The sequence below is a fragment of the Equus przewalskii genome, chromosome 21 (assembly GCF_037783145.1).
Source record: "Equus przewalskii isolate Varuska chromosome 21, EquPr2, whole genome shotgun sequence".
Classification (NCBI taxonomy): domain Eukaryota; kingdom Metazoa; phylum Chordata; class Mammalia; order Perissodactyla; family Equidae; genus Equus; species Equus przewalskii.
The window spans coordinates 28,838,461-29,120,873 of NC_091851.1; the positions used below are offsets into that span (position 1 = coordinate 28,838,461).

A 282,413-nucleotide genomic window follows, 5' to 3' on the forward strand; every position below is an offset into this window, starting at 1 on the left:
GGACTCCTGGGATCACGTCAAAAGAAGGCAGGAGCCAACTTGAACTGGCTCCCACTGGCCAAGGAATGGGATAATTTGAGCTTCAGAAAGAATAAAAATGAAATTGAGTATTAAAATCCGTGAATCCATCATTGGTTATCTTTGAGGAATCAGCTCATAATTTTGAAAACTGATAGAAAGAAAGAAGCAAGCGTTGATCCTACCTTTCCTGTACCAACTGTACCCCATGGTAACCAAATAGATGGAAAGGGAATTTTTCTTTGTAGAGGATTTCCAGCTAATGCATGAAGAAGGAAGGATAGAATATCACCATTTTCTAACTCCTGATAATGGCAAGAGACAACGATCATCAACGACAGCTGAAAACCACTTGGTGGAAAGCTGACTGGGACCTCTACAACGGATGGATATTATGAGGCTTCTGATGTGACACAATGTAATGTATTGAACATCATCCACAAAGTATTTTTACAAAAAAAATTTAGCCTGAATCTGATCAAGCCTCCAGATTTACCTGCCAGTTTACTAGAAATACTGGGGACAGAGAAACTTTGTATAAATTAGGGTCCCAACAGGAAGCAGATGGCACACTCAGATTGGGAAAATTAGAAGAGGATTTACTTATAAAGGCGGAGACAGAGTGGACAGGATAGTGCAGGATCCTGGGATGAATGGCAGAGAAACTTTACAGTTAGGAGGAAAAGATTCCTAAAACCTGGAAGGGGAGAGAACTATGTGGAGCAGCTGTCTTTTGAGAAACAGTCGCCTTTAGTCAAGAAGCACAGCCAACTCAAGGGGGCCTTGCAGGGAAGGGAGCCAGGGAGATAAACTCTGACCTCATTCTCTTCCCTCCCTCCCATTCCTACCATGGCTCCCTATTGGCCAAACCCAACTGAAGCCAGAGGGCAAGAGAGCCTGGCTGATGTAGTCCACATAGTCTTTGCCTCCTGGGGCAAAGAGCAGGATGGAGAAGGGTGGAAGGACGACCTGAATGGGGCAATGAGTAAAATTTGTCACACACATGGTAAACAATACGATGGGATACAATCAGCAAAATCCAGAAAACTCTCCAGGACAAACAACCTTCTTTTTTTTTTTTTTTCTTCCATCAAATAAATTGCAAAGGGGAAAAAAAAGAGGCAGGGTAGGGGAGCCTATAAATTAAACCACCTTTTTTTCACCCAACAAATAAATTGCGAAGGGGACCTATAAATTAAAAGACATTTGAAACGTAACATAGTTACAAAGCGTGGACCTTGTTTGGATCCTGATTTTAATAAATCAACTGTTGAAAAAAATAAACTACTGCAAAAGTCTGGGAAATCTGCACACTCTCTGGATATTTGATTATATGAAAGAATTATTGATAGGTTTTTATTTTTAGATGTGAGGTGTGTATGCCGAGACAGAGAGAGAGAGAGAGAATGCTTATAGAGATACATACTGAAGTATTTGCAGATGAAGTGATATGTCTGGGATTTGCTCCAAAATAATCAAGTAGGGTTGAGGGGAGTGGGAAGGGGGTATAGATGAAACAAGAGCGGCCGTGTGTTGGTTATCATGAATGTGGCGGGGGGTAGGTACAGAGGGGTGCATTACACTTCTCTCTACTTTTGTATGTGTTTGAAGTTTTCCATTAAAAATACCTCAAAAAGTAACAGTACTCTTATCCAGCCTTGTTTTGTTTGTCATATGGCAGTATGTCCTGGATATCGTTCAATATCATTGCATATGGAGCTGCTTCTTTCTCACCTTTTTAAATGTATGTGCGTGTCTGCCTGTCACAAACATGATAAACAACACCATGAATGGAATCAGCAAATCCATGATAGACATGTACTTTTTACACCAATAGTAGCATACAACACACAGTGTGACAGCATATCTTGGAGATCAGTACAAAGACAGCCTCCGCCTTCTTTTATCCTGTCTTTCTTTTTCTGTGGTGTTTAATGGATGACACATTCAAGAGATTCTGAAAAACCACCCTCCAACACTTTGCTGTTTTATACTAAGAAATGTGATAAGAACTGCAAACATTTTCCCCAATGGGTTTGTCATTTGACTTTATTAAGGTGTTTTTCCATGCAGAATTTTTTATGAACTCAAATCAAGCAATCTTTTTAAATTGCTTTTGGGTTTCATGTCATACTTAGAAAGGCCTTATTCACTCTGACATAATGAAAAAAACCATATGTTTTCTTTTCATATGTTTAGTTATTTTTAACCTTTTGATGTTAAAAAAAAAAACCCTACCTAATGGCATAAAATATAAATGTACAACCTAATAACGCGTAAAATGAGCACCTGGGTAATCACAATGATCAAGAAACAGAACATTGGCCCCCAGTATGCTCTTTCCTGATCAAAATTTGCTCCTTTTCCATTAAAACCACTAGGAAACCACTACACTGCCTTCTTGAGTCTTCCTTTCTGTGCTCTTTATGGTTTTACCAGCTAATTGTGCATCCCTAAACATTGTCTTTAACATTCATCCGTTGCGTGTACCATGGTTCATTCATTCTCATTGCTGTGTTGTGTCGTGTGCATGTACCATAATTTATTTATCCAGTTGGAATTTATCTTGGCGTAGGTCTGTGGTAGGACCCTGGTCGAATTTCTTTTCAGATGACTAGCCAATTGTATTAACAATATTTATTGAGTAATCTATCTTTTCTCCACTAATTTAAATGCCACCTTTATTATTTATTAAATGACCTTCTATCTTTTGGCCTACTTCCAGACTCACTCATCTATTCCCTTCATCTCTCTTTTTTTTTTTAAGATTTTATTGTTTTCCTTTTTCTCCCCAAAGCCCCCCCGGTACGTAGTTGTATATTCTTCATTGTGGGTCCTTCTAGTTGTGGCATGTAAGCCCCCTGGTACGTAGTTGTATATTCTTCGTTGTGGGTCCTTCTAGTTGTGGCATGTGGGACGCTGCCTCAGCGTGGTTTGATGAGCAGTGCCATGTCCACGCCCAGGATTCGAACCAACAAAACACTGGGCCGCCTGCAGCAGAGCACGCAAACTTAACCACTCGGCCACGGGGCCGGCCCCTCTCTGTCTATTCTTGAATTCACAGTGAACTATTACTCTCACCTTAAAATACACTTTAAGCTGTGACAGAATTTGTCTCCCCAGATTTCTTTCTCTTTTTCTTTTTCAGGACTTTTCTTGATTTTCCTGCGAATCCAGGGAATCAGCTTATCAAGTTCCAAAATAATTCTGTTGGCATATTTATTTGCATCCCATTAAAATTATAGATAGAAAGATGAAAGATGGTATCTTTTCTTTCTTGAATCTTCTAGCCAAAAATGGGAATGTGCCTTTTTCCTTTATTCAGATCTCCATGTCACATAATAGACTTCAAAAGTTTTATTCATCTATATCTCTTACACATTTTTTGTGGAGTAACTCATTCATTTAAACATATGAATAGTATTCCATTATGCTTCATGGCATGATTTATTTAATCATTCCTCTTTTGAAGGGTATTTGAATAAATCTGTTTCCAAATTTATTCTATTATAAATAGTGCTGCAGTAAATATGCCTACACATGCATGTATTTGGGAAGGATACACTACTATAAATGACATTGTCGGACCAAAGGATTTTTAAAATGTTGACAGATCTTATCAAATTACTGTCTGAAAATAGTCATTCATTTCTTCACGCTTTGTCCAATCCTGCATATTTGTAATTTTAAAATCTTTTTCTAGTAATCAGTACATTATATCTTACTCTGGTTTTAGTGACTACTTCCTTGATTTCTGATCATTTCTCTTTCTCCTTTTTTTTTGATGGAGAGGATTGGCCCCAAGCTAACATCTGTTGCCAATCTTCCTCATTTTACTTGAGGAAGATTGTCCTTGAGCTAACATCTGTGCCAGTCTTGCATATTTTATTTGTGGGACGTCACAACAGCATGGCTTGATGAGCAATGTGTAGGTCTGTGCCTGGGATCCGAACTCACAAACCCCAGGCTGCCAAAGCAGAGCATGTGAACTTAACCACTATGCCTCCAGGCCAGTCCATGATCATTTATATTTCCTTTGAGCATTCCCCATTCATATCCTTTGGCTAGTATGATAATAGGATGTACATATTTTGCATATGAATTCTGTATATGTTATTTTGTGTGTGTACTTTTATTAAATTATGAAACATTTAAGTCTTCTTTAATGTCTCACATTACCATTTTATTATTTTCTTCATAAAGGTATTATGCAGGTTTATTCCTAGACACATTATAGCTGTTATTGCTATTGTAAATGGCATTTTTTTAAATGATGTTTTCTAGATGTTTGTTGCTGGTTTATCGGAACATCGTTGATTTTTATCATTGTTTACGGATGTCGTATCTAACAACCTGGAAGAACTCTCTTATTAGTTCTATTACCTCAATGGGGAATCTGTTGGATATTTTTATGTATAAAATCGTAGACATTTTTAGTGTCATGTGGTCAACAGGTAATTAAGCAAGGCTTGTGATGCAGAATCCAGAAAGTGGAGAAGGGGAGACGGAACCTCGGAAACTGAAAGAAAGCGGAGGGAGTAGGAGGGAAAAGAGGCTGTTGGGGGAGATGGTGGAGCTGGGCGAGACTCTGGAGATGCGAATCAGTGGATGGGGGGAACAGACGGGTTGAAAGAGTTTCTGGGCACTTTGTGTGTCTGCATTTCCCTTTGTGGTGTTTGACCAAACAAAGGTTGAGTTACTTCGTAACATTTTGGGGGGCTGGACTGTGCTTCTATGACGGCAATAGGACTTTGGGACTGGACCACGTGGATCCCAGCTTATACCTGCTACAAACATGCACAGACCAACCGCAAGCCTGTGGGTCCAGAGCGAGAGAACGAGAGAAAAACGAAAACACGATAATACTGCGTTAATATAATAGAACACAAAACAAAAATAGTGCAAAGAGGTAACATAATGCCATTCTAATATAAAGAGAAAAATCAGGGAATTAAAGAACAGAGTGTATCATGAAAAGATAAGAAAGAATATGGTGATAAAATTGTAAAATGCATCAAAATAAAGTTAAACTCTATAATGTCCTTGATATTAAGTAGAGGATCATAGCAAGAAAGTTAAATTATTATTATTAATAATGTTGTATCCTTCTAGACAGAAAGATCTGAGCTGGAATTGACAAGCTGTGTGAACTTGGGCAAAGAAAGGCAATCCCTGAGATGGAGAGGTCAGTGAAGAAGGCAAATCCGAGATGAAACCGTGGGCTAGTGAAAACAAGATGAAACTATGCCCACTGGCTTATGACGATGGGAAGTCTAGGCCCTGTTCCCAAATCAGACCCCCCTCCCTCTTTTGTCCCATACAGGCAGCCTCCAGGCTCTCTCTCCTCCATGCAGCTCACCCATGGCCCAGGGGCCTCTCCTGGCCTCTCTTCCTGCTTCTCACCCCGACCAGGCTCTTCCTGAATGGCCAGGATCCCTCAGAGCAGTTGGAGGAGGGGGCCAGGGCAGACTGCCTTTCCCAAGATGGCCATAGGAACATCTCCCATCCCACATGCTCTTCTGACAATGTGACTTTTTTTAAATGGAGGTTACACTGGTTTATAGCATTATATAAATTTCAGGTGTACATCATTATATTTTGACTTCTGTAGAGACTACATCATGTTCGCCACCAAAAGTCTAGTTGCCCTGTGTCACCGTACACATGTGCCCCTTTACTCCTTTCGCCCTCGCACTCACCCCCTTCCCTCTGGTAACCACCAATCTGTTCTCCGTATCTATGTGTTTATCTTTCACAGGTGAGTGAAGTCATATGGTAACTGTCTCTGTCCCTCTGAATTATGTCCCTCAGCATCACACCCTCAAGGTCCATCCATGTTGTTGCAAACGACAGTGTGACTGTTATGGAACGCATTGTGTCCCCCGAGATTCATATATTGAAGCCCCAGCCCCCGTACTCAGAATGTGACAGTATTGGAGATGGGGGTCTTTAAAGAGGTGATTAAGTTAAACAAAGGCTGTTAGGTGGACCCTAATCCGATCTGACTAGTCTGCTTATAAGAAGAAGAAATCCGGACACACAGACACAGGGGTATGCAATCACGGAGGAAAGACCGAGTGAGGGCACAGCAAGAGGACAGCCAGCTGCAAGCCAAGGAGAGAGGGCTTGGGAAGAAAGCTGCTGACCACCGATCTTGGACTTTTAACCTCCAGAGCTATGGGAAATAAGTTTCTATTGTTTGAGCCACCCAGTCTGTGGTATTTTGTTATGGAAGCCTTAGCAAACTAGTACAGTGACCTTGACATTCCTCCCATCCAGTGGGGGTCTATGTCCCCTCCCCTGGAAGCTGGGTGGAGACATTCATACTTGAACCCAGCCGCCATGCCCTGAGGAAGCCCAAGCTAGCCCATGTGGAGAGACCCTATGGAGATTCTTCTGCTGACGGCCTAGCTGAGGTCCCAGCCAACAGGAGCATCAATCACCAGACACGTGAGTGAAGACGCTTCCAGATGATCCCAGCTCCCAGCTGTGGAATCTCCCCCAGACACGTGGAAGAGAGAAGAGCTGTCCCTGCCACACCCTGTGGGACCCACAGAATTCAAGAGCATGATAAAATTGTTTACTGCATTAAGGTTTTGGGTAGTTTGTTACATAGCAACAGTGACTCCCAAAGGCTCTTCCAGAGCAGCTACCCCCAGCCTGCCTCTCGCAGGAAAGTGTAGACGCCTCTCCCCAGCCCGCTCCCCAACTTTGATAGAGAGCTATTGCTGCCACCTGGTGGCCAGTAGAAACAATGCAAGACCCAGGATTCTCAGGAAGCTTATTCACATTCATTCATTCCACAAACATTCATTAACCTTGATGGTGGTGGGTCAAGTGTAGTTTTAAAAAAGTATATTCTAACATTACCATTTTGTATGCTTTTATCTTTGGTCATGACATATCACTTACAAGTCCACAATCCCTTATACTGTTTCCCAAAGTCCAAAATTCTCTGAAAACTGAGAGATACTTTTTATCAGTTTACAAAAGCTCAGTAGCAAAACCTAATCTGAACTGACATAAGCCTGTTTATGTATTTATTATATATATTTATTGTGTATTGATATATATTGTATATATTAATTTCACAGTAGAAATACTAATGTTTGATTATGGGGTGCTGCTCTAAACCCCTCTAGGGATGTTATATAATAGAAAGCAGTGGTTCTCAAATGTGGTCCCCAGACCGGCAGCATCAGCATCACCGGGGAACCTGTGAGAAATGCACATTCTCAGGCCCCGCCCCAGACCTATTGCATCAAAAAACTCTGGGATGGGGCCCAGCCATCTGTGCTTTCAGGAGCCCTCCTGATCCCATGCCTCCTCCTCCTCCATGCTTCTGATTCATGCTCGAGTACGAGAATCACTGATGCAGAGCACATGCACCATATCGCATTTAGAAAATCCAAAAGTTCTGAATTCCAAAGCTTATTTGACCCCCTGGTTTCAGATAAAGAATTTCTTGCAGACCTGTATTTGGAAATTTCAAGTAACATTAAAGGAAGCCATGAGATTTTTGTTTAAAAAAGGGGGCAGAGGTTGCTTGTTGGAATGGGGAAAGGGTGGATTAATAATAATAAAATTCCATCATATTAAAATACCCCTAATTCATTGACAGCCATTCCCTATCGGTAGGCATTTAGGATGTTGCCAGTCTTTTGCTATTTTATAGATAAAGACTTTCCTTAGACATATCTTTTCCTAGGCAGGTGGGAGGTTTTCCCCAGGCCAGTTAGTCCTAAATGCATAGTTGCTGAGTCGTAGGACATGCAGACCCAAATTTCTTAACTAATGCCAGACTTCTCTCCTAAGTGATTGTGCCAGTGCTTGGGCCCCCATGCCAAGGGTTCCTGTTTCATGGTCCTAGCTGGTCCCAGTATCGGCAGACCCTTTATTGCCTTTCTGATGGCTGTCACCTTTTCTCTCCTGGATGTTTTATTTGCATTTCCCTAATCATTCGGAAGTTGAGCCTGTCTTCAGCCCATTTGTTGTTTGAGGGTAAACATTTTGCCTTCTCACCTCAGGCTTTGCCTCTTTATCTTCCAAGCCTAGATTTCTAGAATTCCATAAGACCTTTCCTCTCTCGCCCAGGGCAGTAACCCACGAACAGGGCTCCAGCTTTCCAGCTACTACCTGGGCTGTGGATGTTACAGCCTCTATTTTGCAGCTCAGGACTGAGGACCCACTTTTGTTTGCTCTGGGTTGCGTCTGCCCTTCCTGTGAGGCAGAGAGTGGCAATAGCTAGATGGGTGCAAGGCTGAGAGCAAGAGCAGCAGCAACAACAAACGAACATCGAGGGGAACAAAACCTAAACCCCAGCTTATACTTTCCAGAATATGATCTTGCTGCATTGTTGAGCACTGTTCATCGAGGCGCTGGTGTCTGCCAGGACGGGTAATATGTTCTCCCTCAACCCTTCCAACAGCCGCGTAAAGAAGGATCGCTTCATTCATTAGACAGATCCTTCCTGTGCACCAAGCTTTGTTAGGCCCTGGAAATTCAGTGGCAAACAAACCAGACCTGGTCTCAAGCAGTGGCGCTTACCATCTACATTAGTTTGTTCGGGCCGCCATGATGAAAGACCACAAACTAGGGGGTTAACCAACAGAAACTTATTTTCTCACTGTTCTGGAGGTTAGACGTCTGAGACCGAGGTGTCAGCAGGGTTGGTTTCTTCCAAGCCCTCCGTTCTCGGCTTGTAGATGGCTGTCTTCCTCCAATGTCCTCACACGGTCTCCTCCTCTCAAAGGACACCAGTCATTTTGGATGAAGGCCCACCTATATGACCTCAGTTTACCTTAATTGCCCCTTTAAAGGCCCTATCTCCAAATATTGTCACACTCTGACGTACTGGGGGTTAGGACTGCAACATATGAATTGGGGAGCAGGGTAGGGACACAGTTCAGCCCATAATACCGTCTAATGGGAGAAGCAGACGTTAATCCAACAGTCAGAACTGCATGTAAAATTATGGCTGTGGGCCCTGGGGCCGTGAGAGCCAACACCAGGGGGTTTGACTTCTAGGAAGCCTTCCCTGAGGAAGTGACATTTGGGCTGAGACCTGAAAGAAGGGTGAGGGCTAAGTAGAGAAAGAGGGAATAGCAGGCCGGGCAGAGGGAACAGGATGTGCCTGGAGAGGGTAGTACCCGGCACAGCGTTGGAGGGACCGAAAGGCAGCTAGCGGTGCAGGTGGTTGGTTGTGAAGCCTTGCACCAGATAAAAATCTCCCGGGCACCCCTTAAAAATTACGGATCCCGGGCCTCCCAGGCCTCCTGGGTCAGAATCTCCGAGGGGACAGGCTCAGGAATCTGCATTCCCTCCCACTCCCCAAATTGTTTTATTTTGAAAAATATCAAACTCCAGAGAAATTGAAAGAAAAGTACAAGGCACCCTTGACTATCCTTCTCCTGGATGCACTGATTGATTTTTAACTTGATTAACATTTTGGCACATTTATGCTTTTCTTTGTCCCTGCTTCGCCCTCTTTTTAACATGCCTCTCCTAAGAAAAAGAGTAGGACCTGTTCCTCCATAATCACAACACCGTCTTCATCTCTCAGAATATTAATATCAATTCAGTAACGTCACCTAATATACAAACAATAGTTAAGTTCTCCGTGGTGTCCAAAATTTCTTTTATAGCCATTTACCTTTTGAATCTAGGATCCAATCGAGGTCCACGCATTACGTATTTTTCATTAAGTCCCTTAAGTCTTTTGATCTAGAATACCTCCTCACCTTTAAAAAAAATGATGTTAACTTTTAAAAAGAGAGTCCAGGCTCGTGGAATGCCCCACATTCTAGATTTGTCTAAATTTTCCTCATGATTAAAATCAGGTTAAGTATTTTTGGCAAGAAGATGACATGGAAGTTGTCAAGTGCATCATGTTGCGTCACATGGGGGCACACAATGTTAGGTTGTCATCTTGATGATGCTGGGTTTGATCCCTCGCTTCGGGTGGAGGCTGCTGGATCTCTCTTGTAAAGGTACGCTTCCGTCTTTCGAATTAGTAAATAACCCAGTGTGATATTTTGAGCCATGTGAATATTCTGCTCCCTAACAATTTTTCCCTCACAGGCTCTAGCCTTTGTTAATGACCCTTACTTCCACGATCAATTATCACATTGGTGACTGAAAGATCAAATCTGCATTTTTAATAAGTGTCCCACGTGACTCTTCCACTCAGGGAATTTGGGAAACCCTGTTTAAGTCATGATAGGGGAAACAGGAGAATGAGGCATTGCTATCAAGGCGGCTGGAGGCACTAGCTGAGGCATACGGCTCATTAGAATCGGTTAAAATGCATATTCCTAGGCCCCATCCTACACCAAAGAGTGAGAAAGGGGTGCAATGGACAGGCCTGGGAAGCAGCATTTTTGACACTTCCTCCCTCCCCTTCTTTCAGATGATTCTGTGCTCCTGGAATTTTTAGAAACAATCTTAGGTGATGATTCTTAGACTGGCTGCATTTTCAACTCACCTGGAGAGATTTCTGATCTATATGTTTAAAAGTAAGAGCCCCACCTCCAGAATCAGATTCAAACCGTCTGGGGTGGAGCCTGGGCATTGCCACTTTCTGAAGCTCCCCTAGCCATTCCAACGTGCTGCCGAGCTGCAGAGCCTCTGGGCTGAGGGGTTCTCTCTAACTTGAGCATAAAGACGAAAACCCGACTGCCCCCACTCCTAGTTATCCTAAACTCACAGCATCGCAGGACTGAGCTTACCTGCTGCCTGAACACGTCTGGTGCTCCCTTCATACCACTTTGAGGCTCCCACTGTGTGCAAACGGCTCTGACTGTGCTCCTCAGGGAGCTAAAAAAGAAGTCAAAGAAAGGTCACTTCCCTCAAAAGTGCAGGGACGTGGGAAAAAATACACACACAAAGATATGCAAGCATTGTACAATCGGTGTTTTTTTTTTTTTAAAGATTTCATTTTTTCCTTTTTCTTCCCAAAGCCCCCCGGTGCATAGTTGTATATTCTTCGTTGTGGGTCCTTCTAGTTGTGGCATGTGGGACACTGCCTCAGCCTGGTTTGATGAGCAGAGGCATGTCCGCACCCAGGATTAGAACGCTGGGCCGCCTGCAGCGGAGTGCGAGAACTTAACCACTCGGCGACGGGGCCAGCCCCTACAATTGGCATTTTGCAAACAGGAAACCGACCCTCTGGAAGGGGAAATGACCGCCCAGCGAGTTCGTGGCAGAGCCAGGGCTCTCACCCAGGATGCCTGTCTTGCACTGGGCTCCTTTCCCTTGAGCCCTCGCTGCACCCTCTGCGCGTCCTGCACTTCTGTTGGTTGGGCCTGGCCTGGGGCCAACATCTTCACCAGCAGCATCACCCACCTATCAAGGCTCACTCTGGGCAGGCATTGGACTAAATGTTTGTTGAATGAATAAACACAGCCAGCCCAGCACCTGCCCACCAGCTGGCATTAAGAACCAGTGGATCAAATAACTGCTAAAATGAATTCTTTTGAGGCTGGATTAGCTCATTTTTTCACAGACTCAGGAGTCTCGGAAGACTTTCTTCTTTTGGAGGCCCTGCCTCACATTGTAGCAACTATATAATTCACCCAATGCTCCCTTCTATATAATTTATGTGTAACTATGAGTTGGTTTGAGTTGCAGTTGACTAGTCGACCTAAAGTTATGTAGATATTTTAATTCTATATTTGTAAACACCAATGTTTCAGATTTTATCTGTTGAAGGCAATACATTTATTTTTAGGTCCTCAGACATTTTCCATGCTCTATCAGAATGTTCATTGAGTTGGACTCTACCCCAATGTCTAGTGGACCCTAGATGACCTGGAAATAAAAGGAGGGACTGTCTTGCTTGAGGACAGGAAAGAGAGGTCTGCGGGACATGGTCAGTGTTGCTTTCAAGGACCAGAGTACAGTTTAACTTTTATTTGGTAAAAATTTTATTGAGATACAATTCACATACCGTACAATTCACCCATTTAAATTATCCAATTCAACGGTTTTTAATATATTCATAGTGGTGTGACTATCACCACAATCAACTTTAGAACACTTCTGTCATCCCAGAAAGAAACCGGCTATATGTCAATTGTATTTCAATTTAAAAAATATATCAGTCACTTTCCATTTGCCCCCAGTGATCCGCTCCCCACTCTAGCCAGTCACTAATCTACTTTCTGTCTCTGTAGACTTGCCTATTCTGGACATTTCATACAAAGAGAATCACATAATCTGTGACCTTCTGTGTCTGGTCTCTTTCACATAGCATGATGTTTTCATGGTTCATCCATGTTGTGGCCTGTGTCAGTCCTTCATTCCTTTTGATTGCCAGGTAATATTCCATTGTGTGGATACACCACATTTTATTCATCCATTCATCATTTGATGGATATTTGGGTTGTCTCCACTTTTTGTCTATTATGAATAACGCTGCTGTGAACATCTGTATACCCGTTTGTGTGGATGTAGGTTTTTATTTCTCTTGGGTATAGATCCAGGAGTGGAATTGCTGGATTGTCTAGTAACTCTATGGTTAACCTTTTGAGGAACTGCCTGACTGTTTCTCAAAGTGGCCACACCATTTGACATTCCCACCAGCAATGTATGAGACTCCTAATTTCTCCACATCCTCGCCGATACTCGTTATTACCTGACTTTTGGATTATAGCCATCCTAGTGCATTTGAAATACAATGCATCTCATTGTGATTTTGATTTGCGTTTCCTTGATGGCTAATGATGTTGAGTATCTTCCCATGTACTTACTGGCAATTCATATATCTTCTTTGGAGAAATATCTATTCAGATTCCTTCCATTTTTTAAATTGTTATTTGCCTTTTTATTTTTTAATTTATATTTATTTATTTTTTGCTGAGGAAGATTAGCCCTGACCTAACACCTATATGAATCTTCCTCTACTTTATATGTGGGTCACCATGGCAGCATGGCTGACGAGTGGTGGAGGTCCTCGCCTGGCATCCGAACCTGCAAACCCCAGGCCACCAAAGTGGAGTGTGCTGAACTTAACCACTACACCATGGGGCCAGGTCTTGCCTTTTTATTATTGAGTTGTAAGAGTTCCTTATATATTCTAGATAAAATCCCTTATCAGATACATGATTTGCAAAGATTCCCCCCCATTCTGTGGGTTATCGTATGTGTTTGCTGGGGCTGCCATGACAAAATGCCACAGACTGGGTGGCTTACACAACAGAAATTCATTTTTCACAGCTCTGGAGGCTAGAAGTTCAAGATCAAGACGTCTGCAGCTGTGGTTTCTCCCGAGGCCTCTCTCTTTGTTTTGTAGACGGCTGTCTTCTCCATGTCTTCATGTGGCCTTTCTTCTGTGCAAGCATTCCTGGTGTCTCTTCTTCTTATACGGACACTGGACATATCGGCTTAGGGCCCCGCCCTAAGGGCCTCTGTTTAACTTAATTATCACTTTAAAGATCTTATCTCCACATACAGTCACATTCTGAGGTGCTGGGAGGTGGGACTTCAATGTGTGAATTTGGGGTGAACACAATTCAGCCCGTAAGAGTTAAATTTCACTTTCTTGATGGCGTCCTTTGAAGCACAAAAGTGTTTTGCTTTTTTTTTTTTTTGAGGAAGATTGGCCCTGAGCTAACATCCATGCCCATCTTCCTCTATTTTTTATTTGGGATGCCTGCCACAGCATGGCTTGACAAGTGGTACTTAGGTCAGCACCTGGGATCCGAAGCGGCAAACCCTGGGCTGCCAAAGTGGAACGTGCGCACTTAACTGCTGTGCCACTGGGCTGGCCCCAAAAGTTTTTAATTTTAATGAAATCCAACTTATCTATTTTCCCCTTTGTCATTTGGACTTTAGGTACCCTAAGAAACTATTACTTAATCCAAGGTCATGATTTAAGTCTACTTTTTCTTCTGAGAGTTTCTGAGTTTGAGCTCTTACATGTTGCTGTGATTCGTTCTGGGTTAATTTTTGTATCTGGTGTGAGGTAGGGGTCCAACCTCACACATTTGCATGGAGAAATCCAGGTGTCCCAGCACCACGTGTGGAAAGACTATTCTTTCCCCCTTAAAATGTCTTGTCACTCCTCTTGAAAATCAGTTGGTCGTAAATGTAAGGGTTTATATCTGGACTCTCAGTTTTATTCCATTGACCTGTATGCCTATCCTTATATTCGTACTGCACTGTCTTGATTAGGTAGCTCTTCAGTAGGTTTTGAAATCAGGAAGCAGGAGTTGTCCGCCTTGTTTTGGTTATACTCGAACTCTTGTTATCCAACCCCATGAGTGATGCGAGTGAACAGCACAGCGGGAGGATTCCGGCCTGTACTCAAGGTTTCACGTCAGGAACACAGGCTCCAAGTTCTACTCAGGGCTTGGAGAGAGCATTCCCGCCCTCTCAGCCCACAGCTCTTCATGATAAATCAATGGAAACATTCTGCGGAGAACAATGATCCCCTTGGGTTATTTTAAACATCACTTTAAGTTTTTCCCACCTGCTCTGCTCTCTAATTCTCTTACTGAAACAGCATTGCTCACAACTGGATTATTAATGAACTGAGAGGGAGCCAGGGGGCAAATGATGGGGGCGGGGCTTTCAGAGGACTTGGGGGACCTGGAGACCTGGAATAAACCCAATCCAGAGGTTTTTACTTCTCCAAGAAAGATTACTGAGTTTCTTTAGCAAACAGGAAATCACAAAACTCAGGTTATACCGTCAGCCTCAGAAGAACATTGCTAGTGAGTAAGGACCCAGAGGAGTTCTCCGAACAAGACTGCTGGGAACTGAATTAACTGGGTACCACCCCAAACCCCCCTAAACTTAAACCTTGTCTGTGCCCCCTCTGGCTGGCCTTTGGGTGCCTAGGGCTCTAATCTGGAGGCTGATGAAGCTCAGGAAACAAGGCCCTTTGTGGAGAAGAGAACTCTATTGTTCTAAAGCCAGTGTTCAGCCAGTGTGGATTCCAGAGAATGTTTCGGGATGGATTTTTTCCCTTTGTTTGTTAACTTTCTCTCCCCTTCCTGGGGCGGGGGAGGCTAGGGCCCTCTCGACCGCAACTCAAAGATACTTCAATCCATTGTCCTGTAAAGAAAAGATGGTGCTCAGCGTGCAGGGGCCTTCCGGCCCCGGAAAGAGCCTTAAGTTAGATGACAGAAGCCACCGGGTGTGTTTTGCTTTTCATTCTCAGCATTAAAATCTCAGAGAGGCAGCTCCTTTCTAGATCGTGCACATCCCAACCAGCGACAGACGTCAGCGGAGGTAAGACCACTTCCTTCCTCCTTCGCTTCACCTCCTTTTCTTCCAGAAAGAGGAAATGATGCGTGCCCACGTCGCAGGCCACGGCCCCCATGCTCCCACTGGTCTCGCTCGGGCAGCCCGTCCCCCAGCTGGGGGACATGCCCCCACAGACCTATCCCCAGGGCAAGGCCCGGTCGGGCTCCTTGGCGTCTTAGGAAGTTTCTGAAGAACTCAGGCTGCGCATGCCTTCAAGGTAGGAGACTTGAGTTCACTGGTACTCATTTTGTGTGACCTTGGGCAGGTTACTGCTCCTCTCTGGGCTCCATGATGCCCTTCCGTCAAATAGGGGCAAGAATAGAGTCCTGGGCTTCCCCCTTTCCATTGCGGGGTGGGAGGAAGGAAAACTATTCCGAAGCCACATCCCATCCGCCTTCAGCTTCCAGCTGCTCAAAGGAGGGCCGCCGCCCCTAGAGCGCCGGGACCCTTCCAGGAGCTCCCTCGCCTGCCAGATAGGGCTGAGCGCGCCCAACCCTTCCCGCGACTCAGGCCCCGCCTTCGGGGAGGAGCCGAAGGGCGGCGCGGAGGCTGGCGGCCGAGTACTGCTGGCTTCTGTCGCCGCCCGGGCAGCTGCGGCGCGGGGACAGACAGACGGAGCCAGGGCCGGGAGCCGCCCGGGGCAGGGCTCGGCGGAGCAGGTGAGTTCCTCCGCGGCGCCGCCTTCCTCCCTGCGCTCCTGCGGCTTAAAGGGCGGGGAGAAGGATTGCGGCGGGAAGGTGGTCCTGGCCTCTGAGAGTCTAGCTGGGGCGTGTGGGGCGCTTTGGCCAAGGGCCGGCGGCTTAAGATAATGGGGCGGGGTGGGGGGCGAGTACTGGACAGGCGGGCGCCTGGAGCGCAGGGCCAAGGAGTCGGACTGGGGTGGGGGCGTTCTCCCGGGTCTTGCGCACCAGTGGCGAGGCCAGGGTAGGGGGCGCTTTGGCAGGTTGTTTGCTGGGGCCGCCGTGGCCGATCTTGGGGCGGGCAGGGGGCTTCCTCAGCTGGATCTGGACTCTTTGGCCGCCGTCTGCCGGGGGGCGCAATGACGGGCAGCAGGAGCCACAAATGGCACCAAACAGCCCCGGCGCCCAGCCTCTGGGCTGGGCATGGGGGCGCCGCCCCCTCGCGTAGCGGTGCTTGGTCCCCGCAGGCAGCGGCAGGGCGCAGGGAGCGCTCCTGCCCGGGCGGGAAAGGTCCCCAGGGCAGGTGCCCCCGAGTGCAGACCCGCCTGGCGGCGGAATCCCGCTGACAGCGCCAGCAGGCCCCTGGGAGACCCCGCGCGTGGTTGTTCCAGGGGAGAGGTGCGCCCGGCCTTTCCAAAGGGCCGCGCTCTGCCGGCTGCTGGGTCCCTCGCTTCGGGAGCACTGCTCTCCTCGCGAGTCCCGCGTATTGACTCCGGCCGGAGGCGCGCACCTGAGTGCCTAGGATGGGCAGAAACTGTGCAGCCCCCCCCCCCCCCCCGAGAGGTCGCGCAGAGGGGTCTCCCCAAGGTCACCCGGAGCGCCCAGGCTGAGCTTCCCAGACCGCTGCGAGTGGAGAGCAGGGAGGGGGAGGCGCACGCTGCCCGCCTCCCTCCCTGATGCGGATCCCTCCCTCCCTCCTTCTCCCCTAGTCCGGACCTGGCTTCACTGGAGATGCTGATGATGCAGCTCCCAGCCAAGGGCGGATAACTGAGCCTAGGCGAGCTTTGAATCAGGTCCTCCGGGGAGGGCCGCGCGCAAAGCCTGAGACCTGGTGCTCCCTGGCTCCTCCGGAGCAGAGGGAGAGAGACGCGGCTGCATAAGCGCTTCTCAGAACCGAAAGCCGAGCTGCTTGCGCGCCCATGTGATTGGATCCCACATAATGGGCGCCTGTTCTTGCTGTCAGTAGCGCCCACCAGCTCCCCGCGGCCCCGGGCACCAGGTGCCGCCTCTGAATCGCCCTCTGTGGAGGACCTGGGGCCCTGAGGTACCAGGCGCCCTTTCCTGCACGGCTCTCTTGGAAAGGGGCCTGTGGTTAGCGCCTCTCTCCGCGGGGCACTTTCCTGTGTGCCCTGCCATTTCCTGCGGCTGATGAAGCACCGGAGAAAACCCCTCCATCCGGGAGGCCTCCTTCTAGGCTGGTAATAAAGCTTCTTAGCTCTGCCAGTGCCTAGCTGTCTGTTTGCCGAGGGCAAAGCACTTGGGCTCCCGGAGTCTCGGTTGCCTCTAGGCAATGGGACTGATAATCGGGCTGCGGGGAGGATCTCTGAGAGGACCCGTGTGAAGTGCTTGGTGCAGCGGGGCACAGCAGCATGCGTGCTCCTAAGCTGGTGCCTGACATGCTGGTTTTGAGTGGGGCGCGCCTCTTCTTTTAGGCAGGAGCAGAAGTGGAGCCCTCGTGGGTGGTTCTGCAGGGACTGGGGTAGTTTCCACATCTTCCTCCCTCAGCTCTGTCATAAAGAGCCAGCTTGCAGGCGGCTGGTGGGCGCTGGTGAATCCTTTCAGCTTGCTGCCTGCTCACAGGGCCTTCCCACACAAATCCCCCGACCCCTTCTCCCCCCTGCCATCTTCTCAGCCCTAGTCCCCAGGACTTGGGGGGCAAGATGTCCACCAGGCCACTCTGGACCTTCAACCTCGCACCTGCCTGTGGAGTGAAGGGTACCCAACAGTGTCCTCCCTGGAGCCTTCCTCACTCCTGTCCTGGCCCCAGCTCTTCCTAGCCTCTGAAATGTCTTCCTTCAGGAAGACCCCTCCATCCCTTCCTGCCCCTCTTTTTACCCCTCTTTTGGTCTCCTCCCACTCTGACATTCTTTGGCCTGCTCTGTGGCTCAGCTATCAGGGCTCCTTGCATCCTGGTGTGCCCCGAATTTTCTCTGGCATGGTAGGACATGGCAGGCAAGGTCCAATGCATGCTCAGACTTCCCTCCTCTGGAAACTGATGCTAGAGTGGAGGTTAAATTCTAATCTAGCTGTTAAGTCTTTTTGGGAGCCTGAGCCACAGGGCTAAGAGGATGCTGACCCAGAAAGGCAGGTTTTTCCCCAAGGCAAGAACCTTTCTGCAGAGCCCATTTAGACTTGGGAAACTAGGGCCCCAGGTTCTTCTCAAAACCAGCTCCATCCCCAGAGTGAACCAACAGAGGCTGCGGCCAGTCTGGTTTCGCAGATCGCACAAGGCACATACCTGGATTCCTGTGCTGTCTTGGACCTTCAGGAATTCCATCCAATCCTGCCCCCTCCCCTAATCTAGCTGCCCACTCCCACCCCACCTGCACCCAGGACTTGAAGCATTTGGTGTATAGTGGGTCCCAGCTGGCATTCTTCCAGGAGAGACCAGGGCGAACTTCTTTATCCTGAGCACATCTTAGAGTCTCGCCTTCAAGGAGGGCTTGAACAAGCCTGCCTCTTACAGAAAGCTACAAAGGAGAGCACAGGAGCCAGACTGGTACAAATTACAGCTCTGTGCTCAAACGCTCTGTGACCTGGGTGAATATTTACTCTCACTGAGTCCTGGTTTTCTCCTCTGTACGATGGGAGTAACAGTAATGCCTCCTGCATGGGGCTGTGAGGATTCCGTGAGACCATAATGCGCACACAGGGCTTCATACAGCACCTGCTGTGGGCAGGAATGCAGGAAGTGATTAGCGGCACCAGCACCACCATTTCCTCCTTCTGTGGGCTCTCTGGGGTCCCACCCCTCCATTCTGGGTGAGTCAGACCTCTTCTGCCTTTAGCTAGCAGGACAGCCTGGAGGGCCTGACTCCTGGGAATTCAAGTCCAGCATGGGCCTGTCCCCAGAAGTCTGTGACTTACCCTTTGTCAGCTGGCCACCATTTTTCAGGATTCATTGATTCATTCAACAGACGTTTACTGCGCTCTAGACCTTGTGCTTAGCAAGAGATTTCAAGATGAATAAGGCTGCCCTCAGGGTTCTCAGTCTATGGGAGAGAGGCAGGCCTGGAACCAGTGAGGATGCTCTGGGATATCAGCTTCTCTGGCAAGCAGAGGGGTGAAGAGTAGAGCGGTGGATGAATAGGTGCAGTCAGGCCAACCAGCCCAGGTTTCGTTCCTGAACCTGCCTCCTCGGAGCTGGGTGGTGACGGACAGATGCCTTACTTCTCAGGCAGATAAGTCACCTACGTCGGGGGCGGGGAGGTGATGTGAGGGGAAAAGTGAGACGAGGTGGGTAAAAAAACTCAGCTTAGGGCCTTCTAGATATTCATTAGTGCTTGCAAGTGTTAGTTGCTATTATTATTAGTCTATGATGACCAAGAACAGGTGGGCAAAATTTGCTGTGGGAGCACATTTGAGCCCTTCAGAGACAATTTTCCAGGTGGCGGGCAATGGAGGGGCGGGCAGCCGAGCAGAGAGAACAGCTTGTGCAAAGGCACAGAGGCTTGAAAGTGCTTGCTGTCTTTCAGAGCAGTGGGCAGGAGTTGCAGATGGAGCACCGTCAGCACAGGGCCTGACAGAGGCAGGGGCAGCAGGCAAGGCCAAGGAGGAAGGCCGAGGCCAGGCTGCCAGGGGCCCCGAATGATTAAACACTCGCTGACCCGAAGCAGACCCCCAGGAAGACTGTCTGATTGTGGCGAGAAATTCCAGGATTACCATCTGCATGGGAAGAAGGGCTGGCCTGGGCTCCTTTGCCAAGATGTGAACTCTCCCTTCCGTTTCCTTCCACCCAGGAAGCACGGGGTCCCCTCCTCCTCCCTGAATGCTTTTCCTGCTGCTGCACCTGTTTCTCTCTTCCTGGGACTCAGTTTCTCACTTGAGGGAGGGGATGTGGGTGGAGGAAGTGTCATGATCTGGCTCCCTTATTGATCATAATATTGTACCAAGTGCTTTTCTGGATGCTGGTCACTGTCCAAGGTCTTTGCTGGCGTGGCCACTGAATCCTCATACCAACCCTTGGAGCGGATGCATTTATCCCCATTGCACAGGGAGGAAAACTGAGGTACAGGGGGTGAGGTGATTGCTAAAGGGCATGCAGCTCATAAGTGGTAGGAACTCCTGTCTGGGGGTCTCCAAAGTTGCTATGCGCTATCCTGTACCACCTCACTCATGCTTTTTATCAATGTCTAAAGCCAACTGCAGAATATCTGGCTCCTTTCACTGTGTACCCTTGGATGCTGGGCAGTAGGCACCTTGGAGATGGGTCACAGTGGGGTGGGCTCTGGGTACCTGGGGACTGCCCCATTCTCTGCCTGGCCTGATTTTTGGGAAGGGCCTGTACTTGGCAGGGGGGGTGCTCTGGGAGGTCTCAGAGTTCAGGTCAGCATTCCTCTGCCTGCTAGTGTCCCACAAACGTGCCTTGACGCAGACAGTGTGCAGCTTGATTGATGTCACAGGTGGTGGTTGAGCTGCACCGTGACCCCAGGAAGGAATGAGTCTTTTAGGATGGCTGGTCAGAGCACCATGTGACCACATACCCTACCTGTTTATAGAAGACATCAAAACAAAGGCTCGAATTTCCTTTTCCATGGGAGGCAAAATTTAGGGCCAGGGTTCAAATCCTAGCTCTGCCGTCCACTGGTTTTTGGGCCTTGGGCAATTTCTTCACTTTCTTGAGCTTCAATTTCTTCATCTGGAAATACAGGTCATGTATACCTTACATATATATACCATTCAGAATTGTCATAATGATTTGTAATCATACATAAAATACAACTATCCAAGTTGTAGATAATATTGGTGTAATACCCACATTTTCCTCTATGGTACTTATCATAATTATGATTATATGGTTATTTGTGGTCATTACTCTTTTAGTCTGTGTCACCCACTTGACCTGTGGTTCTCAACTGGGGGCAGTTTGACCCCCCAGGGGACATTTGGGAAATGTTTGGAGACATTTTTGGTTGTCACAACTGGGGAAGTGCAGAGGGGGAGGGGAGCTACTGGTATCTAGTGGTTAGAGGCCAGGACTGCTGCTAAATATCTTAGAACGTACAGGAACATGCCCCCTCCCCCCCGAAAAGAAGGATCCAATCTCAAATGTCAATAGCGCTGATGTTGAGAAAGCTACACTGTACCATAAGCGCCGTAAGGTCAGTGTCTGTGTCTCATTCATTCAGCTCTGTGCCCCAGTTGCCCAGCATGATGCCTGGTACACGGGAGACAGTCAATATGCATTAACGGGATGAATGAGGACTTGGAAGGCCTTATGTCCCCCAGAGTCCCAGAGGTTTGGCTTGCGGGACATTTTGAATGGGCAGAAGAGATTCAGATGAACCTGAATGATGAACAGCCAATTGGTAATTCAGGCCAAAGAAATTCAGACCAAGCTATTTTCCTTCCCAAGCAGGTGCTCGGGGGCCCAGATTATCTGAACTGCTGCTGCAGCTGCCACCGCATCTTGCTCCTGTAGACACAGGACTCACCTTTATCTGGACGAGCAGGCTGGGGCAGGGGAATGTAGGTGCTGACAAGAAATGCCCTGTCAGCTGGGCCCTTGGGATTTGCCAAGCTGGGGTGCAGCTGCTGTCAGCTTCCTGTTTTTTCCCTTTCTGTTGGAATGAAGGAAACCCACTGAATGGCTGTTTTTCCACTGACATTTTCAGCAATGTGATAGGCCTTGGATTAATGAGGTCAAGCTCCAGTGTGAAATCTGCACGATAACTTGACGCTTGGCCAACAGGAAGACGTCGCGTGTTTTCTTTGGGCCGTTTGATGGCTTTGGCCGGCTTTGGGCAGGGAAACGGGGGGTCACAGCTCTGTGCAAAAGAAGGGAGCGTTTTACGCCCTGGAGTTACAGAGGCTGGAGTCGTCTCCTTTTCAATATTGGGAAGGTTTATTTTAATGTGGACTTTGAAATAAATAACTCCTTAAAGCAAAGGTTCGCCATGAGCCCCAGGCTGGCTGCTGAGCACGGATCTGGCTTATTGGAAGGAGCGCGATGTTTTTCTGGGGCTCTCTGGGAGTTTGAAGGAAAAGATTGGCCCCAAATGGTATATGGACAGGTTAGAGGTGCACATTGGTTAGAACTTAATTCAGATGAGGGAAGAGAAATTGGGCATATGTCTCAAACTTGCTCCCCAGTCATCTTGGGCTTCCTGTTAAAATGCAGACTCCGATTGAGTAGGTCTGGGGCCTGAGCATCCGCATTTCTAACAAGCTCCCAGGGGGAGCCATTCAGCTGGTCTGTGAACTGCACTTTGAGTCACAAGGGTCTGGGAAACCCCAAGTCTAAAGATAAGGGGTCCATGGCATAACCCACTCAAGCACAAAAGCAAGTGCAGTGTGTCGTGCCTGTTTGCACAGCCATCTGTTTTGCTGGCCGGCTTGCAGATCACACATTGCCTGCACCCCTTCTCTGTGTGCCCAGGCCTGGGCCCAAACATGAAAGAAAGGCTGCTGGCTCCCAAAGAGCAACTCAAACAGCCGGAACAGAGCGTGAGGGGCTTGTAGTGCTTCCAGAAACGTGCGTCCAGGAACACACGGTTCCTGGGTGACCTGGTCACCTGGGGCTTGTTAAACGTACAGATCCCTGGGCCCTAGCCCAGCCCACCTGCATCAGAACCAGCCAAGGTGGAGCCCAGGGAATCTGTATTTTTTAAACATGTGTCTGGGGCGGGGTAGGTGGGGCCCGGCCTGGTGGCGCAGCGGTTAAGTGTGCACCTTCCGCTTCAGTGGCCTGGGGTTTGCCGGTTCGGATCCTGGGTACGGACATGGCACCGCTTGGCAGGCTATGCTGTGGCAGGCGTCCCACATATAAAGTAGAGGAAGATGGGCATGGATGTTAGCTCAGGGCCAGTCTTCCTCAGCAAAAAGAGGAGGCTTGGCGGCAGATGTTAGCTCAGGGCTAATCTTCCTCCAAAAAAAAAAAAGTGTGCCAGGTGATTCTGATTCACAGGCAGGCTGGCAGAGGGGAAGCCGGGAGGAAGAATTGGCAGCATGTGGAAGTTAATTGCTCAGCAGGACTGATGTAAGGTTGTAGAGTTGTGTACTGCCCGATGGCACCCAGCTGCAGGAGGGGCCGAAACTTAGCCTGCTCCACTTGCCAAGCTCTGCACCCTGCAGGGTTGCATCTGCCTGGAAGGAATCACATCTTTTTCTTTTTTTTTTTCCTGCTTTATCTCCCCAAACCCCCCCATACATAGTTGTATATCTTAGTTGCAGGTCCTTCTAGTTGTGGCATGTGGGACGCCGCCTCAACGTGGCCTGACGAGCGGTGCCATGTCCGCGCCCAGGATCTGAACCCTGGGCCGCCGCAGCAGAGCGCGCGAACTTAACCACTCGGCCATGGAGCCAGCCCCTCACATCTTTTTCTTAATATTAATAATGATCGTGGGGCTGGCCCTGTGGCTGAGCTGCTAAGTTTGTGTGCTCCGCTTGGCGGCCCAGGGTTTCCCCAATTTGGATCCTGGGCGTGGACCTAGTACCGCTCATCAAGCCATGCTGAGGCAGCATCCCACACAGCAGAGCCAGAAAGACCTACAGCTAGAATATACAACTATGTACTGGGGGGCTTTGGAGAGAAGAAGAAGATGGAAAAAAAAAAGATTGGCAACAGATGTCAGCTCAGGTGCCAATCTTAAAAAAAAGATTGTTAACATTTGGTGCTTATTGTGAGTCAAGCACTGTCTGTTTAGTTCTTTTAGTCCTAGCAACTCGAAGAGGTGGCGTTATCACTACCATTATTTTACTGCTGAGGAAAGTGACGCACAGAGAGGGTCAATGACTTGCCCTACGTCACACAGCCAGTAAGTGGCAAAGCAGCATTTGAACCCAGGACATTTGGCTTTAAAGTCCTTGCACTTAATCATTACACTCTCTGGCTTTTCTTTGGACAAAAATGTTGTTGCTCCATGGGGCTGTCCCTACTCTGACGGAGTGCCTTTTTCTAGTTCTCTCCCAGATAGGGGGAAGGTTGGCAGTGACCTTGACTGGCTCTGGAGTCAGACCTGGGTTTGTTTCCTGCCTCTACCATTTACTGCAACCTTGAGCAAGTTGTTTGCTTAACTTTGCTGAGCCTCAATTTCCCCATGTGTGAAACAGAAATAATCACAGTGTGAGATGATATGATTAACCATTTTGCCTCTGCTTGTGACGTAGGATGTACTTGATACATGTTAACTATTACTATTACATTAGCGTCAGCAAAGTCAACCCCTAGGAGTCGTATAGACAGCTTCAGAGCAGAGGGGATAGGTGAGCAGAGCCCTCTGTCATTCACATCCCTGGGGACTTGGTCAGTGGTTTGGTTCACCCAGGTTACTTGTGTCTATTATATACCTAGGCATCCCCAGCCTTTGCTTCTTGGCACTGGTTAGAGCGCCAGCGGCCATGCCAGCCTAGTGAGTTCTCAGAATTTCTTGGCTCCCAGAATGGTTCAGTCTCGATCAGAACTGGGTGATTTCCTGTCATCCAAGAGCAAGTCAAAGGCACACATTCTCACACTTACTCTCTGCCGGGCTCTTGGCCCTTCTTGCTGACTCGCCATATCTCCAGGCTCCGTTCTGGAACCCTTCAGTCATCATCAGCCCTCCCATGGTCTGGGCAGAGAGCAGACACTGCCTTGGAGACATTGCCTATTGCCTTTTAAAGAAATAGGGAAGATTTTCTCCAAAATTTCATTAGTTTTCTTCTTTTACAGATAAAATCAAGCTTTGGTTTTCTTATTGCTGTATTTTATGCTTTTGAATTACAGAAAGAATACAAACTCATTATTATAATTCAAACAGTACAGAAATGTGGAAAATGGAAGGTGAAATTTCCCCAACCATCATCCCCAGCTACTCATTCCTTTTTACAGAAGAAATCCCTGAACGTTTTATGAATCTTTCCATAAATTTATTAAACATATACAAATCCATTCATTTACATGTTTAGCATTTTTTCTTAACTCATCTACACAACAGTCTTCTGAAACTTCCTTTTTCAGCTAATTTATCTGAGCACATGTCAACACATAGAGATATACCTCGGGCTTTGTCTGGTATTCCAGTAATAAAAATTTACCGTAATTTATTTTCTTGTTCCTTGCTGACAGTTAAGATTGTTACTAGTTTTTTCCTACCACAAATATATGATGCTGCAGCATCCTTGCTGGTACAGCGTCTATCTTTGTACACTGGTATGATTTTATCCATAAGGAAAATTCCATGCAGTTTCAACTATGACAGACATTGTCAAATTGTTCTTCCAAGAGGCCCAACCAATTTCTATTCCCCCAACAGTGTGTTGAATGCCTCTTTTCCCAGCCCCTTCTCCAACACTGCATAATAAGACACTTCATTTTTTGCCAGTCTGAGAGGAATAAAATGGAAAGAATGTTTCTGAGCCAGGTCCCACGGTAATTCAGATCTTATGACCTTTCAGACTGTGCCTACCTAAAGATTGTTAAATATTCAAGAACTACTTTTTACCCGGCCTTATGCTTGGAATTAGAGATGCGAAATTAAATTAAAGCAGTTTCTGCCCTCAGGTTGATCCCCGTCTGCCGGAGGAAGCAAACACATGGACAAATAAAATGAGAGCAAGACAGTGTGGTTCAGGTGTGCTAGAGAAGTGCATCAGCCAAGCTGACTTGTGTTTGATAAACTCTATCTTCATGAATATCACAAATGAATTTGTAAAATACAGTACACACAGTGTCCTGGGGAGAGAGGAAAACTTGAAATCCTCAAAAACCGACTTGATTAGAAGCAGAAAAATCCTGCCGCTTCCCCCTAGTGGGGGCAGCAGGAGAGCTGGGCAGTTAGGAGCAGGTAAGTAATTTTGAAATAGTCTCCTTGGTGGTTTCCATGTTTACTAACGGGGTTTGTTTAAGGGAGGCTGTGAAACCCAGCTGAGTTTGCAGCTGGCTCTGATTCTGGATCACTCGTACCCAGACAAATTTGTATGTTAGGCCAGAAAGAGCGAGAACAAAGGAGCAGAAAGCTGGCTTTAAAAACCCACAACCTTCGAGCTCATAGAGGTTGGACGTGGGTGGCATGAATAGGCTGTTACCCCAGGGGTTACAAGGAGTAACTCTGAACAGTGCCCATTGTAAAGTGGATGCCCAGAATGGGTGTTCAATGAATGAGTGAGCATCAAAGATGTTTCTGTCTGTGAAGGGGCCTCCTACTCAAAAAGAAAAGATCCATTTAGAAAGGGGTGTGAGTACCTGATCTACCCACCTGTGGGGAGCAATGCCTTAGCTATAGATTTTCTTTGGGTCATCTGCCCCAGATGTCTCTTCGTTCGCTTGAGATATCTTAAGAACAACACAAGGCAAGAAACAGTTGAGAATATCTGAAACAGCACTGTGGAATGAACCTAACCAACGAATTGCCTAAGCAGGGATATATAGAGCCAACTACAAAGCATGCAGAGTTGTAAAAAGGCTGTGAAGCCAGGGGCAATCCTCGCCCATCCTTCCACAGAAGGCATGGCAGAAACCAGGTGAGGTGTGTCCTGGGTCTGACCCCCAGTGTCCACTCTCTTCCCCCATCAGCGAGGTCTATTTTGTCTGGTTTGATGCTGCCACTCTGGTTCCAAGCCAAAGGACCACTCCCTGTGACAGAACTGATGGAACAATCTCAGTGAATTTTCCGTCTCTTGGTCTTCCACCCTCCTGTCCACCCGCTCCCATTTATCAAATACCCACTGCGTGCTGGGTGGCTCCATGGGGGGATGTACAGGTGAATATCATATATCCCGTGTCTTTCAAGAGCATGTAGTCCAAAGGAAGAGGCGGATCTGAAATTAACAATTACTGTGGAGTGCTGAGCGCCACAATGGAGATGTGGTCAAATGCCTTGGAACTAGAGGAGAAAGAAACCCATTTGGCACAGGGCAGATAAAGAACAATTCAGAAACAATATTGTGTAAATATAACAAGGCAGGTCAAGTGCTGAGTGCGGTGCCTGGAAAGCACTTAAGAGATGATAGACATTATTATTACAGCACTTGTGCTAGCTCTCAAAGAACAAGGGAGAGTTTGCCAGGTGGACAGAAAGAAGGGTATTGCCACCCTATGCAACAGCAGGAATAAAGGTGAGGAGGTGAGTGTGCTGTCTTGAAAAGTGCACGGGCTTTGTAGCAGAGAAATCTGGATTCAGATCCTAGTTCTGCCACTTACTAGTTGTGACTTTGGGCATGTCAAGATGAGCCTCCATTTCCTAATCTATCTAGTGAGGGTAATGGTGCCTGTTTTTAAAGGCTCATTGTGGGGCTTGAAGTGGATTTATGTGTAGTACCTGGCATCCAATGGAGTCTCAGCAAACAGTAGGTACCGTTGTGGATGTGTGACTCCATCAGACCCATTCAATGTAGCAGGACAATTGAGTGTTTAGTGGGTTGCGGGGTGGGGAGGGAGGATGGCCAGAGAGGAAGCTAAAATGTCAAGACCGGATGCCGGATGGTCTGGACTGAAGACTTGACTCTGTGGGCAATGGGGAGGCAGTAAATGCTTCCGTCCTAGAGAAATACAGGATCAGGCTTGGTTTCAGAGTGCAAACTCTGCCAGTGGTGTGGATGGTGGGTTCGAAGGTAAGAAATGGAGACAAGGAAACCACTTTGGGAAATGCTGCTTCCATGTTCTTGTCTTGGCAGCTCACGGCTCATAGCAGCCTACTAAAAGCTCTAAGTCCTGTAGTCAGTGCTGCCTGGAGGGGCAGATTAGGGCCATGGTTAAGAGCACAGGCTTCAGTATCAAGGCCAATGTGGATTTGAATCCTAGCCCTGTTGCTTCCTGGTTGTGTGCCCTTGGGCAATTACTTAACCCCACTGAGTTTCAGTTTCCCCTTCTGTAAAATGAAGATTAATAGTAATCTAATAGTACATTTCTCATAGGCTTGTTGTGAGGATTAAATGAGATAGTATAAATAAAGCACTTAGCTTAGCTCTAGGAATTCAATAAAAGTTGATAGTTATAATTTTCAAAATTACATATTTGACCATGGACCCGTTTTTCCATGGAACACCTATTAACCTCCCCCAGAGCCACTAACGTTCTACGAAAAAACATCCTGCTTTAGACATTCTGGAGAAGCAGCAGCACTTTCTGCTCCAAGAAATAGTAAGGAGGGTTGCCAAGTTCTAACACAGTGGTTCTCGGATGCACATTAGACCCACCTGGGAGCTTTAAAAAATTTCAATGCCTGGCTGCACCCCAGACCAATTAAACTAGACTCTCTCAAGGCGGGACTTGGGCATCCGAATTTTTTTTAACTTTTAATGGTTTATTAAGATAAAACAAATACAGCGTAGTACACAAGGCCAAAGTGAATGACTTTTTCACACACTCAACATGCTCATGTAAACCATGTCCTGCTCAAAAACCAGAATACCACAGTACTCCAGAAGCCCCTCTTATGTCACTTTCCAGTCACCCCCCCCCCACCCTAAGGCCACTCTCCTTATTGACAGGTTAGTTTTGCCTGTTGAATTTTACGTAAGTGGAATCATATAGTGTATTCTTTTGTGTGTTTGGTTTATTTTGGCTACCATCATGAGAGTTATCCATACTGTCAAGTGTAATTGTATATTGTCCATTCTCATTGCTGTACAATGTTCCATTTTTATATCATATTTTTTTTCCAGAGTACTGTTGGTGGGCATTTTGGATAGTTTATGCTTTGGGACTATTACAAATAGTGCTATTGACATTCTTGTAAAGGCCTTTTGGTGAATGTCTATGGAAATTTCTGTTGGGTATTTTCCTAGGAGTGAAATTGCTGGGTGATAGGACATTGTATGTTTAGAGTTAGAAGGTATTGCCGAGCGGTTTTTAAAAGTGGTTGTACCAATTTATATTTCCACTCAGTGTATACGAATTCTTGCCGACAGTTGATATTTTCTATCTTTCAAAAAAAATTTTTGGCCATTCTCACAGATAGATAGGAGTCTTGCTCTGTGATCTTAATATAGGTTCCCAGCATCTCCAGGCGATTCTAAACGTAGCCAAGGTTGAGAATGTCTTTCCTTTGAAAAAGCAAAACATGCATTAATGGAACTGGAGAAAGAGATGTTATAATGCGGAGCACCTCCCCGTTGACTCTCTTTGACGTCTGTACCCAGAGTTTTTTATAGACCTGATCTGTCTAATCAGCCAGTGGAGGATGTTTTTTGCCATGGAAGGAGAATATGGAGGCGGATGAAACCTGACAGCCTGCGCCTCATCCTTGTATGCTTTATGTGCACCAAGGGGCGCCATCAGGAGTGAGCTGGGAGCTAACCTGAGGAACCAAGAAGCTCTGGAAAGAGGCCGCAGCAGGACTTCAATCTCTTCTTCCAAGTTAAGACCTGAAAGAGCAGGGAGGACGTGAGACGTGACCAGTAGTCTATGTGGATGTCGACAGATGAAAAGAGCTGGTCTTTGGGACCAGAATTTGAGACTTTATGTTGTGCTTTTGCTCTCCAAAGCTTGCCCAACATCTGGCACTTTGAAGATGCTCAAAACAGTGGTCACCGAAGTCAATATTACAACTTAACTGTCCCTGGTGAAAGGAGCAGCTCACCTGGCAGCAGAGGAGGGTGTTGGTGGGGATTTAGCTGATCTGATTAAAAGTTTTAGTTCTCTTCTTTGTAGTTTCTGTGTTGTGGCCGATATTTCCTATTTGTTCATTTATTTTCCTTCACACCTTTGAGCAGAGTTATAATAGCTGCTTTAACATCCTCATCTGTTAACTCCAACATCTGAGTCATCTTGGGGTAGATCTCTATTGATTGCCTTTCCTCTTGAATTGGGGTTACATCTTGCTGTTTGTTTGTTTAAAAAAATTCTTTTCTAGTGATTTTGATTGCATCCTGAACATTGTGAATGAGACTTGAAGAGACTCTTGATTCTATTATGTTCCTCAGAACAGTGATGATTTTTTGTTTGTTTTATTGGGCAGATAACTTGACCAAACTCAGACTCTAAACTCAGTTTCTCTGGGGTTGGCAAGAGCTGAAATCCTCCTTCAGTTCTTTTAGGCTTAGTTGGGCTGTATGTCATCATTCAGAGAGATTTGGGCAGAATTTATACTGAGAATTTGGGGCTGCTGGTCTGTGGCTATTTTCTGGGACATCTCTCCTCACTTTCCCCTTGTAGTTACCTGAACTCTGTCCTCTCGTTCCTCAAACAGTAAAAGCAAAGCTTTCTGTCCAGGTTGTAGCCACCAAGTACATTGACTGGGGCCTGCCCTGGGCTAAAAAAGCTATAAAAAAAAAAAACGAAAGTCACCTGATGCCATTTCTTTCTTTCAAGCGTTGACCAGTCAAGTTTCTGTCTGCTTATGATTGGACAAATCTAGGGCCTTCCAATAGGTTAGCGTGTGTGTATGTAGAGTTTATCATAGTTATGTGCTGTAGGGTAGATCCAGTAAGAGCTATTCTGCCATTACTAGAAGCAGAATCTTTCTTTTTTTTTCCCCTTTTTATTTATTTGTTTTTAATATTCTTTTTTTTGAGGAAGATTAGCCCAGAGCTAACATCTGCTGCCAATCCTCTTCTTTTTTGCTGAGGAAGACTGGCCCTGAGCTAACATCCATGCCCATCTTCCTCTACTTTATATGTGGGACGCCTACCACAGCATGGCGTGCCATGTGGTGCCATGTCCGCACCTGGGATCTGAACCGGCGAACCCTGGGCCACCGAAGCGGAACATGCAGACTTAACCGATGCGCCACCGGGCCGGCCCCAGAACCTTTCTGATCAATAGTTTTGTTCATTAAACGGCCCTCAGAGCCCCCCTACTTTACTGGCTAGCACATAGTGGACGGCAATAAATATTTATTTATTGACTAAATGAATGAGGCTGTAAATTAAAAGTGGAAGTGAATTAGGGGAGAAAATTGCCAGAAGAAAACCCTGAAACTAGTTACTCGTTGATGACATCAGGTATAAAATAGAGAAGGTGTTCAGTAATTTGCTGGAGAAAATGGGTTGAAATAATGTTAGGGCCCCAGATATCTGAGTGTAGACCAGGATGGCGAACCTGGTAAACCTGAGATTTCAACACGAGGAGGGAAATTCAATTGAGAGAGTAACGTTACTTTAATGGAGTTGAATTTATGGCTTATGGAGACTTTACCATGTTCAATGGAAATCAAGCTGGCCAGAGGGAAAGCAGAGGTATGCTTGACGTTCTGTCCACCCCAGAGGGGCCGAGAGGAGGGAATCAAAGCGAAGGAACTTTGGCTGGCGATCAAAGAGGCGAGGAACCGAAGTAATGTAAACGCGATTTACTACAGCTTGCTTCTCTCTGCATGAGAGGTGACCTGGAACGTCACAGATGCAGTCCCGAGGGACTTCAAAGCCTGTGTATTGGACGGAAACCTCATTTACCAAAATGCAGAGCCTCTATGAAGTTTAGGATGAGATACATTTCCTGCGCAGACCTCCAAAAGTAATGACAGCTCCAACAGTCAGGGAAGTTATGACTTTCATCAGTTATCCTCACTCTGCATAGATTTCATTTATTCTCCTTCAAGGATGGCTCTTCTTGTTACCAGTCATGCTTCCGTGGGTCATCTTCCCTGTCTGACATTTTTTCCTTCATTTTCAAGGAGGGGAGATATTAAAAATATTTAACCATCATGGCACAGGCACAGACCAATCAAAAGAGAGGCTAGCCACACACAACTGGAATTTCAGCCCTACTTACAAGTTCCTTAACTTCTCTGAGGCTCAGTTTTCCCCTCTTTGAAATGGGGACAATACCTACATTGCAGAGTTGATGCAATGATTCCAAGAGATGTTACAGGTAAAGAGCTTGACATGGGGAAGGCGTGCTGTGCACAGAAGCTGCCATTAGTACCCTGGATTCTTTATCGCTGGATGCATTTCATCTACCTATTTTATAGGTTCTGTGATGCCTCTCTCGAGTTTCATTAAGCATATGTTTTGCTGTATACTAACTTCAGCAGGTATCTGTCCTATTAGAAGTTGGTCTGTCTGGTTCCCTAATCAAAATGTCCTCTTATCTCCCTGATCACTAATACTGTGAATTTTCCGAAGTCCTCTTGTATGTCATGAGGAAGATCTTTTAAAGCACTTATGGTTCTTGTAGAGTTTTTCCTAGTTCCTTCTTCTTCTCCTCTTACGTACATAGACTTCGGAATTAAGCAGACCTGGGTTCAAATCTCAGCTCCCCCGCTGCCCAGCGGTGCAGTTCATTGCCGTCCCTTCTCTGCATCGCTCCAGCGCTTCCTCTCCTCATTCCTTCTTCCTCCAGTGTGGGGCTTTCTCCATCAAGTCCAGCTCTCTGCTTTTCATTGTCCTTGTTTCCTTGGACTTACTCTCTAAACCTCCATGAACAAACCATACGAAAGGTTTCTAAAATTCCCATCCCAGCAACTTCCTAATTGGCTAAGAAAACCCCTGGCTAAAGAGGAGGAGACAGCTCGCTGGGGAGACCTTTGAGGTTTCTGAAGTGGAGAGAGGGGTCTTGTTAGCAGGTGGACCACAGGCTCCTTCCTCCTTTATGTTGAGGATGGGGCTCAAGATGCTTGGAAGAGACAAGAGAGTGATCTCTGGATCTGGATGGGGAAGGGTGTCGGCTGGTGGCTGTACCTCTGCCCCTCCCCCTTCAAGAATGGACCCCCTCCAGTTACCAGCACAATGCTTATCTCCCTGCTCTCCAGGGACAGGCTTGCAAGAGGTGGCAGTCAGTGGCAGAGGCTGCCATCCTTCTCTTGAGTTGGCTCAGCACACTGCTTCCTAGAACCTGGATCCAGTCAACCTACGGGGATGGAGTACAGTTCTTCATTCTACTCCCTAGGGCAAGTGATTGGAGAAATTCCTACTAGAACCCAAGATATTCTTGATTCTTGTCTACCATTGAGGTCATGGTGATTTTGTTTTGTTGTCTGGATGATGTACTGGCATTTGAGGGGCCTTTCTACTCAATCTGATAACTTTCTAGATGTTTGTGTTTAAGACTAAAGGATTTTGAACAATGGGGCAAAGGCAAGTATTGAAATCCAAGTTCAGGCAAGCATGATGTAGAACAGTTGCATGCTCAGTGTGCAGCCAGCCACTTCCTGCTCCTTTCTCCATGGCAGACATTACTAATCGATCATACACTTATTCCTCCTGTTATCACACATGACCTCATAACCCCTCCCCTCACAGTGCTCCAAGTAGCCACCACCAACCTAAGAGATGGCACAACAGAGGGAAGTTTGGCGAAGGATGTCATGCTGAGAGATGGGGCAGAGGAGACAGAGGCCACTCCAGGCTTAGCCAGTGTGAATTGTCATCCCCTGTTCAATGAATGTGTAACCAAGAGGGCATTCTGTGGCTACAGGTGGCCTCCTTTGGAAAACGATCCCTCCAGCTGCAAAGGGAATTTTTATCTCCCTGCAAAGGGAGGGGGTGGACCACACTCCCTCAAGCCTGGAGAAAGTGTGTGTAATTTGACTCCCATTTCCCTGTGCTTAGCTGTTACATAAGCTTCTTTAGAAGACTGTGACTGTGACTGACTCATGTATTCGTCGACATCATGTCAGCTTTGTGTGTGCCCCATCCTTGGCACCTTCATTCTGTCCCCTGCAGCCTCCCCCACACTGGCATTCTTACCCACAAGTGCGTGGGCCTCTCTGTGGGTTCAGGTTCACGGGGAGAAGCTGGGCATGGAAGACTGGTGTGTTCATGGGTTTTCCTTCACCTGTTCAAGCTGTGGCTTCCTTTGAAGTTTTCTTGGAGTTGAGCCTGAGAAAGCTGTCTCAACTTCGCAGGCAGAACGAATCCAAAACATCTTCAATTAATATCTACATGGGGTGGTCATTCCAGGCTGTCTAGCCTGGTGGTTACCAAGTGCTGGGCAGCAAAGATGATTGATAGATGCTTGCTCCTAATGCAGATGATCTGTCTGCCAGGCCAGGACTGGGGCTCATGGCCAGTCCCACTTACTACCCTACATGGACCTTTTCTTTCAGCAGGCTCATGAGTGGCCATGGAGTTCCTGGTGATGGGGACCCCAGCATCGTGTCATGGCTGGCTTTGTTGAATTGTCAACTTTAGACAGATTTTCCTCATGCCAGCCTGATCCCACTTCTTCATTTTGCCTGTCCGTGATCCTAAGTCTGCCCTCTAGAGGCTCAGAACAAAGCTAATCATTTCCCTCTTGGCTTTTGCTAAGGCCTTGTCTTATACTGCCAATATGGCCCACTCAGTTCAGACAGAGGTCAGTGGGGCTGTTGTCATCCCGATGCTGGACATCATTCTCTTCCTGAGAGCTCAAGATGCATTCGTTGCTCGATCACTCTTTGTTCATATTGAACTTGTGGTTCTTGAATCCTGCCGCCTTCCCCTGCCCTGACACGCGCCCCTCCCCTCCCCCCAAAGTCCTGTCAAATTGGGTCATAGTAAATGGGTGTCAGGAGACAGCGACAAGCCAGGACCAAGCCCAGGGCCACCACTGAGAAGTCTGAATGAAGGAGCACATCTAGGAGAGGCAGTTAAGGAGCAGGCCCTTGGGAACCGGAGTCCCACAACAGATTCAAAACCAAAATGTCTGTCTAGGATGACTGTGCCTGTAGTCTAGAAGGTCCATCTCAGCAAGGACAGGACAGTCAGTCCACGAAAATCCCATGAGGATGGAGTTGAGGGTGACAAGGCTAATTTCTAATTCAGATATTTGGAGCACCAAAGGCCCCAGAAGTCTCTTTGCTTGTAAGGAAAGTATCTTTAAGGTGGGGGTGGGGGTGGGGAGGGGGGAAATGACGCTGTTATTCAAAGAAGTGTGTTGTGGGAGGGTGGGGGTGTGCTTCCTCCAGGAGAGAAAGTGGGTCCCAAGTGAGTTGCAAGGAGGAGGGCAAGCCAGAGCTGTTTTGTTTTCCTCTTTCCCTCGTGCTCAGGGGTACAGGAAGCGTGAGGAGAAAGCACTCACGGCCTTCCTCCAGGCGGCTGCCAATATTGTGTGGAGAAGAATAGCTAAAGAACAAGAAAAAAATCTTAACATTTTCTTTCAACAGTGTGAACTTTGAGACACTGTCTGACTCATGTTTTAAAGTCTCTTCAATTTGAATTCACCTTCCTCCGTGTTGTTTTTCTCAAGGCACTAGGCTCGAGTCCAAAGATGTGTCAACCAGCTGCTCCCCTGGGACCGAGGAGTCACAAGGCCTAGGCCCCCGTCTCCCATCGCAGGGGGTGGGGCTGCTGCGGGAACCTGGCTTTGGGCTTCCCACCCTTCCTCAAGGCTGGCCCTCAGCTTGGGCCTGAGGGGCCACCCATGGCCATTGTGGAGGGAGGTGGAGGTATCTGGTAATATGCCCAGCAAGAGGCCACTCATCTTGCTTCAGGCAACAGTTCCTTCTGGGGTCCCCATTTTTGCATCGCTAAAAGCAGGACTGCTGTCTGTTAGGGTACTGTTGGCTACAAGTAACAAAATTCAATTCAACTGGATTAAATAATACAGAGGATTTTGTCAGTTTGGAGAGCTAAGTCCAGAGCCCCTAACTTAAAGGACCCTGTTTCTATCTTCTGACTCCCAGGTATTGGCTTCATCCATAGACCGGCTTTCTGCATGGCTGGTGGCAAGGTAGCTTCCCGCAGCAACTGGGGTCCATGCTTCCAGTTCACATGCAGTGGGAAGAGAGAGCTTTTGATTGGGCCAACTTAGGACACTGTGCCTATCCGCAACCAGTTGTTGTGGCTGGGCTTAGGCCATGGCCGACAGGTTCTGGCCAATCAGGGCCCAGCACAGAGTGATAATGCGGCAACTACGAAGACCACCACCAAACTCTGTCTTTCAATGGCCTCATGCCTTTCTTCCTCTTCTGGTTTCCCCAGAGGCGTATTCAGTCCCCAAACAGCACTCCTGTAAGTCTTTTCATTTTGAGGGGGAGGCGTTGTGTAGTGCCTCCTGCCCATCCCCCCCCCAAGTTCCAGCACACTTTCACCCCTTTCCCCTCAAGGTTCAGCCCTCTGGAGCAGAGCCCCTGCTACCCTAGATGTACACTGACTCAGTTTCTCCCTTCACTTGCAGCAAAGGTTAGTGGATGCAGCAAGAGGGATGAAGTTCAGGCTTTGTCAGACAGCAGCCAGAGGCTCACCCGTCAGCCTGTTCCTGCCTCACTGAGGGTCCAGTGCTTGGCCTTGGACTTCTGCTGCCCACAATCAGCCTGTTTTGGTTCATCTACCCAGACCCAACACAGCCATTTGTTGGAAACATGAAGTACCCTGCCCTATTTCCCCTCACTTCTGATTTCTCTTCTCACATCACACATGCCTCCTGGATAACCTCACCCCACCTGGCCTCTGCAGACCCTCACACACCACCTGGCCAACCCCACCACTCCATTGACTTGTGGTCCCATGTGCCCAGTTTTCTGCAGGATAGTCCATCTGGATGTTCCCATAACACACTGGGCTCTCTGTCTCCATGGAGCTGATTTTCCTCCAGCTGAGGTCCTCTTTGGGAATCCCCTTTAAGTGTTGAGGATGCCGTTGCTCTCCTGAGTCCTGGCAGTTTGGGCTGGGTCCCCATCACTATCTAGGACTAGCCATGAAAGTACGGACAGGGGCACAGGGGCCAGTCCTCAATGGAGCCAGGACTTGTGTGGGCCGCCCCAGCACCGAGGCCAGCACCCTGTCTAGGGGGCTGCCCAGCTGCTGTGTTAGCAGCACCACGGCGGTTCTTTAATTAGACCAAGCAGGGTTTTCTCGGTCGGGGGTGGGAGGAGGTGTGTGGGTCTATTGGGGGAAACTAGGTCACCTGAAAACCAGCGGTCAGGAGGGAGCTGTCCTGGAGCCCCAGCTCCAGGGAACCCAGAGGGGCGGGGCTGGCAGGGAGAGCAAAGTCAGAGAAAATGTGCTCTGACCCCTTTTATTGGCCCTTGGGAGGTATTGTCCTCACCTTTCTCCAGAGAACTGGGCAACTGCCCTTAATTCCTTCGCCCCGAGCTAACTGCCAGAGCCAGGGGGCCCAGCAGGGAGTACCTTCTGTCTGCCTGGGACCCGCCACCCGGGGGCCTGGGGTTCCAGTTACTGCTCAGTCCCTGCATCCTTGGAACCTGTCACCCACTCCCTTGTGCCTCTGTTTTGTCATCCATCCAATGGGCAGGGACCATGTCTTTTGCCCTGCTTTATCCCCAGCCCTTAGCACAGTGCCAGCATGTGATAGATGCCCAATAAATATTCGTCAGATGAAATACTGAGCTCATATGAGCTCTTCTCTTATAAGATTGTTGTCATTGCGGATCGGTGACCAGGTGGGTTTCCCAAGGGTCAGTCACTTACAATTTTTGCCAACACTAAGTACCATCATCATTTAATTTTTTTTCTTTGCTACCACCTTGCTAGTTTTCCACTGAATAGATTTCTTTAAGGAAATTTTATATCACTAATTTAAATAAACAATAACTGTGAAAACAAATCCACAGAAAACACAATATTATTCCATTTTATCCTAGATACAATTGCTTGCCCAAGGCTGTGAGCCTGAGGTCTGCTCTCTCTTTGTTTACAAGGGAGATGACATGGTTCTAAAGATGTTAGAGGTCTGTTAGCACCGAACTGACACTTTTTTTTTTTTTTCTGGAGAAAATCTGACAAGTTAAAAAGGAAGTGAAAAGAATATAAATTGCTCTCTCTCAGTCCATGTTATATTAAGCCTTGTCCTGTACTTTTGAAAATTCCCTTGGAGTGGATTCTCTTTCCACACTTAGGGAAGCACTTGGCTGAAATGATGGCTGGGGAAGTTCTTTGAAAAGGATTAAGTGCTTTAGCAGGATAAGCGATTGGTATGATTATTCTTATCTTCAGTCTTAGCGTGTTTTTGATGCCTCCCATTTAGTAGGTGACCAGGAGATACTTAATAACAAAGAAATGAGTGATTGTCTGTGTACAGAATCTTGGGGGTGAAAGAAATCTTATGGAATACTCAGACTGACCTGACACCAGTGGAAATTTTATTCTCCAGTGAGTGATGGAGCACTTGCCACCTCCTGAGACAGCCGCTGGACCACAAGCCCCTTGTTGAATTACTTGTTGGACAGCTCTGGAAGCTGGGTGTCTGTTCTCCAGGTACACAGCACTGCTTCCCTGTACCTTGGTCATGTTCTGCCCTGGGGAGATGCACAAACTATCTTCTCTGTTTTGTACGGGTTGGACCTCTGGGTCTTTGGAGACTGCTGTCTCATTCTGCATAGGTCAGGGCTTGCAAACTCAAATGACTACAAGAGCCAGCGAGTGATGCCAATTAGTGAAGGAGATCAGGTGGGAGTAATGGGGTATAGTGGTGACTATGATAAATTAGAGGGTATGTGCCCCGTCTGGGGGGACAGTCCTACTCCATACCTGCTGATTGTTGCCGTGTGAACCCAGCATGGCCAGGTACTGAGATGTTCCAAGAAAAGCTGAAAATCTGATTTTGGATATAATATCTTCAACTTTTAAATGTTAGTGAATTACAATATTGTAAAACAAGGTATGGACCACAGGGGGCTTTCTGGTTAAATCTGGCCCACAGCCACAAGTTGCTCACCACTGCCCCCAAGACTTTTGTTCCCTTTGGTCTGGACAGCCCCATCGTCTTCAAGCCATGTTTGTGTGTGTTGCTTCCCAGAATTCCCTCCATAGTGGTCAGCCCCTCTGCATGCCTTTTAAAATTGTCAAGCTCCCTCTCAGCCTGTGTCCGCCCTTCTCACCTGATGAACTCTTGCTCATCCTTTAAGATTCAGTTCAGTTATCCCCTACTCTGGAGAGTCTTTTCTGATAACCCCAGGCAGACTGGCTCTTCCATTTTCCAGCTGTGTCATGTTGGGTAAGTTACTTAATCTCTCTGTGCCTGTTTCCTTATCTGTAGAATGAGGATGATAATAGTGTCTACCTCATTAGGTTGTCAGGAAGATTAAATGAATTTATAGATAGATTGACAGACACACAGACTGGGATTTCCTAGAAGGCAGAACTGGTTCCTGATCCATTTCTGAATCGGGGCTTGTCACAGAGCAGGTGTTCACTAAATGTTGGTTTCTTGAGGAAGTGTGGAGAAGTAAATATGTGGTCCTCTCACTCCCTGTGAGGTTTGACCATCATGATGATACTGTATGGTTGTAAATTCAACTCTTCTGAACTCCTTACTTTTATTTTTTCTTTTCTTTTTTTTTTTTTTTTTTTTTTGAGGTAGATTAGCCTTGAGCTAACATCTGCCATCAATCCTGTTCTCTTTGCTGAGGAAGATTGGTCCTGAGCTAACATCCATGCCCATCTCCCTCTATTTTTTATGTGGGATGTTGCCACAGCATAGCTTGATAAGTGGTGTGTAGGTCCATCCCTGGGATCCAAACTGGCGAACCCTGGGCCACTGAAGTGGAGCATGTGAACTTAACCGCTATGCCACTGGGCTGGTCCCAAACTCCTTGCTTTTAAAAAGGCAACCAAAATATGTATCTAAATGACTAAAATGAAGAACAGTGACAGCAACAAATGCTGGCAGAGAAACTGGATCACTCATACATTGCTGGTGGGAATGAAAAATGGTACAGCCACTCTGGAAAACAGTTTGACAGTTTCTTATAAAACTAAACATGTAATTACTGTACAACCCAGCAATTGTACTTTGGGATGTTTACTCCAGAGAAATGAAAACATGTTCACACAAAAACCTGCACTTGAATGTCACAGCCCCAAACTGGAAACAGCCCAGATGTTCTTTAATGAGTGAACAGTTGCACAAACCAGGGCACATGCATACAATGGAATACAACTCAGCAACAAAAAAGAATGGGCTATTGATACCTGGAACAACTTGGATGAATCTAAGGGAATGATGCTGAGTGAAAAAAGCCAATCCTCAAAAGTCACCTACTGTCTGATCCTATTCATATAACATGTTTGAAGTAACAAAATTCTAGTGATGGGGAGCAGATTAATGATTACCAAGGGCAAGGATGGGAGAGTGTTGGGAGAGGGGTTAGGGATCTTGTGTGATGGCGCTGTTTGGATCTTGACTGTAGTGGTGGATACATGAAGCTACACCTGTGATGAAATTCTGTAAAACTAAACACACACAAATGAGTGTGTGTAAAACTGGGGAAATCTGACTAGATTGATGGGTTGTATCAATGTCAGGTTCCTGGTTGCCTTATTCTACTGTCGTTTTGCAAGATGTTAGTGTTGGGATAAACTAGGTAAAGATTGCACCAATCTTGCCATATTATTTGTTACTACCACATATGAATCTACAATTATCTCAAAATAAAAATTTTAATTAATTTAAAAAGCATCGCAAGGTGTTCAACACAAAAGGCAACCAAAAACAGTTAGCTTGCTCCCTGCTGAGCCTTCCCATTGGCTTATGTTTACCCTTGAAATCGGGTCCACTTAGACCCTGGGATCTTTGCCCTCTGAGCATTGCCAAGCCACCTCCTTCCCCATTCCGCCTGTCTACCCTCCAGTCTCAGAGCTGGAAGAGCCCTGAAGAAGAATCGGACCCACCCTGAGCTCCCGAAGGTGCAGGCTAAGGCTGAACCCTGGTCTTTAGCTTCCCGAGAGAGGGTGTTCTGGGGGTGGGGGTGAAGCAGGGAACCCCGCAGATCAACAATCACTTCCTGAAGCCCAGGGCTCTCCTCATTCCCTTTGTGGAAGCGGCATTTCCACATCACGCAGAGGAAGACCTGCACAGTCTTTCTCTGTTGCCCAACAACCTGCAGTTATCCACCCGCCTTGCCCGTGGCTTTCCGGATATGCCGTATTGACATGTTCCTGCTCTTCTTCCTTCAAGCTTGTTTCTCTTTGCTCTTAGGTGTATAACTTTTTTTTTTGGTCAGCTCTTCTTAGTCCTTGAACATTCTGTAAATTCTGGGAGGTGGATACAACATTTTACAGGTGGGAAAATAGCCTTAGGGGGGATCAAATGATTGTTCCCCGACCCTGTTGCTCTGCGTCTGAGAGCTCATGGGGTTTGTGCTGACATGAAGACAGGGGCCACTTGGCTTCAGACTGAAATTTTGTTGACCTCATATTGTCTAAGAATCGATGAGAGCAAGAGGCATGATTTTTGTTTTTAGAGCCGTCTATACAGGAAAACTTCAACTAAGATTTTCTAGGTTCCAGCGGTTCAGCACTTATCAAACTTTTTGGTCTTAGGACCCCTTAATACTCTTAAAATTAAAGATCTCAAAGAGCTTTTGTTTCTGTGGATTGTATCTGTCAATATTTACCATATTATAAATTAATACTGAGAAATTAAAAATATAGTATTAATTCCTTTAAAAATAATAATAAACCCCTTATATATCATAACAATTATAACAATATAACAATAAACCTCTTATATGTTATAACAATATAACCACAAAAAAGTAATGGTAATGATGTGACATGATGGAGCTGCTAGCTAACGTTACAGTGGTAATCATATTGCAATATATAAGTGTATCAAATCAATACATTTTATACCTTAAACATACATAATGTTATAGGTCAGTTATATTTCAATAAAAAAAGAAAAAATACAATAGGGAAAAAAAGTGTTTTGAACCTGGAGCGTGGTGACATAATCAGATCGGAGTTTGGAGCCTGACAAGCGTGTCCCTCTGTGTCTCTCTCCCGTCACAGGCCCCACCATGAGGCCCCAGCCCCGCAGGAGCCCCGATGCTCCCCTGGCCCCCGGCGCACCGTGCTAGCCCCCAGCCAGGGCGCGGCGAGGCGCGGAGGCCATGGCCAGCCACGTGGACCTGCTGACGGAGCTGCAGCTGCTGGAGAAGGTGCCGACACTGGAGCGGCTGCGAGCCGCCCAGAAGCGCCGGGCCCAGCAGCTGAAGAAGTGGGCACAGTATGAGCAGGACCTGCAGCACCGCAAGCGCAAGCACGAGCGGAAGCGCAGCACGGGCGGCCGGCGAAAGAAGGTGTCCTTCGAGGCTAGCGTGGCCCTGCTGGAGGCCTCCCTTAGGAACGACGCCGAGGAAGGTAGGCCACTCCCGCTCCTTGTTGGCTGGTGGCCGCCTTGGCCTCGGTGCCTCCTGCTCAGGGTTTGGACTCCAGGTTCTGTGCAGTGGAGGTGTGAGCTGGGCGTTGGCCCTCTCCCAGGTGGTGCGGCCCCACCCCTCTTAGGAAGTGCATCTTCCTAGGAAGGCTCTGAATTCTTAGACTTTGTTTTTGGAAACAAGAATTCCAGCCTTTGGCTAATGAACACGGTACTAATTTTCCTTTGCTCCCAGAAATATTTACTGACAACTGACTTCTTGAGCATCACTATTCCAGATATCATGGTGACAAATTGGCTCTGGGTTCTCTCCTCTAAGGAGCTCAGTACTCATAGGATCTTGCATTTCTTGAGCCCTCCTCTGTGCTGCAGAACTCTGTCTGCTGGTGCCTTTTCTTTGGGCTTCACTGCAGACGTAGATGGTGTGTGTGTGTGTGGGGGGGGAGGGTGCCAGCAAGGTGGGCAACGTGGACTCCTCGGGTCTAAGACACTTTGTCAACTATTCCCTGTGTGACCCTGGCAAGTGGACAAGTTGCTTGTGCTCCCTGTTCCTTCATGTCCACCTCTGTAAAATGGGGACAGTGTCCACCTCGAGGGCTTGCTGTGAGTGTTACATGAGGTAACACCTGTGGGTTCTTGGACGTGGTCCCTCATACTGTGTAAGTGATTAGTATGTTGTATTTTATTATGTTATTACTATATTCTATTTCATTATGTTTATGTAATGAATATATATAAAATTATATTTATACAGAGATTGTCCATAAAATCTGGAAACAGTGATGAATATACACAATGCTGTCTAGAACGTTTTCACTCTATAAAGCTAATGAATAAATAAATGTAAACACAGATACGCACTCGTATAATCTGTTTCCAGATTTTATGGATACCCTGTACTTGTTATATTTGATTTAATTATATTATTATTTTGTGTCCCATGATCCAGATATCACGATACCCAAAGAGGCAGGTATAATAACACCCATTTTACAGATGAGGAAACTGAGACACAGAGAGGTTCAGAACCTTAACCAAAGGAGCAGAGCTGGGATCAGAACCCCCAGGATATAGGCTCTTGTCACTGGCCTCATGGCCTTGTAAGTTTGCTTCCCATGGTGAAAATGGGTGGAGGATCTGTGATTTGGCCAAAGCCCTCTTCTCTGAGCATGCTCTGAGGGCTCATGGCTGTTCACTGTGCAGCTGAGATTTGTGCAAGCGTCCTGTGTTCCTCCCAGCAGCCTCTAGTCCCTCCCTGTGTATGAATCCTTTCTGGCTGTCTCTGGAGGGACCTACCCGTGTTTCCTGGGTCCCTCTGGCCTCCTGCCTCTCCACACCCTGCTGACACCTGGTGCTAAAGTAGTCATTGAAAGAACTGAGGAGTGTGGCACTTACCAAACTGGAGGGTGTGGGGTTTTATGTACGTTGCTCCTCGGGTTCTGGAACTCCCTGAGGAGTCGGTGACTGCCCTGATTACAGAGTGCTCTGGGAAATGAGCAGAGAGGCATTCCTGGAACCACTCAGCTGGAAACAGCTCCGCTGAGAGCCTGGGGCGAGCAGCCCTGTAAGAGAGGCATGAAATCTCAGGCTCGGGACAGGGCCCTGTGAGGCTCCTTCCCCCATGCCATTTGCCCCGTGACGTGGCAGGCCCATCCCACTCCGTGGGCGGCACATCATGATTCTAATTTTGGTCGTGGGTGGCGGTTCCCAGCAATGCTTTCCCCACTCATCTTTTACTCCCTTCTTCCCTGACAAAGCCCCATTTCCCACTCCTTGGAGGGGCTTTTCAGAGACTCTGTGAGGTGGTTGTGCTGCTTCGGAACATCTGGCCAGCTCCCCAGAACATCTGCACCTTCCCCCAGCATCCTGCCCGTGTCCACGCCCTAAAGTACTCCCATGTGTACCGGTTAGAAAGAGCATTGGGCTTGGGTCCAAGGACCAGGGCCCCTCTGCCCAGCGTGTGACCTTGAGCAGCTTGTTTGACCTCCCTGGAGCTAGTTTCTTACTCTGTAAAATGGGGTTTTGAACCCTTGCTATCAAGGGAGTGTGACAAGAATTAGACAAGATCCTACATGTGACAACCGTTACCCTGAACCCTGGCACCAGTGCTGCGATCATTTTAACTCACTTTTTCTGGTTTTGTTTTTTTACAGACTTGAATGTTTTTAAGAACCCAAATATACACAAACACATTATTCTTGTAAAAATCAAACAACACAGAAGTGTACAGAGTAAAAAGCTCCTCCTCCTCTTCCTTCCTTCCTTCTTTCTTTCCCTCCTTCCCTCCTTTCTTCCTTCTGTATTACTACTGCTGTTAGTTTGATGTATTTCCTTCCAGGCGTTTTTCTCATTTACTATGTATTTGTGGACTTGGAGAAATATCGAGCTAGTTGGGATTTTTTGTTTTTTAGTTTTTATGTAAGTGATGACATACTGGATATGTTATTCTGCAATTTTCTTTTTCTCACCCAACAAAATATCTTGGAGGTGTCTTCATGCCCATTCATGTGCTGTGGAATAATAGACCTGCATCGTTCTTTTTAACTGCTGTGTGCTATTCTGTAGTGTGGATTCCCCAGAATTTCTGAACTGCTTCCTTATTGATAGGTGCTTGGGTTTTTTCAGTGGTTTTGCATTTGCCACAGTGACTGTTTTGTGCACACATGCAAATGTTTATCCGGGACAGATGTAGAAAAATGGAAGAGCCAGATCCAAGGATATGTGTATTAAATATGAATGAGAGAAGCGCTAGACCCCATGGGCTGGTCCCCTGGCTCTGGGGACAGCCAAGTGAGGGTGGAGGGACACAGCACTGTGCCCTGTGGTAGGCTCTGGGGGTGGGGTGAGAGGTACCCCTGGGCTCTACAGGTGTCTGGCTTTTGGGGATGTGCGAGGCTGCCATCAGTCTGCAAGCGATCTCACCGGGCCACACTCAGCTTCTTGGCAGCATGACAGAACCCGCTGCTCCCAGCTGGTTGGGGCGGCTTCTGTGTGCTGGCGGCGCTGGTGTTGGGGAGGCTGCTGGGGTGTTAGCTCACAGTGGGCTGAGAACATGGGGTGGCAGCTCCCCCGCTCCCCTGAGCTCACAGCAGTGGCTGAGTCAACCTCCTCCACCTGCCAGGGTGATGTGAGTCGTTCCCGGAGGAAGGCAGCACTGGGGAACTCATTGAATTTTCTTCTCTGGCTCTGCGTCGCCTTCAGGCAAATGCCCGGGCACCAGGGACCCTCCTTGGCCTTGGACCTGCCTGAGTCCCACACTCACATTCCCACTGCCCGGCATTACCCTGTGCGCCAGCCCGCTCCAGCTCCAGCTCCTCTCATACGCCCTGCATTCTCTTACCTCCCCCGTTGCATATGCAGTTCTTTCTATCTGGAACATTCATCCCCTGACCAACGCCTATAACCCTTCAGATTTGGGTCCTGTGTGACCTTCTGTGTGGAGCCGTCTCTGAGCCTTTTCTGCACCCCTACCCCCGTCACTAGTTAAAACAGTTACTCAGTCGCAGCTGACATTTACTGAGAGGCTGTGCTGAGCTCAGACTTGGGCTGGTTCTCCAGGTTTCAAATTCCAGCTCTGCCATGTACTAGCTGTGCAACCTCAGGAAAGTCACATAACTTCTCCATGCCTCAGTTTCCCCATTTGTTACAACGAGGATGCTATAATACACCTCCCTCAGAAAGTTGTTATGAGGTTAAACTGAGTTGACAGAAGTTGAAGTGGTATGGTAAGAAGTATCTCAGTGATAGAAATTGTTGTTATTCTGATTTATCTATTATTCTGCACTTATGTAATCTATCACTAGTGTCTATTCTGATTGTCATCCTTGTTACTATTTATCGAGTGCTTACTTTGTATCAAGCAGCCTGCTTTATGGGCATTATCTCACTTAATCCTCACAGCAATCCTCGGAGGCAGAGAGTCAAACCCCACTTTTTTAAAAACAGCTCTGTTGAAGTTTAATTTACACATCATAAAATTTGCCCACTTTAAGTATACAATTCAATAATTTTCAGTACATTTACAGAGTTGTGCATCCATCACCACAACCCAGTTTTAGAACGTTCCATCACTCCAAAAAACTTCATGCCCATTTGTAGTCACTGCCAGTTCCCACCCCACCCCCAACCCCAGGCAACCACTACGCTGTTTTCTGCCTCTATATATTTGCCTTTTCTGGACATTTCGTTTACATGGACTTGGACAATATGTGATCTTTTGTGATTGGCCTCTTTCATTTAGAATAATGCTTTCCAGGTGTGTCCAGCTTCTGGCACATATCAGGCCTCCCTCCCTTTTGACTGCCCTGTAGAGTTCCGCAGTATGGATTGGCCGCATTTTGTTGATCCGTTCACCAGCTGATGAGCTTTTGGACTGTTTCCGTTTTGGGTTATGATGAATACTGCTGCTCAGAACATTTGAGTGCAAGTCTTTGTGTGGACATATGTTTTCATGTCTCTTGGGTAGTTTCCTAGGCCTAGAATTGCTGGGTCATATGGTAATTTATATTTCACTTTTAAAGAAAGTGCTAAACCATTTCCATTCTCAGACCTCATTTTACAGAGGAGGACGTTGAAGCTCTGAGAGGCTGTGTCACCTGCCAAGATCTCACGGGTTTTAAGTGTCAGGTCTGGGACTTGAACCCAGATTCGTTGTCTCCGAAGCACAGGCTTTAACTACCAGGCAGTCGTGGCACCTCCTGCTTCTGGTTTTCCCTAGAAAACAAGAGAGCCACTCGCTTGTGGTTCTGATCTGTGTCTTTGGGCCTTAAGGAGCCTTGGGATTGGGGGTCCCTGGATAGGCTCTTCATCCCCAGCTATAACTTCTTTCCAAGGTCGCCTGGCCAGCCTCTCTTGAAACCACCAAACATTCATCAGGGCTTCTGTTCTTCTCTCGAATGTGTAGGGTTTTCTGTATGGAAACTGTGGTCACAGGCAAAAAAGAGTTTGAGCAAGTCTTCAACTGTTATTCTCATGGTAAAGGTTTTCAATTTTTTTTTTAAAAGCAGTGGAAACTTTTCTTTAAATGAAATGTTCTGCAGAAACCCAATATGTAAGACAGATGAAAGAGCTGTTCTGGCTGAGGTAGGCGGGGAGGGAGGTGCTGGAACCCCGTCCACCCCCCACCCCTGCAAACCTCTCCCAGACCCCCGGTGCCTCGGCAGACACCTGGGCTCTGAAAGTCACACTTAAACCATTGACTCATCTAAAGGAAACACAGCTCTGACTTTCACTTTGGATGATTTTGAAAAGGGAAGTTTCTTTTCTCCTAGTTATAAGAGTAATGCATGCTTGTCGTCAAAACTTTCAAAAGTACAGAAAAAAAGAAACGTTAAGAAAAAAATTAAATCACTCATTCTCCTACTGAACAGCAACAACCACTGATAATATTTTCGTATTGTTCTATCAGACAGGGTCCTGATAGGAAACAGATTGTGCTTTCAAATGGGGTAATTTGGAGAAAGTTTAATAAAGAGGCAATTTGCAGAGAGTTTAGGCCAACAGTCCTCAAACTTTTTGGTCTCAGGGCCCTTTTATATTCTTAAAAACTGAGAACCCCTAAGAGCTTTTGTTTAACTGGTTTCTATCTAACGATATTTACCGTATTAGAAATTAAAACTAAGGAATTAAAATAAAAGTGTGTTCATTCCTTAAAACATAACAATAAATGCATTATCTGATGTGCTAGTTATCTGTTGCTGCATCACAGGTGAACTCAAAATTTGGCAGCTTAAAACAATAAACATTGACTGTCTCCTACACTTCCTGTGGGTCAAGCATCCAGGAGGGGCTTAGCTGGTGGTTCTAGCCAGGATCTCTCATAAGGTTGTGGTCACCTCTGGGTTTAACTGGGGCTGGAGGCTCTCCTTCCAAGATGGCTCGCTCACATGGCTCTTGGCTGGAGGCCTCAGTTTCTTGCCATGTGAGTCTCTCCACTGGGCTGCTTGAGTGTGCTCTCAACATGGCGGCTGGTTTCCTTCAGAGTGAGTGATCCAGGAGACGGAGCAAGGAGGAAACCACAGTGCCTTTATGATGTAGCCTTCTAAGGCCCATGCCATCACTCCAGCCATAATCTCTTTGTTGGAAGTGATTCACTAAGTCCAGCCCACACTCCAGGAGAAGGGAATTAGGCTCCGCCTCTTGAAGGGAGGAAAATTTATGGATATGTTTTAAAACACCACACTTATTAACATAAATCTCTTTATGAAAAATGATATTTTTCAAACAAAGAAAGTAGTGAGGAAAGTAGCCTGGTTTAATACTTTTGCAAATCTTTTTAGGGTCTGGCGTAATAGAAGACAGCTGGATTCTCTTAGCTGCTTCTGCATTCAATCTGTTGTGATATGTTGTTTTGGTTGAAATAAATGAAGAAAATCTTACCTCACCCAGATACGTAGTTGGAAAAGCAAGGAAATATTTTGATTGCCTTTTCAGATAATTGTGGATAGTCTCTGATACTACAATCAAACTCAACAGGTGGTAGCTTCTTGAAGGTCAATTGCAATGTGGAATCTGAAACTCTATCAATTTTTAGCTTTTCTTACCCTGTTACATTAAAATCCATTGGTCTGTCTTGCATTTTGAATGGCTCTTTTACCCATGAATATTTTTTAAAATATAATGTATTGGTCTGTTAGGAAGTATTGGTTCACTTTTTTTTGGATATGACACCAAAAGCACAAGCAACAAAAGCAAAAATAAACAAGTGGACTACATCAAACTAAAAAGCTTCTGCACAGCAAAGGAAACAATCAACAAAATGAAGAGGCAACCTACAGAATGGGAGAAAATATTTGCAAACCGTATATCAGATAAGGGATTAATATCTAAAATATATAAGGAACTCATACAACTCAATAGCAAAAAAACCCCAAATAATCCAATTTAAAAATGAGCAGAGGACCTGAACAGACGTTTTCCCAAATAAGACATACAAATGAGCATCAGGTACGTGAAAAGATTCTCAACATGACTAATCATCAGGGACATGCAAATCAAAACCACAAGGAGATATCACCTCATATGTCTTAGAATGACTATTATGAAAAAGATAAGAGATGATAAGTGCTGGTAAGGATGTGGAGAAAAGGGAACCCTTGTGCCCTGTTGATGAGAATGTAAATTGGTACAGCCCCTATGGAAAACAGTATGGAGGTTCCTTAAAAAATGAAAAATAGACCTACCCTGTGATCCATCAATCTCACTTCTGGGTATATATCCAAAGGAAATGAAATCGCTACCTTGTAGAGACGCCTGCCCCACCATGTTCATTGCAACATTATTCATAATAGTCAAGATGTGGACAACCTAAATGTCCATCAACGGATGAATGGATAAAGAAAATGTAGTGTTTATATAAAATGCAATATTATTCAGCCATAAAAATAAGGCAGTCCTGCCATTTGCAACAACGTGGATGAACCTTGGGGTATTATGCTGAGCGAAATAAGTCAGAGAAAGACAAATGCTGTATGATTTCACTTATATGTGGAATCTAAAAAGGCCAAACTCACAGAAACAGAGTGGCATGGTGGTTGCTGGGGCCCGTGGGGGAAGGAGTGAGGGAAATTGGGAGATGTTGGTCAAAGGAAACAAACATCTAGTTATAAGATAAGTTCTAGGGCTCTAATGCATGGCATGGTGCCTATAGTTAATCATAATCTATTATTTATGCTAAAGTTGCTGAGAGAGTAGATCTTAAATGTTCTCACCACACACATGCAAAAAAGGAAATTATGTGAAGTGATAGAGGTGTTAGCTAACCTTATTGTGGCAATCATTTTGCAGTCTATACATGTATCAAATCATCACGTTGTACACCTTAGACTTCCACAATGGTTTATGTCAGTTATCTCTCAATGAAACTGTGGGAAAAAGAAACTATTGGTTCTTTGAGGTATGCAGATATTCTAAATGTTAACACATTCATTATGCAATATTTAAAAAATGATAATTTCAACACCAGTCTCACCAGAAAATTCTTCAAGTACTGGGAAACTGTAAGCTGATGGTGGTGATACAAGCTTTCCAAAATTCTAAGTTTTGCCTGAAAGTTCAACTTCTGTCATTGGCAACAAACCCTATCAGTGGTGAGAGGGTCTCTGTTCATTTTAGAGAAAAAGACGGATAACTGTTGTTTGTTAGTCATTCTTTAAGTGAAGATGGTGTTCCATGAGAGAAGGGGCTAACTGAGCACACAACTTAAAAATAAATATTTAAAAAATAAATAATCTTCCATTGTCTGGATGTATCACCGTTTATTTATCCATCCTCCCACTGAGGGACATCTTGGTTCCTTCCAAGAAGCAAATTATTCATAATTTTGGCAATTATGAATGAAGCTGCTGAAAACATCTGTGTGCAGATTTTTGAGTGGACATAATTTTCCAACTTCTTTGGGTAAATACCAAGGAGCGTGGTTGCTGGATTGCATGGTAAGAGTATGTTTAGTTTGGTAAGAAACTGCCAAGCTGTTTTCCAAAGTGGCCGTACCATTTTGCACTCCCACCAGCAACGGATGAGAGTTCCTATTGCTCTGCATCCTCACTGGAATTTGGTGTTGTCAGTGTTCTGGATTTCTGCCATTCTAAAAGGTGTGTAGTGATGTTTCATCGTTGTTTTGGTTTGCATTTCCCTGAGGACATATGATGTGGAGCATCTTTTCATATGCTTATTTGCCATCTGTATATCTTCTTTGGTTTGATTTTTTTTTTTTTTACTGTGCACGTGAAGTAGTGAATACAGTGATGACCGGTACAGTTTGGTGCCCCTAGGCTGCTTCTGCTAAAGGGGTGGTGGTTTTACCCACCATTGTTTTTGCACTATTAGGGTGAATGTCAACACAGTGAAAAAGGCAAATAACATCTTAGTGTTATTATGAAAATCGTTTTGACCTCCTGAATACCCTCAAAGAGTCTTGGGGACCACTTTGAGGACCACTGGTTTACAAGGATCAGCAAGGAATGGTGCAGGATTCTGGGGCTAGCTTACCACCCCGAGGTCTGAAGAGGCCAAGAGAAGGGGAATCTGTTGAAACCTAAGGAGGGTACTTTCTGGAGAGGGCTGCCTAGCAAGAGCAGTGGCTTCCTCCAGCTGTCCTCCAGTCTTCTGCCCATGCTTCCCATCACCAAACTCAACCAGAAAGCAGATGTAGTCCAAGCGGGTCGGCTTCCCTCGGCACGGTGGGTCTGAGCAACAGATGAGGCATAGCCACCCCAGTGGTCTTCAACTCTTCAAATCTAGGCACAAACACAGAGTGAGCGTGTGTATATTTAAAAAATAACTTTATCCTAACGTTCATCTGTCAGTTCAGCAAAATGAGGCATCTATTCTGTGCTTTGAAGGACCTAAGCAAAGTAATAGTATAAATAAGGACTGGGGTGGGAGGCCATGTGTAAGCTATGGTGTCAGGAAGAGCATCTCTAAGGAGGTGATTTGGGTTGAGCTCTGAATGTGAAGAAAGAGGCAGCCACACGGGAGTCTGGAGGAAATGTATACAGGGCCTGGGATGGAAGGAACGTGCTGCGTTTGATGCTAGAAAGGAGGTGGGAAGTAGAGAAGTGGTCTGGGGGATATCGACCCTTGAAGACTGTGGTAGGAAGTGTACATTTAATTTGGTTGAGATGAAAAGGTGGGTTTTGAGAGGGGAGTCACGTGATGTAATATAGATTGTGAGAAGCTTTTCCTGGCTGCTGAGTGGAGACTAGACTGTGTGAGTGTATGCTCCTGGGCGCATGAGTGGGGGCAGGGAGGCCTCGTCAGGAACTGTCACAGGAGCCTCGGTGGAGCCTGCAGAGGTGTCTGTGGAGGCGGAGAAAGGAGGAGGTAGAGCTGACAGGGCTGTGTGTCAGGTGACGAAAGGAGGACTCAGTAATGATGCCTGGGTTTTGGCCTTGAGCACCCAGGTTGATGATGGTGCCACATTTTGAGCCAGGAAAGATGAGGGTGGGACGAGGTAGAGATTTGGAGAGAATCAAGAGTTCTGTAGGACTGTCCAAGTTGACATGCCTTTTTAATGTCCAAGTGGAGGGAGATCTTTAGGAGGCAGGTGAATAGGTGAGTCTGGAGCTCAGAGGAAACATCGGGATGGATATAAAAATTGGGGAGTCATCGGCTTATAAATACAATCTCTTAAAGCCAGAGGACTGTATGAGATCATCTAGGAAGCAAGGTAGATAGAGCTAAGGAGGGGCCCCAAGAGAAAGCCCTGGGACACTGCAACACCGTGAGCGAAGAGGAAGAGAACAAAGGAGACCGAGAATCGTCTGCCAGGGTGGAAGAAAGAACCCTAGGACGGTGTGGCATGTCAGAAGCCTCGGTAGGGAGGCGTTTTTAGATGGAAGGCCTGTCAGCTGAGTCAAATGTTGCTTAGAGGTTGACTATTTTATCTTGTCTTTATATAGTCTTTGGAAAAGAGATTTTTAGTGACAACCTCATACACCCCTGTCTAAATGTACCATAATTTATGTAACCACTCTGCTATTATTGGATTTTGAGGTTGTTTCTAATTTTTCCTACTATTAATCATGCCATGGTGATTTTCATTGTGTAAAAGTATTTGCCCACAGCTTTGGTTATTTACTTAGGGTGGATTCCTGGAGGTTCGGTAGATTCAGAGATAGAAATATGTTCAGGGCTTCCCTATCAACTGCTCCTTTGGTCACAGAAAGGTTGCATCCGTTTACACCCCCACCAGGAGTGTGTACCGCTCTTGCCTCACCACTGCATTCCTCATCCATGCTGGATGATGACACTGAAAACACACCCTGGCTGATATATTTGATATCTGGAAAATAGTCTTGTTGTCTTAATTTGCATATAATTGAGAAGTTTAAGGTTGAATACCTATTCATAAGCTTACTGGTCATTCATTTCTTTCTTTCTCTGAGTTGTTTATGTTTTTGTCCTTTCTTTCTACTAGTTTGTTTCTTTTCTTATTAATTTCAGTAATTATGTATGTTTGTGTGTGAGAGAGGAGAGAGGGGGAGGAAAGAAAGGGAAAGAACGAAAACAGAGAAGGAGATATCAACTCTTTGATATTTTCTGCTTTGTGAGTGTGTGTGTCTGCTTTAACATTTCGTTTATAGTAGATGTTTTTTATGCCCTGGAGTTCTCTATTTTTATTTAGTCAAACCTAATAATGTTTGCTTTTTTTCCATTATTTTATTCTTTCCTTTTATTCCTCTAAAACAGGGATCAGGGGTCAGAAAACTATGGCTGGAAGGCCAAATCTTCCCACCACCTATTTTTGTAAATAAAGTTTTATTGGAATGCAGCCACACCTGTTCATTTACATCTTGTGTCTGGCTGCATTTACATCTTGTGTCTGGCTGCATTTACATACTGCTTTCATGCTAACAGCATAGTTGGGTAGTTGCAACAGAGACCATATAGCCAGCAAAGATGAAAATATTTCTCTCTGGCCCTTTGCAGAAAAAATTTGCCCACTCCTGCTCTAATGTGTTTCTTCACCTAGCAATGTATATTAACCTATATGTTCTTCTAGATGTCTGTGGCCTTACTTATTATAAATTAAATATGTAATCCTTCTGGAATTCGCTTCAGTATAAAGTAGTAATGAAATGTATCTCTATTTTGTTTCCAAAAAGTGATCAACTGTCTCGGCCCCTTCCCTGCCCTGTGAGTTTGCGATGCCACCTCTTATGTAGAGCCTCACCTGTGAGGAAGGGGGACTTTCCCAGCTGTTTATTCTGCTCCAACAATGCGCGTCTGTGCCAGTTACACGCTGTTTTGACCTTTACAGGATTTATGTTGTGGCTTAATATATGACAGAACAATCCTGCCTCCTGGTACTTTTCTTTTGCAAAATGTTCTGGGTTATTTTCAGCTGTTCACATAATACTTAAGACCTTTTGGTCAAGTTTTTCCTCCAAAGCTCGAAAGAAGTTTCCTCTAAAATTGATTAATATTATTTCAGTTTTACAAGATGAAAAGAGTTCTGGAGATGGATGATGATGATGGTTGCACGACAGTATGAATATGTTTAATACCACCGCACTGAACACTTAAAAATGATTGGGATGGTAACTTTTATGTTATGTGTATTTTACCACAATAAAAAAATGAAAAAACAAAACCCCCCAAGTTTAGCCAGGGACTGGAAAGAGGGGAGAAAGGGAACAAAGTTTCAGCTGGGGAAGATGAGAAAAGCCCTGGAGATGGATGGCGGAGATGGTTGCACAACAATGTGAATCTGCTGAGTGCCACTGAACTGTACATTAAAAAGTGGTTAAAATGGTAAATTTTGTGTTATGTATGATTTACCATAATTTAAAAAATTAATTTGGTAAGCTGATATCTTTGGCATAATGAGTTTTCTAAGCAGGCAAATGACACGTGTCTCTTTTGGGCAAGGGTTCTTTTATGTCCTTTAGGAAAGCTATAAGGTTTTTTTTTTCAACCATATAAGTCCTGTTTATTTCTTGAAAGGAGAGCTTTCAGTTTTTGTATTTTAATTTTGTAGCAAGCCATTTTACTGAAATCTCCTTAGTCTCAGTTGTTCAGTAGCTTCTTTGGGGGTTTTCTGTGTAGAAAATAGCATTATTTGCAGATGGTAAAATTGTCTCTTCATTCCGGTGTTTCATTGAGTCTGCGATGCCCATATCCTATCCTCCCATTTCTTCTCTCCTGGCTAACTACTCCTGTTCCTTTTATTGACTTTTATGAGATGCGACTTTGAGATTTGTGAGCATGCTCTCCTTTGTCTGTATCTGTCCCAAAGTCTTATCTGACTCACGTTAGGATGAATGGAACGGTCGGTGTCCTCAGTCTGGTTGAGTCTGTCTGTTAGTATAGCCCCAAATTCTATTGGCTTTTTGGGAAGCCACTCTTGACTCATATTGAGCTCATAAGAAACTAAAACCCCAAGTCAGTTTCCCATAACTGAAGTTACATCTTCCCCATCCTGTCCTTATGTAACTGAGTTTTAAAAAAACTATCTGTTGAAGTATATTCTTCATACTGACGAGGGCAAAACTGGTTGCATTTTCATATGTTGAGCACACCCGGTAACCAGCACCCACTCACATCAAGAGACAGAGCATCCACAGCGCCCCAGAAGCCTTCACGGACACACAGCTGATTTTCAACATTGAAGGCGAGTCTCTAAATTTATCTTGTTGAGTTTTGAGCCCATTATGCACCTGCTCAAATAATTTTCATTTCTTGAATGATAATTAAGGCTCCTGGGGCTGGCCCTGTGGCCAAGTGGTTAAGTTCGCGTGCTCTGCTTCAGCGGCCCGGGGTTCACTGGTTTGGATCCTGGGCGCGGACCTACATACCACTCATCAAGCCATGCTATGATGGCATCCCACATAGAAGAACTAGAATGACTTACAACGAGGATATACAACTATGTACTGGGCTTTGGGGAGGAAAAAAAAAAAAAGACTTTGTTACCAGTGACATGAAATCCAGCTCAAACTAACATAAGCACATGTGGATGGCGGGGGCCACCAGAACACATCTCTGAGTAGATGACTGTCAGAAGCTTGGAGTTTATGTCCTGTCCTTTTAGTAACCCCAGCAGGAAGAATTTTTCTTCCCAACAGTGTCATAGGTTGAACAGGCCCAGAATCGAATCTCACTGGCTAAGATTGGCTGTATACCTACCTCTGAGCCAATCACAGTGGCTAGAGCAGCGATGCAGTGCTATGATGGGTCTGATCTGAGTCACATGCCGACCCCTGGAGTCAGCTCTTCCCAAAACACGTGGACTGACACTTGAAGATCTGTTGTACCTACCCCGAGGAAAATTGGGATGCTGTTACCAGAAGGAAGGAAAATGGATGCTGGCCAGGCCATGATTAAATATGTCCATCTCAAATGAAATATTCATCAGCAATTTCTACTCTGTGTCATTCACAAACACAATGAGTATTTGCCTTCTAGACCAGAGAGGTCCCATGGAACTTTTCCTGATGATGGAAATGTGCTGTCCAATATGGTAGCTACTAGTCACATGTGGCTATTGAGGACTTAAAATGTCACCAGGATGTCTGAGGAACTCAAGTTTTGCTTTTATTTAATTTAAAACAATTTAAATAGTCAAATGTGGCTAGGCTACAGGCTCCTGTATCAGACAACACAGTCCTGGACCATTATTCAAATCTCTGATAAAAATGTTGCAAAGGTCACGGCCAAAGATGGAGCCTGGGGGCACAACCCCAGAAACCTCCTCCATATTAATGTATCCAAGTCAATCATTGCCCACTGGGGATAGTTGTTCAACTGCAGTGAACTTAACTAGACTGTTACTTGTAGTTGATGTGTGGGAACAATAGAAGGTCTCTACTGTAACAAAAGAGCCTTCCTTTCCTACAAAAACTTGGAAGAAGATTTCTCTCTGAGGGTTAAGTTATAATAAAATATATAATGAATTAGAGTAAAGATTTGTGCACAGACGTTCACAGAACATAGTCTGGGCATCTTCAGACCTGCACTGGTGGTTCAGTGGTGAACAACAGACTGCGCCAGGCCATGTTGGAGCGCCTAGCAAAGTCCCTTTGAAGACAGTGCTTAAGAGTCAAAAGTGTTATTATAAAGAGAACCTTGTCAAAAACAGATGCCTAGTAAAGGAGGCTAGGAGATCATTTATGAGCAATGTTATCTAAATACTGTCCAGGGGAGAGGACAACATGACCAACAACTTTGAAGCTTATCATCCCATTGTTAGGGACAATCTGATTATAAAAAAAGGAGACTTCAACCAATCATGATGGAATGCCGTTAATGATGATCATGTACCTCCTTGCAACCTTCTGATTACGATTTGGCTTCCCAGCCAGGTCTGCCTACAGACACAGAATGAGTCGACCATGCTGAAATGAATTTCTGGCATGCAAGACAGTTCTCTTTCTCATGTGAACCTGGCACAGTGGTGTTATGCAGTAGCCTCATATACTAGTATGAGACTACTCTTGGGAGAAGAAACTTGTGGTAGGCTGGTAAACCGTGGTCAATCACTAAGGTGATGCCATCCTGGGGGATTCAGCCAATAGGAACTCTCCTGGAAACTTCTCAAACCCCAAACACCGTGACACTCAACCAGCATTTCCCCTGGGTGTTGATGAGGAGATATGTGAGAGGCTTGTCAAATGCTCACCGGAGTCCAGACAGTCCCTATCTTGGCTATTTCTCAGTCTAGTGATGCTGATGAAGAGATGGATGAGGTATTTCTGGCATGATTTATTCTTGCTTTGCTTCGAGGGGCCACTGTTTCCTTTCTAATGGAGTGAGAAAATGGTCAGTATTTCTGTCAGAGAAACTCAGAAGCTCTTTAAATGCGCAAACCCTAAGCCCTTCTCTCAACAATCATTGAAACCAAAGTCGTCAGACCACCATGTGGAGGGAGACTGGGGTTTGAAAAACAGGAGAATGTTCCAGAGTCTGCTCAGAGTATTGCATTGCGCAGCACATCCATCCCGTGTTTGTGCCTAGCAGTAGTGCTGGTGCACCCATCCCATTGTGTGTCCGCCATATTTGATTGAGGAAGTTGTGTCCAGAGCAGAGGTGAGGACTAAGAAAGGAGAGCTATGAAACCTGCTGAGCTGGGGAGAGGGAAATGGGACCTTTGTCGTTTACATAGGTAAAGCTAAATGAAGCCCAAGTCTTGATGAAGGAGTTGGGATTCCCAAGCCTTCAAGAGAAACCCTAGGATTCACGCTTTTTTGCTTAAGGATCTCGAATCCCCTGGACACCACAGAGGTAGGAATGGCCGTCCTCCAGGTGAGTCATCGTCAAGAACAACGCTGAATCAGTTGCCTATTGTTGCATCACGAGCCACCCTGAAACACTTAGTGGCTTAAAACAACAACTTATTCTTTCTCAATGATTCTTTGGATTGACCGGGCAGTTCCGCTGGTCTTGCCTGGGCTCACTCAGGAGGCTGCAGTTGGCTGCCAAGTCAGCCAGTGTTTGGGCTCAGCTGCCGTGCCTGGGCTTCTCTCTGCGTGTGGTCTCTCATACTGGGCCTCACCCAGCATGGTGGGCTCAGCGTTCCAAGAAGGCAGGCTCCAATGCACAAGCATTTATCAAACTTTTGCCTGCATCCTGTTTGCTGATGTCTCATTGGCCAAAGTGAGTTGCATAGCCAAGCTCAGAGTCCCTGTCGGAGGAGTCTACACAAGTGCATGAGTTCTGAAAGGCGTGATTCATGGGAGGCTGTTATTGTTAGTATCTACCACGCATTCTAGACTTTGCTTTGCTCTCAACTAGAATTCTAGCAACTCAGTGTGATAACCCTGGGCATGTGGTGTTGATCAAACACTGTGATTGGCTGTTGCAATCCCTGGAATGTTTGGGACGTACTGAGTAGACCAAACACTGTTACTGGAGTCCTTTATCCAGGAACCCCAGACCCTGGGTTGAGCATGTCAAGTGTGTGGTTGGTATTGACTCTAAAACCGTGTAGCAGTCAGAACTCAGCGCTGGGTAATGGTGCTTATGCTTATTAATTTTATTGCTTATTAGCTGCATAGCTATGAGAGTGATTTATGTGATTTCATAATATTATGTTGAACCCTCAGTAATTGGGGTTAAAGTCTGGATCAATGTTGAAACAGAAACAGGAACAGAAAAATAATCATCAGCCAGATGGAACGAATTATTAGTTCACAAATGCAGTGTGCTCAATAGATAAAATCTTTCAAAATATTGATGGCATACGGGAAACTGAATCAAAAGGGGCCCTTGGTGGGAAGGTGGAAAAACTTTGCAGAGAGGTGGTAGACCTTGGAAGTTAAGAACAGGGAGTCAGACAAAACTAAGTTTTAATCTTCATATTGTGACCTTGGGTGAGTTACTTAATATCTTTGTGCTCGAATTCCTCATCTGTAAAGTGGTGAGAATAATGCCTGTGGGGGTAGGGGCTGTGAAGATTCACAGAGATAAAGGCTGGACAGTGAACAGAGTCAATGTAGCTATTACTGTTATCTACCACTGGCCTCAGTTACAATGGGCAAGAGGCAAGGTTAACATTTTTCTTTTTCTTTCTAATCCTTCTCCTGCTCGCCTCTACTGCCATATCTACCACCATTTTCTTTGTCTCCATTTATTCATTGCCGGCCTTCTATCAGTCATTCACAAAAGAGTAATTTGATTGTAGCCATTTACACTTTAGTGTAAAAGAGTTAAAAAACTTTTCTTTTTATAGCAATTTTCATTGTAAACCAGTGGAAATTAAAGGCTTTGGCCACCCTACATAATGTAACACTTGAAGCCTGCTTGCATTAGGGAGCCCTTTCAGAGTCCCTAAAACAGAAGGACCTGCCCCCTGAAGAACTTCCGTCAAACTATTGACTGAAACTGTAGAAGTCAAAGTGCTCAGGATTTCCTGGTTTTCCTGTGTCATCTCTTAAAGCAGCCACAAATATCCGTTTTGCTTAGCTTGAGCCATTTGAATGCTTAAAACCCATCTATAATTGCAAAAGCTCTGTGGAGGGACCCTAATTAGCTTTTATAAATTGCTTTCTCTAACCTTTCAGAGTTAATGTGATCTGTTCCCTTGTTATTTTAAAAAAAAACAAAAACACCATAACCCTAGATTATTTCACAAAACTTCTCCCAACTTTCTTGGCACCTAACATTTTGTCAAGGACATGGTGGCCAACCCTCCTCTGAATGGGCTAGGTTTCTACACAGTCATTTCTTCCGGCTCATGACTTTCTTCTCCATTTGCTGCCCACGGATGCTGAAAATAACTTGGGTTCTGGCAAGCTTGGGATAAGATTCCTTGTGATTTAATCAGATCCATAATGAAGCTCTCCAGCTAGGAGAGAGCATCCCAAAGTGCACGGATGGTTGGGGCAGGGCCCTGGCGAGGCAGAGGGGCCTCTTGTCTCAGCATCACACTTAGAACTGGGGAGCTGCTACTGGGCCATGCCACCCAACCCATCAGGGTCTTCCTGCATGGCTGAGACTCCTGGCTCTGCCTGGCAGTGTTCCATGCCTTGTACTCTGTGGGCTCTGCCTTCCCCCTCCCTGTAGCCCAGACCAAAGGCCTCAAAGATAATAAGCAGGAAACATTCCATCTCTAAACATCAGCTGCTGGGTCCAGGAAGACACAATTTCCTGCAGAGGTAGGTATATATAGACCAGGACAAATTTGTCCCAACGAAAGCCAAGATTTGCTTGACTGTTCCAAAGTGGTATTAAATTGGAAGATAATAAATAACTCTGGGTAATACAAGGGTGAGAGAGAAGCTGAGGAATGGCAGAGTCATTTGGTGATGAGTGATCATCTGAATGGATGTCAGGGAGTTGGGTGGTGAAGGAGCAGGTAAGGTAAGGAGGTGTAGCTGGAGAGAGAAAGGGATTTGCTGAGCAGTGAGGGAGTAGCTGGAGAGAGAAGGAGTATCTGAGCAGTGAGGGAGTAGCTGGAGAGAGAGGGAGTAGCTGAGCAGTGGGGAGTAGCTGAGCAGTGAGGGAGTATCTGGAAACAGAGGGAGTAGCTGAGTGATGAGGGAGTAGCTGGGCAAGGAGAGAGTAGCTGGAGACTGGAAAAGTAACTGGATATTTAAGGTAAAGTACAAAGTTGAAGTTACTGAAGTGGGATGATAGAAGACTCCCACACCTGGGGTAGGGGCCATTCTGCCCTCCTCCACTTGCCTCCATTTTGTCACTTTCTTAGGTCTTGGTGGTGAGAAACAAAATCTAAGTCTGTATCAGTTAGCTGGAATCTGGGCTGTTGTAAACTAGTGGAGTGAAGCTCTCTGGAATTGAGGCTGAGGTTGTGGCAGTGGTGGGTGGGTGCAATGTGTCTGGGTGAGTTTCTTTAGGGAGGGGCTCTCTCTCTTCTCTCAGCCCCTGAATGGATGGGTGAGGTTGTCTGCCAGAGGCCCTAGCAGAACTCACAGCTGAGCACCCCCCACCACTGCCCCATCATCACCTTCATCATCCTCTCTACCAATTTTCACTGGACAGCTAAGTGCCAGGCACGGTACTAGAAGTCTTTCCATGCATTATCTCCTTGCATCCTTTTGACAACTCTATAAAATAAGTACTATTGGTAGCTCCATTTTATGGGTGGATAAACTGAGTCTTAGAAATTTGTGGTAACTTGCCCAAGTAGGAGGTAGAGCCCGGAGTGTCTGACTTCAAAGCTTGCACTCTAAGCCTTGTGCTGCAGTCATGGACTACGCCCACGTGAAGCCTGCATCCCTTTTCAAAAGCCCAGTCTTACCCACTCACCATCTAACAGCACTTAGCAAGGTCTGGGCCAGGAGTGAGGACTCAGGGAAAGCGTCTTGCTTGAGCAAGGAGCCTGAGAAACAAGCCAGGTGCCCACGGCCCCCACCTGCGGGGGGGTGCAGCCACCTAGCAGCCACGTTCCAAACCCATTCCCAAGGAGACCTGTCAGAAACAGGCACAGTTTAGAGCCATGCTTCCCAGGGCGCACCCACCACTGGCAATCAGACCTCATTTGCACTGAGACATTTATAGTCGGTGGTGAATTTCCATCATCTGCATAGGATGAGGCATAGGAAGAGAAAGCTCCTGGGTTTGGGAAGTTTGTCCTTCTCTTTTCCGTCCTTTCCATCACGTCTTGGGACAGATGCCGTGTCAAGGGTCACGCCCAGCTGATGTTTTCATGTTTTCGACACAAGGTGCTGAGAAGACATTATATGGCAATAATTTCAGGCTGTAGAAAATTTTTGTAATTCAAAAAAAGATTTACATTTGGGCCCTGGAGAGCCTGACTGTTCTTATTTCATGGAAGCAATGCAGTCCCATTGTCATCTGTGACGTGCTGCCTTATTTAATAAGCTGTGGGCTCCGAGATAAGCCATTCACTCCGGGAGGCTCCTGGTTGATGAAACTGTTTTTCACTAAAAGAAGCTTAAGGTTAAGCACTAATTAATGGAGGGGTTGGATTTTCTACAGATGGATCAATAGGTAGGTTTGGGGACATGTCAAATGCACCGTCTTTGTCTTTGCAGCTGAAAATATATTCATAAAGCCCACACAACTCTGTGGATTTCTTAAAACTCCATTTTTGGCAAGTATATTCTGGTCTTGGTGTGCTCTGGCTAATAAACAGCTTCTGACTCATGGCACTCAGTGGCTGATCATCGCATTGACCCAGGTGTCTCCCAGGGCACAGCTGGTGGGGGCCAGAATCGCTCAAGTCATTTGAGCCGGTCAGTCTTTCCTGGTGGCCATGGCTTGGGGACCACAGTCAAGTACTGGGCACTGTCTTAGCTCAGGCTGCCATAGCAAAATACCATAGACTCGGTGGCTTAAACAACAAAAATTAATTTTCTCATAGTTCTGGAGGCTAGAAGTCCAAGATCAAGGTGCCAGCGTGGTCGGTTTCTGATGAGAAGCTTCCTTCTCGCTTGTAGACAGCTGCCCTCTCGCTGTGTCCTAACACGGCAGGGAGAGAGAGAGCGAGCAAGCTCTCAGGTGTGTCTTCTTACAAGGGCACTAATCCCATCATGAGGGCCTCACCCTCATGACCTCATCTAACCCTAATTATCTCCCCAAGGCACCACCTCCAAATAAAAGCACGCTACGGGTTAGGACTTCAAAATATGACTTTCGGGGGACACGATTTAGTCCATAGCAGGCACTTTCTGTTGTCAGGCCGCTGGGGTTGCCTGCAATGCTGGAGAAGCTGGTGGGGATTCTCCGGGGGCGGGACACAAAGGCCACCTAAGGCTGAGGGCTGGCCATGTTGAAGGAAAGTTCATTGCTGATCAGAAGAGCGCTGGGGTCCCTAGACTCTGGCGGACTCAGGATGTATCATTTTGAGGGAAAAATCTTGGTCTTTGAAAACTTTCTGGTGGCAAAGAAAGAAAAAGGAGGCAGAGGGAAGGACCAGAGAGCTTGTTGATTGGGTAAATGAATGGGCCTGGCGGTTGACACACTCTTTGAGTCGTAGACTCGGGGAGGGGGATATGATTCAGATTTGCAAAACCACAAAGAGGGCAGTGGGCTTGTAGACCAAGTCCATGAAGTTACCGAGAGAGGCGTCCGGGACCTCAAAGCTAGTGGAGGAGAGCTGTATCATTACGGAGGTGTTCTGATTCTCTGTTGCCTTATTAAAAACCCCTCCAAAACTTAGTGGCTTAAAACAACCACCATTTTATTGTCATCTCTCATGGGTCAGGAATTCAGACAGAGCACACCAGGGAAACTGCTCTGCTTCATAATGTTGGGGCCTCAGCTAGGACGACTTACATACTGGGGGCCGGGACATCTTGGAGCCAGCTGGGCGGCTCTCTCTCCATGTAGCCTGAGGGCCTCTCCATGTGGCCTCTCCAGCATGGTGGCCTTGGCCTAGTCAGACTTCTTACATGGTGGCTCAGGGCTTCATGAGCAAATGTTCCAGGATCCAGGAAGCAGAAGCTGCCCGTATCTTGAGGCCTGGAACAGTTACAAAGCCCACCCAGATTTAAGGGGAAGGGATGAAGACATCACTTCCGGATGGCAGGGGTTTGAAGGTCACAATTTGTGGCCATCTTTAACGTACAACAGGAGAATAACTGCTGTGCAATTTTGAAGTTTATCTCTTACTCACATAACAGTCCAACACGGGTATTTGTGGTTGCCTAGGGCTGGAGTTGTGGGTGGGGAATTGGGAGTGACTCCTAATGAGTATGGAGTTTCATTTTGGAGCACTGAAATGTTCTAAAATGGATTGTGGCAATGGGTGCACGACTCCGGAAGGCCCTCCTAGGTGACTCTGCTCCACACAGTGATCCCATACCCAGGATCCTTCCATCTTATGGCTCTTATGTGCTATCCAGTAGAAATATAATACAAGACACGTATGGAATTTTAAATGTTCTCGTAGCCATGTTTAAAAAGGTAAAAATAAACAAGTGAAATTAATTTTAATAACATGTTTTATTTAGCCCACTATATCCAAAATATCATTTCAACGTGGAGTTGTATCACATGTCAATTGAGGTTAGCCACATTTCAAGTGTCCGTGGCCCCATGTGGCTTGTAGCCGCCATATTGGGCAGGACAGCTCTAGACCTTGGGTCCCGTCCGTTCAGGCCAGGGATGGAGAATGCATGGAGATTCCAAGGGAGGGTTATACAGGCCAGACCTGCAAGTGGCATAGGTCACTTCTGCCTACACTCCATTGACCAGGACCAAGACTGTGTTCCTGCCTTACAAGCAAGACTGGGAGAGAGAGTCTAGCCTTGTGCCACAGAGGATAAGGAAACAGGGTATGGCAAACACAGCAGATTCTGTCCCAGCAGTCAAGAATTTTTTGAGCACCTACTGTGTGCTCAGTGGCCTGGTTGGCAGGCTTTGCCTAGGGTTAGAGGAAGGGGGAGGAAGCTTTGTTTTATATATTGGTTTTTCTGGTTTCCCTTGACTGATAGTCCATATGCCTTAAAGTGGCCTCCAGGATCTTCATGCCAACTCGCTTCCCAGTGCTCCTCGACCCGTGGACCCCTGCAGATCTCAGCTGCATTCTCTTGCTCATGCCCTACTTCCCACTGGGAATGCCCATGTCCTCTTCCGGGCCAGTGACCATTTCCTTTGATTCTCTGCCCTTCCTTGGCCCTCCCTCGGAATCTTACTCTCCCCTGTGTTGCCCCCCGCCCTGCCGTACAGGCAGCATGGGGAAAGAGACATGCAATTCAGAAGCATTCAGTCCTAGAGTCCAGCCACGGGTCTACTATTCACCTGCTGTGTGACTCTGGACAAGTCACTCAACCTCTCTGAGTCCCAGCCTCCTCCTCTGTAAATGGAATAATCAGAGCTACTGTAGGATGTTGGCCTCTGCCTGTCCTAGTGCTGCTCAGCTGCACATAGAAACCCAACTGGTGTTTGAGCCAGTCCTGACCTGTGCAAAGTGTAGAAGAGGGCCACACCCTTACCCACTGAGGAGAATGGACTGGGTCTTGCTGCCTTGGTCCTGGTCAGTGAAATGCCCGGGGTGGACCAAGACTCCTTTGTACCTCCAATGTGATGGCTCACCTGGAGGGCTAGGCTCTGCCTCAGTTTCACCAACCGGCTCTTAAGGAGATTGCCCAGAAGAACCTCAGCCTGGTTCTGATGGGGACCTTGCTCTTCTGTAAGTTTCTTCCCTGGGGATGGGATTTCCCTCCATCCCCAACCTTCCCCACCCCCTAAACCAGCCTGCATCATCCCCTGCTTTCTACCTGAGAACCAGGTCAGGGGCCTCTGGCCTGCTTAGTTCCTCTTCTGCTTCAGGACTCCCTCTGGCCTTATCACCAGCTGGATGGGCCCTGGGAGGCTGATGCCAGCCCTGATCAAGGAGGAAAGGCCTCAGCCAGCCCACACTGTGTCGGCCCCCAGCATTGTTGCCTCCCACACCTGGCTTCCTGCCCTCTCCTAGGGGCAGGCCCTGCTGGCAGGCTGCCTGAGGCACCCAGAGAAGTTGTGGGGAGTGGACAATGAATGTCAGGTGACCAGTGGCCCTGAGCCAAGGTCCCCCTTCCTTCTGTTCAGTGGCAACAAGAGCCATGTTGGCTCTGGAGTGTTGAACTGGGCCGGGAGCAGTGAAGATAGAAACTGTAAGGCAGAGGATGCTATGCCCGTTTTACAGAAGAGGAAACTGAGGCACAGAGAGATTCAGAGACTTGCTGGGGTCTCACAGTGCCAAAGTGCTAAGTTGAATTTTGATTCTGGGTCGAATGAATGTCAAATCTTTGCTCTAACTACTGCACAATCCTACACCTTAAAAATGAAAAGATAGACATGAAGACAAATATGTAGAGACTATAGGTGGTACCTAGGGGTAAAGGGAGCGGCCCCTGTGATTCAGAAGTAAAATCAACAGAAAACTTTGTCCAGAAAACTCCTGGCATAATGGATGAGGTTGCTCACCCCGAGAAGCCCTGAAGGAGTGCTGGGGTCAGGGCAGGAATAAGCGAGTGCGTGAGGAAAGATGATGTGTTGATGAAGAACGGTGCTCGGGAGGGTGTGAATGGCCACGAGGGTGGCTTTGGCCCCCCACAGACTGGGGAACGGGGGCAGGGTCTGGGGGCTCTTGGGTCTCCTTCCTTGCTCTCCTGCCCCCTCCAGATTCCATGAGATGTGGCCTTCGGAGCCCATCTGCGGCTCTGCGCTGCTTCCTGGCTCACCCAACCCCCCGCCTGTCCCCAATTCAGCCTCCCAAGTGTTCTGGTGTTCAAAAGAGGCTGTGTGGGTGGTGGGCGAGAATGTCTGGTCGCGGAAGGAGTTGACTTCAGTGTCAACAGATGCAGCAAACTCTCATCAGTCCCCTGGGGCTTGGGGACTGCTGTGGCTCCAGGTCCTGAAGCAGAGGGCGTTTCTGGGCTCTTCTGGCTGAGGACTGAGCCTCCTGACCACAGTGACCCCTGGAAGGCTGGGAGTCACCTCTCGTGTCCTTACAAACCGCAGCACAGAATACAAAAGGAGTGGAAACGGAGAAGTTCCCAGAGACAGCTTCCTGGTCCTGGTCTGACCACAGAGACCTGACACGCCTCTTACTTCCCCTCCTGTCTGTAGAGTGTGAACTCGGCTGGTTTCATTCTGCTTTGAACTCGGCTGGTTTCGTTCTGCTTAGGCACAGGGGTCCCTGTGGACAAGTTCAGCTCCCTGGGTGCCTGTGAGCTCCTGCAGAGGGGGCCCCTCTCCGCTAGGCAAGGGCGAGGGGCACGGGCTCCCCATGCTTCCATTTCTGCCTCCCCCCAGCCCTGGCGCACACCCCTGCCCCGTGGACTCCAGCAGAGATGATGGGAAGAGTCAGGCCCTTTCCAGGTGCAGATTCTGACTCCTCTACATGTTCTCTCTGTGACCCTGGGCCCATTGCTTTTCCTGTCTGCGCCTCAGTTTTGACCTCTAGACAGTGGCTGTAACAGTAATAGCCACCTCAACAAACTTGCGAGAATTAAATGAAATTGTATATCTAAGTGTACTTAGAACAGTAGTTAACATGTAGTAAATCCTCAATAAAGGTTAATTCTCATCTTTTCCGTGGGGTGGTACGAGATGAGATGAGGATGTTTATTTAACAAAAACTTACCTAAAGAACCAGCAATTCCACTCCAAGGTCTCTGCCCAAGAGATTGGAAAACAGATGTCCACACAACAACTTGTGCATGAGCGTTCATAGCAACATCATTCATAATAGCCCCAAAGTGGAAACAACCCACATGTCCATCCAGTGATGAATGGACAAACAAAATGTGGCATCTGCATACAATGGAATATTTTGCCATAGAAAGAAAACAAGCCTGATTACAGCTACACATGGATGAACCTTGAAACTCTGCTAAGTGAAAGAAGCCAGACACAAAAGGCCACATATCCCTTTTGTATGAAATGTTCGTAACAGGCAAATCTATAGAGACGGGAAGTACATTAGTGGTTACCTAGGGCTTGGGGTGGTGGTGGGGAGTGGCTGCTAATGGGGTTGGAGTTTCTTTTGGGGGTGATAACATGTTCTACAATTGATTATGGTGAGGATTCTACAACTCTGTAGATATGGTTAAAAAACCCCACCTCATTGAATTGTATACTTTAAATGGGTATGTATGATTTGTGAATTATACCTCAATAAAGCTACTTAAAAATGAAAAGTTGGGAAGAAAAAAAGACACTTACCAGCTCTTGCTATGTGCTTCATAAATATTCACCCATTGAATCCTCATAGCAACCATATGAGAGGTATTGTTATTGCCCTGTTTCTGCAGTTTGGAAACAGAAGCGCAGAGAGGTGAAGTCACTTGGCCAAAGTCACACAGCTAGGTAGTGACAGACCTGGGAACTGAATGCAGGCTTTCTGGCTTGTGCCCTGATCACCACACTAAGCTGCCCCCCTTTTGCAGCAAGCAGAGGTCAAACTGTGTGGATGACAGAGTGGGTCATGGGACCTCCTCAGCCTGGAAAGACCTCCAGGGTCCCCCACACCTTTCACAAGGGACCTTCCAGGACGCGGGTGGGCTGTGGCCCGGGAGCACTGCTGGGGGCTCTCGGCTCCGCTCGTTTTGTCTTTGCTGTTGTGCTTTCTCAGTGGGAAGGCGTGCAGATTGCACTGAGGGTTTGGGGGGAGACAGGAGAGGAGTCTAACACTGCAGCACCTGGTCAGGGCGCCCCGATGGACATCTCGTGGTTCCCTCCCGCACTCTCCCAGCCTTCTCCAGCAGCTCTCGCTTTCATTGTCACCCCTCCCACCCACAGCCTCTTAAAATCTCCCAATTGTCCACAGAAAGCGCACCTGTACTCTCAGGTGCAAAACCCCCCTCAGCAAGATGGAGGCTTGGCCACACTGCAGCCACGGCCCCCAGGGGTCCCAGGTGACCCTCCCCCAAAAAGGTCCAGCGTCAGCCAGGTTCCTTCGGCTTAAGAAGCCCTCCAACCCCCCGGAGCGCCAGACTCCTTGTTACTGTCTCCTTTGGACACGTCCATGAAGCTCGCCCTCATTGCATCCCCACTGGTCAGGCCCCTGAGCCTTAGGGTATCCACAGGACACGGGCAACCAACCAGGTCTTGCAGTGTGACCACGGTGAGCACCGACCCCAGGGTGCTCACCATGCTGACCTGATTCAGAGTCACATCAGGATGCAAGGCTCGGCGAGGGCCCAGTAGCCTGGTGGGCCACTGAGGGTGCACTGTCAGATTTTCCCATGAGTCAAGAGGTGGAGTAGCAGTGATGGAGAGCAAGCACTTGGAGCCAGCCAGGCCTGGGGTCCTGCCTCTGCTGTGCCCTTCGGCAAGTCACTCCATCTCTCTGAGCCTCAGTTTCACCATTTGCAAGGTAGGAACGCTGACAGGATGCTTGAGGTTTAAACAAGGAAATGTATGTAATGCACATGGGCACACTTCCTGGCACAAAGCAAACCCTTGCTAAACAGAATCTTCTATTGCTCTTAGGAAATCCCCAGGATATATCTGGGCCATGGCTGATGGCTTCTGTTGAAGGCCACGTCTGAGCTCGGCCCCTCAGCCTGGGACTTCTGGTTAGCACCCAAGCTGCCGCTTTTGCTTTCTGTTTGGACTTTGTTTGGGGCTAATTCTTTCCATTCTCATTGATGAACTCGGCAGGTTCTGCTGGGCCCTGCCCATGACCTGGACTCACAGCCCCGGAGGCTTCAATTCCAAACCAGCCATGACACACAGCCATACCCTCCCCACCAAGCCCCTCCCTACCAGGTGTGACTTCTAGCCCACCCTGGACCTCTGAGCCTGGCATTATGGAGTAGCCAGGGGACTGGCCTCTCCAGAGAGAAGCACAGTGCCCATTGGGGTAGGCTGGGCAGTTGGAGTAAGACCCGAACCCAGGGACCAGGGTGCAGAGGGCAGGGGGCCTAAATTACCAACAGAGAGCCAGGCTCTGAGATGCAGATAAGGAGTGGGTGTTTCCAGGTGACTTGGAAGGACTGACAGTCTCTGACCCAGTTTGGGAGCTCCCAGATCCTCTTGGAGTTGGAGCTGCAGAAATCCATTTGCAGACCGTCTCATTCCACTTAATTAGCATGGCCTCCTTCTGGCTGGGAAAACACCATTAAATGGGCTGGGTTAGCCTGAAATCATGCCGGTGGCCTCAGTCCCAGTCCCACGGGGCTGTCTGTCCCCCAAGCTCTGTCCCCCTAGCCAGGCTGGCATTCACAATGGCCTCAGTTTCCGATTGGGAGCGTGGGACAAATCCTGCCTTTGTCCCAGCCCAGGGAAACACCTGGCTCCAGCGCAGCAAGTGTGAGACGGCCCTGGGGCCCGGGTGCGAGGGGACCGGACGGAGGAGAAGTAGCAGCTTCACCCCAGCAGGTTGCCTCTCTGCGCCCTTCCGCCTGCGCCCTGCCCTGCCGAGCGCTGCATCCTTCATATGTGTCAGCTGTTCATCCAAGCCTTGCAGCGTGTGCTCAGCTTCACAGATAAGGACACCGAGGCTTGGCGAGGGTGCCACTTTCCTCTAGCTGAGGTTCACACAGCTAGAATCCAGCGCCTGTATTCTCACCTCCAGGTCTCCTGGCTTCTGGTGCTGCCTCAGCCTGCCCCTGCACAGCCTGGCTCTGTGCTGAGGGTAGCACTTGCTACCTGTGTTCTAAAAGCGTGTGAGCTTTGATTCCTGCCGCTGGTTTGGAGGGAGAGTGATCACACAGGCTGTGGGGGACAGGGGAGCTCCCAAATCCCGGGCAGGTGTGCAGCAGGAGGAGGGCCACCCGTGGGCTCTACCGCTTACTGGCTAGGTGAACTTCAGCAGGGAACTTGCTCTCTCTGAGCTTCTTTCCCTGTCTGCAAAATGGGGACGGCAGCCTGTGTCTCTGGGTTGTGGAGAGAATGAAAGAGGATGACGTCCAGAGCACTCTGCACTTAGCAGGTGTCCCACAAATGCTGGCACATCTGTCACCAGCACTCTTGTGGTTAGCTTCTCGGAACCTGGCACAAAGGAGGGCTGCGTGCTTTCCCCTCACATCCTAGACGGCTGGGGTGTGAGACAAAGCACGTCTTTTACCCACAGAGAGGCCCAGCTCGGCCGCAGGGGGCAGCCTGGGGTGGAGGGTGGGCCTTCCCAACCTGGAATCCCCTCTCCCTGGTTATGTCAGGAATTGGGGCGGAAGCTGTGAAGTTAAAGCCTCTTGCAGTCTGGAAATTGCTCTTTTGTTCTTTTAATTGAAGTGAAATTCGCATAACAAAATTAGCCATTTTGAAGTGTACAATTCAGTGGCATTTAGTGCATTCAGAATGTTGCAACCATCACCTGTACCAAGTTCCAGAACATTTTCGTCACCCCAGAAGGAAACCCTGTACCCATTAGCAGTCACTCCTCAGTTCCCCCTCTGCCCAGCCCCTGGAAGCCACCCATTTGCTTTCTGTCTCTGGCTTTGCCTATTCTGAACATTTCCCATAAATGGAACAATAGCATATGTGACTTTTTGTGTCTGGCTTCATTGGCTTAGTATGATGTTTTCAAGGTTCATCCGTGTTGTAGCATCTTTCAGAACCGTCACTCCTTTCATGGTCGGATAATAGTCCACTGTATGGATATGCCACATTTTGTTTACCTGTTCGTCATGACGATCAGTTTTTAAAAACTTCTGTTTTTAAAAGGGACTTGAGAGGGCAAGGCTGGGCCCAGAGGGACACACACACACACACACACGCATACACACACACACACACAGACACATACGCATACACACGGGCTGCAGCCGGCTGCCGTAGTGATGGTCAAAGGGCACTGCGGTCGGGGCTCCTCTGGCCTCGTCAGCGCGTTAATGCTCAAACTTCAAGCTGGCGCTGATGGAGGTGACGGAGGAGTGGTTCCAGGGGGTGAGGATGGTTAAAGATCTGCTAGTTAGGGAAGATCAGCTTCCTGTGCAGTCCAACCCGGGAGTCCCTCAAGTGACCCAGGGCTCAGGAATGAGACATCTGGGCTCAAATCCTGGCTCCACTGCTTATAGGTGACCTTGGCAAATCACTCAACCTATTCATGTGCCTCAGTTTCTCTTTGGTTAAATGGAAATAATAATACCTACTTAAAGGTTTGTACCGAGGACAAAATGGAGCCTTGCTTTAGCACAGTGCCCAGCACAGAGGAAGGTTCCAGAACATGTTAGCTATCAGCCATCAACATGCTTCGATTAGATCAGTGGGTGTTTAGCTGACAAGTTGCAGTCTCGTGGCCATGCTGAGCCTGTGACTGGACCTTGTCTCTGCCGTGCGCCCTCATGGCATGGTTCCATGCATTTGAGCGCCTGTGTCCCTGTGACCCCCCACCAAGGCAAGGGCTGCGTCCGGTTTGGCTCAGCCCAGTGTATATGCCTGGCACAGCCCATATGAATGGCCACATGCCCTCGCCACTCCTACCTTTTATCTCAGGAGTCCAAGGCCCCGCCCCCAGTGGACGGAGCTCACGCCTTTTTATTTTGAGATAATTTTAGATTCACGTGCTGATTAAAAAAATAATAGATCTTTTCTACCTTTCGCCTGGTTTACCCCAATGGTAACTTCTTACAAAATGTAATATAATGTCACAATGAGGAAATTGACATTGATACAATTCGCCACCCCTATGCAGTTTTCATACACTCCTGGGTGTGTGTATGTGTGTATTTAACTCTATGCAATTTTTTCTATCACAGATGTCAATTTGTGTGACCACTGCCACAGTCAAGATACAGAATTTAAAAATATTGATGACATGTTGATAATATGTTGGATATAGTAGATTAAATAAAATATGTGATTAAGATTTCAGGGCTGGCCCAGTGGTGCCGTGGTTAAGTGCGCACGTTCTGCTTCAGTGGCCTGGGTTTGCCAGTTCAGATCCCGGGTGTGGACACGGCAGCACTTGGTAAGCCATGCTGTGGCAGGCGTCCCACATATAAAGTAGAGGAAGATGAGCACGGATGTTAGCTCAGGGCCAGTCTTCCTCAGCAAAAAGAGGAGGTTTGGCAGCAGATGTTAGCTCAGGGCTAATCTTCCTCAAAAAAAAAAAAAGTTTTCACCTGTTTCTTTTCTAATATTGCTACCAGAAAATTTAAAATTAATGTATATGGCCCACATTATATTTCTGTTGGACTAGTGCTGGTCTAGAACATTACCATCACTCCAGAAAGTTCCCTCATGCCCCTTCCCAGTTGGTCCTCTGCTCACTTCCGGGCAAGTACTGTTCTGATGTGGGTTTTTTAAACTGTTGGTTTTTCTTTGTTTTTGTTTTGTGTTTTTTGAGGTGAAATTCACATAACATAAACTTAACCATTTTCAAGTGGACAAGTGAGTGGCGTTTAGTGCATTCACCATGTTGCATAACCACTACCTCCATCTAGTTGCAAAACATTTTCATCACCCCAAAAGGAAACTCTGTGCCCGTGAAGCAGTGGCGCCTCATTCTCCCCTCCCTCCAGGTGGTCACAATCTGCTATCTGTCTCTCTGGGTTTACCTATTTAGAAATTTCGTATAAATGGGATCACACATAGGTAGCCTCTTGAGTCTGCCTTCTTTTCCTTAGCATAATGCTTTCAAGGTTCGTCCATATCATAGCCCGTGTCAGCACTTCATTCCTTTTCGTGACCTAATGTACATACACGCTCGCGTCGTTTCCACCTTTTGGCTCTTTTTGGGCTATTGTGAACAGTGCTGCTGCGAACATGGATATACATACATGCGTTTGAGTTCCTGCTTCCAATTATTTGGGGTACAAACCTAGGAGTGGAATTTCTGGGTCATGTGGTCATTCTGTGTTTAACTTTTTGGGGAACTGCCAGACTGTTTTCCACAGCAGCTGCACCATTTTACGTTCCCACTAGGGCTCCAGTTTCTCCACATCCTCATCAACACTTGTTATTGTCTGCTTTTTGATTTTAGCCATCCTAGTGGGTGTGAAGTGTGTGGGTAATTTTGCTTGTTCTAGAGCATCATGCAGGTGGAATCACAGAGCGTGGACTCACGTGTGTGGGGATTCTTCCATTCAGCTTGTACATGAGGATATTTCAGCTGTGTGGTTTGAGTGCCTGAAAAATTGTGTCATGGCCCATGGAGTATCTTAAAGGGAGAGTAAAATTCTTTAAGGCAAAGGTAGCAGGTCACTCTCACCCCACCCCCAAATCTCCTGCTATGAAGGAACAGGCAGGGTGCTTTGGTAGGGGACAAAGGACTGTGACATAGATAGGGAGGTCAGTCAGGGAGGGTCTCTCCAAGGAGGTGACTTTTAGGAGACCTGAAGGATGAGAAGGAGACAGCCATGCAGAAAGATAGAGGAGGCTGGGCTAGAAGAGAGCATTCTAGGCAGCAATAATAGCATAAGCAAGGGCCCTGGGGCAGGGAAAGTCTCTGGTGGTTCAACACTAAGTTGGAAAGGGTGTGAAACCTGTGGGAAGGCATGAGGGATGTCGCTGCTAGCTGTTGGGCCATGGTGCAGGGGCCACAACCTCATGCCAGCTGCGAATGTGCCCCAGGAGAGGAAAGGCCGGGCACTATGCCAGCCTTCTTGCTGCCTTCCCAGCTCCAAGGGGCAGCTCCTGCAAGGTATTGTGGCTCATCCCAGTGTCCTGCAGCCTCTAAAACTGGAGGGCTGGGAGGTGGGGGGTGGGGAGGGGTGCAGTCAGGGGCAGCTGAGTCTGAAATTCTGGGACATAGGCTTGTAATACTCACAGTAACTCTTTCACAGGCCCCAGAAGCCTGAGTCCCACTGCCCTGCGTGCACCCTCATCTTACCAGGCCTGTGGGACATGGGGGGCGGGGGCAGTGAGGGGCTCAGCCTGGGGCTCTCCCCTCCCTGGAGAGCTTGGCACTAAAGCTCCAAGCCCACATCCACGCCCTGGCCAGCCTCCTGGAACTTTGAGAACAAAGTGTCCTGCACACCGAGTCCTGGCCCAGGACCTGAGTGCGCCTAAGCCCCATAGGTAGGAGGAAACCTGACCCTAGCCCCAAGTTACATAAGGACATCTTTGGAATTTAGCTTCTTTTGAAATGAAATGGGAAAACTACACCCAAGCAAGCAGGTATGAGGAGTTAAATAGGAGGGAGACTCTCTCAGGGTCACCTCGGGGTCAGCCTGCATTCTGAGTGCTGGTTTACTCATTCAACAAACATCATTGGCACCTATTTTGTGCCAAGCCTCGTGGTGGGGGTACAAGAACAGATATCCAATAAATGTTTGTGGGAAGGAGAGAGGAGGAGGGAAGAGAGTGAGGAAGGAAGGAAGGGAGGGCGGGAGGGAGGAAGAGAGAGAGGGAAGTAGGAAGGAAGGAAGGAAGGAAGATGGATGGACAGAGATGCCCTCACGGAGCTCACAGCCGTGCCCATAGTCATGTGACTAAATATGTACAATCTAGCTTAGTGCTGGTCAATGAAAAAAATAATGTGAGCCACATAATTTTAATTTTCTAGTAGCAGCCTTAAAGTAGAAAAGAAACAGGTGTTATTAATTTGTCTAGTATATTTTCTTTAATTCAATATATCCTTTCAACAGTAATCAGTACAAAAAATTATTAATGAGACATTTTCCATGTTTTTCTAGAACTAAATCTTCAAAGTCCAGTGGGCATTTTACGCTCACAGTGCATCTCAGTCGGGATTATGCACATTTCGAGTGCTCCACAACCCCACATGGCCCCGGGCACCTTACGGGCCACTGCAAAGGGTGACAGGTCCCCTGGTTGACGTCACACTCTGCTGAGGGCACTTAATTCAGGGTCAGGGGAGGCTTAACTGAGATGGTGCATCAGTTATGTATTCATTCGCTCTTTTAATGTTCAACCACCTGCACTGGTGTGAGGCCTGGGCAGGGATTTGGCTGGTGGGAGGAAGGGAAGAATATTCCAGAAGGAGAGGAGGGCAGAGCTGGTGTCTGTCTTGTTCACTGCTGTGTGCCCACACCTGGCACAGAGTCGGTACCTGGTGAATACTTGTGGATGGGGGAGAAGTTGGGTATTTCTAGAGCACAGGAGAACCAAGAAGGAATGGTGAGACAGGAGGCTGGAGCGTTGGAATCCCCAGGAGGGCTTGCTAAACCATAGATTGCTGGGCACGCCCCCAGAGTTCCTGACTCCGTAGGTCTGTGGTAGAGCTGCAGGATTTACATTTCTAACAAATCCCCAGGTGATGCTGCTGCTACTGGGCCCACACTGTGAGAACCACTGGGCTAGCTGTCAGACAGGGTGAAGTCCATGGGGAGCCATGAGAGGTTTTTGAGCAGGAGAGAAGCACATTCAGGTCTGTGATTTAGGAAAATGTAGGTGGCTGATGGGAGCAGAGGATTGCAGTCCCCTCCCCGACCTCTCTCCAGCCAGGTCAGGGGTACCCTTAGTTCAGGAGGGTGCCTGAGATCTGGTCCCATCCTCATGCAGTACAGAAGCCTGGGTTGTGCCTCTGGAACAAGAAAGAGACCCAGGTGTTGTGTTTTCAGCCCTGTGGGTGGAAACAGAAACCCTTAGTCAGCTGTAGGGTTCAGTGAAGAATTTCTCTTGTGAACGGAAATTTGACTGACTGGGGTTGGGGGAGCTCTGGTTCTGGGGTGTCTAGGAGGCCTGGGCCCTTCAGCCCTCATGATGCCCAACTCAGAGCTGTGTCTTCAGGCTTGAACCCTCTACCTCTGGTTGAATCTCTTCTCTAGTGTATTAGTTATCTATGCTGCAACTCAGCACGCATAGCAACATAGCATCTCAAAACACTAACAGACATTTATTATCTCACAGTTTCTGGGGCTCAGGAATCCGAGGGTAGCTGGGTGGTTCCGGCTCAGGGTTTCCCATGAGGTTGTAGTTAATATGTCACTAGGGCTCCGTCATCTGAGGACTTGACCGGGGCTCGAGGCTCTGATTCCATGGTGGCTGCCTCATCTGGCTGTTGGCAGGAGGCCTCAGTTCCCGCCTGTGATCGCTCCACAGGGCTGTTTAAGTGTCTGCACGACATGGCAGCTGGCTTCCCCCAGAGTGAGTGATCCAAGGAGCAAGATGGGAGTCATAAGATCTTTTATGACCCAGCCTTGGAAGTCCTACTCCATTCTGCGGTGACACACGTCAGTCAGTCCTATTCAGTGTGGGAGGCAACTACACGAGAGTGTGAGTCCTAGGAGGTGAGGGCGCGTGGGCAGCATCTCCGACACTGGCTGCCACAGCCAGGCTGCCCTTTGGTTCTGTCTTGTGGTCTGCCACAGCGTCTCCAAAGATGCCCACTTCCTGCAGCTGCCATTTGATGTCTTGGAGCTTGAAGACTGGGCTGCACATTCCTGCGGGAGCCCTGCTGGGAGGGGGAGAACCGACTAGCTAAATAATATTTATTATTATTATTATATCAGCACTTTATAATGTACCTCTCAGAAAACCTTATAAGGTTAAAACTCCTATTTTACAGATGAGGGCTCTGAGGCTTAGGTAGAAGAGATGATGTATCTGGGATCACATCACTGGGAAAGGGTGGGGTCTGAATTCTTGGCCACTACACCTGTGTTATGGCACCAGGTGCAATGCTTGGGCAGATTGCCTGTCCCCTGACGGTACATTTTGGTGGCCTCTCTCCGGGGTGGAATGATTGTAGCAAAGGTCAGCCTGGCCCTTTCATCCCTCTGGCTCAGAGTCCGGCACTGGGTGTGCTGGCAGAACAGGAAGCACGAAGGCTCCAGGCTGTGGATCCCCAGCTCTTGGGACCTGGGGTCAGGTTTAGCTCTGAGACATGCATTGAAATCCTCCTGGCAGAGTAAGCACGGAGTCTCTTACCAGCTGAGTGCTTTGGGGCAAGTTAGTTAAACTCACTGTGCCTCAGTATCCCCACTTGGAAAATAGGAGTGATTAAAGAGGCTGCCTCGATGCTGCCCAGGGCTGTTGGAAGGATTAAATGAGCTAATTCCTGCACAGTGCTAAGCACACAGTAAGTGCTCAGTAAATGTGAGCTCTTGCTGTCACCTGCTTGTTAGATGCCAATGTATCTGCTCTCTGTTCCCCCATCTAGCTGAATCCTTGGGACAGGGGAGTTGAGGACAGTCCATTTTCCTCTATTGCTGGGAGCATCAGCAAATGATCCCCAAGTCCCAGGACTGAAGACAGTTCCAGCAAATGACTCCCAGGTCCTCTATTAAGTGTGCCTCCAGCAGCCTGCCCTGGCCCTCCCTGAGCCAGACTTTGCTAAGAACAGTGGGTTCCTGAAGCCCTGGAAAACCTGCACCTCGCTCCCCTCCCGGCCCAGCCAGCTCCTCTCTGATAAGAGGGTGGATTTTTCCATTTCCTGCAGCAGAAATGCTGTTTCCCCTCTACCCACTCGGCCACCCCGGTTTCTGTTCCTGAGCAGGCAGAAGATGGTATCTCGACATCACAGGAGATGGTGCAGCCGGAGGGGAGAGTCCGAAGGACAGGGGCCCCCGGGCAGCTGGCCTAGTGGCTGGCAGCACATCCTATTAGGGGACAGACATCTCTGTTCTGATGTGACAGGGAGCCGAGTTTGTATCAGAAATGACAAAACCAAACACCGGCAAACAAAACCCACAGCCGGCAAACAGGAAGCAGGGTCCGGATAAAAATACCATCCTTTTTGCAGCTGCAGTCTCCATCACGCAGGTTGCAGAAGGTCATGCTCTTGGCAGGAAACACCACTGCTCTCAGAGGGGAGAGGTGGCTGAGTTGGGGCTGGGGGTAGAGACAGAGGGGGCAAAGCTGAATGACGGCAGGCTCTCGGGGTTTTGTGCCCCCATCATTCCTCAGCAGGTGAAGACTTTGAGCCTGATCTGCCCACCCACGTCCCTCCTGGCCCTGATCCCATCATCCACCTTGGAAGTACATCGATTTCTTCCTCTCCTGCCATGAGACCATGAGACTTTTATTCTAAGAGTGAAACGACGTGTGGTTTCCAACATGCTTTGTTAGCCAAAAAGCGCTGCACCGGAGATCAGCACACTTTTTCTATAAAGGGCCAGATAAGAAATACTGTAGGCTGTGCGGGCCATATGGTCTCTGTTTCCTTGGAGAAAACAGCCAGAGGCAATATGTAAAAAAATGAGCGGATGTCCCAATTAAACTTCATTGATGGACACTGATAGTTGACTTTCATATCATTTTCCTGTGCTACGAAATATTATTCTTCTTTGATTTTTTTCCCCCAACCGTTAAAAAAATATGGAAACCATTCTTAACTCTCAAGCAGTTCGAAATTGCAAGATTTGGCCATTGAATCATAGTTTGCTGACCCCTGCATGATATAGACAAAGGGGTTATTATTATTGTTGCCGTTTAACTTCCTACCCAACACAGGAATCCCAGCTTCAGCATTTCTGCCCTAGAAACTCTTCGCAGAAAGATGGTTCCTACCACTTGGCTATCATTCTGTGGAGGGTTTTTGTTTTTATTGAAACTAGAAAATTCTGATTAGGAAGATAGTACCTACATGTTTTTAAATGGTTGGAAAATTCTGGCAAGCATAAAAGAAAAATCACTGATAACCACAGTTAATATCTTGATTTTTTTCCAGTAAGAAGTATGTGCATGTGTGGAATGCATTTTTCCTTTCCAATGGAGATTGTATTGAATGTATAGTTTTGATCTCTTGTTTTTCCATTCTATGTTATATATCAAGCATTTTTCCCATGTCATTAAAAATTCCTGAAAGACACCAGCTGCAGAATATTCCATTATATGGATGTTCCATAATTTACCTAATCAGTCTCCAATTGTTTAGACATTTGGGTTGCTTCCAGTGTTTCTTGATTATAAACAATGTATATAAACCATGCCGCTGTGAACATCCTTGTCCATAAATCTTTGTCCCCCTCTGATCTTTTCTTTAGGGCATCTGTGTGCTGAATTTTTCCCCTAGGAAAAATTGTGTTTCTGTCTTATATACTAACAGTTTTTGTTTTACTGAATTTTGCTTTACTGATTATGCAATTCATAAAGTTTCCTAACTGATAATGACTTCAGTCTCCCCGCCACCCCCTCCCCCACTGGCCCCAGGCAACCAGTGATCTGCTTTCTGTTTCTGATTTCATTTGGAAGTATCCTTTTGTTTAATCAACCTAAAGTTGATTATCTCCTCTTTTTGCCCTGAATTCCATTCTGCATGGTAGTAATGTGTTCGCCTCCGCTTTCTTTGTGTTTGCTGTTATATTTGCGACTTCCTTTATTTTTAGTCTCTGTTATTTTGTTGGGATGTCTCTGTTGTAAGCAGCACGATTGAATTTTTTTTCTTTTTTTTTTCGGCAACCAAATCTTTCCTGCTTTATAGGGGAGGAGACATTATTTTGTTTATTATTAGCGTAGATGTTTGGGTTTTGGTCAACTTGTTTCATGTTTTGTGGCGTTTATGTTTCTGTGTTATTTCTTTAGTTTTGTGACTTTGATGAATACTGTGTTTGTTTGCTTTTATCTTTTCCATTGTTACGGAAGATGTAAATCTCTATTTCAATTTCTCAGGTAGTTACCTTTAAAATTTTCAAAAATCTTGTTTAATTTCCTCCGCCAGACAGGTGGAAGCCCAGAGTGGGATTTGCTCCTGTCCTGTGTAACACAGTGCTGAGGGAGAGAAGCAAGATGCAGCATCTTTAGGAGAAAATTAAGAGCCAGGCAGACAGGCATGGGGGTGGGGGTGTTAAGAGACAGCAGAGTGGGACCAGGGAAACCAGACAGAAGGTTCAAAGTGGGCAGGTGGGAGCCGGAGGAATTTCCCCTTTCATAGGCAACTTGTTTTCTCTACCTGAATATTGATAGGAATGGATTTGATTCTTGGTTATATTTGAGTGAAGATCTCTTGTCACTACTTATGCCTGAAACACCAATTGTGCCCCAAATCAACCAGCCTAGAATTGAGTCTCAACTCTTATTAGCTAAGTGATCTTGAGCAAATCTTATGAGTTCTCCGCTGAATATGAGTTGATAATAGCACCTAAGTCCTGGGGTTGTTGTGGGGATTAACTGGGGTGAGACATGTAACGTCTTGGCATGGTGCCTCACACTTGGAAAATATTCAATAAATGTTAGAGGTTATTGTGATGTCTGTGAAGCCATTTTAATGTTTGTCTATGCAGCTCCTGCCCGGAGGGCCGGGAATATTTTTATCTATTACTTGCCTGGAGTTATGAAATAATTGGGCTATTTAAAACAATTGAGGAGAGATAAGTGGAAAAGGAAGTGAGATGAGAGAGACAGGGTTGGGGGAGCAACAGGAATCCAAGAAGCAGAGTTCAGGGCGTCTGGGGAGAGAGGGGCACTGGGATGAGAGTAGCTACCTTGGAGAGTTCCTGGGCGGCCAGGCTCTGCAGGGCAGAAGGGAGGTCAGGTTCCTGGGTCTGCAGGGAAGCTGCAGAGGGAGGTGCTGGAAGAATTCTAGAAGCAAAATTAGTGAACAGGGACCTGGCACAGCTGGGGTCTGATGTGTTCATGAATGGAGTGGGGAAGCTCCAGGGTTGTGTTGCTGGACCACCGTACCCTTTGCTTTGAGTCCCTGAGGTAAAGCTCTGTGTTGAGCGTGGGGATGGGGAAGCAAGATACCTGTAGTGGGCGGAGCTTGACAGAAGGGGAGGGAAAGAGCCAGGGAGAGGGAGATAGGGAAGTGTACACAGGCACAGTCTTTGCAGCTTTGTGGAGAAACCTTACAGACCCACGTCTTCTTCACATTAGATGAGTTCAATGCAATTCTCCCTCCCTTTGAGGAAATCTAGTACATGAATGCTGGCTCATACATTAGGAAGTGATTCCTTCCCACAACCGCATGTCTCAGAAAGAGGATTAACTGTATCTTACTTTGTACATAGGCTTCTCTGTACATAGGTTTCTTTCTGTTTTATTTATTTGTTTATTATTAAGACTTTACTTTTTTTTGAAGAACATTTATAGGTTCACAGCAAAATTGAGGAAAGGTACAGAAATTTCCCATACCCCCCCTGGCCCCAAACACATGTAGCCTCCCCCATTATCAATATCCCCCACCAGAGCAGTACATTTGTTACCATTGATGAACCTCCATTGACACATCATAATCACCTGAAGTCCACAGTTTACACTAAGTTTCACTTTTGGTGTTAGACGTTCTGTGGGTTTGGACAAATGTATAATGACATGTGTCCATCATTATGGTATCATTCAGGATATCAGAGTATTTCCAGTGCTTTCAAAATCCTCTGTGCTTTACCTACTCATTCCTCGTCCCTTTCCAATTCCTGGCGACTGCTGATCTTTTCACTGTCTCCATAGGTTTTGCCTTTTCCAGAATAGCATTATAGTTGGAATCGTACAGTATGTAGCCTTTTCTCATTGGCTTCTTTCACTTAGTAATATGCACTTAAAGTTCTTCCATGCCTTTTCATGGCTTGATAGCTCATTCCTTTTAAACACTGAATAATATTCCATTGTTTGTGTGTACTACAGTTTACCCATTCACCTACTGAAGGACATCTTGGTCACTTCCCAGTTTTGGTGATTGTGAATAAAGCTACTATAAACATCATGGGCAGATTTTTGTGTGGACATAGGTTTTCAGCTCCTTTGGGTAAATACCAAGGAGCATGATTTCTGGATTGTGTGGTAAGAGTGTGTGTAGTTTTGTAAGAAACCACCAAAAGTGGCTGTACCATTTTGCATTCCTACCAGCAATGGCTAAGAGTTGACTATACTTATGTGGGTCTATTTCTGGGCTCTCCATTCTGTTCCATTGATCTGTTTGTCTGTTCTGTCACCAATATCACACTGTCTTGATTGCTGTAGCTTTATGATAAGTCTTGAAATCAGGTGGCGTCAGTCCTCCAGCTTTGTTCTTCTCCTCCAATATTGTGTTGGCTATTCTGGGTCTTTTGCCTCTCCATGTAAACTTTAGAATCATTTTGTCAATATTCATAAAATAATTTGCCAAGATTTTGATCGGGATTGCATCAAATCTGAAGAACTGACATCTTTTTTTCACCCTTGTCTGCTATCTTTTGGGTTTATTTTTATTTATTTTTTATTGCGGTAACATTGGTTTATAAGGAACTGACACCTTGACAATATTGAGTCTTCCTATCCATGAGCATAGAATATCTCTCCATTTATTTAATTTTTCTTGGATTTCATCCATCTGAGTTTTGTAGTTTTCCTCTTATAGGTCTTGTACATATTTTGTTGATTCTCTCAACAAATATTTGTTAAGCTCTTATTTTAGGCGGTGGATATCCAGATAAGAAGACAGACAAGATTTACCTTCTCATGCACTTATATTCTAAGGGGTCTGCAAACACTTTTCCTGCACACACCCTAATACTATATATAAATTACCCATGTGCAGAGGCACCTGGGTAGCTGATGCAAGTCTTTGTCAACTCCTCCTGCCCAGCACAGCCGCAAGTCCTGGGCTGAGAGGTCCTGGAAAGGAGAAGATTATAGCTACATGCCTGGTGTGCCCTTGGCCATCTTGTTCCAGTGGTGCTGAGGGTGTCAGAGATGCTAAGAGAGAAACTGGCCTCTTCGTATAAGCCAAGGGGTGAAGATTCTCTCTGAGATGGAAAAGTCTGTGGTCCAGCCTGGGGACATTGTTGTCCAGAGGAAGAAGCGTAGACTAGCCCAAGAGAGGATGCTTCGGCCAGTTCCGAGGCTTGAGTGGAGGCCAGGCAGGCTTTGTTTACTCCTGCAGTCATTAGATATTGACCTATGTCACATAACAATATCACAGTAGCTACAAAGTTTGTGGTTCCTACTCCCCTCCACCTTCAGAGCGTATGGTCTAGTGAAGACAGGGACAAATGCCTGCACAACTACATTATAGTGTTGGGTGTTCTTGTGGAGGGAACAGAAAGTGCATGAGAAGGGCACCTCACACAGCCTGGGGGCACCGGTGGAGGCTTCACAGAGGCAGTGACATTTAAGCTGAGACCTGGAGGCTAAGTAAGAATTAAGTGGGTGAAATGAAGGCAGAGTAGGACAGGCAGAGGGAACAGCACATGGGAAGGTTCAGAGATGCAAGAGAGAGGGTGGTGCATGGGTAGTCCTGAAAGGGTCCCTGGTGGTTGGGGGTATGATGCCAGGAGAGGTGGGCAGAGGCCAGATCATGTAGGGCCCAGAAGGGGCCAAGTGGCCAGTAGCCTGCCCCTTCCTTCCCCATCCATTAAGTAAGGATTGAGCACCTCCTGTGTACTGGGTACTGTTCTAGGCACTGTGGGTACGGTAACGAATGGGACAGATGCTATACTGACCTCACAGAACTCCCAGGCTGCCAGGGGAACAGGTTCTCAGCAGGATGCTCAAGCCAGTTTGGGGCCTCTTCCTCTTCTTCTTTTTAAGCTGAGATATCATTCACAGACCACAAAATTCACCCTTTTAAAGTGTGCAGTTTGTGGTCTTTATATGTTTACAAAGTTGTGCAACCATTACCACTATCTAATTCTAGAAAATTTTCATCACCCTGAAAGGAAACCCTGTACCCATTAACAGTCACACCTCAGTCCCCAGCCCCCTCAGCCTCTGGCAACCACTAATCTTCTATCTTTATGGATTTGCCTATTCTGGACACTTCTTAGAAATGGAATCATACACTGTGTGTCCTTTTATGTCTGGCTTCTTTCACTTAGCATGATGTTTTGAAGGTTCTTCCATGTTGTAGCATGTATCAGCACTTCATTCCTTTTTATGGCAGTATAATATTCCACTGTATGAATACACCACATTTTATTTATCCATTCACCTGTGGATGGACATTTGGGTTGTTTCTGCTTTGGGGCTGTTATAAATAATGCTACTATAAACATGTGTGTACGAGTTTTTGTGTGGACGTACATGTTCATTCGTCTTCGGTATATACCTAGGAGTGGAATCACTGGGTCATTTGGTAACTCTGTATTTACTATCTGAGGAACTGCCAGACTGTTTTCCATGGAAGCTGCACCCTTTTACATTCCTACCAGCAGTGTACGAGGGCTCCAGTATCTCCACATCCTCGCCAGTACTTGTTATTGTCTGACCCTTCCTCTTCTCGAATGGGCCCTGGAGGGAGGCTGCCTGGCAAAGAGTAAGGCCTGGCTTCTGGGGCCTGGACCTGGGGATGAGGCTTTGAGCGAAGCCCAGGTCTTCCTTGCCCACCCTCCACCACGGCTGAGTCATCGCCCGGGATCCTAGGGTGAAGTACCTGGCAGTGGGACAGGCTGCACCAGCCACTGCAGAAGCCACCATTAGACTTGACTGAATCTCCACCTTCAACCCCAGGCAACTGGGCTCACATGGAAGTGCTATTTCTGGCCATTTCTTCTCCAGGAAGAAGCAGTGGTGGGTGGAAAGGTTGAAATTGCTCAGTGGAGTGACTTTGGAATCAGTGCATTGAGGCCCTGGGCCAACCTTGACTCGAGAGGAGAGCAAAGAGGCTGATTTCTGAGAGTGCTGGCTCTTCTGGCATTGTCAAAGCAGAGGGCTGGGCTCCCTGCAGGCCTGACAGCACCCTGAGGAGTGGGGAGAGGAATCCTGGGCCAGAGGTGCTGGTTTGACCAGGCTGCAGGTGCGGGACCCTGTGAGACTCTGGCCAGAGCAGACCTGGGATCTGAGGAAGGGGAGGAAATGGGGTCAGCGTGGGCAGGATTTTCCATGGAGGAGGTGCAGCCCAGTGGGTGGGGGGCAGCAGCTGGAGGCAGGCCGCCAGGTGCTTGGAATCGGGGAGTGGGGCGGCGTCTGCCTAGCATGGAGATGTGGCCGGAAGACACACAAAGGAAGTGGTGGAGCTCAGACTCCAGACTCAGCCCCAGAGCCGCCACTCAGTCACTCTGGGGCCTCGGTCCTCATCTGCAAACCACACTAACAAGAGGTTGTCGCAATGACTGTTAGCTATCGTTGTTTTTATTATCATGGGATGTTCTAGAACACTGAACTATCCGCAGTAGTCTTGACCTTCCTTCTCGCTTTTTGCTGTCTCTATGGCTCTCTTCATGCTAACATCTGTGTCCATCCCATGCTTCTCTCTGCAGCCGATGTTCCCTTCCCTGGGTCCTTGTTTGGCACAATTTTGGCAAAGTGGTTAAGTGTTCAGCTTAGGTTGGAGGCGACCAGGCCTGGATTAAAACCCCAGCTCTGCCTTTCCCAGGCACGTGCCCTTGGGCAAGTCATTTCCCCTGTTCAAGCCTCAGCTTCAGTTTTCCCATCTGTAAATTGGGGCAATAATAGCAGGCAGTTAATTGATAACAGCAGGTCATTAGTCCTCATCACTGGATTAGGGGACTACTGAATTTGATGACACAAAGTGCTTAACACAATGCCTGGTCCACAGTTGGTGCCAGATTGTAGAAAGAAACCAAAGTTTGGGCAGAAGGAGTGAGCACTGGGATCCTGAGCAGGAGGGCAGTGATGGATGTCCCGTGTCCCCTGGGAGTGGGCCGGAGGACTCCCATGGTCACTGCCAGGCCTGGCTGCATTGCCACTGGAGGCTCACAGAGGGGTATTTGCTGCTTCATTTCTGTACAGAATCCATCCTTGTTGCTTTCCAGTCCTGAGTCATACTCCTGTGGTGTGTCTGTGGGACTATGCACATGTCCCCAGAAGGAGCACATGTCCCCACAATCCTGTGGTCCCAGGAACAAGCAGCTCTGTGGGCCCCCAGAGCATTCTCCTCTTCCTCCTCCCTTCCTTCCTTTGTTCATTCACACAATAGATATTTCTTTTATTTTTATTTTTCAATAAAATTTGTTTATATTCAAAGTGTATAACATGATGTTTTGATATATATAAATATGTGTATATATATTGAAATGATTAGTACAGTCAAGCTAATTAGCATATCCATCTCTTCACGTGTTACTGTTTTTTGGAGATGTTGGTCAAAGGGTGTGCAGTTGCCCTTATGTAGGATGAATAAGTCTAGAGATCTAATGTACAGTGTGGTGACTCGAGTTAATAATAATCCTGTACTGAGTACTAGAAATGTGTTAAGAGAGTAGATTTCAGGTGCTATGGCTGCAATAGATATTTCTCGAGCCCCTGCCATGAACCAGGCTCCATTGACTAGGGACACCAGTCATTGAGACTCCCTGCCCTCATGGAGCCCGAAAAACTAAACAAATAACTATATAATTAATATATACTAACTAATCACTCTGGAATTACAGACGGCAATAAGCGCCACTGGGAAGCAGAAATGAAGAACTGCAGGAATGCGGGGTCATGTAGGAGAGAATAACTCGGGCAACTTGATTGAGATTGGGGTGGTCAGGGTGGGCCTCTCAGAGGAGGTGACATTTCAGCTGGAATCTGAAGGATGAAGAGGAGTTTGCTGGCCCAAGAGTAGGAAGAAAGAGGGCTCCAGGTGCAGGAAATTGGGATGCAAAGGTCTTGAGAAGCTCAGTTTTCGTTTTGTTTTGTTTTAGGAAATGAAAGAAGCCAGTGTGACTGAATTGGTAAGGGATTCTGGGAGGCGGTGGCATGGTGGGGTGAAGTGGGGGTGGGGAGGGGCAGAGACTAGCTCATGCAGTGCCTTGGAGGCAGTGGGAGGATGAGGCCTCATTGCTGGATGCTGGGCAGGAAAGGAGCAAGATGCCAAAGGAGGAGGGCTTGGTGAGTGGGTATCCCATGAATGTGACTGTGCAAATCACGTGGCCAGGTGGCAGCAGCTCAGCCCCAGGGTGCCCCCGGGCAGATGTAGATTGCCCAAAGTCCACCTCTGGTGGGCAGACACCTCTGTCTTGCTGTCCCTGTTTCCCCAGGGCAGAAGCAGGGACCACACCTGTGGTTGCACATCACTGACCAGCTGGAGATCAGGCAGTCTGCCCTGTGGGGCAGCGTGGGTCACAGCAAAGAAGGCATAAGCTTGTCAGTGGTGAGTTCTCCCTGCAAAGGCAGCCACCACCAGCTTCCTGCCAACATGGGCTCGTTCAGCCTCACTCGCTACAGCTGGAGATGGAGGGGACCAGATGGCCCAGCTTGGCCCAGATTCCAGCCAGATTGCCAGGGAGGTGTGGGCGGAGCGACAGGGTTGGTGCTGGAGTGGGAATGTAGGAGAGGAGGGCGGGAGCCACCTCTTTGCCATCTCAGTGGGGCCTTGCCGGTATGGGGGGTGGTGGGGACATCGACTGCAGCCTCACTGTGGTCCTTGAACCAGCAGATGCTCACAGTTCCCCAGAGAGAGACCTCTGTCTTGTATAACCAGGTCCAGGGCTCTTAAGAGATGCCAGATGTCGATGGTTGTATCGCCTGCACCCAGCTCAGGGCGGGACCAGACAGGAGCTCAGTGGTTATTTTTATTTTTATTTTTAAAATAAGTGATAGTAGGAGCTCTCAGGTATTGTCTTACTTAATCCTCTCAGCAACCCCACAAAAGAGGCGCTGCTGTGATCCCCATTTTACAGATGAGGACACCAAGGCACAGAGAGGAGGAATAACTTGCCTAAAGCCACAGCTAAACAAATGTGTGCGAATAGGCGGGTCACTCTGAGAAGCTGTTGGGCAAGCCTAGGAGTTGGGGCTTTGGGGGCAAGGAGCAGACCTGAGTGTGGGCAACCAGGAGAAGTGGTGGACACGCCTGGCTGGAGTAGGGAGCGTGCCCCTTTTTCTTTGTGCTCCCTGAGCCCCAGTCAATCTCTTAGACCTGCTCCCCTAAGCCAGCTTCCTCCATTGTGCAAGGGGCTCAGAGAGCAAGAGATAACCTTGGAGAGGAAAGGAGACAAGACTGCTGGGTACTGCTGATCAGGCTGCACACTGCACAACTCCAGGGCAAGCCATTCACATAGACTATGATGAGAACAGTGCCTCCTGGAATTGTGCAAGACGGCAGCCCTGTAGGCGGGACCTTGAAGACCAGGGTCTGCAAACCTTTTCTGTATAGGGCCAGATAGTAAATATTTTCGGCTGTGCAGGCCATACAGTCTTTGCTGTGACTACTCAGCTCTGCTGTTGTAGGGTGAAATCAGTCATAGGCAATATGTAAATGAGTGAAGGTGATGTTTCCAATGTAACTTAATTACAGAAACAGGCTGTCTGCCAGATTTCACCTGTGGGCCATAGTTTGCTGACCCCAGTGAAGGTCACAAAAGGATTGTGAACTTCATTCTAAGAGCAATGTGGAGCCATGAGAGGGTTTTAATTAGGGAGTGAGAGGAGGCGAATTTACATTTACCGTGGCCCTGAAGGATCTGACGGTGGCCCCCAGAGCTGCGATGTTTCTTCTGTCCTGTTTGTGGGTCCCCAAGCCCTCTGTCTGCAAGAAGGGGCTGGGCCTGGGCCCTGAGGGCCTCTGATGCTTACAGAGGCAGAGGTCACTGCTGTCCGCTCTCCCATCACCCTCCTCCCACGCCAGCTCTCAGCCAGGTTCACTCACTCAGCAGGGCTCCGGCCGTGCTGGTCCCCGTTCCTGGCCTCGGCGGCCGAGTGCAGTGGCCCTGTGGTCCACAGCCGGGCTGTGACAGCTGAGGGTCCCATCTCCTGCACTTGGTAGTGTGTGACTGTGAACTGCGCTTCCCTGACCTTCCGTCTCCTCTCCTCCATGAGGGGAGTAATCCAGACGTGAGCCCATGAAAGGAAGTGGTTCTGCACTGACCTGGGCACATAGGAAGGGCCCAGTAAGAAGACACTGTTGGTGTAACAATCATTTTTCTCGCCAAACCCTAGAGGCAGGCAAGCCTGGCTGTGCACTGGGTCTTGGGCTGTGTCCAGAGCCAGGCTCCCAGCTAGAGGAGAAGCAGAACCTCCCAGGGGGCCTTGGCTCCTGAATATTAAGGACTCCTTAGAGATGGGGATGATTTGTCCCACCTCTGGGGCTGAAAATAACTGCCCGCCATTGGAGTAATTACATGTTCTGAGCTCCCACACAGCACGGAGAACACCCCAATAATTACTGCACACAAACACTGCTTTTGGCAGCTGATGCTTAATTTCTGCCTCACAGAGTGTCTCCTGGACATGAAACCTGGTCCACCACCCACCCCCATGAGATTTGAACCCTCGCCTCTTGTAAGCAGAACCTTCCGGAAACCCATGCTGCCCTGGGGCATAATGGCAACTTCTACTCTCCCAAAGGCCATCTGCCAGGGCCGGGCATCCCCACTGGCCCTTGGACAGGCTGGGCCTCAGTGACCAGTGGCTCCACCATCATCCCCTCACACGGCCCTGAGGCTGAGACCAGCTCCCAGGTCACCCGCGGCTCTGCAGGAAGGCCCTCCAGGCGGTACTGCACACTGCAGACACGAGCCCTCTGGGGTCAGCATCAGAGGGTGGTTGGCTTTGCTCAGAGATGGAGAGGCTGTGTCCTTGCACAGAGCTGTGGGCTGTTGATTAGGTGAAGGTCCTGGAAGGGTTTTTGAGGACTTACTGTGTGCTAGGTCTTAGGGAAAGAGTAGTAAGTGTCAGGTCACGGTCTTGCCCTCTTGGGGCTTACTGTCCAGTGGGCAGACAGATCTGGAGCTCATAGTTACCCAAATAGTTATGTAATTATAGTTGCAATAAGGCTATAAATGAGATGTATAGGAGCTGTGGGTGTACATAACCCGGAGCATGCCCTCTTCTGGGGAGTTTGAACTGAGACCCAAAGGATGAGGAGTGAGGCAGGTGTGTGTGTGTGTGTGTGTGTGTGTGTGTGTGTGTGTGTGTTTTAGAGATGGATGTAAGGATAGATGGATGTATGGATGGGTGGAGGTATGGGTGGATGGTGGATGAATGATGGATGGATGGATGGGTGGATGTATGGATGGATGGTGGATGAATGATGGATGGATGGATGCATGCAGGCGTGGATGATGGTGGATACATGGATGATGGATGGATGCATGGGTGGATCCACTGATGGATGGTTGAGTCTTTCAGGTAATGGGAACAGGCTCTGGAAAAGCTCAGAGGCCAGAGGAAGTGTGGTGCCTCTGTAGCTGACCAAAGACCATTGCGGAAGGTGTTTGGAGTTTAAGTAATGAGACTGGGGAGGCAGGCAGGTGGGATCACTGTGTACAGCTGGGCAAGTTGTGCACTATACTGCTTCAGGGGTGCCAGTCTTATGGACCACGGTGTGAATGGTGCCCCTGGAATTGTACAAGATGGGGGCCTGTAGGCAGGGGGCACCTCATGCAGACCTTGCCTCCATAGTAAGGGTTTTGGGCTTTGTTCCCAGACCAGTGGGCAGCCATGGAAAGGTTTTAGCAGTTGGTGATGGGGCTAATTTCCATCTCTAATGCTCTGAAGCAGCGCTGTCCCGTAGAACTTTCTGTGAAGATGGAAATGTTCTATTTCTGCATTTTCTAATATGGCAGCCACATGTGGCTGTTGAGCACTTGAAATGTGGCCAGAGCGACTGAGGAAGTGAATTTTGAATTTTTATGAATTTAAATTTAAAAAGCCCTAGTAGCCAGCTGTGGCTAGTGGTTCCATATGGACAGGGCAGCTCCAGAGGATCTGACCGTATCCAGTACAAACTCCTGTCACTCCTAATCCCCAGCAGCAATGAGTGCGTCTTGAGAAAGTCTACTGGAGATGTCACCTCTTGCTCGGAGGCCGGGTGGAGGCCTCAACCTCCCCTTCACAGGAGCCTCTGTTCACGCTCGGGCCAAGGGTGCCACTGGAGCTGTGGGACTGGGAGTTGGGCATGATGAGGATGGAGCCGAGGGGCCTTCCCTGTCCCCACTGCCCCTGGCTCCCCTGGGGTTGCTGACTGGGTCTTCGTCCTGTGGAACAGGTGGCCTTCTTCCCGCCCTTCACAGCCCAGTCCTAGTTTGTTCCCCAACAGCAGAGGCAAATTGATGAGGAAGCCACCTTGGCCCTGCCCCAGTGCATAGGTGGTGGGTGGTGTGGAGATGGTGTCCCAGTGGACATTAGGGAATGTGGACTTTGGGTCATGTTTCGGGAGGAGCCCAACTTGGTGGGGTGGGAGGGGCACACAGGGGCTGGGGCTGGTCTGCTCCTCCCACTTGCAGACCCGGGCCTCCATCCCTGGCTTTATCAGCACCCTGAGGGCCTCACACACGAGCCAGCTTATATGTCCAAGTTCATCCACTAGCCCCGCCGACAGCCACCCCTTGGTTACCCCTTCAGCCTAGAGGCACACTCGCCCATTGGCTGTCCGGTCCACCCTTGGGAAGCTGGATCCAGGGAAGAGGCCTGTGCAGGCCTTGCAAGCAGGCTCGGAGCCACTGGACAGGGCAGGGAAGGAGGGGCCAGAAGCGGAAGCATGGGCTCTGCTGGACTCATCCCATTGGCACCCTGGACTCCTCACTTCATAGGAGAGATGGAGCTGGAGGCTGGCCAGAGATGGGCCTCCTAAGCTCAGGGGCCAGGGCAGGGGTCCCAGCCGCCAAGACCAGGAAGGGGCCTGCAGGGCTTGTGGGCTAGGCATTTGATGTTGGTCTCACCCTACCCAGACTCTGAGCCACATGAGGGCAGAGCCTGGTGTCTCTTGCTCATTGGTGTATCCCTGCATCTTTCCCCATGCTGGCAGGGACCTGGGGGAGAGTGGGTCTTGCCTGGGCCCCCCACATACCTGCACACCCCGTGTGTGATAGGACACTCACTCCTGTCCCCTCTGTTGCAGTACGCTACTTCCTGAAGAATAAGGTCAGCCCTGATTTGTGCAATGAGGATGGACTCACAGCCCTGCACCAGGTAAGGCTTGGCTTACTGGGGTCCCCGTTCCCTGCTCCCCACCTGGACAGGTGCCCCATCCCCCTGCATTTTCCTGCCCAGAACCCTCAGGGAGGAGGCGGGAAGGGGAGCTGCAGCTGCCCCATCTGAAAGGCTCTTGTCTGCTTTGGAGATGTATGTGTCTGTTACAAACACCCACAGAGCCCCTGTGCACACGCGCGTGGCGCACACCCAGCCTCCGAGGACAGGGAGCCTCTGTCCACTGCATCCTGACTGCCAGCAAAGGCTTGATAAACAAAGCAAGTTTGTTTGGAGCTTGACAGTTTATGAAGCCCATTCGTTCACACCCGCCAAGGCATCCATCCACCCCAGCGACAAGGGTGATTGATGGGGATCATGTGACCTGCCTAAGGTCGCACAGCCATGAACTATGGCCATGAACTATGGGCCGCACATCTTTTCCAGGGCAGTGTGATGGTCCCAGCCCTCGTGGCTGGAGAGGGGCTGCTGGCTGTCATCTTTCTCTTGGATGCTGCAACAGCCTCCTAACTGGTCCCCAGCATTCTGTTGGCCCTGCCTGCCATGACTCATTCTCCTTGCAGTGGCCACAGGGATGCTCCAGTCAAACCTCTAGTGGCGGTACTCAAAGTACTCTGGGGTCTTTCCATAAGGCCCCTCGAGGCCTGGCCCCTGCTGAGCCCTCCATGCTTCCTGGTTCTTCAGGTGCACAGTTTTCAATTCCTTGTACACACTGTGTCCCCACCACACTTCCCCCCTGCACCTGGGTACATCCACTGGAGCCCCAGTTGACAGCCAGAGCCTGGGAGCTGTGCTGGGACATTCTTACCCTTTTCTCTTGAGCACCCCCTTTGTTAGGCATTTAAGCCGTTAGCATGATCATTTGATGTTGTCCCTCCTGCCCGGACCTGAGCCACGCCAGAGCACAGCCCATGTCTCTTGCTCATTGGGGTATCCCAGCATCATTCTCCATTCTGGCATACAGTAGGTGCTTAATATGTGCATGCTGATTTAATGAATGAACACACTGAAGCCTCCTTATGCCCTAGCCCGAGTTTCTGAGCAGGTGGACTTGAATGCAGCCTGGCGGGTGGGAGGACAGCTGCCAGAACCCTGGGCTGGTGCGAGCCCCTCCATCTCCCCGTGAGGGCAGGAAGGGTGGACAGAGGCTGGCCTCTGCCCTGCCCATAAGGCTGAGAGGCAAGTCTCCACCCTCAGCCCGCAGCCCAGTAGCACCTTGTGTGTCCTCTTGGCTTCTCCTCTTGTCCCGTAGGGCTTCAGGTGTCCACAAATTCTAGCTGTGTGATCTTGGATGAGTTAATCAAACTCTCTGTGCCTCGCTTTCCTCATCTGTAAAAGAGGAATAACAAGTACCCATCTCCTTGCATTGTTGGGAGGATTAGACAAATACACATTAAAAATGCTTCAAGCATCACTTAATGCGGATAAATGTTAGGTATTAGTATTATTAAAATTTGTCACATGTTCACTTCTCTGCAAAGCTACTTCCCTTATGTGAAGTGTGGGTTGATCCTCACAACAACCCTCTGAAATATTATTATCCCCACAGACACCCCTGCGCCCAGCCCCCATCCCAGCCCTTGCTCGGGTGGGGTCTCTCAGGTGCGGGCTGGTCCAGCCCAGGGATACCCCTCTTGCAAAACTGCAATTCTGGGTACACAATCCCCTCCTCCTTCAACTTGGGGCTCCCCACAACCCATCCTCATGTTTTCTGCAGCCCCTAAGTGTGGGATCTCTGGCCCTCCTGTCCCCTGACCTCAGGGGCTGGGCTGCTCCTCCTCCTATGGACGGGGCTCGCCAGACCCATCTCCCGGCGACGGCCTGGGGCCCCTCCCCTGTCCTCGCTGCCTCACTCCGGCGCCTTTGGCGCCCTCTGCCGGCCATGCCGTGTCCCTGCATGGTTCTCCTGACACCCGCGGCAGCCTTGCCTGAGAGGCTGGGGTCTCCCGGGCCCGCCTGTCCTGTCCGGAGAGAGACCCTCAGACCCAGCCAGCCCCACACCCGCTGGCGCAGAAAGAGAACCTGGGTCTCGCACCATCTGTGCAAACGGCTGCTCCTTCCCACGTGTCCTTCAGGCGCCGAGCCCTGGCTCTGCTGGAGTGGGGTGGGGGCTAGGGTGCCGCCCCTTCCCAGTCCCGCACCCCCCTGAGACCATGGGCTCCCGCAAGCGCCCTGCTCCTTCTGCTGACATCCAGCCACTTCTCCCCATGCCCACAGTCACTTGTGTAGCCCAGGCCACCGTCATCTCTTAATTGGGTGATTTCAACATAGCTTCTCACCGTCCCCTCCCAAAAAAGCGGCACACATGCAGTCTGTTCGCCACATGCAAGCAGAACAGGGAGTAAAGAGCGAGCAAGTGTGATATTGCTGCTGCTCTGACTATAACCTCAGCGTCCCCGCTGCCCTGAGGGTCGAGCCCTTCCGTGCATGGGCGGTGCTGAGTACAGGGCCCCGACTGCCTCTCCATCCCGCACCCTGGAAAGTGGCTCCCTGTCTTCTTCCTCCTCTGTCCTCGCCTCTCCCGGTTCATGGCCCTGGCTTCAGCCCCCTCTGTCCCCTTGGAATCTTTCACTCTGTCCCCGGAGTTTGGGGGCTCCACTGGCTGCGGGAGCCCTGCCAACCTCTCTGGGGGGCTAGGCTACTTGGGGCTTCCCCAAGAACTGAGCTCCTGGGTCAGAAATACCTAAGTCAGAGGTTTCAAACCATCATCTAGGGCCACATGTTGGAGGCCACCGCTGGGAAAGGGGACCTCTCCCAACTCCCTCACCCTCACCGACACACATCCCTGCTCCAAACCGAGCAGCCCTGCTTGGATTTATTAGTTATCTAAGTTAGAGTTTTCCATACAATTTTGTTTGAAGAAAGCCTTCTGGAATTAAAAAGAAAATGTCTTAAAGCCTCATTCAAAATTTCATCCCGTTCTACCAATATTTGCAAACATTTTATAGCTGACTTTATTTTTATATTATCTTTATATTTTTGTCTTGTCTATTATTTACTTACTCCAAAGAAACAGGCTCAGAAAGGTTAAGTGGCTTGCCCGAGATCACACAGCATGTAAGTCATGGAGTTGGGTTCAAACTCAGGCAGTTCAGCCCCACTGTCCTTTTCGTGGTCTCTCAAGGGGAACCTGGTGTGTCCCCACCGGGGCCTGGGGCCCTGCCTGGAGCTGACCCTGCCTGTGTCCCTCTCTCGCAGTGCTGCATCGACAACTTTGAGGAAATTGTTAAGCTGCTCCTTTCCCACGGTGCCAATGTGAACGCCAAGGACAATGAGCTGTGGACGCCCCTGCATGCCGCGGCCACCTGCGGCCACATCAACCTGGTGAAGATCCTCGTTCAGTAGTACGTGCCCTTCTCTCACCCGAGAACAGTCTCTGCTCCACCTCTTGATTTTTCCCAAGTTTCTTTTTTTTCTTTCTCTCTGTGTCTGTTTCTCTTTCATTCTTGGTCTCTCCTTGTCTTTTGCACTCCATGTCTCTCTTTATTCTCTCTCTCTCTTCATTCTCTTTTTGTCCCTAAATATGACTGTGGTCAAATACACGTGACGTACAATTTACCATCCTTGCATTACAGGAATAAATCCCATCTGGTCATGGTGGATGATCCTTTTAATATACTGCTGAATTTGGTTTGCTAGTATTTTGTTGAGGATTTTTGCATCCGTGTTCATAAGGAATATTGAGCTGTAGTTTCCTTTTCTTGTGTCTTTGTCTGGCTTTGTATCAGGGTATCATTCTCTTTTTTTAAAATCTCTTTTTCTCTCTCTGTCTCCATGAGTCCATGAATCTCTATATTCATCTCCTCCACTCTCTTTATGTATTGTTGCCTTTTAAAAAAAATTGTATTGAGGTCATATTGGCTTTTAATATTGTTGCCATTTTTGTTTTCCTTGCTATCAAAAAAAAAAAAAGCAAAAACAAGCCTACTTTCTTGGCTCTGCCTCCCAAATCTTGTCCACATGCTTTTCTTTGGGTAGAACCTTTTTGGGGGCACCATGGATCAATATCTTCCCAGGAGTGAGGCCATTTCTCTCTATATGGCTCTGACTGTTTTTTCCATCCTGAAATTCTTTCTAATCTGCTCAGGGGCTATAAATACACAGAAAAGGCAACATTCAATTTCAGGTGTACTCTTAAATTCCTCTAAGAATTGGTAGGCACTTTAGGTGGGCAAGGCCCCGAGCTGAGCACTAGGCATTCAGGGATGCAAAAGTCCTGAGGAACCAGGCAGAAAATCAGGTGATTTTAGGACATAGACGAGACAGAGTGCTTCTGGTGGGTTTGGGTCCCGGGAGGCCAAGGAGAGTGTCTGAGTGCAAGGAGTCAGGAAGAGTGGCCGAGAGCAGGTGACATTTTGCAGAGATCTTGGCAGAGCAATAGAAGTCCATCGGGTGACTGCTGGGGCCAAAGGGTGGATGGAGATGATGGGACTGCTACCCTGGCTCAGAGAGGTGGATTAGCTTGCCCAAGGGCACACAGGAGCTCGGAGAGGTCACAGTAGAGGGCTGTTAGGTCCAAGGACTAACTGGTGGCCCATGCCCGCACCTCTGATGAGAACCTGGGTGTGGCTAAGTCTGCCAAGAGCATGAAGTGGCGATGGTCCAGTTAGTGATGGTGTGAGAGGAAAAGAGAGTGGTACCAGCCTAGTGCAGTGGATCCCTAACACAGATCTGTACCAGAATCACTGGTGCATGGGTTTAAAATACCGGATCCTGAACCCCACCCTCCAAGAGACTGTTTCGGGAGGTCTGGAGTGGAGCCCAGGAAGCTGCGTTTTATTTCAGTGGTTCACGGGTAATCCTGCTGCAGGGCATCCCAGGACCGCGCTCGGGAACCGCTGGCCCAAAAGGCAAATTCCTCCCAGGAGCCCCAAGGCTCTGTCCTGCCCCTGTCCTTTCGGCCCTTTGGGCAGGGACTTGGAGAAGGAGGTGGGGGATAACCAAGGATGTTTCTACATGTGGACACAGACTGAAATAGAACGTGGAGAAGTGAAAAGAGCTGGCACACCAGAAACCTGGCTTTGAGTCTTGATCCTCACACATCCTAGCTGTGTGACATTGGGCAAGTGACTGAACCTGTCTGAGTCTTTGCTTCCCCTTGAGTGGGATCAGGCCAACAATAATGACCCAAGAGGACTATTATGAGGATAAGTAAGATGATGTGTGTAAAGAGCTTACATCAAGCCTGGCTCTAAGCAGATGCCTCGTAAGTGGTGCTGCTGCCGTTAATGTTGTTTTTGTGATCGTCACCAAGGAGGACTTTGACATCTGTCCTGCTGGTTCACCAGAACAGGAAGCTGGGGGAGATCTGCTGGGACAGCTCTCCTGGGGCCCCTGGGATCCTGAAGCCACTGTCCTTGCTGGGATGTCCTGTGGTGGGGTTGTGGTGCTGGGGTGCACAGGGGGGTTGTGAGGGAGAGGCTGGAGGGCAGGGGCAGTCAGACCCACCCTGGCCACACCTCCCTGGCCCTCACCCCGGCGCTTTCTCTGCAGTGGGGCCGACTTGCTCGCCGTCAACTCTGATGGGAACATGCCGTATGATCTCTGTGAAGATGAGCCCACCCTGGATGTCATCGAGACGTGCATGGCATACCAGGGTAAGGGCAGGACGACATCCCATGAAGTGGGCTCAGCGCCGAGGTGTGGTCTCTTAAGCAGTACAGGTGAACCAGTTAGCTGGCCCTGCGCCTGCCTGCCTCATGCTCAGTGCTCAGAATCAGGATGGGTCCTCATTATTGTTTTCCGTGTGATTAACAAGATGAGGCCACGGAAGGACCCTGGGAAACGTGTGGTGCAGAAGGGAGGTATTGTTCTCATCCGTGTCACCCACACACGCGGGCAGCCTCAGCTGGCCTCCTCTCCTCTTTGTCAGCTGTGACAATTCGATTCAATAAACAGTCACAATAAAGATATATTCCCATTTGGGAAAATAATCAGAAGTCAAGAACATTTGCGGCTGCCTGCTCTGTGCCAGGCACCACGCTGACTACCAGGGGCCCAAATAAACAAGATGTGGGCTTTTCTCAGCTCACAAATGGGCTTCAGAGAGGAAACAAATGTAGCAATCAGAGAGACCTGCCCGCCCCCACCACCCCACAGACCTGCTTCTGAAGCGTGTGCTCAGGAAGACATCTCAAACCCAGACCGTCGGCTGCAGCCCGAGCTCCTGCCGGGTCCTGCCCTTGGGTTTTCTCCCAGGTCACTGCAGTAGCCGCCGATTCGGTCTCTCCGTTTCCGGACACCCAGGCTTTTTCTAATTCATCTTCCACAGAGGTTCTTAACCATTTCTGTGCCAATCTCGTGAATCTATAGACCCCTTCTCACAATAATGTTTTTAAACGCAGTTATCAAAATCATAGGATTATAAAGGAAACCAATTATATTAAAATACAGCTACCAAAATATTTTTAAATGTGTTATATAGAAACTTTTAAATTCATGAAACAGTTAGACAACATGATATGAAAATACCTGTAGTTTCTGTTGGTGATAAAGACACAGGCATTGCTAATTCGACTGTGAATTTTGCCTCTATTCTAATGGAAGGAAATGCTGCATTTCATTGAAAGCTTAGAGAAAATAAACGTGATTCTTTTCTCTCCTTTCAAGTTTACAGAGCTCTCCTGAATTCTATACACGAATACTTGATCTGATGGACCTTTCTCAGAGCATGTTACTCTCTTCTTAAATACCATTAGTAGCTGCCATTAACACAGACTTTTTGGCCAGAGATTCAGGTTTTAAGTGTCTTTTTGGGTCCCTCCACCTCAGCTGACTCCACTCTGCATTTGAAAGTTATATGTTCATTAATTCAGTGATTTCTGTAGCAAAAACTCATTGAGTCTGTGCCTGGTGCTACAGACACAGCTGTGGATGAGACGAAGGAAGATGAAGGAAACAGATAGAGACCCTGGTCAGATAGGGCACTCAGGGGAGGCCAGCTGGGGAGGTGATCCTAAAGATAGGGTGGTCAGGGGAGGTGATCCTAAATATGGGATGGTCAGGGGAGGTGATCCTAAAGGTGGGGTGGTCAGGGAAGGCCAGCGGGAGAGGTGATCCAGGCCAGACCAAAAGGATGAGAAGGAGCCAGCAATCTGAGCAGTTAGAGGCAGGTAGGTGGATGGTAGGGATTTCCAGGTAGGAGAACAGCATACATACCATAACTGATGTTGTACAGGGCCTGCTGGGTGTCAGGCAGGAATGGCCCTTGTTCTCTGAGCCAGTGCAGGGTGCTTGTGTTCCTACGGCTCGGGAATAATGATCTATGGGCGTGTCTGTTTACCGCCTTGACTAGCGGACGCTGGGGAGCGGGAGCCTTGCCTCCCCCATCTGCCTCCTTTCCCCTCTTGGGGCCTGGGCCTGGGAGTGCTGAATAAATCCCCCCTTCCCCACTGCAGGCATCACCCAAGAGAAAATCAACGAGATGCGGGCGGCTCCTGAGCAGCAGATGATTGCGGACATCCACTGTATGATTGCAGCAGGCCAGGACCTTGACTGGATAGATGCCCAGGGTGCCACACTGGTAAAGAGATGGGCTGCACTGGTTTGGGCTAGGGGGTCAGGACCAGAACCAAGACCATCTAGGGCTGAAGTGGGTCAGCACCTGAGAGAGGCAAAACCTATACAGCTGGGGCCTGTCCGTGGCTTTGGACCCCCTCCAGCCCCCTTAGGGGCCAGGGTTGCCCCTGGAACATGAAGGGGTAGCAGAGCGGGGCTGAGCTGCTTTAAGAGTCTGGCCGCTCAGCTGGGGCTGGGAGTTAGGAGCCCTGGGGGGAAGCTTGGCTCTGTTGTCCACCTGCTCTATCTCCAATTTCCTCCTTTACCTCAAGCTCCGGGTGTCCATCTTGAGCTCATTATTTCCCTCTCTTCCAGTGATGTCCCCCGCTTAAGGACTGGTGTCACCATTCATCCACTCACCCATGCTGTCTTGCTTTGCACCTTCCTTTCCTCTGCCTCCGTGTATCCTCTCCCACTTCCCTGCCTGGCCTCATCAGCAATCCCCATATTGCTGCAACAGCCTCTCCTCTGGGTTCCCTGACTTCAGAGTCCAGACACCCCCAGTCATCCATCCATCCATTGTCCATCTATCCATCCAGTCAAAACCCACCTCCTCTGTGCCATGTGTTTTTCTAGACCCTGGAGATATAGAACAATGGAACCTTCTTCTCTCTCAAATCTGCCTGGTTAGCTCCACTCACCCTTTCAGCTCAAGGGTCAGTGATGTGGGAAACCTTGACCTCTCTCCATAGGTTATCAGAGCACAATGCAGCCAAACATTGGGGAGAGTCTGCTTCTGCAGCCTCTAAACTGAAAATGAGAGCGTGGCCTTGGAAGCCCAAGGCCCCCCCCCCCCCCACACCGCTTGCTGATGGCTGGACCCTGCCCTAGGCTTGGGGTCCATGCCGGTCATGAGCCCTCAGAGGTCTCAGAATCCTGAGCTCCCCAGGTAGGGCTCAGAGGTACCAAGTTTTCCTGTAGTTCCTCAGGCCTGACCTCTTGGCTCAGGTGTGGTAACTGGGCTTCTCCCACCTGGTTCCTGAGCAACACCCTCTGCCTCATGTCTTTTTCTATTACCTGGGTCCCTCCTCAGATCACCTGCTCCTCCCAGCGCTCAAGGATGAAGTCAGGTAGTAGGATTGGATGCCGCAGTATGAACTCAAGGCCAGGCTGAACCAGAGCATTGCCCACCCTGCCTGGGGCTCCTTTGGGTCTGTGGCTGGGCCCTCCAAACACACAGATCTTCTCCTCTTGGGCTCGGCTGGCCTCAGGGTGGCCACACCCACATGGGCCGGGCATGTACCAGGTCTCAGGTCTTCCCAGTAAAGTGGGGATACTAACAGAACCTTCCTCACTGGGTTGCTGGAGGGACCAAATGAGATTCTGCGTGGAGGTGCTTAGCACAGAGTCTGTAAACTCTCAGTTGATGTTAGTGATTAATATCATCATTACCATTAACAATAGCACTCTCCCAGTCATGCCTTTTTATTCCCAGCCAAGTATTAGACCCCACAGTTTTGTAATGTCTGGCTGGCCAGCCAGGTGCACTCTCTACAAGTGGCAAGCATCAGACATTTATAAATCAAATAATTATACTAATTTTCATGGATACCTGTACGAGATCATACCCTGGGTTTATTCTGCAAATTAAAAAATAAGGGAAAACCTCCATTTGCTAGAACCTTACAGCAACCTTACCCCAGGAGGTGGCAGCGTCTGGCCATCTGGGCTGAGTTCTGAAGGGCCACTTCCTGGGGCCATGCCTTCTCTGTCCCACTGGCTGGGGCACTACTGCCCCAGATCTCAGTCCCCTGGAGCCCTCTGGTTTTCTCTGGTTTCCTCCCAGCTGGGCTTCTGCTGGCTTCCTTGGGCTCTCATCTCTATCTCCCACCTTAGCTTGGCAGTGGGTTTCTCTTTGCCTCATCTACTTCTTGCTCCTTCGTCTGGTCCCATGGTGCACCTTGTCATCATTTACTGCTCTCTGAGAATATTAACCACTTACTGAGTGTTCCTCATGTGCTAAGTATTTTATATATTTTCTGGGAGATCAAGCAAGTGGGACAACTAATGTCTGCAAAGTGGCACCCATCAGTGGGGGTCTTGTATGGTGCCAGGTAGAAGAGTTGGGGGCTCAACATGAGGCTTTCCCTTATTGGATGTATTGGTTATCTATTGCTGTATAACAAACTACCCCCAAACTTAGCATCTTAAAATAACAATAAATATTTGTTATCTCACAAAGTTTTTGTGGGTCAAGGAATTGGGAACAGTTTAACTGGGTGCTCTGGCTTAGGGTCTTTCATAAGGTTGCAGTCAAGATGTCAGCACAGGACTGTAGTCATCTGAAGACTTGACTGTGGCTGGAAGTTCCACTTTCAAGATGGCGCGCTCACATGGCTGGCAAGTTAGTGCTGGCTGTTGGCAGGAGACTTCAGTTTCTCACCTCCTTAGAACCTCTCCTTCAGGCTGCTTAAGGGTCCTCACTACATGGTGGCTGCTTCCCCCTGGAGTGATTGATCCAAGAGACCATAAGGTAGAAGCAGCAATGCCCTTTATGGCCTCATCTCAGAAATGGCACACTACCATTTCACAATAGCCTCTTTGTTAGAAAAGAGTCACTTGTTCTGGCCCACATTCAAGAGGAAAGGAATTAAGCTCCATCTTTTAAAGGGAAGCATGTTAAAGAACTTGTAGACGTATTTTAAAACCACCATATTGGACCTTTGAGACCCCTTCTATAGGGCTCGGTGCATAGTAGGGACTCAGTAAATGCTGTTGTTTTAACCAGAGGGGCTCCAAGACCAACCACAGGGAGAAGAGCTCTCCTCCCTGCCTTACCTTCTAGGTTCATATTGCACACTTAATAATCCTCTGCGATGTGGCTGGTGTTTTTGCCTCATTCTGTTCCATTCTACTAGCCCCAAGAATGATCTGAGACTTGGGTTGGGGTCAGAGAGGGCTATCCCCCACTCCAAATGAGGGGGGCTACCCCCCTCCAAATGTAGGACCATCTCCAATAGGGGATGCTCACTTCTTTCCTCTCCTTCAGCTGCACATAGCTGGAGCCAATGGATACCTACGGGCAGCTGAGCTCCTCCTGGACCATGGAGTGCGCGTGGATGTGAAGGACTGGGATGGCTGGGAGCCCCTGCATGCAGCTGCCTTCTGGGGACAGGTAGTTGTCACCCATAGGGCTGTGAAGGAGGCCAGCACAGGGTCAACCTGCTGTTCTTTGGGCCAGTAGTTGATTCGAAAGAATGCGAGACCCACTTAAGCTGTTGACTACAGCTAGCATGGGGAATATGAAAAGGCCTAGGGAGTTTGCAAAAGTGTTTGACAAGTGGTGTCCTAACAAGATAATAATCAAATCTGCAAAATTAGAAAATTCCCAGTGTTTCTGCTTTGTGTAGTTGCTCCATTTGTTTCCCAGATATAAAACTCTGATTGCAGCTTTTGCAGTCCCTCCTTAGATACTTGACAGCTCTAGAGTTACAAGTGACTCCTTCTTCTGTCTCTTGACCTGGCCCAGTCATGCTGGAGGAGGTGTCAAGCCCATTGCATTTGCCAGGATTCCTGGCTCTAGGGTCCAGAGCCTTCCCTGGAAATCAACTTTGCCCCATAATTCTTTGGGTCACATCCTAGGAGGCCTTGGGCATTCTCTCCACGTCCTAGGCTTTCTGAGTCCTGAGCAGGGGGAACGTGGTTTTCTTCCTGTGTTTCAGATGCAGATGGCAGAGCTATTGGTGTCCCATGGGGCCAGTCTTAGTGCTAGGACATCCATGGATGAGATGCCAATAGGTAAGTCCAACACAACACTTGGTACACACATAAGCACTCACCAACTTTTTGGTGGGTACAGGGATAAATTAATGAATATACAGGATAGATGGTGGATTGGTGTGTGGATGGGTGGATGGATGAATGAATAGATTAATGGATGATAGACTAAAAGACAGATGAATGGATGGACAAATGGATAGTTGGATACATGTGTGGATAAGTGGATGAAAATATGGATGTATGTGTGGAAATATGGATGGATGGATGAATAAGTGGATGAGTGGGTAGAGGATGAATCTGTGGATGGATGGCTGGCTCAGTGAATAGGTTGATAGATGTATGAAGGGATTAGGTGGATTGAGTGGGTGGGGATATGTGATTTCAGCATCTTTGCATAATTTCTTGTTGGGCTACATGGGGTACCTGCTTGTTTCTCTCCATACTTCTCGTATCAGTGGAGAGCTGATGACTCTTCTTGGAAACTATCAAAAGTGTATGAATCCTTTGGTCGTAGCTGGGAACCTTAGGAGTTGTGATTGTGCATGGAACCTGGGCTTCCTGTTTGTATTCTCCTCTAAGCATTGGGTTGTAGCCCAGGAAATAAGGCTGGCATTGTCTTCTCCCCTCCCTGCATGCCCCCAAAAGGTTCTGGGTGTTTTCAGTGGGTTGGGGTGGCAGCTCCCGTGCACTGCTGCCACAGTGGACTCCTCTGCCCCTTCAGACCTGTGTGAAGAGGAGGAGTTCAAGGTCCTGCTGCTGGAGCTAAAGCACAAGCATGACGTGATCATGAAGTCACAGCTGAGGCACAAGTCATCCTTGAGTCGGAGGACGTCCAGTGCAGGCAGCCGTGGGTGAGTCACAGGGAGGGCTGCAGGGGTCCCATGCATGCTCCTGCCTGGGGTGCCCGGGCACAGCCCTCCAGCACCCCCTCTCTCCCCTCAGGAAGGTGGTGCGTCGAGCCAGCCTGTCGGACAGGACCAACCTGTACAGGAAGGAATATGAGGGCGAGGCCATACTGTGGCAGCAGCGGAGTGCATCTGAAGACCAGCGGACCTCGACATACAATGGGGACATCAGGGAGACCAGGACAGACCAGGAGAATAAGGACCCAGTGAGTGGCCTCACGCTCTACCCCAGTGTCAGCCACTGCCTTGCAAAGAGGACAGGGCCCCAGCCTGGTCTTGCCTCAGAGGGGCGTTAGCTGGGCAGTGCCCTTAAACCAGCTGGATCCCATCTGATGGTGGTGGCTCCTGTAGCTAATGAGGCGAGCCTAGGGTGTGTTTGAGTCAGAGCCAAGAGCTTTGGCACACAGTAGGGTCTCCTAATCCACAGAGAGCAAGTGGCTGCCATGTGCCTGCTTGTGCTCCAGCAGATCTAGACCTGGGCTTCCCAGGAGGGAGGCTCACTCCGGGAGCTAAGGGTACTCAGACTTTCTTGGGGAAAATATAACAATATGTTGAGAATTGTGTTTACCAGAACACATCTGGTTGGAAGAAAGCTTTTGAAAACCTGAGTCGGGTGCTGGTAGGACCTCTAAGAAGTCTGCTCCAGCAGGAGCCAGGGGTCTGGGCATTAAACTGCTTTCCTGAGGGGATGTTGCATTAATTTCCTAGGACTAATTACTGCAAGCTTGGTGGCTTAACATGTCAGAGATTTATTCTCTCATACTTCCAGAGGCCAGAGGTCTGAAAATCAAGGTGTCACCAGGGTTGCTTCCTTCTGGGGGCTGTGAAGGGGAGTCTGTTCCATGACGCTCTTCCGGTTTCTGGTCGCCCAGGCCTTCCTTGGCTTTTGCTAGCATGACTCCATTCTCTGCCTCTGACTTCCCATGGCCTTCTTCCTGGGTGTCTGTGTCTGTTTTCTCATCTTAGAAAGACAACAATCATTGGGTTAGGACCCACTCCAATCCAGTATGACCTCATCTTAATTTAACCAATTACACCTGCAGAGACCCTGCTTCCAAATAAGGTTACATTCAGAGATGTGGAGTGGACATGAATTTGGTGGGGGACACTATTTGACCCACTCAGGTCCAGGCATGGCTGCTGTCTTGCTGAGTGGGGCAAGCAAGTTTGGGGCCATTGCAGAATTGGTGGGGACAAGAAGGGAGAGGCTGACCATACCCGCCGTGGTCTGCCTTTTTGGTTCTTCCATCACACAATGAGCAGCTGGAAACGTTTCTAGAGAGCATTGCTTTGGAGGGATGCAAAGGGATTATCTGCCCAGCGTGCCCGCATGGCTCAGTGGGACCCTGCTTCCCCATGTGAACAGGGAGGTCACAAGTGGCTTGTCTCACCAGCAGGAGTGACAGTGGCTTCGGAAGGGAATCCCCTTGAAAGCCGCTGTCTGGGATGGAGCGGGCACACATGGAGACTTTGTCCCACCTAGTCCCTAAGCTTGGGGCTTGGGGAGAAAAGAGTTATAGAGTGAAATCAAACCACATTTCAGATGCCTCTCAGCTATGCTTTATTTATTTTTTTCTTTGTGGTTGAGGTGTAACTTATGTACAGTAAAGTACACAAATCTGAAATGAACTTTTCAATGAACTTTTACAAATAGAGTCAGTCGCGTTCATCTGAGCCGTCCTGGTGGGGTTGCTGTGTAGCTTGCGTTTTAAGTTTGTATTTCCCTGATGGTGGATGATGTTGAACACCTTTTCATGTGCTTATTGGCCATTTGGTTTTCTCTTTTGTGCACCATCTATTCTTTTGCCTTTTTTTTGTTGTTGTTTGGTTGTTTCTCTTTTCCTTAACCAATTTGTGGGAGAGACTGAGATTCTTAAAGAAATCTTCATGGAAGCAGCTCCTCCCCCTCCATGCCTGCTTTGTCCCTGTGTTTGTTCAGCTCTCACAGGCCCCAGGATGCTCCCAGAAGTGCTGCTTGATCTGGAGTCTCATAAATCATTAACCCTATAGGGAATGGGGTAGGGGGATGAGGCTGCCAGAAACTACCCTGAGTCAGGCCCGAGTTTGTTGTTGTTACTTTCTGGAGCTTTCTTACCAAGGCTGCAGTGTGTAGGGAGTTAGGTGAAGGCAAACAGATGGGCAGCTTTGCCTCTGGGGCTGGGGCTTCAGGCCTGGGGAGGAGAAGGGACGGTACAGAGATGGCATAGCCCGAAGCAGGCTGTCCTCACCCCAGGTACCCAGAAGTCCAGTTCCAGGGCAACTGTCAGGGTCCAGGGCCCCTGTCCCAGCCCCGGGGGAAACAACGAGATCACAGGACACAGCTACAAAGCTCCAAGTTCCTTCCTGTTTCTTCCCTGCTGCTTTCAAGGCTTTAGGTGCTGGCAAGGATGTGATGGTCTCTAAGGTAGGGAGAGATTCTCCAGGTGTGGTCCCTGGTCTAGCAGCATCAGCATCACCTGGGAACTTAGAAATGCAGAGTCTCAGGCTCTGTCCCAGATGTACTGGATCATGAACTCTGGGGCCAGGGCCCTCCAGGGGGTTCTGGTGTACGTTGGAATTTGAGAACCACTTATCTAAGGGAATATTTGCTCAGCTTGATGCTCAAGTCACGTTTCTGCCAAGATTCTGCCCTGTTGGCCCCTGGGGCTGGCTCTGGTACATGCTTTCGTCAGAGCTGACTCCAGGGTACTAGGCACAGCAGTGACGAGATAGCCCCATCTCTTCAAATAGCGCTTCACAATCTAAACTGTGCAAGAAAATTACCTGGGGAGGTGTTTTCATTTTTGTGTTTTTTTAAAATCCTGTTGTCCAGGCTGCAACCAGACTGATTAAATCAGAATCTCTGGGCTTGGGACCTAGGCATTGTATTTATGTATTTTTTTAAATTAATAGACTTGATTTTTTTTTTCCTTTTTCTCCCCAAAGACCCCTGGTACATAGTTGTATATTCTTCATTGGGGGTCCTTCTAGTTGTGGCATGTGGGACGCTGCCTCAGCGTGGCTTGATGAGTAGTGCCATGTCCACGCCCAGGATTCGAACCAACGAAACACTGGGCAGCCTGCAGCGGAGCGTGTGAATTTAACCACTCGGCCACAGGGCCAGCACCTAGACTTGATTTTTTTGAGCAGTTTCATGTTTACAGAAAAATGAGTGGAAAGTACAGACAGTTCATATATATATATATATATATACCCCACCCCCGATTGTGTCCCCCAGTTTCCACTATTATTAACATCTTGCATTAGTGTTGTACATATATTATCATTGATGAGCCAATATTGATACCTTATTATTAACTGAAGTCCATTAGGGTTCTGTGTTGTACATTCTCTGGCTTTTGAGAAATGTATAATGTCATGTAGCCATGGTTAAAGTGTCATACCAAATACTTTCACTGCCCCCAAAATCCCCAGTCCTCCACATATTCATCCCTCCCCCACCCTCTGGCAGCCACCGATCTTGTTACTGTCTCCACAGTTTTGCCTTTTCCAGATTGTCATAGAGTTGGACATACACAGTATGTAGCCTTGTCAGATTGGCGTTGTATATGTTTTGAACCCTCAGATGATTCCAGTGTGCATCCAAGGTTGAGAATCAGTGTCTTAGGTCCCTGCTACTCAGGCATGGGCAGAAACTTGTTAGAAATGCTGAAATTCAGGTCCCGACCCCGATCTAGTGAGTCAGAATACACATTTTAACCAGAGCCCCAGGAGACTCATGTGCACATGAAAGTTTGAGAAGCACTGACTTAGACCATCAAGGATCTGTCCTTCCCTCCCACCCCCAACCATGTGGCCTCAGTCTGCCTGTATAGTTCAGAAGGAGCCATTAAAGAAAAAGAAGAAACAAACAAACGGAAGCTTGCTATGGCAAGTGCCCCCCACCTTACCATATTTTAACCTAATTTTGTATTTCTTGGAGCTCTTTCCCAGAAATAGAGATTCTTGGAATCACGAGTCAGCACATAAAGATTGTCTTCATTCTTCTTACCAGCTGCAGAACATTCCAGAACAAGTACTTGCCATAATTTCCCCACCTGCCTAACGATGACTTTCAGGCTTTGCTCCCCTTAGGGAGCATATCCCCTGAGCTTGCTGGGGCAAGGTGTACATTCTTTCTTAAAAAAAAATTTTTTTCTGATGATGTGATACTGTCCTCCGAAGAGGTTGTGGCAGTTTATGCCTACCCATTTCTCCACACCCTTACCAACAGTGAGTAATCACACACTTTTAAAATATTGGTCATGCTACTTGGTTGTTTTAGTTTTTATAACATTAATATTAGGGAGGTTGAATATTTTTCCTACGTTTATATGTGGTATATATATCTATATATATTTTTCTGTGAGCTGCATATTAATGTGTTTTGCCTTTTTTTTCTGTTGGGTGGTTGGGCTTTTTTAAATGGACTTTTAAGAACTCTTTATATATTTAGGAAATTGGTCCCTTTTCTGTCATATATGTTGCAAATATTTTTCCAGTCTCTTCATGCATCTTTTGACTTTGTTTATGGTGATTTTTGCTATGCTTTACATTTTTGTTATTGTCGGACGTATCTACCTTTTAGTTTATAGTTTCTAGGTAGCAGCTACTTTTAAGGGTCTTGTTATCCAGGGATTATGGGTATAAAGGATCTCTGGGTAAGACTCTCTGCCATTTGGAGTGGACATATGCTGGGAATACAGAGGAAGGATTACAAGTGACCAAAAACCCAACTAAAATTGGCTTTCACAAAAATGGAATTTATTGGTTCATGTAACTAAAACGTCTGGGACCAGCTGGATCCAGGGGCTCAAAGCACATCATCGGGACGCTCCCTCTGTCTTTCAGTCTTCCTTCAAGCCGCCTTCACCGTAAAGCAGACCCTTTGACATGGTGTCTCCCTGGTCCCCAGCTTACTTCATTCTTACTACCCACAGTTCCTGCAGAGACAGAACTTCTCTTTCCCAATCATTGTAGCAAAAGTTCCAGGGTTGACTTTCATTGAACCAATTTCGGTCAAGAACCCATCCCTAAACCAATTCCTATAGCGAGGATGTTGACCAGCCAGGCCTGGGGTCATGGTCCAGCCCTTGGAGCAAGATGGGAGTTGGTCAGCTCTACCAAAACACATAGATTGGTGATTTCCCCAAAGGAAAATGGAGGTCCTATTACCCAGGTAGGGAAAACAGATGAGGACAGGTCCAAACAATAATGCCCTCAGCAGAGGTACAAGTGGGGAGTGGGTTCAGATCCTCCAGCCAGCTGGTAATGTTGTCCTTCTCACTCTTAGAATCCCAGGTTGGAGAAGCCCGTACTGCTCTCTGAGTTTTCTACCAAGATCCCACGAAGTGAAATGGACATGCCTGTTGAGAATGGCCTCCGGGCTCCGGTCAGCACCTACCAGTATGCACTGTCCAACGGAGACGTCTGGAAAGTGCATGAGGTGCCAGATTACAACATGGCCTATGGCAGCCCTGGCGTGGCCGATGCCCCCCCGCCCTGGAGTGGCTACAAGGAACAGAGCCCCCAGACGCTTCTGGAGCTGAAGCGGCAGCGGGCTGCAGCCAAGCTGCTTAGCCACCCCTTCCTGAGTACCCACCTGGGCAGCAGCATGGCCAGGGTGGGCGAGAGCAGCAATGAAGGCAAGGCCCCCTTGATCGGAGGCAGAACTTCACCGTACAGCAGCAATGGGACCTCGGTGTATTACACGGTCACCAGCGGAGATCCCCCGCTCTTGAAGTTCAAGGCCCCCATAGAAGAGATGGAGGAGAAGGTCCATGGCTGCTGCCGCATCTCCTAGTCTCTGTGTGACAAGGAGAGAAATGCTTTGGGGTGGGGTCCCTGGAATCCAGTCCAGCCCAGCAGCTCTGGCTGGGGAGGCATCAGAGGGCAGCTGGGGGGCAGGTGGGCTCGGCTTTCCAGAGGAACCCCGACCCCACCTCTCACCCAGCTGCTCATAGCATCACCACTTCTCACGGTTCTGCTTCCTGCTGCATTGTCTGCCATCAGAAACAAGGCCCATCGTGGCTTCCTGACCCACCCTGCTGTCAGATTTTGGGAGGGCGGGCTGCATTTCCAGTTCTGTCATTGGTAAAGGCTTCTCTGGACCAGTACTTGCTTGTCACATGTCAACACACACTCACACACATGCTCAATCAACATGTGTAGGAATGACACAGCTGGGCTCATGGGAAGCAGGTGGGACTGAGAATTTGTGGGCTATGCCCAAGAGGATTGAAGTTACGTTTCAGAGTTTCATCACCACTGCCAACATGGCTTTAGCAAGGGAGGGGCCTGCTCAGCTGAGACCTGCCCAGAGTCATACCAGGGTCTGGGCCACCATCCACATCTGGAAGGAGCAAGGTGTCCTCTCTGTGTTCACAGGGAGCCATGTATCCATGGGGTCGATGAGATGGATACAGGCCTGCTCCCCACAGCCTTGCCCAGGTGAGGGGCCAGCTGTGTGACTACCCAGGGGCTGAGGTCGAAGACCAGGCTATTCCATTCCAAATCACATTTTGCTCTTGGGTGAAAATATCAACAAGTGGAGGGGGAGGGGGAGCAAAGTTAGTGTTTCCCAAAGTGCATTTGGTAAAAGAATTATTTTAGGCTGTAAAACTAGGCAAGAGGTAACCGAATTTGCTTTCTTTCATGGATGGCATCACAAGTGCTAGGTTTTACCAACTGGGGTTGGAAAAGTGAAGCTAAATGAGGTGCTTCAGTTGAAGGGCTTTTCCCAGGTGAGGGATGAGTTCGTGTTGTTAATTTCTGCAAACATCTCTGTTAACCGCGACAGAGCGCAGCATCCTGGCTGATCTTTGTAAATATTCAGATGGCTTCAGGTTTTGCTCCAGCCGAACTCAGCCAGCCCCCTCAGACTGAGCCATCAGAATGAGCAGTGAGGGGCTGCTGGGGCCCACACCCCTCCCAGAGTGAATGCTCAGGACCCCGGCCTGGCTTGCCTTTTCTAGAGTGCTCAGTGCCACAAGTTTTCCAGTTGGCCCTTGTGAGTTTCCGCCTGGCCCAGGGGCTCCCAGCCTGCTCCCGGAGTGGTGACGTCACAAGGCTGCAAACCCAATGTGCCCGTGGCCAACTCTCTGTGCTGCATTCAGGAGAGTGAATCCATGCAGTGGTGGGGCTGGAGTTGGGTCTCACTCCAGCTCTACAGTTTCATAGCCCCTGTCTCCCTGATGCTGGAGAGGGAGGACCATGAGGGGCAGGCTGCTTGTCCCCTCTCCACTGCATTCTCTCATGAGCCCCTTTGAAATTGTTGCCCATGAGTTGGGTGCTGTCCAAAGGCTCATCCAAAACCTGTTGGTGTAATTCACAAGCTGCAGGTTTGTTCCCTGCCCTGTGCGCCTTTCACTGGTCCTAAAACTACCTCCTTAGAGCTCTGAAGGGGCCCCTTAGGTCCAGATTCTGGGATTTGGGAGACAAATCTGGGTTCCCTTTAACCCTCTTCTTTCTGAGCCTTTGAGAAATTCTCTCCGAGGGGCACTTGGGCCAGGGGGCTGGGGCTGGAGGAGCCTCCTTGTGCCGCCACCCTAGTAATGGGGCTGCTGTTTGTCAGTCCCAGTCCCCCACTGTGGCCCCCATGGCTCCCCTAGCCCAGAGAGGGAGCTGGATCCCAAGGGACCTGGCTGATGCTTTACCAGGGGCAGGGCAGTTGGGCTGGAGAGCAGGGACTCAGGGGAGTCATTGCGCCCCTGGTGGCTCCTGGATGCAGGGAGAGTCACAGCACCAGGCCACTCCCACCCCAACGCCCGAACAGATCCAGTCTAGGGTGGAGGGGCAGGTCAGGAGACTGCAGGCAGGTGGGCGTCATGCCTCCCACATCCCTGGGGTCTGGGGGCAGCCTCTGCATCATCTCAGCCTATGGCTGGAGCAGGACAGGGATGAAACAAAACATATATACCTTTGGCTTTAAAACAGTGTTCAGATCAGACTGACACTGCAATTCTTCTTAAGCCAACTTAAGTTGCAAGCTGGGGAGTGCCGAGGAAAGCCACACACTCCTAGGAGAGAGCTGTGCAGGTTTTCAGATCTGTTTGCTCAGGGGCCAGAGACTGAAGGCACTTATTGCCCACTCTGAGCCCTCTGGATCCCCTGCTTCCCCCTTGCTTCCTGCCTCCTGGGCCATTCCTCTCCCACCCAGAGGACTGGGAATCCCACCTGATTCCCTGGCAGGAGCCAACTGCAGACTCTTGGGCATTAGCTCGTGTTTTCAGTCGGGGATAAACCATTCCCTGTTAGAGCTTCAAGTACCTGGGGAAGTTTCCCTGTGGGTCTCTTGGGTGATGAGGGACAAGTTGGGGCCAGGGTCATTCATTTATTCACTCATGCAGTTTGTGGAGCAGTTGCAACACACCAGGCACTATGTTAGGTTTGGGGATAAAGGACGAACAAGACAGAGTGAGGAGACCGCTCTTTACAGTTTTCATCCCTTGAGGACCAGGGGTATCAGCAGCCCCATTCAATTCACCTGAGACAGTGACTGCTTCCTGGTTCACATCCCTTTGCTTTTCAGCTCCTAAAATCCATAGAGTATGAATCCTTCTAGCTGGGAAACCACTGTCATGGCCACCCCTGGATAATGTTTGCCACTAAATGCACCTGTCGGATCTTGGGTTCCAGGCAGACAGCATCCCAAGTCCATCTGGGGCTTTTAGGGATAGCCGCCTCAGGCCAGTATCTTTGGGACACTGTATAAAAGCAGTTTGAGGTCAGCATCTAGAAGAACAAGAAATCTGGAATTTGCTGCCAAATGCATCTCAGCTTCTTAAACTCATTGTCTCTGGCTCATTTTTGCTCATTTATTATGGAGTCCTTCTGCCCCACCCATGGATAATGGGAGGAAAAGGAGCTTCTCCTTTAACATTGAAGCCTTTCCTCATGAGTCCGCCTCTCTTCCTGGCAGGTGTGGATCAAGGAGCCGGGAGAAAGCTGGCAAGGTCGACCAGCTGCCCAGCTCCCACTAGACCCAGGTCTGGGGGCAGTTCCTGACAGATTAAAGGAGGCTACCTCCAAAGCATGTGCCACATGGCTCACCATGAGCCCTGCCCTTGTTCCCACCCTATGCCCCAAACAATTAAAAATTGGTGTCTATCACTAGATAGTGAGTTTCCAGACGGTAGCTCAGGGAAGGTGAATGAACCTCAGACCTGTACCTAATGTAATGAAGACTTCAGGATGTAATTCTCCATCAAATATGCGGCATTGGTGAAACTGTTCTGCACTGTTTGATCAATTTCAATGGGCTTAGAAAAGTTAACAAGGGTGTGTCCCCTGTCCTACCCCACCCCAGTTTGCTGGCTTTGTAATAACATGAGACCATTTGGTTATTGGTGTCAGATACCTTTTGATCTTGAGCTCTCTCTCCCACTTGCTTTCCCAGAGCAGGATACTGGGGCACTTTCCAGAAGGGTGCTCCTTACAAGATGCCCAGAAGGACTGTATTTAACTCTTGCTATTGTAGCCTGGGGACAGCTACCCCTCCCCCAGGGCATATAAGAGCAATGGGTCATGTGGTCAGTGGATGACTCCACAGAAGTGACCTCCTTTGCCAGGAGCTGTAGCCCTCTCCTTGACAGGAGTCTCTTGTTGGCCAGTTGTTGGCCAGAGGGCCTGCTTCCCATGGGCATTGCAAGTGCCACAGTGCGGGGTCTGGCTCTGCGCACCCAGGAAAAGTCTGCAGACCCCCAGCCCTCCGCAATAATTCACCAGACCAGAAGCCACTGATGTACAGAGAACACTTAAGAAAAATGTATTTTATGTGAAAACAAAGTTACAACTCTGTATACTGTATCAGCAGCTTTGTGTAAAAATGGCAATCAAGAGAGTCTAATATATTTAAAACTTTTTTAAAAAAAAATATCCTCGCGGATCTTTGATATTGTATTGAAGTAACTTCCAGGTAGCTCCTCACCACGCGGCCGTGGTGGACCCTGTGTCTGAGACCATGGCTCAACCACATCCCAAAGGGGCATGCCCCTGGAGTTGCTTCCAGCTGCCAAGGCCTGTGACAGAATTCGCTGTTAAGAGTTTTTAATTAAGATTATTAAATTTCTTTTAATAACACCTGTTAGTGTGGCTGTGGTCATTGCTGTGAGCTCACTTGAATGATGCTGATTTGAATTAACAAAAAGGTGATGGTTGGGATAGGGGTGGAGGAGGGCTCCTGGTCGCTACCTCTACCATAGAGAGCTCTCCCAGGAGATCCCAGGAGCAGAGGGAGCTCTGAGAGCTCAGACATGGAGCAGATGTCTTTCTAGACTGGGAGATGGTGATACCTGATGAATTCAAGAAAAGATGAGTGGTTGGGAATGACCTTCACTCTGTTAAATGTTCCCTTTGGAATTAACATGGAGCCCTATAACAGCTCATATGTATGTATATATTTTCACACTTTCAAAGGTTTGTCTGATGACATATTTACATGTAACAGGGCTGCCCCTCTTTTCTGTTCTGTTCTTGGAGCGCACCAACTTGTCCCATCCTCTTCCCCCCACCCCACCCCAGTCCTTCTCATATAGCTTACAGTGGGGAAGTAAAATACTATATACTACTTCACATTACTGTGACAATAGAGCAGGTGAGACCCTGGTTATTCTCACTTTTTATCTCGGGCAGACAAGCTATGTGGTTGCACAGCCCCAGACCGTGATAGTCCTTGTCTTTGTCATATGCAGAAGTCTGTTGGTGTCTTGGAAGAAGATGAAAAGGGTCCACTCTTGGACTCATGGATGCTGGATGCCAGAGCAGGGACACACGGAAAGGCCCACACTTGGGCTTGAAAAAGTTCACGAACAGGCTGGGATGGGGAGAGGATGGGAAAAACAGAACTATCTTTGCAGCAGCAGGCATTCATCCATTTTAAACATGTATTGGTTTCTAAATAATAATGGTAACCTCTCACATTATGAAGCGCTTTACAGTTGTACATATGCTTTCTCATTTACACAAAGAAAATGAAGCCTGAAAAGAGACTATTGGATTTAGCACTGTGGAACTCATGATGACCTTGACAAGAGGTTTTGGCAGAGCAGAGGAGGCATAGGATTGATTGGACAGGGTTCAAGGGAGAATGGGAGGAAAACTGAAGACAGCAAGTATAAACAACTTGTTTGAGGTTTTATGCTATCAAACTGAGCAGAGAAGTGGGGCGGAAGCTCTAGAGGAATGTAGGGGCAAGAAAGGGTGGTTTTAAGATGAAAAATATTTTCAGCATGTTTGTATGAACCAGTAAAGAAGGGAAATTGAAGATCCAGGAGAGAGGAGAGAATTGCTGGAGAGATATGGGTTAGTCGTAGAGGGGCTGGCAGCGAGGGCCAAATGGAAGGGACAATTCATCCACAGTAGCAGAAGGCCCAGGACGTGGGCAGAGATGCAGACGGGCAGGTAGATGTGGTGGGAGCACGTGGACGTTCTTGCCTGACTGCTCCTATTTTCCCGAAGCAAGGAGAGAGGAAGAGGTAGAGCGAACGAGGGAAAGGTAGGCTAGCTGGCAACCCTAAGGGCCCACTTGAGACGATGAATTTAAAGCACAACCACTCAGCAGAGTTGCGTTTTCTTTTGCCCAGCCCTGTGTGGCTGCCCGGTGGAAAATAGGGGGAGAGTGCGGTTTAACCAGAATAAGGGTTTTGCCAGGCAAAAAAAGATGAAGTGAGACAAGAGAAAGATAGCTGAAGCTGTAATCAAAGGAGTGGCTATTAGGATGGACCAGTATTTTTGAACGAACGAACGAATGAATGATTAAATGCAGGGGATAAAGGCGACATGGCTGGCCAAACCCAAGCCCTGGGAGCCCCCGAGCAGCGAGGACAGTGTGCCCGGGAGTAGGAGGCAGCCTCTCTTGGCGGAGCCGAAATCTGACCGCGCGGGGCCTTTCAGGGCGGGCCGGCAGGGGGCGCGCTAGGATGGCGGGGCCGGGCTATCGGGCCTTTGTGCGGGCTCCGCTGCCTGCGCCAACGCCCCGGGCAACACGGACACTCAGGCCCGGCAGGCTCTCTCTAGCACACCGAGAAGAGCTCGTTTCCCCGTAAAGTCGGTGCAAGAACAGCTACGTCGGAGGCAGCACAGTCACGAAATTTAAATCCCGCGAAGCAATCCCGGAGCGCGGGCGTGGCTCGGCCGCCGCCAGCAGCCAATGAGGAGGCGCGGGGCGGGGCAAGGCCGAGAGCCAGCCAATAGCACGTCAAGGGGCGGGGCCGTGGCTGCGTGCTCGCGTCCAGCCTCCGCCGTGGCGGCAGCCAATGGGAGGGCCGGGGCGCGGGCCGGTTAGATTCAAAGGTACCTATAAAGCGGGCTGCACGCGCGCGCCCGCCCGAGCCTGGTCCAGTCGGAGCGTCGCCATGGCTCTGCGGTCCGACGTCCTGGACGAGCTGCCGGCCGCCTGCTTGTCGCCGTGCGGGCCGCCCAACCTGGCCGAGCTGTACAGCGAGGCGCGGCGCCTGGCGCTCGAGGAGCTGGTGGCGGGCGGCCCCGACGCCTTCTCGGCCTTCCTACGACGCGAGCGCCTGGGCCGCTTCCTGAACCCCGACGAGGTGCGCGCCATCCTGCGCGCGGCCGAGCCGCCCGGCCAGGAGGGCGCGGCGGCGGGGGCGGAGGACTCCTTCGGCTCGTCGCACGACTGCTCGTCGGGCACCTACTTCCCCGAGCAGTCGGACCTGGAGCCGCCGCTGCTGGAGCTGGGCTGGCCCGCCTTCTACCAGGGTGCCTACCGCGGCGCCACGCGCGTCGAGGCGCACTTTCAGCCCCGCGGCGCGGGCGCCGGCGGCCCCTATGGCTGCAAGGACGCGCTGCGCCAGCAGCTCCGCTCCGCGCGAGAGGTGAGCGGCCCGGCCCGATTCCTCGGGTCGCCTCGGCCCCCAGTCGGACAGAATTCTTCAAGAATGGGAAACTGAAGCCTGCCAGGAGCGCGGGCCGGGTGGTCCCTGGGGCCCCGACTCGTCCTGCTCTGCTTGTATTCCCTCGGGTCCCTAATCCCTCTGGCTGCTCCTTGTGTCAGGGGAGATTGGGAGAAGCCTCAGCCCCCAAGGATGCGAATTGTGCCCGCGGTCCATCTCCTAACATTCACATACCTTGGGAGAGGGGAGCAGAAATACTTCCAGTTCCAAATTTCAGTTAAAACCAAACCAGATTGCCAGTTTTTCTGGCCGTGTGCCAACACTAGATCCCACTTTCAGGGGTATCTTAGGAGATGCATTACCTAGGAAAAAATTCTTGAAAGGTTGTCCTCAGATACAACTGTGGGCATTAGGAATCTATTTTTGCTAGTCATCTCCGAGTTTATGTTGTAGAAAGCAAATACATAGAGAGTGGCAAAGTGGGAGCCGTCCGTTTCCCTCCTGCCACAGACCGGAGGAGAAGTTGTTGCTTCTGTGAATGGGTGGGGCAGGGGGTTTGCTTTTCCATAGGCTGGGGGCGGCTCTAGTTAGTAGCAGCTTCCTAAAACGCAGATGCCCCTGCATTAGGTCATCTCTGTATTCACAGTGGGTTTTGATGCAGTTGGCGGCTTTTTAGTGTGACATGGTGTTGGGGTGCAAAGAGAAGTCTTGTCTCCCTGCCAGCCAGGATGACACTGCAGCTGAGTGCTGGGGACCTGGGGGTCAGGGAAGATAAATGCAGCAGGCAAGGTGGGTGGGGCAGGTAGGGTGGGGCGGCAGACACCTTAGTCCAGAGCTGTGGTCGGCTACCACCTTGCTTGCTGACTGGCACTGCCCAGCTTCCTGGCTGGCTGCCTGTGCCAGGGACATGGCAGGTGAACCCCAGGCCATGGTAAAACTTGGTTGAGGTACGTGAGTGTGGCTGACTGTGGGTTACAGTATCTGTGCATCAAGTCCAGTGTTCCTGATGCTGGTTGTTCTTTGCCTGATGGTGGGATGGCAGTGGGTAGGGGATACAGTGGGCTAGTGCCTTGCCTGTGGGGGTGTAGATGTGGGCTCCAGCTAGGCTGGTATCAGCCCTCCAGTGCTTTGGGTGTGCCCAGGGTCCTTTTGATGCAGCAGACACTTGTGGGTTCAGTGAGGAGATTACAAAAATAGAAAAAGGCACAATTGTGGGGTAGGTGTGCGTTCCCAAAACTCACCTCCAGGAGAACTTGGGCACTTGGAACTTGAGAAAAGTAGTGAAAGGGGCTCCATGAAAGAGAGGGAGGGATTGCCCTGTCCTCTTGCTCAGCTCCAGTTCTTACTGGTAGTGAAGGGGCACTGGAGCTAAGGCCAGAGGGAAAACTGTCCGTAAACTCGTGCTGGCCTTACAACGGGCTCCACGCTGGCGCTCAGACTTCCTTTGCCCTGTGGGCATTTGGTAATACTGATTCCTGGGTGGAACCTCCTGCCCTCTTCTGTGTCCTAGCCCAGTTACACACTCGTACCTTCAAGATTCTGTATTTGGAACCTGGGTGATTTTAACTGAGAAAAGAGGCACGTTACCTTTAAATCTGATGAGGATTTTCAGCATCTCTGCCGTATGCCAAATCGTGTGCTTATTCAGTGTCTACTGTGTATCAAGACGCTGTGCCGGGGGCTGGGGCCACAGGTGAAGGGCATGATTCTTACCTGCGCTTCAGAGTTGACAGGCTGCCAGTGGGAAGTGGTGAGGAGGTTGCTACAGGCAGTGGGGAGAGGCTGAAGAAAGAAAACCTCAGGAGTGATGGTGACCTGGGAGTTGAGTCCAGGAGGATGGGCTGGGTGGGCCTTGCCAGGGCAGAGGACAGGGACCTGCCCAGAAGTGTGAAAGGACCTGGCATGTTTGGAGGCAGCCAAGTTCCTCACAGCTGGAGCAGAGCGTGTGTAAGGGTTAGTGGTAGGAGAGGAGGCTGAAGGGGGAGACTGGGGCCAGACCGTCGAAGGCTTTGCACACAACTTGAAGGAGCACTGGGGAGTCATTGAAGGTTTAGAGGGAGGAGAGGAACACAATCAGATTGGTGTTCCTGAGCAGTAATTCTGGTGGGAGCATGAAGGAGGATGGGTTAGAGAGGGGTGAAACTGATGTCTGGGATGGTTGTAGGGAGGAGGCCACGGGGATCCACGTCCGAGAAGAGGGTCTGTGCTAAGGCAGTGCCGAGGGGTTGGGCAGGGTAAAGGTTTTGGGTAGAATTGACAGGCCTTGGTCACTAGATGGCCTGGAAGGGTAGTGGGAGGGGAGGGGAGGAGGAGAATAGGCAAGGCCAAGGAGGAGAAGGTATAGGAAGAGTTGAGGAGGATTGGGATATTTCAGTTTGGGTGGGCAGCAGTGCTACCCAATTCGAATACAGGAGGGAGAATAGGGTGAGGGTAGGGATGGGGAGATGAGTTGGATTTGAGACGGGCTAAACTTGAGGTCTCAGAGACCAGCTCTTTTATTTAAAAAAACAAAAACCGTAGTAATGCTTTCTCTGCCAGGCACCGTTCCAGGTCATCTCGAGGCAGGTGCAATTGTTATCTCTATTTTGGAGGTGATGGAACTGAGGCATAGAGAAGGAATGATGGAGCCAGGACCCAAAGTGAGGCACAGCATCTCTTAACCACTGCCAGCCACCCCGCTCTGCCTTGTGCCATGTGGAGATAAGGAGCCGTCTCCATCCTCCGGTGGACAGGCTTGTGGAGGAGACAGGTAACAGAGAGCTAATCTGGGGGCTGGTCAAGTGCTGCTGCTCCGGTTAGAGGTGTGTGTTTTGTACACAAGAGTGGCTGCAGCACTCTGGCCACTCCCTTTGAAGTCCAGTACCTGAGACAGGACCATGAAGGTGCAGGTCTCAGGCTGTTTGAGGACAAGATGGGAAGCCCTTCTGCGTCTGCATTCTCATGGCGAAAGCACTTGATGATATGTTTGAGCACTTTCAAGGGGTCCGTTTCTATGCTAAGCGCTTTACCTGGATGATCTCATTTAACCCTCCCAGCCCTAGGTGGGGGCCACAGTTAAGAAGAGACCAGGCACAGAGATGTTAAGTAACGTGCCCAAGATCACACACTTAATGACTGTTCCACGTGGCCGGCCTGCCATGAAGAGTTGGTACTTTGGTAGTTTTCAGCAGGCTGAAGACTTTTAATGTTTTATGAAGATTTGGACTTTTTATTCCCGCATTACATATCCTATAAATGGGAAAATGACAGTGACAGTACTATATCTACCCTTTGCAGGAAGAAGACTGGAGTGGTTAGGGTACAGGCACAAGAAACCAGGGTCACTGGGTAAATGGCGGTGTCTAATCCTGGCCTTGCAGTCTGAACGGGTGGTTCTGAGATAGGTTTCACCCTCACCTGGGACTCATGCTGCTTCGTTGAGCTGTTAAGCCTTGAAGGGCCCCTTGTAGGGAACAGGTGTTCATTAGATACTGTGGAGACCTACCGTGTGCACCTTTGATTGTTCGGCTATGTGAGTTTTGGGGGAGGGGAGAGGTCCGAAGGAAGGTAGTGAAATAGTTTGGATGATTCTGCCTGCCTTTCCCTCAGCAAGTACTTGTCCCAGAGTAGGTGTGACGGGCTGTGACTCTGCCACTGCCTCCCTGGGCTCAGTTTCTGTGCGCCTTTCAAAGTGTGGGCATTCTGCCACGTTGAGGGAGGTACAGCGTTTAAAAAGCACACGATTCATGTACGGCATGGCTTCTGAATGCACGCTGACTGCTGACCTAGTGCTCGGTTGAGCTTCGTAAAGCGGGAGGAAACACTGCCGCTTTGGACGTTTTGAGAGCTCAGATGTTTGCTTCCGAAGGAATTTTCAGGGTAATTTTAAACCATACAGGATTTTTCCTTTCCACACCTACTGCAGAATCTATCCATATACTACTGTATTTGTTGATGAATCATTCGGTTCTTTGTCTCGGTTGCCCTGTGAATCAGTGTTTGGCTGGGCTGTGGCCCCCACAAGTCAGGTGGGAGTGGAGGCCTTGCCTGGAAGCACGGCGTGCCTTCATTTGGCAGTGTGCTTCTGCTGTGGCTGTTGGGCTGTTCCTGGTTTCTGAATGGGAGTTCATGGGCAAAGTCATCCTACCAGCAGGTTCCGCACTCCTCAGAGCCCTCGATCTTACCAGCTGCCTGTTTCCTTTGTGCTGTTGTTCCGAAGAGGCACTTTTGCTGTGACCTTATCCTTGGGCATCCATTTGATAACCAGAGCGTTAGCAGAAGCGATGACTGCATTGACAAAGAGTCCTGCCAGGGGGAGTAGCCACTGAGCAATTTGTCAAAGGCCCCTGGTGTGCCTGTGGATGTATCCGAATTAAGGCCCTTCTGATCTTGCTAGACTCTCCTGTGAGTTAGAGTAAAACCTGTGCAGTGGGATCAGTTCCTCTTCTGGATGGATGCCCATATCAACACAGGGCAGGCTTTCTCAGCCTCGCCACTATTGACATTCTTTGTCCTAGGGGCTGTCCTGTGCGGTATAGGATGCTGAGTAGTATCCCTCGCCTCCATCCACTGGATGCCAGAAGCACCCGCCCCCTTGCAAATAGGCATGACATGCAAAAATGTCTCCCGGGGGAATGGGGAGTTATTGCTTAATAGTTACCGAGTTTCTTTTTTTTTTTTTTAAATTTTATTTTTTTTCCTTTTTCTCCCCAAAGCCCCGGAGTACATAGTTGTGTATTCTTCGTTGTGGGTCCTTCTAGTTGTGGCATGTGGGATACCGCCTCAGCATGGCTTGATGAGTGGTGCCACGTCCGCGCCCAGGATTCGAACCAACGAAACACTGGGCCGCCTGCAGTGGAGCGCGTGAACTTAACCACTCGGCCATGGGGCCAGCCCCTGGTTACAGAGTTTCTGTTTGTGGTGATGAAAAAGTTTTGGAAACGGTGATGGTTGCACACATTGTAAATGTAATTAATGTGGCTGAATTGTACACTTTAAAATGATTAAGATGGCAAATTTATGTTACGTATTTTATATTTTGCCACAATTAAAACAGAAGTCTCCAGACATTACCAAATGTCCCTCTGGGAGGCAAAATTGCCCCTGTTTGAGAACCACAGGCCTAGAAAAGTCTAACTGATGTATCATTTTAGGATGTTTCATACCAGACTAAATGTGGCTGCTTTTTATCCCTTCCTTTTGATTTTATGTGTCAGGTTAAGGATTTTAGAGTCATTAGCCATTTCATTTCCTTTTTTTAAAAAATTATGGTAAAATATACACAACAAAATTTACCACTGTAACTGTTTTTAAGTGTGCATTCAGAGGCATTAAGTACATTCACATTCTGCAACCATCACCACCATCCATCTCCAGAATATTTCCTTCTTCCCAATCTGAAACTCTGTACCCCTTAAACACTAACTCTTCATTCTCTTTTCCTCCCCACCCCGGCACCCACCATTCCATTTTCTGTCTACCATTTCATTTCTTTATTCTTTTCACCTAGCATCCATCAGACAGTAGAGAAACTGCAGGATTGTTCTCTGGTTCATTTACGGATATAGGATAAATTCTCTCAGGAAAAAGTAGTGGCTTTTAAAAAATCCTGATGGAATTGATAGGTGATAGAACCTATGGATAGGAATTTGGCAACATTCAGCAAAATTTCAGTTGTATTTACTCATTGACCTAGCAATTCCATGTCTGTGTATCTCCTCCAAAGATACACTGGTGAAAATGTGAATGGGCATTGCACTGGGCTGTTTGCTGTGGCACTAATTATAATAGCGGAAGACTGGAGAGAGCTCGGCCAGCCTTCAGTCGAGGATTGGTGAGTAAACTGACCTGCCACACAGTGGAGCATCCTGCAGCTCTGAGAGGGGTGAGGACTAGCTCTGCCTTCTGTTACGAAGTGTCTAGACCTGCATTGACCAGTGTGGTAGCCATCACCACATGTGGCCATTCAAATTCATGTGACTTAAAATGGAATACGGTGAAAAATTCAGTTCCTCTGTCACACTAGTCATGTTTCAAGTATTCGCTCGCTGCTTGTGGCGAGTGTCTCCCACGTAGGACAGCACAGATAGAGAACATCTCCATCATCTCAGAAGGTTCTGTTGGACAGTACTTGTCTAGAGCGGTGTGTGTCATATGCTGCCTTTCATCTACTGGGGGGTGCAAATGTATATACACAGACACATACCTATATACATAGTACACATACTTGTTTGTATTGAACAAGTATGTTTATATGTACTTATTTATATTTAAAAAAATGGAAGAATAAACCAAAAACTAACTGAAATTATTATCTTAATGGGCAGGGAGGAAGGGAAAGAAGAAAAAAGGAGGGAAGGGACAAGGATGGAAGCTAGGTGTCTCTGAATGTACCTTGCTTTGTAGATTGGATTTTGGAGCCAGGCAAATGTTTTACATAATTATAAAATAAAAATAACTCAGAATGATAACCCCTAGCCCCCACAAAAACCTCTTGATGCTTTTCCCTCCCTTTCTAAAAGCCCAGCCCGCCCATGTACTTCATGCTGGAACAGTGCAGAGGAAATGCAGCTGTGTGTGGTCAGTCCCTGTACCGCTGTGGCTCCCTGACCTCTGCCTTCCTCAGACAGGCATCGTGCCACTGTCTGCAGACTGCAGCTCCACCAGCACTTTAGTCTGATACTTAAATTGTTAATTTTATAACAGCCTGTGAAACTTGGAGAATACAACATGCACAAATAAATTTAGGTTTTGCTGTGGAAATTTACACTTTTTGTTTTTAAACCCTGAAGATGATATCAAGATAGTTATTTAAAGACTTTTAAAGAAATTCCAAGGAGATAATATCTGTTCTGTTAAAACATGTAATAACTGGGGAGGAAATATATCTTTTGCTTTTTTTAGCAAGAGGATCTCCAGAAGAAGTGGCAAGAGCCCAGAAGAACTGAAGGGAGTCGAGTGTGGGTGTTGTGTGGTCAGCAGGAGGAATTCAGCAAACAGCCCGTTGTTGGCGGCTGGACAGGTTGACGCATCTTTGAATGTGTGCACACCTTTGGTAGAATTGCAAGCGTGTTGCACACATGTCCTTGCTTTATGACTGGGTGGGAAGGGAGAGAAACAGGTGCAGTGGGAAGGGGTGGTTGACATGAGCTTCCTGCTTCAAGCAGAGGAAAAGCAGGAATGAGAACTGGAATGACTGGCCCTGAGTGGCCCCTTGAGGCTGCTCATGTGCCTGCTGAGGACCCAGAGCAGCCCACTGAGGGTGCATGAATCAGATTTCAGAGCTAGAAGGAGCCTTGTTTGAGGACACTGGGCTCAGGTAGAATGACTTGCCCAGAGATAGTGGCAGAACTGGGACTAAGAAGATGACTAGCTGCCATATGAGGGCTTTCTAGAGCTGTCTAGGGCTTTCCAGAAACTGTCAAGTGTTTACATGGATTCTCTCTTGACTGGACCCCCAAGCAAGATGGGTATACAAGATGGGTAGTATTTGTAAATTACAGAAGCCAACAGAACTTAAGTATCTTGCTTGAGGGTCTGGTGCTTGAAAGTGGAGGAGCCAGGTCCAAGTCCAGGTCTAATGTTACATCCTGTTAGAGTGGAATACAGTGAAAAATTCAGTTCCTCTATCACACCAGCCGTATTTCAAGTATTCGCTGCCACTTGTGGCTCGTGGCTGCCATGTTGGACAGATGTAACATCTGTGCTTCCCAAGGTTTCCTGATTCTGTCCATTCTGGATTAGTCAGCAATACCTGCAGAGAGAAGGTGCCCGGTGTCCCAGGGCATTCCAGGTTTCCTTAATGTTTGTTCTGTGAATTGCTTTGTGTTACTAGGAATCATCCTCTGAGGTGGGTTTGGTCCCATGTACTTTGTGGAATACTCTACTGATCCTTTCAGGATTTACTCCAAGCTCTCAGTCATTTGAAGACTGAATGTTAGGCTTGTTTGGAATAATATTTAGTCTAACGCTTTTTAAATAGGTAGCCCTGGGTTCGCCCAGACCTGGGTTGAAATTCCAGCCCTTGCATTTGCTTAAGTCTGTCACTTTGAACAAGTTACCTAACTTCCCCAAAGAAGCTTTAGTTTTCTTATCTGTAAATTGGGGGTAAGAATTAATGGGGTTTTGAAATCTCTAGCTATGCCTTTAGAACTTTTGTGCAAGAAGGCAAGTGGAGATTCCAGTTCTATGTGAAAAGTAATGAAAACAGGGTCTGTGCCTTTCCCCAAAGACTGAGGATGCCCGCAGTGTGATCACTACTCTGTTCCTCTGTGGATCACTGAGTCCCTTAGTATAAATGAGCAAGGGACAGTTGGAGTGACTGAGGGGGTAAGGCTTGGGGTTTTGTCACCTGCAGTGGTGACAGACATGGCCCTGACACAGGTGTGGCTGCTCTGGATGTGGCTGGAGAAGCACAGGAACAGTGTGGGGCACCTGGCAGCAGATCAGCCATCCAGGCTTCTGACAGATGGATGTTTCCTCCTTAGGTATCATGTTGTGACTGATTTTCACTGAGTTGCAGATGGGCAGTGACCCTAGAATAGACTCTCAGGAGCCACCACTTGCAGAGCTCTCTTGCCCTAAGAGAGTGGGCAGGCTCTATGCAGAATGGGCCGGGAGAAGGCAGTGTCCACAGTAAGCACATGGGCACTTGATGGGCATGGGATGCCTGCCTTCTGATGTGTTTCTCTTTTGTCCGCCCAACATTGTGCCTCAGGGAGTGGGAGCAATGACCAGTTTCTGCACCATCTTTCAAGTCCAGGTGTACTTGTAGGGCCCAGCAGCCTGCAGTGTGAACACCAGCATCTAGGAGATGTGTCTGGCCTTGGCAAGCAGACACTTGGCTGGCTAGTGAATGAGTCCAGGCCATTGCTCAGCTCAGTGAAGAGACTGTCCCTTCAGAGATTGAAAAACCCCTGGCTCAGTCCAACTCTGCAGGGCTTGGTTGCATGGGGGGCAAGGGGGCTGAGGAGGGAGAGTTTAGGGGAGTGGGGCTGGGGTCTTGAAGGAAGGCAGGCCTTTCTGCTGATTGCTTCCATGCATAGGGCTGTCCCTCCTGCAGAAGTCTTTCATGAGTCCTGCTCTAGGAAGAGAGGAGGGGCTGTGGGTACAGGGGAGTCAGGAACAAAAATCCTCCATCGACCCTGTAAACACCCCGTGGCTGTTAGGGACCAGGGATCAAATCCAGATTATTTCAACGCACTCAGGACAGGTTAAGTCTTTAAAACTAAACAATGAAACCAATAGCAAATTCAGTGCTTACTCACTACCTAAGAAGGATGTTGTTTGTACAGTTGTTTTGTTAAGCGCTGCATCAAAATTCAGTTTGGCGGGCGCCTTATGCTGTGGGCCCTGCTCCTGGGTCCCCACCCCAGCAACCCTCCAGCCCTCTCTAACCCGGCCAGCTGGTGGTTCTCTGGTCTCTGTCCCAGTGCACATCCATGGGCTCATACACAGTGTTACCCCTGCTGTCTCCTCTCTCTCTCTTTGGACTGGGTTTCTTGAGGACAGAGGTCGACCCTAGATTTCTCTTCCTCTGGCTTCTCCTGTGCACGCTACTCGCATTCTTACACCTGTGTGTGCAGAACCCCTTTGTGAAGGTTTCACAGTCAGTTTCGAGGTCTCTCTCTCAAGCTTGTTTCTTTTCCTGTTTGTGTGGACCTGAACCTGCCTCTCCCTCTTCCCACCCCGCTTTCTTTCCTCCCCCAGCCTCTTGCTTGCAGTGGTAGCATTACTTGGCAGTCCATTACTTGGCTCTCCCACAGGCCCCCTTCCCTTCTCTGCAACCCTTGTTGCTTCCCGCTTGGCTTGTTGTTAAAACCTCTCTCACTGATTTTTCTTCCTTTGGTCTTTAGTCCTTCTAAATGTTTGCTGAACCTAAAAAGTGTCTAAGTGCTGCTGTGTCGCAGGCACTTGGGTGTGTGGGCTTGTGGAGGAGGTGGGGCCGCATCAGCATCTGCCCTGCTGGGTTCAACACTTTGAACTCATCGCTCTCCTTAAACCTCCTCCCCCGTTGCCTGTATGACACTGCTTCCTTGGTTGGCATTCCAGGCCTCCTATTGTCTTGCTCCTTCACCCGTCTCCCAGTCAGGTCCTGTCGTTTGCTTTCATGCATGTTCCATGTTTCAGCCAAACTGGTGCATACCCCATCATTTCCTACCTCTTCCTCTGTCATCAGGTGGCTTCCTGCCTGAATGCACTCCCCGTCTCTCCTCCCCTGTCCAGATCTTGTCCTTACTTGTGATTCAGCTCAAATGCTGTCACCTCTGGCAATCCTCTGCTCTTCTTTGGTAAACATTTGAGTACCTGTGGTGTGTCCACCACTGCAAGGGAGGAGCTTTACCATCTCCCTCACTTCTCCCCTCCGTGTACCCCTGATTTAATTGTCTCTTACATATCTATTGCTTCCCTGCATCCCATGTCCTTTCTCTGTGGATAAGTCAGGTTTATGTAAATTCTTTATAGCCATCTTTCTGCCTTGTTCAGGATTCGGTACACAGTAGACTGAAGAAGTGCTAGCTGTATAACTGAACCCCTTTTTCATACCTGAGCTAAACCCTTTCCACATTTTGTCTCATTTAATGCTTGAAACAGCCCTTTGATGTAGATCCATGTCTTCCAGAGGGGCAAACTGAGGCTCAGAGAGATTAAGCAACTTGCCAAGGGTCACACAGCTAGTAAGCCATAGCTGGGGTCTGTGCTCAGGCCTGTCTGCCTTTTAACCACTATGTTACATGACCTGAATGAATGGGATAGATACAATTCAAAGTAGGACGTGTAAAAACGCATTGGAGGATATAAACTTCTGAAGATTCCACTAATTCAGAGAGTACTTTTGTTGTTCTTTAAATCATTATGTCTGGTGGATTTAGTCATACCCTTTACCAAGAATAGCTCACAGCTGGGGCTTCGTCAACATTGGGGAGGGGAGGGGGAAGGCAGCCAGAGAGAGAAATTGGTCTTTCCAGACTCGCTCACTGCAATGACTTCCCAGGAGCTGGTGTTTCAAGGTCCCTCATCCTGGGAGGTGGGACTCGGGGTGTTGGAGAAAGACAGCAAAATCGCCTCCTAGTCTCTGCATTTCTTCTTCAACCCCCACATGCTTAAGGGGTGGTGACTGTCAGGTATGGTCCTGAGTCCTCTGGGGCCACAGCGATGAATGGTTCCCGTTCGAGGCCCCGTGTTCCCGAAGAAGAGGTGAGACCTATAAGTAAATTACCTGAACATTCGGAAGGAGTTACTGTGACTGTAAGAGCCGCGTGTTTCTGCTGAGGTCGGGGGAGCTCCAGACTGCAGGAGGGCTCCCACCTTGGCTGCAGCAGCACTTTCCTTAGCGCACAGCCCTGGCCCTCACTCGGTTTGCAGCAACTGGCTTCTAAGCCTGGATGCTTTGACACCCCCACAGCCCTGCCAGGAGTTGGCTGATTTTAAATCCGCCGAGGAGTGAGGAGAGGCTTTGCAGCTAGAGCGGTCTCTCTTCAGCAAGGAAAGCTGGGAGCAGGCAGGTGTCTCCCTGTGTTGAACTGTCTGGATGGCTCAGAGTCTGGGCTGGAAAAGTGAATCAGTGAACAGATACTTAAGGGGTCTTTTGTAACAGTCCTTTAGTTCTCATTGCAAACCTATTTTGCAGCTAAGGAAACAGATTCGAAACCGCTGTAATTTGCCCAAGGCCACATGGCTGAGGCAGCTGTTAATGTAGTCTAATGCTGTGTAGAGAATGGATCAGGAGGTGCGATGGAGCCACGTGGGTGGGGAGAAGGAAGGACAGGTCCAAGCATCAGGGCAGAATCCTTAGGACATATTTCCATGTTCTTACAAGGCCCTGCACTGTGGACAAATACCAAAGGGTTACTGAGACCACCTTTTATAGAGGGGAGGCTGGTGCTGAGGAAGCCGATTGGTTAGACCCTCACCAGCAGAGAGAGTAGAACGTGGAAATGTGGTTTGCAGCGTTAGAGGCAGAAGACGGGGAATCTGCTGGCCTGGGCTGATCAGTTTCAAGTCATGAGTTGATGGTGGATGGGGTGGGCCTTTCTAGATTGTAATAAAAATATCAGAGATTATGATCCAAAATCAGGCAATAATCAATATCACAGACTTGGAAAATGTTACACCTAGAAGGGGCCTCAGAGAGAAGCTAAGGTTTTATTGTTTCACAGACATAGAAAACTGAAGCTGGTGGGGAAGCAACGTGCTGACATGACAGTGTGTTAGGCATAGAACCTAGACAGCTTGCTGGTCTGAGCTGAGCCTGTAAGACGGGAGTTTTGGTAAAGGAAGAGAAGTTGAGTGGGACAGGTTCATAGGACTGCAGGGCAGTGGGTTAATCTGTATTTATGAGAAATATGTCAGCGTGGAGGTGAGTGGCTGAGAGGCGGTTGGAGGGTTAGTCGGGCCAAGTCAAGATGTATACAATTCAGTGGCCTGAGCGTCTTTGGAGACAGAGAGGAGTCTGTGTGTGCCGGGGGGGAAACTGATCCTGCAGAAGGAGAAGGAAGGATATCGTAGGCTGGGATCCTTTCCCAGCTCTGAGATGGGGTCCAGAGTCGGATGGTGAGCTGTAAGGTGGGGTTCTTGTGAGCTGACAGCTTGCGCTTCCCTCTGCCTCACCCTGCAGGTGATTGCTGTGGTGATGGATGTTTTCACCGACATCGACATCTTCAGAGACCTGCAGGAAATATGTCGGAAACAAGGAGTGGCTGTATACATCCTTCTGGACCAGGCCCTGCTCTCTCAGTTTTTGGATATGTGCATGGATCTGAAAGTTCATCCTGAACAGGAAAAGGTTTGTGTTACATTATTTCTGGTTTCAGGACAGTCAACACACGTGACAAGTCTGCATGGCGGTAGATGGTGGTATCTGCACTTACAAGAGAGGGGACTGAGGCCCTGAGCAAAGTAATTTGCCTGAAGTCTCACAGGAAAGAAACGACAGAAATCAGGATTCAAACCTCTGCCTCTCCCCCACGTCGTGCTGCCTCCTGAAAAGGAGCTCGACTGGTGACGGCAGAGGCTGCCTTGGAAGCCACGGCTCTCACAGTGGCTCTGTTAGGCTCCAGTTCTAATCGTAATGACCCCAAGTTATGGACTCCTGCTCTGTCCTTGGTAGCATCCTAGGCTCTCGACAAATGTTAAACAAGTTAATCCTCACAGCAGCCCTAGCAGGTCAGAGGAAACATTATACCCATGTTTTACTTAGATGGGGCAGTGGTGACACAGAGCCCAGTGTCTCCAACTAGAAGTAGTGGGGCTGGGGTTTGACTCCCATCCGTGGGCTCCCTCTAGCCCCAGTGTTCTTATCACTGTCACAGGCTGCTTCTCATTTCTCATTATTATAAAAGTAGACTTTTTAATATGCTTTGCTCTGTGCATGAAAGTAATTTGAACTTAAGTATTTTTTTAAACACTTTTTTTTTTTTTTAAAGATTAGTGCCTGAGCTAACATCTATTGCCAATGTTTTTTTTTTTCTTCTTCTTCTCCCCAAAGCCCCCTGGTATATAGTTGTATATTCTAGTTGTAAGTGCCTCTGGTTGTGAGAACTTAAGTATTTAAATGTAAGGTTACACAGCTTAGTTAGCTTGTTTTCTTTAGTGGAAAGAGGCAAGAAAAATGGTCATGTTTATTAACACTGTTCTTTTTTTAAAAATTAAGCAAATTCATCAACTTAGTTCATCACCTATGTGAGCCACACACTGTTCTAGGTATTGGAAATAAAGCAGTAAGCCAACTGAACAAAGACTTTGGGCTCTGGTGATATCGGGTACTGCATCGGGGACATAAACTTACTCCTGGTTATTATCAAGCAATTTGGTTTGCAAAATTTTGGCTATTTAACTTCTCTCGCAGAGTTCTTGTTATTCTTTTCCCTAAAGAGGAAGTGAAAGATGGGGTTTAATTAGGTGGTTACTCATTTGTCACTAGTGCTACAAAGCAAATTCATCATGGAGGTAGGATTGGAGCCTGGAGACCAAGTGAAACGAGCCAGCCACGTGGCCCAGCAGTCAAAGGATGAGATCAGGTGGACGCGAGGAGAGCAAGCGTCAGGCATGGAATAGCACAGATCGTCTAGCCACATGTTCAGTCTGTGACTGCCCGTATAGAGCCCGGCGAAGAAATTGAAGGTGTCAGTGTTTAATTTCAAGGTGCTCTTTCTGTAATGAGGCCTGTCAGCAGCAGGAAAATCACAGAGTAGTTTTGGCTACAACTTTAATCAAGTCATTGGCTCTGATTCATGTACTCAGCAGAAATCCAGGAGTATTCACCGACTCAGTTGCCACTGTTGGTTGCTGCCTTCATGGGTGTCCAAATCCTCGAGGAGGGGTTGAAGGGTCTGTCCCTCTGGCCTCACCGGTTTCCTCAGCGTCTTAACTTCTCCCTGGGCAAGCACCATCTTCTCTCACCAGGACGTGTCTGTGCTGGTGAATCTGTACCCTCCCGAGGGGGGCCAACTTCCTCCCCCATGCCCTGGCCCTGCAGCTTGTTCAGAACGTTGGGTGTCCTGTCTGCAGGAACTTGCTCACACGTTTGTGCGCACATGCTGAAAAGTGCTTTGGCCACGATCCCAGAGGCCCACACAACGTTCAGATAAGCGCCAAAGGGAAAGACGCACAACATCACGCCTGAGTCTGCCCATGGTGATGGTTTTTTTTTTAAAGATTTTTTTTTTATTATTTTTTCCTTTTTCTCCCCAAAGCCCCCTGGTACATAGTTGTATATTCTTCATTGTGGGTCCTTCTAGTTGTGGCATGTGGGACGCTGCCTCAGCATGGCTTGATGAGCAGTGCCATGTCCGTGCCCAGGATTCGAACCAATGAAACACTGGGCCGCCTGCAGCGGAGCGCGCGAACTTAACCACTCGGCCACGGGCCCAGCCCCCATGGTGGTGTTTTTATGCTTGTTATGTGTTGATCCTTTGAAGCTCAGGAATCATTCCCTCCTCCAGGAAGCCCTCCCCCTCCCATATGTATGTACCTTTATGGAAGTTCCTAGTTTGTTTTTGATTTTCAATTTTCATGTTGAATAATTTAAGATTTACAAAGGAGTTAAAAAATAGTGTCAGGAATTTCTGAATACTCTTTGCCCAAATTCTCCAAATTTAACATCTTACAAACCTCAGTACAAATTTCAAAATCAGGAAATAAACTTGATATAATACTATTATGTATTCAACAGACCTTATAAACTTTGCTAATCATTCCACAAATGCCCTTTTTCTTGTCCAGAACCCAATGCAGGACCACACCCTCTAGTTGTCATGTCTCCTTAGCTTCCTCTCATCAGGACCTGTGCCTCTATCTTTCTCTGTCTTTTAGAGTCTTGATGCTGTTGAAGACTGTTACCCAGTTTTCTATAGAATTTGGGTTTGATGTTTCCTCACAGTTAAATTCAGTTTATGCATTTTGGTAAGAATACCACAGAAGTGATATTATGTCTTGCCATGTTTTTATTTTGAAATAATGATAGGGCTGGCCCTATTAAACAAAAGAGAAGGAGACATATTAACCGCTTCTTTAAGCCTTTGTAAAAATGTCATTACTAGTGTTTCCTTTGATTTCATTGCCACATTTTGTTTCAAAATCATTTCTTAGATTTTGTTGTTTAGTATCCCCCCAAAAAGTCAGTCTTAGAGCATGGGCGCACATGAACCAAGGGTCTCAAAAATAAATGTAAGAGGAGCTGGCCCGGTGGTGCAGCGGTTAAGTGGGCACCTTATGCTTTGGAGGCCTGGGGTTTGTTGGTTCGGATCCCGGGTGCAGACAGGGCACCGCTTGGCAAGCCATGCTGTGGTAGGTGTCCCACATATAAAGTAGAGGAAGATGGGCACAGATGTTAGCTCAGGGCCAGTCTTCCTCAGCAAAAAGAGGAGGATTGGCAGCAGATGTTAGCTCAGGGTTAATCTTCCTCAAAAAAGAAAAAAAGTAGGAAAAGGGCATGTGAGAAGATGGAGAAAATGTTGAAGCAGCATTCTTTGAGTCCCGAGAATCATCTGTACCAGGTGCATTGTTACACGGAATGGTGACCATGAGCCACTCATCTGCCAATAAGTTTGTCTGTTTGGTAAACTAAGAGGGCTTGTAAACTAAGCCCTCTTATCTGAATCATTTGCTCACTGGATCATTCATTTCTTTTTCTCCCACTCCGGCCCGCCAACAGCTGATGACAGTCCGGACTATTACAGGAAATATCTACTATGCAAGGTCAGGAACTAAAATTGTTGGGAAGGTTCATGAAAAGTTCACATTGATTGATGGCATTCGAGTGGCTACAGGCTCCTACAGGTAAGATTCTAACCTGTCCATGCTTATTAATCTAAACTTTTTAGAGGAACCATGCTATAAAGGTAAAAGCTTTTTTTCCCTCTCAATGCAAGCCTTTATGGCCAAGCATTCCAGTGAATGAATAGCTTATGAGTAAGTGAGTAGCTTACTCAGACCCTCTTCCTACAGGAGGTAGTCAGGTGAGTGCCCTCCTCTGCCCTGCGGTCCACACAGCTGAAGTGTGAGGTTGAAACTTGCCTGGAGACCCCAGCGTCCTAGATTCAAGACGAAAAACTAGTGATAGAGGTTTTGAAGATGGGCCAGGCCTACAGTGGACGAATTGGGGTTAACAGTGACAGGAACAGTCTCGAGTCTTGTTCCTTGGGGACTTTGACCCTCCTGGTCCCTCCTCACTTGAAGGTAAGGGCATTTGCAGGCATTGGCATCAGTGTGGAGGGCAGAGCCGAAGCTGTCACCTGATACTGAAATCCTTCACCTTGCTTCAAGCCTTGTAATTTAGTGCCTTAGTCTAGAAAGTACTGATCCATGGATCTGACCCCACCTTTGAAGCCTGACTTTGGCAAAGGCGACTTAGGTAGAGAGCAGGGAAGTTGAATAGAGGGTGGAGATAATGAGTGGTTAACCCTCATCTCGGAGGTTAGGATAGGCCATTTGTACTTCTGTGGCTCCAATGGTAGTGTGTTTTGCCACCCCTGCCCTAGATTGTCTGTTGTTATGCATGGGGTGTGTCTCTAGAGTTTAAAAAAGAAAAACTCATTTTTGAAGAAATGCACATTGCTGAGTGATAATTGTATGTCAGCTGTGAGTAAAAGTGGACATGCAAAGATTTGTGGAGAATGAGGCGCTAAGATCAGGAAACTCCTGATGCCTTTCTTTTCAAACAGTACTCTCCCAGCTCAGAACACAGTGTGAACTCTTTCATAAGGAGTTTACAAATGACGGGAGTTAACCAGATTTTCACCCAAAGTAGGATTTATCTATATTAACCAAACGTAGCTCCAAATGGTTTTTGGTTATTCTAAAATATAAAAATATAAAAACTCCCCTCTACAGATGAAATAGGCTACCACTGGGGAGGAGGAGGGAGATGACAGCTTCCATTTGTTGAGGATATTTTATAATCCTGGTGTTGGATAGGTGTCTTGTTGGCATTATCTCATTGAGGGTTTTCAAAGGAATTTTCCTTCTCAGGCTTTGAAGGCAGTTCTCAAGGCAGAATTTGCATTCGCCAGGATTCTTGGTTGCAAGAGACAGTTGATACCGTGTTTTATGATCTCTCATTTAAAACATCCTACTCTTAATATACATTTCTATATCAATGGGGTGATTGCAAGTGCAGAAAGCTAACTTAAACTACTTTCTGCAGAATGGAATTCCTTGACTCATAACTTGGAAGTGTAGAAAGGTCCAGTTGGTTTTCAATTCATCTTGACCTAGAGGCCATACATATATCAGAACACCGTCTCCCAGTTCTGCTTTTCCCTGGTTGATCTTTGTTCTCAGTCAGGCTCTCCATTTGAAGACAAAGACCCAGGCTTACTTCTGTGGCCTTTAGTAGCTATCTTCCAAGGAGATAGATTTTCTTTCTCCCAGCACTGATATCAGTTCTTGAAAAATCACTTAGTCCCAGCTGGGTCACTTCCCCACCCTGGATAGGTCCTTGCATCTGAGGGGATAGGATACTCTGGCCAGCCTGGGTCATACGCCCACCCCTATTGTGATTGGAAAGGGCACATAAATGAAAATCTTCTTGGCTGAGTTGGTCATGGTTCTGTCACCGGTGGAGGGAAAAGGGATGCTGGACAGGCAGAGGCATGTGGTCACTAATCAGCTCATCATTAGAATAACAATACCATCTCCCTTTGTGAAAATGGCAGCTCTGGAGGCCGGAGCAGGGAGCACTGCACTGGCAATTCTTAAGGCCAGGGGCCTAATCTAGGGTCTCCCACTGTCCTCCCGTGGTGACATATATTAGCCTGTTTTCTCACTTCTAAAATGAGGGCACTGGCCTGAATATTTTAGAAGCCCTTTCTAATTTTTAAAAACTCTGAGACTGAGGATGCACAGGTTTTAGTGTGTTGGTTAAACAGTGGGCCTTTTTACTTTTTTATGTTACTTTATGATTATGTATACGTATGTTATCTACCTGTGTTAAGGCTGGTTGAATTCACACTAGATGCTGTCACCAAAGTTGTGACTCTTACGTAGCAGGATATATGGGCTTTATTTCTCAGATCGACAATAAGTAAACTAAGGTTGCGCATCTTTACCAGCTTCTGTTTGTTTGTTTTTAATCCTTCAGTTTTACATGGACAGATGGCAAATTAAATAGCAGTAACTTGGTCATTCTGTCTGGCCAAGTGGTTGAACACTTCGATCTGGAATTCCGAATCTTATATGCACAGTCCAAGCCCATCAGCTCCAAGCTCCTCTCCCACTTCCGGATCAGTGGCAAGTTTGACCATCTAGTTGACCGGAAACCACTGTCCAAGGAGCTCACGTTGGGCAACCTGCTGCGGCTGCGGCTGGCCAGGCTCTCAAGCACCCCCAAGAAGGCCGAGCTGGAGTGTGAGGTGCCTGCCGAGGGCAGGGCAGAGGCCAGGCGCCACGACTCCGAGTCCTCCACCGTCAGTGAGGAAGACTGCTTCAACAGCCATAAGGATGAAGCAGAGAGGGGACAGGTGACCGATGCTGCCACTCAGACAGAGCTAGGAGAGGGGATGCCAGCAGTGAGCCTGAGCGATGCAGGAACACAAACCAGCACCGCCACAGCCTGTGCTGGGACCCAAACCACAGTCACCACCAGGGTAGCGAGCTCCCAAACCATGGTTCAGTCCACGTCGACCACCACCCAGACTGATGTGGACGAGTATGTTCTCTTTTCTCAGGGCACCCAGTCTAAAGAGGAGTCACCGGTGTCAAAGATGTCTGTGTCGAGATCTTCCAGTTTGAAGTCGTCCTCCTCTCTGTCTTCCCAAGGCTCTGTGGCAAGCTCCATCGGCTCCCAGACTTCCGTCAGAGCCCCTGACTTCGTCCCTGCCAAGTACTGGGGCGCCCCTCACCTGGATCTGTGCTTAAGAGACTCATTTAGAAACTTGAATCAAGAGCGGCAGTTTCACTTTGCTGGTATCAGGTCCCGGCTCAACCACATGCTGGCCATGCTCTCGAGGAGAACATTCCTTACTGAAAACTACCTCAGTTTCAATCCTGGAACTTTTGCCAGAGCATCAGTTAATTTGCTGGCTGTTAGAGATATGCCACTTTATCCCTCCTATCAGTGACTGCTCAGCGTTGAGAGCCGCCTGGGTTCATCCGGGCTTGCAGTCGACAAGGTCCGAGCGTCCTGCTTTACGCATGTCTCCTGTCCCTGACTGCCTTTCTCCCACCTGACTTAGTCACCTGATTTCCTTTGGCTTCTATAAACTGCACCTCATTTTATATGCTTTTATTTTATTTTTGTCATGTATAAACCACGTATTGGTTTTACGGTTTAAACACTATGGGTACAGTTTCTTTGCACAATTTTAATATTGATATCTTTTAAGGAGAAGGTTTAGGGGTTCTCAGGTTAATTCAGGTAAGAGAGAAAATATGTTTTGCATTTTTCTAGATTTGTGTGCTCTTCTGTTTTAGAGGTTTGAATCACTAATTTTTTCGATCAAAATCCTGTTTAGAAAAAACTGTTTCTTAATTGTCTGTCTCTTCTTTAGGATATCTGTGTTGTTAGCATTAAATAAATATAAACAACTTTTGTTTGGTGATTGCTCAAGTACTTTTTTGTTTTTTTGCTCTCTGGCATTTTTCTCTTTAGCTCTAGGAGTGTGTCACCCAGTAGCTATTTATGCAGGGTTTTTTTTTATAGTGTTGCAGTGGGGAAGAAGGAAATGATCCAAACTGTAAAAGAGAAAATATCCAGATAAAAGTTAGACGACGTAGAGCAAGTGTCAGGGTCCTGCCTTCCTCAGCAACGTGAATATTGATGTGACTATCTCTGTGTTCGAATGAGGAGACTTGCCAGAAGTCACAGATCTTTTCATGTGCTCTGGCTTGTCTTTTTTCAAAGAAAATGCTTGAGCTGTTTAGACAAGGACTTTGGTTCTCTGCTTCTCTGCCAAAGAAGGCCTTAGTGTGCATTCCTGAATTCATCCCTGATGTTAAGCCGTGGCCCCATGGGCCTAATTTCATCAGATGGGTGTATTGACAATGATTTAGCAATCTAACATCCTGTATTAGGGGCAAAAGAGGACACTGACAATTATCCCAGATTCCTGGTCCAGTAGAAGGCAATGCAACTGGTTTCTACACCCTGTTGATCAGGATTGGTATGGTTGTGGAATCCTGTTTTTGTCTAGTCTCGTATGTGTGGACAGACAAAAGGAAGAGAGTTAAATGATAGTTTCCTCCTCTGATTTGGCCAGAGCAAAAGAGATCTGTAACAGGGGAGGGTGTTGTCTGCCACGTAGACACACGCTGATGCACCCGGATCATGAACACACCTGCAGGTTTTCACGCGTGCACCAGGATTCCCTTATGGTCACCAGGTTATTTGCTGGGTTAGTGCCATCATCTGGGCTGGGAAGCAGACTAGAGAACTGGTTCATGTCCGGTTGTAAACAACTCTGGCCTAAGCCTTGAATAAACATACTGTTATTTGAAACCATTTAAGGTTTAGATAATTTCTTATGTGCCAACTTTGATCCTCACAACAATGTTAGTGGTTAGACAGCTGTTATTTTTACCAATTTTCAGGTAAAGAAACTGAAGCTCAGATTAAGTAGCATATTCAAGGTCACATGGCTGGTAAATACAGGTTTTCAGTTTCTAAGGTTAGCACTTTATTATATGATTCTTTCTCTACAGGGAGTATGGAGGCATTAGAACGCATACCTTGAGAAATGGTAGTTAATGCAATGATGAATTGAAAACAAAAATATAACCTCCTTACCAAACCTAGGTATGTTTGAAATGTCAACTCCATGTGTTCTGTGTAACTACTAATAGGCTTCATCAAAAGGGCTCTGTGTTCAGTTTGGGAAATGATGGATCAAATAAATTTAAACAGGATTCTTTACTGAAGGACTACTCAGACTTTTAAATGAGGTAATGATCACTCGCTGAGTGACTTTCTCAGAGGTACGTAGCCTATCACAAACTTTCCTGACCACAGAGTCCTCTTTTTGTGGAGTAGGACTCAAAACCATTATTCTTTGAAAGTTTTGCCAATGATTAGAAATAAAAACAAGAGGTATATGGAATCCTAAGAAAATGGCCCAGCCTCTCAGAGTAAGCAAAGCTTTTCTGGTGTTCAAGTGTGGAAATTTTATCATTCTAGGGTTTTATATCATTATAGTTTCTCCAGGTGAGACCTGAGAACCATCTGCACCAGTCAGATGGGGTCCTTGTTTAAAATGTTGATTATTGGCCCTACTCCCAGGGGAGGGGAGGATGAAAATGGCAGACTATTTGGTTCAAAAATATTTGTTACCCCTCCCTGGGAGAGAATTATATTTCCTTATCTGTCTAATATCAGAACTTGGCTGTTAACAGACTTGGCTGTAAATATTTCAATATATATCTCTAAAAGATAAAAAAACCCCTCACTTTTAAAAAACATAACCATAATACCGTGATCACGCTTAAACAGCTTTGAGAAAAATTTCTCCATATCATCAAATAGTCAGTGTTCAAATTCAGTTGTCTCATTGTTTTCTCCCTGATGATTTGTTTGGATTAGAGATCCATACAGTTTCAAGGTCAACCCAGTTAGACTGCAGAGTCAACATCCTCTTGAAAAAGTAGGCAGCTGGGTTGGGGAGTATCTATCTTTTACTTACGGGACTTAAAGTGACTAACAAGAAAACCTAAGGTACAAGATCATGTAACTGAAGGGTTACATGAAAGAAACCCAAAGGTCGGGGACACAAAACGGAGTCAGGAGCAAGGCTACAAGTGCATGCCATGATGACCAGCACACTTAGTTTGGGTAGGCCACACATTTAGCTTTAAGCTTCTCAGTAGCCAAGGCAGAAAGAGGAACCCGGTCAGACCCACCACTCAGAATGTCCTTAAGATTAAAGTGAATCCAGGTACAGGAAGAGCACTTCCTGATACTAAGATCAGGTAAGAATTTCTCACAAGAACCCTCTCATAAAAATGATACTATGAGGGCTGGCCCGGTGGCAGAGCAGTTAAGTTTGCACATTCCGCTTCGGTGGCCTGGGGTTCGCTGGTTCGGATCCCAGGTGTGGACATGGCACTGCTTGGCAAGCCAGCTGTGGCAGGCATCCCACATATAAAGTAGAGGAAGATAGGCATGGATGTTAGCTCAGGGCCAGTCTTCCTCAGCAAAAAGAGGAGGATTGGTAGCAGATGTTAGCTCAGGGCTAATCTTCCTCAAAAAAAAAAAAAAAGATACTGTGAAGCATTCTGACAGTAACAGCCTGCTAATAAATACAATGACAGATACTCTGGGGCTTGCCCAGACACTGAACTCCACAAGGGCGTTTGTCTAAAGCTAACAATGAGCTGAAATGTATTCGGATGTATTCTATGAGCGTGGAATATGTACCTTACGTTGAATACGTTCAGATGAGCATTGTTACGCTAGGTTTACTGGTGCCACACACCTAGAAATAGCCCCAGTGTGCCTGGCAGATTTCCAGCTTATGCCTGTGAACCCCCTTTCAATCTCAGAAGTGTTCTAGATTGAACAATAAAGCATACAGTCATCCTATCTAGAAAGAACCTGGCAGACCTAAGGAGGCCCCCCTGCCAACTCGTCCAACTCCATAGATGTGCGATGTTCCTCAGGCCGACGTGATAGAGACTCCGTAACAGTCTCTTTCCTCGTAGATCTCTCCACACCGCTATACCCAAATCCTTGGAGCTAAGTAAACACTTTTGCTTATGCTAATACGTGTGTGAACTCAATCATTTGTGGGCAAGTCAACAAACCAGACAGGTTTACATATATTACAAGTTGCAGAGGGCTGTGCTTTAGACTCAGTGGAAAATCCAAGTATAGTGCAATTCAGCAAAAGCAATTCTGCAGAGGACTACCTCTTTCCAGGCTGGGGGATGGCTCCTTCATGGAGGAGACCCAAGGACAGTTAGGAGTTTTCCTAGGAAGCCAAGAGTTCTAGCACCTGAATATATGGATGGTGTGATGGACATCTGTTACTTCTGCTTCATTCATTCGACCTCTGATTATCTCACTCTCAGATTTTCCTCTGAGGAACCATTCTGTTCCCAACTCTCAGCCCGTGTTGTTCTGGTGAAGCTGACCACACCTGACTTGGGATCGAGTGTATGACCTAGGTTGAAGCCAGTCAGTACATCATATTCCTGGGCCCTAGTGATTTATTCAGAGATGGATACATGGCTGATCAGATACTTCTGCCAGGGGTTTTTGGAAAGAAGCTTGATGCTGAGAGGATGTGGTGGCTGAGCTGACATGGCCATCTAGTTACCACGTGACACCCAGGTCAGTAGAAGGCAGAATGATATGATCAGAAAGGAGCCCTGATTATGTCGTATATGACCCGAGGCAGCTGTGCCTCAAGTGATAACTGCTCTTGGACTTTTTGGATTACATGGGCCATTTTTGCTTAAGAGAGAATGGATGGGATTTTTGATCGCTTGTTACATAAAAGCCTTAACTGGTACAAAGATGAAAACCCCTAAATCCCATGCCTCCTAAACATGGCCAAGATGGTTAGACGGGAAATACTTCAAAGCAGAAAGTACCAGTTAACCGCCATAGGCACAGAAAAAGTTCTACAGTGTACCCATGAAACATGATTTTGAGGAATATTTTCTTTCTGGAAAACTTATTATCATTTGGAAGTTGCAAGATGTACCCCTATGTAACAAAATGATCAAACTTTCATGGAATTGTTGGCAATGAACCAAATAAAATCTGGATGCCATCTCAAGAAATAATGGCTTTTAGAGTAGTTATTTTAGGATATTCTTTCTGAAAATAGTTAATTGAGAAGGATTAGACAGTCTCTTGAGACCATTCCTAGTTTATGGCAATAAAACCACATCAACAACAGCTAGGTTATTACTTAGGTGTTTTTTCTAATGGAAGTCTGAAAGCAAAACAACCCATTAGGGACAGGTGGGCTTTGAGCACTTTCTGAGACAGATGAACTACGTCTCATCTAGGAGAGCTAAGCTTTAGTGGTTTTAATGGCCCATCTGGTTGAAAAACCACTGGCCTGGGAATTAGAAAGCCTGAGTTCTAGTTTCAGTTCTGATACTAAATTAGCTCATTGATCCTGAGTCCTTTTAACCTCCTGGGCCTCAATTTTTTCTTCTATAAAACAAAGAATTTAGGCTAGATGTTGACCAAAGTCTCCTCCAGATTTCAGATTGTGATGCGGTAATTTGCGCATGGCCAATCTACTGTCTCTTTGTAAAAAGGAAGACTTCTTCATAGGGTAATTTATAAAATACAGAAATAATAAAAAGTGGCGTTTATTTCATTTTCCCTTGTATTCACGTATAAACCCTGTTTTCTATACTTGAGCCCTTAGTGAAAATATAGACAAAAATAAAACAAGGAAAGGTCAATGTCATGAAGAACTAAACTAAGTATAAAGCACTGGGTTCACAAATGCATTACTCAATAGGCATTTTGTTATTGGGTATGAATATGTGATATGGTCCTTGTCCTCAAGAAGCTTCCAGTGTAATAGTGGTGGCAGATTAACTATAGTTCAACCAAATAAATGTTATCACAAAAGTGAGCACACATATTCTAAGTCTACAGAGGGAGAATGGTAAAGTTGGGTAGTGAATTTAGAGAAGTCTTGGAGCTTTATAAGGATATTTTAAAGGATGGATGGAGAATTCTAGGCAGAGATTATCCTGTATTGAGTGCTATTTTCATTACTGTGGAAATAAGTCAAAGGGGATATTTGAAAATGAACGTATGCATGTAAATTGTGCTTTCCCCCCCTGGTAGAGTTGCTCTGAGTTAACAGGAGCTAACATCGATTGAATGCCTACTGTCTGACACTGTGTTAGGTACTTATGTTATCTCATTTAATACCACCTGTTTAAATCTCATTTAACAACTAAGATTAGATGACAGCTAGGACCTAGGAAATGGCAAAATTAGGATTCCAAGTCATGTCTACTTGTCTCCAAAGCCTTTGATCTATGACTATGCCATTTCTCTCAAAGAACGCAGTTTTCTTCACAACTCAGAAAATGCATAGATTCTGAAGCCTCTTACTTCCTTCCAATTAGTTGCCTATCCATAAACTATTTCCTTTACTTGCGTTTATTAGGTCTCATTTGGATTAGTGGAATCTTTTTGGGGGGAGCAAGCCGGCGGGCAGAGAAAAGAATTGTCTTTATTCTCTCTGAATATTTATGTAGGTTAACATTGGTTTATAACAGTATATAAATTCCAGTGTACATCATTATATTTCGACTTCCGCGTAGACTGTATCGCGTTCAACACCAAGTCTAGTCGCCATAGTGGAATCTTTCTTAATCCTGTTGATGGAAAGAATCATCTGTGGAATTTAAAATGCAGGCTCCCAGACCATGCCCCTGGAGATTCTAAAGATTGGATCAGGGCCTAGCATCTGTGTTTTTAGCAAGCATTTGAATCATGAGCAGTCAAACTGGAGGACACTGGGTTAGTGCCCTAGCTTAACCGATCAACCCATTTCTAAGTCTTATTCCAACCCATTTCCCCCCTCCGTTTCTCAGCATTACTCTCAAGGCCTCTGAAGGCTTCCATACCGTTTCCCATTGTTTTATTTACTGAAAATAATAAACACTACTATTTACGGAACATTTGGTTATTTACTATTCACCCTCGCCCCCGCCTTGGGCAGAAGCTCCATGAACGAAGGGGCTGAAACTGCAGGGCCTGGGCGCACAATAGGGGCCCAATAAATATTTACTGAACCAACACACCCACGAGATAGTTACTATTATTATCCTTCAATTTGAAAATATGGACACTAAATGAGAAACAGTAAAGTTGGGATAGCTTGTAACAAATTCCGGATGCACTGCCTCTGTGCGAATCGCGCGCCGCCACCGGCGGCGGGAGGACTCTAGTGCCGGAGATCCTTTCCGAAAGCCCGCCCTTCCGGAGGTGTCCGGCCGCCAGCCAGGCCACGACACGCTCCTAAGAAGCCCACTCGGAACCCTGATCCACCACGCTGAGGACCGCGCAGAAGCGCACCCAAGAAGCGCGCCCCTTCCTCCAATATGGCGGGGTGGGTCACGTGGGCTCGGGGGCGGGGCCATACGCTCAGCGGAGATGAGACGTAGGTCACGTGGCTCTGAGGGGGCGTGACCATGGGGGGCGTGGCCGTAACTCCGTCGGAACCGCCCGGGTCGGGGCTCCTCGCGGGCCACGCCCCCTGGCCCCTCCGGAGGCTAGCGCGCAACGGAGGGGTGGGGCCTTCCTCGTGACCTTTCACCTCAGCATGGCTGCGCCCGTGGGACCAGTGAAATTCTGGCGACCCGGTAAGGCCCTTGGCGGAGCGCTGGGCAGATGCAGCGGCCTGATTTTGGTCTTGGCCCCGCGGCCGGTGCCCTGGGGCCTGCGGACTTGCTCGCAGGCCTGACCTCGGCGGGCTGGCCACCGATCCCTCGGGGCTAGTGGACTCTGCGGCTCAGGCGCCCATGGTGGTCGGGGGGCGTTGGGGGTGCACCCCCAGCCTGGGCAGAAATTCGCTGTGACCTTGTTCGAGTCTCTCAGCCTCCCCGGGCCTCGTTTTCCTCACTCCTGATGCCTGTCTTGCCCAACCTACGAGATGGGGAAACGCGGAAGCGCCACTCGTGTCCTCTTAGCGCCCTGGGGCTACGCTGGGGCGGGACAGGCGGTGCTGCTCGGGGCTTAGGAGCTCAAGCTATGCAGTCAAACCGCCTGGCTTGGAATTTAAGGCTCTGCCGTTTAGTAGCAGGGTTTCTTGGGGCAAGTCACGTAACTCTTTTGAGCCTTAGTCTCCTCACCTGTGAAATGGGCAGAATAATGACATCTCTCCTGTCGGCTTGAATAACGGGCACGACGCGCTGCCTGACGTGGAGTAAGGGCTCATAAAAAAGGAAAACGTCTTATTTTGTTTTAGAGTAATTCTCGTCCACCCCGAGTGTCTACCAGAAAGTGAACACCCACCTTCATGTTTGCCGCCACCCACTTCTCCTCTTGCAGGCTAACGCGAATCTCAGCCAAAAAATGCTTTGCTTATTTTGTTTTAATTTATTCATTAATCAGGATTTTATTGACTGTGTACGTGCCTGACCCCCGTAGATGCATTTCTTCCTCCCCTTCGTTTGGTGTCTTGTGAAAAACAAAAGTTTCTTAATAGTTACCAGCTTGTGTTTTCCACCACTTGCACCTCTGCAGGTCTGGATGTGCAAAGTATATTGCAGCAAAAATGAAGTGAGACGGAAAAGGTAATATAAGGAAAACTTTTAAAGGATATTTTAGAGTGGTTCCCTGAAATTCTGACCATGCATATAAAGGATGTAGGAGACAAACTGAAGCGAGGGATGTGTTAATCTTTTAAAAAAATTTGTAGTTTGTCACTTAACGACAATTTTATGATTCAGCGTTTCAAGCCAACAGTCAATTCTCCATCTTCAGTTTTATTTGCAGCCAAAACTAAGATCCCATTAGGAAATGAGATACCCTCTATTTTTACTTATGCAAGCCTTTAATAACTTGTGAAAGAGTTTAGTATAATAAAGGTCTGAATGAATTGTTGAAAATCAGACCAGGATACTATTTTAGTTAAAGAACATGGGATTACTCTTGAGTTCTAGTCCATTATTTAGTTCATTCACTGAGGGTATGCTTACTGAACACGTAACCTTGTGGTCAGGAGGCAAATATAGGTGAGTAGGGCTCTGCTCTTCTCTCGAGATTTATTCTCTCTCTCTTTCAATTATAATATGAAGTTGGGATATCCTTTAGAAGAGATTTTAAAATGAGGCAGAAAAAGGTGGGGGTCAGGAAGTTGGGCTCTAAAATCAGACTGTAGAGCCCATCTTTGACTACCGTTTACTAGCTTGTTGACGTGGCAAAGTCACTTCAGTGCTCCCAGTCTCAGTTACCTCATCTGTAAATTGGGCATAACACCTACCCAAAGGATTGTTTTGAGGATTAAATGAGAATACATGTAAAACTCTTAGCACTAGATAATAGTAGCTATTATAATTGTATGGAAGTATAGAAGAGAGGGAAAGTTAGAATGTGTGGGCAAGAAGTACTTCATAAAGAGTGATATTTTTGAGGGGAACGTTGAAGCACAAATAAGGTTTTGTTCTCTGGAGAGGTGGGAGAAGGGAGCTCTGGGCAAAGGATGGAGCACGAACAAAGGCCAAGTGGGATGCGCCTCTAGAATGTCCACAAAACCAAAATAATTGAGTAGCCTAAGGGCATTAAGTGGCTTGGGGTGTGGCAGGAGGTGAAGCTGGAAAGGTAGGTAGGGGCTTCGTTGTGAGAGGTCTCCATTGCTAGTTAAAGAATTTGGACTTCACTGTTTTTAAGCAGGGGATGACACGGTCAGGTGTATTTTAGAATGAGAACTCTGGCAGTGGTGTGCAGAATGGTTGGGCGAGGAAATTAGAGTCAGGGAAACCCTTAAGAGAAGGTACCACTAAAATCAAGGAGGGATATTCAAAGCCCCAGTTCTGGCCTGGGAGCAGAGAGGAGGGGCCTTATTGGAGAGACGTTTTAGAGGCAGATGTAGAAGGGAAGGTCGGTAATGACTCCGATTTCTGGGTTGGGTGGCTTTCTAGGTAAGAGGTTCTCAAATTTTGCTGTATAGTTGAGTCACTTTGGAAGCTTTTAAAAAGCCTGCTGTTCAGGGGCCGGCCCGGTGGCACAGCGGTTAAGTGCGCACGTTCCACTTTGGCGGCCTGCGGTTCGCTGGTTTGGATCCTGGGTGCGGACATGGCGCCGCTTGGCACGCCATACTGTGGTAGGCGTCCCACATATAAAGTAGAGGAAATGGGCACGAATGTGAGCTCAGGGCCAGTCTTCCACAGCAAAAAGAGGAGGATTGGCAGCAGATGTTAGCTCAGGGCTAATCTTCCTCAAAAGAAAAAAAAAAGCCTGCTGTTCAGTCATATCCCATGGCAATCAATCAGAAGTCTAGAGGGCTAGGAACCAGGCATCCGTATCTTTTAAAGATCCCTAGGTGATTCCAGCGTGCATCAAAGTTTGGGAACCTCTGGTCCGGGTAAACTGTTATCATTAACTGAGATTGGAATGGATTTAGGACACACTCGCAGGGCCCTTACTTTGTGCTAGTCACTTTTACCTACATCATCTTATTAAATGAATCACAATATCTCTGTGATGGAAGTATTATTCTCATTTTACAGATGAGGAAACTGAAGTTCAGGGATGTGGGAAATACGTAGTGAAAGTCAGGGAAGTGGTTGAACCTGGAAATAAGGCTAGATGTTGGAATCACAAACATATCCTTAGGCTGGGAGTCACAAGCTCAGGTAGCTACAGGGGCCTTTCAGACCATCTAAATAAGTGAAGCTGCTGGGTGAAAGTAATAGAGGTGAGGACTATGGCAAACTAGAGTGTGCATACACTGATAGGTATGTAGTGTAGATTTACACTGGGGCTTGCATATGCTATCTAAAGCAGGAAGCTCTACTCAGTTCCACCTAATTCTTGTTATTTGGGCTGAGTTACCAATTTTTTTTTTTTTTAAAGCCTAATACCGAGATTTGAATGGGAATTTTTACATGTCTTAAATGAACTATTTCAAACATTTTAATGATGGCATGTTTCAGGACCTGGAGTAACTAATTTGTGATCTTTACCAGTTTTTGATCTCTGCCTTACGAACTTTGTGTGAGCTGCCTGAAGTTTTTGTAGAAAAACATTTGACTTAATTTTCGGCATAAGTGGATCAGAAGGGCTGGGCCGTTTCCCTTCATTCGTTCAAGAAACATTTAATGATTGCTTACCATCTGCCTGGCAAATGATTTATAGCACCAGCTTTGAATATTTTTTTATCTGATCTACAGAAGGAAATGTATTGTCTTGTAATTCAGTGCACATGCACACACACACACGCACAACTGGAAAAAGTTGTACAAAAACAATATTGTTTTCTGGGATGCACTCTGATATTTTCTAGTTCTAGTTCATTATTAAAAAATACTGGTTATGACCTACTACATTAATTTCCTAACTCATTAATGGGTCACCACTCAAACTGAAAAACTGCGTTAGAGGGAATGCTGGATTGTGGGGTGCTATCAGCCTTGTTTTACAGATGGAGAAATGAAGGCATTTGTGGTTTACAAGAATTACAAACTTGTTACTCCCTTAAGCATAGAGAATGCTCGCATGGGAAAAACAACCACAGGCAGCCAGAATGGGCCGTGAGATGGATACGGGAGGAAGCAGTCCTGGTTTGGCTGAATGAAGTCTTTTGTAAGGAGGAGACATGCTGCTTATTGATTGATAGCAGGTGTGCTTGTAAAAGATCTTAGGATATACTGAGGTGGACTTGGCTGACAAGGAGGGGTGGGGTAGTGAAGAAGTCTCCTGGGAGGATTAAAGCCTGGTGGGGGAGGAAGTAAGAGACCTTGCAGGAGCAGTGTGAGAATATTCTAGACATGCCGTCAGGGTTTAAGACGTGTTTTGCAAAAGAGGGAATTGAGGACAAAAGCAGAGCTGCTGAGGATAATGTATTCTTTGCAATGGTTTTCTTGGGTAAAGACTATAAGAAGTTATTAAGATGTAGTGGTAATTGATGAGGATCAAGGCTGCCCCAGGGAGAGAAGCCCAAGCGTCCTGGCCTACATAACAAACTGTATCATCCTCTAGGAAGCATAGGACGTCCTGACCTGATCCGACCTGATTCGTATCCAAAGTTAGACGACCGCCCCGATAACCAGGCCCCACCTGCACTGATACCATTTTAAAGACTTTTTTACCTGATCTTTCCTTTGTCTTGTAAAGAAATAACTCACATACCTGTGCCTTATAAATTTAGCCCTGCCCTCAACCCATTGCAGCTCTTCACTGCCCATGGGTCCGGTCCCCGTGCTATTCCCTGCTATTCTCTGAATAAAAGAGCACTACTGCCAGACCTTGAGAGTCCAAGAAATCTTTCTTTCAACTCCTCGGCTCACTGAGCCCACATCAGTAATAAGGGAAGAAAGGAAAGGAAACCTACTTCTTTGAGCACAGGCTTTGTTCCAGGTGCTGTTCTATCTTTTATCTTGTTGAAAGGAAGGTCAACATTTTGGCAAAAACAGTACAGCACTGCCGCACTTACCTGATTTTTGGCAATCTTGGACTTCTGGAACACAGCTTTGTTCCTAGAAGTAAGTGGAAAAGGGATCAGAGATCTGTGGCAATGATTCTAAACTTAGCTCTAGGGGGTCTGTGGACCTCAGTATTTTGTATTTTGATAAATTACATTCTGGCGTGTTTTTCAGGAGAGGGAGTTTGTAGCCTTTATTAGATGGTTGAAGGGATCTGGGACCCCCAAAAGATGTAAAAATAAATCACTGGGCTAAAAATTTTTGTCACAAAGGTCCTGTGACGCCCTCCAAAAAGACAACACATACCGGGGACTCCTGGTCCCCCTTACCGGGGCTTTGCTTTTCTCCACAGCACTTATTGCCACTATTGCACTAAGTTACGTTCTGTTGGGAGGAAGAATAAAATAAGGAAGTAAGCCGCACGAGGGTGGGGCCAGCATCTGTGGTGTTCACTGCCATGTCTCTTGCACTTCCATCCTTGTTGGGTGAGTGAGTGAATGATTGGTGGAGGAATTGTGAGCCTGAGCTCTGGCACCATCAGCAGCCTTGATTCCAGCTCCTGCAGAGAAGCCAACCTACGGCTTTGAAAGGAACTTATCAAGAGGCACGGAGATGAGAGCAGGAGAAAGTCCAGGCAGTCCCCGGTTCCTGTCGTCCTCGAACCCTGCTGCCATCCTACAGTAACAGGACTCAGCCTTTGCTTCAGCTAATTCCCATTGGATTCTGTCACTTTTATTAAGAGTTCCGTAATAATGCTGACTCGGAGGCCAGAACTAAAAACATCGTCCTCTGTAATACACAGTTGTGTGTGGCCAATTTGGAGTCCAGTGGGACTGCCATCGCCTTTGTTCTTGACACTGCAGTGAAGCGTTTAGGGAAAAGTTTTGTATCCTCCTAAGTATTTTTCTAGGTGCTTTCCTGAAGTTAAAGTTACTATCTCTTAGTAGTTTGAGTTAAGGTGCATTCCTTCTGTTGTATATCTTTATCTTTGAATTTGTAGCTGTTGCACATTTTTCTGTTCATTATTCATCAGAGAATCTTAAAAAAAATTTCTATTCCAGGTACAGAGGGACCAGGTGTCAGCATCTCTGAAGAGAGACAGAGTCTAGCGGAAAACTCTGCGACAACCATTGTTTACAATCCTTACGCTGCCCTTTCTATAGAGCAGCAGAGGCAGAAGCTGCCAGTGTTCAAGGTACGTTGAATAGGCGCGTTCACTTGTCGGCCTGAAGCTTTACACTTGGCTCTGAAGTGAATAGTGTCCTCTTACTCTTAATGATTCTTTAGAACACGGTGAGCTCAGAGATACCCTTTTCTGAAGGGATTAACTTTTTCAAGTATGTGTGTGTTAGTTAACTTTATAAATCTAGAAAGTCTAAGTTTTTTTTCAGTTAGATCTTACGTATTGAAAAACTGGAAGAAATGGAATGACATTCTTTTATCCCCTTTTTGCTTTCAATTAAGGACAAGTTCAGACATACAGAAAAGTAGAATAAATAGCACATTGAACTTCTATGCATCCAGCTTCAGCAAATTACCAACATCTGGCCAATTTTAGCTTTCTTTTAAAGGCATATTTCTTTAAACAAGATGAATTGGGAATCCAAGGTTGTTTCTGTCGAAGAGGTTAACTCCCACTGGAACATTGACAGGGTTTTGGTGTGGTTATTATGTACCAGGTGTACATGCAGACACTTGATTTTATTAGGCTCGTGAAATACTCATCTCACAAGAGACCAGAGCATAAACTAGAATTCAGAATATACATCTGTTTACAGTACAGACGGACACAGTCCATGGACATTTTCCCTGTTGCCGAGTCCACCTGGGAAGCCAAATTGTAATCAGGAAGTGGGCTCCGAGGCAAAAGTGATTTAGATATAGTTGGAGGATATTTGTTTCCTAGAGCCCCTGGCGAAGGGTGATGAACTGTCCCTGCTTCTCTCGATGCCTGTGGAATGCCCCGAGTAGGTGCGGCCACCGGCACCCGTGTCTCCCTCTCTTCCTCCTGGACAGTGCTGGGTGAAAGCTGCCAGGTCCTTACATTAGGGCGTCGCTTTGTTGAGACTGTGCTCATAGTTCCTCTTCTGGTAGTATGTTCTTTCTCCCAATGGGTAGGAAACAGCAGCCTTCTTAATTTAGCCAAGTCGCCTTGATTAGAGTTTTATGTGGCCCCAAACATTTCAGTTACTTGTGCACTGGCAGTCTCTGGGTTTCTTCCTTAGGTGATTAGCCTCGTCCATTATGTGTGAATGTAAACCAGTTTGACCCTCAGGAGATAAGATAATAGGTTCACGGTGGCTTCCTCACCACTGGGGGACACAGTTTGAGCTGCAATGAAGTATCTAGACTCCGGAGCTAGACTTCAGAGTTCAAACCCAAGCTTCATCATTTGCTGTGTGACCTTGCTTCACCATGCTGAGCTTCTGTTTCCTTATCTGTAAAATGGGACTGATAGCACCTACCTCATGGGATTTTTTGAGGACTCAATGAGATAATCCACATAGAGCATTTAGCAAGATACCTGACATGTAAACATTCAAGTAGAAGGATAATTATTGTTTACCAAGTATTTAATTTTGGCCTTTTCTTGACTGTTCTTCATCCTCCAGCTATATTTATAAGATATAATAAATGAAATAACAAGTGAAAAAAAAAGCAAGAAATTACCATATACTGATGAAATTAAAATGGTAAGATGAGGGCTTAGTTATTGATAAAAAGCAAAACAGAATTTAAGCATAGTTAACATCTTGTTAGATTTTAAAGGTAAATCTAGAAGGTGAAAAGGGTAAAAAATTATCCATTTGCCACCCCCTTCCCCATTAACACTAAAAGTAAAAGTGGCTGTAAAAACAGAAGTTGAAACTAAAGCAGACTCAATGCCGTTGCAAGGCGGCCTTCCTCTTGACTGCCTTCTGTAGACTGGCGTTCTCTCTGGGCCTTGGGCACTGCTATGCAAAGTTGTCCTCTTACTCTCTCACACTCAGCCTCTTTGAAGCTCAATCGAGTCCTCCTCACAGGCTGTCCTTGATTTCCCTTCCTGCGCCTGTCGATGAGAACTGTCATTGTCCCAGTCTCCGTACTAGAAATCTTTTTGTCCTGTCTCTTTCTCTAATGTCACACATTGGACTCTCTCCATTTGCAGTGCTTTGTATTTAGCACATGAAGTGTGAATTATTGCCTTCTTTTTCATGCTCAAATCAATCTTTCCTGCTGCTGCCCAGTTTTCTCAAAACTTTTATAGCATATACTGCCTCCCAGGTGAAGTCCAGACTCTAGTTCTGCATTCAAGGCCTGTTACACTAAAGCCCTAACTACACCTCTTGTAAGTTATTTCTGTCTTTCTTTTGCTTATGTTATTTCCCTTTCCTAGAATGCCTTGTCTGTCTCCATCTGTATTCATATTGTCTTTCAAGTTTTCCTTGACCATCCACCCACCCATCCATCCATCCATCCAGTGGATGGATCTACCATTTACTAAATACCCCTGCAAAGAACCCAAACCTTTTCCCTTCCCCTACCCAAAACGAAAGAAAGCATGTGGTCCAAGCACTGACAGGAAAGCATCCAGACTAGTCATTAGACCCCCTACAGTAAATCTCCTTTGGATGCTTGTAGAAATGCAGATTCCTGGGTCTCACCCTAGCCCTATTAAATCAGAAACCCTGAAGGTAGGGAATCTTCATTTTTAATAAATAGCCTAAGAGATTTTCACACTAAGATTTGAGAACTATGTATTTAGACCCTAAATAGTGCCAAATTGAAAAACCCCACACAGCCAATCCCTGACTTAGCCAGTTAGGCAGCACCCTGGTTCTTCCACTCTTCTCCAGACACACCGCTGGTCTGAAATCAGATGATCTGAGCAGTAGCAGAGTGGAGAATTAGGCAGTTTCTTACTTCATTCCAAACCAGGCGTTTATGGAATAGCACTGTGACTTTCCAGACCATCAAGTGTGTCTAATCAAATATGGGCACCAAAATACATTCTGAAGCTAAGTAGATAGGATGTTGGAATTATCTGTGACTTTTCAGTGGCCAGATCAGTGTTTCTGCTCACACTGAATGGGTAAAGGAAGGCGCAGTTGAAATATGGATGTAACCTGTGGGTGCTTTATTGTGAACTTGGATTTGGAGGTAGAGGTGAAAGTATATTCTTTTTGTCTGTTTTTTTTTTTCACAAGTTAATCAATGAAAAAAATTTTTGTTAGGTAACACATGTATATTGTACAAAGTTCAAAGTCTCCTTCACACCCCTGCTTCTCAGCCACCTTCTGCTCCCTAGAGACAGTAGAGTTATCAGTTTCTTGTTTTGTTTTTCCCACAGATAGTGTCTACGTAAACAAGCATACATGTATTTACCCTTTCTTTAAAAACACAAATAGTGGTGTATTATTCACACCGTTCTGCACTTTGATTTTTTTCCCTTCACGTATCTTGTAGACTATTCTGTATCAGTACAAATAGATGTTTGTTCTTTTTAACAACTACATATTATTTCATTATTAAAGTGTTTCATAACTGATTTAACCAATCCTCTGTTGATGAACATTTAGGCTGTTTGAATATTTGACTAGTAAAAACAGTCCTGCAATGAGTATGCTCGTATATTCATCTTTGTTCATGTGTATTAGTATGCCTGTAGTATAACTGCTTATATGTGAAAATCTTGAGTCAAAAAGTATGTGCGTTATATATTTTGGTATGTTGCTGCACTCTATTACAGTTGTGTCAGCTTATAGTGACATTAGTAATGCCTGAGAGTTGGAAATATATTTTCATAGTTCTTTCTAAAGTTTACTTTGCTTTGGCAAACAGTTCATTTCGCAGTGTTTAAATATCTTTGTTTAGATCTTTTGAGACAATGTGTGGCTGTTTATAATGTATGGTTATATTTTTTCAGCTTAGGAATCATATATTATACTTGGTAGAAAACTATCAGACAGTGGTGATTGTTGGAGAAACAGGATGTGGGAAAAGCACGCAGATTCCACAAGTGAGTATATATTTAAAATGTGTTTTGTACTTAGGTTTGATTGGGAGGATTTTCTAACTTGAGAACTCTCTTTACTGTTATTTGAATTTTTAAGGTCTCCTTTCAGAGAGGAAATATTCAACCCAACTAGATACTTTTTATTAAACTTTTGGGGCTTATAATTTCTTTGATTAGTATTGAAGTAACAGTCATTCCAGAATAATAATTGAATAACCATACTCTGAAGGAAACAATGGAGACTCATTCAAAAAGTGTAATGTATAGTTTTTATCTTCAAATAATTACAGGTGAAGAGGTGGAGTAAAATGAATACTGCTAGAGTTGTAAATAAAAATTGACTATTGTAGAATTCTGCTGTGCCGTTGAAGAAACCTCTCTTACAAGGCAGAATCACAACTGGTGTGGATAGAAGTGGAAAGAAGGATCGGGAAAGGACTTGTAAAAGAAATGACATTTGAAATAGACCTTGAATGTTCGGTGGGAGCTGGCTGGGAAGATGTTCTAATCTGGTGAATATTGTGGCTAGAGATATTAGAGTGGAGAAGTGTTTGGGGCTGCCAGACATCAAGAGTAAGAAGGTAGGATGAGGTCAAATTGTGTCTTAAGAACCTTGACTTGGCGAGTGAAGAATGATATTTCAGTGGTCAGGCATGAGAGTCCTTGCAGGTTTTTCTTTCCTTTTTAAATATAGATTTTTGTTGAAGTATAAAATACATATAGGAAAGTGCCTACGTCATAATTGTACAGCTTGACAAACTTTCACAAGTGAATTCACCTGTGTTACCAGGACCCAGATCAAGAAATAGCACACTACCAGAATCTCAGAAGCCCTCTCGTGTCCCTTCTGGTCTCCTGCCTTCTCTTCCTGCCCTACAAACACACACACACAAGGGTAACTCTTGTCTGGCTTCTAACACCATAGAGCTGCCTGATTTTGAAGTTTTATAAAGATAGAATATAGCTGCTTTTGCCCAGCCCAATAATGGGTTTAGGATGGGGCGCAGACATAGGTATTTCTTGAAGGTTCCCCATGTGATTTAATGTACAGCTAGGGAAAGGCAGGCAGAAGGGAAGGACCTTGTAGAGAAAGACAGTGGAGGGACTGGTGACCTGGAGGGAAGCGTATGTGCAGATGGTATCAAGACCCTAGCAAATTACTTGCTTCTTACAAAGAGACACAGGAGAAGGACCATGTTAAATTACTGAGAGATTATCAGAGAGTAATAATAATAATAACGTTGTAACAAGTAATAAGAAGTGCTAATTATAGTAAGTACTACATAAAATGATCACTTTACACATATTAATGTATTTAATCCTCAGTGACCCTGTGAGGTAGGTACTTTTATTATCCCCATTTTACAGATCAGGACATTAAAGAGAGTAGTGAGGTGGGGGAATATAGAACAGAAATAGGCCATGTGAGAGTAGATGATTTTAGGTTGTTTTGGAAATAGTCTATGTGGTTATTTAGTCTGCTTAGGCTAAACTATGTTATGGTAACAACGAACCTGAAAATCTCAATAGCTTAAAAATACAAAGGTTTAGTTCCTCCTCATACTATGTGGTCATCCTGGGTTGATGACCCAAGATGTGGGCTGGTCCACATCATCACTGGGACCTAGGCTGGCGGGTGCAGCTCTTACCTGGGACTTGTGGATCTTGTGGTAGATGGTGGAATCATGAGATGACTCCTAAAATTTTGGACAGGAAGTGGCACTTCTCACATTTTATTGGTCAAAGCAAGTTACACGACCAGGCCTGATGGCAATAGGGTGGCTGTGTATATAATCCTCCCACAGGGATGGGTAGCAGATATTTGGATCAATAATACAATATAGGACAACGATCTGGTCATTTCCCCCAGTAAGGCTTAGCTGTCAAGGACCAGAGAGGGCCTGCTGAGGGCCTGCGTCCAGGGAAAGAATGGCCTGAAGGAGAGAGAGGAGTAGGGTCTGAGGATCCAGCCTGGGCCGTGTGGAAGCAAAGATAGGGGTTTTTTTTTTTTTTTAACTTTAAGGTTTATTTTAATATTTAAAAAAATTTTTTGAGTACTTAATAGGTTCACATGGTTTGAAATTCAGAAAACACTAAAGGACATAAAAAGAGAAAGATTTCCCTTCTGTTCTGTCTTCTGAAACTCTTTTCCTTTATGCACATGCAACCAATGTTATCAGTTTCTTGGGTAGAGATTTTTTTATTGCATTTACGGAGAAATACATATGCATAAAATATATATATATATATTCCTCCCTTTTTTAAAATACAAATGGTTGTATCTCTACATGCTTTAATGTACCTTTTCTTTTTTCACTTAATGTATTATTCTTTTTTCAGTTGCATAGATTCTACGTAATGTATTTCATCAGTTCCCAGTTGATAGACATTTAGGTTGTTTCCAGTTTTATATTATCACAATGATGCAGTGAGTCAATTTGCATGTGTATCAGTTTGCACGCGTATGGTATACTTACAGAATAAATATCGCAGTGGACTTGCTGGGTCAAAGGGCATATGCATTTGAATTTAATTATTTTTAAGGAACTTTGTTTTCTTATAAGCACTGTGTTTTTTGAAAAGAAAGTACATTCATATGGTACAAAATTCGAAAAGCACAAAGGAACAAACGGTAAAAAGTGAATCTCCTAAGCTTTGCTGGTGAAAATGACTAGATCATTGTGATAGATTATATTATTGTTCCAAATATCTGCTACCCTCCTATGGAAGGATTAAGTCCCCTTTTTCCTGACCACTCAGTTCCTCTTCTCTGAGACAGTCACTGTTTCCAACTTCTTGTGAAGCTGAATTTGGGTTATGGCCTAGGAAAATTGGAAAGGCTGAGGAATGGAAGGTCACAGCAAGGATATGGAGCGGTTTTTCTCAACAAACCGTTTTGCTAGATTTATATAATATCTTTCCTTGGAAAAGTACAGCCTGCCGAAGCACCAAACACCAGTTTTGAAATTCCACAAACCATATGTGGAACCTAGATATTTTTTCCTAGAGCTCTGTCAAAACAATGGATATGAAAACAAGCTCTTTACTACAATTTTATTAGTATTGTTTTTGGTGGAGTTCTTCCTAATCCCACTCCAACTAGAAGACCAGATTTGGTGACCCTTAAAAAGAGTGGGGAGAAGTGCGATGAAATTCAGTATCTCCCTCTGTGACATCCCACTGCCTCTGGATGTCAACAGTATTCCTGCTTTTGCAGCATCTTTAAATTTCCACCTGTCAGCAATCATAAGCATGCAATAGAAGTCTGAATCTCAGGTGTATTGAGGACACTGGCTTCATTCATGGCTTGTTTGTTATTAGGGAAATTGTTTTTCTTTCTCTTAACACTACTCCTAAGAGGTTGACTCTGGGTGTGTGTGTTTTATTTTGGATGGTAGAATTGTATCCTGGTTATGTGTCAGGGCTGTGGTTTGCTGAGCTTGAATCCCAGCTCTTAGATTTTTTTCTGTGTTCTTGGAGAAGTTATGTGACCTCTTTGATTCCTCAGCTCTAAGTTGTTGATGATGCTGTTACCTTCCTTATAGGATTTGTTGTGAGGATTAAATAGGGTTGTGCGTGCAAGGCACTCAGTACAGTTCCTGACCCTTAGCAATGTGCTCGGTGAATCTTAGCTTTTATTCTTGTGGTTCTGTTTTGCATTTGTGTTGGTTGGGATGGTTGATAGTATTTTGTGTTTGTATTTAATACAAAGTGGAGAAACTATTGTTTTTATTGCAAAAGAATCTACATTATCTACAACATTTTGTTCCGTAGAGTCATTTTTTTTTTTTAAAGATTGACACCTGAGCTAACAACTGTTGCCGATCTTTTTTTTTTCCTGCTTTTTCTCCCCAAATCCCCCCAGTACCTAGCTGTATATTTTAGTTGTGGGTCCTTCTAGTCGTGGCATGTGGGACGCCGCCTCAGCATGGCCTGATGAGTGGTCCATGTCCACACCCAGGATCTGAACCAGCGAAACCCTGGGTTCCTGAACTGGAGCACGCGAACTTAACCACTTGGCCCCTGGGTCAGCACCCCTTACAGTCATTTTTTAAACTATTATTTGTAGCTAATTTTAGACTAACAGAAAAGTTGCAAAAATACTACAGAATTCCCTTATACCCCTCACACCTCTTGCCCTGGTATAGCAGTCAAAAGCAGGACATGAATACTGGTACAATGCTAGTAGCTACAATATGGATGTTATTTAAATCTCATTGGTTTTCCCACTCATGTTCTTTTTCATTTCCAGGATTCAGGATGCTACATTGCTTTTAATTCTTGTTTCTCCCGAGTCTCCTCTAGTATATGAGAATTCCTCAGTCTTTCTTCATCTTTCACGACCTTGACATTTTTGAAGATTACTGGGCATTTATTTTATAGAATGTCCCTCAGTTTGGTTTGTGTGTTGTTTTCTCATGATTAGAATGAGCTTACACATTTTTGGAAAGAATTCCACAGAAATGATGTGTCCTTACTGCATCATATCAAGGGCTTTGAAATGGTGATGTCTTATCGCTGGTGAGGTTAATCTTGTTCACTTGATTATGGTGCCAGGTTTTGCCTGTAAAGTTACTGTCTTTCCTTTTGTAGTTGATTAATATCTCAGACTGCAGATAGTCTGCTTCTCTTCAAACTTTTGCCTGCTAATTTTAGCATCCCAGTGGATCTTGTCTGCAGCGCTTACTCAAGTGTTTGCCTAATGATGATTTTCTCTTTTCCTTTTTCCTTCTGCCTTTATTAAATGGAATCTTCTGTAAGGAAGAACTGCCCTTTCTCCCTCATTTATTTATTTATTCAATTATTTATGTATATCAGTATGGATATATGGATATTTATTTTGTTCTTTGGGTTAAAATCCAATACTATCATTATTTATTTTGTTGCTCAAAATGGTCCAACTTCCATCATTAGGAGATCCTTCAGTTGGCTCTTGTGTTCTTTCGAGAAGCCCCCATAGTTTTTTTGAATGCTTCCTTATTTTCTAGTAACACAAGAAATTTCAGGCTTGTCTTATATTTTCCTGCACTACCCATAGGATCAACAACTGCTCCAAGGAGCACTGGTTCCTTTTATTGGAGAAGGGTGTTTAGAAATCAAGATTTGGGTGCTAGAATGCTTATTACTGCTTAGGTGTCATTGCTATATGTCTCAGTGGGTAAACTTAGAAAATATATTGGGCTGGCCCCGTGGCTTAATGGTTAAGTTTGGTGTGCTCTGCTTCAGCGGCCTGGGGTTTGCAGGATCCTGGGCACGGACCTACACCACTCGTCAGCCATGCTATGGCGGCGACCCACATACAAAATAGAGGAAGATTAGCACACATGTTAGCTCAGGGCTAATCTTCCTCAAGCAAAAAAAAAAAAAAAAAATAGGGATGTTGGCAACAAATGTTAGCTCAGGGCAAATGTTCCTCACCAAAAAAAAAAAGAAAAAAAGAAAAAAATATATATGGATACAATCCTCGCATATATAAACATTTATATATCTGTATCAATCTGTATATATATTAAAAACCATGTATTTATGCTGATAATTCTAATTCCAGTTCAACAATATAGGCCTCATTTTAGCCTTATTTGTAACTTTTTCTCAACAGTGAGAAACTCAGTCCTCGTTATCTGTAGGATATTTACTTATTTGTTAAATTCTAGTACACGTGTAAAATAGTTTCAGAATTGCTAACCTGTTCCCCTCTTTGGGTGTTTACTAACGTTTGCTAACTGCATCGCAGCATTTATGCACAGTTCTTTTTGTCTTTAGCCTACTGCATCCCGTCAAGATCGTTTTCCAGTGACTTAGCTTAGTTCTTTTCTTCTCGACCCCCTTCAGTGTGGTTATGTTATTTGTTTGTAATGGAGAAAGGGTCATTTGTTAGTGTTTATAGTTCCTTTTGGTTTCCCTCCACATCCTGATTGGTTTTGCTTATTTTGGGGGTATTTGAAGAGACTATGAAATATGACCGTGGTTCTGAGAGTCAGGGCTATGAGAAAAGATCGAGTGGAGCCTTGTCACTCCCTCCTCACCCCTGCTGCTCTGTTTCCATTTCTCCCTCCTTTCCACCAATCCTCTGTAGACAACCATTCTCTTTAGTTTCTGGTTTATTCTTCCTTTATTTCTTTTGAACAAGTGAGCAGATATATGTAATAGCATTTTTAATCTTCTTTCTATTATAGAAATAAGATATATTCATTGTAAAACAATTTAGACTTTACAGAAATATGTTCCTCCAATAACCACTATCTATTCTGTATTTTTAAAATGCATATAATCAAATAAATATATAACAAATATGCATATATCAAATAAATCATAAATATATATAATCAAATTTTATGTATACTAATATAATCTAGTGGCATATATTTGTGTGTATAAAATCTAATTATTTTTAATTTGACTAAAATATTTTATATGGTTGATATTTATATTGAGCTGTCTCTGTGTGTACTTTAAAATTCTTTGTTCTACAGATTTAGCACTGTTCTCAGTGACCCATGGATAGTTTTTATTCCTTAGGGCAGCTGTAGTATGTGGAAATTTTGTAGGGCTGGGGAGTCAGAATGCTGAATTTGTGCCTTGTTTCTTCAGTTTATCAGCTCTGATGTGCATTTAAGTAAATTACCTAACAGTTCCAAGCCTCAGATCCCTCATCTGCAAAATAATTTTCAAAATGTCTGCTGGGACCAGCACCATCTGTCGTCTCCTTGCTCAGTGATTTTAACCCAATGCAGGGCCATCTTGGGGGAGATTGTTTCTGGAGAGGGGTGTCATACGTGTACTGAGATGTGATTTTCTTTGTAGTACCTTGCAGAAGCTGGCTGGACAGCCGAGGGGAGAGTTGTAGGAGTGACCCAGCCTCGAAGAGTGGCTGCAGTTACCGTGAGTGTCTTTTCTGTATTGCAAAGTCTCCATCTGTGTCTTCTGTTTCAGTGACTTAGTTTTTTCTCATTTCCTAAAAGCTCCAAATGAATATGTCATTGCTCCTTAAGAATTAATTCTTCAGTTTAAAAAGAACTGATTTTTTTGTAAAATTGATACCTGCACATTTAAGTACAGAAGTCAAAACAAAAAAAAAAAAACCAAATCTCACCACCTAGCAAAAACATTATGAACATTTATAAACGTCATTCCAAACTTCTCTTTTATGTTTATGTGAAGATGAGTAGTTGGCTGGATGGATAGAAGCAATTGTTTTTTTAAAAAGATTTTATGTTTTTCTTTTTTTCTCCCCAAAGCCCCCCAGTACATAGTTGTATATTTTGGTTGTGGGTTCTTCTAGTTGTGGCATGTGGGACGCCGCCTCAGCATGGCCTGATGAGCGGTGCCATGTCTGCGCCCAGGATCCAAACTGGTGAAACCCTGGGCCACTGAAGCGGAATGTGTGAACCTAACCACTCAACCACGGGGCCGGTCCCTCTCTTTATTTCTTAATTGGCTGACTTTTATATGCCTGAGAATATTTGACTGTGGTCTTTGTCAGTTCACACTGTCTTTCCCTAGGAACTGTGTAGACATTGCTCCACTGCCCTTTGGCATGGAGGACCACTGTACGGAAGTCTGAGGGCCAGCGGGGCTTTCCCCTCCTCCTCCCAGCTTACTTTTTCTGCTTGAATGCTTGTAAGATTGTTTTTGCACTAGGATATGTGTTTTTTTGAGGAAGATTAGCCCTGAGCTAACATCTGCTGCCAATCTTCCTCTTTTTGTTGAGGAAGACTGGCCCTGAGCTAACATCTGTGCCCATCTTCCTCTGCTTTATATGTGAGATGCCTGCCACAGCACTTGACAAGTAGTGCATAGGTCCGCACCCGGGCTCTGAACTGGCAAACCCCGGGCCACCAAAGTGGAATGTGCAAACTTAAGTGCTGTGCCACGAGGCTGGCCCCTTGCACCAGGTTATGTCTTGATGCTTATTGTTCTGTCTCAGTTTTTCCTAAATTAGAAGAACTTTTAATCTTCAGGTTCAAATCTCTTTATACAGGCAAGTTTTCTTCTATTATATCTTGGTGTACTTTTCTGTTTGGTTTCATTTCTTTTTGAAGAGCATCCATTAAGTGTATATTAGACTTCCTTTGCCTATTTTTAGTATTTAGCACCATCTTTGGAATTATCTGCTCTTTTCCACTTTGTTTTGTGGGATTTCTTCAAGCCTGTCTGCAATGTTCATGCTTGTTAGTCAAATTTGTTCTATTTTTGTTCCTTTATATCTCTACCTGGCTCTCATAATCACTTCTTTGAACTTTTTTTTTTCTCTAATAGATAAAGAAGGGAATATTTAGAATGGGAGGAGATATTACAATATATTATAAATTTTAAAAGCTGATAATACCACAAACCTTTCAAAAATTCCAGAAAAATAACACATTTTTATAATTAACTGCCCAACATTTCTGTAAATCTTTTTTTCCTGCAGTTTTTGGCTGCGTTCCCATTGATCACCTCTTCGCATGACAGTGATTTTTCTATTTTCCTACGTGGAGTAGAGCAGTATTTTAGTGTTTCTCTAGCATGGTTGATTCAAATTTGCTTTTATCATTGACGCTGTGGAAAAGTGCCTTTTAGCTTTGTCGCTGGCTCTTTGTAGCCTTGTGTAAATTTGGGGGTTGTTCTCCGCTTTGGGAAAAGCCTCTCTGGCTTCTTTCACGTCTAGGCTGTGCAGTTTGGAGGACGTCCACAGGCTGGCTTCTGACCTGTGCATTTGAGCCCTTATTTCTCCTCGATTCTCCTTTGACTTAGTGTCTCTTCCTTAAGTTGTTTTTAGCTTAAGCTTGTGATTTCTTGAAAACAGGATTGCTTTGGCTGAATTCTACTTCTGTTTCTTTGGATAATACTTTCCAAGTTTCTTTTTAAACTTTTTTGCTTGTGTTCCTTTCTTCCTCTTTTTCCTTCTTTCTTGGTCAGCTTTAATGCAGTGGGCTTTTGTGAGTACTTTTATGATGATTACTCATCTCTGATTGGGGCCCCTGCTGGCTGCAGAATCGTGAGGATGTGCTGGTCTGGATAATGCACGGCCTCTCACCAGGTCTCTTCTCCTCCCTTGCTGGGGAGATGAGGAGGAGGATCTCGCATTGGTGTACCCCTTCGTGATCTGAGAGGTCTGTGTGGCTCATGGTAATATTCTTTCAGCTCTCTGTCCGGGCTTTGATACTGGCTGCCCTGCCTGCCTTCTCCTTCAGATCCCCCTCCCTTGTGGTTCTTTGCTGTTGAAGTGGGCTTCCATTGAGACATTTCCTGTGTCTCTTGAGCCTGAACACATGCCTGCTTCTTGTCTTCCTAACACAAGGATTGTCAGCCTTGCCTTTTTGGGTGGTGACGCTTTCAAGGAAGCCAGCAGCTTGCCCTGGTTGTGAGCAGTCAGGGCCCCTCTCTTAGATGCCGACCTCACAGTGTTTGGCAGCTGTGCTTCCTAGTTTATTGTTTGGGCTTCTGGCTGTTTCCTCCTTCATTGAACATGGAAGTTTTGGTTGATAATATGTTTTAATTCTTTTGTTGTGTTTAATTATCTCTGAGAGAGGGAAATGGGACAAAAATGCCTTTATTTGCCATCTTTACCTGGACAAAAAATTAATTCTGTTTCCTCAAGTTATTTTTGCTAGGTTTAATTATCGTGTAATCTTTTTCCCCAAAGTTCATTTTCTGATTGTTGTCAAGTTAGAAATTATTGATAAATATTTTCCAAGTCTTGTGTGTGTGTGTGTGTGTGTGTGTGTGTGTGTAAAAATGGGGATAAAAGTTTGGAAACTACGTTTTGATGTTAGACTTAACCTTTTATGTCGCCAAAAGATGACTCATTTACTTAAAAATTAGAGCAATTTTTCCTATTTGTGGTTTGGAATTCAAGCTCTTAATTAGTTTTCCTTTTAGCTCCAAATTTGTAGCCATGGATAATATCCATGAAACCACACGCTTTCTCTTGAAAGAACAAAGAGCGTATAAATTAACTTTGTAATATTAATAGAACTGTCAGGTTTGAAATGCTGCATCTCAAAAAGTACTTTGAGTACAGACTAAAATCTGCAAACAGTCTCAGAGCCTGGGAGCAGATTGCATAAGCCGTTGCTTGATCTCCAAGAGAGGCCGTTTCTAGTGAGTGTGCTCTCTGGGCTTACGTGGCCTGGGTTTGACTTCAAGACCAGGCCCTGTGATTCAGACCAAACTTTAACTCCTGTCTTATTTCAGTTTCTTCCTTTGTAAAAACGGGAGTATCTTGCCCACCTCATGGGCGGTATGCAGATTTAATGAGAGAGAATTTGTGAATGCTTGATAGCACTGCCGTATAGCAGGTGCTCAATGATTGGTTTTTCTTTTTCTTTTTACCTCCCTTTCCGTATATTTCTTTGCTTCTGTCAAAAAGATAATATTTATCCGGTCCAATTGATGAGTTATTGGTAGTAGAATTTAAACAATGGAGGTATAAATCTATTAAAAAGCCAGTAGAATCTGACCTTTCTAATGTCCAGTGGTATATGTGATAAAGTTAAAAAAAAAGAGTTTGAAAATAAAATGCATACTTTTTTATAGAAAATCTATACAGATAGTGAAGTAAGAATAAATATGTTTGGCTTTTACCTTATAGACCCATAAAATGGTTATATTTTTTGGGAGAGGGTTAGTTTATTTATGCTCATTCTTATAGGACTATTTTCTCTGTTAGCTCCTAGTATCTCTATGCATACGTTCTCTATTTCTACAATTTTCTGATATTTATGTTGTAATGATCTTAGGGTTGAAATTGAAACAATAACAATAACAAAACTGTCCTGGTGAAAGACTGGTTATTGGGAAATAGAGCCTCCAGAGGTAGAGTGGTGTGGGATGAATTTCTGGTTTCATAAGATGTTTCGAAAGACTGTGTGGTATAGACCAGCTGCCCGATGATTGATTCTGTTTTGGCTTACCAGATCTGTAATTTTAAGTCATTAAGCAGAGCCACTTCTGATCCTCACCTGCTCCTCAGTTTCTCAAACGCTGATGGCCAGATAATGCCCGAGGTGCTTGGCTCAGAGGCTGAGTACAGGGAGCCTCTGGGTTCCTGAGCCTGGGGCCGCTGCGGCCCAATGGCTCTGCCCTTGGACACCTGCTGTGCCAGCCCACGTTCCAGACACAGGACTCTGGGTCTGTGTGGGGAGCTCCCCTCACCTGTGACAGAGGGAGACTAAACTTAGCATGCCTCACATGGGAGTCGGTGTGCCAGGTCCCAGGAAACCTCGATAATATTGCTTCCTTTTGGTTCTTTTCACTTAGGGAGTTTATATAATGAGCGTGAAACTCTTCAGTTTCTTTTGAGTTAAACTAAATTATAACCATTATTGCTTTTTCACTTTTATATTTATTCATTATTTCAAATATTTTCCGTTAAGTTAATAACCTTTGAATAGCCTTCTTGGGGCGGTAGGAGATCTTGCTGTTGGATTGTTTTTTCTCTTTCCTACGCTCACCTTTTGTTTGTCGTATGTTGGTAGGTGAAAAATATATCTAGTTTATGGTCTTCATAATATGCTAGTATTTTGTTTCCTACTTTTGTTGTATTATGTCAACTTGGATCCTTTGCTAATCTGCTCGTCTGCCCTTTTTTTTTTTTAAAGATTTTATTTTTTTCCTTTTTTTCCCCAAAGCTCCCCAGTACATAGTTGTATATTCTTCATTGTGGGTCCTTCTAGTTGTGGCATGCGGGACGCTGCCTCAGCGTGGTTTGATGAGCAGTGCCATGTCCGCGCCCAGGATTCGAACCAACGAAACACTGGGCCGCCTGCAGCAGCGGAGCGTGCGAACTTAACCACTCGACCACGGGGCCAGCCCCTCGTCTGCCCTTTTTTATTTAACCTGCATTCTTGTCTTTATTTCCCCTTTTAATGGTTCTGGTGGTTGGGACACTATTGCAAATTGTTTTAGGTTATCTGGCTCTGGGAACATTATTTGTTTTCCTCCAGAGAGAAGATGAACTTGGCCTAGTATTGAATTTGATCATTCCTCTTCTGCCTTCATGGTCCAGTGGAAGGTGCTTTATTTCATGGTATGAAGACATGAAAATTTGTCCCCAGTTGGTGTGCTAAAGAAGGCTTTAGGAACAGAGTGAATCTTGTAATTTCTTCTGCTTCCCTTTTTGCTTTGGCCGCCAGGAAATTTAGAGCTGAATTTGTGGCTTAACTTAAATAACTTTGGATTATCTATTTTTTAAAATTTTCTCATTAGCTTTGATCTTTTGAAATTTATCTGTCGTTTCTTTGATCCTGATCTGTAACATCTTTATGTGATTCCATTTTTGTTGTGTATGTTCTTATAAGTTGCCTCCAGTGGATTGTAGAATGAGGTGAGATCCGTAAAGTTAATAAATCACAAAGGTTATTACACTTGTTCTCTAATAAGCTGACACTTTTCTTCTCATTGTCTGTTGTTTTCGCATACTTTTTAAAAAATAAGTGACCTTTAGATTTCCCATAGTATGTGCTCTGTGCAGTAATTTCTATGTCTCTATTTTCAGCATGATCTTTCTTCCCAAAGGTTGCAGGGAGAGTGGCTGAGGAGAGGGGTGCGGTGCTGGGCCATGAGGTGGGCTACTGCATCCGCTTTGATGACTGCACTGACCCGCTGGCCACGAGAATTAAGGTGAAGTGCTCAAGTTGCTTTTCCTAATGTAAATAAGGAAGGAGATTATTTTGGGGGAATTAAAAACATTCAGCCATCGCTGCTGACCAGGACACTGATCCATGGCAGAGAGTGTATGAAACCATCCTGGCCCTGGGGAATTTGGTCTGCTGGGAGGCGCAGAGCCTCTTCAGAGTCCTTCATTCTTAGCCCAGAAAGGCCCTTGGAAGTAAGGGTGAGGCGTGGGTCTGCAGCTGAAGAGGTTGAGGGCCTGGGAGGCTGGATGACGTGGCTGACATTGTGTGCCCGTCAGTGATGGAAGCAGGACTCAAAGATGCGCTTTCTTATGAGTGTTTTCTTATTTTCCCACCAGTCCACATAGCTGTCTAAATATACACACTTGCCTATGAAAGACTTAAAAACAGGGACAAGGTAGTATAAATTGATAAAGTGTAAAATTCACAAATATTGCTTTCAGTAGTCAGGACTTTCCCATTTTTACGTGATAATAGATTTTCCACGTGTGTTCTTTGACCCCCTGGCTACTGTTAAAATAATTAGTATCAGTAATAATTGGTGTCCAGTCATCTCAACAGTGTCTACTGGGTACCGCTGTGTTGGAATCAGAGTCTAAAACAATGAATGAAAGTGCTCTGGTGAAATGAAAATTGGCTATTAGAATCCCAGTTACCTCTCAATTTGCAACAGAGAAAAACTGAAAAGAATCGGATGAGCTGAATGAACAATGCAGTGATTTATAAAAATATGGTCCTTGTTTTCCAAATTTCTGTATTTTGTTACCCTTGAGATTCATTTTGCTGGGTAAAGGAGATATTCTGTGCCATCAAATTTATTTAAAGTAGCTAATTTTTAGACACCTTACAGTGGATTACATGACCAAATGATTGTTTTTGTGTCTTTCATGAAATCTTTTGTATTCCATTTGGTCATAATTTTAAGGTGCTCAGTTCTTAACTGGTGGTCAGTCGTTGTGGCAGGTTCTCATTTTCACTCCTGTGTATCTATGTGGCAGCTGGTACCAGGTCCAAGAAAAATATGATGGAAACGCATCCTGCTCTTAAAAACAAAAGAAAAAATAAAAATACTAAGCTCTCCGGCATGTGAGGGAGATGTTTAGCTTTGTTAAAGTACTGAATTGTTTTTGGGTGACAGTAGTAATATGTAGTTGTTACTGCATATTTCTAAGGCATTTTGTAAACATTCCTTAATCCTAAATGATGACAGCTGACATTCTTGAACACTGTCTGTGTGCTGGTTCCTGTGCTAGACACTTTACATGCACTGTGTCAGTTCTCACAGTGACCTTCTGAGGTAGATACTGTTGCTATCTGCATTTTACAAATGAGGAATCAGGCTCAGAAAGTGTAAGTAACTTGCCTAAGGTTCACACAGCTAGTAAGAGGTAGACCAGGATCTGAACTCCCAGCACTGTGACACCATATCCTTTATTCTTAACCACACCCCATCCAGCCCCCCTAAAATAATATCAGTTGAAGCTGAGGTTAATAACTTCAGGAGCTACACGTCTGCCATCTTTGGGATGTTTTAGGAACAATTACCTGAGACTCAGGGCATTCCCTTGGGCAGACAGAGGTTTGTCTGTTCATCAGCAGTGCCAGGGGTGCAGGCCTGGAGGACATGGGGCTTGGCCGATGCTCAGACAGGTGAAAATGCAGGTGAAATTCTGCTGAAAGACTGGCAGGCCCCAGCTGCGGATCCCATGTTTGAGTCTTGTCTGTGAACAGTTCCACTGCTTGATGACTAAAATGTTGGGGCATTTCCTTATGGTCCTTTGTGGGAGTTGTCTTATACACACACTGGCAAAGAGGTTATGTGATTGGCTGCATTTGAAGTTTAAAAAAACATTCATATACAGTGTAAATGAATTATTTCTAAAACTTTGTGTTTTTGTTTTTTAGTTTCTCACTGATGGAATGTTGGTCAGGGAAATGATGGTTGACCCATTGTTAACAAAATATAGGTAAATATGTTTTTCTTATGATAACTTTCCTAAAGTTTGAAAAATGCATGGGTAGATGAGAAGCAGTTGTGTTAATAGCTGGGACTTGTGACTGCATTCAGCTGCCCCAAAGCTTTCCTCTGTCCCCTGGCTCTTTCAGCCTTGATGTTTTTCTTATAATTTACACAGTCAAAAATGGGCACATTAATATCCCTGTCATTATTTTAACAGTCTGTTGACTTGTCATTTTTATCTTGCCTCTCTTATATCCCAGGATTGATGGTGACTGCAGAGTCACAGCACAGAACTGGGCAATGTTTTGTTGAACATAATATGCAGAGTCCAAATAATTATTTACCCTTTCTCCCCCTTGGGTGTCTTTGTCCATCACTTGTGGCGTTAAAGTTGTCCCACCCTGGCTCTGATATTCTGGAAAAGAATGTCACATTTGGCTCCCTGGTACACATGTGACACAGCTCTGATCACATGCCTCTTTGTGCTGTTTTCTGCAGCTTAACAATCTTTGGGTGGTTGGGCCTCATTCTGAATTTTGTTGCTGTGTGGGGTTATATGTTATATTGTAAATTAAAATCAGTTATTAGGTCCTATTGGAATCCAAAGTGGGTGGTAAAACTCTTTAAAGATAGCAATAAATTCACCATTTTCTTCACCAAGATATGTTGATGTCACCATTTTTATTAGCTTAAGAGATACCTCCCGTCAAAAAGGAGTTACTCAGCTTTACTTTTGGCACCAAGTGTTGGCATGGGGCCTAAACACCCAGCAGTCCCTTTGACGATTTGGATGGGATGTTGCGGGCAGGTTTGTCTGATGCTCACAAGATCTTCCCTCTGATTCTCAGCGCCATCATGCTGGATGAAGCCCACGAGAGGACCTTGTACACAGACATTGCCATTGGCTTGCTGAAAAAGGTATGACTTCACTGCCAGCCTTTTTGTTTTTTTTAGTTTGTGGCTTGATTAGGAAAGTAATTGTACCAAATTAGAAAATCCAACAAAATATGAAGGAAAAAAATTAAAATCATCCATAATCCTACCAATTCAGAGAAAATCAGTGGTAGAATGTTGGTATGTTTTCTTCTCTTCTTTTTCCTCTGTGTCACTGTGTGTGTACACGCATCTCTTCGGGCATATTAGGGATTGGATTGTATGTGCTAATTTGTATCTTGCTCATTTCTCTTAAAACATCACATCAGGATTATTTTCCTGTGTCATTAAATATTTTTTGAAGACAATATTTATTTCTTTTTTGAGCAAGATTGGCCCTGAGCTAACATCTGTGCCCATCTTCCTCTGTTTTATAAGTGGGATGTCTGCCACAGCGTAGCTTGATAAGCGGTGTGTAGGTCCACGCCTGGGATCTGCACCGGCGAACCAAAGGCCACCAAAGCGGAGTGCACAAACTTAACCGCTATGCCACCAGGCTGGCCTTGTGAAGACATTATTTTTAATGGCTGTATAATCACATGTGTCTACTATAACGTTTTTGACTCTTCGCTTACTGTTAGCCATTCTATGGCTTCCAAATTTGAGGTATTTTAAATAATATTGCAATGAGCACCCTTATAATTAGATCTGTTGCATTTCTTTCTTTTCTTTTTTTAACTGTTTATTATAGAAGTTTTCACACATACCCCAGAGTAAAAGAGAGTGGCTTAATGACCGTCCTGTGCCCAACATCTGGCTTCAACGATTACAACTCACGGCCAGTCTTGTTTCAACCTTACCTCCCTCCTCTCCTCCCTTCTCGGATTTTCTGATTGGTCTTTTTTGCACAAATTCCCAGTCACAGAAGTCTAAAAAGAGGTGGCAGAGCTGGGTGATTAAAAGCGTGGACTCCGGCTCAGACCGCCTGGGTTCAGTGTGACTCCACTGAGTGCGCTTGTCTCTAAAATGGGGATAATAGAAGTCTCTATATCTGTGCTGGTGCACTTTCCTGTGTGGTAGCCACTGGCCACCTGTGACTAGTTAGAATAAAGTAAAAAATTCAACTCCTCAGTCACATTGGCTGTGTTTCAAGGCTCTGCAGCCACATGTGCTGGTGGCTGTGGTGTTGGACAGAAGCTCTCCCTCATTAAGAGAGACGGGGCTGCTCTGTAGCATGATTGTTGTGAGGTTTAAATAAGAGAATGTATAATTCTTAGGAGGGCACCTGCACAGGGTCACAGAGACCATGAAGTGCCACCTTTGTGCAAATTAGAAAAAGATGCTCCCACTAGAAGGGTGTCCACAGCTAGGTGAGGGGAGGGTGGGCTGGATTTCAGATGCCCGTAGTCTCTTAGCCAGTTATTTTTGTGCAATGCGTATATTACACAACTACGCAGAGAGCCTGGAGTAGCACCTAACTTAATATATGTTAGCTGCTGCCATTATTGTTATTTTCATTATTATTTTATTCCTTGGCCAAAGAGTTGACTTTTGATACTTAACAGGGATTATCTCACCCAGTTGTTACCTTCTTGGGAACAGTATAATAAGAGAGCATATTTCACTGAATCTTTGCCAACACTGAATATTAGCCTTAAAAAAATAGATCCTTGCCAATGTGATGGATGAAAAAACAATCTCATTTGTTATTATATATTTTTACTGTAGTTTATTTGATGATTTCTCCTATGCCTGTTGATTATCTGTTTCTTTGAATAACTGTTAATATGTTTTGTCCTTGTTTCTGTCTCGGAGTTGTCATTTGTTGTTTGTTTGCTTGTAATGTACTTTTTCCTACTTTAACTGTATATGCATAGATTTTGACTATCCAGAGACCCAACTGTTAAGGAAAAATGGTTTTACTTTTGGCAAATTCAAATTGAGGTCTTAAAGCTCCTTTATACTTTCTATAAAAATTCTTTTTAGCTTTTTATTTTGGAAAATTTTATCACATGATTAGAAAGAATAATATAATGAACCCCCTTTGTACCTATGACTTTAATAACTGTCAACTTGTGGTCAGTCCTGTTTTTTCTATAAGCTCCCCTCAAACCCCCAAAGTACACACTGAATTATTTTGAGATAAATTTCAGGTATCAGATTATTTCATCTGTGAGTATTACACTGTTATCATTGTTTCCTAATGCCTTCTTTTTTAGATTCAGAAAAAGCGAGGGGATCTTCGATTGATTGTGGCTTCAGCCACTCTGGATGCAGAGGTATGAGTGTTTCCCCCCCTACCCCGTACCCCGTAGGCACTGGAATTGTTGGACTAGTCCTTGGGGAGTTACCTCTAGCAAGAGCTTCACTTTGGCAGAGTGGCCTACCTTCTTTATCGGGCCATCTCATGTCCTGGATTCCATGTGATCAGAGGATACTCCTTTTCAGCTTGTGGGTGGAAATTAGCATGTAATTAATTGAGTTTGTAGTTACCTATTTGTCTGGTTTCTCTACATACTGTATTTCTCCCTACACAGGTAGCTTCTTTTTATTACTTTTTTCAGTATGAGGCTGTATTTCTACAGTTTTGGCCACAGATCCAGCTACTTGGAGAGAGACTAATTTCTCTTTCTAGATTCCTAGAGAAGGAACTTGGGGTTGGCTGGGGTCAGGTGCTCACTTGGGACCAATCTGCGTGGGCTACCTCTGTAGGCCTGGTGGGTGAGTTGTGTAGACATGGCTGCTGGGAGCCCATTCCTGTGCCAAGTAGGAGCAGCGACCAGGGAAGGAAAACTGTGGTGAGCTGGGAGGACAGCCCAGCAGATGTCCACGCCAGTTACGTTCCATTTCACAGACTGTCCTCTTCATTCAGGTCATTTTGTGTTTCTTACTGTATGTCTGTGTCAGTGTGGTCCCATCTCTTTGAAACCTGACTCAAACGCTCCTTTTCCAGGTGTGCTGAACTCATTTCACTCTTCCTGTTCCTTCCTTCTGTTTCAAGATGCATCTACTGTTGATCCTATATTTATTTGCTTTCTAGCCTATAATTTTCTGTATGTATGATAAAGATAAAAGATAAAGATCTTAAGGATAAAGGCCTTGTGCCTTCACACTTGATGATGAATTTTATGTCTTGAAAGAGTAACTCCCCATCTTTTCTTTTCAGCACCACATATTCCTGGACTAAGCTAAGGTGTAGGCATCCTTCCCGTTCTGTTTGCCTTTTTGGTGGCATTTAGCTGTGCCCACCAAGTCCTTCTGAAAATCTTCCTCATCTACCCGCAGCTTCTACAGGCCTGCCCTCTCCCCTCTCTCCTGCCTCCCTGACGGCTTCCCCTCAGGCTCCTTTGCTGGCTGCTCTTCCTCCTCCAGGCTGCCCTCCCTCATGGCCCCTGGTTCAGTGGCTTCTTCATGCTTGTGGCCTTCTTGACTGTGCCCCTGTGCTCCAGCCTGAGCTGCCAGCAGCTGGCCAGTCACAGACCCCCTGACTCATCGACCTGTGACTCCTCCAAGCCTGTGACTCTCGGCTTCTCCATGGCAGTCCCTTTCTCGTTAGCAGTCGTTCAGGCTCAAGACTTCCATTGCTTTCGGAAGTTTTTATCCCTGATTAAGAAGTAATTCCATCCTCCGGAGCGTGCACGTGCGTGCACTCACACTCGTGATTGCCGGGTTCCACCAAGCTCACCTCAGGAATGCTTTGCTTCCACACCATTCCGACTTCATGCTTTCGTTCTCTCTCCTCTGAGCTACTATAATAGCTTTCTTAATTAGTCTGCTTGCCTCCAATCTCTTATTGTCCCTGCCCTTCTCCAACATGCCCACCAGGGTCCAGCATCCAGAACACATGTCTGATAATATTATGCCCGTCCCCACTGCCCTTGTCTTGGCCATTAGATAAAGTGCCTGTGCAGCATGACGTTTGGGCCGCTTCAGAGTGATAACTGCGATCACTTATCAAGTACCCATTCTGGGCCAGATCTGTGCCAGTTGCAGCCACATTCATTTTATTTGAACTACACAACAGCCTTGCAGAGTGGACAGCAGTTTGTCCATCTTGTAGGTGAGAGGGCTAACTCAGAGATGACGCTGGCCTGCCCTGGACCTTGACCTCTCTCCTCTGTCTGGGGCACTCTGCTGTCATCCTAGGAAGGGGTGTCTCTTCTCCTTCCCAGCCAGTAATAAGCCTCATCTGTTAAGACTTGGCCAGGGGAGACTGCCGCCTCCATGAAGCCTTCCCTAAAGCCAGTCATTATTGACCTTTCTATTGACCTTTCATTCTCTCCGATTGTAACTTGCAGCTCTTTTCTGGTCATCTAGTCATTCTGCCTTGCTTTGTGTGATGACTGGTTCTTTGCACACCTGTCCCCCTGGATTATTCACTCTTTTGGGGTGTTGGGGGCTGTCTCTTCTCATTTGTTGGTGCATCACTTTTAGCGTGCCTGTGCCATACACATCATAGGACACAGGAAGGCTGAAGTCACGTGAAGGGAATTTACCCCAAAAGAAAGTGAAGAATGGTGGTTCTTCATAGCTCTGTAGCCATGTAGTTCAGCACAGTTCCTTTGCTGCCGTGAGGCACTTTTAAATCTGTGCTTACTCTTGTCAAACACAACTTTGAGGTTAGTCTATGGCATCCCAGTATTTTGTGGTTAAATCCAGTTGACTCTTTTTGAAGTACTCCTCCATGCCCATTCATTTTGTATTCGATGCCGATCCTCAGTGCAGTCCTGGGCTCTTGGTTTCCACGAGCAGGTCTGGGCGTATTTAGTAAAGACACACAGGGAAGTAAAGAAGACAGGACTTGTGATCATGCAGCCGGGTGTCCTAGGAGAATAGAAATTAATGCCGAACCAGGCCTCGGGGAGCTGGAAGGTAGTGGGCGAATGGGAAGGTCGTTGAGGATAGGATAATGACACGCTCCACCAGCCAGGATGTCAGTGCCTCCTTGGCTGCTGGCACAGTAGCGTCCCATCTAGCATTCACTCCGCTGCTGGTTTGGTCACTCTGGTCTGCTCGGGCTCAGCTTCTCTGTGTATCTTGGGTCACATTCTCCAAGAGATGATCTTTGGTGGTGTTTCCCTGCACCAGTCTTGGCCAGAGCTCTTGTGTGGGGCCTCTCTGTAGACCGCCGGTCTGGTGGTCAAGTGCCAGTGGAGAAAATGTGGCCACTATTCCAGAGGAACTGTGGAGAGTCACTTCTTTCAAGAGGGTACAGTGGGAGTGTCAAAGAAGTATATAATTGACGACCTACCCCACACAGTGTTGTGCTAACTCCTGTAGGGCATATAAAGCCGGAGAAGCCACCGTTCCTGCCATCAAGTGGCCTGAAATCCACTGGGAAGGTTATAGTAAATATGTATCTGTAGTTATGTTGCCAGGAACATACCTGCTATACACAGAAGTAGAAGTTTCCTTTATAAATTGATAACCTTGTGTGATCAAGTCTATGCTTTCCAGATTAGAACTACATATCAACCTAACTTAATGTGCATTTAACTTGAATCACACCTTTTGACCTAATTTTCAGTTAAATTAAAATACAGGGGATAGGAGAAGATAAATAATGCCACAGCTACGTGTTAACTCTGATGCATCAGTAAATATGGTTTTGAAATCTAACCTTTATTCTTTTGATCAAACCTTAGGAAAGAGTCTGTCATTGAAATGTGATTCCTCAAAATTATAGTAATAAAAATATGATTTTTCATAATTATTCTGCAACCCATGGTCTGTAGTATATATATATCTCTCTCCAATCCCTACTACCCATCCCCTGCTCTGCCAGTTTTATGTTATTTCTTTCTTTCCATGAGTTACTGTGAAACCTATTTTCTAAAGGAATGAAGAATGGATTTTTTTTTTTTTTTTTTAGAAATTTCGGGATTTCTTTAATCAAAATGATACCAGTGACCCCACCAGGGATACATGTGTGATTCTTACAGTGGAAGGGCGAACATTTCCAGTGGATATCTTTTATCTCCAAAGGTTTGATGATCCTTGCCTTTTTAATGATGGTGATTAGAAAACTAGGCCTGTATTGTGAAATGAGAAGCAACATATCTGCTTGCAGCTCCAAGGGTGATATGCCAGGCTGATGAGGAGGAGCATGTTCTGTGTCTCCTGTCATTGATAGGATGTTCTGGAACCCTGCCAGTATCGCTGCTGAATTCGGTTTACACTCTTTGACACCGATGCTCAGGTTTTGAGTCTCTGGTCAGCAGCTCAGTGGGAAAGAGCAAAATTGTAACAAGTTGCTGGGAGGGGGCTTAGTAGTTTTCAGAACTGAGGTTTATAAGACCCCTGGTCAGCAGGGGCAGTATTGGGGATTTGAATCATTTGGGTTCTCAGCCCTCTACATCTTAGCCAGAAGGCCTGGTTGACATTTCTGGGAGGAGCCCCCTTGGACAGGAAGGGGCCATTCTAATTCCTACACCTAACTGGACAAAGAAAGACCAGGAGCCTGGTCCAGTGGTTGATAAATACAGAGAGTTGTGGGCCTGGCTTCTGAGTCATTCTAGCTGGACAGCGCACCCATCAGCTCCATCTGCTCCACTCAGATGTGCTGCCAGTGGTCAGGAGGGAAAGTGGAAAGAGTGTGGGATTCAGCGCTGCGACCACAGCCCCCAGTTTTCTCTGACCAGGCATCTTTGCATGCTAAAGAGTAGCATATCTATTTGTGTGGGTTTATTGTTTTTATTTCTTTGCACATTAAGCCAGAAATCATAGTATACATGTAATTATGGATTATTTTTGAATGCTGCATTAAAAAAAGATGACTATTTATTTTATTTATTCATATACTGATTACTTGCCAGGCAGGCCCAAACTAACTTTCATGAGGCTTCGCTGCCAGATAATTGGGGTAATTGAGCTATAGTTAATGAGCATGTTCTAGTGACGGATTGATCTCATACATCTTTTCAGCCCTGTTCCAGATTATATCAAATCAACTGTAGAAACTGTGATGAAAATTCACCAGACGGAGGGAGATGGAGACGTACTCGCATTTCTTACTGGCCAGGTAATTCCGTTGGACCTTTTCTCTGTGATGAACAAACATGTTAAGGCAGCACCACAATTGAAACAGAGGCCTATTAATTTACTTAGCCATTTATTTCATGTTTTATTGTATTTTGTTGTTGCTTAATTGCATAAAAAATTGTTTGATTTGAAGTCATTCTTCCACTGACTAGATTGGCAGAGAGTCATTAGCTCCAGCCTGTTCTGTCTGCACAGGGTTAAATGTACTTTAAATTTATTAGCTAATTCCAAAGTAAATTCAGTAGTTCAGTCAGTGGGCCGTTGTGTATACCAAAACTGGATATTGCATTAGGTACATTTTGCTGTGTGCATGTTGGCGCTGCATGTCTCTTTCCTAGTGGCACCTTCACAGCCCATCCTGGAGGTGGTAAGTGGGTACATTACTGGAGAAACAGCTGAACGAGCCCAAGTGTTCACTCAAGGTGGTAGCGCTCACTGTTCAGAACTTCCCTCTTGCTGTCAGCTTTTCCATGTCGAACATTTTCCACAGCTCAGTAGCCTCTCCTGGGGAGAGTTTAAGTGATTTTGTATGCCACAGCCTGTCCATGTGTATGACATGCTTTGTTTGCGGCAGTACGTCAAAGCTGAGTAAGTTGTTTTTGTCTCTCTGCGACTCTCTATTCACTGCAGATAGTATCGATTTCAGTAATTAATCTGACAGTTGCAGATTTTCACCCCACAGGCACCATTGTTCGGTCGCATGTGATTAAATACCACCCCAGAGTGGAATGTGATTGTGCTAAAATTCATGAATCTGACCACCATTAAAATCCTGATCCCAACTCTCATTTTCTTTCAGTATGATAAAATGACATGCCTCAAATTGATCCAAAGAAACCGGGATCAAATTGATCAAATTGATCCCGGTTTCTTTGGTTCCTTCTTCGATGTTTTAGGAAGAGGTAGAAACTGTCGCATCTATGCTGATCGAGCAGGCTCGAGCACTAAGTCGAACTGGGATGAAGCGACACCTCCGAGTTCTCCCCATGTATGCAGGACTGCCTTCCTTTGAGCAAATGAAAGTGTTTGAAAGGGTGTCGCGCAGTGTCAGAAAGGTAAGACGAACCTGAGGACCTGGGGTATTGGCAGCCGTCTATAATCACGTTGGTGCCCCTTTGCTATGCACTGGAAAGATTTTCTTTTTAATTCAAGTGATTCTTGCTAAACAGGAAGTTTTCTTTAAGAATTTTAGGTCCATGTTTCTGTGCAGTAGATCTAAAAACACCCAATAAATAATGTGTTACAAAAATTTCTAAATCTGCCCCACAAAAGGGTCACTCTGACAGTAATTATCAGAGCAAGTGACCTCTGCCTCTTTTCTGCCTGTCTAATATTTCCCTGTGACATTCTACGGCCTTGGCTTAAAGGACTGTCTTGGATTGTGATCAGTCAGGAGCAATAGCTAAGTTACTACCAATGGTTTCTAAACCATTTGTTTTAAGCATCAGCTTGCCTATAGAGCCAAGTTTAAGTCAGTTAATTCAAGGTGTGGCTTAAAAATTTTTAGCCTTGAAATTGGGGTGGGGAAGGTGTGGTGGGAGCGTTGGTTTGACAGAGCCTGCAGGCAGCCAGTCTGCTTCCTGTTCGTAGTCCCCTGGGCTTTACTCTGCTTTCCCTTCCATTTGATGAGGAAGGCAGAGAACTAGCCTGAAGTCAGCTTGTAGTAGCTACTTATTAGCAGGTGGCGGAGAATAGGTACGTGAGGGGTGGTCTGAAGATCCGCTCCCGATTCAGAACACTTGGAAGAGGATGCTCAGCCTCCTGGCCTTTGGGATGGAGCAGCTCGAGTCTGCCCAAACGCAGCCTGTGGCCAAGCAGTCAGGAGGCCTGGATTCTGTGCCAGAGTGACTCTGTGCCCTGAATGAGTTGCTCAACCTCGAGGCCCAGTTTGCTCAGCTGTAAAACATAAATAATAACTTTTAGATATATAGTTTTAGAGCGTAAATCTTGTGTCTACTACATAAAAATGGTTGGAAGGTTTTTATGAAATGATAGATGTAAAAGTGCCTGAAAAAAGTTCTGAGTGCCATCTGTACGTGTCCCCCACGGCTTCAAACCCTCCTGGAGCCGCCCCCAGTGCACTTGGAATAAAATGCAGACACCTCACGGTGGCCCAGACACTGTGCGGGATCTGGTCCCTGCCTCCCCCAATCTCATAGCTATTCTGGACTCTGGCCGCACTAGCTGTTTCTCCTCTCTGAATTGTTTCTTCTGCCTGAATCTCTATGGGGTTGGCTGCTGCTTGTTACTCAGGTCTCAGCTCAAAATCACCTTTACAGAGGCTTTCCTTGGCTGTCCAGTCTAAAGTAGCGCACTCCATTATTGAAATATTGTGATATAAGACCACGTAACATTTTATTGTCACTCTGCTGCAGTTTCCTCATAGTATTTGTCCCTCTGAAATTATCTGCATGTCTGTGTTCACTGCTTCTCTGCTCAAACGCTCACACTAGAGTGTAGACTCCGGGAGAGCAGGGGCCTTGTCTTTCTTGTTCGTCTTACATCCCCAGCACCTTGAACAGTACCAGGCAATGTACAGGCCCTCAGAAAATAGTTAGAATGTGAGGGAATAAATGAATATACATGTACAAGGTGCTGGTTTTCTTTAATTGTGCAAAAGGCTAAAACTAACATTTGTTGAATATTTACCGTGGACCAAGTACCAGGCTCTTATCACGTTATGTATATTTTGTACTTAATCCCCTCCACAGCGCTGGGAGCGGGTAAGTATTATTACATAGACGAGGAAGTGTGGTCAGGAGGTTAAGTAACTTGGCCAAAGTCACAGGCTCCAGGAGAATTCAACCCCGGGACACCCTGACCCTAGAACTTGTGCTCTTTGCAGGATCCAGACTGCCTCTTACAGATTCTGCAGTGCCCAAAACACCTTTACATCTTGTTGGATTTTGGATAGTTTATTAAAAGTGAAAAGACTTAAAAGTAAAATAACTTTTATTTTTACTCTGCTTTCTGTGGGAAACTTAGGTGATAGTGGCTACCAATGTGGCAGAAACCTCCATTACAATCAGCGGGATTGTGTATGTGATCGACTGTGGCTTCGTGAAACTCCGGGCCTACAATCCCAGGACAGCTATTGAGTGCTTGGTGGTGGTGCCAGTATCGCAGGCATCAGCCAACCAGCGTGCAGGGCGTGGAGGCCGCAGCCGCTCCGGAAAATGTTACCGCCTTTATACAGGTGAGTGTGGCTTTCCTTAAGAGTATTTGACTTTCTCATAGTCAGCCTGTGCATTGGAGAATATTGCAGATATTTTCCCTTAATGGGCAGAATGTCACATAAAATCCAGACCTCCCTCGCAAGGCCCTCTGTCACTGGCCTCCACCGCCTTCCTCGCTTCAAACAGCGCTTCTTTGCTGCTGCTCCCCACTGGCCAGAGCTGGCCCGTGAGTCACCAGGTATTTGCCATGCCTGTTCTAACCTACTGTCTGGGCCTTGGCCTATCTGACCATATGACCCTGTAGCTTTGGCCAGGCATCCCAGGTCCTGGCTTTCTTATCTTTCCTTTAGCTTAATGGGCCGTTTTCTTGTTCTGGGATCCCTGAATTCTGTGGGACCTCACCATTGGCTTGCATCTCCTCCTCTGGTTCAGAGCATCTTTGCAGAGCTAAAAAGACAAGCTCTATCCTGAGACTCATTGATAGAAAGCAAATAGTTGGTCAGCTCCTGCTCTGTGCCATGCGCTATGCTAGGCTCTGAAAGAGCAAAATAAAATGACCATAAAGACTGTCCCAGCCCTTAAGGACCTTTCTCTCCAGCTTGAAGACAGCCTTACCTACAGACAGTGACGTCTCCAGAGTTGCACTTTCTCTGCACTTCTCTTGTGGGGGATGGGATCAAGATTTCTCTCAATTGTCCAAACTCAATTTTCACATCACTTTTAATTCTCTCCTTGGTCCAATATCTATCTGCAGCTACTTATCAGATCCAGGGGTTTTATCATTTATCTCTTCTTTCCTTTCTGGTTACCATTGCCCTCGTTTAGTCCTTGACATCATTCTTTCTTTTAGCAGATGTTTACAGAGCACCTGCTGTATGCCGGGCATTGTGCTGGGGTTTGGAGATGTAGGGCCCAGGGAGACATCGTCTGTGGCCCCATGGCTGACAGCCTAGTGATGGAGGCAGACCCACAAACAGATTGTTGTATGTAGTATGATAGGGTCACCGTAACGGAGTTACCCTTGGAAACAGAGCAGGAAGTTACCCTGTTGGGAGGGCTTCACAGTCTAGGATTTGAGCCTGATCTCATTGGCAGCCCAGTAGCTATCCAGGTGAAGGGATAGCAGTGGAGATCCGATTTCAGCACCCCAGGCCGAGGGAATAGAAGGAACAAGTACTTGGAGGGGAGGAAGAGGTCAGGGGTATTCCTGGGAGGGAGGGAAAAGGCAGTGTCTGAGACCAGAGAGGCAAGGGTCTTCTACCACTGAAGGGACTAAGAAGGAATGATTGGAGTGGAAAGAGGAGAACCAGGGCTAAAAGGCATCCTGAAATTCAGGGGAGGGGAAAGGTTCAAGATACTTAAAAAAATTTATTGGGGTGAAGTTCATGTAACATAAAATTAGCCATTTTTAATTGAATAGTTCAGTGGCCTTTATGATATTCATAATGTGCAACCACTACCTCTGTCTAGTTTCAAAAACGTTTCCATCACTCCAAAGGAAAACCCCTTACCCATTAAGCGGCTTCTCCCCGTTCCTCCCTGTCCCCAGCCCCTGACAACCACCAGTCTTTGTTCTGTCTGTATGATTTTATCTATTGTGGATATTTCGTATAAATGGTATCATACAATATATGACCTTTTGTGTCTGGCTTTTTTCATTTAGTGTGATGAATGCTAAGTGTTTTCCAGGTTCATCTATCTCGTATCACTACTTCATTCTTTTTTATGGCCAAATAAAATTCCATTGTATGGATATGCTGCAATTTGTTTATCCATTCATCAGTTGATGGTTGTTTCCACCTTTTGGCTATTGTGCATAGTTGCTGCTATGAACATGTGTGTACATGTATGTGTTTGAGTACGTGTTTTTAATCTTTTGGGTGTACACCTGGGAATGGAATTGCAGGGTCATATGGTAACTCTATGTTTAACTTTTTGAGGAACTCGAGTTATTTTTAAAGAGGAAATGGCCAGCATCATCTTATGCTCCAAAGAAATCAAATAGTAGAATGCAGACTAAAGGTAGGCAGGTAGATTTAGTTAAAAGGTCGCTGGCTTCCTTAGCACGAGCGGTTTTAATAGGAGTGGGGTTGGGGAAGGCCCACCCAAAAGTAAGTGGGTGCATTAGCATTCAGCCTCTAGGCTTTCTTGGCTAACCTACCTCTGGGTGAGCTTGCAGAGTGAAGTTCTGCACAGGGTGCCTGCTCAGACCCTTAACAGTTTCTCAGAAGCTTCCAGAACTTTTTCACAGCTTATCTTCTCCCGCTATCCACCTACACCTTCCTAACACAGCATCCGAGCTGAACCACACTCTTCTGAACATGCCTTCTGTTTTCCCACATCCACTTCTTATTCCTTTGATAGCTTTCCTTGGGCTGTTTGCTCTGCCCAACAAATCCCCTTTATCCTTCAACTCCTCTCTCAAATGGCAACTCCCTCATGAAGCTGCCTCAGATGCCTTCTTCCAACAGCTGCGCCTCCTCCTCCCCTGAGCCTCCACTTCCCTTTGGGAGGACCACTTATTGGGACCTGGCCTTGGAGGTCACTGTTTCTGGTCTTGGTCCCAGGCCCTTTCTATCACTGAAGCTTCTGAGAGGCATTGGCCTACGGCTCCTGCAGCTCCTGGCCCAATGCCTCATACACTCGAGTCCTCAGTGGAGTTTAATTGAGTGTCCTTGAACTCTTAGGAAGCACCTACTTCCTGTGAGCATCTCAGTAGCAGGGTTGTCTTCTTATCTGATAACTTTGCTTTTCCTTGGTCAGCAGTGTGTTTGGAAAATGTGGTTAGACTACCAAAAAGCTGTACCCAAAGCACTCTTAAAACTCAAAGGGAGTATCCCGTTTGGAACTTCTTGATATTGCCTATTGTCCAGAACCTTCCAGTTAGATCCATGTATTTGGCAATTTGTATCAATCAGTCTACAGAATATTGGTTGTTTTCTCAAAGAAGACCTTTTTGAAGTTCTTCAGTGATAGTGCTATTTCTTCATGACATTTGTTTTGGTTTGCTTTTTGTCTGGTTAACTAAAGCTTTATGATCTAAATGGAAGTTGGGTTAGGCTTGTGTTAAGGAGGGTGTGCACAGGTAAAGTGTTGACTGATATGGGAGGATTTTGTGGGTGGAGCATTTTCTATATAATCCATAAGCTTTCTGAATATACACAAAAATGATTTAATTTCTTCCTCCCTCTCCCCCCCCCCCCCCCGCCTTTTTGTTTGGCTTTTATAAAAAGGCCTCTTTCCCTCCCTATTCCCTTCTCCTGCCCCTCGCATCTCAGCACCTCTGTGCCTGGTGGTGCTTTTGCCTGTTGGAGGTCACCTTTTGTTCCCCATGGGACGTATTAACATTCATTGATCTATCTGGATTCTGAGTGTGACGTGTGTGCCTGGCTCAGTGATTTTAAAAGTTAGGTTTGGACAATTTTTCCTTTTTATAAGATTTGGTCATTTGTTATATTCTGGTTACTGTTTTGGTGATTTATTTTGAAATTGTTTGTTGCTTATCTGTATAGTTCTTGCCTTCTTGACTCACTCTATCCCAAGCGGAGGTGATGGTAACTGGGTACCAGTAGTGATTCAGCAAATACTCGTTGCTTTGATTTAATGTTTTGCTGACAAAAAGCACATTAAAGAGAGCATTCTAAAGTAAATGGGCAAACTTTTATAAAGATATATTGTCTATAAGATAGAAATTGCTAAAGTATCTTTTAGGTAGAATGGTCTTTCCTAAATAAGAAACAACTTTGTATCGTAACATCATATGCATCCAATCCTAGAATCCTAGAGCCTCTCGTTGGAGAAGGAAAACTGTCCCGTTGGTGTAATGATTGCATTTGATTGTGACATTTGATCCCAAACAGTTCTGATTTCCTATCCTCAGAGGAAGCCTTTGACAAGCTGCCTCAATCCACCGTTCCTGAGATGCAGCGTAGCAATTTGGCGCCTGTCATCCTACAGCTGAAAGCACTAGGAATTGACAACGTCCTCAGGTTCCACTTCATGTCGGTGAGTCCTGCGTTCTGTCTGGGGCTGTGGGAGCCTGGAGTGCTCAGGGCAACGTCAGGACATTGTTACAGAGCATGTCACCTTTCGGTTTTTTTCACTTAGCTCGTGTGTTGTGTGCCTGCTTTGCACCAGGCCCTGTGCAAGGTAGGGGGGAATACATCCGGACAAGGCAGACACAATTCCTGTTCTTGTCTGCTGGAGGAGAGAGATGCGTAAGTGGGTAATTACAGTGCATGTGCCCAGTGCTCTGAGAGACAAAGGAAGGGCCCCAGCCCAGTCAGTCATGTCTGAGGTAAGACCTGAAACCCAAGTAGGGTTTCACCAGGTCAGGAGAGGGGCGAGGTCCAGGACAGCAAGTGTGTGTACAGACTATGTGAATGAGATCAGGAATGGGCAGCCAGGAGGGCTTCGGTGGAGCTGCAGGGAAGGTCCTTGTGTCTGCTTGTGTTTCTGATTATTTCCTAAGGCAGGTGTCCAGGAGTGCAACTGTTGGGTGAAAGGGCCATAGTTGTTTTGTAAGTCCTTAGTACATGGCCAAATTGCTTTATAGGTCCAAACTCCATCAGTGCACAAATGCCCGATACATTGTGCCCTCATCATGCCATTATTTTCTTTTAGGGTCTTGCTAATTTGATTGGTGGTGGGAAGAGAGAAAGGAAGGGAGGAAAAATATTATCGAACCTTACTACTTTGATTTCTCATAAGATAATTCAAAAAAATTTATTGTCCACTTTATATTTCTTCTGAATTAAGTCATTTATCTGTTAGAATTAGTATTTATTAGTGATTTTTAAGAGTCCTTTAACTGTTAAAGACAGACATTAATCTTTGTCTATAGTATTTCTTGCAAGCAGTTTTTCTAGTTATTTGCATTTTACTGTTTTTTTGTTTTTTGTTTTTTTAATATGCAGACATTCTAAACCTTTCCACAGTAAAATCTTTCTATTTTTGCCTCTGTGATTTCCTCTGTTATTCTTGTGCTTATGAAGCACTTCTCCATATCTAGGTCAATTAATAAATATTCTCTCACCTTTTCTTCTTGAATTGTTGTGATTTGAAGACTTGGTATTTTAACTCTGTTCTGTCCCAACCGTATTGGTATATGGTGTGACAAGTCTAGATTCTTAAGATTCTTAGATAATAAAGTCCCTAATGTCATATATGTCATGATGAACTAGGTGAATGAAGGAATAGAAAAATATCAATCTCTCTCCCAAAGAAAACAATCGTGTATTTATCGTAAGTATGGAGGAAATATACCCTTTGATTATGGGTACGTGGTACAAGAAATTGTAAAGAAAAGGTGAGCAGTATATAGAAATTAAAAGCTTATGAAAAGCCGCACATCTAAGATGAAAAAAAAGCATATAATGGGAAAAATGACAGATCAGCATCTCAAAAACTACGAAGAGTTTTCTAACATCAGTTAGAATAAATCAAATAGCCACTGAAGGGAAAACTGAAGGAAAGGAAGCAGCACAAACAGTAAAGTAACATCAGAGCATGTCTGGCTTCTTTAGAAGAGATTAGTACAGATTGAAATAGCTGTCAGGTACCACTTTACACTAATTAGACGATCAAACATGAAAAATGATGAAATCCAAATTGACACAGTTGGGAAAGTAGTTTTATATTCATTTCAGTCCTCGTGGAGGACTTTCTGACATTATTTTATGAGCCATAGACATGCCTGGTATTTCTTCTCAGGGAAATTTCTTCTGAAAAAAATAATTCAAAGAAGAGAAAAGTTTACATTTATCATAATGTTTATAGCATCATTTTATATTAAAAATATAAATAGTGAAAATCATAAACTTTCAGACAACTGAAAAACGAGGAAAATACATACAAATTCATCTTCATACATTCTCTTCTGGTTATTTTTCCCTGAAATGGTGTTTTTTACAGTTGAAGTCACAGGCTACATGTAATTTCGTGTATTTAGCAGTGTTATTTACAGCGGTAAAACTGAAAACAACTCAACTTGAAGAACTGAAAACAATTCAGTTGCCCAATAGCAAGAAAATTGCTTATTTTACAGAGTATGACCTTGTTGTAATGTTGTACAGCTATCCCAGGTAATCGCTGGGAAGTTTCTATGGGTACAAGAAACAGCAAAAACAGAAAACTATACAGTGAGAAAAACAAACTAAAATTATACGTACACAATCCTTCCGACCATGTTAGAACAGTGTTTGCATTTGATCCCAAATCAGATGAGACCATAGAGAAATACTAGTAAACGTGTGTTTAGGTGAAAATACTATGGATGTGATTTTTGGGGTGGGGGTAGGAGGGGCTAAAGGATTTTTTTCCTGATTGATGATAAATTCAAAGAGCAGAATTCATAGAACTTGATGATTGTCTAGAAACAGGGCCAAGGATTGAAAGGAGTCAAAGAGGACCTTGTTAGTTTTGTTCTGTAACTATTCGTAAGCTAATGCAATGCTTTGCTCTTCCTGTTATCCCATGTGATCTCCATGTAAGAGATGCCCAGAGGGAGTGAGCTCCTCCACTTGGCTGCGTGTTTTCCCTCTTTGTAAAGGAGGATGTCGTAGGCCCTGAGGAAGGGCTATTGAATCAATCACATGATTGAGTCAACGGTGATGTGTTGAATACCCTCTGTGTGGTGAATCACGTCTAGTTCCTACCCTTGTGAGTGTGTGCGTGTGGTCATCACAACTTTTAGGAGTACAGCTTTGTTGCTTGGCAGTTAGTACATGGGGTAGAGTGGAAAAAATGAGACCAGAGTTCCGTTTCTGGCTTTGCCTTGGTAAACTGCCTACCTGGCCTTGTTAAATGTCTGGTACTTACTGTTAGTCACTTTCCTCATCTGTAAAACTGAGCTAAAACAGTGTGATACTTAAAATAGATTTGTTATGAGAATGCGTTTAGTAAGAAAAAGCGACGCAGTGTGAAAAAGTACTATAATTTTATTACTTGGCTTATTATAAACAAAATAATTTAGAAGAAAATGGTAATGATGCTTGGCACTTAGTAGATGCTCAGTAAAGATTTGTGGAAGGAAAGAAAGATATACAGATCCAGAGAATCAGACTGAAGGTCACAGTGTCAGCTTTGCTTAACTTCAGGTTGGCTAGCATTCTATATTATTTTCAGAAATTCAAATTCAACGTATGTGAGTCACCCCCTGTAGTAAGACCTGGAGCAGGGCTCTGGGTGATGCAAAGACCAGTCATCCGTCAGTACGGCAGTGTCGCAGGGCTTCCAGTGCAGTCGGGGGTTGAGACTATGAAGTAAAAATTGGAAATCTCTGGTGAGAGTTGAGGGAAAACAGGGAGGCAGTTCAAGGGAGGGCCGTCACTTCTGAAGGAGGGGAGCCTGGGGGAGGGCCTCAAAGGGGAGTGTTTAATCAAGCTGAGTCTAACGGCCAAGTAGTACTGAGGATGCTGAGAAGGAGAGGAGGGACACTGTTAGAGGGAGAGTGGATTTGAGCAGGAAATAGTCACATTTTTTGTCTGTTACCCGAAGAAATTAATTTAGGAGGATTTTAATATTTTTTACAGCCCCCTCCAGCCCAGTCGATGGTGCAAGCGTTGGAGTTACTCTATGCTCTGGGAGGTACGCCTGTCTCTTACTGTGTGTTTATTACTGTGTGATGTTAGTTGTACTCACTCTAGGGCTGTTAGTGTCTTTAGGAATGGGATTGGTTCTCCCATATATGTAAGCCTCTTAATAACACTTGAGCTTTATTAAAATAAGAAGGTGGGACCATAATTAGATTAATAGTACATGAAGTCCAATTATGACAATGAGTTTTTAAAGTATGTCGGTACATCAAAAGCTATTAATAACCGTCACCAGGCCACACTCCTAACAGACATCCAGAAGATTCCCTACCGTGTCTCAGATGTTACCTCCCTAGACCTTTTTCTCCCTCCTTCCACCCCATCCTGAAATCTGTGGCTCGGTGTTCTCCACCTCACTCCCCTCCGTTCTGTTCCTGGACTTCCCTGTGCAGAGTGAGTAGATTACCAGCCTGTGGTGTTGCTTGGGCAAGGAAACACTATGTTATGGAGGAACCTCTGTTCTCTTGTTTGAAAATGTGGTATTTACCTTAAGATTCAGAATACCGTAGCCTGAATTCACCTCTTCAGGAAGTATTGGTCTTTTCTGTGAATGTTGCCTGAAGAGAATATAATATCCAGTTTGGTATTAAATTTTAGTGAAGTTTTGTCCTTTGAGATTCCTTTTTTTTTTTTTACTATCTTTATTGAGGTATAATTCATATACCATATAATTTACCCGTTTAAAATGTCAATTCACTGGTTTTTAGTATATTCACAGAGTTGTGCAGCCATCACCATAAGTTTAGAACATTCAGAACATTTTCATCAACCAAAAAAGAAACCCCATGCTCATTAGCACTCACTTCTCATTTCTTCTCCCCTCCTCCCAGCCCTAGGCAACTGCTAATCTACTGCACATCCCTACAGATGTGCCTATTCTGAACATTGCGTACAAATGGAATCGTAATAATGTGTGGTCATCTGTGAGGGGCTTCTTTCATTCAGCATGATGTTTTCAAGATTCATCTATGTTGTAGCACATATTGATACATTATTTTTTTATTGCTGAATAATACTCCATTGTATATGGCTATATCACATATTCTTATCCATTTATCAGTTGATGGACATGTGGATTGTTTCCCCTTTTTGGCCATTATAAATAATGCTGCTATAAACCTTCACGTACAAGTTTTTGGTGGACATTCCCACCAGCAGTGTATGAGGGTTTCAGTTCTTCCACGTAATAGCAAGCTGCCAACGCTTGTTATCATCTGTCTTTTGTATTATAGCCGTCCTAGTGGATATGAAGTGACATCTTGTGGTTTTGATTTGTAGTTCCCTAATGACCAGTAATGTTGAGCACCGTTTCACATGCTTAGTGGCCATTTGTATATCATCTTTGGAGAAATGTCTATTCAAATCCTTTGCCCATTTTTACGTGGGATATTGTCTTTTTGTTACTGAGTTGGAGGAGTTCTTTATGTATTCTGGGTACAAGTTTCTTATCAGATCTGTGATTTGTAAATATTTCTCCCTTTCTGTGGTTTGGCTTGATGGTATTGTTTGTAGTATAAAAGCTTTAAGTTTTTACACAGTTCAATTTCTTCATTTTTCCTTTTGTTGCTTGTGCTTTTGGTGTCTTTTCTGAGAAACGATTGCCTAACCCACGGGCATGAAGATCTCTCCTACGTTTTCCTTGCAGAGTTTTTATAGTTTTAGCTCTTAACATTTAGCAGGTCTGTGATCCATTCTGAGTTAATTTTTTTGTGTGGGATGAGGTGGGGGTCCATCTTCATTCATTATATTTATGCTACTTCCTGTGAAGGAGTAGCCACTTACTGATTCAGAAGATCTTCAGTGATTTAGAAGGCCTTTAGGTGGGTCTGCATCAGAGTGTGTACATGCTGGAATAGGTTTTCATCCCCTGGTCTCAAGCGTGTAATAGGAACCTGGAATCAAGGTTTCCTTGGATAATCTGTTATAAGGAAGGATGAGAGAATATTGACTACATAGAAGTTTTTTATTTGGACTGATTTTCTTCCAATCAAACAGAATGAAACTTAAAACATTTTCTATTTCTTCACTGCCCTAAATTAGCTGGAAAAGGCAGAGGGAAATACTCAATTTAGTGTCAAGCTGAGTTATCACCTTTGAAGAGGTTATATGGGAACAGAAGAGAAAGGACCTTTTCTCACCCACTCTGAGCTCTGCAGCATTTATTTTACTGCGACATCATGGGAATAGTCTGGACAACAGTAAAACAGTGGCCTCCATTTTGGGCATCCAATCCCTGGATGTTGGCCAGTGGTGAAGAGACGAGAAGGGATGAGGGAATTGAAGGAGTTCAGTAAACTGCCCAGGAGGCAGCTGGATAAACAGCTCTGGGGTTTGCACCAAAGAGATCTGGGCAGGTATTTAGATTCGTAGTCATTGTAATTGCTCACATAGTATGAGAAGAACAGAGGGCCCGGGATGCCGTCCTGGGACATCTGTGGCCTGTAAGAGACTGGACCTGGCAGAGGATCCAGAGGTGACTAACAGCAGCAGGAGGGGGGGGGGAGAAGCAGGAGAATGGGGGTCATGGAAGCTGGGGAAGAATGTTTCCCAGGAGCTGTGGTCTGCAGAGTCAGAGCTGCTGGAGAGCCTAGGAAAGTGCCCTTTGTATTTGGCACCATCTAGTTGTCGGGCCTTTGGAAAGAGCAGTCTCTGGGGAGTAGTAGGACCAGGAGTGAGGCTGCAGTGGGTGAGGAGAGTGTGGGAGCTCGAGGAGGCGGCAGGGCCATTTCCTTATAATTAAGTCCTCGAATAGGAGCCATTAGAAGTATCAGTTTTGAAAAACTGAGCTCAGAGGAGGTCTTTTCTTCCTTTAATGTAACAGCACTGTGGTGTCAGATTGAGTTTGGTAGTGCATGATTCATCTTTTGGATGCCTTTTTTTAGCATACGTCATCTTTTATTCTCTCAACAACGGTGCATCTTCCAACACAGTGGTACACGCCTTCTGATTGTTGTTGTTGTTGTTTGGCAGGTCTGGACAAAGACTGTCGCCTAACCGAACCTCTTGGCATGAGAATAGCAGAGTTTCCTTTGAATCCCATGTTTGCAAAAATGCTGCTTGAATCAGGTGGGTGGAGACCGAGAGCGCACATTGATTTTCTTGTGTCACAGAAGTTATTTCTCTAAATTCTGTGCACCCTGGGGAAGAGGACACAATATATTTAGAGTAGTGAAGGAGCTTTCACCTAAAGCTGTCTGGTTTGGGGCATGGTGCTAACTTGCGATTCAATGTCAGTCATCATTAATTCAGTAAACACTTTTGTTTGTTTCCTCTGGGCCTAGTACTGAGATAGATAGATAGATAGATAGATAGATAGATAGATAGATAGATATTTAAAAGCAGAAGCTTTTTTTTATTGTGGTAAAAAAATACATAACATTTACCATTTTAAACTATTTTTAAGTCTTCGGTTCTGTGGCATTAAGTACATTCACATTGTTGTTCAACCATCACCACCCTCCGTCTCCAGAACTTTTTCATCTTTCCAAAATGAAACGGTGCCCATTAACCACTGAGTCTCCATCTCTCCTCCCCCAGCCCCTGCAGCCACCATTCCACTGTCTGACTCTGAATTTGATGACTCTAGGAACCCGTATAAGTAGAATCATACAGTATTTGTCCTTTTGTGACTGACTTGTTTCACTTGCTATAATGTCTTCCAGATTCATCCCCGTTGTAGCGTGTGTCAGAATTTCCTTCCTTTTATGGACCTTGAGGGAATTATGTTAAGTGAAATAAGCCAGCTAGAGAAGGATAATCTGTGTATGACTCCACTCATGTGAGGAATTTAAAATTATGGACTAAGAACAGTTTAGTGGATACCAGGGGAAAGGTGGGGTGGGGGGTGGGCACAAAGGGTGAAGTGGTGCACCTACAACATGACTGACAAACATTAATGTACGACTGAAATTTCACAAGATTGTAACCTATCATTAACTCAATAAAAAAAAAAAGAATTTCCTTCCTTTTGAGACTGAATAATACTCTGTTGTATGCAGAGACCACGTTTTGTTTATCCGTTGTTTATCTGTTGATGGATACTTAGGGAGTTTCTACCGTTTGGCTATATGAATAATGCTGCTGTGAACGTGGGTGCACAAATGTTGTTCAAATCACTGTTTTCACTTCTTTTGGGTGTTTACTTAGAGTCCAATGGCTGGATCATCTGATAATTCTATGTTTAATTTTTTGAGAACTCACCATACCATTTTCTACAGTGGCTACACCATTTTGTATTCCCACCACCAGTGCACAAGGTCCCAACTTGTCTGGCACCTTCAGATTTTTGTGAGCATATGAATTAAGGGATAAAAGTGTATAACATGGAGATCTTTTCATACTTTGACATCAAAATCATCCAGAGGGTATAGTTTGTGTCCCTCCACCCAGGAAAGGAAATACTAATGTTTTTCCTTTTGTCTAACTTTTCCATTCACTGGCAATCTACAAAGCTGTATTTCAGACTAAGCCGGTGCAAGTTAGCTATAATTGTGTTTTGGAACAACCAAATGGCCCTAGGCTTACACTGAGCAACAGGCCTCTAAGTTTGGGACTGGGAGAGTCCATCGTTCCTGAGGCAGGGAGCTGGGGTGAGGTAGGACGGGCAGTGCGTCCGCCCTGCCTGTCTCGTGCCCCGAGCGATGATGGCTGCAGACGCTGTTCCCAGGTGTGTCCGCAGCAGCCCGCGGAGTTCTTTCTTGTTCTAGTTATGCCTCGGGCTCGCCTGTTGAGATGAGCCCTGTTGAGAGGGAGGCCACCTTACAAGGGTCCAGGAGCAGAGAAACAGCAGAAGGGACACAATCACGAGTTCCCTGCCCGCTTACCTTCCCGGGCTTTCCACCAGGACTCTGAGTGTCCGCATGAGAGGAGGGAGCCGGTGTGGAGCTGACCCGCCCTTAGTGGCGGGGCCAGACTGGCACACAGCCAGAGTCCGTCGGTTGCTGCAGCTGCAAGGGGAATAGCAGCTCCTTTCTAGGGGTCCTGCCGGGTCTCCATGTATCTGCGCCATGGATGGGACTTTCCATTTGCCAGGGGCAAGTGTTATATGTTACAGCCTTTACACATCAAACTAAAGTAAGTATACGGTCTTAGTTTACAGTAGTTTATGGTACAAGGAGAATGTCGAAGGTGTCTGTCACTTCTCATTGACATGTTGTGTTTGAAATCGAACATGCTTTTTGTTTTGTAGGAAATTTTGGCTGTTCTCAGGAAATTCTAAGCATCGCAGCCATGATGCAGATCCAGAATATCTTTGTGGTCCCCTCAAACCAGAAGTCTCAGGCAGTAAGTCCAGCTTTCTCCCCAAGCTGTCATACAAGTCTCTCTCACTTTGGGCTTTCCTTCTTCAAACTGCACAGGGACTGCTGACCACAGAGCCGTGCAGATCATATCAGCTTACATTTCGAGTGTTTGCCGTGAGCCTGACGTCCTGCCATATATTTTATGAGCAGCATTTCATTTTATCTTCACCATAAACCTGGAAGATACATACTATTATTTTTAGAGATGGAGGCACAGAGAGGTTAGTTAACTCATTCGTGGTTGCACAGCCATAGTGGAGTTGGCTTTCACAGTCCAGAGCCCTAAATCTTAACCATTGCCCTACTGACTTTCCCGTAGGGGAGATTGTCCTTCAGGCCACCCTGGGAGCAACCTGGGTGGGCACAGTAGTGGTGTAAGCACGACTAGTGCTTGTGCGATGCCCAAGCACACACAGCAGGGCTGCTGGTGGTGGTGTTGGAGGGGAAGTTTCCAAGCCAATTTCTTTTTTCTGTGAGGAAGATTGGCCCTGAGCTAAACATCAATGCCACTATTCCTCCACTTTGCATGTGGGACGCTGCCACAGCATGGTTCGACGAACGGTATGTAGGTCTGTGCCTGGGATCCAAACCTGCTAACCCTGGGCCACCAAAGTGGAGTGTGTGAACCCAACCACTAAACCACCGGGTCGGGCTCTCCAAATTGATGACAAGGCCCTGCCTAAGGCCCAGGTATCAGTGATGATTGAAAGAGTGAATGCTGGGAAGACCGTGAAGGAAAAGTTAGGCTGTTGACAAGCACATGGAGATGAGGCTCAGTGAGAGAGGCAGGTCGGGGATGAGTCCTCAGCCGGTTCCTGCCGGAGGGTCAGAGAAGCAGCAGCCTCGCACACCGAGGGGCTGGATCTGCATGTGTGGCAGGGGGAAGAGAAACTTTCTTATGGCTTGTTGTCTTCCTTGACAATTGTATAATTATAGGTCACATAGTTTTCCTGCCTCTGTGCCTGGGTGGTTATGTCCATTTTCTCCATTTTTGTTTGTTTGCTTGCTTTTCTTTTTTCTTTTTTTGATGAGAAAGATTGGCCCTGAGCTAACATCTGTTGCCAGTCTTCCTCTTTTTGCTTGAGGAAGATTGTCCCTGAGCTAACATCTGTGCCAGCTTTCCTCTGTTTTGTATGTGGGATCCTGCCACAGCATGGCTTGAGGAGTGGTATGCAGGTCTGCACCCAGGATCTGAGCTTGTAAACCCCAAGCCGCTGAAGCGGAGTGTGCAAACTCAGTCACTATGCCACCGGGCCGGCCTCTGTTTGCTTTTCTATTAGCCTTTTTAACAATCCTCCCTCAGGACGGGCAAGCTCATTTTCAAGATGCAGAAACTGAAGTTCTGACCGCTCTTTCTAAAATTGCAACATATCTCCTCTCCTTCCGTCCATCCCTGCTTCGTTTTTCTCCTCCAGCACTTCTTCCCACCTGATATGGTATATATTTTACTTCTTTGTCTTGTTTGTTGTTTCTCCCACCACTGTTTTATTCACCGTTCTATCCCACATGCATTGAACAGTGCCAACCTATCGTGGATGCTCATTGTCTGTTATTGAATGAATGGGAGGAAGGAAGGAAGATTAATTATGTGGTATTTGATGCAAGGAAAAAATTCTGAAGTTAGTAAGTATATTTGTGTGCTTGTGCGTATACTCTGTATGCTGCTCCTTTAACCCATGGGAGCAGACGGCGTTGCCCAGGAGCTTACGGGAAGAAACATTCAGGCATGGGTCTGCAAGAATTGTAGCCTGGGAATACGGAGTGTCTGCCATGCGCCAGGCAGCTGGCCGCCAGTCTGCCTGGAGCTGACATTCTCTTGGGGGCTGGGAGGAGTTCTTCTGAAAGGGATGATATTGACTGCCTAGAAGAGGAGAGAGATAAGAACACCAACCTTTATCTAATACCTGTGCCAGGTGCTTTACAGTGAAGTATCTTCATCCCACGGCCATCTTGATAGGTTTAGTATCTTGATTTTACAGACAAGGAAACTGAGGCCAAGAAAGGTTCAGTACCCAATCTGAGGTCTTTCAGGTAATGGCAGAGCTAGAATGGTGCAAACCACATCTTTCTGACTCTACAGGCCATGAGCTATTCATCGTGTGCAAGAGGCTCACAGGTGTCAGCTTCTAAACGTCGCTTTGTTCTTTCCAGATTCGAGTGCACCGAAAATTTGCTGTGGAGGAGGGTGATCATCTCACTATGCTCAACGTGTACGAAGCATTTATCAAAGTAAGACAGCACCCACTGCAAAGGCCCCTCCACACACCCGCACTCTCGACGCGAAAGTTCAGTTTATGAAGGAATGGCCAAGAGGCCTCTTTATTTCCTGTTGGACTTATTGCCAGTATTTCTAATCCGTGGGTTGGGCCCCCTGCCTGAGTTTGTGGTGCACTTTCGCCCGGAAGGAGACAGGAGTCGTTTCTTGCTTCTCCCTGCCTAGAGATGCGGCCCACCAGCAGCAGGCCAGTGGTTGGTCTCCTCGCTCTGTCTCGTGCCAACCCAGTGTTGCTGGACAACACTGTCCAACATTTGAATAGGAAGTTCTGTTATATTTTCTGTGAGTAAACAAGGCTGAGAGTAACTCGTAGTCTTGAGGTGAATCTTCAAAGCTGTTAATATGAGTTGGAGGCTGCACATAACCGCTGCTCCTCCAGCTGCCAGACAAGCCATGAGAAGACGCTTAGCGAGGATCCATATATATTCACCCTACCCATATTTAGCCATAGGTAACGTTAAATTTTTTTTTTCCTGAGGAAGATTCGCCCTGAGCCAACATCTGTTGCCAATATTCCTCTTTTTATTTTAATATGAGCCACCACTACAGCATGGCCACTGACAGACGAGTGGTATGGTTCTGCGCCTGAGAACTGAACCTGGGCTGCCAAAGCAGAGCATGCTGAACTTTGACCACTAGGCTGGCCCAATTTTTGTTGTTCTTAGTATTCCATAAAACTAAGCAAATAATACAGCTTGAAGTTCTCACTAAAAACTGCTAAAAAGAGAGATCTAAAGATGATGAAAACTGTGAAAGGAGAAACTTCTCACAGAGAGGAGATGGTGTGAGGGGGAGATCAGACGTTTCAGTGTTCAGTGTCTTGCATTCATTTCTTAAATTCTTTCTTAGAAGAGGAGAAATCCTAAACTTTTGCTTTGCTGGAGATGTGCAGGAGATTATTCAGTTGATGAACAGTTTTCAGTAAAACCTGATCTCTTCTTGAGATTATTAATTAGGGTTTAAATCGGTTCAGGTTCCTTTGTAGAAGCACAGTGCCCCATCTCCAGTCTGCGGCTTCCTCTGCTCCTAGAACGCGGGTCCAGGTCTACGCTGTGTTAGTCTGTACTTGCCTTCTTGGAAAACCCTCTGTGACCGACACTTTCTTATTTAAAACACTTTCCTCCCTGGCTTGGAACATAATTTCAGAGGTACATTGCCGCAGCAATAATTTAGTCTAAGACATAATGGTCATACTTAAGAATATAGAACAAAATTAAACACTGTTGATAGAAAAATCGTACTTTGGGAATAAATAATAGTAATTTGCAAATTATTTCTAAATTGGCAAGTGTCGTATTCCTTGCCTGTAGTCTAATAAAGTGATAAACTCAAGGCCACTGATGAAAGAAAGTCGATTTACAAAGAATGGCAGGGAATGGTTCTTTCTGACAGTTTGCTGCTTGCAGATAGTTAACAGTGAAATCAACTCAGCTCGTCATTAAGTTCTCATTTGCCTTTTAGAGCAGAGAGTGAGACCAAAGAGCGGTCAGATAGTGAGCATGGTTGTCACATCTGTTCAGAGAGATGGGGCAAAAAAGGGCCAGTTACCCTCTGAAGATCTTGTCCCGTTGACTAAGCAAATGGTGGAAGAGAAAATAATGATCTTCACAAGACAGCCTTAGTCGAGAACATTGCTGTGTTTGTCTCACTCTCCCTCTCTGGATTGTTCTGCAGCACAATAAGAATTCTCAGTGGTGTCAGGAACATTTCCTGAATTACAAGGGTCTTGTCAGAGCTGTGACAGTGAGAGAACAACTGAAAAAGCTTCTTGTCAAGTTCCAAGTGCCCAAGACATCTAGTGAAGGTGAGAGTAAACTGCCACGTCGGGTGGCATCCCTTTCTTTTCTCTGTTTCATTGCATTCTTGAAAGTTCTCATGTGGGGCCGGCACGAGACAGCACAGTGGACTCTGCCTACTCTGGGCTCACGTTTTGAGTTGCCTGTGTCAATGAAAAGCTGCATGTAAAAGTAGCATATTTTCCCAAAGAGGTCCATTTTTTTTTCTTTTCTTTTTTTTTAAAAGATTTTATTTTTCTTTTTTCTCCCCAAACCCCCCTGGTACATAGTTGTGCATTTTTAGTTGTGGGTCCCTCTAGTTGTGGCATGTGGGACGCCGCCTCAGCATGGCTTGATGAGCGGTGCCATGTCCACACTCAGGATCTGAACCGGAGAAACCCTGGATTGCCGAAGTGGAGCACGCGAACTTAACACTCAGCCACGGGGCTGGCCCCTCCATTTTCATTTCTGAGGGCTATTCTTACTAAAAAAGTTTGATAAGCCCTGATAACATCTAAGAATCGTTAACGTTCACATCATTGCACCTTATGTAGTTAATTTTCCCATGTAGGCTTTGCAGGAAAAATTACTTTGATGTGGACAATACTTATGGCTATCACGTATAAATTACATGGTAGTTTCAGATATAGTCTGTGTGTTGAGCCTAGGCAGTCGCTGGAGTAGACAGTGCTGTGGAAGACTGAGTCTCTCGCCTCCAGCAGTGACGGTGCCTACCATTAGTTGCAGACACACTAGGTGCACCGTGGCAGGGGTTCTACAAATATTTTCTCCATCTCCCACTCTATGAGGTGTCAGTGATGTTATCTTTATTTCACGGATGAATCAAAAGTCCTGGGGAGAAGTCAAATTTGGGTCAGGACGGCATGGCTGGTGTTCAGCAGAGCCAGATCTGTGTGACTTAGCACCCACACTTTGGAGGAAGTGACCATCTGCTCATGCATTCGGCAGTTGTGTTTTGAATACCTACTATGTGCCAGGCACTCTGCCACACTCAGCACCGCTAGTACTTGCTAACATTTCTTAAGTGCCCATCACAGGCCAGGCAGTGTTCCGAGTGTTTTCATATGATAATTCATTTAATGCTCACAACAATCCAGTGAAATACATGCTGCTGTCTCCATTTTATAGATGAGGGAAATGGTCTGAGGCAAAGAGTACCTTGCTGAAGGTCACACAGTGAGTGTATAGTGGAGTCAGAACTCGAACTCAGGCAGTTTTATTCCAGAGCCTTATTTTGCCATTATACTAAGAGCAAGTGACTACAAAAAGATGAAGATGTGGTTCTTACTCCCAGGAAACAGTGGAGTGAAGGCAGAGATTCACACAGACAGACAAACTACTACATGTAAGATTATCTGTTCTCTTAGGAGTTAAACAAGTAGACACTTGTGTAGTTGTGGCAGACAGCAATGGCAGATGTCACAGGAACGCGGGGAAGAAGGGATGCAGTGGTCCTGGCCTGGGAGGTCTCACGGCGGGCTTGAGTGGTGGCAGAAACCCAGGCAAACATTGGAGGACTGGCTCATTAGAAAACAGTGGCAGAGGGCACGCGAGGCAGCAGGGACCTAGAGACGAGTGCTTGCAGTGAGGAGCATATTAGATGCTCAGAGAATATTGATGAATGAATAAGCTCACAAGAGAGGGAAGAGTCAAAAACTGGGTGATTGGGTAGAGTTGGTGTCATTGATAGAAACAGGAAGCTTACAAGGGCAGCTAATTAGGGAGAAGCTGATTGAGTGCCTGTCACCCAGCAGATAGATGACAGCCATGCTTCTGCATCTGTGTTTCTTAACCTGTTTTTCATTATCAGCCTCTCTCCCAGGAGAAAAATTACATAAATTTAAATTCTTCCTAACGAGAGAAATGAAATACTAAGGAATAAGAGTTTACAAGGTAGGGTTGAGTTTTGGAGGGCCACAGCCATTGTAATATCTAAGATTTCGCCCCTACTCCGCCCCCAAGAGCAAATTCTCCCCACTTTGGAAGTGATGTCACCCTGGTAAGAATGCATGTTCTACATGGAAATTTCTTTCGGACAGTTGGAGAAAAGGGACTGAATCTTGAATCAGATCCTGGTTAAAAGTGTAGACTTGAGGTTTGTGCTTAGCAAGTAGCAAAACTTTGTGCTTAGCAATAATAGAAAAAATCATAGAAACAGTAAATTACATGCAAATTTAAAACTTGTAGATGTTAAAGAAAAAAAGCAAATAGTGAAAAATATTCTCAGCAGACGTAAGAGATGAAAATTTAACACTTTCCTCTGGAATGAGTTCATTTAATGTATGAAGAAAAACACTAGTTTCTAAGTTCATAAATGGGCAAAGGAATGGAACAGAAAATTCACAAGAGGAGAAATACAGATAGTAATCAAATAAATGTACAATAAGAGAAGGGGCACCTTTGTGCCAAAGCATTGCTGGTAAGAATGCAGCGAAACTAACTTTCTCATACATTGTTGATGACTTTGTAAATTATACCACCTTTTGGGAACTTATTTGCCAACATACTATATTTCATTAGATCTAAGATGCCATCATTTGTAAGACACTCCATTATTTTGTGTACCGCTAAGAAAGAAAAAATGCTGCCAATTATAATTATAAAATGCTGTCCTGATTTCATTGAGTTAAAGTGTAAAAAAAGAATGAGTCTTAGAATTGATGAAATGTGGTACGTCCTTAGCCATATAAATGACATTATCCTTTTGCACAGTGATTTGGAATGTATTCTATGGAAATCGTCTAATAAATGGGAAGGCTTTATCCTTGGAAAATGTTTACTGTAGCAACATAGACCAATTGAAATGGAACATTTGAAAATTTTGAAGAATTACACACTGTAGCTATTACCACAGAAATAATGTTGCAGCATTAGTGTCCGGTTTGTGTCTTACGGAAAGAACATCATTCCCACAAGGTGCTCGCCTAAAATGGAGTTCCTGGGTCACTGTCCAGTCTATGGAATGCTCTCTTAGCTTCTGGTTCCCAGCCTTGGCCTGGTCATCTGTGGCCCAAGGGGGTTTGGGGATCCCAAGTTAAAGGAACATGCAGCATGTTCCCTCCAGCAGCCATTGTGGGAGGGTGGGACCTCCATAGATGGTGCCAGGGCAGGCATCCAGCCCTGGGATGCACTGGTGCTGATTCAGGAAACGGTTTCGATGTGGCTCGAGGCAGCCTGGGGCTGGGCCTCACAGCACGAGCTCCGGTGGGGCCTGAGCACGCAGAGCATGGGGCAGCCAAGGGTCTCACCCATCACTCTGTTTACTCCCTTGTGTAGGTGATCCAGACCCGGTTCTGAGGTGCATTGTTTCGGGATTCTTTGCAAATGCCGCAAGGTTTCATTCTACTGGAGCTTATAGGTAACATGATACTTGTGAAGTCATTTGTTGAAGGAGAAATCTTAAAAATGGTCCAAACCCCATAGAAGGCTGATGTGCAGGGAAAGGAGAGAAATGAAATTAAATAATTTTTCTTTATTTGTATGATGCCTCCTTCCAAAGGTGAGTTGAGGTTAGCTATACAGCTTTAAGCAAAATATCTTTTTTTTTTGAGGAAGATTAGCCCTGAGCTAACATCTGCTGCCAATCCTCTTTTTGCTGAGGAAGACTGGCCCTGAGCTAACATCCATGCCCATCTCCCTCTACTTTATATGTGGGATGCCTGCCACAGCATGGCTTGCCAAGCAGTGCATTGATCCACACCCGGGTTCCGAACCGGCGAACCCTGGGCCGCCAAAGTGGAACATGCGAAGTTAACCGCTGTGCCACTGGGCCGGCCCCAGCAAAATATCTTAGCTTTGTGGAAATGATTCTCAAATATTCAGCCTGTCCACATGTTGTAGAAGGATGACAATTACAAGTCTGGAGGCTGGTAATATTTCTGTTCTAATAATAGAATAATAGACCCAGAAGGAACCATTAAAGATGATCTTTCCTAGAGGAGGACAGCTTTTGCCATGGGGTAGTTCATTATATTGTTAGAGACCCGTGGGACTGAAGCCACCACTTACCCTCATACATTGTGGCCACATTTGGTGTCTTTGGATGTTGGCAAGTGTTTCTTCATGTGCTGGATGTACCTCCCGCTGCAGACTAGCCTGTTTCTTCCAGTTCCATTTTCTAGGCATAGAAAATCCCTGATCAGTGATGCCCTCCTGATAACCTTTAGTATATTCAGATACAGTAGAAGCCTATACGTAGCTTAGCCTTCTTTTCTCCAAACTCAATCCTTCCAGGTCTCTGAATTGTTACTTCTAGTCTCTCTTTTCTGTCTCTCAGCTCCCTGGAGTCTTGTAACTTCTTGGTAGCCTATGTAAAGTGCAGCGACCATAACTGCTCTTTAATAAGGGAACAATCAAAAGGTTTATCACAGCTTTTCTTTGGATTTCCTCTGTGTATTGTTCTGGCACTAGCTTTTTACCCTCAGAAAATATTAGTCCTCTTACCTGGAGGTAAGCGTGATGGCCCTGTCCCGGACACTGGGTTTTGTTAACAAGTTCACAGTGGCATTGAGCTTTTTTGTTTGTTTTTTTGGCAGCGAGGTCTCCTCTGTCTACTATCCTACTAGCTGACTGTTGGAACCTAGGTATAGCACTTTATCTTTATCTCTGGTATGTTCTCTTTGTTACTCCAGGCCAGATAGCGTAGCCTGTCAGTATCATGATTCTGTTCCCCATCGCATGAGCTCTCCCTCCCAACACTGAGCTGTGCATGTTTGAGGCAGCTCTGGAGAGGCCTGTAATCTTCTCCAGCGAGTACTGTGATTTTGTTGTCATTTTGACTGCCCCACTCTTCTCAAGAGTGTTAATTAGAAATTTCTACTAGCATTTAAAAATTCTTTTGCAGTGTCCTCAACAAAAATATAGGCTACATAACAGGCTTCACAGCTAGTCAGGCCCTTTGAGACAAAGTTCACTGTCAGTCAGCTCAGGCCACCTGGTGGACAGCCGGGGCCCTGGGCGCTGGCTTTGTTGCCGAGTCCGGGGAGCTCGTCGTGGCGCTTGAAGCACTGTCCTGACATGCACATCCCTGGTTTGGGCAGTGACATCTTGACCTATTAATGTTCTCATGTGATCTGATCTTACCAACAGTTGTGTCCTCAGTAAATATTTTTTTAATTAAATTGAGTCAAATCCGAGTTGGAATTTGAAATACTGTGTCAGAGAAATGGGTAGTCCAGTATTTTCTTTTTCCCTATCATTATCTCCCCCAGAGTCTTTGTCTTTGGTGTTTAACTTTGTTTAATAGAAAAATGTGTAGAAGTAATCATGTGTATTATTTCTGTCCCTAAGGAAATTGTTCTGAAAGAGAACCTGCAGAAGATAACCCTAAACATTGGCAGAGCAATATATTTCTCAATTGCTTTTCTGAAGGTCCACTTGTTGCTTTTCTTCTCTCCTTTTTTTTGCGTGGTTTACTCTTGACTTCTGGGGAGGCAGTGGAAGAGAGCTCAATAAAGGCACAAGAGAAGATGGAGAGAATAGTTTTCTTCGTGTAAAGTACGATCTGCAGGCATTTTTTGATAACATTAAACAGGTCTGTGGGAAAGTCTTGCTGTCAGTATTTAACATGTACTTCAGACAAAATTTTGTTTTATAAGGACTATCCGTGACGATCATGAACTACACATCCACCCTGCGTCAGTCCTCTATGCCGAGAAGCCGCCTCGCTGGTAAGCCACTCTCCTGCTGCTTAGCCTTGTGACTGAACTGAAGGCAAGGCCTAGCTCTTGGTCCATCTCTGGGCCCCCGTGCCCGGCACAGTGCCTGGAATACAGGTGCCCAGTGCACGTTTGTTGACTTTGTTATACTCAGTTGTCTTTAGAGTTTCTGCTCTATCAAAGAGCTCCTTAAGCGAATGGTGATACTCCTCTACTCACTCGGCTACTCAGCAAGCATTCATTTTTTGCCCTCGGGCTAGAAGTTAAACCTTGTATTGGACACAGCTATGCGGAGATAAAGTCAGGCCCCACTCACAGTCCTAAAGGAGAGAGAGACACAAACAGACTCCAGGACCTTAGGAGAAGGGCTTTGGTAGAGGGGCATATAAAGGGCTGAGGTGGGCGCCTCACGTGCCAGGAAGAGGCAGGGCTGGCTTCATGGAGGAGATGACATAGATGACGTTCGCTCTGGACCAGGGAATAGGAGTTTTCAGGCAGAAAAGGATGCGAAGGAACTAGACTGAGGAAATAGCAGGGGCAAAGCCGGGGGAATGCAAAAGAACCTCACGTCTTTGGGAAAGGGGGAGTCGTTGGTGTGGCTGGCCCAGGGCTACCCAGAGGGTCGTCCGTGACAAGGTGCGAGTCTGTGACACTCCTCCAGAAGGAGGAGGTAAGTACTGAAGCTGAGAATAGGCATTTAGACCTTCTTAGAGAATTTTGATAAGTTTATATCTGTCCAAATTGTCAATGAAAAACTTGGCTTTGTATTTTGCGTGTCTTTTTTTAAAATTTTATTTTTCTAGTAATTCTTTTATATTGTATTTTGCAAAAACATTGATCTACATTGGATTGGAAACTTTAAAACAACGACTGGTTCTTTACCACAGATAGATGGAAAAGCCCCTGGAAAAAAAATATGTGTGGAGAGGGCCAGGGGAGATAATGGTAGATAAAATCAGAGGGCAGAAAGGTCCATCAGAAGACAGTTGGTCCTCTAGCCCAGTGGTTTTGAAAGTGTGCTTCCCAGACTGCCAGCATCAGCATCACCTGGAAACTTGTTAGAAATGTACATCCTTGGGCCAGGCCCAGCCCTGCTGGATCAGAAATTGGGAGCGGGCCAGAAGTCTATTTTAAGAAGCCCTCCAGGTGATTCGGATGGTTGTCGAAGTTGGAGATCTATTTCCCTAGACCAAGGAATTAGACTTTATCCTGTAACCAGCGCAGATCTGGAAGCTTCTTAGCTGGAGAGAGACTTCATCAGTTCTGGGTTCAGAGTTGTTACCCGATGGCCTTTAGTGTGCAGGGTAAGTTGACGAGGGAAGCCAAACCTTGGTTCTGGATCCTTTTCCAAGGGTTTGCTGACTTTGGGATGACTGAATTTGAGAGTTGCTTAAAAGAAAAAGACTTTTCTTTTTCCTGTTTCATTCCCAAGGGGCCTTGAAGGGCAAAGAAAGAATGGTGGAAATAGAGCCAGTCTTGAGGCAGATCCATAGCGTTAAGGTGGTGAAGCCAGTCCCTCCCCCTGCAGCCTCTCTGCAGAGGGACCTGTCTCTGGGTCTGACCTTCATCGGCTGACTCGTTCACTGGCTTCAGTGGGTGGACAGTGGCAGTGTGGCTGGTGTGTTTACAGTTACGAGGGAAGCTCCAAATCAGCACCTCAGATAGCTCAGAAACTAATGCCTGTGTCTAGTATATGCACTCCTAAAATCTGGGGATTTGAAGTGGTCTTCTGGGCTCTTTGCTATCTGTTAAACAGCCTCAGGCAAGCCTTTTTTTCCTTTTCTTTTCTTAAATAGAGGTATAATTTATGTACAGTGAAGGAGTATTGACAGCTGTGTACACCCATGTAACCCACACTCCCAATAACATACGGAATGTTTTCATCGCTCTGGAAAGTTCCCTTGTGTCTCTTTCCAATTAGTTCCCAGCCCCTTTCAGAATAAGGCAAGCCTTTGCTTGTACTTTTGCATTTTCTGGCACAATCATTAGGCTCTGTTCAGAGTTGTGTAAGTGCAGACTAAGGATCCAGAAAGTCCTGTGTGGATAACTGAGATATTCTGGAAATCCTGTAAATCGGACACACTGTTACCCACCACTCAGGTCAAGAGGCTTAAGTGAGCAACAGAAATGGCATTTGTTTAGTGTAATGCCCAGTAGACAGGATAGAAACCTGTTAAAGATACAGGGAAAAGACTCACCATCTCTAATTGTTGTGGGTTTTCACTCTCATCATGAGACATAGGAAGTTAGCTCATGTTTCTTTCTTGTTTTAGGGTTATCTACAATGAAGTTATACAAACCTCCAAGTATTATATGAGAGATGTGACTGCTGTTGAATCCGCTTGGCTGTTGGAGCTGGCTCCACACTTTTATCAACAAGGAACGGTAGGAATGAATGGAGCCCGTCCCCCAAAACCACCTGCTACCTGCCTCTTCGTATTTTTAAATACGCATTTATTCTCCAACTTAGTGCCCTAAATTTGTCCCCCCAGTAGTGCATAGGGTGAGAAGGCCATTACCACGTCTTCACACCATTCTGGATAAAGGCATTACCATCTGCTCACAGTGAAGTGCCTTTAAAAATAAATCCCTCCAACTTGTAAGACAAAAAGGAGAATGTATCTTCAGCTCTTCCTCTCTCCCTCTGCTCTTCTAAACCATTTCAGAAGAAATTATATCACGCTTTGGACCATGTTCACAAGGAGTGGCGCAGGTATTCTCTGATGAGGACTGCCTCACAAAGGACATAAACAGGTGTGCAAGCTTAAACCCAGGGTAGTTTAAACAGTGGTGGGTGATGCCGAGCGCCAGCATTATGGTGTCTATACTGCACTTTTCTTCCATGGCTGGCCCACGTGCGGGACGAGCAGGGTGGTGAGCCTGGTAGAGCAGGGTCATGGTTTTGTGTTCTTCACTTTTACAAAAAATGGTCCATTTGTTGGGAAAGAAAAAAAAAAAGGCCGTACATTCTTTTAACAAGATTTTTAATTGAGTGGTGGTTATATTTGGAAGGCTGGCATGAAAATGAGTGAATCAGAGCTCACAAACTTCCTGGCTAAATGCAGCCCATAGACTTACTCTATTTGGTCTGCATTGTGTTTTTATAGATTTTTTTTTTTTTAAGGTTTTTATTTTTATTTTTATTTTTTCTCCCCAAAGCCCCCCGGTGCATAGTTGTATATTTTTACTTGTGGGTCATCCTAGTTGTGGCATGTGGGATGCCGCCTCAGCATGGCTTGATGAGCGGTGCCACGTCTGCATCCAGGATGCGGACTGGTGAAACCCTGGGCCGCCAAGGTGGAGGGCATGAACTTAACCACTCGGCCACGGGGCCGGCCCCTTCATTGTATTTTTAATTGGGATGTTTAGTGCGATCACATTTAATGTAATTATTGTTAGATTTAAGTCTATCATCTTACTTGTTTTCTATTAGTCTGATTTAGTTTTTGTTCCTTTTTTATTGCCTACTTTTGAATTAATATTTTTTGTATTCCTCATTATCTCTTCTAGCAGCTTTTTTTACTTCTTGTTTTATTTTTTGTGATTGCTCTAAGGGATTATAATATATATTCTTAATTCATCACCATTAACCTTGAGTTAGTATTACACTACTTAGTTTATAATATAAGAAACTTACAACAGTATCTTTCATTTCCTTCATCCCATTCTTTGTACTGTTGTTGTCATCTATTTTATTTCTACATGTTATTGTGTGTACGTTATGTATATGTTAATGTTATTTCTACATATTGTCATATATTTTATTTGGACATCATATTTTATTTCTAGATCTTTTATTTGTAATGTTTTGTCATATTTTATTCCTACATAAGTTGTCATATATTTTGTTTCTACATATTTCTCTATTTTATTTCTACATATATTTTATTTCCACAATTACTGTTGTTATTCTAGTTTTACATAATTGTCTTTTAAAGAAATTAAGAAACAAGGAAAAAAAGTATTTTATGTCACCCACACATCTATCATTTCTGTCATTCTTCATCCCTTTGGGTAGATCCCACATTTCTTTTCTCTTTAGCCTGAAGAACTTCCTTCAATATCTTTTAGTGTTTGTCTGCTGGTGAAATATTCTCTCAGCATTCATTTATCTGAAAATATCTTTATTTTATCTTCATTTTTGAGATATTTTTTCTGTATATAGAATTCTGGGTTGAAAAAGTTTTTTTGTTTTTTGTTTTCCTTTTAACACTTTAAAAAGAGTTTATGTCACTGGTTTGAGTTGTTTCTGTGAGAAGCCGGCAGTCATTTTTGTTGTTGTTCCTCTGTATGTGATGTGTGTTTTTTTCTCTGGCTGCTTTTAAGATTTTTTTTCCTTTGTCTTTGGTTTGTCAACACTTTGACCTATAATGTGCTTTTCCTTGTGATTTTCCTGCTTGGGGTTCATTGAGCTTATTGGATCTGTGGGCTGAGGTTTCATTTTATTACATTTGGGAAATTTGGCATAGAAATGCCTTAAAATATTTTTTTTGCTCCAATGTCTCTCTGTCTCCTGGAACTCCAATTACAGATGTGTTAGAGCAATTAATATTGTCTCACTTGTCACTGAGGCTCTGGTCTTTTTTTTTTCTTTACTTCAGTTTTGATAGTTTCTGTTGACCTGTCTTCAAGTTCACTGGTCACTTCTTCTGCAGTGTCCAATCTACTTTTAAGCTCATGCAGAGAATATTTCATTTCAGATATTGTATTTTCCATTCTAGCGTTTTCATTTGGTTCTTCTTTAATTTTTTATTTCTCTGTTTAGATTCTCCACATATTCACTCCTTACGTCCATCTTTTTCTTTAGTTCTTTGAACATGTTTATAAGAGCTGTTTAAAGGGCTTGTCTACTGATTCAGTGTCTCTCTTGTCACTGGTCTAGTCTGTCTTTAGACTGATTTTCCTTCTCGTTGTTGGTCACATTTTTCTACTACTCTTGTCTAGTAATTGTTTGTTATATGCTGGACAGTATAGATGCCATCTTGTGAAGAGTCTGGATTTTGTTCTTTTCTTTAAAGAATGTTGAGTTTTTTTCTAGTAGACAGTTAATATTGGCAGATCAGTTTAATTCCACCAAAGCTTGATTTTCGTTTTTACTAGGGCAGATCTAGAGTAGCCCTACTCCTAAGACATGGCCTTTTTGATGTTCCAAGTGAGTGCCTAGGATGTTCAGTGAGGTCTTTGCTTTCTGGCTGGTCAGAACTCCAGTGTCTCCACTGTACAAACCTGGAGAACCTCCACATCAGCACACAACTCCCCTGTAGCTGTTCTTTGCCAGCCTTGTCGAATGTTGGCTGCACATGTGCAGCTTAGTATAACAATGCTATAGAAAACAAACACAATAGAAACAAGCAACACTGTTGTCTTCTATTTAGGGTTGACTTCCCTGTGCTAACGTTTAGAGACCAGGCAGAGACCCAGGATAAATACAGAGCTCACCTGGAGTGTTTCCTTTTTCTCAAGAATTACAGCCCTGTGCTGTCTTTTGCCCAGTGCCTGAAAACCGTCGCTTCAGATATTCTGTGCAGTTTTACCATTGCTTACCACACAAAGGGAAGTCCAAAACCTGTTACTGCATCAGGACTGAAACCAGACTGCAGTGTTTTCAAACCAAAGTTTGGATTGATTGGTACATTTAAAAATTGAAAGATTTCACATTGAATATGGACTTCAGTTTTCTCTTGAAAGAAACGTTGACTCTGCTGACACTGGGCCTGAGTTACTGCTTGGCAGCAGTCGATGGGCGGAGGCGTGGCTGCCTGCTGTGAGTGGCACCCTCCAGGCACCACAGTCCTGCTTCACTTGTTTGTTTCCCTTGCTTGACTCTGAGAAACATTTGAGTTGTGACCCTGTAAGTGGAAGGATCTTCTCATCCCTCCCCTTCCTGCAATGTCAAAGGAAATTGCCCTTTTTAAATCTTCTTATAGTATTTAAATCTTATCCCATCAAACAAAAAAGATTTCAAACCTATATAGTTCTTCACACATCCTCATACAGATATTTCAGCCAGAAACCGGATCAACTGCAGGGACTGAAAAAAATGCAGAGTGTGTTGTCTTTACTGTATTGGGCTGATAAGAATAAACCTGATGTGAAAGAAAATCTTTTCCCTCAAAACCTCTCAGTTGGAAAGCAGCAGACTTCAGATGTCCAAGAGAAGTGATTAGAGATGCCAACTAGACAGCGGGAGAGTGGTGCCACTCTTGAGAGCTCTAGCTGAAGTGGTAAGACGCAGGGCAGCTCGAGAGAGGAAGAGAAGCTTGAAGTTGTCCTGGATTCATTTAGACTCTCAGAGAACAGAATTAACCTAGAAGCTGAGTCATTTTCCCTTCTCAGCTCAAAATTACAGTTTCTTTAGGTCAAACCCACAAAGTTAGAGAGAAAATTGCTCCAGAAGTTTGAGGAAAATGACAATCCCAAATTTCTGCATTTCTCTTCTCTCCAAGTGCCTGTTTGTGAGTTCATCCACTCCTGGCACCTGGAACCTTAGAAACCACCCAGTGCAACAACCTGGTCATACAGGCAAGGGCCCTGAACCCCCTGCAGATACTTGGCCCCTCCAAGTTTCTCCAGTTTGGCCATTCCAAAGACACTTCTGTTAATTTGTGCAAAATGAGTTGATTTCTCCAGGAGCCGCACAGATCTCCCTTGGCTGCCCATTTATGGTAGATGTTCCTTTGCTGGACACTGGAGCACCTCATGACCATCCACAGCCCAGACATCATCCCCGGCTCTGTTCCTGGCACCTTTGGTGACTTTCCATTACCACTGTTTTCAGAGTGTTGCTCTCACCCTGTACAGAGGCCTGAAATGGTCTGGAGTCGGCTTTGTTTATACTCAACATTCTTCCCAGAAATGAGCACCAAAAATGGTCCCATAGGCATGATGACATCATCTCCCATTCCCGAGCTGGGGCTGTGGGTGTCTGACCTTAATCGTAGGGGTCGCGTCGGGTGAAGTGCATGGGGGAGAGGATTTACAGAAGTTCAGCAAGACCCACAGCTGGAGAGGGGAGGAGCAGGGTAGACTCTTCAGAGGTTTGCTTTCCAGTCTTTAAATTGTTTTTCCCGATTCTTTGGAATCTGGGGAAAACCCTCTGAGCCAGGGCCTTTGCAAGAACCTATGCTGGTCCTTTTCCAGGTGTAAGTGGTTAGAAAGTGACTTCCAACAGCTTGTTGAGACCTGTGTCCTGTTCACTCAGTCGTCTTTTACATTGTGCCTGGGGGGCACTCTTCTTTTGTGCCCTGAATACTTCTAGAGCCTACAGTTCTGCTGCTGGTGGGGACTGCTGTCTCGAGGCTGTGTGGGTTTGGGTGCTGAACGTGGTAGGCTGGGCAGGCCTGCTCTGCTGGCAGTCAGGGTGGCATTTCCTCATGTGGAGATCCTGCTGCATGTTAGGGCAGCACGCGTCAGGGATCCCTTATGGTTGGTTGTTTGTGATTATTAAGTGGGTATCAGGGCTACCTCAGTCGGTGGACAGAGGTCTTTTATTACAAGCTTATATTTACAGTCTGCCTTAAATGCTTATTGTAGGATTTCTGGCACTTTTGGCTTTACCTTAGAATGTAAAAAATGTTTATATCCGTCAATCCTATTATCTGATGCCCATGATTAAATGTTATGCTTCCTGTGTTATTTGTATTGTGGACACTTGTGAGAGGAAAATGTGTCCCTAGGAGGCGTCCTTTTCCTGTGTCTTCCCTGCACCTGCACCTGCAAGGGATTTCGTGAGGGCCTGGGTATCTGCATGTGGGGACTCTTGATAAAATGATGGGTCTCCTTGTTCCTAAGGGGAGGAGGCCTTTCCTTGATCGTTCTCAAGAAGTTCATGGAAACTTGAAGTGATATCCAGCTCGAGCCCAGTCCACTGAGCAGTGGTGTTTGGCTGCAGTGCTGGCCTGTGGCCTAGGGCAGAGGGAGAGCTGTGTTGCGCTGACAGCTTCCCGCAGAGCCCCGTGTGACCAGGTTGAGCTGTGGCGGGCTGGGCCTCGGGCTACTGTGGCTTCCCGAAGGCCCGTGGCCTTTGATGGTCACTTGGGCTTTTTCCCTCCAGAGTAGTCTGAGAGCACAGCATTTACTGAGAAGGTGTGGACCAGATGGACGCTTCCATTTGGTCATTTAGATGGGAATTACGTTGAAGTCTGGTTTCATTTTCTAACCAACCCCAACTATGGTGTTTTCTCTTTTCTTGTAGCACCTGTCCCTAAAAGCCAAAAGGGCCAAGGTCCAGGACCAGTGAGCAGAGCACGGCTGCAGCTGCGGGGACTGCGTGGTGCCCTCACCTCCACACTGCTGCCCCCCAGTGCCCAGGGGCTGAGCCGGCATCAGCTCGTGTGGGACCTTCTGCTGCTCTGAAGGGGGCTGCAGCCCGTTCGTCAGACCCTTCCTCCCCACTCCCTGCAGCGTTTGCATTTCCTGCTGGGGTCCACAGGAGTTTGTGCACGGGTGGGCATCCCGCTGCACTGCACCCAGGCAGAGCTGGAGTTGGCAGGGCCGTGCTCCTTGCTCACCCAGCTCCCTCCCTGACCCAGCATGCCACTTCTAGCAGGCAGACAGTCCTGGCCCAGTTTTGTGGGAATGAGGAGGAACATTAGCCACTGTGGGCTGAAGTACCATGTACGGTGGACAGAGGGTTTGCCAGGCTGGCTTTGCTTTCCCTGGTGGGCCACAGCTGTGTTGACCAATGAGATCTGCTGCCAGGGGTGAACACGTGTGTATCTACCAAGGGATGAGACCCTGGAAACACTGCGGATTTCTGCCCAAATCACTGAGAGTCGTGTCTGGTAGGCACAGGGGCTCCCAAACCAGATGTCTTGTTTTCCCTCTGCCCATGTCCCTGTTTATCTGTGGCCAGGTGACCTGCAAGGATTGGTGATAGACAGAAAGGACTCATGCACGCTGTTCTTTGTCAGCATAGGATTTCTCTGTCTCACAAGGGGGCTTAGCTGTCTGTCTCTGATTCCCTGTCCTCACTCCACTCGCTGAGCACTAGTGAGAGTTCGCAGCGCACACCCGTCGGGGATCCTCTGTGGCCGGAGCTCACAGCACTGAGAGGCTCTACACTTCTGTAGCTCAGGAACATAACTTCCGTCTCTGTTTGTCGTTTGTTTGCTAGGGTTCCTGTGAGAACCCGGGGGCACCTCTGCCAGCAGGCACTGGTTTCGTTGTTGCCCCTGAGCTTCTTTGCTGTGATGATGTTTGCGTTTCAACACACGACTGATAGAGATTTTTTTCCCCTTACTGTTTCAATGACATTTATTTTAAAAACACGTAGCTTGAAAATTTATTTTTGTACTGATGTTAGTTTGGATGTGCCGCTTTTGGCACCAAACATGTATGTCATTTTTATTTCCATTTTATAAACATGTAAATAATAGTGGTAACTTGTTAATAATAGCAAACCTTTATACGTAAAGTAAATATATTCCCTCCCATTGTGGTTCTTGTGGTCTGTATTTTAAGATGGTCCTGTTAATTCTTCTGAGTGCAGGCCTGGCATTAGCCGAGAAACCTGATGCTGTTGCACACAGCAGCTTCTGGGGTCACGTGGACACAGGAAGCCCCATGGGGTGAGATCATGTGAGCAAGTGCCCTCAAGACCTTAGTAGAGCAAACCATGGCATGTTCTTTAAATGAAGTCCCAAAGAGGTGCTGATTCTTGTCAGTTTCCAGTTGGCATCGTTCTGTAGAGAGATCAGAAATATTTATTTTTATAAAGTCTGAATTTAGGACCAGGGTTGATCCTAATAAACTTCAGTTGGGGTGGAAGGAGGAAAGGATACAGGATCTACGTTCTCTGGGGTGAGACCGGAGATCCAAAATGGGAAATCAAACAAACAATTGGGGGGGTGCAGACTTAGGGGGCATGGCGTCAGGGGCCACTTCGCCTGTGGGTGCCTGGTCCTGAGCACGTCTGCCCCCTGTATGTACACTCCCCCTCTCAGAGGGCGGCCTCACCAGGCGGGCCTCTGAGCTTTGGGCCCTGTGTTAGGTCACAGCCCATTGTAGTGGAGAAGGATCTTGACTCTCAGAGCCTGCAACTGCAAAATCGTGGTCTTGGCCCCTTGGCATGCGTCTGGAGAACCACTTAGCCTCGTCAGAGAGTGATGTCCCGGCCTGGCCAAGAGAAACGAGACCACGGCCAGCAGGACCTGATTGCCTCGCAACTCACAAGACTTTGTCCCAAGTAGTTCCACAGGAGCTAGTCCCCTCAGGCTGCACGCGGGTGTTCAGATATTGTCAGTGCAGTTTCCGCAACGTTGCAGTGTCTTCCTTTGGAAGTGGGTGCTCAGGTGAGAGGGTGGAGGGGAGTTTGTGCTGGAGGGACACCTGCCGGTTCCTTCCCGCAGCTGCCCTCCCTGAGGGTTGGACCCACCATACAAGGAGTCCCCTGGTCCAGCTGGTGCTCCTAGTGGTCACTCACTCCATCAGCAGGTGCTGGTTGTGCCCCTGGACTGTGTACACAGCATAGGGATGGAGGTGGAGGGGTTTGATGACAGTGACTGGATGAGTGGACCAGCATGGAGGTGGGGCGGCAAGAACGACAGAGAGATTGCAGAGGCCACAGTGGTGGCGAGAGGCCAGGGTGGCATCCAAAGAGGCTCCCCCAACAGGAGCCTTTCCCCGTGAAGGTGCAGCTCGTGCTTGCGTGCTGCGGCCCTGGCTGTCCCCTCCCAGCTAAGTGGTTCACTTTGGCTGTGAACTTGGAGAGAGGCATGTCCCCCAGTTCCATGCTCCTGTCTACTGTTGTCCTGGCGTCAGCACAGCCTGTGACCAGCGCTGCTTTCACTTGGTGGCCTAGGTGCTTCCATTCAGTCTGGTTCCTCTGGCATTCTGTTCCTGTTCTCAGCTCCACTTTGCAGGCTCCAGGGCTGACGGCTTCTGGTCAGTCATTTCGTAGGGTCGAGTGGTGGGAGGCACAAGGCTGAGGCGCCTGAAAATCCAGATGACCATGAGTTTCCATCCTGGAACTGCTGGACCAGATCTTGTCGGTAGAACCTGGGAGTCTGCAGTTTGGAAAGCTCCCAGATGATTCTGATGATGTGGTAGCTTGGGAACCACTGATAAAGGAGACGGAACCTGAAGATGTGAGGTCATCAAGATCAGGGAGGGAGGTGAGTCACCAGCTGCGGGGTCAGGAGGAGCATCAGATTTGAGTGACAGTTGATAAATTTGTTTTTGCACAGGTCGTACTCTAACACATGCCTAGATCCAACTCCCCACCGCCCCACCTGAGCCCACTTGCCTGTTTCCCTCCGGCACTATGATCCGGGGGTTGGGTGGACTCCAGGCGGGTCCCAGCAGTGGGCACCAATGTCATTGGCCCACGGTTCTCCTGACTCCCCTCCCCAAAAAAGAAACATGTAACTATGAGCATTTCGTACAGCCTAAAGTCATTCTCTATAAAAGACCTTTAGTCTCTTTTTGGTACTAAAATATTCTTTCTTTTAGAAAGCGGTAGTGATATTAGATGGTAGTTTTTACAGTTTTCCTCAGAAAAATAAAATACCAATAATCTTACATCAGTCTCCCAATTAAAAACCAATTCAAGGGGCTGGCCCAGTGGCACAGCGGTTAAGTTCGCACGTTCTGCTTCGGTGGCCCAGGGTTCGCCGGTTCAGTTCCCGGGTGTAGACGTGGTACCACTTGGCAAGCCATGCTGTGGCAGGCATCCCACATATAAAGTAGGGGAAGATGGACATGGATGTTAGTTCCGGGCCAGTCTTCGTCAGCAAAAAGAGGAGGATGGGTAGCAGATGTTAGCTCAGGGCTAATCTTCCTAAAAAAAAAACCAAAAAAACAGAAAACACCAATTCAAAACAAACAAGAACGGGTTGATAAAATCCCCAAGTCTGGAACTCACAGGGTTGCTGGCTAAGTGGGCTGTGTGGGCCAGCTGGCAGCACCGGCACCAAGCACCATAGCTCAGAAAATGGATCTGCCTTGCCAAGCAACTGAATTTCAAGTGAACTTTGGGAGCAGCTGGGGGAAAACCTGACTATACAATTGGAAGGATTCTAGTTAGCAGGACTCGGCCCCTGTACCTTCACCTTTAGATCAGATGTTTTCCACTCTGCAGTGACTCATCTGAAGTTTTCCTCAGCCTTCCAACTTGTGCTGAAACCAGGTGGTGACATTCTGGATATCCTGTAAGTTTAATCTATTTTATCTGTCACTGAAACTGGAACTAGCCAATCAAATCATTTCACGCACAGCCAGCCACTCTGGGCGAGTAGCTAGCGTCTGCATGGCAGGTCTCCTGGAGAGGGCTTGTCCTGGGAGTCTCCTCCCTCGGGCAAGCCAGGATAACATTCCGGTTTCTCTAATGAATCATGGAGATGTTGCCTTGTGTGCTCTTGGGTGGTACTGAACTTGTTCAAACAGCCTGTCTCCTTGCCTGCCAAAGAGATTCACAATGCAACATTTTCCCCTGGCCCTGGGGCATACATGGCCTCAGCCCCTCTGTGGCTTCTACTTCAGACAGTGAGCAAGCGAGAGAGGCTGCGAGGCTCAGCAGGGAGTTGGTGTGGTGGTGAGGGGCTCAGTGATGATGCCCCAGAATCTCCATAGCCAGGCCAAGGTCCAGCATGGGCTGCTGCCCAAGGCTTGTCCATTGACCATGGCCTGGGCAGTGGCTCTGAATACAAAGGTCCTGGCCAGGCTCTTCACTGGCCCAGGCTGACGGAGTGAATTCTTACATGATCCAGAAGTAGCCCAGGCTCCTTCCTGCCCCCTGCCCACTGCATCAGGACCCCAGGAGCCCTGAGGGCAGGACCTGGCTGATACGGACTTAGCAGTCTGCCTGCACTTGGTTTATTTCAGCCTTTTTGTCTCCATTCCCGCTTGCTTTTCTGTTGTGAGGTACAGTGGGGTTTGCCAAGTGCCTGCTGTGACTGTCTTTACTCTTAGCTCTTCTTTGTTTTTCGCTTCCACTTGTGCGTATGGTTTGTCCCTTTAATCTTCATCTCTCTAACTTCTGCAGTATTTCCCTTTTTACCATGAGGTTTAAAAAAGAATACAGGTGTGCATGATTTGCTTCATTTTTATACTTTTTTAGAAAATGTTTTTTCTTAACATTTATTTTATTTTTTTTGGTCTTTTTTGTACTCTATTTATTTGTTTCTAACTTTTATTTTGTACTTTTAGGTCCAAAAAAAAATCTCATTTAGAGTTTTGGCTTTGCTCTGTAAATATTTTCCTCCATTGTTTTCATTTTCTCATTTAATATATTTTAAACTCACCCTAACAATCCTCCCATTTCATTTACTTCTGTTGTTTTTCTTCTTTTATATCCTTATGCTTAATTTTGTTTTCATGGTTGGCAAAAGGCCTAACTGTAGAAGTGGGAGCTGAGAGAAGATGTCTGCAATGGTTGAAAGCAACAAAGGATTAACTGTCAAGAATATACAAGGAGCTCCTACAAATTAACAATGAAAAGAGAACCCCCATAGAAAAGAATGGGCAAAGGGAATGAGCAACTTACAGAAGCAGACTCTAAAGTCTGCCAAGAGATGTGCAAACTCAGTCATCAGAAAAACACGAACTGAAGCACCTATTAGATATCACTTTGCACTCAGCAGGTAGCAAAAATTACAAAGGTGGGTAATGCCAAGTGTTGGCAGAGATGTGGGGACCTTGGTGCACTACTGGTGTGGCCATCCTGGGGAGCTGCCTGGCACAACTCATCAAATGAAGTATGTGCATGCCTCACAGCCCAGCAATTCCCTGTCTGGGTGAATGTTCCCAATGAGATTCTCACCGGGGTCCATAGGAGACATATGTAAAGATGCTCACCCAGTGTGAGGGTAGTCGGGGGAGGGGATAGGTGGTAGTGGTGGTGGGGGGTGGAAATTGTCCATCACAGGAGAACGTGCAGGGAGAATTCAGTGGACGACACCATGGAGTTCTACAGAGCAGTTTGAAGCCACAGACAACATACAACACAGACCTTAAAAATACCTGAGTGATGAGGCTGGCCCGGCCATGGAGCGGTTAGTTTGTGTGCTCTGCTTCAGCAGCCTGGGGTTTGCTGGTTTGGGTCCTGGGCGTGGACCTACACACCACTCATTGGGCCATGCTGTGGCGGTGTCCCACATACAAAATAGAGGAAGACTGGCACAGATGTTAGCTCAGTGACAATCTTCCCCAGGCAAAAGGAGGAGGATTGGCAACAGATGTTAGTTCAGGGCCAATCTTACTGAAAAAAAAAAAAAAAAAGCTGAGTGAAAAAGTAAGAAACACTGAGATACAACAGTACCAATTACAGACGCTAAAAATACATGCACGTGAGAATACAATGTTTGCAAAAGCCTGTACACACAAAAAGATGCATATTAGAAGGGTTGCCTGAAGGGGGAGGATGGGAGTGAGGAATGGGGATAAAAGTAAATTAAAAACAAAATGAAACAAGATGGGATGGAAGAAGGAGCCTTGAGTGTTCATCTGCAAGAGACCTGGATTTTAGGACATTTATCCTTTCTTATGCAACATTTTAGACAGGTTTACCTGTGGCCCGGGGATGCCCCGGGTGTGTGGAGTTGGCCACACTTATGTGTGTTGATGTCAGTGGGCCTGCTGCTCCCACCCTGCAGGAGTCCCTTCTGTCCTGGATGTGAAGCTCTGCTGAACGCATGGAATGTCTTCACGCTTAGCTCCCTGTCACAGCATTTCTACTCAGATACATCTCCTGTTGTGATGCCCTTTGAACTCATACTTATTCCATGTATCCATGGCAGAGTTAGTTTTCACTGGCGATCTGAGAGCCAGCAACAGCAGCAGGCCTTGTTGGGCCACCAAGGAGAGAAAGGCATGCAGCCCTGTGGTCCCTTTCAGGAGAGGCAAATGAATTCACTGGAAAAGCCTTTCCCGAATTTATGAATAGACTGCTGGAATGGATGGCAGCTCATGTGAGTCATCTGGGCAAAGCTCACCCATATTTCCAGGACAGGAACTCCTAGGACAGATTACGTCATTGTGATCCTTCCTGCTGATCAGCATCCTTAAGATGGAATTTATGCTCTTGACCCACAGGGACTATTGTCCCTCCATTTCAGCTCTTGGCACTGTGTTTCTGGAGCCTTCTTGCCCTCAGAGCCAGCCTGGATCATTATGAAGCTAAAAAGAACAGGACACGCCAAGGCTTTGAAAATCCCTTGATCTTTTATCATTCGAGGAGCGTGTCCACTTCAGCTGTGTTTGCTGCCCCAAGATGTGGCTCCCTCTCTCCTTATCTTTGGCTTGCTGGTCATTTAGAATCAGTTTAATTAGCACTGGGGTCTGGTTTTCCAAAAATTGCCTTGCAGAGGGGAGAAATCTGGGCCAGGTTAGTGAGGCAACATGCAAATTGGAAGAGGCCACCAGGGAACTTATTAAATTTAAGTCTTACTCTGAACTTTTCATTGCTTGGAGAAAGGGTATTATAAATCATCCTGGGTGTTCCTGGCTTGGGCTGCAGACTCAGAAGGAGGGCAGATTCTGGAACAGTTACCTGTCCTGGGGGGGTGGGGTCATGGAAACCCAGCTTCCAGGGAAACAAGGCAGGTTTCCTGTTCCCAATTTATAAAGTAAAGTCAGCTCCCCTGAACTGTGATGATGCGAGTTCTGGGTGGGCCCAGAGGGAGTAAAATCTTTACATTTGATTCTGCCAATTGATTAGCCTGTGTTCTAGCCGAATTAGGACTAAAGGGCCCTGCCTTCCCACAGCCTTGCCTGACTCCTCTCCTGGTCCGTTCCCAGATGGGATTCTGACACCCATTGGGTCTTGCAGGCTGCAGGACACATACCAGTGACAGCACCACTGATGTCTCCTGAGTGGTGGAGGCAAGAGCACTGAAATCTGAGTCAGAAGACCAGGATTAAAAAGCAAAAACCAAAAAACCTTTATTGAGGTATAATTTACATTTAATAAATGCACTCATTTTAATGTGATAGTTCAATGAGTTTTGACAAATATATACACGACAAATGACCACCAAAATCAAGTGTAGAACATTTCCATCCAAAAACTTCCCTCTTGATCCTTCATAGTCACCCCCCCCCGCCCCACTTCAGGCATCACTATTCTACTTTATGTCACTATGAAGTAGCCTTTTCTGTAATTTCACATAAATGGAGTCATTCAGCATATCCTCTTTCGTATCTGGAGAACACCTGGGTTTAAGCCTCATCCCACAACTAGATAACTTTTTGACCCTTGGCAAGATACAATTTCTGTCTTCCTCTCAGTTTTCTCATCTGTAAAATGAGGATAGTAATAACTTACAACATTGACTCACTCAAGTGTGTACTGGTGCCCGACTGTCACAGAAGGCTCCCTATGCCCCGTCCCTGGTGCCATGATCTGCAGGCCCCTGCACCCCCTTCAAGGAAACCCCTTTTATTGAAATAAGAGAGATACAAAGACACCCCAGGAAAGAATGGGAAGTAGTGATGAGGGGTCCCCAGATAAACGGAGGTGGCCAGAGCCTGAGCAGAGAGGAGGGCTGTGTCTGGAGGTATCCACAGAGGCCTGGAGGGAGCCTCCCTGGCTTGGGGGCTCAGGACACGGGTTTACCTAGGGGAGCGAATGTGAGTTGAGGCCGGCCGGGCTGGATGCTCCAGGTGAGCAGTGGCATCAGGGACAGACCACGCTTGGACACACACCCACTCAGATCTACCCAGGAACAAACCTGATGGACACCCCCAGATGCTACACAGTCAGATACGGACTCACTGACATTTGACACACCCGGAAGCACTTTCAGATCAGAGAACTGCACACACGCTCACCCCAACATCCAAATATGTCCTGATTGTCTTCTGTGCGCCTGAACACAACCCAGTCCCTGCTCCCCTGGAGCTCACATGCTAGAAGATGACCCCACACTCAGGCTGCACCCCATCCTTAGCCAGGCATGTGGAGAGTCCCCGCCGGCGTGGCCCTGAGTTCCATCCAGCAGTCTTCCTGCCAATCTGCTCAGCAGAGGGGCTGTGCTGCTCTCTGCTGGCCATATGGAGGCAGTGACTCCCCAGACTGCGTGGTCTCCACCTGGCTACGGGCTGAGGGGACTGGACAGTGTTTTTCGGTCCCTTGCTTCTGGCAACCTGGCAGAGCAAATATGGAGGGGCAGGTGCAGGGTGAGGAAATCTTCCCCTGTGCCTTATCTCCTTATTTCCTGCATGCCCCTCCTTCCCTATAAGTACCTGGGTTTGAAAAGTGAGTGTTGAGCCAAATCATGCTTTTTTAAAGCTGTCTCCTAGAGCACTCCCTTCCCCTGGCACCATCCTCATGGCCCCCAGATGCTCAACTGGTTCATGGGACCCCTTCTCAGTCAACTTCCGTCCAGCAGGGATGGAGGCACCCACATCCTGAATTTGGAGGTGGAATCCAGCTGATAGCTAAGGAGGCCCATTACCTGAGGCCAGGATGCTGCAGAGGCTGGCTGATGGGCATAGGTTCCGGCCAATAGCCCAGTAGAGCCCCGCCTCCGCCATCCCAGCCCAGGGCCAGGACGCACATGAAGTCGCCATCTTGGGAGTGTATCCTCCAGCGTCAAATCTTCCAGGCCCCAGCCTTTTGAATCACCCTGAGCTGAAGCCCCAGACATCCAGGGCAGTGACAAGCCATCTCCACTGTGCCCTGGCCAAATTCCTGACCCACAGAATTGGTGGGCATAATGAAATGGTAGTTTTTGTGCCACCAGGTTTTGGGGTGGATTGTTATGCAGCCCCTGGAGCACCATGACAAGCTCCCACATCAGATGCAGGCCGTGAGGGGCTAAATGGGCCTCTGAAGCCTGGTCTGGAAATGGACCCACCTTGGTAAGGCTGATTCCTTACCAGCAAGGGCTCCCTTCCAGCTAAGCATCCTGGACCTCTGGGGGCCTCCAGCCACGTGATTCTTAGGGGGTTGGTGGCACTGAGCGAGTCAGCCCATGTTCCCTCAATTTGAGTCTGACTCATGTTTATTCTAAGAGGAAACCAGTGTTTTATGTGACAACCATTTCCTTTGAAGGGTCTTAAGTGGAGGAGTGGCACACTGCGATTTGGAATTGCAGAAAGTGTCATGCACGTGGGGTTGGGGAGTGGTGGGGTAGGGACTGGGCCAGAGGGAAGGCAGGGACACCGTGGAGGAGAGGGTTGCAGGGATACTGCCCTTTGTCCTCCGCAAGGAGGAACTGAGGCTCGACGGACCTTGCCCAAGGTGGACGCAGCTCGCGCTGGGTCCACGCCCCGGGGCTTGCCCGTGCTCTGGACAGCAGGCAGGCCTGTGGAGCTGTGCTCCGTGCGCGGGGCAAGGCCAGACCTCCAGCCCTGAGTCCCGGCCCGGGTTGCGGGAGACCCTGTGTCCTGCGCGCCCCCAGCGCGGTCTGAGACCAGCGGGACGTTCTGGCCGATGCTGGCGCGGCGGCCGGCAGGGGGTGCTGGCGCTCTGCGTTTGCGCCGCCAGGACAACCCTGTCCCCGCTCAGGTCGGCCAGTGCCCAGAACCGGCCAGACCCATGCCCTTGCCCTGTCCTCTGTCACCACCTGCCCACCAGGCACGCTCCCAGCTGCTCTGGGCCCAGCCTGAGAGCCTCGGAATGGAAGGAGCCTCCCCATCCACCGCCCATGACTGAGTCCCCTGCTCTGCCCACTCTGCTCAGAGCTGGACTTGACCCACTGGGTCCTTAAACCTTGGCCACGTCCCAGAGGAAGGCATGAGTCTCCCCAGTTTACAGGTCCAGTTCCTGATAATAGTAATCAACAACAGAAATCAATACCAGCTAACCTTTATGGCGTTATTGACCTGGCTTGCCACGGTCCTTCAGAGTGGAGTTGGGACAGGTAGGGGAGGGGTGTCAGGCCAGCCCTGGGAGATGACCACCCTCACAGCCACCTGCTCCCCCATCAGGGTCCTTGCAGACCTGAGGACCTGGTAGGAGGAGCAGGTGGGCTGTAACAAATCTGAGGGACCAGTGGGATGTCCAAACCATCCCAGGCCACTCCATATCTCCACTTCTGAACATTGTGGGCAGCCCTCCTGCAGCCTTGAGTGGCCAGAGAGCCTGGGTAGTGGCCCAGGAGCAGGAGGACTGGTACCTACCAGGGTGCATTGCCCAAGGTCATAGTGCTCAGAACTACAGCCTGATCCAAGAGCTGTGCCCACCTGTGCCGGGGCCGTGAGGTTGAGGCCACGTCCATAGCCAAGGGCTCTTGGGGCCTGGTCTCATTCCAGTCTAGGTCCTGGTCCTTTGGAGACCGGTCAGTGAGCAGCCCCAGCATGTAGTGGTATGACATGGTGGTTAAGGGCTTGGTCCTTAGAGCCACAATGCTTGGGTTTAAGTCCTGCTGCCACTACCTACCTGCTGTGTGAGCTTGGCCATGACACTAAACCTTTGCCTCAGTTTCCTCGTCTTTAAAATGAAGGTAATAATAGAATGCATCTCTGTATTAATTGTGCTTTTTACTTTTCGTGTTTTATGATGCTTTGACATCTCAGGGCCTTGCAGACCCAGGGAGGGACTGCCTCTCCCAGGGCTGGCTATTCCTAGAGATAGTGAATAACTGCAAACTGACCAACCCAAAGCCCCTGCCCCCAACCATCTCCTTTCTCTCACTCTCACACTCCAAGCCAATACTCCCCGTGCCCTGCATCACCCAGGGCCGGGTACGGGCGACAGCCCCTGGAGCCTGGAGCCTGCTAAAATCACTCCAACTAGCCAGTCCTAAGCTGCTCACCTTGCCTGGTGCATTCCTTCCTGTGAAAACCATGGTAAAGGCCCGTGCTTTCCCCTCGCTCCTTCTGCCTCCTGACTGACCCTGGTGCTTCTCCGTGTGGCCCTGAGTGGTCTGGCATGGCCCTCCTCTTGGGACTGTCAGTAATAAACTCTTCCTTCGAGGCAGCTGCCTCCGTGTCTGTTGTCTTGCCACACCTGATTACAACAACATCCGGGTTCATTTTAAAACAACCACATTAGATTGTTGCAAGGATCAAATGACTTAACTTTTCTAAAGTGCTTACAACAGTGCTTACAACTGACACGTGGTGGATGCTAAGCAAGAAGTAGCTGTTATTATTACATCTTCTCTGCACTGTTTGTACCAACTGCGACTCTGAGCCTGCCCTCAGCACGGGGTGCAGCTCGCACCAGGTGCCTGTTCGAAGGTCAGCCAGGTGCTCCCTGCCCTTTGGTGCCCTTGGCGGTGGCACCAAACACCCAAGCTGACAATGAGTGCCAGGTGAGGAGGGCTGCCGGGGGCAGAGCAGGGAGGGGTCTAGGAGCCGGCAGAGGGGCCCCCACCTTTGCCATTTGGCTTCAGGGACTAAATTCCTAATCAGGGTCTCCAGTAACCCCGCCTCCCCGGCCCACACCCCTGAGAACCCCAGCTCAAGTGGGGAAATCGTCCCTTGATAATTACTCCCAGAGATAATTACTCCTAATAATAATAGTAATTTGCTGGGTACTCACAACAACCAGCACCTTGTGTCAGCAGTTCTCAAACTTTGGTCTCAGGAACTCCTTATGCTCTTAAAAATTATTGAGGATCTCAAAGAGCTCTAGCTAATGTGGGTCATATCTGTCACTATTTACCATTTGAGAAGTTAAAACTGAGAAGTTGTAATAATATTTGTTTATAATTTATTTAAAATTGCAATAATAAATGCATTACGTACATGTTAACATAAATAACATTTTATTAAAAAAAAGTCTATTTCCCAACAGAAAAAAATTTAAGGAGAAGGAAGCGTGGCATTGTTTTACATTTTTGCAAATCTCTATAATGTCAGGCTTCTTAGAAAACAGCTGAGTTTTCATATTTGCTTCTGCATTCAAGTTTTTTTTTTTTTTTTTAAAGATTTTATTTTTTCCTTTTCTCCCCAAAGCCCCCCGGTACATAGTTGTGTATTCTTCGTTGTGGGTTCTTCTAGTTGTGGCATGTGGGACGCTGCCTCAGCGTGGTCTGATGAGCAGTGCCATGTCCGCGCCCAGGATTCGAACTAACGAAACACTGGGCCGCCTGCAGCGGAGAGCGCGAACTTAACCACTCGGCCACGGGGCCAGCCGCCTGTGTTCAAGTTTTTGAGATAGCACATGTCATGCAGCTTCTAGAACACTCCATTGGGAGTAAAAAAAAGCTTTCATTGAGAGAAAAAAAGACAACATCTTAGTAGTATTATGAACATAGTTTTGACTATTATGGACCCTCTAGAAGGGTCTCAGGGACCCCCCAGGGGTCCCCAGAACATACTTCGGAAACTCCTGCCTTATATATACGATGGGTAGGTTCTTATATGCCCCAGCTTTACAAATGAGGAAACTGAGGCACAGGGGGTTGAAGTGACTTGTTGACGGTTACGCAGATGGGATCCAAAGCCAGGCTGTCTGAGGGGCTGCTCACCAGGAAAAGACCTTGACTTTGGTGTCTGTGGCCCCAGCACTCCGTCCTGAGAGAGAGGGTTGGGACTGGACACAGACAAAGCGAGACGGGCTGGATGGGCCAGCGGGGAGGGGAGCTAGGCCTGAAGTGAGGGGGGCTTGGGAGGGGCCCGGGGGATCAGTTAGTCACCAAGTGGTCCCGGTGACAGGGCTGGAGATGGCAGCTGGCGGCGGATGCAGCCTCCGGCTGGAAAATCAATAGGTGATCAGTGGTCCAGGGGCACCGCTGTTCATCAGGTGCGTGGAGAGGCAGGGGCGGGGGCGGGGGGCCAGGAGGAAATATCACTGACCCCCGGCAGGATTGATCAAACAGCCAGACACCCAAGGCCAAACTCACTAATAAAGTGAGACGTCCGGCTCAGCCGGGCGGCTGCCGGCTGAAGGTCTTAAAAAAACCGCTTAGCTGGGGAGTTCTTGCTAAACTGTCTTTGTTTCTTGAAGCCAGTGGAGGGAGGGCGGGCTGGGGGAGGCCTGGCTTGGCCTGCATGTCTTGGTTTGACGCAGGTCTGGACCATGGAACTCCGAAGCCACATGGCATGTGTGTGTAGGCATGTGCACTCGCTACAACACACACCATTTACACACAGCATCTGTGCACACATATATGCATGTGCTATATCACATACGTGTGCACAAATGTGCCGGTGCATATATGTGCACCTGCTAAGCATGTACTGTGTATACATGACACATATGCATGTTACAGCACACGTGTGCACAAATGTGCCTGTGCAAGTGTGCATATATGTGCATGTGCTACAGCACTCACCGTTTGCATTTGTGGGATAATCACCTGTGCTCGTGGGTTCAACTCTTTCTTCTTCGTTTTTTACTAATATCACCATTTCCTCTGCCTATAACCCCAAAGATGCAACATTTGCAATGACAGTCATGATTATTACGGGGAGATTGTATCTAAAAAGCTAGGATGTACGATAGAGAGAGACTGTAGACGTGGAAAGGAAGAAGGAGGGGGAGAAAAAGTGAAGGGCCTGCGTGGAAGGAGTTAAGGAGTGTTTGGGCCAGAAGTTGAGGGAGAGGAACTGAGGGCAGAGAGAGGGGCCAGGGCAGCTGCGGGTGAGAAAAGTAAAGGATTAAGGATGTGCAAGTGGGATGTTAAGAAGCGTTCTGGGCGATGACTTTGACGTCCTTTGACATTCCTGGAGGGATCCGGGTGGAGGGAGAGCAGGATGACTTCCGGTAACTTTCTGATGGTTGGACTGTATTTTGTTAAGTGTGCTGGGCTCGTGGGTACACCAAGTTTATTTGGGTCCAATAATAATCATTCCTATTAAGGCTTACATTTTATGGAATGTTTTCGTGGACCAGAGATTGTACCAAGAGCTTTCCACGTGTCATCTGCTCCTAGTCCTGAGGGATGGTATTGCTTTCATGTCCATTTTCTGGATGGGTTTATGGGAGCTCAGAGGTTCAATGACTTGCTTACGTCATGTGGCCAGGAAGCGGTGGAACTGGGGTTTGAACCCAGCCTTCTGACTCCAGGGCCCTCTGCTGCGTCGGTCATTATTTCAGAGTCTTTGAGGGGTGCACTGTGGATGCTGGGGGACCAGGCAGGTAGACCAAGCCTGCATTTGGAGGGGATTGGCATCTTCCGCTGTGGTACCTCGTCCTGAATCAGGAGAGCAGGGCTCCGGTGTGGGGGGCCGAGCATTTGGCTTGTGTACCATTCAAACTCCTCTCCCGCCAGCAGTTACAGCCTGTGTGAGCCCCGAGCCCCTTCCCGGAGCCCCCAGCTGGGCACCTTCTCTCTCTATTGGTGAAGCCCACGGGGATGTGTAGGAAGGGGCTGGAAGGGTCTGCTGTGCCCTGGCAGCTGACTGCAGCTAGCATGTGTAGGTCTTAAACTCTAAAGCCTTTGGGATTTTATAAAAGCATGAAACAGATCCATTGAGAGTGACCAAGGACCCAAGCCATGGGAGAAATGTAAAAGCATATTTCCTCAAAGCGTGGTCCTCTGTCCATCTGCATCAGAATTACAGAAAGCACATGACAATGGAGATACCTGGGTCCCCCAGCCCTACTGAATCAGAATCTCTGAGGCTGGGACCAAGGGATCTGCAGCTTTAAAAACGTCTTGAGTAATTCGTCTGCACATTCGAGTCTGATCCTCTGCACTTGCTGTTCCCTCGGTCTGGCATGCTCTCCCCGTAGATCTTCCCTGGCTCACAGCTGCACTCCTTTAGGTCTCTGTTCGAATGTCACCTTCTCAGAGATGCCTTTCCTGCCCACCTTACCTAAATTAACACCCCCTTCATGCTTAACTCCCTTACGCTTATTACTTACTTTCATTGCGTGGATCACTAACTGAAATTACTTACATACGTACGTTGCAGTATACGACATATAAAACATAATGCATGATACACACTATGTAATACATATTATATATCAGTGTGGCTATTTGCTCCTTTTGGACCGCCCCTCTGGGAGCAAAGCCTTGGAGGGCTGGAGCTGCCCGTCTTTGCATGGACGCACCCTGGGTGGCCAGCACAGAGCCCAGGAGAGGTTGATGCGGGGGAGGGAAGATGCAGGCGGAGTGCCCAGTGCCTGGTGGGTGCTCAGCCCCTGGTCCCTGGACATCATGACTGTGGATCCCCTCTGCCCTTGGAGAGGCCATGTGGGCCTGGCCTGGTGGAGGCCCCAAGCTTGGGCCTTTGGGCCAGAACAGCCTCATTTATTCATCCGCAAGTCTTAGGGATATTATCACATTCTGTGTGTGCTGTAATGTGAAGAAGACTGGGAAGCATTGGTGTAAGTGCAGGGGTGGAGGCAGCTACATTGGGCCCTGAGGCCCCTGTACTTTGTTACTGGTCTTGGGCCAGCCTCTGTCTGTGAGTATGAGCTTGCCTGCACCTCTGTTTCCTGTAAGAGCGGCGGCTTAACCAGAACATGACAGTAACTGTAGCCCAGGAAGAGGCTGGGGGCCTTAAAGGAGCAGAGGCTGTGGAGTGGGGAGGAAATGGAGTGTCTGTGAACTGGGAAGGACGTTGCTAAGAAGAATCTGAAGCCCAAGAAGAGAGAAAAGATTGTTAGAGGGCTTGCAGCATTGATATACTAGTTGAGTATCATTATCCTTGTTTTGTATATGAGGAAACTGAGGTTCAGAGTGTCTCAAAACGTCACTGGAGTCAACGGCAGAGCTGAGGGGGGCCTCGCTCCACGCCTAGTGCTTTCCCTTCTCAACACCACTCCTTGTAGCTCAAGGAAATTTGACAAAAAGTGCCTCAAAACTTCAAACTTGACCAAGTACCGGGTCTTCTTGTGACATCTTGGTGGAGAAGACGGAGCAATGTCTCCTGGCATTTGGGGCAATTGGGTGGACCACACCAGTGTCAATGGGAGTAGAACGGACTTGATGTTTTGCCGTCTGAGGAACGGCAGGAGGACTGAGGCTGTCCTGTTGGCAGAATAAAGAACTTAGGGGGTGTACTGGGTTGAATAATGGTGCCCCAAAAGATATGTCTACCTGGACCTTGTGAATGTGGCCTGCTATGGTCTGAACATTTGTGTCCCTCCAAAATTCATATGTGGGAACCTAACCCCAAAAGGCGACGACATTAGGAGGTGGGGCCTTTGGGAGGTGATTGGGTCATGAGTGTGGAGCCCTCCTGAATGGGATTAGTGCTCTTATAAAAGAGACCCCACAGAGCTCCCTAGCCCCTTCTTCCATTTAGGGACACAGAGAAAAAGTGATGGCTATGGACCAGGACCCACACACGACTATGCTAGCAGCCTTATCTTGGACTTCCAGCTTCCAGAACTGTGAGAAATAAATTTATGTTGTTTATAAGCTACCCAGTCGGTGGTATTTTGTTATAGCTGCCTGAACAAATGAATATATAACCTTATTTGGAAAAAGGGTCTTTGCAGATGTAATTAAGGTAAAGATCTCAAGATGAGAGCATTCTGGACTCTCTGGGTGGGCCTTAATCCAATGACCTGTGTCTTTATAAGAAGAAGAGAAGATGCGGACAGAGGAGGAGACACCCAGAGAAGAGGCTGTGAAGACAGAGGCAGAGATCGGAGCCACACTTCTACAAGCCAAGGAACCCCAGGGACTGCCAGCAGCCCCCAGAAGCTGAGGGAGAGGAGTGGAACAAATTCTCCCTCAGACCCTCCAAGAGGAACCAACCTTGCGAACACCTTGACTTTGGACGGGCCCCCAGAAGTGTGAGGGAATACTTTCTTGTTGTTTTAAACCACCAAGTTCATGGTAATTTGTTATGCCAGCCCTTGGAAACTAATATATGAGGGTAGAATGCTGTTCTCGAGGAAACGAGAGCTGACATGTGAAAGGGAGTTCCACTCACTGTGTGTCCCTGGAGGACTGTGGAACGTACAGAGATCCAGCTTCCAGCGCCTAGTGATGAGGACTTTCTCCAGCCAGACGGTTCAAGGCTGGAATGGGCTGTGTTGGGAAGGAAGGAGCACTTCATCACTGATACGGCTGTAGGGGAGTTTAAGCATCTGTTACGTAGTTGAACTGGACAACTTGTGAGGGCTCCTCCAGCCCTGAGAATCCATGCACTGGTGCAAGGAAAGAAGGAAAGGTTTAGATGGATGACAAAGCACCTAGAGTGGATGCCCAGGTTGGCGTCCAGAGCCCTGATGGATGGTGATGGCGGTTGGTCAAGAAATGGGTCTGTGGGAGAGGAGGATGCTGAGACCTCGCGGCTGGGTGGGCAGGGGCATCTCCCAGGCTCTGGAGGGTCTGCAGGCTCTGTTCTCCGTGAGCCTCACAGACCCTCCGTCAACTCCCCCTGCCCGCCATCTTTCGGTAAAGTCGTCTCCGTGTTGATGCTGCCTTGGATGAGATGTTCACAACCCCCGAAGGGACAACGTCTCTCAATAAGCCACCATGTTTTCCCAGCCAAGAACTGGCTGTTTCAAATTCACTAAAATTGGTTTGATATTCTCTTCTGATTTCTGTGCCCAAGAGCTGGTGTGGACAGAATTCACAGTGTCATGAACTGGTGACTGTAACCGACTGTTCAGTCAGAAAGAAGTAAACAAGTTTTTTGAGTTGTACCTTTCAGATTGGCAGTGGGTGTTGGCATGGGTGTGAGTAAACGGCGCGCTCGCCCGTTTATTACAGGAGAACCCATAGGCACGACCCTTGTGGAGAAGAGTTCACAAATGCCATTGAGATACAAAATGGGGGCGGCGGTTTTGGGTTTCTCAGTCCTCAGAACTCAGCTGGGTAAGAAGCGCAAGTTTTTGTTATTCTGTAGTTGAATTCAATTTCTGTCTCAGTATCGCCCCCTCCCTCCCAAATATACATATCCTTTCACCTTTAGGCAGAAAGTTAATTCTAGCTCATTCAGGATGAACTCACCACCTGAGAGCCTTCTCAGCCAATTAAATTTTCTTCTCTTACCCACTTCCTCCTGGGGGGCACTGTACTGGGGGGGGGTGGGGTGGTTGCTTAGGTAGTAAATCCTTGCTGGGTCGTCACCACACGCCCCCAAGATGGTGTTGGTAGAGGTGTCTATGGCCCAGTGCAGGATTCGTGTGGGGCGTTTGCTCATTGCCCCGTGGCATTGAGACCCCCCCTCTCGCGTCCACAGCTCACCTCCACCTTCTCAGAAGCATGGACACATTGGGCTGTTCCTCTGAGCTCCTCTGGAGCAGCAAAGCGCTGTGACCTTAGGCTGTGCATCTCCCTATGCCATCTCTGCTAGAGTGACTAGGTGATGCACGGGGTCCAGGACGCCTCCACTTCTGGAGCCCCAGTCCTATCCGAGGCACCATCATCACCCGCCTACCCAGTCCCATATTAGCACCCTGAGCAGGATGGCAACCTGCGTGGCCTTTTCTCAGAGACCTTCATCAGCTCTCACTTCCCCCTCCACTGTCCAGTTCACACAGTTTTCTTGTTTTAATTCCCTCCTTGCAGGAAGAGAAGTTCCCTCATCAGGCACTCGTCCACATCTTCCCTCTTGAACCTAAAAACCAGAACATCCCTACTCAGCCTGTCTGGCGGGCTGGCGCCTGAATGGGGAGAGCGTCTGGGAGTAAAAAGCAACAGGCTCACACAATATTCATCCTTCGTGTACCACTGTTAGAACAGTAAAATCACAGAGGCAGCAAGTGGACTAAAGGCTACCAGGCCTGGGGCGGGGAGCAGGGATGGAAAGTCAACTCTTAATGGGTTTAGAGTTTTCTTTGGGGTGATAAAAAGTTTTGGAGATGGATAGTGATGAAGGTCGCACAAGATTACAAAAATAAGTAATGCCACTGAGATGTACATTTAAAAATGGTCAAAATGGCTAATATTATATACATTTCCCTGCAATAAAATTTTTTTTTGAAAAAAAGCAGCAGCGCAGAAAAATCCCACGTTGATTAATACTTGACAACAGCTTTCTGACCCTGACTGGCTCCACTTGGGGGAAATCAAGTCAGTGGAAGCCCCTGTGGAGGCATTCAGGGCTGGTGGTGAGGAGGTTGGTTGCAGCCCAGGATGTGACAGTGGGACACTGGAGACAACCCGCATATCCATCAGGGGGGCCTGAATGATGGTGGAGCCACACGTGGAAAAGGTTGTGCAGTGGGATAACGAATGAGCCCTGCCCCCAGCATGTGCTGACGTGGAAGATGCCTGCGACGTGTTGTCGAGGGAGCAGAATAATGCGGGTGGTAGCACCCTGTTTGTGTAAAGACACCTATATATATGGAATGGGTATGAATGTGCGGGACCTTTGAGGTAAAGGCGATGACACTTCCCTCCCCCTCGACCCCTTCCCTGTCTCTTTGCCAGACAAAGGATCGTGTCTGCCTCCTCACCACTCTTTCCTCTTTCACTAGCTGGGGGTTTCTATTCCACATCTCTGCGGGGCATGATAATCTTTTTTGTCTTTTTTCGGTAACGTTTAAAAACTTGTGAGAAGTAACTAATGTACAGAAAAGTGCATAAACACGCAAATGTTTAGTTTAAGGCAAAAACCCATGTACACACCACCCAGGTCAAGAAATCGAACATCTTGGGGGCCGGCTCCGTGTCCGAGTGGTTAAGTTCTCACACGCACTCTGCTTTGGTGGCCCAGGGTTTCCCCAATTTGGATCCTGGGTGTGGATGTGGCACCGCTCATCAGGCCACGTTGAGGTGGCATCCCACATACCACAACTAGAAGGACCCACAAATAAAAAAAATGCAACTATGTACTGGGGGACTTGGGGAGAAAAAGCAGAAAAAAAAAAAGATTGGCAACAGTTGTTAGCTCAGGTGCCAATCTTTAAAAAAAAAAAGAAAAAAGAAATCGAACATCCTATGTTCCTCTCCTCAGTCAACTGCTCCGAGAGGTAACTGTTATCCTTAATTTTATGGTAATCGTCGTTGCTTTTTTAGAAAAACCTTTTTATCTGGAAATAATTTTAGATTGACAAAAGAATTGCAAGAAGAATACCAAGAGTTCCTGCAGCCCCCTCACCCAGCTTCCTCTAAGGAAAACATCTCCTGTGACCATGGCACGTTTATCAAACTGAGGAATTCCCATTGGTACGATGCTATTCACTGAACGACACGCTGCATTCGGATTTCACCAGGTTTCCCACTAATGTTCTTTTCTTGTCCCGGGGTCCAGTCTGGAATCCATATTGCACCTAGTGTTCATGACTCCACAGTCTCCCCCAGTCTGTGAGTTTCTCGATCTTTCTTGTTTTTCATGACCTTGACACTTTCAAAGAGTCCTAGTCAGAAATTTTGTACAGTTTTTGCTTTTCTTTATAATTTTCCTGTCCTAAGTAGGTATCCCCTGAACAATATAGTTTCGTTTTGCCTGTTTTGAATTTTACGTAAGTGGAATAATATATATATTCTTTTGTGTCTTACCTTTTATTTAACATTATGTTTTTGGAGAGTCATCCGTGTTAGCATGTGTAGTTGCTGTTCAATTTCCTTGCTGCATATTATTCCACTGTGTGGCTACACTATATTATGATAATAACAATACAATGGCTGTAATTGAACCATTTTACATTCGATAGACTTATGAGTCATTTCCAGTTTGGGGCTATTGCAAGCAATGCTGCCAGGAGGCTCCTTATTCCATGTCTCAGGAAGTATGTGGACCACGTGTCTCTAGGGCAAATATCCGGGAGAGGAGACCTGGGTCACAGTGTGTGTGCAGCTTCAATTTGGCTAGGTGCCACCAGACTGGTTTCCAAAGTGGCTGCATCAATTTTCAGCCCCACCTGCAGTGTCCGAGAGTCCACAACATGCCACCTGACTACCTTTTGAAATCAAATTGAATCAGTCAAGGTCCTGGCAGGAAAGTGGTATATAGACAGCGCTTAGAACAGTGGCAGGGGCTAATTTAGGAGAGTCTAGCAAAGAGACTATTTAAAGAAGGGTGGGTAGGGTTCTAGGAACCAGGCGCCAGCAACAGCAGGGGGCTGATACCGCCTGACCAGAAGTGGGGAGGAGAGGGAAGAGCAAGCGGGGCTCCCGCGGGAGCTGTGGGCGTGTGGCCATGCTTCTCAACACGTTTTCATCCTTGCCCCCTGGTAGGTTCATTTGTGTCCACCCCCCCCCCCCCAAAATATGACCAAGTCCTAAGCCCAGTACCTATGAATGTGGCCTTATTTGGAAATCGAGTCTTCGCAGATGTGATCAAGTTAAGACGAGGTCTGTCTCAGTCAGCTCAGGCTGCTGTAACAAAACCCCACAAACATGGGGGCCTCAACAGCACGCATTTGCTTCTCACAGTTCTGGAGGCTGAAAGTCTAAGGTTGCGGTGTTGGCAGATTTGGTGTCTGCTGAGGGCCCACCTCCTGGGTTGTAGATGGCAGCCTGGTCCCCGGGCACACACACACGGCCTTTCCTTGTGGAGAGAGAAAGAGAGATGGCTCCATCTTCCTCTTCTTCTAAGGGCACGAGGCGCAGCAGGAGGGCCCCACTCTCATGCCCTCTTCTAGAACTAATTACCTCCCAGAGGCCCCACCTCCTAATACCATGGCATGGAAGGTTCGGGCCTCAACATACGAATTTGGGGGGGATGCAAGCACTCAGTCTATAACAAGGTCACACTGGATTAGGGTGGGCCTCACCCAGTAACTGGTGTCCTTAAAAAAAGAGGGAATTTTGGACACAGAGATACAGGGAAGGAGGCCATGTGAAGACGGGAGCGGAGATCGGAGAGACCTGCCACAAGCTAAGGAGCAGCAAGCATTGCCGGTGACCATGGGAAGCTGGACTCTTCCCCAGAGCCTTCAGAGGAAGCGGGTCCGAGAGAAACCTTGATTCCAGACTCCTGGCCTCCAGAGCCCAGAGAGAGTGCATTCCGCTGTTCTAAGCCGCCTGGTTGTGGTGCTTTGTTACGACAGCCCAGGGAAATGGAGACAGCGTTTCTAGCAAGGAGCACTTTGAGACGTCTTCCCCAGCTGTTCCCTCCTGGTCCCTGTGAAATGTCAAGCCCGTGGATATATCGCATATCTGTTTTTGTGCTTTGGCTCTTTGAAGGGTCACACGCCATCGTGATATGTGAGATTTTTACTCCCTGAAAATCAGTGGTCAGTCCCTTGCAGTGAAATCACGCCTGATGAGACTGCGTGGATCGGAGGGAGCACACAGACGGAGGGGAGGCAGAGAGGGGGCTGGAGGACAGATCCCTTCCTGACCTCTCCTCCCTCCCTCGCCCCTTGGTTTCCTGCCAGGGCCTCCCACTGGCTGGACTCGTGCTGGAGCACAGGGATGCTGTCCACTGAGGTCAGCCTCCTGGGGCACAGCCGGGCTGAGAGGGGTGGAGAATGGATGAGGGGGGTACAGACAGAGAACCACCAGCTCACAGACACAACGGGCTCACAGCACCCCGCCAGTCCTTGAGGGGCCACCCTTCCTTGGCTGGGAATGTATGAGAGCCCCCAAGGCTGACGTGGCCCAGCAAAATGGGAAGAAAGGCTGATTTTCTGTCCAGATATCCTCTGCCCCTCTTCCTGAACCGCGTGAGGATCTGAAGATGGGCAGGTGTGGGCCTCTTCATGAGGCCCTGAAGGTGTGGCAGTCAATGCCAGCATCCCTGGGCTCCAGCCCACCCTCCAGTGCTGCAGAGGAACGTGGCCCAGCAACCCTGCTCATGGCTCCCTCTCCCTCTTCCCCTGCCTCACTCCTCCTCAAGGAGCCTTGGAGCCCTTCCCTCCAGACCCTCCAGTTCTTTCATCTGGGGGAATCAAGGATTCTCTATGGAAAGGCAGGAAACAAGACGAGAACTAGCGTCTTAGGGATTACAAGAGGCAGTGGAGTGTAGCAGGTAAGAGTTTGGATTCCGGGCCGGACTGCCTGGGTTTGGATCCTGGTACTCATTGGACTCTGTGCCTCAGCTTCCTTCTCTGAAAAATGGGGATATAATAGGACCTCCCCTATAGGGTTATTAGGAGTATTAAATAAGCTAATGGACATAAAGTGCTTAGAACGACATGCAGCACATAGCAATTGCTGTGTGAGTTAGGTCTATTACTATCCTCCTGGGGGAAACTATATTTGGATGTGCCCATGGAAAGTTCTAGAAATACGTAAGGATGCTACCTGAGGGGAGTAGAGCTGGGCTTACAAGAGAGAGACTTTCAATTTTTATTTTGTATACTTCCATATTGTTTGAATTTTTTCTTTTTTTTCTTTAAGATTGGCACCTGAGCTAACAACTGTTGCCAATCTTTTTTTTTTTCTGCTTTATCTCCCCAAACGCCCCCGTACCCAGTTGTATACCTTAGTTGCATGTCCTTCTAGTTGTGGGATGTGGGATGCCGCCTCAACATGGCCTGACGAGCAGTGCTATGTCCGTGCCCAGGATCCAAACCCTGGGCCGCCGCAGCGGAGCGCACGAACTTAACCACTCGGCCATGGAGCCGGCCCCTGTTTAAATTTTTTAAAACAAGTATCTAGCATGTGCAACAGTATTTGAAAAGAAAATGGTTTCCTTAAAATTTCAACTCTTTAGAAGCCAAAGATAAGCTTTTGAAAAAAGTAAGATCTGCACCATTTAGTGTCGAATACGAGACACGACAGGTTGTCATCAATCTCCCTCTCGCTGCACGTGTGATTTGAAAGCAAAATTTATGAGTGTGCCTGGGGCTGGGGTTGGGCTTGCCTTCTTCCCCAGATCCGGGGGTCCCTAAACTTCTCCTGCCGGCTGCGGTGTAGGGCCTGAGCCCTGGCCTGTGGCTCCCCACGCTCACACACTGTGGGTCTCCCAGGGTCCCGCCTCCCAGCACCTGCCTGGTTGCCCGGGAAACGGCCCTGTATTGAGTGGAGCCGTCCTCAACCCAGCCCAGTGATTTGTCCTTGTCTGATAATTATTACTCTTTGCATTTCCCCTTTGGATGAGTGATGGGGGAGGGTCGTGGGTGGGAGGGCACAGGAGTCGAGGAGCAGTGATTTGTGGGGCCGGCAGCTCATCTTGGAGAGGAGGACATTTATCTTTCTGGAAGCAGAAGACAACCCAATGGAGACGAATTCAAAAGTTCCCGTGTGGATCTGTTTTTGTGTTCACACACTAGTCAGGATTGACCCACCCGGAGTGTGTGTGCGTGTGGACTCACGGTGTAGAATGTGTGCATGGTGCGTGCACCGCCAGCAGACCTCTCAGAGCCGTGAAACTTGTGGGTGTGTGTGGTTATTGTGTGCTCATTGTGTACAGCTCTTGAAACTGTGTGCACACATCTGTGTACATCTGCATGTGTGTGCACCCTTTACACCGAGCTCCCTAACCTAGGTGTGCCTGCTTGCACGCATTTGTGTGATAACTTGCAGGTGTACACCTTGTAAACAAACCAAGGAAAACCTGTGTGTGTGTGCCCATCCGCATGTGTGCAAGCTGAGACACAACTATCAAATGCGTTTGTGTCTTTGTGTGTCACTGTGCCTACATGGACTCCATCCTGTTTTTGAACGGTGGCTTCTCCTCGTGAGACGGAGGGCTGTGCACGTGTCCACATGTGAACACGTCATGTATGTTGTTATGAAAACCAAAAAATAGACCTTGAAATCAGTGGGCTGTGCCTCAGTCAGAGACACCCAAGATGAAGACACGGAGGCTGGATAAATTTGCAGACTACATATTTTGGTCACTTGGTTAGATTGTAAAAATGTCCTCACTCCTTGCCTTCTGCCTGAATTCATGCCCTTCGAAGGTGACTTTACAGTTTAGGAGGTGAAGTCTGTTTTCCTAACCCCTGAATTGGGCTGGACTTGACACTTGCTTCGGACAATGGACTGAGGTGGAAGGGACAATGAGCCTGTTCTGGCGGATGCCTCAAGATGCCTCGGAGCTTCTCTAAGAGCTCTGCCCAGTTGCCGCACCCACAAGCGGGAGCTCGCCTGCTGGAGGATGGGAGACCATTTAGACCAGATGCAGGGGAGCCCAGTTCCCCGTGCTGAGGCCGTCCTAGGCCATTGCACAGCCAGCTGACTTGTAAACACCCGAGAGGGCCCAGCCAAGGCCGGCAGATCTGCCCTACCTGCCCCTTAGCTGACCACAGATGCATGAGTGGGCCCTACCAGCTCCGGGGCCGGTGAGCGATAATAGCTGCTTTGAGCCTCTGAGTGTGATTTGTTACGCAGCTTTATTGTGGCATACATAACTGATAATAACTAAACCCCAGCACAGAGGCATCGAGAGCTGTGCACACAGTGAAAGCATTTACTACAGACACATGTGCAGGATGGGTGGCTCTGCATACTAGGATTGTTAGTTAGTTATCTATGGCTCTGTAACAAATTATCCCTGAATCCGGAAGCTTAACACAACAAACATTGTCTCGAAGTTTCTGTGGGTCAGGAATCAGCACGGCTGAGCTGGACGTCTCTGGCTCAGGGTCTTGTGAAGTCACCATCCAGCTGCTGGAGCTGCGGTCCCACACTGGGTGAAGGCTTCTCTCCGGGAGCCTGAGGACCCCTGTCCTTCCTCAAGCTTCAGGATACACCATCTGCAGCCCTAGCTGGGAGGCCCCCAGGCAGAGTGTCTAGGCAAAATGGCCTCTGCTCCAAAACCAGGACCAGGACTCAGGAGAAAGGAACGCTTACATTTGTCAAAAACGTACAAACACATGGATGTTCATAGCAGCTTTTTTCAAATAATCCAAAGTGGAAAAAATTCAAATGTCTACCAACAAACAATAGAATGGATAAATAAATTATGGTATATTCACTCAGTGGAGTACTATGCAGCAATGAAAATGACGTGCTGCTACATACAACATGACGAATCTCACGGGCATGATGTTGAGTCAAACACTCTGGAAAGGAGATGCTGCCCTGAGTGAGTCCATGATGTCAGCTTCCCAAATGGGCCGTGTGATCTACCGGCAGAAGGCGGGGAAGTGTTTGCCCTTGGGGGAATAGTGACTGGAAGAGGAGCTGAGGGCTTTGGGGTACTGGTAATGTTCTGCCCCCCTCCTTTTTAAAAACCTGGGTACTGGTTTCATGGATGTGTTCACTTGGTGAAACTCCACCCTCATAGCTTTTGCCCTTTCTGTACCTACACTATACTAGAACAAACAGTGTACTGGACAAAAAGACACACTAGAGAAAACAAAACTCTGGGGGCCCGGAGCTTGCAGGGGGAGAGGAGAAAGGCGACAGACAGAGCTGGAGCAGCTCCAGGGACTAGATCACGTTGGCCCTGACGAGTCATGGTACAGATGCGAACTTTCTCCTGTGGGCGGTGGAGAGATGTGGGGAGGTCGTGCACAGGCGAATCCCACGTTTAGGCTTGCATTTTGGAAAGCTTACCCTGCCGGGGCTGGGAAAGGACCCCGGGGGAAGAGTGGAAGCTGGGAGACGGGTTAGGAGGTTCTTGCCATGGTCCATGGAGCGATGATGGAGGCTCAGGCTCAGGCGAGGCCATGGGGATGGAGAGAAGTGCCTGTGGATTTGGGGTACACATAGCCAGCTGAGTTGACAAAACTGGGAGGCATTAGACGTGGGGCTGGGTGAGGAGCGGGTACAGGAGGAAACGAGAGGGAGGTGAGGGAGGGAGAAAGAGGCACGCATCTTTTCTGCAAAGTTCACCGAGGATAACGAGCGCCCTTGGCATTTGACTAATGAGTGTAGTGACCTTCATCCCCTCTCTGGGTTGGGAGGCGGCTCTGAGGCGCTAATGATACCTGCATGCTGAACTTCCAGAAGGGCAGGCGGAACCCCAGCTGCAGAGAGGCGGCTTTGAGGAAGAGGGCAGAGAGTGTCCCCTGCCCGCCCTCTTTCTCTAGGAACTTGGATGATGGGCATCCTGAGACTCTGGGAGGACAGCCCGTGTTCCACCCCTGCCCTCCTGGCCCAGCCCATTCAAGATGATCCCTCAGGACTGAGCCCCTCCACCTCTTTGCCCTTCACCTCTACCCTATGCTTCAGTCCTGGATTTTTGCTCTCTAAGCTCTGAACTCTGTATTTGTTGGAACTTTATTGACTTGTATAATTGAGATCTCTAGAGATATTGCCTTCAGGAAGAGCTGGATCCAGGCGATCAACCAGTGGCATCACGAGTCTGCTCTGCTTTATCTTTCAGCACTCCGTTCCTTTCTGTGTTCTTGATTCTAGCCCCTTAGACTCACACCTTTGCTGCTTACCAACCCAGAGCTAAGAAGACTTTTTTATTTTCATGACAGTTACAGCAATTATCCCAGGACTGGCTCTTGTGGGTGTGAACTAGTCTCTGGTCAGGCAGCATGTGGCGTTTTGCCTGGCCAGGCACGTACTGGTACCCGCACTGAGGGCTGGGTCAGCCCAGCTCACACCACATGGCCTAAGAGTGAGAGGGGACTGGTGCTCGGAGTAAAATCAGGGTGCTGCAACCAGAGCAAAGAGGAATGGAGCTGGGCAGGCAGGACCCATAAATACCGAGCACAGACCCCACCTTGTCCCTGCCTCCCTGCTGGCATCCTTGACTTCCAGAACCAAGAATTTGCTCACTTACCCAGCCTCAGGGTTGGCCCAGCATCTTCCCGTGGTTGTCTGGAGTAGAAAATTTTGCTCTAACCTCATCAACCCGGTTCCCGTCCTGGTTACCAAGGAGCGTTGCGTCCGTCAAGGTTCTCCAGAGAAACAGAACCAGTAGGGTGCATATATATAAGGCTAACGTACATAGTACATACATGTATAAATATATAGACATGCGTATGTTTACTCATTCATTATAAGGAACTGGCTCACACTATTGTGGAGGCCCACAGGTGCCGAGGTCTCTGGGCACGGTCTGTAAGCTGGAGACCCTGGAGAGCTGTTAGTGTAGTTCCAGTCTGAAGATCAGCGGCTTCAAGACCCAGGAACAGCCTTTGCTTCAGTTCAAGTTGGAAGGCAGGAAAAAAGCCAATGTCCCAGTCCAAAGGCGGTCAGGCAGGAGAAATTCTCTCTCACTTGGGGAGGATCAGCCTTTTGGTTCTACCCAGGCCTTCAACTGATTGGACGAGGCCCACCCACATTAGGAAGGGCAGTCTGCTTTACTCAGTCTACAGATTCAAATGTTAATCTCATCCGGAAACACCCAGAATAATGTTTGACCAAATATCTGGGCACTCTGTGGCCCAGTGAAGTTGGAACTAAAATTCACCACTGCAGGTCCCAAGCAGATCAGGTCTGATCCTCTGTAAGACCGGGTCAGAGAGCTGGACAGAGGGCTGGGTTGAGCCAGAACCCTGACAGGACATCCTCTCTGTGCCCTGAATGACCTTTCTGCTACCTCTGAGTAGGTTGTGTGGCTTGTCTGCCTGTATCTCACCCCAAAATATTATCTTCCTTTATTTTTCATCAGGGCCCAAGAGGAGAGCTGGGGGACCCGGGAAGGCCTGTTCCCAGATTGCCTGCTTAGGCCCCAGCTCCATCAGGGCTGTGTGTGCCCCCATCGTCCATCCATTCTGGTCTGTGCCCGGGAAGGCTGGCCCCCATGAGCTGCCCGGGCCTCCTGGTCTTCCAGGCGGTGGTGGTGGGGGATGTTAAAGGAGCCCCGGCAGGGTCGGAGGGGAGGAGGAGAGAGGCCTGGGGCCACTCCCCTGCTCCTCCAGCAGCTGTGTCCCTCCTCCTCAGAGGTGGCCCTCCCTGGGGGTGTGCTCCCGTGGCACTGTTCCCACCTCCTGTCCCCCTCAGGTGTGGGGACAATAACAGCTCCTGTGGCTGCTAGTCCCAGGGTGCCTTGGCCCCCCGCTGGCGCCCTCGGTCCTGCCCCCACCTGTGCACAGTGCTCATTATGTCTCCTCAGAACCCAGTGGAGCTGCTGAGGGCAGGCTTCCTGGGGGAGCTGACTCTGGGGGAGCAGGTGGGCAGCCGAGCCCTGAGAGTCTGCGGTGGGCACTCCCCACTGTCCCTCAAGTGTGGGAAAGGCTTTGTGTTCTGAGAGGGCTCCAGTCAGCCCAGCAGGGGTGGCCCTAAGCCGACCCCACCCCCTCACTGGGACGATGAGTTTGGGCCCGTGGCTGAGCCTGGGTCAGTTTCCTTCCTGCCTCTCACCAGATGTGTGATCCCTGGCGAGTCAAGTCAGGTGCCCTTTCTGAGCCTCAACTGCCTCGTCTGTAAAGTGGGTGCAATAAGACCTTTCCAGAGGCCGCTCTCCACAGCGGGGGACTCTGTCCACGGCCGTACCACCCTGAACGCCTGGGTCTCGTCTAAACAGTGGACGCTGTCCTTGGGAGAGTTAAGTTTGGCCCCCCATGCACGCATTCATTCATTCATTCATTCATTCAAGGACTGCCCTCTGGGCTCCACAATGAGCCAGGCTGTGTATCTGACAGTTATCCATCAGGTTAGAGGCAACTTCCTTCCCTCTTCAGAAATTTCCTTGACTCCGGAGGTTCCCTCGAGTCCCCTTCAGTCCGTCTCCCACCCATCCCCTCACCACCAAACAACCATTGATCTGATTTCCACCACTGTCCCTGGGCTCAGTTTTCATTTACTTTTATTTTTGCCTGGTATGTTTCTTTTCCTTTTTTCTTTACAGCCCACATACCTTTGGTAAAACAGTATTCATTTTCTACCACCTACCTTCTTCAACCATTGCTGATAACGGCCGGATACAACACATGTACAAAAACACACATACATCTACACATGCTTACATCTTTACACACACACAATGCACTCACACACACATATGCACACACACATACATGCGTACACAAACTTACATACACACACATGTATTTTAGGTTAAGAAAATTTTTTTTGAGACTCAAAAAGACATAGGCCAAGATAAGGCAGAAAACACAGTTTTGCTTTTATCGAAACCCTTGGTGTTGGTGCACACACAGACACACACAGACACACAGCCCCTGGAGCCGAGGACCGATTGCCTTCTGCTCCCCTGTCAGAGTTAGAGCAGGAAGAGAAAAATCGGAATTCTTGCCCTGTCTCAAAAGTAAAAGGGACAAATTAGTTTCTTGTCAGCGCACTGCAATAAATACATTGTCATTTTTATCCCCCAGTGAGTCATAGTCTCCATTTCTCCCGTAACTATTATACAGTCTGCTGGCACTATATCATTTTTTGGTAATTTTATTTTCACCAATTGTTTTATGAAATTTTTGAGTTTTATGGACACTAAAACAAATCTAGCCTGCGAGTGTTATAGCCCTTTAAATCATCGGCAGGAAACCTCAAGGTTCCTCCAGACTGTGGTGGAAGGAGGCTGCAGGGAAGAAAGATTGCCCCTAGCTTATAAACTGAGCAAAAACCCAGAGATAAGTTTGTAAAAGGCACATAGATCACGGCGGGCGAGAACTGTGGTGTAAAACATCTTCCCGCTCGGCTCCTAGAAGAATAAAAATGGACTTTTATTTAGCAGAAGCATGAAAGTAGTTGGGAGAAGAAACAGGCAGTTGTATTCCTGCTTTCTTAGCCACAATAGCAGGTGTTTCCCTTCCAGTCTGCGTGAGCCACACGCCAGCTGCTCACAGCCACGGAGAATGGCCCCTAAGTTAGGGACCACCTCGGGGAGGCTGAGCATGTCCCGGACACCCACACGCAGCTCAACCCCCTGCAAACTTTGAAGTCACGTCCCTGGGATGACAAGTGAAAAAAACGGATAAAAAGTGATTCTAAAATGCATGTGAAAAAAAAAAAACCTTCCAGCACCTAAATTGATTTGGAGAAAGGCTTTGCCTTACCGAGTATTAAAATGCATTATAAAGCTACAATAATAAAACCAGCATGTTACTGGCATCAGAGTGGATGGACAAATCAATGGAATGCAATAGAGAGTCCTGAATAAGAACTCAGCTCGTGAAAAATGAAGGGTCACATATCCAGAGCAGAGGGATGGAGTATTCAGTAAATGCTATCTGTAACTCTGGTCATTGGGCAAACAGTCAGTTTAGCTCTTCATCTCATTCTAGAGTCCAAAACATAAAAACTAGATGGGTGAAGCAGTTGGAAATAAAAAAGAAAACACTAAGAGGCAAGAAGAAAGTATAAGAAGAGCATTATTTGATCTCAGGATAAGGAGGGCTTTGCCCATGACCTTGGATAGAACCGCCAAGGAAAAAGGCTGACATATTTAGCTTCCAGAACGTTTACATGCCTGTATTTCAAGACCTAGCCCCCAAGTAGAGGTCAAAAGTCAGACAGAGGAAACGTTTTTGACATTTATGACAGCAAAAGGTTAACGTCTATAAATTCATAAAGAAAATCACTGGCACTTAATAGAATGGGCAAAAGATAAAACCCTATAATGTATCAAAGAATAAATATAAATATCTCCCAAGCATAGGAAAGATTTCCAACCGCATTAGTCGTGATGGTTAATTTCTGTGTCATCTTGACTGGGCCACAGGGAGCCGAGACATGGTCAGATACTATTCCGAGCGTGCCTGGGAGGGTGTCTCTGGATGAGATTAACATTTGACTCAGCAGACGGAGTAAAGCAGACTGCCCTCCCTAATGTGGTGGGCCTCGTCCAATCAGTTGAAGACCTGCATAGAACCAAAAGGCTGACCCTCCCGTGAGTAGGGGAGGACTTCTCCTGCCTGACTGACTTTGAGCTGGGACACAAGTTTTTTTTTTTTCCCCTGCCTTCAGACTTGAACTGAAATATTGGCTCTCCTTGAGTCTTGAGCCTGCTGGCTTTCAGACTGGAATTACACCATCAGCTCTCCTGGGTCATTATCCTACTAGCTGACAGCAGATCTTGGGACTTGTCAGCCTCCACATTCATGTGAGCCAATTCCTTATTGCAACTCTTGCTTTATGTGTATCTGCACCTCCTTATCCTCTTGGTCCTCTTTCTCTGCAGAACCCTGACTGACAAACTAGCCAGCAAAGAGGTACAAACCAGAGTCCCGACGATATAATAGTCTTTCTCATGCCTCTTGATTGATGGGGGATTCTTCTGGATCCCCTCTGTCAGCCTCTAGACCTCCTCAAGATTCTCCCCACTCAGACAGTCTCTCCCCGTTCCCACAGCCCTCTCAAACCACAGGCCTCTCTTGTGCCTCTCCCCATCCAGCATCTTTAGACTGCCCTCAAGACGTGCATCTCCTTCTCTGCCATCCAGTCATCAGCACTTCAGACTGGCTGCCCTGCCCTTCCTCCACGAGACCCCATGTCCCACTCAGTGTCTCCGTGTGCAGTCGCAAAACTCCAGGGGGCGCCACCCGCATGGACGTGGATCTGAGTGGTGTCGGGCTGTGTAACACAGCCGCCCTGCCAGAAACACATCCGCCGGACCCGGGCCGCTCCTTACTAGAGCTTCCAGCACCTGTGCCCGGAGACAGGGTCGGGGGAAGGTTCTCGAGAGAGGAGAGAAGAGGGCCTGAGACAGAGACCCTTCAACTGGGTTTTTATCCTGTGTTTCTGTCCCACTGTACGCAGGTAAAAGGGTACATGTCTTTTTTTTCCCCCCAAGTAATTTTATTAAGATCATAATGGTTTATAACATTGTGTAATTTTGGGTGTACATTATTGTTTATGAATTTCAGAATGCACTTCATTATTCTCACCACTGGTAGTCTAATTTTTATCTGTCAACATACATATGTGCCCTTATGTCCCTTTTGACCAACCCGCAACCCCCTTCCCCTCTGGTAGCCACTAATCTGCTCTCTTTATTTGTATATTTTTTATCTTCCACATATGAGTGGAACCCTGCAATATTTGTCTTTCTCTCTCTGGCTTATTTCGCTTAACATCATACCCTCAAGGTCCATCCGTGTTGTTGTGAAAGGGATGATTCTGTCTTTTTTTTTATGGCAGAGTAGTATTCCATTGTGTATATATATATACACACCACATCTTCTCTATCCATTCATCTGTAGAAGGGCACTTGGATAGTAAAAGCGTACGTGTCTTTTAAAAGGCTCTTTCTGGCTTTCTGTGTGAGAGGAAACAGGCTCCACAGAGTCAGCCTTTTCACTTTTATTTGTTTAGCTTTGTGTTTAAAAAACATAGCAGATAGTCAGTTAATCCTTTGAGAACAGGAACGAGTCGTCTCGTGTCGTGTCGTCCCCGCCCCGTAGCGCCTGTGCGGTTGTGCCCATCACAGCGTCAGGTTCACAGGGCAGTACGCGCCCTCCCGCTCGCCCGGGGTACCTGGCTCCCGCGTCTGCCATTTCTCCCTGGACATTGGTTGGGTCCAGCGCGTTCCCCACCCAGCAGCCAAAAAAAGGGCTTTCTAAGACGTTATGAAAATCCCACGATTCGTCCGACTTAGAAGCCTTCGAAGGCTTCCGTTTGCATAGTGATAAAATTCTGACTCCTTCCAGGCCCTGCTCAGCCCCTGCCCATCTCTCTGGTCTTTCTGTGCCACTGCCCCCTGGAGCACTCTGGTTCAGCCACACTGGCCTCACGTTTCCAGAACACCCAACACTTGCCCACGTGGGGACTCTGCCTCAGCCGTGCCTTCTGCCTCCACTGCTCGCCCCTGTGCTTCACACCCTGGTTCCTCGTCGCCACGAGGTTCCAGATGCCGCCCTCCCCACGCCTCCAGCGGCCCGGCCACAGTGCAAGGAGCGCGAGAGCCCCTTTACTCTTCGTCCCCGGCGGGGGTTGGTGGTTCCCTCTTCAGCGCTCCTCGCAGCGGCGAGGTTAGAGCGCACTCGGCGGCTTGCTTGCGCTTTGCCTGAACTTCCCGGGAAGGTCAGGTCCACGAGGATGGGGAGTCTGTCCTGTTCCTTGTGGCACGTCCAGCGCCGAGCACAGTGCTTGGGACATAGAAGCACTCAATATAAATTTGTTGACAAACTGACCGAGAACAAATGAATGAGACAAAATGGTTGGAAAACAGAGCTGCGGCTCATGAAAAGCCCGCCTCCCCTCCCCCAGCTTCCAGGAACAAGCCGCCCTCAAACAGCCTGGTTTCCGGGAGAGGGTCGGGGTGCAAGGACAAGAGGCTGTGAACGCGAGCTGGCAGGATTGTTAGCGCTGCAGGTCGGCGGAGAAGGGGCAGGTTGCACCCGGGTGCGCGCATTGACTTGCTTTGGGTTCTACACGGTGCTTGTCCACCTCTACCGGGCACAGGAAACACCTGGTGATCTTGTGAAAATGCGGATTCTGATTCGGTGGGTCTGGGTTCGCCTGAGATTTGGCTTTTCTAACAGCTCCGAGGTGGTGCCGATGCTGTTGGCCCAGGGGTCACACTTAGAGAGGCAAGGGTGTAGACTGCTGGTTCTCAAACGGGGCTGCCCCTCGAGCCCCCTGGAGGAGCTTTCTCAGTACCTAGAGGCTCTGCTGGGAGTGGTCCGGGCGTCACCTGGGCTTTGCAGTTTCTTAAAACCACGTGATGCTCGTGTGCAGCCATGTTTGAGGCCCTCTGTTCTGGAAAGCATTTTACTTTGTAAATAGTTGGGACAAAATGAAGAAATTGATTTGTCAGAATTGTTTTCAAGAAGAGCCCTGCATTTTCATGGAAAAAGACACTTTCTGGACAAGCCTGTCCGTGACAGACCCTGGGGCACAGCAGGTCTGAAAGTGGGGTGAACGCTCCTGCCAGGACAAGGCAGATGGGCTGCTGCGTCCGGGGGGAGAGGAGGGCGTGAGCACATGGCTCCCAGAGATGGAGGAGGACCCCTCACGCCTTCCCCTCAACTCTTCTGAAGAATTAGTAAAGTGGTGAAATGCTTGAATGGGATTTCTGTGCAAGGATGCTGGCGATGGCGCTGGTTCCCAGGCTTCCCTGCCCACTGGACTCACCTAGGGGTCTTTCAAACATTCCAGATTAGCTCGCAGTCTTGGGGTGAGACCTGGCACCAGAACTTTCCGAAGCTCCCCAGGGGATTCCAAGGTGCGGACACGTTTAAGAAGCACTGGGTTCAGGGGATGAGCTTCCTGCAGCCCAGGAGGATGAAGGCAGGGCACCGAGGCAGGGGGATGCCAGGGTGGGTCAGCTCTGGGGGGTTCCCCAAATACAGGGTGGGTTCTGGACTCGGAGTTTATGAAATCAGGGCTTTAAGTCAAGTGGAAGCAGAACTCCAAGGCCAGGAAGGCCCCAGCCAACAACCAGCTGATGCCACTTGGTGGTATCATTACGGAGGCACTTGGTTTGAGAAGGAAAGCATTTCTGTAAGCCTCAGTTTCCTTCTCTGTGAAATGGGAACAATCATGCCTGCGCCTTAGAAATGTTTTGAGGAACAAAGAAGAGGAAGTGGGTGGACGTGCTCTGTAATACGCTGTATAAAGAGGAAGCTCCACGTGGTTCTTTGAACATGGTTTGCTATTTTACAGGGCATGGCTTTTGATAGAAAGCATAATGGAGAGAATAATTTGTTAATCTAGGCTTGGAATTATCTGCCAGTACCACGGGAAAGAGACGCGCTAGTGCAAGCGCCACCTCGTGGTGGAAACTTGAGTTGCAGGAGTAAGAGCTGGAAGCCTTCTTGATAGACGAGAACAGACTGGCTCAAATACATAGTATCAACTCCCGGAGAGTTTCTCAACCTCTGTGCTTCCGACATTTTGGGCCAAATAATTCTTTGTTGGGCGGGGGTAGGATGTTTAGCAGCATCCGTGGCCTCTATCCTCTAGGTAGCACCCCTCCCCGCAGGTATAACAGCCCAAAATGTCTCCAGACTTTGCCAAACGTCCCTGCAGGGGCAGAACCCGACCCCCGGTTCAAACGCCTGAGCTACAGCAAACAGCAAACCACAAGAGCAACAGCTGCGAACAGTTTTTGAGTGCTTTGTATTCCCAGCACGTTGCCTACATGTGCTAACTATATCTAATAACTCATTTAATCCTCACAAGATTTCCACAAGGAAGGGTGGAAATCTCTGTTTTTAAAAACGAGGAAACTGAAGCTTGGAGAGGTTGCACCTTCCCCGGGCTCATCCCTGGCTTACAGAAGCTGAGTGGGTTTAGTCTGGAGAACAGGGTGTCTGAAGGTGGAACTCTGTGTTGGCTGCCTGTTGCCGCTATGACAAGTCACCATAAACTCAGTGGCAGACAGTAAGACAGTGTATCCTCTTACGGTTCCGGAGGGCAGAAGTCTGAGATGGCTCTTAGGGGCTAAGATCAAGGTGTCGGTGGGCTCTGTTTCCTTCTTGAAGGCTCTAGGGGAGAATATTTCTCCTTTTTTCCAGCTTCTAGAGCATTTCTTTGCCCTTTGTCCAGCTTTGAAGTGGCTCACTCCAACCTCTGCATCTCCTTTCTACCTCTCCAGGGCTATGTGTCTGCAGGAGCCAATCCCTTCCATGGGGCCGGGAGAGCTTTGCCGAGAGAATTCGAGGAACTTAGAGGAGGCAGATAGTAGCTGACCATCAAGAAGAGATTTCTGAGAAGCATCCTTGTCCAGTTCTGGGCTGAGCTGTGTAGGGATTTGACCAGGGGAGGGAGTGAGACAAAGGTGAAGTCACTGGAGGGGGGCGGGTTGAGATGCTGGGGGGCCAGGGCGATGGATGCGCTGTCTAGGTGGGAGGTGACTCTCTTGGGATGATGGCAGAGCTGGAGGGAACAGGAGCCTGACCCAGGGGCCAAAGTCTTCAGTGTGTGAGGGGACATGGCCAGGAGGTCAGAGGCTGGGAGAGACAGGAGAAAAGGGTGGTCGACAGGGCTGGCTTCATGGGTGTGTGCGCATGAACTGGCATAGGGCTCCGTGTTCAGAAGGGCCCCATGCTCTGTGGTCGCTGCCTTGAAATTCTTAATAATTTTATTTTTGGATATGTGTGTGTGTGTTTTTCTTTTTGCTAAGGAAGATTTGCCCTGAGCTAACATCCGCTGCCAGTCCTTCTCTTTTTTTTTTGTATGTGGGACACCTCCACAGCGTGGCTGATGAGTGGAGTATGTTCACATCCAAGATCTGAACCTGTAAACCTGTTCCACCGAAGCAGAGCACAGAGAACTTTCACCACAGGGCCACGGGGCCAGACCCTGGATTTGTGTTTTGTAAGGAAAGTGTGAAGGGACAAAGGGTATGCACTGGGGGCATGGGGAGTCAGCTCATACCCAGGCCTGCTTCCTGCTTCTTCTTCCCCTCCCTGCTGGGTCCTGGGTCCTGGTCCTGGGCGTGGGGAGGGTCAGGGTGGGGCATATCTACCGCTGTGCCTACCCCTGGCTGCCAGTGGCAGGTGACGACGTAGCAGGGGAGATCCTCTCATCCATGTCCCACTCCTCATCTGGGTGCTGAGCGTGTCCTGGAGCAGAGGCTGTGATACCGTAGGGATCACCCATCCACTATGGATTCAGGCAGCAGACCTGCCGGAAGGGGAGGGCACAGTGCGGGGGTCCAGCTGCTGCGGCCGGGGATCCTGGCAGCCCGTAGCCTGCATGTCTGCATGTGTCAACTCAAGGTGTGGGGTCCCAGGTGCCTACGAGGGTCTGTGCTTGCCTAGTGAGGGTCCTTGTGCCTGAAGGAGTGTGACATTTAAATAGCAAATAAAAACACCATGACAGCTCGAGACAGAGAGAGGGAGACCGTGGAAGAAAGGACAAGGTTTTACAGCATTTCAGTACTTTCAGTGGCACATTTTTCTTGCTTTTTGAACAAGAGGTCCCGTATTTTCATTTTGCGCTGGGCCCTGCCAATTACGTAGTCGGCGCTGGCGGCAGAGGTGGGCGAAGCGAGCCACAAGAAAATGGGGACGTTTACACGAAGGCAGAGGAATGATAGAGTTTGGGAGCAGCTTCGGGGGCGAGGAGGATGTGGAGCCCAACCTATGACCCTGGACGGGCGACCCGAACGTTTGCAGGGCTTGGGGCCAGAGCACAAACGGAGCCGCTCTCAGTCCGGCTCAGTCCCGCACAGCGAGAGGCGTTGTGCGCATGCGTGTGGTCCCGCAGCCCCCATCCGACCACCATCTACACTCCCCAAGCTGCGGTTTTTGGTCCACCCCCAGGCCAGCGGTGGTCTGTCTTGGGAAGATGGAGCTGGGGAAGAGGCCTGAGAAGTGAGCTCGAGGCCATTCGGGCAGAGAATTCTGGGGTCCAGGTACCTGGAACATGGTCTGGGAGGAGGGTGTGGGCTCCTAGGGGGCACAATCCGTTCGTCCCAAGGACTCCGCGTGTGGATGGGGAGACTGGATGAGAGCCAGGCAGGGGCTGGGTCCAGGAGTGGAACTGCCACCGAAGGACATGGAGTATGACCGGAAGTGCAGTAGCAGGTCCAATTTGCTGGGAGGGCGGGGCTAGGAGGCTGGGCCGAGAGAGAAGAAGCCAAAGGCCTGGAATCCTCCTGCTGGCGTCCACCCACCGCCCCTCCCCTCCTGGGCCCCCGGCCTGCTGTGAGGCTTCGTGGGCACAGCTGCAGGTGCGGGTTCCTGGGGCAGGAACTGGAGGATGGAAGGCACCCAGGGCCTCCCCTCTTCCACTCCCAAGAGGACTTTCTCTGTCCTCCTCTGGCAAAACCTCCTTTTCTTCCTTGGCAGCTCATCCTCCTGTGAGACCAGATATACTTTTATTAAAATTCAGGAAAGGTATTCCCAGTGGCGGGAACAGCATGAGCAAAGGCCCTGAGGCAGGAGGATATGTGGGCAAGAAGAGGAGGCGATGGAGAGAATGGGGAAGGTGTTCCTATGCTGGTGAAAATGGGGAGTCAGGAGGTGTTTGAGTGAAGGAGAGACCCAGGCAGACGGGGTGATGGCTGAGTGTGGAGGCTGTGAGCGGGCAGTCTCTGAGGAGGCTGTGGCTGTAATGCAGGGAAGAGATGCCTAAACTTGGGGAGGAAGAGACAGATGGTGGAGGCATTAGGGAGAAGCCTAGGCAGGACCGAGGTGTGGTGGGTGAGGGGGGGAGGCCTCCAGGATGAAGCTCCGGAAAACGCCTTAGGCGATGGAGTGAAGGGCCGTGTCGGATGCGCACTGTCAGACAGGGTAACTGAGAGCATTTTAATGAAGGGACCATTTACACGCATGTAGGCGGGCTGAGGGAGCCCCAGGGGACATGCAGCCCCAGGCTAGCAGCTGTGGGGAGCCTTTACCACTGTCGGCAAAGGGGCAAGGGGGTGCTCACCCAGACGGGGCTGTGTGGAGAGGGCCCCTCGGCACAGCTGGGCCTTGGGTAGCCCCACCATCACCTGCAGGGACCCTGCAGGGCAGGAGCCAGGGATAAATACACCCCTCCCCCTGCCCCCTCCTCCAGGTCTCCTGCCAGTGCCTCCCATTATCCCGATTCAGCCAGAGGCCAGAGGGCAGGTGGTCCCTAGGTCCCTACAGGTCATCCTCTTCCATCGCCTGGGAGAGGGAGGAGGCTGGTGAGAGGACCTGGAGGGGCCGGTGGATACATCCGGGCCAGGGGCTACGGGTGAGAAACTGGAGGAGGGTCCGATTGGGGGAACATGCCAAGTTTGGGCCTGGCCTGGAGGCTTGAGGCAGATGGAGAAGTTTGGGGAGAGCTGGATTCGGGAGGGGAGGCTCTCAACCCTTTGCCTGGGTTCTCCCCTGCCTTGCACAGCCAGGTTGGAGCAGACCCAGATGTGGAAGGGGGCCTGGGAGCTTTCAAGCCTGTCCCGTGGCACTCACTTTCCATTTGCCCTGGAGGACCCCAAACAGCAGCCTTTGGCTCCCCCTGACCCTCCAGCCTGGTGTTCCCTGGCCAGGCCCTGTCCTTAGCCCCAGGCCTGGGGGCGCGTGGGGCGGGGGGCAGTTTCATCTCTCCCTTGGCCTCAGGCTGGCCTGGCCAGCAACAGCTCTGTCTCCTGCTGTCAGGGCTGCCAGGATGTGACAAGCGGCAGATGGGCCTCTGATCAATGGACCCCATCTCTGAGCAAGGACGGTGGGGCTGGGGGCAGGACGGGGAGCGGTTGCTAATGGATGGGCCCAGGAGCAGTGATGGATGGGCAGGAAGAGGCTGCTATTTGTCTTGGGGAAGTGAGTGACTCCAGGGAGGAGAAGAAGGGAGGGTGGCCGCTGGGCTCCAAGGGTGGAGAGAGAGCTGCCAGAGCTGGGAGCCCAGTGGGGCTGGGGAGGTGGGGGGAGGGGGCCCTGGCAGAGGGGAGGGCAGGGAGGAAGCTCTTTCCTGCCTTAAACCAGAGCTCCCCAGCCTGGCCAAGAGGGTCCTGCCATGTAGGGTGGCAGATCCAGAGGAATCCTGGGAAGATGGAAAGCAGAATATGCCCTCGCCTCGCTCTCATTCAGGGTAAGTCAAGCCCCTGCATGATTTTCCTTCAGCACTCTCCACGATCCTCCTCACAGCCCCCTTTTCCTCTCTGACCTCGCCTCCCACTGCTGTCCTGTGCTCAAGCTCCACTCTAGCAAACTCGCTTCTTCTTCCTCAGAGACCTCCGGGCCTTTGCCCCAGCTGCACCCTCTGGAATGCCCTCTCCCCAGATATCGGCACTCCCGCCCTGCGGGTTGATGTCAGGAGCCTTCCCTGGGCATTCCTTATCAAACAGCAGTGGCTCTGCGCCCCTGGCCCCTGCCTCCACCTGGCACACACGGTCCCCCTCCCCCTGCCTTATTAAGGTTTTGTTAGTACCACTCACCGTCTGACATACCGTTTACTTGCTTACTTATGGTCTGTCTGCCCCACTAGACTGTGGCCTCTGTGAGGGTGGGCCCTGGTCTCCTGCTGGCCGTGGTTCCCCTGCGCTCAGAAGAAGGGACCCGACAGGTGTTTCTCACTGGAGGGAATGGAACGGTTCACTCTCCCGCTCTGGCACTTCTGGCTTTGTGAGTTTTGACCATCTCCCAAGCCTCAGTGTCCTTGCCTGCAAGACGAGCGTGACAGTCCCTCTTCAGGAGCCCCTGTGAAGATTACATAAGGCAGCTGCATCTGTGTAGGGCCCGGCAGTGGCCGGTGCCGTGACTCGGACCTGTTATCGCCAGTGTCTCCCACGGACCCCGACCACGGAGGTCGCCCCCTCTGTCTGTTCAACCCCAGTCTCTGCCCTCACCTTGGATGCCCCTGGAGAGCTGGCCTCCCCTGCTCCCCCAGCAGGCTCTGACAGAGAGGCTCTGACCTCACTCCTCAAACCACGGTCTCCACCGACGGTGGACCGGGTCCTGATGGCTCTCAGCCCCTCAACCCCAGTCTGGAAACCTCCGCATCCCAAGAGTGTGGTGAAGACGGAGCACTTTGGAGTCTGGCAGAGCTGGGTTCAAATCCTTCTCAGGGGCACCAGCCGAGCCATGTGTACAAGTCACTTCCCTGAATGCAGTAAACACTGTTGGTCCCTTGCTCATAACTTCTTAATAAGATCAGCTTTATAGGTCAAAGGCTGCTTCCTGCAGACACCTGACACTGCCTGTGGGTATTTTTCTGGCCTTGGGGACTGTTCAGGGTGCAGGGGAAGCCAAGAGTCCTGGAGACTTAATGTTCCTGGCAGCTGCCCTCGAATGGTGGCACAGTTCGTGGATAAATACCCCAGCTCCCTCTCCCTTTGGGTGGGATGTGTCTGTGAGGTGTGTTGAGACCCACTCGTCCACATGGCACCCGCTCGGTAACGCTCTCTTTAAGGCTGCCTTTCCTTCCCCTCCTCACTTCCTCCCTCGCCCAGCAGTGCGTCCAGGGATCACCCTCCACGTTAATCCCTTGCCCTTGAATCCTTGTTTCAGGGTCTCCATCTGAGGGAACCCAAACCGAGAAGACGTTCAGCCTCAGTCTTTTTACCCTTAAAGAGAGGATAACAGATTCCTACTTCCTAGGCTTGTGTGATGGTTAGTTTTATGTGTCAACTTCACTGGCCCCGGGGGTCCCCAGATTAAAGATTATTTCTGGGTGCGTCTGTGAGGGTGTTTCTGGATGAGATTGGCATTTGAATCGGTGGACTTAGTAAAATGGCCCTCCCCAGTGTGGGTGGGCATCATGCAATCTGCTGAGGACCTGAACAGAACGAAAGGCAGAGGAAGGCGGAATTTCCTGTTTCTTCCTGCCTCACTGTCTGACGGGGGACATCCTACCTCATTTTCTCCTGTCCCCGGGCTGGGATTTACACCATTGATTCTTCTGGTTCTCAGACCTTCAAATTCTGATTAAATTACATCATTGGCTCCAGCTTACAGACAGTAGATGGGGGGACTTCTCAGCTTCCATAATCACGTGAGCCAATACCTTGTAATACTTCTTCATGTGTATATATATATGCATATCCTATTGGTTCTGTTTCTCTGGGGAACCCTGACTAATACAGCTTGTTACAAGGATTAAATGAAAAAAAAAAAAAACAAAAAACAACCACCAAACAAACCACTGATACAAAGCACAGAGCCTGGCTTGTGTACATTGCTGCTTAAAGCAAAATAGCTAACCCACTAATTCCAAAAAGGCAGCTAAGATCCAGAGCAATGGGATCTTGTCCCCTTAGTCTTCCCCTCTCCCGATTGAACTGCTTCCAACCAATCTCTGTCATTTGCTCCTCTCTGGATCACATTCTCTCTTCTCTCACCGTATGGCTCAGTCCTTAGCACAGTCAAGTCTGGCCAAGCACCTCTTGAAGTGTGGAATCTATGTTCTAGGTTGGGTAAGGGCAGTGTAGAGCTAGACTGTCACCTCCTTGCTTTATACCTCTGTTGATGAATCCCTCTGTTAACGAATCTCCCAACGTCGGATCCCACCAGCTCTAATGATTCCTACTGCATTAAAGAGGATACTTATAGCACTTGTATTTTTTTGTTGCTGTGCTTTCTTTGGTCCCAAGGGCAGAGCTTCTCCTGTACCCAGGCCATACCAGTAGACTGATGATGAAGCTTAGAACTTCAAGGTGTCAGGGTTGTTACAGAGTCAGATTCTATCTTCCCAGGCAAGACCACCAGCTGAGGAATCTGTCAAACTTTAGAAGTGTGAGAAATAATGAGTCATTATTATTTTAGACCACTCAATTTTGGGGACATTTGTTACACAGCATTAGATAATTGATATAGAAGTTGGTACAGGGAACAGGGTGGTGTTGTAATAAAAACCTGGAACATTTGGCATTGCTTAGGGCCTGGGTGCTGAGCAGAAGCTGTGAAAATAGTGACGCGACTATTAGAGGCTGGAGAAGGGGTGACTTGTGTTATGTAGGAGTGGAACAATTGGCAAATCTGTTGCCTCTGGTAACTTGGAAGATAGAAAATGTGCTTATGAACTTGCGGATCTACCTGAAAAGGTCTCTAGATGGATGTTAGAACCACAGAAGGTTACCTTCCTTCTCCTAGCTGCATAGGATAAAATTTGAGAAGAGAGATATGAGCTAAATAAGGAACGATTTGGTTCATAAGCAGATGTTAGAGAAATATGAAAGGCCCGGGACTTGCTGGAGTTGGAAAACAAAACTCTTATCTCTAGTCTCCACAGCCAGTAAAAAATTCTTAAAATGAGATGAGACCTGGGGCTAAAGATCAAGTCAACGATGTTGCTGTAGGACCCCTTGTTAAGACCTCTAAAAGATTTAAGGTGGTACGAGTGGACCCTCTTAGCTAGACAAAAGGACTTATAAGAGTCTTAAGTGTTCACAATGAGGTGGGGGGTGGGGGAGAGAAGAGAGTGAGAAGGGAGAGAAGAGAGTGAGAAGAGAGAGAAACCTATCTTCTTTCTAGCGAAGAGAGAAAAACCTATCTCAATTGGAGTGAACCTCAATCAGCTGCATAGGAAACCCATAAAGTTTTCAAGAGAGTTGCATCAGTGAAAATACTGCAAGCTTGGACTAAAACTGACTGCAGTTGTTGAAAATGAAAATAAATCTCTGAGTCCCCAACTTTCTAGGACCAGCAAGCAGGCTGAGAAAACTATTCTGCAAATGTTGGCCATTTCTTGTGAAAAAAGAAGGATGATTAAGAGGGGAGAATCAAGAGTCCAGATAGGAAAGCTAAGCTAAGTGTCATGTAGAACAATGGACTGGGAAATCACTCCCAGGGAGCAGAACTGAACCCTAATCAATGGCTCTTCTTTGCCCCTGGAAGCAGAGAGAACTGGCCACCTAAGCCTGGCTGGATTCAGTATTGCTACGAACCAGGGACTTTTCCTCCCCTTTTTGGCCAGGAGTGTCTACTGTGGATATCCTGTCCCTTTTTCTCCTTTGGATGCTGGGTCTGGGAGGGGGATGGGTGGTAGAAGCTGCACCTCTGAGCCTCATCTGCATTTGGCCCTGGTTCAGAAGTGCTATGAACTGAATCGCGCCCTCCCGCAATTTCACATTTTGGAGTCCTAACCTGCAAAGTGACTGTACTTAGGGACCAGGCCTTTAGGAGGTAATGAAGGTTAAATGAAGTCATAAAAGTGGAGTCCTAACCTGATAAGATTGGTGGCCTTATAAAGAAGAGGAAGAGAGGAATCTCTCCCCACCTCCGTGTGCAGCCACTGAGGAAAGGCCACGTGAAGACACAGCAAGGAGGTGGCCATCTGCAAGGCAGGATGAGAGCCCTCGCCATATCCTGACTGAGGTGGCACCCTGATCCTGGGGTTCCAGCCTCCAGAACTGTGAGGAAATAAATTTCTGTGGTTTAAGCCGCCCAATCTATGGTGTTTTGTTGTGGCAGCCCTAGCAAGCTAAAACAAGAAGGCAAGATCCTGGACATACAGCCTGAGCACGAAGCTGTGAAGAGATGAGACTTTTTGGGGAGAGAATCAGCATATTTTGAATGTGGGAGGAATAGAAGTAATTGTGGCAAAGAGCGGACTATGATAAATTGAAAATTGTGGCCACAATATTTTGTAGTCCCTCCCATGAAGAAATAGTCTGTTTTCCCATACCGTGAACCTCAGCCGGCCTCGTGACTTGCTTTGACCCAGAGAATGTGGTAGAAGTGATGTTGGCAAATTTTAAAGTGTAGGGAAATGTTAGAAACAAGCCATATGGCTGTCATTGGAGAATGGCTGAATAAACAATGGTCTATCCCTATTGTGGAATGCCTCACAGCAGTTTAACAATGGGATGGATCGCTTCTATGAAGATGGAAATGTCTCCAAGACATGTTGCTGGCTTATGAAAGCAAGTTTGCTGAATGGTAACTTGAAGTCAGATTTCATTTGTGTTAAAATATAAACACATTAAACACTAATTCAAAAAGATACGTGACCTCTATGTCCATCACAGCATTATTCACAATAGCCAAGACGTGGAAGCAACCCAGGTGCCCTTCAATGGGTGAATAGATAAAGAAGATGCGGTATATATACAATGGAATGCTACTCAGCCATAAGAAAAGATGAAATCTTGCCATTTGCAAGAACATGGGTGGACTTTGTGAGGGTGTTGTGCTAAGTGAAATAAATCAGATGGAGACAATCAAATACCATATGATCTCGCGCATCTGTGGAAGAAAAACAAAGACATAGATAAGGAGACCAGATTGGTGGTTATCAGAGGGGAAGAGGGTAGAGGAAGCTGAAAAGGGTAAAAAGGCCCATATGTATAGTGAAGGATAGAAACTAGACTTTTGGGGGCCCACCAAGTGGTGTAGTGGTTAAGTTCACATGCTCTGCTTCAGTGTCCAGGGTTTGCCAGTTCAGATCCTGGGCATGGACCTACACACTGCTCATCAAGCCATGCTGTGGTGGCATCCCACATAGAAGAACTAGAATGACCTACAACTAGGAAATACAACTATGTACTGGGGCTTTGGGGAGAGAAAAGAAAAAGAGGAAGATTGGCAACAGATGTTAGCTCAGGACCAATCTTCTTCACCAAAAAGCATACTTAAAAAAAAAAAAGAAACCATGCTTTTGGTGGTGAACATGATGCAGCCTATACAGAAGCCGAAATATAATGATGTACACCTGAAATTTATATAGTGTTATAAACCAGTGTGCCTCAATAAAAAAATATACACAAAACAATACCACATATTTTCCTGTGGCTACATAAGTGTGTGTGTATGTGTGTGTGTGTAAGATCATCAGAACAAAAGAGAAAGAGGAAAGGCTGGTAGGAGACACAGCAGACTGGTAATCGGAGTTTCACTCTGGGGAGGGGAGATAGCGGGGTGGGGGTGGAGTGGGAGGGAACTTTATCTTTTTACTCTCTATGTTTCTGTATTTGCTTTTTTTAAATGGTGAGGATATATTTATACATTAACTGCATAATTAAAAAAGTTAAAAGCTAAGAACAAAACCCCCAATTACCCAATCCAGAATCTGGCCCAGGATAGAGACTGTTCTCGCTGGCTCGTGGTTAGTGGGAACCACAGCTTCGCCGTCTCTGAGGGCCCTTCTCCCGGGCCTGGAGCGATGCTGTGACCCTGGGTGCTGCCGTCTGCCCTTGCTGCCGTCCTGGCTGTCAGTTCCCTCCCCGTAACGTCTCCTCTCCGCTCTGTGGCAGGAAGATCATTCTCCGATGCAGAAGGCACCGATGCTCCGAGAGTGGTGGCGTGCGTGCCCGCGGCCCCGCCTTCCATCCCTGGCACGGCCTCAGCCGCAGCCCAGGCCTCCCACTTCCTCAGGAGCTGCTGCCTCCCCATCAGGAACACGTCGCGTTGTCTCATCCTGAGCAGTTTTTACGCGGAGCCAGAGCAGCGCGGAGGGAAACAGAATAAGGGGGTCGCTCTTCGTGTGGCTCCATGGCACCTTGTGCAAACTTGGGCCACTTAACCCTCCCTGCAGACCTCGCTTTTTATGAAATGGGGACAGGAGTGTCCTGCTCCTGGGGCTGCTGTGAAGAGCAAATGGGGTACAGCACCCCATGCAATGGCTGGCACAGTGCAGGAACTTATCAACGGATTGTCCCTTTCTGCCCCTGACTCCAGCCCTGGCTGTGAATGCCTCCATAGCTGTGTGACTTTGGGCAGGCCACTTAACCTCTCTGAGCCATATCTGTCAAATGGTGATAATGACACCTGCCCAGAGGATTCGTTCACTCATTCCGCAAATATTTATCAAAGAACTACAGTAGGTCAGGCACTGGGCTAAGTATTAGGGAGTAGTGACGGACAAGGCAGACAACGTCTATAGTCCCATGTGGATTGTCTAGTGGAAAGGACAGAAATAAAACCAACAGCTGTACAGATGACGGTCAGGAGCTTGGAGGTGAAGCAATAAAGCGCTGGCAACTGGTGGGTGCGTCAGGGTGGCCGCCCATCATCCAGTGCCTTGACCATGTCTGGGCTTCGGGGACCTGCTCCTGGAGGCTGAGCAGAGAGCCAGCTCGCACCGCCTGGTCCTGGCCCCATCAATCCCCAGGCAGCCTCTGTCTTGTGCTGCGTGACTTGTCAGAGGACGGCCCTCTCTCCGGGCCAGACCACGGCTGCCCTGAGCAGCCAAGATCCCAAAGCGCCATCCCAACCTTTGGTCGCCCTTGGCCGTGGGCGGTGTGGTTTTCCTGTGAGACATCCCCTCCACGCTCTCTGGGAATCTTTCGTCTTCCTTGCTAAGCCAGAGCGTCGAGAGGTCCCCGGGGACCCCTCATCCTTGCCCACAGAGTGATAACTATCCACTGGGCATTTTGATGTGCACATACACGCATTCTCTCCTTTAATCTCATGGCCACCCTGAGTGATATCATTCCCTTCTCAGAGGAGGAAATGGAGGCACAGAAAGGTTGATTAAAGTGTCCACAGCCACACAGCTGGTTAGTGGCTGTGTTTGAATTCAGACCCAGACAGTATCTGCCGTTCTGAGGATGAGCTGCAAGAATATGATTGAATCAGAGTTGGGGAGAGTGGGGATAGGGTGAAGACAGGGAGAGAAGTCTAGAGGCTGGGTAGGAGAGTATAAGTCTGGAGGTGGGACCCCGGCCCCTTTGAGAAGGTACCTTAATTCCCAGGGGAATACACGAGGGGATGGAGAGGAGAATGGATGGGAGACTTCTTGAATATTTTGGTCCCAAGACAGTATCTGACACGTCCACTGTGAACAGTTGCACAGGTTGTACACTGCACAGCTCTAGATAGCATCATGCACACTAGGCAGTGAGAATGATACTCTGTAGGGATATGTGTTCGCACCCTACGTTATAGGAGGACTTCTCAGCAGCCTTGGCTATGACGGGGGCAGGGAGACAGGGCCCTGGGCCTCTGCAGAGGAGAGCGATCAGAGAGGGACAGCCCATAGCAGGCCATTGAGTTTTCAGGAAGAATGCGGTGGAGGTGTGAGCCCCGTCCCTCCGAGCAAGCTGTCCGGGATCTCTCCTTCACCACAGTGCCTCTCATGAGCACCTGGTGGGCTCACCCTCTGCTGCCCGAAGGCTGAGGTCCCCACTTGCCCCACCTGGAACCGTGGGAGCTGGAGCTCAGCCTCTCTGTGTAAGGCTGGCTTTCTGGGCCTCGCCTAGCGGGGCCCTCTCCCTGCAAGCTGTCCTGGCTGGCTTCGAATCTCCCCCCTCTTCTCCCCAGGACGGCTTGGGGGGCCTTAGCTGCCCCTTTCTCCAGAAGCTTCCCTGCAGCCAACTTGGGGGTCGGGAGGCCCAGGGCGGGTGGATGGAGGGACTGATGGCAGTCCAGCCGTTTATCCGCTTCCATCGACTCAGCTCTAAGAGCTTACCTTGTTAAGATGCAGGAGAGCCTTTGAGCCCCGCTATCTCCTTGCCCAGGGCCTCGCCCACCCATTCCCCGCTGTGTAAATCGCGGGCGCCTCCCCCTCCCTGTCAGGTCCCCGTTTCAGCCCACAATGGTGATGCTTTATTACAGCTCACTTCCTGCTGTGAGTAAATAAGTTTGTCTCCTTTACGTTCCCTGGGCAATTAGGAGAATGAAAGACGGAGCTCTGGATTAGCATTTATTTCCTCCAAACGTTTATATGGGGCCATTTTCCCACTGACAAATCCTGGGGCAAATTGTTCTCGAGAAAGTCTGTCTGCGGCAAAGGTGCGATGATTAAACGGCTGGTGTAAATTTGGGGCCATAAATTCTTTCCCTGGGTTAACGGGATTTATGCGCAGCAACTGCCATTATGGGCTCAAAGAAATAATAATAAACGAGGTTGATTTTGCACCTGTTTCAGGGTAATTAATAGGTGCAGGAAAGGGGAAAGAAGTGGTTTTTACAAACTGCCTGGCTCAAAATTCAGAGACGCTCTGGGGTCCTGAGGTCAGTGACCAGCCTGATTTGGGACCCAGGGCTGGGAGCTATGGGGAAGGGGCGGTCTGGGATCTGACCCTGAGCTCTTGTGTTGCAGGTAACAGAACCCACACTAGCCTGATAGTGGGGGTGGTTATACGGGCAAGGCGGTGAGCAGGGCGTATATGAAACTCGGGTGTGGAGAAATAGACAGAACTCATTGGTTGCAAGCGACAGAAACTCAAGACAATCGAGTCCCCATGACTGGAGGAAATGCCACAGGAACCTGGGCTCCAGGGGTTGGGCTGGGGACAAAGGACCACCAGGCCTTTCTTCTCTCTCTCTTTTTCTCTCTCCCTCTGCCTTTCGACTCTGCTCCTTTTTGCTCCCTCAGAGTCAGTCCTGCTCAGACGCCTCTCTGAAGGAGTCCAGAGTTCTCGTGAATGGAAGGGGGATGTGTCATCCCCGCTTACTCTTTCCTCAGTGTCCCCCAGGCAGGAGTGGAGGGGGTATAGTTAATCCTGAGGCCTCTGGGAGGGGCTCAGCCTTTCTGGACCCCCACCTCAAGCCCATCAGAAGAGGAGGAGGAGGAGGAGGAGGTCTGTGGACATTCGGGGATGTTGTCCATCATGCACTGACCTCCCCCGCCTGGCACCACTGCCCACCATTTACTCCGAGGCCTAGAGCCGCCCTCCAGGACCCCTGCCCAGCCCTGCTCAGATCCTTCCCTGGGAACTTGGAGCCTGTGACACCAGCCACTGCGTGCATTACTGCTCCCAACAGCCTCACCCCAAATCCTGTGACCTGAGCCATTCCCAGGCGGTGACCTCCTTGGAGGGGAGTTTGGACCCTGGGTTTCTGGTTGGGGGTGAGATCTGTTCTGATTGCCTCTGCCTGTGTAGGTCCCGTCTGGTCCTCAGCTCTCCTCCCTCCCCCCGGCCACCCTCGCCTGGGCGGCTGAGGTCCCAGGGGACTCCTGTGGAAAACACTTGGAGCGGTCTGTCCAAACACAAATCTGATGGCGCTGTTTTCCTGCGAGGCAATGCAAGGCAGCAGCTGTGAGCCTGGGCTCCGAGGCAGACCATCTGGGTTTGATCCTGGCTCACCGCTTTCGACTGTGTGGTCCTGGCCAAGTCCTTTCACTGCTCGGACCCTGGGTTTCCTCCTCTGATAAATAAAGATGACAGCAGTGTCCAGCTTGCCTGTCTTTTTTTTTTTTTTTTTAACACAACGTTAAATGGGATGGATTCTATGACAGTGCGCAGGAAGGCCAAGAAGGGAAAGGTGAGGGAGTGGAAGTGGGGAGCGATGCTGATCCTCGAAGTCTTTCTGGAAAGGCAGACTACCTGGGTACCTTGAACTCAGGCCTTCCTTCTAGAAGCTCCTTGGGAAGTCTAGAGAGTGGTTGACCCGGTCTGGGGCAGCCAGAGAAGCATTCAAGAAGAGAGGACATTGGAGATGGGGCTTCACGGGTAAAAAGGAGTTCTTCAAGTGGAACCAAAGAGAAAGGACATTATTCCAGGCAGAGAGAAGAGCCTGTGCGAAGTGGAAGTGTGTTCAGGGAAGGGGGAGTCAGGGTGTGGCCCTGGAGGGGTGTACTCTTCTGAGGCTCAGAGCAGAAACTCAGATGTGGAGAGCATATCCAGTTAGAGCTTTGCTTTAAATCAATTAAATCTGACTCTAATCCCTTCCCTCTGGTCCCCTGAACTGGCAGAAAATTCAGTCTCAGTCAAAACTGAGGGCCTGCCCCTTCTGGGGTCTAACAGAGCCCAGGGGGCTTGGGTGGCATCTGACAACTGGGGCAGGTCCTCAACTCTGCTCTCCGTGCGACCACCGAGCAGAGGCCCTCCTTGTCTGAGCTCACAGAAGCCCCTGGAGCCCCGAGACTTCCTCCCACTGGGGATCCCATCTGAGTGCAGGTCGGGCATCCTGGGGCCTGGGGTCTCGCTGTGCTGTTCCGCGGTCGTCTGTGGAGGGACACGGCTGTGATGTGTGCTCCCACGTCCCCTCCTTGCAGCCTGGGAGGGTGTTCTCTTCTCCCTCCGGGCCGAGGGTCTCTTCTGCCCACGCTGCTGCTCTGGTCCCCTCTCCAGCGGCTCTGAGCTTGTTATAAAAGCCAGGAAGACAAGGGGCAGGACTGTTGTTTTATTCTACAAAATGCCGGGATCAGGAGCATCCAGAAGGCTCCGGGTACCGGCTCCAAATGCAGGGGAAGAGAGGGAGGGAGGGAGCGGGGAAGGAAGGGAGGACGAGCGGAGGGAACGTGCACAAAAATCAATTTCTAAAAAAATTATCCTTTTCTGCGTGATGCGGGAGGGCAGGTGTAGGATGGGGTCTGGGCGTGATGCCTGAAGCCTGAATCTGAAGGGGTTTAAGTGTCAGGCTAGGGACCAGGGAGGACTTGACACAGACAAGGGACTGATAGGGTCAGTGTGGTGCTTATGGTTGGACCAGAGAGGGACCACTTTAGTGCCCGAGGAGATTCCAGCCACCAGGACACTTTGGATCTTGGGGACAAAGGCACAGTGAGGTGTTCTGGCCCAAGCCCTTGACCCGAAATCCCCAGCCCCTCCCGCCCCCTTTCGGGAGTATCCTGGGAGAACCCTGGGATGATGGCGGGAGGAGCCAGATGCTACACCCGCTGGTGAGTGTCTGCAGTGTTTGTTAATGTCGCAAGCCCCTGTCCTCGTCCCCTGTGGCTGCCGTAACGGAGTGCGCAGACTGAGCGGCGTAAATCCCAGAAGCGTGTTTTCTCACACCTCTGGAGTCTAAAATCAAGGCGTTGGCCTGGCTGGTTCCTTCTGAGGGCCAGGAGGGAAGAATCCATTCCCCGCTCTCTCCTTGGTGTGGAGACGGCCATCTTCTCCATGGCTCTGCACAGCGTCTCCCTTCTAGGCATTTCTGTGTCCAGATTTCCTCTTCTTACCAGGATTAGGATCCACCCTAATGACCTCATTTAAACTTAATGACCCCATCTCTAAATAAGGTCACATTCTGAGGTCCTGTGGGTAGGACTTCAACATATGAATTTTGGGAAGAACACGGTTCAACCCATAACACCTCCCGACAAGCCCACAAGAGGTGGAAATGATTATTCTTTTGCAGATGAGGAAGTGGAGGCTCAGAGAGGTCAAGAAGCTTGCTCAGGGTTGCAGAGCCAGCGGAGGAACAGACGGGCCTTAACCTCGGGGGTTGTCGAGCGATGCTCCAGCCGGGACCAGGGCTCCCTGCGAAGGCCAAGAGCTGGACTCCTGGAGGGTGGGATCCCTGCCTGGCCCTGCCCTGGGTTTGTTTCCTGGAGGGCTGGAAGGAGGTGAGGAGGAGAGAGAACTTGCATTCCGGGAGCCGCTTTGCTGGCCTTTGTCTCTCTCCGTTCGTTGCCTGCCAGTGCCTGCATCTCATTACCCAGGCTAGGTGGATTTTTGCTTGGCTGAGCTGAGATCAAAAAGTAATTTTTCTTTTTGCAACAGCCAATTAGAAATTCATTTATTTTCACATTACGGACATTTGGCAAAAATTTCTTTGGCAATTTAGCTCCATTTATATAGTCTGCATAAAGAGAGACAGTGAGACTGGGGGAAAAAAAAGGCGAGGCCCCGGGCAAAAATTAAATGCAGAATCATGTATTAGAAATGAGATGTATTTACTATTGTTTTTGAAAATTAATGGTGCATTTTTAGCTTTTATAATGTAATTTAATGATGCAATTCATCTAATAAAAAAAGGAACACATTTTAACTCAGTCACACGGACCTACTGGGGCACAGCACGGAACACCTTTTCCATGGAAAGAGGCTGGAACGCAACGCTTGGGGCCTTTCTCTTTCTCTGTGAGACAAAAAGGGAAAATGGTCTGCGTGTGTGCTCCCATCTGGGGTATCAGCGGGAATCCAATAAAAAGGACATTTTTCTTTTTCCTTATTGGTGTTTGTGCTGTGTTGTCACAGTGTAGGAGCAGGTTTGGGGGTCTTGGCTGCCCCAGCCTGCTAAGGGAGCCCTGATGCTAAGACCCCGGGGGCGGGGGAGAACATGGCCCTGGGGCTGTGTCAGGGTCCGTGCCTCCTGGGCTCTGAGTGGGGATGGTCAGGGTGGTCTGGGTGACCATCCTAAGGGTTGACCACACTTACAAGTTTGGGCCCTGTTGGTCTCTGGGCTCCAACACATCTCTCAGGTTTATGTCAAAGAACCTGACATCCACGTGCCGTTGGTCCCATTTAGGGTTAAGGCAATGGCGGTCCCTCCTGTACGCACAGGATGTCCAGGAGATAACCAGGGAAGGGAGAGGGGAAGAAGGGATGGGCAGGCAGGTGCTGACAGTCCATTTGTGGGCAGGGCAATGTGGTGGCTGTTTTCTCATCCCACCATCCCCTAGAAGGACAGTTCCTGGAGGCGGCTTCATTCCCCTTCTGTTCGTGCTGTGTCCCCAGCCCACAGTACACCACAGACACATGCTGGATAGTGTGTGACCGGCAGACTGATGCACCCTGGGCTAAGGGCATTGCCCGGAACATCTCATTTAACCCTCACTCCAGTGCAGTGAGGAGGGCGGTCCCGTGCCCACCCCGACTTATAGGAGAGGACACATTGGCTCAGAGAGGTTAGGGAACTTTCTCAAGTTCACCCAGCTAGTAAGCGGCAGAGCAGGGACCTAACTCAGGACTGTCTCACGCCAGAGCACTTGCTCTTGACCCACCATCGTATGCAGTGAATGAATGAATGAATGAAAGCATGAAGGCATGAATGAAAGGCATGAATGGATGGCTTTTCCTAAGGCTGCCTAACTAAGGAGCTGGGATTTGAACTCAGATCTTCTGACTCCTAGTTGAGAACTTCTGTCCTCCACCCACTGTACCTCAGCAGGAGGGAGAAGGCTGTGGATAACAAAAGGGGTCCTGGGGTTCAGTTGTCACCATGGGGTGGGGTGAGGATGAGGGTCATTGGTGTAGAGGAGGCCAAGGGACACACAGGCCCAGGTGTCCTCTGGATGCTGGGGTCCCTGGGGAGATAGCTAGGATTGGGGTACAGGGTTATCCCAGAGGTCAAAGTGTGTCCTAGCCATTTTTACTCACTCATTCAACAATTGTTTATTGAACATCTACTATGTGCCTAGAACTCACCTGACCTTTTTGAGCCTCAGATTCCTCAGGCTAATCCTTCAAAGCGTTTCCCAACACGGCGCACGGTCTGTGTCTTGAGTGGGCCAACCTGCTTTATTCTTTTGCCACCAGGATGCTTCCCCGCGCTCCGTGCCAGTGGTGTTCTCCAGGCACGGTGAGATCGCCAATGCTCCCCATGCCCCTCTTCAACTGGAAACAGCAGATTCACAGGGATCCCGGGAGGACTAAATGAGAGAGCTTGTATGAAGTCACTTTAGACAAAGGGAACAACTCGCTCCACCATGATGCTGATGTCACTCTCCTGTAGTCACTTTAAACAGCCGGGCACACAGTAGGTCTTTCACACCTTTCTTTGCCCTCTCCCTTCCCCCCCACCTCTCCCTCCTTCTCCTTCCTCCAGCCCCACAAATCTGCTCTGAGCACCATCTCAAGCACTTGGGCCTGCTGCTGTCTGGTCCAGGCCGTCGGCTCTCTCCTCCTGCTCTGCCCTCCACTCCCGCTGTCCCACCAGGCCGGCATCTGGCCGCAGCCACCTCATGTGCTCTGCTGCCCCACACCGCCGGCCCCAGCGCCAAGATCTAAACTTGGGTCTTTTGTGGCTGCTGCAGCCTTGGTGGGCAGGAAGGAAAGTCATTTCCTCTCTTCCCAGGAGGGCAGCTTGGTCTCTCTGGTGTCTGCCCTTGTGCTGTACCAACCCCTGATACAGGAATTTGGCATTTGGCCGCTGCCTAGAGAAGTCGCCAGGTGGGCATGGATAAGTAGGCCTCGGTGGCTTGGGAAAGCCTAGAACATGTGGCTACTGAGCACTGGAAATGGGAACTGAGGTGGGCTGTCAGTGTAAAATATACCCCAGATTTTGAAGGCTGCGTGCCCTTGAGTGCCAGCAGCTGAAGGTCACGCCTCTTTATTTTCCTGGATTTAATTGGAGTAGCTCCTCGCTGACTGATGAGAAACCGATCATCCGTTCTGGAGGATGATGCTTTCCCGTCTCCGGGCCACGTAAGTCTTTAAACTGGACAGATCCACGTCACACTCCTCAAGTTGGGGTTCTGACCGCCCCCGCCCTTGAGCTCCCAGAGTCTGCCCACCTCCAAGGAGCAGAGAGGGCTTGGAGGGGGAGCACACACGCCCCTCCCTCTTCCTAGGCTCCCAGGGTGTCTGTGGAAATCCTTTCCATGCCCCGAGGCCCCGCTAGAGAGCCAGCGCTTCTATGAAGGTACTTCACTCCCAGTGTTGGGGCTGGAGGCTCCTCCGCCGGATCTCAGGGCACCTTACATCCCCTGTACTTCTCATTCTAGACTCTTCGCCCACCAGGCCCTTCTTGACCTCAGCTCATGGGCGGCCGCATGCTGCCTGACTCACCGTTGGACGCTCCACACGGCCAGCGCGTGTCCAGCACCCGCAGTCTGGTTCAGAGGGAACCGAGGCGGTCCTTTTCACAGCGGCATCTTTGCAAAGGCCCTGCAGGGAGGTACCAGGCAGGAAACGAGCTCGGGTCACACCCTGGCGGTCAAGCAGGTAAGAGCTGGTAACAGAAGTTCCTGCTTCTCAGCGGGACCACGCGCTCTGATGCATCCGCTGAGAGTCACCTGTGAGATGGCTCCCGGGAACTGAGCGCGCTCCGGGCTCCGTGCCGCACGCTCTCTGACGTCAGCTCACTCAGTCCTCACAACAATGCTGCTGGTGAGCCTACAACTATCCTCACTGGGCAGGTGGGGAACTGAGTCCCAGAGAGGTTAAAAAGTCTTCCCATGGTCACCCAAAGCAAGAGGCAAACCAGTTTTGGTCCCCAGGTCATGTGACCCAAGAACCCGGTTCTCAACAGCATGGCAATTCTGTCTCTCTCAGACACACATGTACAGACCCAAGGATGTGTGGAGACACAGACACACAGGTATACATGTATGCGCATGCACACAGAAACACAGAGATCCACATGGATGTGTAGACACACAGACACACTCACATTCCCATGGCTGTGCAGATATAAAGATACACCTCCATGCACACCTGCACACTTACACGCACGTGGACAGCTGTGCCTACACCTGTGTATATCCTTAGACACACACCTACACACGCACTTGCCACTATATAGACACATACAGCAACATGCGCGTGGCCATGAGACATGAAGGTGCACACACACTGCACACGTTTGCTCATGGGTGTGTCCACAGACAGGCAGGGTTGGAAACACCACCCCCCTCCACTGGCCCTCCACGGCTAAGCACAGGGAGATGCATGCACACCGACTCTCACAGAAAAACACACACACACACCCACATCTTGAGACGCTCATGAGGGCACCCACCCCCAGGTGTACAGATCACCCACTCCCCAGGTACACACTCACAGACCCTCACTCAAGCACGATGATCCAATTTAAACTGAAAAGGGAGAACCAAGTTGAAAATGAGAGGGAAAAAAGTCCTTCAGAACGTATAAAGCTAATAAGCTGGAAGTGGCGAGCCTGCTGCCTTCACGATATCAATAACTCAGTATTGGGTTTCCAAAAAGACATCACATAATTTTTCAATGAGAAATCCACGAGCCCTGGAGATGCTGTTATGTTGTGAATTACAATGCACACGGCTGTCAGCCGTCCCCGTCAGCACTTTCTCGGACGCCTTCACGGGCGGGAAATGCTGTGGCTGCAGGAGGGCTGGTTATTGTTGTTATTATTTCTTCCTTTGGGGGCCTCAAATTAAGAACCCGGGAAGCCACCAGGTCCCTTCCTCCTCTCTCCCCTCCCCCTCAATGTACCCAAATCAAGAAGAAGTTTTCCGGCTTGATATTTTCTTGAGTGTGGCTTCTCAGCCCTCCGCATCCCCTCCCCTGTCCTGGAGCCCTAATTCTGAGAAAGGCCGGCTCTTGGGGCTTGAGAACCAGGGTCAGGATGCGTGGGTGGGGGCCACCCTCCCCTTCAGAGCTCAGACATCCTTGAGTGCAGTGGGAATGGGAAAATTGTGCTTTCTCATTTCTGTCACCTGGACCCAGGGCTTTCCTGAGGCACAGCCTGCCTCCTGGGCATTGCTTTCTCCTGAGGTTGCCTTCAGGCAGGGTTTTAGTTCAGGAAGAAGGGCAGGGTCATGGGTGGGGGCATTCAGGGATGATCTGGGTAGAGGGCGTAGGACATCTTTCCGGGGGCGCTGAGAATATCGGGAGGAATTGGGGGCAGAGGGAAGAACTGAGTAGATCACCCAGGCCTAGGGAAAGGGGGCCTTGGGTGCTGGAGGTGGAGTGGGGTCAGGATTGTTCTGCTCAGCCCTTTGTGCTTCTTCCCTTCATCATGAGAAGAGGATGCTCCAATTAGTCACTGGTCCCAGAAGGTGAGCAACGTGGAGCAGACCTGAATGGGCCTGTGTCAGGAGCAAAGCTGACCCTGCTGACCACAGAGCTGTGAGTGCTGCCGCACACCCCCAAGGACTGGGGCTGCTTGTTACACAGTGTTCATGCAGCAGAAGTCTGACGGACACAGGGCCTCTCCTCTGCACTCCCATGACCCCTGGGATTAGCCAATTGTGGCACTTATTGTAATGGTGGCTCAGGGTCTGGAACCACTTCTGTCACCAGCCAGTATGAGGCTTAGGGGTTAAGAGCGGGGCCCCAGAGTCTGGGTTCAGATCCTGGCTCTTCCCTTTGCTGACTGTAGTCTTGGGCAGGTCCGTTAACCTCTTTGTGCCTCAATCCTCATTTTGTAGAGTTAGTCCTCCCTTCCTCCACACTTCACTCAGCGGGTGGCCAGGAGCACCAGCCTGAGGGTCAGGAAGAGACCAGCTCCTGCCCCGGCAGCATCTCCAGCCCGCCCAACGGGCGGACGCCAGCGCCACGTGCATTTTCTGCCTTCAGGTCACTGCCAAGGTTGTTCCCTCTTCCTGGATTCCCCCCTCACCCTAACGCGCTTCGAGGGGTCCTTGAGGTTGGAATCAAACATCACTTTCCCTGGAGCATCCTGAAGCAGGGCCATGTCCCTGAACACCCCTTTGCCCTCCCGGACGTGCTGTGGGTGGTCGTTCGTTCATTGCCTTCGGGTGCTGGGCACGGTGTGGGGCGACCAGTTGACCTTTCTGGCTTCTGACTGGATTTTTTAGCAGGAGACACAGAATCCAATGCCCTCTCTCTTCCTTCCATACTTAGATTCGACGTGTCGCTCACCAAGGGAGGACGGACTGATTCTGCTGCAAAGCTACTCAGGACGTAATTACACACCTGTCACAGCACGGGGCTTTTCAGTGTAGTCATCCCAGCTCGATTTCCAGGTTGTGTGCGTGGGACGGAGATGGGTGAGAAGGGCAGGACCCCTGCCTTGTGGTGGGGGGAGAGGAGGGTGAGGTCAGGGAGCAATGGAGCCCTGGGAAGAGGAGTGGGGGGCTGGCATTGGGTCTCCCGGGAGCTCAGGCTCCTCACAGGCAGCTTGGGGCAGGGCACCTGCACGGAGACCTCAGTTCCAGGCCGGGTTCCACCCTGACCCATTTCTTGTCTGGCTTGAAGCCCACCTTTGAATGCCATTTCCTCTCGCTGAGCATTCCGGGCAGATGTCAGCCCTGTCTGAGGTCCCCAATTTCTACCCCCCTTGGCATCACTCATGAACCTTATTGTGGTTTGGGGGGGTCAAAAGACACTAGAGCCCCAGTTGCCAGACTTCTACTTTCCACAGAGCAGGAGAATCAAACAAACCAACAGAACACCCATGGGACGCTGATGGAGGGAACCCGCGACTTTTCTAAGTGAGGCCATTTATAAAACAACTGTCATTGTTATATTATCAGTTCATAAAAGAAAGGAAGTTTTGGGAGCAAAAACTTGGAGAAGGATCTGATCTCAGAAGAAAGCAAGATCTTCTCAAGAAAGGAGAGAGAGAAACGGTAGATTAATACGAATATCTTCTATGTCATGGAGAAGATGTTAGCACAAGAGAGAAATTATTCTCCAGAAAGAGAAAGTATTCTCCAGAGAAAGATCAAATGCCTCCAAATAGAATTTATGGAGAAACAAATTTTCAGTGGGCAAGAAACAATGATGACAATAATGATGATGAGGACAATGACAATAATGATGACAATGAAGATGATGATGGATAGGCCGGCCTGCTGGCTGAATGGATAAGTTTGTGCTCTCTGCTTTGGCAGCCTGGGGTTCACTGGTTCGTATGCTGGGTGTGGACCTACACACCATTCATCAGGCCATGCTGTGGTGGCGTCTCACAAAGAAGAACTAGAATGACCTAAAACTAGGATATACAACTATGTGCTGGGGCTTTGGGGAGAAAAAAACAAAAAAAAGAGGAAGACTGGCAACAGATGTTAACTCAGGGCCAATCCTCCTCACCAAAAAAAAAAAAAAAAAAAAGATACGTAAAAGAAAAAAAAAGTCCTGAGGTTTAAAAAAAAAATGATGATGATGGTGATGGTCATGGCAGTGATGGTGATGATGATAGCAAAGAACAGTGGATTCAATACTCTGTTGTCCTGTGGGACAGTCCGCTGTATTCACAGTAGCTTCCTGCAAATCCTTGCCTGTGCCCTCTGAGATCCAGTGGGGAGGAGGGCGGTAGAGTGGCCTTGGACATGCTGGAGGCTGTCCAGGCATTTGCCCTCTGGGGTTGGAGGTCCCAGCCGGGGGAGAGGGCTGGCTGCATTAAGTCTGTGAATGGTCCAAGAAGGAGCTCGTGCTTCCTGTCCATGCCCAGGGCAGGTGTGGGCTCCTCATGGTGTCTGAGCATCTGCTTCTCCAGAGACTCAGCTCAGCCCGTGGGAAACCAGATGTTGTCAGCACCACGGTGCGTGGTTGCCTGGTCCATGGGGCGCGGGTGCCCTGTTTATGGTGCGTTTCCGTCCTGTCCTCCTCACCCTCAAGGGCTCTGCAGTCCAGCGGAGCGGGCACTGCAGACGCCTCTGCTGCATCTGGAGCAGCTCCACCTTTATGCGTTGGTTCCAGTGTTTTGCTGGAGGAAAGGGCTGAGCAAAGGTTTCCAGAGTGCAGCATGACAGCGAGCTGCTGGGAGCGTGCATTGGCCCTGCCTGGCCCCGAGTGGAGCTGGGGGCTGTATGGTGGCACAGAACGTGCTCTGTGCAGCCTCAGGGGCACCCTACTCACGGTTGGTGATGGGAACTGAACCCCCAAGAGATGCACACTGTGCTGTCCTGGGTCTGCCTCCCACTCTGGACCTTGAGCCCCGGCTGCTGCCTCGGTGCCCTCCCAGGGGGGTGCTTAGCCGTGATTCCATCAGGAGTCCCAGAACTGGGAGCGGGCTGGTGGAGCCTGCATCCCCAGGCTGACTTTGGGACATTCATTCCTTCATTCAATACGTGATTACTAAGCACTTTAGTCTGTGGCAGGTGCTGTGCTTGTCACAAGAAGAAAAGGTCCCTCCTTCCGTGAGGAGCATTTAGTCCAGGGGAGAAGGGGACCAGGAGGAAGACAGCAAATAAATGTGTGATTAGCAATTGTGACCAGCGCCGCGAAGAAAATAAATGGAGTGCTAAGATAGAGATGAGGGGTGGGGTGCCAACTGAGACAAGGCAGGGAGGGAGGCCTCTCAGAGGAGGTGACAGCCACAGGAGGAGGGTGGGTAAGAGTGTCCTAAGCAGAGGGAACAGTGAGTGCAAAGGCCCGGGGACAGAAAGAACATCATGTGTCCAAGAAGCTGGGGGAATGCGATTGTTGGAGGGTGATGGGCAGAAGGGGTTCGAAGCTTCAGAAAACATGCTGATGAGGTTCCCTCCAGGCGGATGCAGGCGTCCAGACCGGCCTCTGCTCCCTGTGTGAATTCCCACCAATGGCGCAGAATGTTAGGATGGGGGGTTTGGGGGTGAAGGCTCATAGCACATCCCAGGAATAACCAGACATCTCCCTTCGAACTGAAGGAACTCTGGGCCCAGACTCCAAGCGCATATTCCAGACAGGAGATGACCTTAATGTTAGTTAAAGTAATCTAGATCCTGAGGCAGAGAACCGGCCAAGTCTCAGTCACGTGACAACGGGGACCTCTAATTCTCACGTAGAGTCTGACCGAGTGTTTGGCAGGTGGCTCCCCGTGTGGTGACGCAGGCACTCGGGGGCCTTCTCCCTGGCGGCTCTGCAGTCTCTTAGGACCGCGGCAAACAGTGAGAAGACGGCGTGGGGCACGGCGCAGGAGGGCCTTAGGGGCCGGGCTTAGATGTGTCTGTCACTTCCACTCACGTCCCATTGGCCAGAATTCAGCGACTTGGCCACGCCCAGTTGCCGGAGAGACTGGGGAATATGGTCCACCTGGAGGGCATCCAGGTAGAGGCTCTCTACTGTGACTTCCCATCAGGGTCCCTCCCCTGGCCGCTGAAACCAGGATCTCCGGGAAGGGCCGGCCTCTGCGTATTTAAAGCGCTGCGGGAGATGGCAGCGGGCACCTGAGGCTCAAAGAACTGCCAGTGTGGAGAGAAGAGCTTTGGGGACAGTGCTCCCCTCTGGGCCCAGGCTTCTCCACGCTTTATAATCATCATCATCATCATGATTTATGGTGTTCCTACCAAGTGACAGGCTAGTGTGGCAAGATGAAAAAGAAAAGAAAGTATTTAGAAATAATAGGGTTGCACATCTGTGTTTCAAGGGGCTGCCTTCATCTCAGAGGCCGAGGCTCTCGGGCTGTGGACAGCAGCTTTAGCGGCTGCTCATGGTTGAGACAGGTGAGGGCCTCGCCCGGGCAGGTCTGGATGGGCCAGGGTAGAGAAAAGGATGGTTATATCGCTCAGCTTGAGGAGGACTCTGAGAGTCCCAGGAAACAACCGGAGCAAGAAAGGGAAAGTGTCCGCATCAAAGAAGAGAAGGAGGGAGTGAGTGGGGACGGGAGAGAGGGATGGAGGAAGGAGAGAGAGAGAGATGGCCCAATACGCTCTTAGGAACCATCGTGTCTGGCGTTAAATGTGAAATTGTTCCTTGTTCTGTAATTGTTCTCTTACCCGTAAACCTTTAATAAGACTCCTGTGTACATCTGCTTTGCATTAATGTTGTCTTGAAGGAATGAAGGAAGGAGGAAGTGTATAAGTTAGAATTCTTATTTAGGTTCAGGAAGGAGAAAGTGGATTCTGACAAATTGAAGCAGCAAAGGAATTTATTAAGGGAACATTGGGTAAACTGGTGACGCTAAGGCACAGGGACTCATTGGAGTCACCCTTCAGCCGCTGGGTGGATGTGGCTGGCCTCAGACCATGCTCCATCTCTTCAAAACATCCCTTTCCTTCCATCCCTCTGATAAGATAATGGAGGAGAGCAGATTGACGCAGGGCTGGCAAACCTACGGCTCCTCTGCTTCACCCTTGGCAGACATCACTAACTGATGCCCGTTCTTGTGGAGCCCAGGGCAGCTCCCCAGGCCTTTTACAGTCCCTGTTCCAGCCAGTCATTACCAATAGATCACAGATGACACAGGAAATAACATTTATTTCTATTCCAGCGTTAATATGACACCCCCTGCTAAGGCAACATGTGTGCAATTTAAATGAGATTGTCACGGTCTTAGCCCAGAGGAGCCAGGATTTGATGCCCCTTGGGGTGAAGGGTTGCCCATCTGGGGGCCCACTGCTTCTGATCGTGCTGAGGCTCACAGGCCGCCATTTAGCTTCGGCACCATTGATGCTTGGGTGGTCACCTAAGGAAATCCAAGAGGACAGTTCATGGTGGGCGTCACACCCTTCTCCTGTCTCCATCTCCCTTGAGGAGGCCTGAGCCTGTGCCCCTTGCCCAGTCTGTGGCTTTGCTCTGGCCTCATGATGGGTTCTGACCTCATGGGTTCTGTCCTAAAGGCCATTATTAGCTAGCTTCTTGCCCACGCCTTGTTTTCAGTCAGGTCCAGGTCTGTGGAGAATCATGGGGCTGCTGGTTTGGCCAGATGGGGCACGCCTAAGGCCGAGCTATTCCAGCCAGCGACGCCTCGCTTGGCCTAACGTGGCCTCCAGGTAGAGTTAATTGGGTTCCATTTCCACTTGGTTCCTTCCCCAGCCTTCCTAATTACCGCTAAGCCCCTTTCCCTGGACTTACCTTTGGCAATTCCCACCAATGGACTTTCTGCAGAGGAAAAGAGAAAAAGGCACGAAGCATTCAGAATCTGGACATGCGCTGAGTTTATATCCTGAGTCATCTCTTACTTTCTGTGTGACCTTGAGCAAGTTACTTCACTTCTCTGAGCTGTCCTCTGTGAAATGAGGATACCAGCCTCCTGCTGGGGTTTTGGGAGCATTAAATGAGTTGTGTTTGGCTCAGCAGTGTGAGGCATGTACTAAACCCTCAGTGAGTGAAGGCTGCTCTTGCTCCTTGTTACTCTCGTTCTTGTCCCTTTGGGCTGAGGTTTCAGGGTCCAGCTTGAGGTGCAGGTTGGGGACTCGCACATCCTCTTTTTCCCTCCCCTAGAGCTGCTGGAACTAGGCTCCCCCTCATCTCTTCAAGGAAGCTATGACACCAACTTTGTTTTAGGAGAAACAAACCCCAAATGAATCATCTCCAGAGGGACCAGCCGGCGAATAGAATGTTCTTAAGAGGGCATTTTACGTCGTCAAGTTGCTCTAGTGCCGCTGAACTTCGGTTGCCATTTCTTGGCAGTACGTCTGGAGGCTGTGTTTGCAGGTGATGAGAAGACGGGGCTGCCCCGCCATTTTGTCGCAGGGAGGGGCCGAGTGTTCCTTTCCTGCGCACCCTCCCTCGTCTGTCTGCTTCTGCCAGCACCCATGCCTGCAGCATCTTCACCTCCTTCAGTGGGCGGGAGGCGCGGGGGACACGTGCGGACAGGTGGGGGCCAGTGGGAGAAGAACCCCCCAGTCCTCAGGGGCTGCCACCATTAGAACCACCCCACAACTCCCTTCCCCAGCCGGGGCAGCTGGCAGGGCCCATCCCCGCCCCCAGCATCATCCAGGCTGCGCTTCCCCTCCTTTCCTTTTCTGAAAAGCTGTGTGTCAGCACAGGCGTGGCAGGTGTGTTCGCGCCCGAGACTGCGCCTGTGCCCCAGCGCGGGAAGGAAAATGCCGACTCGGAGAGAATCGCGAGTCAGGCGCAGCCTCGGGTGCAGGAGAGGGCTGGCGGGAGGCAGGCGCTGGGAGCCGGCCAGGTGGCGGCGCAGGGGGCGCGCACGCCTGCCTCGCTGGGGCGCCCTCCTCTGCCAGGGAAAGAGGCCCGAAGGGGACGGCCAGAAGTGGGGCAGCTGCCTCCCTCCCTCGGTCCCTCTCTTCCCTCTTTCCTTCCTTCCTCCTTCCCTCCCACCTTCCTTTTTTTCCTCCTTTCCTCTCTCTACCTTGCCCTCCTCTCTCTTCTCCCTCCCTCCCACCTTCCTTCTTCCCTCTTTTCCTCCATCCTTTCCCTCTCCCCCCTTCTTTTCCTCCAGCCTCCCTCCCACCTTCCCTGAGGACCCACCACGCTCCTCAGTTCCCCAAGCTGGCCGCGGCTGCAGGAAGAGAGACTCTGCCCTGGCGCCCAGGAACGCTCGGCCTAGGCCTAGCGGGGCACCCGGTGGGATCCACGTGCTGATGAGACCTGGGCTGGCTCTCCTGGGAGCCTCGCTGTGCCTGGAGGGGCAGAGAAAGCCCTTGAAGAGCAGGAGAAATTTGGCCTGGGTCTCAGTTTTTCAAACTGAGTCAAGAGGCAGGGGCGAGTTGTCGGCAGAGGGAACAGCTCGTACAAAGGCTGGGAGACAGACAAGGGCTTGGCTTGGGCGGCCTGAGCCAGCACGGTGTACGGGGCGACTGGGCTCTGACGTGCGTAATCAGTAAACTTGTATGGACTGAGCCCCTGCCACGTGCCAGTCGCCGAGCCAAGGTGAGGGGAGGACACAGACGGTGGTGATGAAATATCTGCCTTGCACGGCTCGCAGTCTGATGGGGGCGAGAGTCCCTCACTCAAACTTTAGACTTGGGCCAACCTGGGCTCCAGTCCCATTTGCCCCTATTGTCAGTGTGACCTCCAACCAATCTTTTCAGCCTTTCTGACCCTCAGTTTTCTCACCTGTAAAAGGGGGAATGAGAGTACCTGTGACACCCTGGGATGTTTTGGGAACTGAATTAGCTCTTGAGTGTGAAAGTATCTTGCGTTACGTATATTATCTCATTTTACCTTCATGACAGCCCTGGAAGGAAGGTATTATAATCTCTCCATTTTACAGATCTGGAAATGGTGGCTCAGGGAGGTTGAGCAACCTGTCCAAGGTCACACAGCCAGTGAAGATACAGAGTGGAGATAGAAACATAGTCAGTCTGACTTCCAAGCCTGAGTGTTTAATACCAACCTCCCAAAAGTCAGCCTATGGGCTTGGAACAAAATGAATACATCAGTAAAGTGAAGTTGCACAAATCTGGCAGGATCATGGGGATAAATGCTGGGGTGATGGATCTTCAGAGCTGCAGAGGGCTATGGGGATGCTCTTTCTTTCTCTACAGCTTCTCAGCATCTCATCAGCGGTACTCCCCGAGGATGGGCGTGGAGGCAGAGCTTTGTCCCCAGAGGGTCCGGATCCCTCTCTCCCGGAGTCTGGTTCTCGCCCCTCTCCAGATTCCCAGCCCGTGGGCCTTGGGGATCCAGTGCTCCAGCAGAGGCCATCCGGGTTTCTGTCCTTGTAGCTGTGCTGCTTCTGCTCACACGGTCTTTCTTCCCCTTGACCTCCCTTCTGCCAGAGCTTTTGGTCTTTTCAGATCAGCTTTTGTCTAGGAGGCCTCTCAGCCTCCCTGGGCTCACTTTCTGAACCCTTGCTCCGGCCTCTGCCTTCTATTTCTCTTCTCTGCTCTCGCTCTAGTCCAATCCCTCCCAGAAGGTGAGTAGTGGGACTTCCGAGGTCTAAGGAGGGGCTAGGGCACAGCTTTAGTCTGGGACTAAGGGTCTGGGGCCTTAGAAGTAGCCGAGACTCCACTGTTGCAAGAATAGGGCCCCCTTGGTCATTACCTGAACTGGCCACACGATGGCGCCCTGGGACCATCAAGCACATGCCCAGTCCAATGGGCCTCAGTCTAATGGTCCGCTGTCACCTGGTGGCTATTCTCTCTTTAATGTTCCACTGGCACCAAATGGTCTCTGCTTTATCTCATCCTTGTCATCCTCCCCGCCTCCTCCACCACTTCCTCGTCTCTGTACCTGGGCTGCTGATGGCTGGGTTTCTTGTTTACTCTGGGCAGACAGACTCTAGTCACTGCTGGCTGTGCTGGAGAGGAGCAGAGGAGAGAAAAGAGGGGAGGGGAGAGGAAAGGAGAGAAACCAGAGGCTGGCCCAGGGGCTAGAGGCTGCAGCGATAAGGAAGGAAAGTCTGGAGTTACTTATGGGCTCAGCCCTCTGTGGACCCAGCCAGCTGGAGCTGGGCTCTGGGAAATCTTTAGGAATGGGAAACAGAACCTGTGTGTCCATCCCAGCAGGCATCCAACTGTCTGGCTTGGGGCCCCAAATACAAGTCTTACCTCCTGGAAGTGTGAGGGCCAGAGGTGACACAGATAAGGATGCCTTCAGCTGCCAGGAGCCCAAGAAGAAGCAGGAGTTCAGAGCTCATCTGGAGGCAGCCCTGATGGCAGACCCAGCCGTGGCCAACTGTGGCCCTTCCCTGGACGTGGTGTGGAAGCTGATGGAGCCGCTGGCTGGGACAGCAGGCTGTGGCCTGACTTGGGCACTGAAAAACGAGGCTACTTTTTAAAAAATTTTTTATTATTTTTTTAATTGACATAACGTTGCTTTATAACATTATGTAAATTTCAGGTGTACATCATTATATTTTGATTCCTGTGTAGATTACATCATGTTCACCACCCAAAGACTAATTACCGTGCGTCACCACACACAGGTGCCTAATCACCCCCTTTGCCCTCCTCCCTCCCCCCTTCCCCTCTGGTAACCACCAATCCAATCTCTGTCTCTATGTGATTGTTGTTGTTTTTATCTTCCACTTATGAGTGAAATCATACGGTATTTGACTTTCTCCCTCTGACTTATTTGGCTTAGCATAATACCCTCAAGGTCCATCCATGTTGTCACAAGTGGCCAGATTTCATCTTTTTGTATAGTTGAGTAGTATTCCATTGTGTATATATACCACATCTTCTTTATCCATTCATCCCTTGATGGCCGCTTGAGTTGCTTCCATGTCTTGGCTGTTGTGAATAATGCTGCGATGGACACAGGGGTGCATAAATCTCTTTGAATTGTTGCTTTCATGTTCTTTGGGTAAATACCCAGCAGTGGAATAGCTGGATCATATGGTATTTCTGTTTTTAATTTTTTGAGGAATCTCCGTACTGTTTTCCGTAGTGGCTGCACCAGTTTGCGTTCCCACCAGCAGTGTATGAGGGTTCCCTTTTCTCCACACCCTCTTCAGCACTTATTTCTTGTCCTGCTAATTATAGCCATTCTGACAGCCGTGAGGTGACAAGTCTCCTTTTATGAAAAAAATCAAAACCAAACAAAAAAACTCAGGTGAGATGACCAAGACTGAATTTCACACATGCTCAGAGAGCAGTGACGAGTTAGGATTATAATGAGAATGACAACCATTTGTTGTTACTTATGACATGCCGGGCATTGCTCTAAGAGCTTTCTGTGGATTATTTTATTTATGTGGCTTACCCCAGGAGGCAGGTAATAGAAGAGGATTCCTTGCGAAAATCAAGCCTGAGAAGGAGACAGACTATGCTTTATATGTTCTTCTTTTATTTATTCTGTGATTTTGAACTTTTAGCGCAATAAAGCCCAGGGTACATGCAAGCACGGGGTGGGCTGACTGCTGAGCTCCATCTGATTGTAGGGACCCAGAGAAGGAAGTCCCTCCTTTTAGCTCACAATGTTCATTGGAACCTGTCATGACGGCCTCTTCCATTTCTGACCATTTTCCTCCTAGTGGAAGGAACATTCTGCAGCTGGAGTTGGGACCTGATTTAATAAGGCAATAACCAGAGAAATGCATTTCAATTGATTATTAAGCATTTCTTTATTAGGGCTCAGTAGCTCTGACCCACATAGCCGCTAAGCAGTCATTAAACATCAAAGAGGTTTCTGTTTATATGTTTTGTTTATTTACCGTCATGAACAAACATTATTGCATCAATTAAATGTCGATTAGGGGCCCATGATTTGAATTAGATTATATTCATAGTGTCAAATCATTTTCGTGTCTCTTTTGGAGATAGAATCCATTTCTGTTTTAATATGAAAACACACTTCAATCTGAGTGTTCGAGGCTGTGCCTGGCGGGGTGATGGTGTGGATTCTGTGCATTTCTAGGGCTGATCTTTCCTTTTTTTGGTGTTTGACGTCTGGAACGGGTGATGATGACATTCATTCATCATTGATAGTTTGTGGAGTTGCGGTTTCTCCATGGCAAAATTTCTCTTTGCTTTTTTTGGTTTAATTTCTTAAAACACAAAACAAAATGAAACAAAACGATGTCTCCTATTGCAAAACCCTTAGCTATCACCTCCAGGGTTACACACTTGAGTTCCAGAAATGAAGCTAAGCTCTGCGAAATCAGCATCAAAATCAGCGGCGTTGATATCAGGAATGCCCTGGAAAGAGTGTATAGTTTTCCTAGTCACTTAGTTCAGAAGCAGTGAATTAACATAATTTAACAGGTTTTAAAGAATAATTCAAAGGAAAATTTGGAGAAATTTTTAAATTTGTGAGAAAAGTGCTTTTCAAAAAATGAGATCACATGTAAATCTTGGCTTTTTTAGTCACAGGAAGACCTGGAGGAGGCTGGGTTGTGCCCCATCAGACTCAGAGGGGAACCTTCTGGTTCCCAGAATTTGCCGTCCTCCTGTTGGAATCACTGGGTTGGCTGAGGTAGGACACCCGCCCCCCCCCGCCTCTTTGGGAACTGGGGACTCTGATCTTCCGGGGTGGGAGGGGCAGGCAAGGGTGCAGCCGATTGAAACTTCTCTCCGCCCTGACCCCCAACACAGCCCAGAGAGGCCACTGAGCGAGGCTGGCCCTGGGGAGGCTGAGTTCAGGCTGTCCTGGGTCTGTCCTACAGGGGTGATATGCAGGGTAGAGGGCAATGGGGACAGCCAGGATCTGACTCCAGCTCCATGGGCGCTGGCAGAGCTGTGAGGCTCAGCTACAACCGGCCACTGCCGCCTAGGGAGGGGCAGCCCTCCGGCTCTAGGGCGAGGCTTGTTCCTGGATGAAGGAGGGTGAGGAAGGCAAGCCTGCGGAGAGAGTGGTAAAGAGCAAGCCATCTACTTGGAGAAGTGGGTCATTTGCTTGCTGAAGAGCTTCTCATGTTCTCTTCCACTTCTAGCCTAGATGTTTTCAAACTTTTTTCTTTTTAAGCAATAGAGCTCTTTTACCAAATGACATCCTACAGGAAGTCCAATATGTAAAAAGTTTAAACATATTGAAATGTTGGAGGGTCCAGGGTCCATCTCACTTGCCCCCATGGCCCTTCACCCATGGCGCCCCCAGGCATCTCTGCAGACACCCTCCTGCTCTGCAACCCCGCATCAGTACACAGGACCACCCTGGTCTCCAAGCCAGGCCCCAGCCCAGGTCCCGCTGACAACAGAAGAATCTCTGGGGATGAGACCTCCTTCTTGAAGTCCCGCGCCCACCTGTGGGCGTTCTGGTTCTGTTGGGCTGGATTTGGCCCAAGAATTCACTTTCAACAAGATCCTCAGATGATTGTGATGCTGTGTGCAGCGCTGGGACGAGGGTGAGGCGAGCGAGGGGCTCGGGTGTCACATTTAAGGAGATGCTCACTCTTGGGCTGAACCTGCACCTGCAGGCCCCTGAGAGTGAGGCCTCCTTGAATGTGACACCCGAGGCGCCTCCCCTTCTGGACCCCATTCTTGGCCCTGGCAGTAACCCTGTGAAAATCAACACCCATCGCCCTGTGGGGAATACCTGCATAGGGAGGTGCTCGGACGGGGCTGGAACGAGTGACAGCTATTCAGCCGGTCGTGGAGACCAGCCTCCTGGTTCCCCACGGGGCAGACAACAGAGATCAGGCTGGGAGGCAGTATTCCTAGTAATTTTCATTACTGTTATTCTAAACTTAAGTTTTGATGCTTACAAGGTAGAAGACACAGTGAGAAACAGTTTATAAACATTCCCATATTTTACTCTCACGCTGACCCTGTAACAGTAAACCCGTTTTGTAAATGGGGAGCCGGAGGCTTTGAAAGGTTGAGGTCTTGTCCAAGTTCACGCTGCTAGTTGGTGATGGAGTTGAACCCACACTCATGTCTAATATCCCCAAAGCTTGGGAGATTCACCTTTATGTTGTTTGGAGAAATGGGCATATGGACCTTCCTTGACAGTGGGGACGATGTCCCCAAATGATCCTCACTCTAATATATTAGCACCCATTATGGACGGAAGTGACTGTGTGTGTTTGCCCAGCTAGCATCCCCATCTGCCTTCTTGGAAGAAAATCTCACCCCAACTCTAGCCACAGAGGTCACATGACCCAGGCCAGGCCAGGCAGAATCCCCCATTCCCTTAGGCATCATGCTTGGTCTGGGGTGGACACGGGAACCAAGTCAAAGCAACCATGTATTTTCCCCCGGATTTTTCGGTGAGGAGCTGGAGGAGGAGCTCTTCCTCTGGGGTCACTGAGGGGGAGGGAGGTGAGGGACCGCCCGCAGTCAGAGCTCCAGGAGGGAAGGAAGACAACAGAGAGAAGAGGAGAGCCAGACCTGCTGGCCGAGGCCTGGGGCAAGCTGCTCCACTTCTACAAGCTGCCTGAGCCTGGGTCGTTCCCAGCTATGTCGGGAAACTTTATTTTTTGCTTTAGGCTAAGGCGAGTTAGTTTCTGTTACTTGCAACAAAGGGAATCCTGACTGATTTGACACCACAGTCCCTCCACTCGGAGCCTCCTCTGAACCACCCGACACCCCTCTGGCATTTCCAGGTGGTATTTGTGCCTCTTCCCCTCCTCTCTTTGCAGTCCGTGCTTTTTTCCAGAGTGGCTAAGGGTTCTCTGAATACTAGTTACTCCCAGGAAGTTCCCAACACCACTCTAATGCATTTATTTTTTATTTTTAATTGTGGTAAAATATGCATAACATAGCATTTACCCTCTAATCAATTTTCAATGGTGGAGATCAGTGGTATTAAGTATATTCACACTGTTGTTCAACCATCTTCATCATCCATCTCTAGAACTCTCCATCTTGCAAAACTGAAACTCTATATCCGTTAAACAATAACTCCCCTTTCCCCCCTCCCTCCAGCCCCTGGCAACCATCCGCCTACTTTCTGTCTCTATCAATTTGCCTACTCTGGGGACCTTATATAAGTGGAATCATATAGTATTTTTTTTTGTGACTGGCTTATTTCACTTAGCATAATGTCCTCAAGGTTCATCCGTGTTATAGTGTATGTCAGAATTTCCTTCCTTTTTAAGACTGTATAATATGCCATTGTAAGTATAGACCACATTTCGCTTATTCATTCATCTGTCAGTGAGTGCTTAGGGTGCTTCCACCTTTTGGCTATTGTGGATAATGCTGCTATGGACACAAATGTACGAACATCTCTTCCAGATCCTGCTTTGAATTCTTTGGGGCACAGATCCAGAAGTGGAACTGCTGAATCAGTGGTAGTTCTATTTTTAATATTTTGAGGAACCCCCATACTATTTTCCATGGCGGCTGCTCCATTGTGCATTCCCGCCAACAGGGCACAAGGGTTCCAATTTTCCCATATCCTCACCAACACTTGTCATTCTCTATTTTTTTTTTTTGTAGTAGCCATCCTGACGGATGTGAGCTGGTCTTAACACATTTTTAATAATGACAAGTATATCAGTTTTGCTGCATAAAAACCACCCCAAAATCAGTGGTTTAAAACAACCACCATTAACTCAGCTTAT

General features: G+C 47.6%; 3 protein-coding genes across 15 annotated transcripts; all 3 read left to right on the forward strand.

Moving 5' to 3' along the window:
• Window positions 1-15,022: 15,022 nt before the first annotated feature.
• PPP1R16B (protein phosphatase 1 regulatory subunit 16B) lies at window positions 15,023-114,236 on the forward strand. Of its 5 annotated transcripts, none has more exons than XM_070589214.1 (11): window positions 15,023-15,252; window positions 41,697-42,047; window positions 91,907-91,977; window positions 95,194-95,339; window positions 97,489-97,592; window positions 99,393-99,517; window positions 102,542-102,667; window positions 103,215-103,290; window positions 103,994-104,123; window positions 104,215-104,383; window positions 109,450-114,236. In XM_070589214.1, exons 2-11 carry the CDS (start codon window positions 41,798-41,800, stop codon window positions 109,957-109,959), a joined length of 1,707 nt encoding a protein of 568 aa, XP_070445315.1. In that variant the 5' UTR covers window positions 15,023-15,252; window positions 41,697-41,797; the 3' UTR covers window positions 109,960-114,236. The 5 variants fall into 5 exon arrangements, with proteins under 5 accessions (XP_070445315.1, XP_008515628.1, XP_008515629.1 ...); XM_008517406.2 differs by lacking the exon at window positions 15,023-15,252 and adding an exon at window positions 15,297-15,484; XM_008517407.2 differs by lacking the exon at window positions 15,023-15,252 and adding an exon at window positions 15,317-15,484 and having other exon boundaries at window positions 104,219-104,383.
• A 1,857-nt stretch (window positions 114,237-116,093) lies between these two features.
• Window positions 116,094-137,022, forward strand: FAM83D (family with sequence similarity 83 member D). The gene is made up of 4 exons (XM_070589216.1): window positions 116,094-116,986; window positions 129,600-129,767; window positions 133,137-133,261; window positions 135,564-137,022. Exons 1-4 carry the CDS (start codon window positions 116,411-116,413, stop codon window positions 136,540-136,542), a joined length of 1,848 nt encoding a protein of 615 aa, XP_070445317.1. The 5' UTR covers window positions 116,094-116,410; the 3' UTR covers window positions 136,543-137,022.
• A 6,550-nt stretch (window positions 137,023-143,572) lies between these two features.
• Window positions 143,573-211,266, forward strand: DHX35 (DEAH-box helicase 35). Of its 9 annotated transcripts, none has more exons than XR_011531093.1 (23): window positions 143,573-143,761; window positions 149,605-149,738; window positions 153,450-153,542; window positions 160,344-160,421; window positions 166,041-166,145; window positions 168,065-168,126; window positions 168,968-169,037; window positions 171,212-171,271; window positions 174,865-174,977; window positions 175,917-176,013; window positions 176,930-177,088; window positions 179,019-179,229; window positions 183,090-183,214; window positions 186,742-186,796; window positions 189,775-189,870; window positions 191,993-192,087; window positions 194,256-194,333; window positions 196,054-196,183; window positions 199,452-199,533; window positions 201,465-201,844; window positions 204,106-204,217; window positions 204,499-204,586; window positions 210,027-211,266. XR_011531093.1 is itself a non-coding variant. In XM_008517402.2 (23 exons), the coding sequence occupies exons 1-22, from the start codon at window positions 143,722-143,724 to the stop codon at window positions 204,580-204,582; spliced, it is 2,151 nt and encodes a 716-aa protein (XP_008515624.2). In that variant the 5' UTR covers window positions 143,573-143,721; the 3' UTR covers window positions 204,583-204,586; window positions 210,027-211,266. The 9 variants fall into 9 exon arrangements, 6 of the variants coding, with proteins under 6 accessions (XP_008515624.2, XP_008515625.2, XP_008515627.2 ...); XM_008517402.2 differs by having other exon boundaries at window positions 201,773-201,844; XR_011531092.1 differs by lacking the exon at window positions 204,499-204,586.
• Window positions 211,267-282,413: the final 71,147 nt, after the last annotated feature.

Coding starts and splice junctions, on each gene's coding strand:
- DHX35 (XM_008517402.2), top strand. CDS start 143,722: ATGGCTGCGCCCGTGGGACCAGTGAAATTCTGGCGACCCG. Junction 194,334..196,053: donor TGTACGAAGCATTTATCAAA/GTAAGACAGCAC, acceptor ATTGTTCTGCAG/CACAATAAGAATTCTCAGTG. Junction 199,534..201,772: donor CATTCTACTGGAGCTTATAG/GTAACATGATAC, acceptor TTGTTTTATAAG/GACTATCCGTGACGATCATG.
- PPP1R16B (XM_070589214.1), top strand. CDS start 41,798: ATGGCCAGCCACGTGGACCTGCTGACGGAGCTGCAGCTGCTGGAGAAG. Junction 42,048..91,906: donor TAGGAACGACGCCGAGGAAG/GTAGGCCACTCC, acceptor CCTCTGTTGCAG/TACGCTACTTCCTGAAGAAT. Junction 91,978..95,193: donor GACTCACAGCCCTGCACCAG/GTAAGGCTTGGC, acceptor CCTCTCTCGCAG/TGCTGCATCGACAACTTTGA.
- FAM83D (XM_070589216.1), top strand. CDS start 116,411: ATGGGAGGGCCGGGGCGCGGGCCGGTTAGATTCAAAGGTACCTATAAA. Junction 129,768..133,136: donor TTCATCCTGAACAGGAAAAG/GTTTGTGTTACA, acceptor GCCCGCCAACAG/CTGATGACAGTCCGGACTAT. Junction 133,262..135,563: donor GTGGCTACAGGCTCCTACAG/GTAAGATTCTAA, acceptor TTAATCCTTCAG/TTTTACATGGACAGATGGCA.